At 38.2% G+C, this 243,793-nt stretch overlaps 3 protein-coding genes and 1 long non-coding RNA gene across 16 annotated transcripts in view; 2 read left to right on the forward strand and 2 right to left on the reverse strand.

Annotated features, from left to right (window-relative positions):
• Positions 1-32,911, reverse strand: part of SOX6 (SRY-box transcription factor 6) — a 375,864-nt gene extending 342,953 nt beyond the window's left edge. For 3 of the 13 annotated variants that reach the window (XM_069857673.1, XM_069857670.1, XM_069857665.1), the window contains exon 1: positions 27,098-27,330. The gene's annotated coding sequence lies outside the window, so the exon portion shown is untranslated. Of the gene's footprint in view, positions 1-27,097; positions 27,332-27,581; positions 27,713-28,324; positions 28,763-32,721 lie in introns of those variants that run through there. The other 10 variants (XM_069857674.1, XM_069857668.1, XM_069857676.1 and 7 more) reach the window with 6 other exon arrangements.
• LOC138721059 (uncharacterized) lies at positions 28,883-32,598 on the forward strand. The gene is made up of 3 exons (XR_011337503.1): positions 28,883-29,066; positions 29,964-30,792; positions 31,619-32,598. It is a non-coding gene; the product is annotated as an uncharacterized lncRNA (long non-coding RNA).
• A 33,936-nt stretch (positions 32,912-66,847) lies between the features above and the next one.
• Positions 66,848-73,382, forward strand: C5H11orf58 (chromosome 5 C11orf58 homolog). Its single transcript, XM_069857657.1, has 5 exons — positions 66,848-66,998; positions 67,144-67,224; positions 68,786-68,846; positions 70,551-70,660; positions 71,865-73,382. Exons 1-5 carry the CDS (start codon positions 66,939-66,941, stop codon positions 72,072-72,074), a joined length of 522 nt encoding a protein of 173 aa, XP_069713758.1. The 5' UTR covers positions 66,848-66,938; the 3' UTR covers positions 72,075-73,382.
• A 9,747-nt stretch (positions 73,383-83,129) lies between these two features.
• On the reverse strand, positions 83,130-236,348 carry PLEKHA7 (pleckstrin homology domain containing A7). Its single transcript, XM_069857687.1, has 27 exons — positions 236,232-236,348; positions 236,040-236,116; positions 235,221-235,278; positions 145,939-146,022; positions 138,994-139,105; positions 131,801-131,905; positions 129,882-129,954; positions 128,595-128,695; positions 121,703-121,881; positions 118,058-118,543; positions 114,066-114,585; positions 111,840-111,926; positions 109,494-109,547; positions 103,463-103,531; positions 103,214-103,294; positions 101,934-102,083; positions 100,909-101,010; positions 97,337-97,445; positions 96,033-96,271; positions 95,416-95,604; positions 94,915-95,032; positions 93,998-94,077; positions 93,395-93,595; positions 90,191-90,343; positions 87,597-87,730; positions 86,622-86,764; positions 83,130-83,530 (listed from the first exon to the last, which is right to left on the reverse strand). Exons 1-27 carry the CDS (start codon positions 236,306-236,308, stop codon positions 83,433-83,435), a joined length of 3,879 nt encoding a protein of 1,292 aa, XP_069713788.1. The 5' UTR covers positions 236,309-236,348; the 3' UTR covers positions 83,130-83,432.
• Positions 236,349-243,793: the final 7,445 nt, after the last annotated feature.

Consider the following 243,793-nt stretch of genomic DNA (forward strand, 5'->3'; position numbering starts at 1 on the left):
TCCCTTTTAACATCTACTTCAGAGAAAATGGTTAATATTTTCTGTTTCTTTCCAGGTAAATACATTTTTTACTTAAATTTTACCTTTATTTTTTCTAACTGATGCCTAAATATTTCTAAGCTGAATGAGACTCACTAAATTGTCTTTTCTTCCAGCTTTTTCTAACTAGACTATTCTCCAATGCTTTCTTTTGCTACTGTGAATCCTACCCAGATATTACATAGAATTGAAATCAAAAAGTATAAAATAAACTGGCATTTGCCTACAACATTATTTCCCAAAACAACACAGGCTATAGGCATCAGCAGTAACAGTCTGGCACCTTCCCGTTGATATTATAGCAACAAAGAGGAGGGCTGCTCTTGAAAGGAGTAACTTGTTATCAGAAAGGAACATGTGTTATTGGAAACAGTGAATGTATGGAACAATGTACAGATATCTGCAAATGCAAAATACCCCTGCTAGAATGACTTTGGAGGTTGGTTTAAAAAAAAAAAAAAAAACTAGCTGCTTATCAGTCTGTCACCTAACTGTGCAAAGCTCATCTTGGGGCATGTTGTGTCTGCAGAGCGACTGGCATTCCAGCAGCCAGGCAGCCGGTGCAGAGTCTCACTCCCCAGAGCCCCCCATTCCTACAAGTTTTAGGACAATACATTTCTTTTCAGAGCCACACCTGCTGCCACTTCTGACAGGCTGCTTTGTCATGTGCTTCCTTAAGAGGTTTAAAAATCTTTCTCACAATTTGAAAACACTAAGCTGCAACTTCACACTTTTTCACATTTTACTCCTCTCCCTCTCCCTCCCCCTCCCCCACAGCTTGATGTGGGGATTAAATATCCTAGAACATAAATCAGTAAGTATATTTCCATGTTGGGTGAGGCAATTGTGCAGAAGACTTCAGGTATTTTAGGTCAAGAAAAAACTCTCTTTGGTTACAATATATCTGATACAGACACGCACTGTGTGGTATTCTCCAGTTTACAGGCTATGCCAAAATCTTTATCTATGAAGTGCTAAAGTAGACGCAGTGGCAGGTAAATAATTTAGACATGGAAAAAAATGCATCTTGAAAGCATAGTTTGACCAAACAGAAAATGTTTTATTCTCTTTCTGTGTAGGCTAAAAATTCCAAGGAGTTGTTGGAATTATTCCAATCCATTTAGATAAGCAAATTTGTATTTCACTTTTTTGTTTATATTTCTGTGTGCACTGTACTGAAAGCAGTTTTCAAAAGAAAATAGAATTCAAAAAACTGTCCTGTATTTTTTTCTTTGAACTTAAGAATAAATTAGTATTCTTTTGACAAATTATCTAAAACTATAGTAATAAAAGGTTTTTCACCTCTCATATCCCAAGGAAGCGTAAAGCTAAATGAATCTAATGTAAAACATGGTATGTAGCTGACCTTTTGTAAAGAAAGCCTAGTGTAAAAAATAAAAAACATTGGAGGAAAATTTTCAATGTCAATAACATGATTTATATGATTTACAAAAGGTCAGTCATTTCTGGACAATCTTTGGAATGATTTACGATATTTACAATTTAGCTATTTCTACATCTTTCATGGCATTGGCACACTAAATGGAATATTTAGTTTCTTCAGTGCTCATATCAAAGCATTATCTATGTTACAGTAAAAATGGGGGACCTATGTAGAAATGGTTTATAATCGGGTATGGTCCCATCTGTGCTCTAGATTATTCCTCTGAGAATCCATGGTAATCAAATTTGTTATAAGAGTAGGGTGAAATATAGACAATGCTACAGTAAGATTGGCACCTATAGTACCTGGTTCTAAAACATAATTGGTAAAGTAACTGAAACAGAAGCACCTAATGCAAGACTCCTAAATTCCTACTGTAGCCACCAAGTCAAAGGTGGCCTGATTTTGAGAGGGATTTGGCAAACATGCCTTCCTCCCCAATTTGAAGGGCAGGCACCTTTCAGAATTTGATCACATCCACTTTGAAGCCTCAGCATGAATCAGAACTCTAGCTTTACTCTGCAAACATCATCCCGGTGTCTGTGGGATCCTTTCGGAAAGACTTCCCTAACCAGCAGCAGCAGCACATCATTTCCCTGTCCCTCTCACCCCAAGACCTTCCCTGATCAATAATTCTCATGGCAGACTCTTTTCTGCCACCCATGCCAACCTCCCCTATTTGTACACAGGAGTCTGCACACCCCTGTACTTAACATGTTTCTGATCTGACGCTAACTGTTTTTTCTGGCTCAGCTTTAAAACAAGCTGTTGTCTAACAACAAACCTAGTATTTCCTTCAGTATCACACACATGCACGTGCCCAGTTATGCACACAGTTTAATATATATGTACCATAAACCCCTTTCCAGGGAGAAAGGCCAACTCCCTCCAAAAAATATATGAAAACAGATGACAAACACCTGTTGCATTCAGTCCTTCTGTAGTATTTAAGATACAGACGGAAGTGCTTCTGTATTGTTCTTATTTGTACATTCCACTTCGCATAGAGAGCTGCAGGCGTGAATGGCCAGTTTCATAAATAAACATTATTTTTCATCTAACAAAGGAACCGTGAGTTTGGACTAACATTTCAAAAAGGTCATGAAAATCTGGAAGAAAGCCAATGTATTCTGCATTCAAAAACTGAAAAGCCATCTCATAAATGTATCCTGCTCCCTCTTACTTAAGTCTTGTTCTCAGCTCTCAGTTACATTTCTTCAACAGCAATGGAATCATACGCTAACACAAGTTTGTCTGCCTGGAAGAGCCATCTATGAACAGTGAGGCTTAGCCTTTGGATTTTACTTGTATGATTGATTTGTAGTATCTATAACCTTTACAGTATTCATATTATATTATTAATTAATTCCACTAATTCAGGTAGCTTACCCACTGACTTGAGGAAATTTCAGGCTTTGGTCAATATAAGAAATTATATTACATCCTGTAGATGATGAAAAAAAGGAAGGAAAAACCTTTGTACCTACCGAATTGAGCTGTTGTGATCTCGAATCAGTTGTTCTGCACGTACGGATATAATGACAGGAAAAAAAGTAATTATAATTAGGTGTCTATTTTGATTTTTCTCTTCATAGTATCCGTACTGAATGTCATTTGATTTTAACAAACTATAAAGTCATCTCAGGCAGGCACTGTATATCCTTGCAGTTACCGGTCTACTTGGAGTTTCTAATTTATGTCAACAAAATTTTTATATGCAAGGATTTAAACATTTGTAAGGCTTAAAAAAAGAACACTTAAACAGTATGCCAATAATCCAGAAAGGCAAAACAAAAAAAAAATCACTGATCTGAGCAATGCATTAATAACTGCTTGTGAGAGATGAAAATAGAGAAAAATCTTTCAAAAGAAAGAAAAAGAAAAAAAAAAATCAATGAGGCTCAACTTAATTAACAATCTGACTTTGGAAGTGGAGCCACACTATAGTTGAGTCATGAGCCAAAAAAAAAAGTCTTATTTTACTTTAATGGGACTCCATAATGTGCCTAAGGGCCTGCAATATCTAAGAAGGACATTTATAAGGACCAAGTCCTTCATTTTCAACAAATGTCTTCATTGACATTAAATTTCTAATACTAAGATGCCCAGCTTGCTACTCTCACTTGCCTGGAAATTTTCACTAATATCAATTTGACTGGCAGCAACAAAGCTACTCTTACACTCTATTGCCACAAAATTGATAAATTCTTATCAGGCAACATTCATATACCACATCACTTTGGATATCCAGTGTAAATGTCTAAATTTGGAGCTAGGGCTTTCTATACAGTTACTGACATTCCTAAAATCATAGAAGAAATGTGAATGAGAGACGTTCTGTCTCTACTCACTGCACAGAAAAGCCTGAAGATAGATAAAACTGTGTACGCTATACAAAGAATATTTTCATTCATAAGACAATTAAGTATATCCAGGAAAAACAGGATCTCAGGTTAAATAAGGGGAATATTTCTATAAAAAGAAAATCCAGAACACATACACAGAGTTCAGGACACTTCTAAGGATTACACTTCGCGATAAGTTAGTCTTGGAAGTTTCAGTAAGTTTTAAATGTAGATTCCCATCATAGGATGTTCAATTTATTACTTAAGATTCACCACTGGAGCATTAAGTTAGGTTAAAGAAATTAATTCAATACTGATGAAACAGATCATGATAATGAATCCATCAACTGAAGGAATGTTTTCCCAGAGATAGCAGTAAAAGTTCAAATACTCCATGGAACATTTTAAAATACAAAGATAATAAAGAAAATAAAAAGATATTTTGGAATTTCAATGAAAAGGAAGAAACATTTATATTAGAAGTCATAGAATATTTTAATCACTTCCATTTGTTACAACAGCACAAATTAAAAAAAGTTTCTTTAACAATAGTATTGCAATAGTATCCAGTAGTAATAAAGTGGTATTCCATCTTAACTACTTTCAATTTTGTATGCATACAGAATACTGTCATTTGTAATCCATCCAGAATTTCTACTAGCTATAACAAGAAGCTAACCTAAAAACTTTCCAAGCTAGTAGCTCCAAAGTCAGTACTGGAGCACCTTCAGTTGTCCAAACCACATTCAACACTTCTGTATCTCTGAATTCTTCATAAGACCACAAAACTCTACCACAGTAACCTGGGTTTTCTGTAATTAATCCTTCCTTACATAGATCTGAAAATTAAAATTCAGATGACAGCATTACCTTCATATCTAGGCCAATCGTCAATGCCATCGTGTTTTAAGTAGACACCATTCATCTAAAACTGTTTCAGAAACACAGCTTTAGCAGTTCTACTCTTAGGAGAAAAAGTGTTAATATGGCAAGATGGAAACGTATTTCCCATTTTTCTGCTTTGTTTGCTTGTTAAAGAATTTGCTTCTGTACCCTATCGTAATCCATCCTTAAAATACATAATGCCAGATGATTTCCTAATCCATGAGAGACCTCCAGGACAGTAATACTGTATCTTAAGAGTGCTTAAGTTGCATTTATCCAAAAGTAAACTATTCCCAGCCTACTTTTGTTTCTCGCCCCACCTTCATCACCGGTCTGATATCAGCTTCATTTGTTTTTCCAGACCAAGTGAATCACTTATTAAATGCTATGCTTCATTTTCATTTACAGGCAGTTTCCAAGAGGCACTGGCATCGAATGAGCTGTGAAACTACACTGAATGCTTAGACTCAAAATCTTAGCAACTGTCTTTTGACCTCACAACAAGTAAGGTTCTACCTTACGTTTCCTGAATGACCAAATCTTTTTAGATTAGAAATACTGAGCAAAAAAATACAACCATCCTTTCTAAGTTTGTATCCTATAATGCCCTCTTTACCAAACACCGATTATCTGACCAATGCATTTCCTTCTCCATTTGTCTGGCCTAATTTAACAAAGAAAACAAAGCTGGCATACTATGATTTTTCGCTCTCCCTGATCGGATGCTGCCTGTCCCAGTCCAAGAGGAAAAGCAGCTAGACTAACCCTAACCTACTTTTCTCTACTACTTTTGTACATGGGCACCAATTAAAATACTGAATCCATGAGTTAAATAGGAGGTTTCTCATTCAACATTAATGACAACCCCCTACCACACATTGCCTAAAAGTTAAAATGCATCTGTTTAAAAAAAAATTAGTTTTTAGAACTAGCAAGCATGTTAATTGTAGTAAAATGAACAATACAGAAATTGTTTGAAGATGGAATTAAATTTAATGAAATTCACAAACAAACCCCTTTTAGAAAGTAACAACAGTTTTTTGAACATTAAAGGGAAGCTCATTATATCAAGACAACTCCAATGTAAAAGGCAACCCGACTTCAATCACTGCATATCTGCATGTTAATGAACTTGCTGTGTGCAGCAGGGACTAAACAGAGTAAGTAATGGGAAGGCTGTCTTAAAGCATACAGTACGCTTAAAAAAAAAACACGCCACCTTTAATCAATGAAACACCTTTTCATTCGTACCTTAATAGCAACTGAAATGATTTCAAACGTAACACAAAGGGAAGATGATACTTAGTAAAGGTTTCTTTAAGACATAACATTTCTTGCACATTCTTTCAGCATTCACATGCTGTCAGCATCACTGTGGCAAAGACTTTCAAGTTTCAGCAGACAGATACCGCCTAGTACAAAGTCTTTGTCATAATAATTTCATTGCAGCCCCCTGATCAAACATCTAGACAAATCTGAGACTGAAAAGTGAGAGCTAACCAGTGACCTTTGATTAGAACCACAAGCACCAGTTTTAATAAAATGCCTCATTCATTGCCTTCCACTGCCAACAAGGAAGGTGTGTTTGAGCCTGAAAAATGTAGTCAATATACCATTTACACCCATATAATGATTCCTATTATTCACAGTTAGAATTTGTGACTGCAGCAAGTGAAACATAGACATCTTAAAATAGCTAAATGAAAACACACTGACAACATTCTACCTTTAAAATATATTCAGGAGCCTGCCTCTGCCTTTCTGTTGCCTGCTGTTGGCTTTCATGTCTTGCTGATCGTATTGTAACAGGATTGGCTTTTTTCCCCCTACAAACCTTCATTTACACAATGTTTGGTTTGTTACTGTTTTTCAAAAATCTATGACTGTTGGCAAAGTCCAGTTTTAAGGGGCCTTTAACTCTGTACTTCTCTTAAGTAACAGTGCCCCATTCAAATACACATTTATAAAGCTGCCTTTTTGTATGTTCTACATGAATATTTATATATTAAATTTTGAAATTTCAACTCATTTCTGGAGCTGAATATCCTATCCAACTTTGAGGGAAGGTTGTAGAAAGACTTTGAAAACTTGAGCAGTTGTTCAACACACATTTTTGCTTAAGAATATCCAAGTTGCTGGTCTCTCATATAGAGGTTCAAGGAAATACAATTAAAATCCCTTTTACATATTTGTGCTTTAGCATACCAGGCAACAGGACAGAAAGGGGATCTTATCACATTTATTTCCCACTTGAAAAGCAAAAGTCTTAAGCAGGGTAATAAATATTCAAATGACTTTGCACCACTGAGCTACCATATCAAGCTAATGATCTGTAGTCTGGAGCTCTATAAAAAGAAAGCTTACTGCCTGCCGTCACCTAGAGGTGTTGCTGTAAACACTGTGGGGGAATATTCTCCTCTCAGTGTGTGTGCGCGTAACTACACTTAATGTTGTTTTCAAGACAGCATATATTGCTGAGTCGTAAAACAGAAAGACAGGATGAAACGAATGCAGAAAAATGCAAGGGCAAAATGAATTAAAAGAAAGTTTCTGGAGATCTAACTTAAACTTCTTTCTTCACTGCGCTATGAATAAGTGGGTTTGCACTTCAGGTCTTGCTTGTGTAGCTACAAATAAGAGAGATATAGATGTTCAGTTGTACATATGGTGGGAGCTCTTGGCTAGTTAACTAAGAGCAAGATGGGTGAACTCCAGAGCCTGCTGTAATCTTGAGTTCACTGTAACAGAACTGCTGATGTCATAAAGTGGTAAGGCCCACTGCATAAGACAGCAGTCCCCTTCAGGCAGGAAGAAAATGGGAATAAATGACGGAACAGTCTGCATCCTCACTTAAGCATGGATCAAGTAGGCGTATGCTCCATCAAAAGTCATGGAGAAAAGGCAGCTCCAAAAATATAAATAACTATTTCTAACTGCATCTGTAATGGTAAAAAAAAAAAAATATTGCGTAAGAAAGAGAAATGGTCTGCAATTCAAGCATAGGCCTGGAAATGAGCCATATCTTCCAAGTTTGAATTCTGGCTAGGACCCAAACCATCTTGAAACCTTCCTGCTTCAGTTTCCCAACTGGAAAAGTGAGAATAAACATACTTGCCTACAGTATTTCTCCCTCAAGAGAGCAGGATTAATTAAAAACGGTGTACTAGAATCATGTCTATTAAGAAGCTCCAATGTCGCTTATCATCTCTAAAAAAACATAAAACAAATAGCGGCTGTGCATGTTCTGTCTTACACTCACTTTCTAACCTGCAAGACAGTTTAGACATCGTTAGGTTAGAGAAAAAGAGCAACTGAAAGAAAAAAGCAACTGTGCATGGAAAAAGCACATAGAACCAAAAGTAAAGCTCCTTCAAGGCCTACCTGTACTTTCTTTTGAGTCTTACTCTTACAAAAGCACTAACCTTCTTCTAAACCTGGAGGAACATGCCTGTCATCAGAAATCCTCAGGTACCTCTCACCAAAGCCACCAGGACTTTAAACAGCAAGAAACCTGGAATTGGACAGCAAAGGATGGTGTAAAAATTCGTCTCCCTTTCAAGACAGTAACATAAGCCAGGCATTTTTAAACTCTGCTTTTCTTTCTTATAGACTGCATAGCAATCCATGCTGGCCCAAAGATGCCTGATGGTGCCTTCTTGCCTAATGTATGGAGCAAGCAGTGCCTTGCCGGTTCTTTGGGCTTTTAAATTAGCTGGAAGAGGGAAAGTTCTGTTCAGTTGCAAAAATAAAATATTATCAGACACCAACTTTTGATCTATCATGACTCAATCAGGGCTGAACTACTCAAGTTTACTCAGCAGCCATTCATACCCTAAGACCTAAATCAGCCACAGTGGCTCCCAAACCAGGACACAGCTAAAGACTCCGTTCAGCCTCAGTTCTGGAAGAAGGTGTAAACAGGCTTTTGCAACTTCCTTCCAGGACCTGCTTATGGTATCTCCAGTGTCTCTGGCATCTCCAAAGAAAGGGAACCCTAAAGCGGCAATTCTCAGATGTGTTTTAAGTACTGTGGAGCCTAAGAAAAGCCAAGAAAATCTAGAGCTACCTATCTGAAGCTGCCAAGGGATACGTGTACACATCACACACCTTTAAAGACTTGGTACTTCACATTTTCATTCTGCAACAGAAAAAGCTAGTGACAGACTAACCTGTCAGAAGGTCAGATTTCCTAGTTTTCATTATATGGGGTGTGTGCAATAATGGATTTTAAGCATATTTTAGATTTAGAATATTATTAGTCATTGTTTCCTCTAGCTAATAAAAAAAATTGCATAATGTACATTCATGTGCAAGCCTTTTATTCAGCTTTTCATTTGCAGAAAATTAAATATAATTGCTGCTATAATACAATATAATACTACTGTTAGTTCTTTCCTGGAACTACCTGTCCTTTGCAGGAACACGGTCACCAAAATGGTGCAAACCAGACTGTTAAGCATTAGCCCTAAGTTAAGTGGTAACATGATCTATTTAGTAGCACACTTATCAAGTCACTTCTACTGCTCTTTATTTAAATAGAAATTGAAATACTAGCTGTTCAACAAACTCCAGGCATTCTGTGCAGGAAATTGAGAGGGCTCTAGACATTCCTATAATGAGAGAATTTTTGACAAGTCCTCCCTAAACAGTTAGTTATTCTGAAGTACAGTAACATCTCTAATAGTCGAGAAAAAAGAAACATAACAAAGCTGCAAAAAGAAAAATGTAGCCAGGATAGACACAGTGCAGACAAACTGGTAAGCATCATTACTTGAATGTAACAAAGCCATTAGGGCCTGTGAATACAGACTAAATGAAAGGATACTCTGTACAAAACAATAAAATAGTCAAATGATTTCCTGATTGCATGCACTGTTTGCTAAAAATTGTTTTAAAATAGTTTCACATTAAACCTTTTAAATGGTGGAAAAAAAGAAATACAAATCTACCTGCAATCTCAGGCTTCTCACACTCTCGAGGGCAACAGAATTACTAATCAACAAATACTTTAGATACAGTAGCCAAGCAGAATTTGCCATACCTTTGTAATCACTTAAAAAATTCTCTGCAAGACCAGGCTTTACTACTGGCATTTGTCTTTCTTTGTATATAATTTTAAATGATGTGATTTGAGATTATAGAGCTAACAGATAATTTTGTATTCCACTGTTTCCACCTGTCAGTGAGTGTTTCCTGAGGGTAGTGCCACTGTTCCCAGGGCTTCACACATCAGTATAAGGGGTTGAGTTTTCATTCTAAGCTAGCTGCCTCTGAATGTTCGACCACAAAGGTTTTGATTTGCTGATAGGCGTGTTGCAATGCAGGAAAACCAATGGAGGAGTCAAGCAATGTTATCTAAATAAGCTAAAATCATTATACCCAATCAAAGTTACCACATAGCTAGTTTTGGTCAATTAGTATGGCATAAATAGCATGTTCTACTGCAACACAGACTTCAGAATTGGCTCTGTAAGCTTTTAGTGAACAGAACAGCCCAAAAATAACAGAATTATCTGTTTACCTGAGCAAAGACCTTGAATCATACCTCTTATTGCTGGCTACATTAAAAATAAAAAAATCCCACTAGAAAGAAAGAGCTACATTCTTTCTGTAATTTTTCCTGTTCTGGAGCATTAAGTATTAAATATAAATCACAAATTATGCTGGTGCTTTGTTTATGACTAAACAGGATTGTTCAACTTTTTTTTTTACTGGAAACTTATTACTCTATTGAACACATTTTCATTTTTAATAGATGATTCACTTGCTTGATACTAAATGGAACAAATGTCTTAGTAACGTAATCAAAAATATGCAGACATGTGTTTCCAAAATTAATTTTGATATTTCCTGTCACTGAACTTGCCTCATCAGAGCATAATAGTAATTTATAGTTCAGCTATGCTGATTTCACCACATAAGAACTTACAGGAACATTTGAAGTTGGGCATGTTCAAGAATTTTTTGTGTTGTTCTGAACAGCTACACAGCTAGTTAGTTTCAAATTCCTATTAACTGCCCTTTAAATCAGACAGAAACTGGATTCAGAAACTCTGAAGAACAATAGTTGAAATTGTAATGTATACACAGTTACAGTTTCTTTCTTACAAAAAGATGCAAGTCTCAGAAATCGCAATTATATTTTTGCTTGCTATTTAAATTGCTTTCTTATGATTTAAAATGTATATCTTGTTCTTTTTAGGTAATTAGGCAATCAGTAAAAAAAGAATTTGGGCTATTACAATTATTGTTCAAGACTTAATTCATACACGCACCACAGAGGCTATACTGAATGCTTATTTTATAAAAGTCCTCTTCTTCCTGTTTCACACAACATTTTTCAGCAAATAAGCAGTTACACAGAAATGTTAACATAAAGCAGTATTTTTGGAACTGCTGAAGAAATTAACAGCAATAAAAATTGCTTTGGACAAGAAAGGACAAATAGGCCAAACCAAATAATTATTCTTGCAGCTTTCTTTAACCACTAACTCCATTTTATATGCAGTTTCCGATCTCTCATATTAAATCTGATCATATATATTTAATTCCATTCTTAAAAATTTCAGTAGACAACTTCAGTGCTAACCTACAACTGCCCTGTCAGAAAATCTTTGATGTCACAGCATAATAGCTCCTGAAAGAACAGCACTAATACTTAATGTAACATGAAACCAGGGCCCTGCAGTGGGGCTGTCTGCTGTCAGGAACAAACAGTTTCACTGCTGTTCCCCAGAAGTGACAAGATTGAGAACTAACAGGGCAGCACCTCCTCAGTGCTACAAGAGACCTGTGCACCAGAGTCACCGGCAAATCCAATTTCATCATTTGAAATATATCAGCATTAGTTAAAAAAAAAAAAAAAAATAATGAAAATGCCCAGCATTGCAGCCATAGTTCAGCTGAGATGTGCTCTTCTTCTGTAGTAAATTCAGCTCTTCTGATGTGCGGATGACTTAGTCCCATGCTGCAAATGATAAAACAGGAATCTGTCTTTATGCGGCATTTATTTAAATTTCATGCTTGTAAATAAAGATATTTGTGCTGCCTGATGCTTTCTGAACTCTTTTCCAGAATTTACTATTTTGCTTGCCATGACTTTTGGGTCTCCTCTGTTTTGAGTTGAAATTTTGAGATTAAAGCATTGCTAGATGGCCTTCAGCAGAAAACATACGATACCTTTCGCTGCTGCTAACACAGATGATTACAGACCTGCCTGTGAACTCATTATCAGATTTTAACTAATGAAAACCATTGCATCTGACAAAGAGCATTGGAAAGATTGTATTCTAAAATCTTACGTAGGCTCTGCACTGAATGTTAGCCAGTGTCACTTGCTCAGTGTCCCTTTCAACAGAACTAAAGGCTCTCACAATAGGTACAAGATACAGAATCACACTCCATACGTCTCCACTTTGCATTCCATATTTTTACCTCTTTCGAAACACTTTTAAGGTTTGTATGTAACTTTGCTTTAGGTCAAAATATATTATTATACATGAGAGTACCAAGCTCCCAGGAAATCAGCTCCATTGCTGGATTTATTTTGTCTCTTGGAAAGCTGACTAGCCTATTTTATAAACTAGCAATAGCTGTATTTTTTAAAGTTTATAAAACCTGGCCTCTGGCTAACTTGTAAACATAGGATATATTATCCTTTTGTTTGTAAAGCTTAATCCTACAACTGTCAGGCTGAATAAGCCTTTAGAATAATAGTAGAAATACAAAAAAAAAAAGTCATCATTAACAGAAAACTGAACTCAGATTAAGATAAAACTGTCAGTGGCACAATTTTCAACATACTTGGTAGTGCACATGGAACTGGGAACATTCTTACCATTCAGATTTCTCAAAAGCACTCCAGCTGTCTAATTGGAAAATTCAGTAAGTGATAACTGTGTTTTAAAAGTATCTATGCTTCACCATCCTCCTTCAATGAACCTCTGGTAGCTGGCAAAAAAATAATTTGTAGTGTTTTAATTGTGTAGGACCTCATTGACACTGAATTGGAAATGAAAGTCTTCTCACAGATTCAGAGCACATGTCCATACAGCAGCACTGAAAACTCCCTGCTTGTGTATTTGCAACTCTTCAATTTTTTTCCAGGACATACTTAAATATGATACCCATAGTACAAACACTGAGTTAAAAACATTCTTTACATCTCATAGTCCAAGTAGATTACACAAGAGGAAAGAAGGCTTCTGTCAAGTAACATGTTTGTAATCACAGTTCGTGTCAGCGTCAAAACAGTAGATAATGCCAAGTCCTCCTACCTCCCCATTCAGAGCCCTAAGTACTGGTGCCCACCGCTGCCTGAGCTACATGAGAAGCACATATTGTTCCTCTTCCTATGAATGTGACTAGAATCGTTTAAGAAGCCACTGCTCTCTCTGCCAGAACTTACTGTCCTCCACTTAGACATTACATGGTTTGAGCTGTGGTTTCAACTAACTCCCTTTGCCACACAGTGACATTACATTTGAAACATTCACACAGACATTTACTGCACCTCAGCTGAGAGGCAGGAAAGAAGAGCTAAACGTATGATTTCTCCTGTCCCTCCAGCTAGACGTGCAATAACATGCCTGTCTACACTCTAATCTAGGCTATGTGTATACTTAACCTCAGCTATTTTAAAGATGGAACATAAAAAGAAAGACAAATGGTCGAGATTGAAGTTAGCACTTTAATGTACCCCTATTCCATCTTAGCAGGAGCAAGGAGAAACTCTTACAGAGACAATGAAATTATCTTTCCTTCCTTGTATGAAAAGACCTAGGCTTGTTCCTGCTGGGGAGAAACTGCATCCGTTACCTTTGTCTGAGACATCTAGGATTTTCAGGATTTTCTTTTTTTTTTTTTTAATTCAGTTTGTTCTGTTGATACTTTCTGATGCTTGGTCATGAATTTAGAGAGAATAATAGACAAATATGATGATAAAAAATGAAAAATATAATGGGAAATAACCATACAGTAACAGAAAAAGATTCTCTGGCTTCTGTAACTCTAACACCATTGGGGTAGGGCCAAGATAATACTTTGTAGCAAAACAGGTAAGAGAAGGAAGAAAACAATTAGAAGCACAATTACACAGCTAAAACATTTTGAGTGAACACCAAATACCTGACAGAACTGCCTAGAGATCTCAGTTCAGATAAAGCCCACTGCTAATTATTGCCTGAATGACACAATTTCGGGAGGAAGAAAAAAGGCTGGTAGAAAGAAGAGAGAGAACTTGGAAACAGAAAAAGTCATTATAAACAAATATAACTTATCTTCAGAACTTGATACACTAATTTTAGACAGACATTATTAATTTCAGCAGAAAAAGAACATAGTTCCAAACAAAGGAAGACAGAAAATCTGGGTTAAAAGTTGGTCTCCTGATCAAAAATCTTAGCAATTTCACATTAGGCATAAGTTGATTATAAAGAACATATTTATTTAGCATCAGTAATTATGTAAAATGAGCAATTCCCTTTAGAGATTATCCATAGCCTTCTAGACAAAACAAGCCCCAGAAGTTTTTAATCCTGACCATGTTGTGGGCTGACCATTAAACAAAGAAGCAGGTCAGTGAAGAAATTCATAAGCCAAAAAATATATAAACCACCACTAGCGAATAAGGATCCAGTGCTCCAAAGTGCTAAGCACGCTGGGTCCAATCCAACAAAGTACTTAACTACATGCTGAATTTTAAGTACATACATAGTCCCATTCACGCTGAGATTATTCATGGGCTTTAAAGCTCAGCATGTGCTTATGTAGTCTGTTGAACTAGTACCAGAGCACTTGGTATCTTCCAGGACTTGAACCCCGAGTCTTATCAGCTGGATCTGAAAGAGCTGAAGTAAGCTACTTTTCTAACTGCCTTAGCCAATGCCTAGGCCAACTCTGACCTTCACTCTAGAGATGTGAACCACTCAGTAGTACAGGTTCAGATTACCCTTCTTCCACAGCTACAAGTAGAAGAATGAAGGCTCAGCAGCCATTCCTGTGTTCCATTGTAGCTTCTCCTTTTGGCTTGGGTGTCAAAGATTTCCCCTTAAGCCTAGAAAAAAGACCAAAGCCCATGCAGCTCCTCTGGCTGAGGAAAAAAAAAAATGTGCTGCTGAGTTCAGCTGTAAGAATCATCATTGCCTGAATTATCGGGAATAAATGCCAACTATCCAATTGCTATTTATTTTAATATAAAAATTGCGATAAGAGGTAAACTGCTCTTCACACATCTGATTACATTCATTATGGCTGCAACACCAGAAAACAGGCAGCCTGTGGCTGTCAACGACTTCTGGCAAATGGGAATCTCCTACCCAGAGATTGCCTTTACCACAGCTCCAGAATGCACCACGAAGAGACTGAGGCCCAAGTGTGACCTCTGAAAACTGGTGTGACATCGAGTGTGCTTTCAGACAAGCAAAATATCAGAGGAGCAAAATGCAAATTAATTAATTTCTCACATCAAGCAAGTAATGGCTAATATTAAACAGCCTTTTATCTGTGTGCAGAAGGGGTTGTTTGTTTTACGTTCTGCCTTTTTTTTTTTGTTTCAAGCCCCTATTCATTTGCAAAAAACCTCATATACCAAATATTTTTAAACAGAATTAAAGGCATTTTGTTAGTATTTGAATTTTAAAAAAGCTTACTAAGATACTGACACATTAATCAAGTGAGAATTTGCACAGAGAAACTCAGAGGGAATAGAAAGAACAACATGCACCTTCATACCTAGAATGAGATCTGAAACAAATTGTGAAAGACTATTTTTTGTAGAGGCTGCTGTGCCTCATTTGGCCAACTATAATACATTGTGACATAGACATGAAATAGTGAACATTCATAACCAGTAATAGAATGGCCCTAAAATTACCGGACAGTTGACTGCCATGATCTAGCAGCTTTAACTAGACAGGACATTGCTATGGGAAACCCTGGTCTACAGCAATCACCAACAGAAACGGCTGACATGCACTGTGGCATATTTTTACATGCTCAAGAATTCTAAATCAAACCACAGCAATGGAAGATCCTACTAACCCTGGATACTCATAGGAGAGACATCTCCTATATGGATCCTTTCCTGGAAGTTTCAGTGGCTTAATCACTCTCATGATAAAACTTTATATTTCTTGTATTTTTGGACTGGCTCCATGTTTGGTACTTCTACAACAGAATTAGTGTGCCACCCTGCCTCTCAGTTATGTAAACACGCTGCAGTGGGCCCAGTCCTGCCTAACATGCACAAATGGAAGACTGCACACCATGTTCTTCTAAAAAGAATTGCCTATCACAGGAAGTCCATAAAAACCTCTCACTAAAAGAGCAAGAACTGCACAAGTTTCCAGAAAGCTGAGAATATAGGAAAACTATTTTTCCTTTTTACATAACACAATATTCCCAGTTCTGGAGATTACACATCCCAGTTCCCAACAGCTGTTCAGTCGTTACTCCCACTCTAAGCTCAATTAATATCCCATTTGATCATGAGTGACAGAAAGGCTGATTTTGGTATCTCACCCTCAGTTTCTTGGAAAGTGGAAGAGTATAGGTGAAGGAGAATAGAGTCATTAAGCCTGCCTTGAAAGGCCACATCCTGTAATGCTGATCTGCCCCCACACATCCTAGGTGGGTTTTTTGTGTCTCTTCTCATCCTATCCTCTTTCTTCCTATTTTACCCCTCTCATTTCCTCCCATTGAAGTATCCTCCTTTCCTTCCCATTCACAGAAACAGACTACTTCAAATTCTAAAGTACCTATTTCATTTCTGCTTTGCTTTTAGCTAGTCTCAAACCTTCATTGAGAACAAGATCAAAAAGACATAAAACACAACTTCATTTCACATACAACATTCAGATCTCAAATTGGTGTGCAAGTGTATTAGGATTACTAATTTATATTGATCACTCAGAATCTATAAAGCCTTTCAACAATATTTCCTATCAATCAGTTGTTAGAAGGATCGGTAAAACACAAAACTGTTTAAGATTCATGCTAAGTCATCAGGCACTGGAACAAGCTGCCCAGGGAGGTGGTTGACAATCCCTGGGGTATTTAAAAGATGGGTAGACAAGGTGCTGAGGGACATGGTTTAAGGGCAGATAGGAATGGTTGGACTCAATGATCCAAGATGTATTTTCCAACCCGGTGATTCTATGATTCTAAGTATTCACAGGCTGTTGATATAAATAATATTTATGTACACATACAAAACTTGCCAAAAAATAGAAAAATTACCAAACCCACCCACTTAAACCCTCCCCAAAAGCCTACTTTTTCTCAGACAGTAAAGACAGGTAACTTATGCCCTGAAGTATTTGCTGTGAACAACTTGGTAAGCAGCAGAAAAGGAACACGGACTTCAGTCTCGAATACAGTAAGCACTAAAGGGGTTTTGACGACCGCATGCTATCTTAAAAAGACACCAGCACACCATGTACAGTTCTAATAATTTAAATGTATCAAGTTATTACCAAATACTGTCTGACTGCAGATATTCTCTATGCATGTTCAACAGCAATAAGGGCATTACTGTTACTCTTACTATTCAGTTCAACACATTCATTCTTCCATCTTTGTCCTTTCATATCCCTTCCCCTCCTCTTCCTCTCCCTTTGTTTTTCATCCCTTCTTTTATCCCACACACTTTCAAGAAGGCCCAATTCAGCACAGTGTGGCATCAGCAGAGACCGGCAACAGCTGCTGTTCCAGCTACAACAGTGAATGGGTTTAAAAAAAAGTGAAGGGATAGCTTTAAAGTTTGGGAGAGCTGTTTGAATATGTACTAACACTACTGAGGATTTGGACTTCAGCTATACTCAATAGGGGTGCTTCATTACCTGCTTGTGGGAATGTCACTTCTCTGTGATGAGGTCACAGCCTCCTGGCAATAAATTCCATAACTGCTGTTTAGCCCGGTCAGCTGAAAACAAACTAGCAGACACCATGCTGATTTGCATCTAGTTGCTATCGATACTAAAGAGACAATACGTGAAAGACAAGAAGCATCATGTGGGAGCAATGCTTAGACAGCGTGAGGGGGAACAAGCATTCACCTTCCTTATCTAACCATCCCATGCTGAACTACTAAAAGTCTTCCACGATAGGAATGCAGTAATCGAAACCAACTCTGAGTTGAATTTGTGTCTTATTGGTTTATTTGTTCCCCTAGGCACTTCTGTGCCACTTTAACTGGGGAAAAAAAAAAAAATCCATCAGAAGTAGAATCAGAATCACCTTATGCCTTCAAGTCTGCACTTCTACAAGAAATCACCCTTACATACGATCCAGCAAAACAATTTTGTCCTATGTCTTTAGGTCATGTCATGCAATACTTTCACATCATGAAAAATGGAATTCAACCTGTCCACCGGAGGACTTCATTACTTAGAAACTCCAGCTTATCATCAGTAATTACTGTTTAGGTCCCTCAACTACCTTCTCTTCTCCTGTCCACATTTTCTCTTCCCTTGAAAAGACTATGTATAATACTGACTCCATTCGAGGCCTTTCACTTTCACACTACCATCTTCATCTTGACTTTGGGTAATTTGATCCATCACAAAGTGTTGCGCACTGGTGTTTTCAAAACAACTGTTAGTGGACACACCCTTTCATCCCCAAGAATGCAGGGCAGTATACCTGCACTAAAATTTATGCCAGTGTATCTCCACTACGATCACTAATTAGGCTTTTTGTTACAGTCTTAAAATAAGCATTACAGATTCAATCATTCTTGTTTAGAAGCAACATTGAAGATTAAAATAGTAAAGAAAGTTTTCACTGACTGTGGAAACAAAAAAAAAAAAAAAAGACACACAAGGAAAGGCTGCGTACACAAGCAAGGAAAGAAAATATTTTTGGCTTTCACCAAAGCTGAGGGAAGATCTGCAAAGCAGGGGAACAAAGGCTCACTGAACTGCTTGAATAACCTGTAGACACGGTCCCTTGAAATCTAGGTTGAGCATTGCAGGTGAGCATAGAGACACACCTGAAATGCCCCCACCATGCCTATATGAGTTTGCATACAGAGGCAGCGAAGGGTGAAAAGTCAGAGGAACTGTTTCACTAGCTGGGGACTACCTCAAACCTGCTGTCCCTCAGGAGCGTCACTCATATGGTGCAGAAGCCTGAAAGCATGATAACATATAAGCTAACATATCCCCAACCTGTGTAAGTCACTCCTGAAGAATAAAGGCAGCCTGTGATTTATTTACCTAGAGCAGCAATACAGCTTTGAAGTAGAAAGGCAAATTGCATCTGTTCTTCAGTTCCAAAGTAGCCACATGCCAGAATGGCCAATATTAGCACACTCTTCCACCGTAAGGCAGCAAAGTAATTGCCCCCTCAGCACTTTAAATCTAGGCAGATCTTCTACTGTAAGAATGTTCCTTTTTTCCTCTGGCAGCTATGCTGATAGATTTGTAACTTGGGATATTCTAAGAGCAATCAAAATACATAAATAACACCACTAACAAGTGTACAAAAGATCTGTTGAACTACTGAAATGAGAATATGTTTTATCTTATGCCTTTTTCTAGAACATCAGGTGGCATTACCTTTCTTCATTTCTTCCGTTTCACATTTTTCCATCTCACTACTCTTCTGTAAACTTAGTCCTCGCAGCCTGTGTAGCCATCATCCCATACCAACACCAGTTAACTACCACCTAGCTCATGAAATCAAGATGGAAAGCTGACCATACCTAACTTGTTTTCAAGTAAAATAAAATAATCCATTTACTTTCAAAGAGAAATACCATGGGTACCATAATTTCCATGCAGAAAGAACCGGTGGGATAATGGGAACTAGAGCCAATAAAAGGCACCCAGAAAGGATGAAAGGGTTTTCCTAGAGTTCGTCTTTGATCTTTTGGGCAAACAGTGAGGACAGATATAAACAGCAGAACGTAAGAACACATGCAAGTAAGCCAGAGGTGAATACGAACCTCTACAATAGGCACTACCACAACAGAAATGCTGTTAGAATTATGTTGAAACATATCTACTTAATGTGCATACAAAAACTTCATGTGCACACCTATATATACTTGCACTAAAGGTTGAATAAAGTATATTCTTACTATACTGGCCTACATGAATTCCTCAGCAGAAGAAAAATATGAAAACATCAGCAGGGAGATAATCTGCCCTCAGCAGCTCAGGTGTGACTGAAAGACAAAAAAAGAAAACACACAGGCTCCACAGTTACAGGAAATCAGCAGTCAGAACACCGCACACTGCACGTACAATACCAGAAGACCCACTGGAAGATTAGAGGGACAGTTGATCTAATATGCAGTTTACATGAGATGAATTCTTGCTAACGTCATCCTAAATCCATAAGCTGAAACCAAGTTATTTTCTACAGCAAATCCAATGCAAACAGATATTTCGTGTGCAACCTCCTTTCCAGCACAGTCACAGGAAGGTCCTTCCATTGACTCTAGAAGGAACTGCCTAAGGAATTTGCTTGTGACTAGACCAAAATGGCACCCTTCCATTTAATTAAATGCAGATACACTGGCTTATGCTAGCTGAGAACCTGTCAAATATCAAATTATATCAAAATATTCTTCTGCAATAGCTTAACATTCAAATACCATATGTATTAAACTCTTCAAAATGCTCACGCTAATACTAATACGCCGGTTAGGCCTATGGCACTCCTCTTACCTAGAAAGCTCCCAAAATATGATTCATCACCTAGGGCCACCTATTGCTTCAATAGGTGGATTTAGTACTTCTGAGGCAAAATGCCACAAATGTCCCCAGCGCACTGCTCTGCCGCATTGGGAAAAGGAAGTGAGGTTTAACAGAGCCACTTAAAACTGTAAGAAGAATGTAGATGGGCAACTACATCCTATCTTATCTGGAATTAGGCCATGACATTGAGGTTAACCCCCCTACTTGTGCAAAAATACCATGGGTTTTTACTAACCACAAATGGTCACAAACTCAATTTAACATGCCCATCCACAACAATAATACAGATGTAAAAAGCATGCTGAGCAGTCTCTGAAAGTGTGATATTCTAGCTTAAAGCACTCATATATTCATACACTAATTGTAATCTAAAATCGGATAAAATGAAGCGAGTTTGCAAGATTGCCAAAATACAATACTTTCAGAGTATAAACATCTGCTTAAATATGAAGACTTCCTAAAAGTTTCACCTCAGTAGTTCTGGAGCATTAATGGATAGAGCCTCTGTAGTACAAGTATGTGTGAGTAACGAGGAAATCTGCAGCACTCGCCGCCTCCTCCGCACTGGGACACTGACCAATACAGTTCATGAAGTAAACAATTCAACAGCAGCCCTTCCAGAACTGCTTCTCACCAGGGTGACCTACTCAGGAATTAAAGTCACATTTATTCCAAAAAAGAGTATCCAAATAGGGAGCACCCTGCAGTATTTTATGTAATTTTTACCACATCAGCAGGCCCTTGGAGTAATTTATTAATTCTCCTTACACTTTTTGACAGTTAGTGGGAATTAGTAAATACATATAGTTACATTAAATATGTTATGTTCCAGCACATGCATTTAATTTGCCACAAAGTATCGTATGTAAGAAATCACACCGTTTTCAATAAAACAAGAAAGATATTAGCATTTTTGCTTCTAATACAAGATATTTCCAGCAAGTAGTAAAATTTCAGTGGTATATGGAAGGGGTCTTACAGAAACACACAAAAAAATACAACTATAAACAAGTCATCATTCTGGTAAGAGGAAATACAAACAACCAGAATAAAAATAGTTGACGCACAAAAGCCATAATGAGGGGGTTGCTCAAAAAATAACTTCTACTTTGAATGGTTTGGATGAAATACAAATTATCCACAGAAAAGTGTGGACTGGCATAAATGTTTGTACAAAATTATAAGTATATTTCTAGAAGTATGCAAGAGACAACCGCCTGCATGCTGCACAAGGTCCCAACAACGCTCTGCGTAAGTGCTAGTGCACAGAGTCCAAACCACTGCATTTTAATTACTATGCAGCCTCAGATATATTGCCTTTGATATGGAAATGTTCTTGTTCTCTCATCTTCACATACGGTCTCATGCACAGAAATCTTTATCTGATTCATAAAAAATAAACTAGAATCCAATCTCAACACCTGACCTCAGTGCTTAGAAGTTTTTTACTAAGCATGGTGTCACTATAAAAAGAATGGGTAATACTGGTGTAAAGTTAGATATTTGGAGCAATGATATGAAGGATTTGCAGTTAGGAATCAAATCAATACTGCACTTCTGAGGTTTTACAGTTTCCTGTTGCCTTATGTCAGTCTACCGGTGACTGGAGAACAATTGACTGTACACCTTTCTGTCTAGCTAAAGAAGAAAGAAAAAATATTTAAGTGACATCCTGTCTTACCACCGACAGAAAAGATGCAACTTCGGCATTTGCTGTATGAAATAGGTTCTGAAAGCTAATAAGATACTAATATCAAACTTTCCAGCTTTTTTTTCTTAATTTGGACATAACATTTTTGTGCGTATTTTAAAGGTACGCACTACAAAGTTCACACAAGAAGAAGCAAAATGTTTCCCAAGCTTTACTTTATCAAAAAGGCAAAATAAATGTGAAGAATACTTGAAACACAAACCCAGTACTTTGCTATATCTTACATTAATATGCCACCTATAAGAAGGCTGAAAAATTGTGCTTTGACAAATTCTACCAGTTACTAAAATACATTAAATTTTCAGACCTGTTTCAATAATTCTCCTAGCTCTATAGAATTACATTCTCTTTTTATAAAGCATATGATCTGTGTAACCTCTATATAGAAGATAATGACCCATCTGTAAATCATTTGGTTGCAGGTTATCTGGTTTTTATCACTTCTGGTACCTGTCTGTGCCTGATAGGATACCCTTAAATACATGAACCTGATGGAATGTTTTGCCTGACTTCAAAAAAACATCAATTGATAGATTTCTCCTACTATAAATGGATGACTCCGATTAACTTAGTTTGCCAATTTATCTAATTTTTTATTACTCTTCCCAGTTCACAAGGCTCAAGAAATATTCAATTAAACTACTGTCCAAGCAATGATTTTCAAACTTTGGATGCTGTTTTCTTTCTTCTTAATTTAAGGAGACCAAACAGTAAACATAAAACTGCTATGAGTATTTTAAAATGTACAAGGGGAGGGAAGACAGGTCTATGTACCTATTCTTGTATCTTTAAGAGAAAATCCATTTTCAGGTTCCTGTTGTACTAATTGAAAGAGAATTATTTAAAACTTCACTGAATACTTGAATATACGATGGGTATGTGTAGCAGTTTCGCCAGTGCCAAAGAAATCTAGACTTTCTGAAAGAAAGTAATCTAAAAATTGGCAGGAAATCTCTTACAATGATGTCACAAATATTTGCTGTTGCCACAGAATAATGTTTTAAAGAACACCTACTTCTGTGCTGAAAAGGCTTTGGGAACATGTAATTATCCAGTTTTATCACTGTAGAAATCAGCCGCTTTCCAGCAAATACATCTATCAGATCTCTCCCTTCTGTGCTGAACTACACCTAAACAAATATACGTGTATTTCATATAGACATCACAGCAGCCCAGTAGGCAACCTTACTAATGACAGGATTTTACCATGTTCTGTTGTTTTCACAATATGATGTCATGGCCTGTAATGATACATCAATAAATACTGAGGGAGAATCGGGTGTCTAAAAAAATTCTGAATAGCTCACAGAAAATAAAAGGAAAATCATTTTCTGTGTTTCAGTAACAAGTCCCCTAAAGCTCCCATTCTTGCTGTTCTACCTAAGGAGAAAATAGACAACAGTATAAATAAAAATTACACAAGAAGACACTAAAAGAGACAACCAGAAATCGGCTTACTAAGGCACAAACTTTAAAAGTGCACCTTCATTTTTTGCTGTGACTTAACGAATAAGCTATGCGTGAACTACCAACTACATCATAAAGCAGGACTTTTCACACAGGTTCTGACATCATGCAGAAATGTTTCAAAGCTCTGTCTCTGTGATTTACTATATTAACTGAAATGTTTCAAAAATATGTCGTTGTATCACTTCAGTTGATATAGCTTATATATACACAAACACCCCTATTTACATAACTTTTAAAACATTAGTCATGACACACAACCTCTGCCAAACCAGCTCGCTGATCTTTAAAGTCACACTAAAGGAAAAGAAACATACCTCACCCCACTGTATGGGGTATAAAGAAAAGCGCTTTGCAGCTTCTCTTTCCTAAGTAATTTTTGTTCCGTAAAATAAAAAAATAAATTGACAAAGGCTTTTAAGTGTGAGCTATACACTTTTAAGAAGAAAATCAAACCAAGTGTAAAAGATTAATGGATACGCTTCCTGAAGTGATATCTCCCAAGGTGATTACAGTGTTTAGCAGATACGAGGTCATGACTAAAGACACTTTCTAATGCCCACTGAGAAAAAATATACTTGGTTTTGCTATCATCATGCAAAGCTCTGGCCTCTATTACCACAAGATATTCCAAGGCCCCCAAGAACTGCAGATGTACAGGGATACTTTTGGCTAAAAATATGATCAAAGATACAGAAAACACATCTAAAGGGATTTTTTTTTTCCCCATAGAGGAAAAAGGAGTTCAGCTGGAAGCGACCACTAACAATTGTTGGCCACATATTAAAAAGCACTGGCTAGGGAACAAGCACTGGCAGTTCCCACTTGTGAACAAAATCAAATTGACAAGTGAAGGCAACTAACTTGAGACATCAGTTATTATTTTGTACGAGTCAGGCACCAGCGGCCTTACGAAGAAAACTGATGGGGCTCCACTTTGTTTCTCATCTCGCTTTCACCAGCATGTAAACATAAGAAGGAAAAAATGAAGCAGTTACCTAAGTGGAGCAGAGGATAAGTACCGAGCAGGGAGAGACAGCCATCTGTCTCACTCCCTTTATGCTGCGTGTTATACGCATGCCACTAGCTCGCAGAAAAGGGGACTAAGGTAGCTTTGAAGCAGCCCAGCAAAGTCTCCCAGCACTACTGAAACAGAATGCTGAACTGAGAGAGAGAAAACACTGCGTTTAGCAGAGGGTGCGAGATCGCAGACCAAAGGGCTTCCTACACTCTCATCGCCGAATGAATTAAAGTTCTAGAGGAGGAGGCCGGAGAAATCAGAGTGAGCGAAACAAAATGTGTGACAGGAGAAAAGAAGCCAAGAACCATAGATGCGGGGCCAACACGAGGAGCTGGGGGGTCCCTGCAGGGCACAGCCACCCCCAGCCCGGGCACACCTTCCCCCCCCGGGCACTGCTGCAGGCGAGGCTGCGCTCGGGGCATCGATTCTAAGTGCAGTGCCTGGTTCGGTTTCCGTATATTCTTTGGCTTTTAATAGCTAGTAAAGAAAAAAAGAAAGCATTATTGTTTTCTTTCTTTCCTTCTCTCATTGCCTATTCTAAATTTGACTCCAAAGTTTAAGCAGTTGAATTGGCTAATTCTGAATACAGTCTATTGAGAGACCAGACACAGCAGTATATCCCTGTATAGCAATAGATACAATGTGCTGAATTGGCAGTCTAATTATAAATGTGGCATTTGGACCTCCTTTCAGACCCAGTGCCACCTTACCTTATGAGGGAACTTCAACTACAGCAACTGTTCAAAACAAAATGCCATTACAGGATCAGCTTCACCCAATGCTGGAACCAGCCAGGGGGATTGTTTTACAAACAGCCTTTCTCACTTAACACAAGAATGTATTATAAGGAAAAGTTATGGATAGTGCAGAGTCTGAAGAAAACGCTATGTAGTTTCTGCCAGGTGTCGAGCCGCTTCAAACTGCGGCATACTCCAAATGACCTCATTATTTTCTTTTAAATATACTCACTATAAATAGATTATTTCTTAGTTTTACTAGAATGAGCTGCTAGGTACGCTTGCTGTTTATATTCTGAGCGTAGCGTGCATATAGCCTTGTGAGCACAGAAACACGAGAAATATCCTGGCTCAAAAAAAAAACCTGCAGTAAGACCTTGCCAAAGAACCATGGTGTGCTGTAAAAAAGTTTTTCAAAGCACCTTTTCCAGTGAAATATTTGTATATAATGGCAGACTACATGCACGTATCTCACTTTCATTCTTATTATTTACCTTGTGGTATAATGGCTTAATTAAATGAGTGGGCACAAGCACGTCAATAAAACAAGTCAAGTCAAGTCGAAGCCTCAAAACAGGTTTCAAAATTACTCCATTACACGAATACAGAAAGAGAAATTCGTTAATTTTTGGACTTCAAACTCTGTTCGGGGACCGGGTGGAAGGGTTCTTCTGCCCTCACGATCAGCACTGAAGATGGAAACACCAAAAACGTTAAAACGAGGGTCAAAGCCACCAGCAGGAACAAAGTGCCGCTCGTGCGCTGAGGGCTATTTAAATTAGCTTAATAAACATACAGCTTATCTACAAACAGCAGGCGAAGATACATGACTTTATCACAGAAAGTTTCACCGTCTACGTTTTTGGGAAACACCCCTGGGACAGAACTAATCTGTCGTCCCCAGGCTCCCACCAGGCTGACTCTCCCTGCAGCCTCCCCCCCACTCAGACACAACACGAATTGTCTTTTCACATCGCCACTTTCACTTCTTCCTTTAAAAAAAAAAAACCAGGAGAAAAACGCCGGCAAACCCCAGGGCGAACCGGCAGAGAAAAGCAGGAGAGAGGCAGCGCGATCCAACCCAGGCGATCAGTGGCTCCGCTTGACCTGCAGGCCCCGCGGCGGAGCGGGGGGAGCGCTCGGCTGGGCTGGGGCCGGGGGGCTCCCCCGGCGCGGGACCCGCGGGGCTCGGCTCGGGGCACGCGTGGAGGTACCTGCTCGCATCCCGCCCTCACGCGTGTCCCCCGGCGCACACACGCGCGTTACGCGGCGGCGGCGGCCGTGCCCGCTCCTCCCCGCAGCAGGGCAAAGCCGCAGAGGCGCACTCATTAGCTCCCACTGATGATTCCTTTCAGGATCATGAATGGAACAATTGTCAAAAACTGCGGGAAAAAAAAACAAGCCCCGAGACTATTATATACAGACACAGCTTGGGTGCGCGCATGTGACATTTGCAGGCGACCCAGATTTGTTCCTAAACTCTTCGGCGTCCTCCGAGATAAAACATTAAATTGCTTATACGGTTAAAGAGGCTTCTTATCCCCAGTCGAAAAAACAAACCGCTTCCAAGCTCGTGAAAGCCAGGAAAAGGACAAGCTCTCCACCAGACACACCTTGCCTGCCCTTATCCTACGGCACCGGCTGTAAACAGCTGCGCCAGCTCGTTGTGACTGCCGCTATTTTATTTTAAAAGAAAAAATAATAACAATAATAATAGTAAGCGAAATACTTCCTGAAAACTTACTTTGCATTTAGTTTAGGCACTATTCTTTTTTTTGCAGCTCGCAAAGGAAGCCGTTTTGTCCAGGTTAGGTATTGTCTACTTATGGATCAGCCTCTGGCTAAGGGTTTATTTTAATTTATGGCTTATGCATTCTTTTAAGGTCGATTTGCATGACCTCCGGCAAAGAGCTAAGGCAGCAAGAAATCCCGAGCCGAACGTTGCCACAAAGCGGCACGCATCTCCCCTTCCCCGGGTGTAAACGGAGCCCTCTGAGGACGGGCCGCTCTCTTCCCCCCTCCTCGCGTCTCGCGAATTAGGGGGCGATATCAATTTTAAACTTTTCGCTCTAACTTTATCCCCGCGCGCAGCCCGGGGAGCTCGGGCGGCCGCTCGGGACAGCGCCCCCCGGCGGCCGCAGCCGGCGCCGCCGCTCCCGCAGCTTTTGTGCGGCCCCCGCTCCGCCGGGCGCGCTCCTTTGCGCGCCGCTCGGAAGCGCTTAACCCACCTCCAACTCGGCGCAGAACGCGAAAAGCGACGCTAAACTGCCTTCGCCTCTCTCCATCCCGCGTCTTTCGGGGTTATCCGCGAAGAGGAACCCACGCGGGCGCTCGGGAGCAGTGACAGCGGCGCTCCGCTCCCGAAGATTGATTTCGGATTTTATTTTTCCTCTCTTTCTCCCTCTCGTGTTAGTTCCTTACGTGCAGTATCTTCCCAGCACCATGTGTTCGCCTGCCGTGGGTGATCTTAAAATACGACGCTGATCTGTCACTACATTTTAAAATAAACTCTACTCGGGAAGGATGAGAAAGTGTTGTGATTTCAGGGTACTGGCGTCCCTGAACGTCTCGGAAAAAAACTCGGGATTCGAACAGTCCCGGAAACTCGCGCAGGGACGAGCTTGTAACTACTTTTCCCTAAAGAAAAGAAAAAACCGCAACACCACCACCCTCGTGGTATAAAAGTAAATAATCGTGCAGGGGGAGGGGGCTTGGGGAGGGGGAAGAGGGGTGAACTCAGCAATGTTAAAAGCTAAACAACAGATCTACCTCCGGACGCTGCTGCTTCACTCAATTGCAACTAACAACCCATTAAAGACAGCGCAGGGGGAACCGGATTCTCTCCTGCAAAGCGACATAAATCCAGCGAAAACCCATTAAACCGCCACCACCGCCACCAAGCCACGCAGCACTACACACCACAGCAAACAACAGGTATACAACACAATAGGGCTTTTTTTTTCCTGGTTACCTCCTCGGGATCCAGTGTGGCACAAAGCACTGGGAGAGCCTCCTTTTTTTTTTTTTTTGCAACGCGCTTCGGTAATTTTCATTAAAGATAAAAAAAAAAAAAAAGAAAAAAAAAAACCACGCACAAGGAGGGGAGGAGGTGAAAGAGGAGAGAGAGGAATAAATGGTAAAATAAAATATAAAATAAAATATAAAATAAAATAAAATAAATGAACTAGAGTCTGCTGGTGTTTCTCCGGGCCATGGATGTGCAGGATCCTGATCGTTAGAAGTTTGCGGATGGGTTGCCTGGAGATTTGGCTACAATCAGTTTCATTATTTTTTTTTTTCCTCCTGAAACAAGTGAAGGCGATGGTTACTGCTGTCAATCTTGGCAATCAATGTGAGCGGCCATGTCGTAAGTATTCAAAGCATTTCCCGTCGTGCAACATCAGAAAGTGAGTGGCCAGGGCATTGATCTGAGGAAGGCAAAAGGAGGCAGGGCTCCCCCGCCCAGACAGCACAGGCAAGATGAGACAACACAGAGAGAGAGAGAGAGAGGGAGGGAGAGAGAGGGAGCGAGAGGGAGCGAGCGGGGAAGGCAACAACTGCGGAGAAAGTGAGCACAAAACAGAAAGTGAAATCACCCCAGGCTGCCAGCCGCATCCCCGCGAAGCTATCACCACTCACATTGCCATTAGACAAATGAAACCTTAAACCTCTCTCCTCTAATGACCATTGATTGCCCGGAGTGGTGAGGAAAGGTACTAGAAAGTTACCGGGGAGGGGGGTGCGAGGGCGGCGAGGGGAGAGAGGGGGGGCGGGGGCCGGAAAAGGAGGAGGGGGAGCGGGGGGAGTCCCGGGAGAGCCGGCTGGAGGGGCCGGGGGGAGAGGGTCCTACCGGCATCTCGGGAGGAAAGGAAAAGAAAGAAAGCGGGGGGGAGGGAGAGAGACGGTTTGCAGGACGTGGGAAGAACCGGTGGGGAAGCGGGGACAGGGAGGAGAGCGCTCAGCGAGCGCTTACGGGCAGTTGATAAATGGGGCTCGGAGGAGCCCGATCCCACAGCCCGGCCGGGGAGAAAACAGGATGAAATGTAAAGTATGAATTAGAGCAGAGAAGACAGTCCGGGGAGCCGGAGGAGAGGAAGAAGTAGGCGGCACTGAGAGTACACAAAATATTTAGTGATGCGTTCCACGGAAAGGTAAAACGTGAGCACTGTTGAAAGGGAAACACAGGTGTGACAGGAGGAGAAAAACTGATTTAGGACGGACTCGAACTGAAGTTGGGATTCTCCTGGCGACGACGAGCGATTTTAGCAGCGGCGATATATAAATATCTCTCTCTCTGCCTACCAAAAGGCAGCAGATAGAGACTTGAATATCAGCTTGAATACCAATTTAGGAACTCACGCTCCCTTGGAAGTGCTAGTTGGGGGGGGTAAGAGTAATCTGGGAGAAAGAAGGGAAAAGTAGAAGGAGCTGAGGAGAAAACCAACCAGTGGTACAGAGTACTGCAAACCCAAGAAAGTCTCTCTGTTGTGTTTTTACATTCCAAAGGTAAACATAAAAGAGTCTTTCAAACTGTCAGGGGCCCGCAGATCAGGTGGGCAAACAGCGCTGCAGAGCTAACGTCTCCCTCTTTTGATATTATTCACACCTAGGCTAAACTGTTGTTAAGATGGGAGTGCGGAAAGCAACCTCAAGCCCACAAAATGAGAGAGAGAGAGAGAGAAGTTGTTGATTCATCTCTGTATTTTTGGCACTTTCTCCCCATTTTCCAGAAGGCGCCTGGAACAGTCAGTAACAGAGAAACTTTTTAATTTTAAAATAGCTTCATAACTTATAGAGGCCAAAAAGACGAGGAGAAAGCCTGATTTCGCGTTCCCTCCTCTCTCAAGTAGAAATTTGCGGAATAGGTTAGACCCAGGAGCATCCTCAACCCCACTGCGAATGAACCCTGCTTCATACAGATGTGGTGAAAATTGAGCATTAACATGATGGCTCAGGACTGACCTGGTCTGGCTCTATTTCATTTGTTAACAAGTTGTAAAACTCAACACACTAGTAGAGTCGTGCACATTGCATCCTCTACCTTGCTGTCCGAGGTACTACCGTCCCTCTCGAGTCGAGTCCAGGGAAAAGGAGTTTTAAGTCAGAACCTCTTGGAATAGCGGACCTATTTTATGCAGTATTTTTGGCAGTTCCACTACAGTGAAAGGAGCAATCAAGTCCTATTCGGCAAGCAGCAACACCTTGAAACAGAACTTTAAAATGATCTAGTAAGGCTCTATCCTCACTTTAGCTGGCTGAGGGCGTAGTAGCTAATTTCCATACACTCTTTAAATTTTAATAAAAAATACTAAACCCTTGAAATTCCAAGACAGAGGGTAAATTGTAACACTGTAAATACCGAGTTTGAATTCACCTGCATTCAGATAATTCAAAGCATTCATCTTGCTGCAGTTATCTAGGCTATGGATTTAACAACAGGTAATACCTTCCTTTCCAGATATTGCTATGTCCTTTTAAATCTTTAATGATAAGAATTCCCGTGATCGGTCACTAACACTTTCCTTGTAACACATTTAAACCTGCTGAAAGTGAAGGAAACACTTCGACTTTCTGCATCGCTATTAGCTTTGGCACGTTAAAGCCAAAGATGTCACACTCAGGCGAATACAAGGGCGAGCTATCCGGCCCGAGTTTGCAGCCCCATCAATTTGTTACTGGAAGTTTGTTTGTTTGGGGTTTTTTTCCTTGAAAGAAAGAAATCGGGGCTAAAAAAAAAAATAATAATCCACTCCTCAAACGTAGCTTTGTCCTTACTAGCTATGAGGCGGTAATGGGACAAGAGATAATTAAGGCATCAGATAAATCTAACCGCCCACCTAGCTCCAAATCGGGGGAGCATCTCCCTGCACTCCCGAAAATCCTCTGCAGGGAATGACACTGGGCTGGGGCAGGACATCGCACGGATGCGGCCACGCTCCCAGGCGGAGGAGCGCAAGGAACGTTCTCTAGCTTGTTGCTTCCCCTGAGTGATCAATTAAGTTACAGACGGAACACACGGTGCCAGAGAGCTACAACTTGTCCGCGGTAGAAAAAGATGCCCAGTCCTTGGGCATTGTATGCAAATGTGCCGGTGTGTGCGCTGCACAGGAGCGATTGTGGTTCCCTCTTTGTTTGCATAAGCGAACCCCCGCGGTGTGGATACGGATACACGTGCCGAGACACAAGAAAACGCTTTTACTTTTAGCGTTACCAGACGTTTAGAGACCACGTTTTAAATCACTTCCCTTGCTTTTGCTCCATTAAGGCTAAAACCAGGCAGAGCAGCCAGTGCAGGCAGATGCTGAGGAGGGATGCTGGGCTGCTGTGGGTCCTTGCAGAAGGAAGGGATCGGAGGCGCTCGCTTCACGTCGGGGCACTTACCTGTTCACAGCTGTCATTGCGGTTTGCGCCGTCTCTCATTAAAAAACACTTTAAAGTAAAGCAACAGTCAACCAGCGAAGCAACCTGCCTGCGTGTTAAGTTTTACATACCGCATTTTAACATGATGAGCAAACGCACAACTACTATAGAGTTATGGAACAGTCTCAGAAGTTTTGGAAGAAAGGGCAAGAAATTCCACCTTAAAAGTCATTCACCCAATTCTAAACTCCCCTCTCTCCCTAGTTAATGCCGGACAATTAGCAGGCATATTTATACATTCTGTCTGCTGACACTCTCCGTCCGACAATGAAGACTTTTTATAGGGTTGTTAAAGATGTTCAGAGAAACTTTTGCAAAATAATCAACAGCATCTGAGAGGAAGCTAAAGGAAAAGAAGTTAAAGCCTGATCATCCGACTGGGAGAAAGTTTTGTTGGACTAGATAGAAGCATATCACTGCACGTTTCTTCATAAGCAAACCCATCAGCGGATGCGAGTTCCCCTAGAACAAGAACCTCTGGCGATCTCCTCAAAATTTAGGGGACATTTGCATTTTATAACTCAAAGCTAACGATCTGACTGAAAACAAAAACTCTGAATTCCTCACAGCGTTATCTGCCAACACAGTGTATTGTCCTGGCAGAAAGAGGATCAAACGGTTTGTCATTTAATTTGAAACTGTGCATCATCTTGATAGTGAAGCAAAAACCCGCAGCAAGAATCTCCCCACACCACCCCCCCGTTCCAAAAAAAAAAAAAAAAAGCGGGGGGGGGGTTGTGGGGGACGACGACGGGACACGACACACGACCTGGAAAAACCACATAAACTTTTACAAAGAAAATAAAAGCAAGTTTGACATGAAAACCCCTTCCTGTCTCGGAAAGTTCAATTTAAAGGTCCCTTCTGTAAATCTAAAGTGCAAACACCAGGCTAAGGTAGTGAGTGGCTGGAATTTGCATGCTGATAAGAGAAGGCTGTTGTACTTACAGTGACAGAGGGCAGGCTGCGGAAGAAAAGCTGTTTGTGTTAGCCTGAGAGTCACCCAGGGCTGCAATGAGAAGAGAAGAGAGGAGTGGGAGTGCCAAGCTGGATACACCTTCACCGCATCTCATCACATCTGCCAGCCTCTCTCTCCCTCTCTCTTTCATTTCCACATTCCCTTTGTTCCTGAAAAAAAAAATCTACACGTCACATCAGTCCCCAGATGCAGTCTACACCAAAGAAAAAAAATGAATAATTCAATCAAACTGTGCATAGTCTCTAAGGCAATAAATCTATTGCACTTAAAGAAACGAAGGGTAATTACCGCTATAGAATTAGAATAAGGCCAGAGCGCGCAGGGATCCCAGGGTCTGTAAACTCCACGGTCAAATAAAGTTTCATTTATTTAATCCTTTGACAAGCCCAATGTAAACTAGAGGGGAGGATCAGAACTTATTCCGGTTGGATTTGAGAACGCTTGAAGTGACTGTTATAAGAGGAGAGCGCCCGCGATGTGTCACCAACACAATGCGAGGCAGCACAAGTGTCTCTCCGCATCACCTCCGGGGTCCGGTCCCCCCTCCCTAACGAGGAGCAGACCGCGCTCCCACCGGCTCGTGCCTCTCTCGCCAAGTGCAGAGGAACCGCCGGCAGCCGCCTTACCTGCTCCCGGGCTGCCCATAGAGCCCGAGAAAAACTCAGGGGAAGCGGCAATTTTGCCGCACGCTGCGGCGGAGAGAAGCCGCGGGGGTCGGCGGCGGCACGGACCGAGCGGCAGCGCTGCCCCCGCCGAGCGGGGACGGGGAGAGCCGCGCTCGTCCCTCTCCTACCTCTAACGTCGCGCTCTCGGCTCGGAGGTAAGACGACTCTACATTGTGTTTACTCTGTCCGGGTAACCCGGGTCCCAGGGGCATGCTTCGGGGCTAACGAGGGCGGCGGCTCGGGGCCGTGGCTCGGCTCCTTATACTCAAACCGAGCCGGAGTTTAACGCCGGCGGCTGCCGCTTTACACTTTGAACCACGTCTTTGTAAACTTCTCCGGGGGGCCGGGGGAGGAGAGAGGGACGAGGAGGGGGGGGAAACACCGATCCGAGGTGAGACCTGAACGGCACCGACTCGCTCTGCCCCGGCCGGGAGCGATTAAACCCTTTCCAGTGACGCGGAGCATCGCGCATCTCCCGCGCTCGACCCGCTGTAACAGGCAGCTCTGATTTATCCAAAACATTAACGGAACTGTTATTCTAATAAAGGTAAACTAGAAAACACACTTGCCTCTCCGCTCGCTCGGGCTTTGTTTACGTGCTTCAAACGCCACCGTGAGGCGAGCGCCAATAAAGCAGCGAGAGCCGCCGCCTGCCAAGCAGCTCTCGGATTAGCACTTGGCAAAGCAAAACAAACAGGCTCGGCGGCAGCGGGAGAGCCGGGGCAGGGGCAGGCGGCCTCCCCGCCCGCTCCCCGGGAGCCTCGGAGGAGAAGTCGGGGACGCGGGACTCCACGAAGCGAAAAAAAAAAAGTCCCTCTCCTTCCTTTTCGCCCGCGTCGCCGCCGCGGAGCGCGTCCCGCTCGCTCCCAGCGAGGGGCGAGAGCGCTCCCCGCAGAACGCCCCGCACCTCGCCCCCCGCAGCCGCTGCCGGCGAGCGCTCCCAACTCTGTTTGCCCGGCCTCGACTCCCACCCCGCCTTCCCCGGCCAAAATGAAGCCAGCTGCGCTGCCCAGGCTTTTCCTGGAGGGTTTGGCTCCTCAAAAGGTGATTTCAAGTCAGATTTCAGACAGTATATAATCTACACTCTTTTTTTTTTTTTTAATGGAAGAGGAATGGAAAATAGAAAAAAAAAAAACCACCTAGGTTGTTACGACCCACGAACAGCATCTGGGGTGGCACTGCTAGAAGATGCAGGCAAGACACCGCACGGCGAGTTTCTTAGGCACGCTCCAAGCACGAGCTTGGATCAGCTTTAGGAGACGCATCTTGTCATACACAATGCATCACAATACGCTGCATGGGAACCCTGCTCCCATGAAAAGCCTTGAACTGGGAAGGAGCCCTCTCGTGGGACTTCTGGCAGCTGGTGGGATTGATGCTCTCCCCCAGCCACCGGAAAGCGTTCATCGCATCACAGCATCCTCTCACCCAGAAAAGCACTAACTGCACCAGCGAAGCTGAAGTCACCAAACTCTCGGCTACAAGTTGCACTGGCGGAGTCAGCTGTGCTAATGAATCGTAAGAACACCGATAATAAGGTCCAAAGAAACTGCAATTGCATTCAGCTGTGAGTAGAAAGTACATTAAGATTGAATACCTGACAGTTTGCAGGTATAGAGTGAAAAAAAAAAAAAAAAAACCAGCAGCATGACTGTAGAAGCTGCAAACAGTTCCACTGAAATGCACCTACTCCTATTCTGGGTATTTCACCTAACAGCTGGATTTGCCTGCTTGTCATCTTCATCATTTTTCATCTCCCATCTCTGTATAAGAGGATGACCGTAAAACACCATTGACATATAACAAGGCAGTCCAAGATTAACAATTATTTTAAATGTGTTTTTTCAGAAGGAACCCAAAGCCACGCAAGAAACACTTAACAGCAATCATCACAGTCATACTAAGGCATCTCTTCCTTGGGCACACACCTGTGTGGCCTCTCATATTATATAGATATTTTCAGCTTCAGCTGGGAATAGCTGAGCTTGTCTGGTAAATGAGGAAGGACGGGAAGATATACAGGCATATCTATGCCTGCACGCACATTTGAGGAGCTGGGAGAGGACACATGCTAAAAGATCACCTTACATCCTGCACTAGTCGTATTTTATGTTACAGCCCAGAGTAAATCCTAGGTCAGTAATAAAATACAAAGGTTGCTGAATATTTTTCCCTCGGTCACAGAAAAAACTTTGCTAAACATGACTGCAAACGCCTGTGAACCATTGTAAGGGTTTATCAGCACACCACAGTGCTTTTCTGTTTTTTACTAGCAATGTCCTATTCTGACAGCACATGCTTGAATTCAACAGGGTATGCATAGACTTTATATAATAACACTGTATTTATTCCATCCGTTTATTTTTCTTTCATAACCCCCTTCAAAAAAAAAAAAAACACAAGCCCACCAACAAAGCACAATTTTTAAAGTTCCTGACTGAACTATCATGCTACAAACAAGATGCTATGTCAAAAAACCCAAAATCCCCAAAAGCTAGAATAAATACACAAAGCTGTCTTTCACCTGAGGAGTGGCCCACATTGCAAATAAATGCATCGCCACTAAGCCACATATATATGCCACATGAACAGAAATAAAAGGAATCCTTGAGACAGGCCACTGATTTTGCATTTTATATTACTACCACAGGGCACTTCTAAATTGCGTTGGTTTAAGATTTTCTTCTGGATTTGTGATAATACGGCCTAATCTTGTAGGATCATGTCATTGTCAATTGTTTCACCCAGAAGCCCAAGTCCCGTGCACGTAAAGTGAATGCTTCTTATTAAGACGATTGAAATTATGTTGTTGGGGAAAGGATAAGTTATTTAGAAAATATCAAGACAAAGAGTGAAAATATCTACAAAGAAATGTTAGGGTACAGCGTTGTTTTGGGCTGTCCCCTTTTGCCTGGAGCTTATAAATATCATGGTATATTGAACGGGTAGTATGGCTGTCTCCTCCCTTTGATCACCTTTTAGAACGCTTTACATTTTCTAACCAAAATATGCAGCAGTAGCTTCTTGCAACAACGTCGACTAAGAAGCAAATCACTGTATAAATCTTTCAAAACATGTTTAAATATAGCTTACTAAACCGGGAACATAGGGTAGAAACTGCTGAAAGTATTCAGACTGTTAAAAACTAAAATGCGACATGATCTCAACATATTTGAACATTCAATTATATGAAATGTTTTTCCAATGTAATATCAAATTTAAGGCTGAAATAAAGTGAATGTGATTTGACTGCTTTGGAATCTTCCTAAGACAAATGCCTGAAAGATCAAGGTGTTTTATTTCCTATTTGAATCAATGATCAGTAAGTCTTATATACGAGAATCACAGTTTTTTAATATAAACCACACTTTTTAAATAAGTGCAAGTAGACTGAATAAAATAACTATGTTTTGAGAGCAAAACTCACTATTTTTTAACTCACTGCAATCTATGAAGTAACTTGAATAAGGCATCTTACATTGCTCCTAAAAATTTTACTCAAGTAAAACACTCATTGATTCCAATGTGAGTGTTGCCTGAGTAATAGAGTTCCCTGTCAAACTGTTAAAATCAGCTAACTTCTAAAAACCTGCAGACTGATGGAATAACTTGATTACACTAAAGGTAAGTATTTAATATGGAAAAAAAAATCAAGTTACCAGGCAAAGTTTTTTAACATTTACAATAAATTAAGGCAGTGATATAGGTAGATATTTTTAGGGAGTTTATAATTCTGTGCCTGGTCATGCAGACACTTATGCTTTATACTTTATTTATACAAGTCATGCCAGTGAATCAGCAGTCTCATGTCACAAGCATCTGAGGTTTAGCATCTAAGACAATAGAAACAGGAATAAATTGGCTTTAAGTTTTCCACTAGCAAAACAAGCATATTTGTAAATCAATTGCAGTGGATTACACTGAAAGAGTTATTTTGTAATGCTGTATTTAAAAGTCTGTGACAGATGATATACATTTTCTCTGGTTTGAGTGAATAGCCTCTTCATCAACATTACATAGTAGAGTTAAATTTCAAAAATATTCTCAGAAAAATTAGAACTCCTTTACAAAAAAAGCCAATTTCCAACAAATGAAAAACACTGATACACACCTTTTCCTGATTTTTTCTTTTTTTTGAAGGAAGTATTGAAAGCTTAATTCTAATAACAATATTAAGTAAATAAATGTTAACTCTACTCAGAGGTATTAGCATAGTTGAAATCATAGTTTATACATATTTGAGAGCATTGGCATCATGATATGGTTGTCATGGAAACTGCAACAATATGTCATTTCAATTAATTTTACGTGCAGTGATGCTGAGGTCCATGTAACAATTCTTTTAAGAAGTTCTACAAGTAAATACTGAAAACCAGGAATAAAAATATGAATAAGCATCAGTAATCTTCAAATATTATTTAATTAGCAAAGAAGGGAGAATTCTAAATTATTTTAAAACTGTAACTGAGCTGAGAAACTAGTCAAGCAGAATTCAAAAACAGTGAAATTAAAAGATGAAAGCTATGGAAACATTCAACCTCTAACTGAAAAAAAAAAGTATCTTTTCCAAATGAAGCAGATTTGGAAAAATATGTAAAAATATATTTATTCCTGTTCAAGAAATATGAAACATGAAATAGTTTTAAATCATGAATGTTCTTTTTGTGAGTACAAGAAGCAAGAAGTCAAATGTTACAAATCCAGGACAATAATACAAGATTAAAAAAAGCTTTAAAGGTAAGAAATGTAACATGAATAGATTTATTTTTCCTGTATAATGCAGCTACTGTGTGTTATGAATGCTACCTGAAGTAAATCATTGCCAGACACACTCAACTGACATTAATGACTTGATTATTAGAACAGAAAACCTAACCAAAATAAAGACAGTGGGTTTTTTTTAAAAAAAGAATAATTGTACTGTAGCAGTATAAAATGTATTTCTTTATTTTTGCTCTTATAGGACAGTATGAACATATACTCTTGTTTTCTTATGGCATCTCTATGATACAATACCTAATCTGGTAGTTTATACATGAAAGAAAATACTGAGCAGATCCTAATGAGAAAAAAAATGCAGATTTTCAATACTTTTTACACAGTAATCAATAATTGCATAGTATATTTTGTTTAAATTTACTGAGTTGTCACAGAGAGTAGAATATGCAAGAGCTTTTGAACTAAGACATGAAACAAGCTGTTCATAAGTAAAAAAAAATATTATCAATATTAAAAAATAATTTTTAAAAAGGAAAGAAAAAAATAAAGAAAAAGAAAACCCACAGCCTAGAGAAGCTCTCTGCAGTGAGAGAGGAGAAGCATCTAGAGCTATCCTTTCTGATAGGATTAAGGAATGCTACAAAAGAAGCATTTAAATCTCTAGTTTTCCCTGACAATTAACAATGAAAAGCAGATGTTTACAAAGCTATTTTACATGCTCGTTTCTAAGATGCTAAAAGATGGTTTGTAGATGGTAAGAAGGAAGAGCTGGATAACTGCTTGTCTGGTGTATATTTAAAAGCATTTTCATTGGCTCGGTTATTGTTAATAATGAAAGAAACACTTTGTGCTGTATGGCTGTGACTATAGAAAACTGCCATCATAAAGTCCTCAACAAACTCTTAAGATGCAATTTACAAAGATAATAATAACACAGAATTATTTCACTTCTCTGAATGCTACACATTTGCATACCAGGACCGTGTACAATATACTCATAATGCACATTCATAACAACAAGGACTTCTTAACATTGCAACAGCACAAGATCTGTGCATTAAAAATCTACAGTTCCAAGTTTTCCTTTTTGGTGGGAAACCATTTGTCTGTGCAAACCAGATGCTCTACATCTACACAGGGTAAGCCCACATTCAATTCTACACCTTTATTGAATGAGATCATAGCAGGAAAATCATAAAACACTGGAAGGTAGCAACACTAATAATAAATCCCTTCTCATATAGAAAGATAGCAAATTAACTTTTCACACAAATTTAAGAAGTCTGGTCTATAACTGTGAGTCAGGAGATGTGTGTTCTATTCCTGGCTATGCTACAAACCTACAGAGTGTTTTTGAACAAGCCGCTTGCACCAAGTCACTTAAGTAAAAAAAATTCAAAGAACGCACGCCTTGAGCTCAATTTAGACAGATCCATGTCTGCTTGTATTGCATGCATGCAAATGTAGTCATGTGTCTCTGAAAAGCTGGGGCCTACCCTTTTTAGACTTCTCATCTTACCCTGTTTCTCTACATGCAGAGAGATTGTTGGGCGACTTAATTCGTAGAAGACTCTTCGCACATCAATTATATTTATGCATAACAAGATTACCATTAGAGATCCCAGCCCTGCAAAGACTCATATGCACGTTTCACTTCACACATTTGTAGTAGTCCAATTTACTCTAATAGAATTATTCACTCTTTATAATTCTAGACATATAAACTTCTGCAGTATCAGGATCTAAGTTAATGGAATAGATAATGTGTAAAATTACTCATACAGGTTAGTAATGAGGTTTAGGCTTCACAGTCTTAGGAGTCCTACATCACATTCAATAGAGCAATTTTTTAAAAAATATTGCTATTATAGTGTTCTGGTTCAAGTGAGAGGATGCAGAGCCAACATTACAAAATTTTTCTGTCTTATCATACCAAACAAAAAAGTTTTTGCAACATGTAAAATAATTCCAAAAGTTTCAGTTCTAATCATAAAAGATACTCATGAATCACCTGTGTGTTGCCACCATCCAAGCTGGTTTGGGGTTTTTACCTCAGACACTGAATAAATTGTAATTTCTGTTAGCGCTTAGGCTATTTCTACTACTTATTCAGTTGTGAATGAATATATTACACTAAACTTCAAAAATATTTAATTCATATTAGTTGGCCAGATGTCATTTCTTCAGTGGATTCGTCTGCAACTCAGACTTCCCATCTGCATGCTACTCTCTTGGAGTAAAATTATGCTGCATACATATTGATATGTACAGTAGGTCAAGTTTCCAGCTTGCAGCAATAGCCATACTTAACTTCACCCAAACAGATACTGCTCACGTGGTTAAAACTAAACACGTATGTAAATGTTTACAAAATTGGGGCTGAAAGTAGCAAACAGTCTTCCCAATTTGGATGGATTCTTAACATAACACAAATTATTTACGCAGAAATCTAACAAGATATTTTCAATTATTCCTTGCAGTATACCTTTCAAAAAATACCATGGGGAAAATACTTTCCAGCAGCTGTTATCGGCAGAGCAGACAGGGACAACAGAAGGAGGCAACTGCTCTCCTAATCTCTAATAGCGTACACTGGCGTTGCACTAGTGCCAAGCACCAAACTAGCTAATACAATGCAGCTCACAACTGCCTGCTGTTTCTAGTGCCATGTTCCTCAGCCCAGAAACAGGAAAGGTATCCTCCTTTCTCCCTCCCCTTCTTCCCACAGAACTTATACTGCTGGCTGGGCCTTTGGATGCTGACCTGCCATAAGCACAAAGGAGGGGACACAACTGGCCTCTATCTCAGTATTTTGCTGTTATTTTAATTTAATGGCATTTTAGTAATATGGAATGGTTATTCTCAGACCACCATCTGAAACGTCTGTGACTAAGGTTTCTGTTTGCGTGGGGGAGGTTGTCTTTCAATTAGCTTTCTAATTTACACAATAAAAAGATATTTTTTTAAAAAAAAACACACTTAGGAAATGTTCACAGCATTCAGCAAAGGAGCCCATACTCAGGGAAGTTGGAATTTAAAAGAAAAATATGTTGAGCAAAAGGAAAGCACTTTAGACTATGGTCACATATCCCTCATATCCCCAACTCTTATGATCAGCAAGTAATAACTTCTTTAGTATGGTAATTTTCCCACTTAAGCACTGAAAGCTAAATCTAGATTTTAAAGCAGTATTCAGGGGTTCATAGCTTCTGCCTTTGCTCTTCCTGCCCTTTCTAGGACCCAGATTTGCAAAGAAAAGAAGTGTCATGTTACAGGTTTTAGTGTACAAAAGTGGAGAAAGCGAAGTGTGGCATTAACAGTGTATTAGATTTGAATGCACACATCTGTTGTAGCCACACAAAACAAACCTTTTAAAAAATCTACTCCATGATCATTGTGTTCAGCACAGGTAGCAATGCCTAAAAAACCAACACAAACATTGACATACTTTCTGAGGTTCTGGGTAAAAGCAGGTGAACCAAGGATTTGTTAAGGCCTACTTAATGAAAGATCAACACAGAAAAAGACTAAAATCTGTGTTTTAAATGTAGTACACCATACTCAATCCTTTTTCCATTCTAAAAATCCCAACCCTCTCCTACACAGTATTTGGCATACTTGTTTTCTAAGAGTGATATTCAAACTTTTCAAAGCCCCTACATTGGGAACTTGTTTCTGTTTGCTCAAAAAACTAAAAAAATATAAGAATCCTTTGGTTTAAAGAGAAGCTTTATTTTGTGGAGAATATTAAGGGATTTTACTGCTGATATTTTCACATTAATATACATTATTTATCTCCACAGGGTGGCGAAAAAGAGAAAATTGCAAAGACTTACTGGGTGGCAGGAAGTGGGATTCACTATAATCAACAGCAGCAGGGGACTCTTTGAGGTTGTGTTGCAAGATATATTCAAGATTTTAGCAGAAAGAAAATAATTGCATTTAATGTTGTGCTGGTGGGAAATAACATATGTTCAATCTTTTCCAGCTTTTATACTTACATTCAGATTTAGACTCTTGCCCTTTAGATGCAGAGATACTACTCCTTAAGATCAGGATACTTTTTTTTAGTACACTTTGCAGAGGATGTCCTATTATCAGAGCTTTATGCTACTTGCAAATTTTACTTCAAAAATTTACTAAGGTTTCATGGACTCACTGGACAAAATAAACAGTTCTATGCTCAATAAACAAACAGTTATGAAAACATAATTAAATTTCCACCATTTTTTAATTTTAGGTTTTTTTTTTAATAAAAACCAAAAATGTTAATGTGCTTTGTCAGATGCTTGTTTAGAATTTCTTTCTGGGTCTAATCACTACACTACTTACAAATTCAGAACTTGTTTAAAATGGATGTAGTTCTGTCTGTGTAAAGAGTAACTGATGAGTTCATTAAAAAATTGGAGTTTGTTAATACAAAAAAGCTGCCAGCCATATAAAGGTTTTCCATGCTTAAAAGGGATAAAAATTTGTGCATATGATAAACTAATATTGAGGCTTGATTATATCGCATATAGGTTCAGAAAATTAAAAGTAGCTGTCTAGTCTCAGCTAATTGTGTAGAATTCCTTCATAATCAGAGACATACATACAGACAGATATTGCCATAGCATGTTTCAGTATTGCTCTGTTTTGGCCATGAATAACTGAAGCAGAAGAGACAAATTGTCCACTGGAAGAGCCTGTCCCTTTCTCTTGACTTAAAAAGGACTAAAACAAGGAAGATTAATTCTATCTTGCACAACTATTTCAAGTCTTGTCTAGTCTTACCATTTACCTGTTGTCATTTTCCTGCTTTGTGTTACTTTAGAATGGGAATCTTGAGGGAGACCCTCATCTTCGCAAAATACTAAAGGAACAGTGATCATTTACACCATACACAGATCCACCTATTCCTCCACCCCATAAGCTTAGTTGCACACTTCAGCAAAGCATATAAGATTACTTTTCTGTGAAAAGGTGTTGAAGCACTCTTTTCCATAACTATTGTTTTCTTAACTTTCTATGTAAGTTCAAACGGGAGTACATGTTTATATATATAAAAACACATCATAAACTTCTCAAACGCGAAAGATATCAGATCCAGGCTTTATATTGATATAGACTTTAACAGGTGTCTGAAAAAAATACTTAAAGTCAAACTTGTGCATTGGAGGAGGAGATGGGGAAAACATTCTTCCATTGAAGAACAGCCTTAAAAGTCATTTCAGGACTTAACAGATTGGTTTAATTTGTAAAATGTAATATGTATACTTCACAAACTGCAATTCCATGGCTACTTTACATGGCTTAATGGCTGGTGTCACCAAATGTACGTTTCTTGCTCCATCCTCACTGCCAGCAGTAACATTAAGTGGCTGCATATCCAGCCAGCTGAAGGAACTGCTCTGGATTTAGAGGGCAGGGGGAGGGAGCCGGTTGCAATTTGGAATAGTGCAGCTACACAAAAACTAGTGTTGGCACAAGAGGGGACAGAGGTGAGTGAATGGGTGCTGGTATGGAGATCATAGCAGCTTAAATAAAGTGGAACCACAGCATGTAGGCACTTTAAAGCAACAAACTTTCAGGTTGAAAGAGCCTTGCCTCCTGTCCTTTCTCTACCAGCTAAGCATTTCTATTCTTTCCCCTGCATCAGCACTAACACCCACATAAATGTGCAAGAGCCAACTCAGGGAGGTGACTTATCTGGAAGCTAACCCCACAAAAGTAAAAAAAAAAAAAAAAAAATAACCAACCAAAAAAACTCGTCAGCCAGATCTGCTCCAAGGAGCAATTCACAGAATGATCAGACAAGAGCTAGTGCCAGCACAGCACAGAAGGTGGAAACACAGAGCCAGAGGCAATAGAGGAGAGGACAAGGCAGCCCAAATGTAGATCAACTCCAGCTGTTATGGACCCAGAGCTGGAGCCAGCCTGACCGCTTACAAGCTTCCTCTAAAACCTCTGCACTTTCTTTGAAAACATTGTGATAGAATGAGTAAGTACACAGAGTTGAAATTACCAAGATGCCAAAGAAATAAAATCAGGACGCTTACTTATACACTGAACTAGGCAAGAAGCAAGGGGAAAAAAACCTATGGTCTTAAAGCTGTCTCGCATAGTTTCTGTAGAATGTAACAGGCAAGGACAAATCATTCCTGACTGGAGTACTGGAGCTACACAGACCACACTTTTGATTAAAATTCTACTTTCTAAGCCTTCATTGTGTAGTTTTGGGCTGACAGGAAGACATTAGGAGTGGCTTCAGAAAGCATTACTTGTGGCTTACAGGACTCCACATCGTCATCATTATAAAACATACTATTCTACATATTAATTTTTGCACTGCAAACATTACATAGATGAGAAGATAAGGTAGAGACAGCCTGAGAATTACTGGTAAAGACTGAAAGCGAGAAAACCAGGAGCTAGCATTTGGAAAATTATTAGTTCAGAAGACTGGACTTCATTTCTCTGTGAAAGTATCTAAATTCTGTCATCCCACATCCACAAAAATTTTTTTTTTGTTTCATGAGGATATATAAGTTTTTAGAACAAACAGATTTACCCTAGCTTAAGTTTGTGAGGGCAGCTGTGTAGACATGATGAAGTGCTGGAAAACTGAATTTGAAAGAAAGGAGAAAAATCAACAACAAAAATATTCCTAATATTACAGTCACACTAAGCAATAAGAAATGAAGTCTAATACGTTGGCTACAGTAGCAATATTAAGAAAAAAATCTCTGCAAAAGATTTTCTTAAAGCTTTGCAAATTGCAGACAAAAGCTGAAGGGCTGGCATGTTAATTCCTGAAAAAGAATAGGCTATTTGTAATTAAGTTTGATTAGACCAGTAAGCCAGGTACACGGAGACTGACTTAGACCACTGAGATATTTAATTAGTTTATGTATGCAAAGTACATAAATAAATAAATATTAGTTAGTAGGTTTAGATTTCCTATCCACAGCCTGTACTAGTTGGAAGGAAGATAAAAACAGCCATTAACTTAGGGGAAAACAGCTAAGATTAGAAAGTTTGATATCGGCCATCTGACTTGCCAAAAAGGCCCAGAACAATGGACTGCAGCAGGCAACAAAGTGACACGTGGACTGTGAAACCTCAGTTCCTACGAATATACATCCACTAGCAGACAGGTCTTTGTATCCTACTAGGATAAACCAGTACATGCAGGTAAGTTTGTGCTCCTGCTGTTATAGTATTTTCCTGTGCTGAATTACAAAGGTTCTAGGGTCCTTTTCTACTAACTTACAAAATTAGTATAAGTTATATGAGTGTGTTGGATTTGCAGCAAGGGTTTTATAGCTGGAGTGGGGATTAGAGAGGCAGTATCTGCTAGAGGCTGGGACCAGCTGGCTCTGGGGTGGACTTGCCCCTGGCCAAGGCCAAGCCAAGCAGTGACAATGGCACACATCTGTGATTGAAGGAGTGGGGATGGGACCAGTGAGGGAGCAGCAGCGGAGAGAGAGGGAGGTGCTCGGCTGCCCTCCATACCTGTGGCTGGGCTGACAGGGCTTGGCGGACCAGTCGCTTCAGCAAGCGGAGAGGCAGAAGCAAGACTTGGGAGAAACAGCCCTACAGACACCACATGTGAGAGAAACAGCACGACAGAGAAGGCTGAGATCAGTGTAAAAGGAGAGGGAGGAGATGCTCCAGATGCCCAAGCAGAAATTCCCCTGCAGCCCATGGAAGAGACTATGGTGGAGAAGGTCATCTCCCTGCAGCCCATGAGGAGTCCTGGTAGATGTCCACCTGAAGTCTGTGGAGGATCCCATGCTGGTGGAGTCACCTAAAGGAGGCTGTGACCCTGTGGAAACCCGCACTGGAGCAAGTTGTGGAGGACTGCAGCCTTCAGGAAGGATTCACATTGGAGAAGTTTGTGGAGAACTCTCTCCAGTGGGAAGGACCCCACCCTGGAGCAGGCAAAGAGGACGAGCGTGAGGATGAGGAGCCCTCTCCCTAAGGAGGAAGCAGTGTCAGAGACAATGTGCCGTGAACTGCCTGAAATCCCTGTTGCCCACCACCCCTGTGCTGCTGGGGTGGCAGGAGACAGAGAATAGCAGGAGTAAGAATTAAGCTAGGGAAGAAGGGAGAGGTAGGGGAAAGGTGTTCATTTGGGGATTTGTTTTTTGTTTCTCAGTATCTTGCTCCAGTTTGGTAATAAATTAGATTGATTTTTCCCTAAGATGAGTATGTTTTGCCCATGACGTTAAGGCTGAGTGATCCCTCCCTGTCCTTAACTCGACCCACGAGTTTTGCCTTTGTTTCTTATGATTCTCCTCCTCAGAAGCAGGAGGGGTGAGCGAGGGACCCACTGGGGCTAGTGGCCATATAGCCTTTTGTTGCCAGCTGGGGGGCTCAAAATGAAACAATGAAGATATAAAAGGATTTCCAAATTTTAAGTAGAATGGTCAAGGTACGTTAAAAATTAACATAAACATTTGAGCACATGATGAGATAAAAATAGCTGCTTCTAGAGGATAGCAGCAAGGAAGGAATGTAAGGGATACTTAAAGGGGAGAAGTTTGGAAAACAACTGTCAAAGAAATTTGAAGAAGAGAGAAGTGATCAGAAGTAATTCACCTGCAATCAATCCATTTTCAGACTTGGAGAATTATTAGATGACAGTTTTCCAGAAATAAAAATTTCTTAGAAATAGAAGTTTGATGTATGACTGTCCCCCAGCCCTGTGTACAGGTATTGAGGAGATGGTAGGAAAGAAATTAGATTTCTGAAGAAGGTAGGTAAGTAATTAGATTTCATTGCTGGCCTGCCCTGGTTGAGATAATAAAAGCACAGTTTAGTTGAGTTAATCCAATTTGGATGCATATTGATTTTTCTTTTGTTTTGTAAGCAGCATTCCTGTGGAATACTTTATGTTTTCTTGGGCAAGCAGAAACTGTCCTGGGAAGGGGACATACAGTATTCCAAAATAACTCATTTTTACCTAAAATTTACAAGACTGCAACTGGGGGGGGGGACAGGATCACTGGTCTCCTTTTGTAATGAGTTCATTATATCAACTGTCCTCTTTATTGAGTGTTGGTCACCGGGAGAATTCGTGGTTAATCAGTGATCTTTTAAAATCTGCTGGATTGTCACCCATCTCCTATAATACTCTAGGAAATATGTCCTTTCCTGATTAGAGGTTTTGATACCAAAAGGGCAGTTAATTTAAAAAATAAACCAGTGAATTCAAGGTTTTCAAATGCATATCAATCCAGGAAGTATAAGTTGCCTTATAAAAACTGTGAAGTAGACAATCAGCATGCCAGGACACTAGAAACTCAAGTTGCCTTTTTTTTTTTTTTAATAGACTTAAGTCATATTCAACTCCCTCAAAATCTTAGCTCTTTCCTTTGAAAAGACATTTAAAAGGTTAAATCCCTAGACAATAATGAGAAAACCAAACAAATACCAGCATCCTAAATTGTCAACAAGATTACAAATCAACTAATTACAATAGAAGAATATGAATTGATTTCCGTATAGCAATGTATAAACTTAAAACTCTTCTACACTGTAGGTTCATTTATCTTGCAAACTGCCCTGTACTGGGTGTAAATATGTTTTCCTGCACAGCTATTAAAAATACTTTCAAGTATATCTATACTCTGCATGTTTTGCAGGAATTATAAATTTGAACATTTGAAGTTGAGAATTCTTAATTAAATTACACATAGTTATAAACTGTCTTTTGGTGTCTTACAATTTTAAAGTAATTTTAAATATACGGTAGTTGCCTATTTACATGTTGAAAAGCAGTATTTTAAAATGGAAACAGTTATGGTTCCAATCTACTATTCATAACATACAAAAATAACAGATACACATAATTCCAGTAAGCACTGTACTTTATTATATTAGCCTTTACCAAGAAAAACATTTTCAGGTATTTTTTTTGAGCAGAAGTTTATGAACTAAAGTTGGAAAGGTGGTCTATAAATCAAGTAAACAATTTCACTATCAATGACTTTCTCCCTTGCTTCCAATTATCTATTGCATACAGAGGCTTCATTAAAGTGGATTTTAAAATAGAATATTTGCCTTTCATGTTGCAGCTTTCATTTACTTCAATATATAATCACACACTTCCAAATCAGTAATCAGTAACCTTAAATTTAAAATTCTTTACCTTTTTCATCACCAAAAATATAAAGTACTGAAAAAAAACAACTGTTCTTTTAATAATATTTTGAATATTAGTTTCATTAAAACCAAAACAAAATTAATTATATCACTATAAAAGAACAACAAAGTAAGTTACAAACAACAAAAACACCATAAAAAATAAAAAATAGCTTTTGCCCGTATGTTAATTTTACTATGTATCTAAAAGATTAAGTTATTCTCTGTTCACTTGCTCAAGAGTTCAACATTTAGGATCCATTTCTATGGCCCCAACATAACAAATTTAGTAATATTTAGCTGTGTTACAAAATGACTGAAGACTAGAAACCCCAGCCCACACGTACATCCCATGCTACCAGGCATGACTCAGACAGACAGAAGATACACAGTAAAAGGCAGACTCTGTGCTAAATTGTCTGAAGTTTAACAGACAAAAGAAGTAGAAGGTACAAGGAAAATATATCACGCCTGAATAAAAGTATAGAACATGGAGCAAAGAGAAAGTAAGCAAACTGCTCATGGTCACAGAGGAAGACCATGGCAGTGCTAGAAATTACACCTGGTCTCATATTGTCCTCTAACATAAAAGAATTCCTGCCTGCTTACATATGGCTTTGCTTGCCTTTCTGCATGTGTTCAGCCTTAATTAAAACTCAGAGTGAGATTACAAGGGCTTTTATTCATTTCTTCAAACTAAAATCTGATTATGAATAGGCTAAGCAGAAAGTCTCAAGCATCACCTGTCAAGATGACAATGTGAGCTGCTCTCTTACTTTCTACCGTTAACTTACTTTCACTAAGTGTCTATGGAAGAAAAGTTAAAGTAACAAATTTTCATCCAGCGAATAAAGGAAGAAAATACAATCTGAAAATTTCCTTTGACATCTTAAAAAGGGAATCACATAATTATTACAAGGGAAATGAACTCCTAGCATTAATCTCACATCCTCATTGCATTCCCAGTCCTTAGTTCACACATTCACCTAATGATAAATAGTTAGCATACATTATGTATAATCCCACTGCATTATAATAATTGTATTAGAGAATACATACACTTGCATTCTGAACCAGTTACATATATGTTTATATAGATGTATATTTATATGCATCAAGAGACAGGAAGACAAAGACATATAGAGCATATTGACACATAGATTTGTATATTTCCTGAAGAAATAAAAAAACTCTGAAAGAAGAAAAAAATACTTTGCTGGACCACACTCATCACCTGTTAGTGAGCTGTTAATTCAGGTTTTTCTTAGGAAGATGCAGAATCATGACTTTTACTACAGGTATTTTTTTTTAAAGAAAAGCCTTTGTTCAGCAGGTTTCCAAAAACATAAACCAAACATTTTCCTTCTATTTGAGTTATGGATATATCCTTTTGTTTAAGTGTCTTAACATTTATAATCTCAAAAATAACACCTACATGAGCAAAACCAATTCGCAGCATTCTAGCACTTAAAAGTGAAATTAGTGCTTATTATAAAAAGACTTAGTTGGGGCCAGCACAGAAAAAAAGTTGGGTTCTCTATGGTCTTTCTGCCACACCTCCTGTGTCAGGTTCTGCAATGCTCTCCTTTATTTGCTATTTCTGTAATCGTAACCCTTGCCACCATGATAGAAGCTACTAGTTTTGTGGCAGTCAAAGCAAAACTGATCAGTAGTACAGATATGTTCTTAGATATCAAAATGGAAAACAAGGAAATCAAAGCCCACTCCAAGATCCAGCACCATGCTTTAATGCCACTTCAAACAACGTTTCCCTTCTCAACTCTGTCCTGCTTCAAGTTATCACCACTACAGTTATGAAACTGCTGTTAAGGCCAGGTATTCACAAACTGATAGTTTAAAATAATGGCAATGCTGTTTGGCAGGCATGTTTCAACCAAAAGTAAGACTTTATTTTGGGTATAATCAATTCTTATTCTTCTGCTGTATTTCTGCAGGCATATTTGCCCACTGTTGTAATTTATATATCACGAAATTCTATGGGTGTTTTTTTTGTTTTGTCCAGTTTGTTGTTGTTACTGTTGTTGCCTTAGGGCACGAGCCAGAACAATAAATGGTTCCGAATAATTTCCCCTTATACAGTCTTAGACATGCTAAGAATTTACCTGTTAAAGCCTGATCACGAGTGAAATGTGCTTGAACTTCATCAGTCTTTGAAACAGAAGGTTTCATTTATCCTGACATAAATATGGTGAAATCTAGATTTAGAACTTTGTTTAAAAAAAAAAGTCCCATAGCTGCAGAGCAGGACTAAATGTCCTATTTCTCAGTGGTACTCAACAAGAACACTTTGAATGTTCATTTAAAAACAGAAAACACATATGTGAAATAAAATGCATAGACTTGTCAAACAGAAGGAATATTACAGCAGTTTCGGTGCTGTTCCTTTTTATTTTCACTAACCCACAATCCTCCTGATTTGATTGCTGCCCATGATAAAGTCTCTTCGCTACTGCATTTGACATGAAAACTACTAGAAGACTAAGTTTAAGAATATTATAAGTGGCCTTCTAGAAGTATATCATTTAGGTCTTTTTTTCAATACATGAAATGTTTTCCTCCTAAACGTCAAGGAGATAACAGACAATTATTATTTAAATTCGTTTTAAAAGTCCTGGTCCCCCAACTTTCTCCATGTTTAAGGACAGCTGGCCATCTGTAGGAAACAGAGCATTGAAACCGTTACAGTAATTGACGGGACACTGAGCAGAATCCAGAAGGCTCTCTTGAATGGGTGTCTCCTAAATCAAATATAGCTTTTCTCTGAGTTTACAACATGTGAGGTGTAGTCCAATGGCTTGTTCATTACAGTAATTTTCCTTCCCCTCTGCTTCCCTGCTGGTTTTGCGGGGTGTGTGCATTTGTCTTTAATACACATTTGGATTGATTTACTTTCTTAAATCTCAGAATATAGGTAAGAGCTTATCCAATAAACACTTTTCCAGATTTCCTAAAACATGTTGCATAGCTCACAAAACACCCAAACAAATGGCTTGAAGCATTCAGCAGATCTAATACTCTTCACAGCAAAACAAATTTGCTTCAACAGTTTAAAAACGCAGAGATCAGCCTCTATTGATACATCTAAAATACAACTACTTAAGCAGCATGCCATCCATGTGGTTTTCAGACTCACTAAGCACAGATTACTGAAAGATACCACCACCTTTTTAGAAGAGTGGCATTGCACAGTTTTTCAAATTCTAACACCTAAAGCAGCCATATTGTATCTTTTAAAGTAATTGCATGCACCTTTCAAAAATAATAAAACCAATCTTGTAACATCCCATCAAGTGCTGCTGGTATACCATCTCTGCTGCCCCTAAACAGAAACAGATATAGAACGAGGACTTGATGTACCCCATGCACAAAGAATGTCTGTAACATAACCGCAAGGAAAACTCTGACCTGTTGAGTTCTTCTGCCTTAACCACTTGACCAACATAAACAACCCCCTGCTCCTTGATAATTATTTCCTAAGAAATAAACCTTGCATACTTGCAACACTGTAGCATAGATAGACTAAAACAACTCTTCAGCTGCTTATACTTACAGATGTAAACAGTACACAGTTCATAATCCACCTGGAGTTTTCAGAAGGTTTTGATGTCAATGCTGTTCAAACACATCCTCTACAACGTTGAGTCTCTAATCCCTCAATATGTGTCAGATAAAGGATTTCTTATTGATTTGAGGTCAGGATTTCAGCATAGCATAATTCATGCAAACTTAAGGCTTCTTACATTGTTTCTTTTCCTTTGTCTGGCTACTCCCTTTTCACTTTTAAACATGCAATCTATGATCCATGAGACTTAGGAAAAAATCCAAAACTGTTTTCCTTGTAAATAAGTACATCCAGATAAAACCATGCTAGAAGGTTATTACTGATGCCTTGTTTGCTCATGCTATACACACAATCTATTATATGTAATCCCTGGATGTTCTGAAGAATCAGTGCTAAAATTAAAGAACCTTTGTCTGAACTTAAAGTTTTGCCAAGTGAAAGGCCTATGCTAACAGAAGAAAAGCTTAGAAAGAACTGCAGAAAATTGTACTTTCTCACTGTTACTGCTTTTGCAAACTAGCCACAAAAAAAATCATGCTAGATTACTTCAACAAATTGGTTCAGGTGCCTAAGATTAACATTCACAATGCTTTCCTGAGACATATGTTGCCCTTCTTAACACACACAGAGTTGCATCATTAACCCATCAAGTTTATTCAAAAATTGTTCTCCTTATTTGCATGATAGGCTGCAACTAACAGTCTGTTTGTAAACTAGGCAAGTTTATTCTTGGTCTGTGTTCATGTAATGTTTAAGATTTGTCTGCATACAAAAGTCATGCTTAATTACACTGATTTAATTTAATCAGCTCAAGCCCTGTACTATGATGAGATCATCAGGTTGCTTATTACATGTGAAGTCCCTCTTGTTAAGAAAGATGGACACAGCTTTTTCATACTATGACAGTTGTATCCAAAACTGTAATTAAAATACTCTTTTATTTAATGTGTACTATTTTAGAGCCGAAGGAAAGTTCCAGATATAGTAGTCTCAACTGAAGAGAAAATGGCATAAGTACATGGCTTCCTGAGTTTCTGTGGCATCCCAATAGCTGAGAAGTTCTTTCAGTTTTCATGGCCAACAACCTCTAAATTTGGATACTTTTAAATAGCATTCAGGATGCATTTATATTTGTTACCTAGAAAACTGAAAGACTGAGGATGCAAGGTCACCTAAGCCAAAAATTCCTAGTAAATATTTGAAATTTCAGAAAGTGTTGAAAATGTCCCAGAATATCTTTCAGCTTAAGATGAGATTTGTCAGTATTTTGCAAAACATAATAGCTCTTTGCTACATGGTAGCACTGGCACTGAACTATTAAAACAATATGAAACATTAATAATTTGAAATTTTCTTAATGGAAATATCTAATAAGAAGCATTAATCATTTATGACATTGCTATTTTTATAACTGAGCAGCAATCTCCATTCAAGGACACTAAGAATAGAGGGAAAATAACATTCAGGTATTGCAGAGTTCTAGAATATGTAGTTTCATTAGTGGAATTTAAACAGATACAAATGGTTATAATGACCAAATCGCTCTTTAAGCAATGGAAAGGTTCACAGTGTGGCTACCAGTTGATTTGTGCTGTATCATGCTGATGTGGGTCCAACCACAGTAACTGCTGTTTGCTGCATCTATGTCCTGTGGCTTCTCCCTCCAGTTTCCCCTGACCATGGGTAACCACCAGCTCTGGTTCCCTTTAATGCTTTACCAGGGAACACAACTGGGAACTCAGCTGGGAGTTGGACAAGACATAACACACAATCTCACAGAAATGAAGATGAGCTGCCTGCCTAGTTATAAGTACTGTTGCATTCACACTGCAGTCTTAGCTACACAGAGGAACACTCTGGGTCACTATCTTTCCCTCCCTAGTCACCAGTTTTTCTGAAGCTTGGAAAAACTTGAAACTTTCCAGATGCTGCCCTACTGTCAAATTCTATTGAAATCAGTGTTTCATCTATTGAAACATTTTCTGAGCTAGAGACCAGCACAGACATCGCAGATGTATTTCTGTCAGTAATGCAAGTGAATACACTTGACAATGAACATAAATTTATCTGTTTTTTCTGGAGATAAGTGGTTGTCCTGCTTTTCTGCTCCCAGACTCCTAAACTTTGTCCCTCAGTGTCTGGCTAATACAAAAGGTCTCACATTGCACAATCACACTAGCTGATACTAGAATGCTGTATCCACGGATTTGTTAAATTCCACCATCATCAATATTTCTAAGTAGTCCTCTACTTCAGTAGTATAAAACCATCATTCACTATACGGACATAACGACAGAAATATTTTAAATGCTATCAGACTACAAAAGCGGTATGTTATGGACTCCAGGAATAATGGGCAACAGGTTATAGAATATCCTATAAGAGTTTTCAGTTTTGGATAAACAAAATTGTTTGCATGGAGATTTTTAGGCATAGTATTATTTCCTCACAAAATGCCTGTAGATTCAGAGGAGCAAAACCACACCAAAGTGTAAGAGTTAAGTATTTATGCAAATGATAGAGTACATGCAGAAGACTGTTTGCTGTTACTCATGTTTTATACACATAGAATACAATGTGTATCCATGTGGAATTGAACATATTAAGAAATTCAGTGTAAGATAATGAAAAAATAAATAAGACTTACAGATGAGCATTTATGCTTCTCATTCTAATTTGTTATCCATTGTAAAGCAAAATCAGTGTGCAATGGCCAAACCTGTCTTCAGCAGATACATGTTTTTTAACTAGCTATATGAATGTTACACACAGTCTAAAAACTATTATGTTATAAAGCACTTTGGAAATAATGGTGGATTCATAACTCCCTCTCAACAGTGCAGACAAGTGCTCCTCTTATCCAAGCCACTGGGATCAGGCAGGTTGCATGGCCATAGAATCATAGAATCATTAGGCTGGAAAAGACCTTTGAGATTATCAATTCCAACCATACCTGTCCACTACTAAATCACATCCCTAAGCACTTCATCTACCCGTCTTTCAAATACCTCCAGGGATGGTGACTCAACTACCTCTCTGGGCAGCCTGTGCCAGTGCTTGATAACCCCTTCGACGAAGAAATTTTTCCTAATGTCCAATCTAAACTTCCCCTGATGCAGCTTAGGGCCTTGTTAAACCTCATCCCATTGGCCTCAGCCCACCAATTCAGCCTGTTCAGATCCCTCTGCAGAGCCTCCCTACCCTCCAGCAGATCAACACTTCCTCCCAGCTTAGTGTCGTCCACAAACTTGCTACAGGTGCACTCAATCCCCTTATCCAGGTCATTGATAAATATATTGAACACAACTGGACCCAGCATCGAGTCCTGGGGAACACCACTTGTGACTGGCCTCCAACTGGATTTAGCTCCATTCACCACGACTCTTTGGGCCCGGCCATCCAGGTGTTTTTTTACCCAGCAGAGGGTGCCTGTCCAGATCAGTGGCAGCCAGTTTCTCAAGTAGGATACTGTGAGAAACAGCGCCAAAGGCTTAACTGAAGTCCAGGTACACTACATCCACAGCCTTTCCCTCATCCATCAAGCAGGTCACCTTGTCATAGAAGGAGATCAGGTTAGTTTGGCAGGACCTGCCTTTCATAAACCTGTGCTGAATGGGACTGATCACCTGGTTGTCCTGCATCCTCACTCACCACTGTTTAGATCCAAGTAAGCATCAGTGCTGAAAGTTATTAGTGAGGCATAAAGCATTTGGAACTGTAGTATATTCACTATTGTTTATATTTAAAATCTCTTTTAAAATATTTTGTAACTTTTTAAAGTTTTATTAAGGAATATCTATTGGCTATTAAATCACTCCCCACCCTGTTGTCAACCTACAGGACAACATTGCGTGTACTTAAAGGCTTGGCCTGATAGATTCTGTGGCTGCTCTCAGACTTCACTTGCTAGATATATTTACCTTATTTCTACCATTTCATATGAATTATTTGTCAGTTTCAGTGTCATTCCTTCCTCTCTGAGCCAGTGCTTTAATTTCATTCAGTTTTTATCTTTTAGATTCATTTTGCCTCTTCAAGGGATAAAGAAAATGAGGAACTAACTCCAAATGTAGCTTTATACAGCTTCCATCTCTTTATGATAACCCTCTAGATTAGCAGGCACATTCTGAAAAGCACAATGATATATGCCTTTCTGTAGTGATCTCTCTCCAGATCCCACAAATAAGCACCAAAAAAATTCTTAACTAACATGGATTTCCAGCTTAGATGGTCACAAATTAACCAAAGAAAGGTGTATGTTAGTTTAAGCAAATTACTCACATTTTCCATTTTTGGTCTATAGCGTAAGAAATTAGATAGTTAATTTTAAAAGCAAAACTTTGTACAGTGTGCAAATCATGTCTGCATGTCAAAGTAAAATAACAAACCTAATGAGGAATGTTAAAAAAGCAAGACCCATTAGTTTAAAGATACATGGAAGCAGCCAAAGATGACAAACATGCAAAAATTCAAAACATGATGGAAAAGGGAACAAGCACTGAACCACATAAATCAGTGTTTTGAATTCTATTTCTCTGTGGGTATAATTGTACCTTAGTTTCTTATAATGATTTATTGAGGTAAATAGTCTGTATGGTTTAACAGCTACAGCTTCAAAGTGTCAGGCACAGACTCTCCTTTATTCATGAGGCAGCTGAGTATTGGGATGTGAATTAGCTTCTGTATTCTGGGACTTGGCAAAGTTTGTTTTTAAGGTCCTTATAAAGGATTCATGTTGATGCAGCTATTCAAATGTGAAAAACACTGTGCTGTAATGGATGAAATAGAAAAGCTTTACAGTAATTCTGGAGGCAAAAAAGTAAAAACACTGAAATAAACCATTCAGAATTACCTTCAGCAAAAGAAAGGAATGTCTCAGAGTTAATTTTAATACACTATATCATTTGGGGAAACAGAAAAAAAAAAAACAGTTTCTTGATGAACAACAAAAGTGTGATGGGATTCCAGAAATCACTTTTAAGTCAAAATAAAATAAAGTATGAAAAAGAAATGGTAGAAGTTTAAGCTGTGATAGTCACATTTTGGGTTGATTGCCAAACCACACGTTCTATTGCTCTCAGACCAGGATAAACCAACCATTAACTAATCAAAAGAACCATCATCCATGAAAGCTATGATGGCATTTTAACAGTTCTTAATCTATTAATAAGAAAGAATAATTTGCAAAATATATTCCCTCTTCTGTTTATATTCATAGGGCCATTCTCAGCAGAAATTATATGTAGGCTCCCATGGTGTAGAAACCCTATGAAAGCCATGAAAATTCACTAAGCTTCCTTATGTACTGTGCCAAGATATTCAGCAGGAACTTTGGTCGTTGCCAAGAAACACGTGTGCCTCAGATACAGAAGCTCTGCATGTACCGGTATTTCAACATTCCTGGAGAGAAATGTGACCCCTTGATGCATACACTGGCTTGCTGGCATGCTTGCATTCCTCCCCATCTGTCAGAGTGGCATTCTGCCTTCTCACAAGGTGGGATGCCAGTTTTGGAGCACAGGTGCCAACCAAATATAGGTTCAGGCTAATACTCTGCAAAATGTGGCAAATGACATTTCACCTGCAAAGAAGATCGTCCTACCTCTGACCCATGCCAAATTAGGACTGCATGCTTCATTAGCAAAGGGGGTTATCAGCTGAAAATCACAGGCAGCACCAGAAATGCTGGTTTTATGTATAACATCTTCTAGCTGAGAGCCTTCAGCATTGACGTTTAATTTACAACATGCCAAATTTTTCCTAACAGTGCGGACATACAGCCCATTTGAGAAAGCTGCAACAGACCATGGACAGAGATCTGTTGAATTCATCCTCCCAGACTAGTATTTGACAAATTCCAAGATTCTTAAAAAGGATAGATAAATTAACAGTGGAGGAAAGGCATAAGTAAAGATTTATGTTACTTCTAAAGGGGTTTAGCTAACCACACAAAGAAAACTACCTTTACTATGACTGTCCAAAAAACAAGCCACACCCACTTGTTATCAACTACAAAATCGCTTATAGAATTCTTAAATTAGGATAAAATATTTTACTATAAAAATTGACTATAAAAAGTTAAGGTAGGTTTTAGTCTGAGAACTTATGTACATGTGAAAGCATACGAATCATGAAAAACCATTATACAGAAACCGTTCAACATACAGCGACAACACTGGATAACATTAAAAGGTGCTTCAATATCCTCAGAATAAAATATATTTTTAACCCATTTTTTAATGAAAATATTCCACACTAAATTAATCTAACAAGAAAAGTTAAGTATTCAGTTGATCAATAAACAGAATATCTGCAAAGTAGTGTTGGGTTTGCCTCCAAATTAGCGTAGCCTACTTTATTTATAAATGTACAAAACAAAAATGAAGCATCACTAGTCTAAAAATTACCTGCTTTCAGGGAACAATTCACTATCTTATCTTTAGTGATTTACTACGATTTCTGTAATTTATTTATCCCAGGATGCACCTGGGAAGCATCAGCTTCTGGTGATTTTGTTAAATTGACTATACAAAACCAAGAGCAGTATTATGTACACTACTGCATTGTTTAGGCTATTCAGAAGGCATGCCACTGCTATTCCCAATTATAAAGCTATTAATTCTCACTACCACAAAATTATAACTCAATACATTGAATTCTATAATCGTAATTCAATATATTAAGATGCAGAGTCCTGCATCGGAGATAGAATAACCCCATGCAACAGTACAGGCTGAGGGGCCAGCTGGCTAGAAGGCATATTTGCAAGAGAAAAACTGGAGGTCCCTGTGGACAACAAGCTGATCATAAGCCAGCAATGCACACTGGCAGCAAAGGCAGCCAACAGCATCCTGGGCTGTTTTAACAGGAGCGTTGCTGGCAGATTGAAGGACCTGATAATTTCCCTCTTTCTGGCACTTATGAGACTGTATCAGGAGCAATGTCTCCAGTCCTGGTCTTTCCAGTACAAGACAGATATTGAAATAGTGGAGCAAATCCAGCAGAGACACCAAGTCAACTAGGAGGCTGCAACACAAAATACAAGAAGTTGAGAGAGCTAGGTTTGCACAGCCTAGGCAACAGCAAGTGAAGGTGAGAGCTTGTTGCTACCTGCCAACTGCCTAATAAGAGGGTGCAGGCAAGATGTAACAAGGTTCCGTTCAGATCTGTGCAGCGACATGATAAGAGGTGATGGACAGAAGCTGAAATATGGGAAATTCCAATTCAATATAAAGAACAAAAAAAATCTACCTTAAGGGTAGTCAAACACTAGGCCAGGTTGCCAAGAAATACTATGGCATCACCATCCTTGGAGATGTTCCAACTTGTCTGGAGATGGCCCTGCGCAACCTGCTCTAATTGGATGTGCTTTTACCAAGAGGTAGGACTAAATTTATTTAAAATTTATTATTTCAGACTATTGAAAATATCCTGGTGCTTGGGTCACAAACTTCTATACTCAGAGTCAAAACATATATAAATTGCTGCAGTACTGCATCTGTAATTTAATGTCATTGATCATAGGAAAAGAATACCAAAATGACCAAAATGGTAGTGTCAGCTTCAGTATAGACATAGAGCATAGTAGATTCTTGGCAAAGTTGTCAGTTTATAGTTAATCAATACAGTGTATAGCTTGAAAAGATCACTACATTAATTTTAAAGACCTGATGTAAGAAATAAGATGTTGATGTTAAACAGGTAAAAGAGGGTAAGGACTTTCCCTTTTATTTTTGTGTTTATTGGAATCACTTAAAGCCAGCAGACTGTGACTAATACCCAATTAATAATCCATGGGCCCAGTACATGGACAAAGTAAATATGTGTTTGCACGCCCTTTTGTATGGTAAAGATCTTGCAGGAGCTAAACTGAGCAAAAATCAGCATTGCCAAGGAGAGATGCTGCCTAAGTTTTAAGTAATACAAGTCACCAGAACACAAAGAAACTGGCTGTGGTGGACCTGGTTCATCTTCCTATAGGCTTCTGTAAGTAAGAGGGGTAATGAATGATCACATATTTGGAATGTATACTATCAGGACACAAATTAATGAAATTGTTTTGCAGGAGGAAAAGTCTTTCTGATGAGGTGCCAGCAGATAGCATTGTGATGCAGCTTTATCATGGAGATGCAGATATTGTCAGGAAAGAAAAATCTTCAGCAAAGTTTCAAAGTTTATTCGGACATTCAGTGCACAGGGGAAGTCTATATGCTCCACAGACGCTCAAAGTTAAGCAGAAACATTTCTTTTCAAAAAGGTCTCTGACTTGGGAGCTATGCAGCTATATCAGTTTTAACACACCCATGTTTTTCACACCTTTAAAATTTTTCTCTGAGCATTTTGGATCAAGTGAAAACCAGCAGTTTAAAAATGCCTGGTATTATTTCTTATTTGTCTCCCCTGACCACATCCACAAATGTTACTGAAGTCCCTAGGGAGGAGCAACCACTAAAATTGTACAGGGTTAGGAAGAAGAAAATGCAGAGCCACTGTTTCTCCCGTACCAATTACATTCCCTTCTAATCTCTCTTTGCCAATACAGTAGAAGATTCAAAGGTGTTAGGAACAGGAATAATTACATGAAGAGATAAATTCTGTATACAGACGACTTTCAACTGACTTCAAAGACTTTAGCTTTCACAGCACAAGACTGAAAAAAGGACAGTGTTAATGTTCAACCTATTTCAGCAGTGTCACTGAAGTTGTTAAGGAGTGGTTTGTCCACGGCTTTTTCAAATTACCCGATAGCTTAAATTCCCTAAGAGAAACAGATGGAAATGTTAGATTCCTTTCCCTTAAAGTATTCTGCTTTACTACAGACAGATGAAACAGAAGATATACAAAAGGGATGAACTATTGAGTTTTTACTCAATTGTTTACAAACACAATTCATTTTGATAATACTGAAGATTTTGTCTCATCATTCTGACTCACAGTGGAATAACTGACTTTGACAGATCCTTTGTGTGAAATGTCTTGTCTTTATTGGTGCTTTTATGTAGTAGCATGCACAAAAGAAAAAGAAGCGAAATACATAAAGCTATATCTTCATTGCAATAAAAGTGATTTTTACTCAGGTACAATATTCTAGCACTGTGTCATGTACAGCAGTAAATGAAGAGGCCTAGTCAGTCTAATATGATGTAAAATCTTAGAGGAAGCAAAGCACTATATTTTCTTATTTTGATATAGCTAGTTCACATCAAAAACCAAGGAAGAGATATATGGTTGGCCTTGACTAGCTATACTGATATAAAAACTACCTGGGGTCTTGTCTGCACTAGGACTGTACCTAGAGAAAGGTGTCCTAATGTACCTTTTATGATGTTAACAAACAGGGATTTTTCTTAATTTTTTTCATTGAGGACAAAGCCTAATATATGCAATGGTACTGGAAGCCTGTACAGTCTGAGGTTCAAGGACATAATTTCTCCATTCTTTGTTTTCTTCATTTGTTAAACTGGGGCAACAATTCATTTTTCTGTGGTATTGAATAATGGCCTGTTCTGCTAGCCCAGAAATAAAAGTAAAGATAGTCTTTGTATTGATGTGCTGCCTGTCTTGTTTACGATAGAAACTATTTTGTTTTTAGAAGGGAAGTGTTGTTCAAAAAGCTTTTATAACAGGTTCAGAAATATAAAAGCCATTTCAGGATGAGGACATCTCTATCCTTTATTTTGTTAGTCCTTGAAAGGGCTTTTTAAATGTTAACAGCCATGACTGCCTTCCCTCAACTGATGCTCCCTTCTTAGCAATCCTTCTGTTGACATCTCTGTGTTTGCTCTTAGCTTATCTCTCCTTCTTCCCAACCCCTTAAAACAAAACTTAGCAAGAGCTTGGAATTGAACTTGGCAGATATTGGGCCACTAAAACACACTGGATGAGTATGTTGTGTAAGTCAGATTTCAATAAAAAAATTCTTTCCTCACCTCCAGTGATACGCAGAATATTTTCCACTCTTCTCTGTGACAATCTCTATATATTGCAGTGACAACTACTAAGCCAAGCTGGTCAGAAAACAGGAAGCATTTTCAGCTTCAAACGTGCTGAAAGAGATGAAACAGTTTTGAAATGCTAGGGTGATATCCTGTTTCCATCTAAAAAGAAATAAAGCTTTCTGCTGAAACCAAATTTAATTTAAATTGTGCATTTAAAGTAGGTGTATGTGTACATACATGCTTTTTTTTCATTTCAAGCTAAAAAAAAAGTCAGTGGTTGCCTTGTTAAGCTTTCGTACAGACAGATACTGGCAACATTCCCTGTCTCACAACGATAGCTACTTTGAGTATCAGAAGTTCGTTAATAACAATTAAAAATTCTACAGCACTTGAGAAGAGGTTGATCCTATTTTATATGCCAATGACAGTTAGCATATTACAAATTACAGAAGTCCAATTACACTACAGCTAATATTTAGCACTTATACATTGCTTTGAACACACTGTGCAACCCTTAATTAACTCTTTACATTGGCAAGTAGATATATTATTCTAATTTCACAGATAAAGCAGAATGGTGGGGTAATTTTCCGAAGGCCACTTAAGTGGCCTGGCTCCACTTAGGTAGAGCCAGGACTACTACAGGGGAAGATTGAACTCTGAATCCATGACTTCCAAGACAGGGTTGTCCAATGTGTTGGTCACTGTGTGATGGCAAAGACACCGTTACCAAAGTACACAATGAAAAACTTCTTATGTCTGTCAAATTGAGATCTATTTTATTCTATACCACCTTTACAAAGAGAGCTCAAAAAGAAATTAAAAAAAGAAAAATCCAAGATTCTACACCAGGTTCTTCAAAGATGAAACTGCTTCTGCAAGACCTAGTTAAGCCTCAGCTTCCACACACCTCAGGTGTTGTTTGTCTCAAAGTTTTTATAACACAGATTGCTGAGGTCCAAAACTTGGAATTGGACTGGAGTGGAAAATCTTCATTAAGGTAGTTTTTCTGGCATTTCCTGTAACAGAGCTGGTGTCCACCTACCCTCCACCTCCAAAGATGGTTCCCGTCCAGAGACTGGAGCGGACTACAAAGACAGAAATATACAGAAAAGTCAAAGACAGAGTACAATTTTACATGGCAGTGAATAATTTTGTTACATTATTTGTCATTTTCCCTCATCTCACTATTCCCTTACTGTCCGACTGTGTTAATTTCATAGAATCATAGAATAGCTTGGGTTGGAAGGGATCTTTAGAGGCCATCTAGTCTAAACCCCTGCAATGGGCAAGGACACCTTCAAATAGAGCAGGTGCCCACAGCCCTGTCCAACCTGACCAGGACAACTTGTTCCAGTGTTTCACCAGCCTCAACATACAAAATTTCTTCATTATATCTGGTCCAAATCTACCTTCTTTTAGATTAAAACCATTAATCCTTGTCCTATGACAACGGGCCCTTCCAAAAAGTACTTCCACATCTTTCTTTTAAGGCCCGTTTAAGTACTGAAAGGCTGGGATAGTCTCCATGGAGCCTTCTCTTATCCAGGCTGAACAACCCCCAACTCTCAGCCTTTCCTTATAGGAGACATGCTCCAGCCCTCTGATCATCTTTGTGGCCTTCCTCTGGACTTGCTCCAACAGGTCCATGTTTTTCCTGTGCTGAGGACTCCAGAGCTGGACGCAGTACTTCAGATGGGGTCTCACCATCCCTCAACCTGATGGCCACACTTCTTTTGATGCATCCCAGAATATGGTTGGCGTCCTGGGCTGTGAGTGCACACTGTTGGTTCCCACAAGAAACCTCAACACTCCTCCCTGTTGTGCTTTAGTTATGCTGATAAAAGCCATTTAGTTGAGGACTGATTTCTGCATCACAGACAGTTTCTGCTCCATGAAAAAAATCTCACCTGTGAATTAAATGCTAAATTCAGGATAGTCTCTTCAGAAGGACTATGCCAAAGAAAGGTGAAAACTCATACAAATATTGCCCAGGATCCTTACCTTCTATTTTGTTCATATTCTAGAGCACTCTCACAGGTTGGAGAAGGCAGGTTTCTTCTCACAGCCCTGGTCTGCCTTGATCTCCTGTGAAATCATTCTATTTCTCATTTGTTCAGAAGAATACAGCAAATGTATCATTGAATCCTGGCATGACAGGATTTTGAAGAACTCCTTTACTAATTACTAATTACTTACTTACTAACGTTATCAGAAATATATCAGCCTTACGAGTTGCACATCCTCAGAACTGTCTGTAATAGCTCTACAAAGATAAGTGAAACTTTCACATAACCAGTCTGCTGTTGAAAAAATACGTATTTTGTTAGCAGTTGGATCAGTCCATTTTTAAGTTATCCTATATATAAGTTAAGGGAAGCCATTTAATGCTAGGGATATATTTGCTTATTAACATAACTCTTTGGCAAAACCAGAGCATTTTTATCCCAAGTGAGCAATAAACGAAGGGGGAAAAAATGAAAAAGCCCCTCACTACAATATCATTAGCACATCATTCTTAAGAGTGTAAACAAAACCAAAACTACTACACCATTAGTCAGCCACATAAACATTAGTACATTTCAGTTGTTCTGAAAAAGACTTGAATTTAACAATAAACCACAACTAAGACAAATTATAGCAGCTGATTTAGAGTTTCATTTTCTGCTGCTTTTTTACAGAGGCAAACCTTCTCAATTTGTCCCACAAGGGAACAGTAGCCATGAAGCTAAAATTTCACACTTGTTTTTACTAAAGAACAGGTCTTTAGGTATAATAGCATGGAACCTGTAATAAAAGCTTAATTTAAAAAAATAGATACAATTTCACTGGTATTAGATTACCACAACTCCTATTAACAGACTAAAAATGCCACCAGATACTACTAAAAATATCAGTTTTAATTTAAAAAGGAATTATAGTTTTACTTTTTTTTGCATTTTTACTCCCCTTCTGTGAGAAAACATTTTTAAGCACTGAAATTTAAATTAATCCACTATTACAGTCATTATATAATACTCTGTACATTTAAATATATTCAAATGAGGTTAAAATTGTAAGCATAACATTCTCTCCTATTAATGCTCCCTTCTGGTCTTTATCATTGTCAAATAGTAACTACAGACATTTTAGAAAGCAGGTGTAACAGTTGTGCCTTTCAATTTGATTTTGCACACTTGGGCAGTGCAATATATGTGAATATGAATTTAAACATTACTATCCTAGTGCTGTTCTAAATAAGTAACAACTGAAAATATTCTACATATATCCGTAGTGCTAGATCTATCTACCCAGTAGTGGAATTGCTAGGCTAGCACATCTCTACATTATAAAATCTGCTGAATTTTTGTGTTCCATCTTCCAGAATGTTTTCTTATCAACTCTTCTTTCACTGTATTTCAGTCCTACAAAAGAACAATGGGTGACATCTGCATAACAAAACACAGGGATAATGTTTAAAAGTATCAAAATTACTGTGGAGCTTAATTGCCATAGTCGCAAAAAATATCATAATGACAAATCTTGAGCTTCGTAAGGCACACATTCATGAACACAAACATAGCTGGGAGTTCAGCCCCTCAAGCACAACGATTCTACTCAAAGACAGTTCAGAGCTTTAGAAGCACTATAGGATGTTCTCATTTGCTATAGGGAGAGCATAAGGAGACTACTTTCAGAAAATCAAATGATGCCACTGCAGGACCTTTCCCAGACTGTTTGAAAGCTGGACCCAGCTCTGATCAGTAGTCATATCGCCTCAGCTAAAAGCAAGTTAATGGAACCAGACCCACCACCTCCTGGCATTAGTTGGACTACTACAACCGTATCACGGGGACAAAGCTACTATGTCGTTGAGGAACTCACAGAGAAGAGATTTTCTTAACATTAATGTGAAAAGACCTAAATATGTGACTGTGCACCTCCCTACCCAATAAATCTAAGGAAAAACTCTAGATTAACATTTAATGGCAACCCATTCAAATTAAGCTAATTCTGAAGTAGACAAACGGGAGGAATTACTAACTTGAGGGTAGTAAGTAAATTTTTGCTTTCTACATGACATATAGATGGCGGGGATGGGACCGTAGGAACGACAGTGACGGCAAACAGCCACAACAACTGAAGGGAAACAGCTGGATCTCCAAACATAGATTCCACACAGGTCACAAATGCCATTCTCCACACAAGGTGGCAGCGCCGGTCAGTGGTGCGATGGTCAGAGAGATGTTGGCAAGGTGTGCTCGCAGCCCAGAAGGCCAACGGTATCCTGGGCTGCATCAAAAGAAGCGTGGCCAGCAGGGCGAGGGACGTGATTCTGCCCCTCCGATCTGCTCTTGTTAGAGACCATGTCTGGAGTATTGTGATTCCAGTTCTGGAATCCCCAATATAAGAAGGATATGGAGCTGTTGGAATGGGTCCACAGGAGTCTACAAAGATGATCAGAGGACTGGAGCACCTCCCATACCAGGACAGGCAGAGAGCACTGGGCTTGTTCAGCCTGGAGAAGAGAAGGCTCCGAGGAGATATTACAGCAACCTTCCAGTATCTCAAGGGGGACAAAAATGCTGGAGAGGGACTGTTTACAAAGACTGATAGCGATGGGACTAGGGACCATGGGTATAAACTGGAGACGGCCAGATTTAGACTAGTCACGAGGAGGAATTTCTTCACCATGAGAGTGGTGAGGCGCTGGCACAGGTTGCCCAAGGAAGTTGTGGCTGCCCATCCCTGAAGGTGTTCAAGGCCAGGTTCGATGGGGCCCTGGGCAGCCTGGTCTGGTGGGAGGTGTCCCTGCCCATGGCACGGGGTTGGAACTGGATGGGCTTTGAGGTCCTTTCCAACTCAGACCGCTCCACCACCCCTAAACTGCGCCTCCGCGCACCACTCGGCGAGACCGGCGGAACAGGAGCCCCACACCTCCCCAACAAACAACCCGCCCTGCAGGCCCCGCCCCCGGCCGCGCGCCCCGCCAATCAGCGGGAAGCCCCGCCCCCTCAGCGCGGAGGATTGTGGGGCGGGTAGTCCCTCGCGCGCCGCCCTGCGCCGCCCTGCGCAAGGCGAGAACTACCGTTCCCAGCGTGCCCCGCGGTCGCGCTCCGCCGCGGGCTGAGGGAGCGGCTTCGGCAGGAGGGCCCGGTCACCCCGCCGCGGCCATGAGCTCGGCCAGGGAGTCCCAGGGCCACCACAGCCTCAAGCGAGCGGCCACCCCCGATGTAAATAGGCCGCGGGGCACGGGGCGGCCGCGCGTTTGGGGTTGGGGGCGGTGGCGGAGCAGGAGGAGGCCGGGAGGGAGGCGGGGGGGGGCCGCGGCCTGCCGCGTCGCGGGGCCGGCGGCGCAGTGAGCGTGTGCTCCCGCAGGGCTCCAACAGCTGGGAGACGGCGGACCTGGGCAACGAGGAGCGCAAGCAGAAGTTCCTGCGGCTGATGGGCGCTGGCAAGGTGAGGCCGCCCCGCGTCCCCGTCCCCTCGCGGGGCCGCGTTGCCCCCGAGCGAAACCTCCGCGCACGGCGCGTCGCCACAGGCCGCCCGCCCGGCCACAGGCAGCGCTCAAAGACATCTTGGCGTTGGGGCTCTCCTTTAAGGAGAATTTGGGTTTCAGCAGCGGTGGGATCGCTCTGACGTTGTTCAGTCTCCGCTCCGCAGCTCCCTCTCCACCCCGCGCCCTTCTGCTTTCAGCCCAGCTCATAAAGTTAATCGTGTACGCTTCTGAGAGAGACGTTGTTGCAAACTAACAAACCTGTGTGCTGGGGATGTGGAATTCTCTGTCATCGGCAAAAAAATAATTTTAAAAGGTGGTTGGTAGACCGAACTTCAGGAAAGCTGGGGAGGGATTGTTCACAAAAGGCTTGTAGGGGTAGGACGAGGGGGAATGGGTATAAACTGGAGAGGGGCAGATTTAGGCTAGATGTAAGGAAGAATTTCTTCACCTGAGAGCGGTGAGGCACTGGCACAGGTTGCCCAGGGAAGCTGTGGATTCCCCATCCCTGGAAGTGTTCAAGGCCAGGTTGGATGAGGCCTTGGGCAGCCTGATCTAGTGGGATTTCCCTGCTTATGGCAGGGGAGTTGGAACTAGATGATCTTTAAGGTCCCTTCCAACCCTAACTATTCTATGATTCTATTAAATATTTTTAAAGAGAAAATTCACTAAACCAATATTTCTGATGTGCTTTTAGCAAAAAAATTCTGCAGAACTAGTAAAATATAATCATGCTCTTTCAACGTACAAAATGTTGGTTTAGTGTTGTAGTTCTGCTTAGCTTCAAGAAAAATAATATCACTTGGACTAGCTTATTTTGCTGAAATACAGTATTCTTGTAAGCTAAAATATTTTACTGTCTTAAAGAAGTTAAAGTTAATACTTTCTAATGGATAGCAATGCCATACCCTATTAAAATATCCCACTACCACTAATTTTAACATCTGCTTGGATATTTAATGCTGCATGCTAAGTAATGCCAGTTCTTGCCTATGGGAATACATTTGCTAATGAGCAGCTACTGAGGCAATACATTAATGAGCACTGCGAAGGTCTTACCTGATACAGTGAGCAGTCTAAAAATGGGATCATAGTAAGATGCACGGGATGAACTACTGCACAGTCCCAGTGAGAGTGCCCAAAGGGTGAATTGTCAGAACCTAAATTCACACTTGTTCATCATTGTGTAGTGTAGTTTTCATATCAGGTGATCGCCTTTCTTCTTTTAGCAGACATACTAGTGTGGCTTGCTTTCATCTTTGAAGTGGCAAGAAATGGAATGAAATAGAACCAGCTTTGGGGTGTGGGGAGAGTAAACCGTGTCTAGTTGTTGGGGTTTCTTTTTCAGAAAATGCAATTAAACAAAGATGAAAAGTTCATCAAGAGGCAGCAGTGTTAGGCAGTAGAAGTTACTGTCTTACAGTTGGTGGTCATGGTGTGACAGCAAACCTTCAAGATTTCCAGAATGTTGGCAGAGCTCTTAGTGCACCCTAAAGCTCCAAAACAAATTACCTTTTCTTTTAGAAAGAACATACTGGCCGCCTTGTTATTGGAGACCACAGATCAACCTCTCACTTCAGGACAGGTCAGTTTATCCAAAAGCTGGTACCAAGTTGGAAATGGAAAAATTATTTGGGAACATCCCAGTAGTTTGAACTTCAGAGATGTTGCAGGGAGGTATTTCAGGTTTCATGGCTGAAGTTGAAGACTGGTCACGCTGTGGAGCTGTAGAAACTTCTAATTTCACTTGTTAGATGACTGATAAACAGTTTTTCTGACTGCACCTAGTTGGGTTCTGAAGTCCAGGTACAGCAAAGTACTTCATGGTCAATTTAACTTGTGTACAAATGTCCTGGAAATTGAAGCCCATAGATCCTTAGTCTTAGTTTGCTATCAAAATAAGAAAGTAAAGTTTTTTTGCTGTTGATACCTAGCAGTGTTCTACTTCTTCCTTGCTGCCAGGTACAGGTTTGATTTCTGCCCCCACCCGATTACCTGTTGAATAGAAAGATTATCTCTGCCTTAAAGCAACAGGGGCAGAAGCTGAAAAGATCTGCAAGGTCATCTTGGCAATTAGCAATAATTTGATGTCAGATAACATATGGCCATCATAAGTTCTTATCGGGCTTGCTCAGGTAGTAAGTCAAAGTACATGGAAACCAAGCTGTGTTTGACTGAGAGAAGCTTTGCTAAAGCTGTATAGAATAGCAACTGTCAGGGTTCCAGAAAACTTCTTTCCCTGATGTGATGCACTAGTAATTTTTCAGTTGATGAAAACTTATCTATGGACTAAAACACCAAACGAAGACTGAGGATTGGTTCCAGGTTCTGCTCTTAGCTTGCAGAGTCACTGAGAATCACTTCCTGACACCCAAATTTCCTAAAAAGGAGTCATAAAGAATCAGTACTGCTTTGTTGTTAGCAAAAAGTTAAAGTGGTGTTTTTTCACAAAAAAATCAGAACAGCTCTTTTCTTCAGTTCTTTGTTAAACATACAGTTATTGTTCTTCTATAATAACATATAACTCTGACTTCCAAATGAGAAAACATTAATTTAGCATTTAATTTTACAGAGATACAAATTAAAAACTAGATTGTTATAGGCCAGCGGGGGAGAATTAGAGATTTCTAGCTTTCACAAAAAGAGAGGATCCTTAAATATTTTGGACCCTATTTTCCACTAGTAAAAACAGTTCTTTTTTCTTACATATTCAAAGAAATAACTAAAGTGCACGGAGAAGTAGCTCATAAAAATCAGTTTTTCTGCTGTTTTCCAGAGATGAAAAAATGTAGAGCTGTAGTAACCACTCCTGAGAGTTTGGGATGCATGAAATAGTTGCAGGTACAACTCTATAAACAAGAGTGGTAGTATTGACGCACCTGCTGCTGCTATATGTTAATCATTTTTAATCACAGTAACCACATTTTATGTAGTGAAGGTCAGAGACTGTCTCCTTGCTGTGACATGCTGTAGGATTTGTAAGAAGAACAGAAAAGTCAGACTGGTTGCACTTAACCTTGTTAAGTAGAACATGTACTACACATAGTACAACTCTGAATGCATCAGGTCTTAGGGACTTACTGTCTCACCTTTGTAGCAAAGCGGTTTTGCTTGCATGCTTGATACGATTGCTTATAAATCTGATAATGCTCAATCCAGTAGTTTAAGATGGCTGAATTTAAACTTTTTTCACGTGTATTGGTGATAAGCTTTGAAAATGTTACTTCGTGTAATTTGATGTCTTTGTTAATTTGAATGAACCATAACCAAAGTACACTGGACAATGCAGGGGAAGAAGACAAGAAAATGAATGAAGAACTGGAGTCTCAGTACCAACAGAGCATGGACAGCACGATGTCTGGACGAAACCGGCGCCATTGTGGACTTGGTTTCAGTGAGGTAGCAAGTTGTTCATTTCCATAATAATTTGGCTTTCGCTGCACTAAGACAAGATGATACACGGTTTAAAAATCCTATTATCACAACTAGTGGCAAACTTCTGCAGTCCGTTCTTTAACCCAAACTTCATGCAGGCAATTTACTCCTACTTACGTACACTCTGGTAGCTATTCAGTTGTCTGGAAATGATCGATGTTTCTCATTGTTCTGAAAAGTGATATGACATGCTTAATGCTCCATAGTAGTCAAGACTAAGTAGGACAGAAAGTGACAAATATATATTAAATCAGGGTGTTGCCAAGGAATACATAAGAAGGCAGGATAACCATCTGCATTGTCACTGAGAGCTAATTAATCTTAGCTTTGTGTTGCGTAAGACAAATACCTCTCTATGGTCCTGAAAAGTAAGTGGCTTATAGAGGGGTCAGAATAAAGAAATTTGCTGTATGGAGTCCTCCAGTGAGCTGACACCAGACTGGTCTTGCACTTGAAAGGAATTCCAAAGCAATAAGCATGAAGAGAAGTGTGACAAAACCCAAGATAAATTAGGTTATTAGGAACATGTCTTTGTCTGCCAATTGAAAGGTGCAGTAATTAATTTTTTGCTAACTTGTAGCTCTAATTACTAAAACATATGTCTAAAACATAGCTGACATTTCCATAGTGAGTAAAACCACCTGCATAGTGCTCGGTATCCTTGAAAATACAGCCATGGAGGCTTTGGTCTTTAGGACCACAAACGAAATGCTATCTGGGAATTGTTCTTATTAGCAGTATCATTGCAGTCCTCACGCTGTAGTGTGCTGTTTGCAAAGATCGGTCATGAATTCTTATGGTCTAGCCATTAATTTCATTATTTGTCACTCCTTGACAAATACTCAATTGTCATTATGTGCCCTTTAAACCAAATTAAGGAATTACCAAACTGATGTGATCTGAAACTTCTCAAACTTATTTAATGGTGTATTCAGGATTTCTGCTGTAACTGAATAAGAACATGCCTGATGACACCACATGGTTGGTACAGTTAAGCACTTCAGCAGAGTTGCTTTCTGTCCGATAACCTGTATATTAAAGACCTGTGTTCACCAACGTAGCCCATCTCAGTACCATTAAGCAAAACATTCTCACTGGGAAATTTTAAAAGCTGCAATGGAGTTGCTAGGAAATAATGGTTTATCTGTCTCATAATCTGAACTTCTAGTTCCAGGAAAGTGAAGAACAAGAAGAGGTAGGTGGACACTCCTCTGAGGAGAGTTCAGAAGACTCCGAAAGTGGCTCTGAGTCGGAGCAGGAGGAGTCTGCAGAGGAGTCACAAGCTGCTGAAAAACATGATGAAGCTGAAGTTCCAGAAAACAAAAAAGAAGCTAAAAGCAACTATAAAATGATGTTTGTTAAAGCCAGTGGTTCATAACTGCAGATGTAACAGCTTTGTATTTGCAGTACAGTAAGCCTTATTGTTACAGTGCAAAGTGGAGGACTGCTACAGCACAAATCTTTGTATTATGATTTTAAAAAGACCCCATTAGATGACAAAAAGTAGCGTTTGCTTTCTGTTGCCATGGATAACATTTTTATGGGCACAGTGATATTACTGTTTTTTGTAAGTGTATAAAATACTGGATGGAGAAATAAATTCTTTTTGTTCCTGCCCAATCTCTATGATGTTATCTAAACTCTTCCTCCCCTTACTTTATGCCAGATAAGGAACTTCGTGTTAGTGGTTTCTTTTGTTAGTACCCCAGTCTTGAATTTTTAACTATTAAGATTACATGTGAATTACTGGATGTTGCATTAGTTGTAAAATACCAATAGCAGCACTATTCTGTGATGTACTAGAGCTTTAAACAATAATTTTGTCTATAGGCGCTACTGTTGACAGGGCTAAGAGGAGAAATCACTCGCTTCTGTGACCGTATTAATCACTGTATCCATCTGAAGTCCTACAGCAGTTGCATGTGAGAAGATGTTTTAGAAACACATAATGCAACAAGAGGCTGTAATTGCTTCTTTGGCTTTATAATGACAGGGATAAGCTGTAGTTCTATCTTTCAGTAGAAAAGAGTGATTTTTGAATTACTGGCTCGTGGTTATAGCACTGAGCTGTTAGTAAAAATAACTCCTCCCGAAGAAACCAGTTTACTTTGAAAGAGAAAATATACTTTGATAATGAAAAGAATATACAAATAATTTAGCTTTTTTAAATATAGAATACAGAGTTAAGTACACAAGCCCTTCTTCCTTTTCTCCTCATACACACATCACTTGGAGGTCTAAGTTATCACAAAAAGGTACCTCTCAAGTAAATTTGATAGGCTTAAAGAGGCGGGAGTTACAGTAACTCCTTCCGGCAAGAATTTAACACATCCATTCCTCTGCAAACTTGTAGTTCATGGTATTCAAGAAATTAATGAAACCTCAGAACTTTATAGACTTAGTTTCCTTGCTAGGAGAACAGAACATCTGATCCGCATCTCTAGTACAGCCTTATTCTGGCTCAACAGTGTTGCAAGAAACACCTCAGATGCTCATGGAGAATCTTCCATGTCTGTATACAACTTACGACATGCAGATAACGTTTGGAAGCCAGTTGGCTTACGTGAAAGCAGCAGTATGTACTATCATTGTATAGGTTTACTGAATGTAAACATTGCAGTATCAGTTATTGGAGGAGGACTTGGATTATGAAAAAAAATAAAAGTAATATGATTGTAAATAAAAACAGTGTAGATTTTGATTTATCTCTTTCCTGCACTTGCATTTAATACAAAAATTCTTCAGTCACTTTTACGAACAACATTGCAACAGCTACTAACGGTCAGTGATTTGTACTTGATAGGTATGGATTGTTTTTTGTTCACCCAATACTGCAAGCTTCTAGTGCACAGACAAAAATTAAAGTTGCTTGTACATGGTGAAGAAAGAAAATCTCACCATGACAAGGATAAAAAATAAACTGAAACTATTCTGGTAACAGCTCTTACCAGAGGGGATCACAACACGACTACTTTTCCCTAAAAGTATGACAAGTAATGTGAACAGTTTTGGTGCAACTCTTTTCTAATGCTGACAAGACTCATCTGCTCAAAACAGGATGAGTTCTACACAATCACAACTGTAACGTTTACAAATATTAAGAAATTGCAGATTCATCTATGAAGTCACCTGTCTATGAAGCTTCTCTGTATGTACTGAGAGGCTGATTTATTTCAGTGTAGATTACAGAGTAAGTGTTTTAATTCAGGAGTCAGTTTTAGCCACATTTGGTATAACAGCATCAGCAGTAGTGGCACAGATAGTAACAGAATGGTTTCAGCTCTCATCAGAGACAACACTTGAAAAGTAGAGGCTGGCGTCTTAGCTGACTCTAGTTAGGTCTTTGCTTTCTCAGACTGGTACAGAAGGAGCTCCCAGAGATGACAGAACACACAAGCAGACACTGCAGAGACTGAACTATAAAAAGGGCAGCTGCATTTGTCTTTCCAAACAAGATTCAGCCACTGAAATTTCTCAACTCAAAGACTGGCTTATTTCTATCTCAACAGAAAGGCAGAATTCTGCCTGTACTCCTACATGTCTTAGGACACAACTGGTGGAAGTTAGATATGTCACACAACAAGCATCACAGCTGATTTTCATCACAACAGTTCTCATCTGTTTCTAAACCACACTGAAAATTTAGCTGCACAGAGACCAATGCATTATCAGCATTTGGGTTTTGGAGAGTGAAAACACTTGAAGAGGTCAAAAGCACCAGTGTGCCCCTTCCCCTTACATTTGCGCTGGAATACGGACCCCTCAAGACACAGACCATCACAGACCCACTGCCCAGGAAGTCCTGCAGTCACAAAAGAGGATGCTTCTAAGACAGGTAAAAAGGGATTCTCGACATCATACAGGAATTCTTCGAGGCCAAGAAAACCAGATCTATAAGTTGCCCTGAAACTTTATGCAACTGCTTTACAGTTTACTCTCCCTTTCTTCCTGAAGAGGAGGCTGACAACTTGATTCCTGAAAGCACAATTTACAGGCCAGCTTCAAAGCTGTAGGTCCTTCTAAGGCTCTGGTTGGGGAATTCACATCAAAGATGATGTGCAGATGTTGTTCTGATGCCAGAGAGGATGGTTGGTAGAAATCTCTGTGGATTTGCTACAGTCCCCAGAACAGGGGATTAAATTATGCACTGAAGCTGCCTCTGTAAACTGCAGGAGACAAAGAGAATAAGTGGCAGTGCAACATCTCGTAATCAAAGCCTGGCACAGTTATTTCCATCAGTCACTTGGAAGCTGCCGGGGGGGGATTAAGAGAAGGGACATGTGTCAAGGTACCTCACTGAAGGACAAAGTGGAAGCTGGTTTGGTTTCCTTTTAAGACTGGCACCTCAAATGCACTTTTTCTGAGAAAAATATCTGAGTAGTACATAGGTGTACAGCATCATGATGGATAACTAAAAGTTTCCTTAGTATTTGAGCAGCATTAAACAAAAAAATAGGTAGTGATTTCATCTAATTTGATTTGGGTTTGATGTGCAGGTGCAGAATGAGACCACAGTTTGTGCTATTATTTACCCAAATCCAGTACCATTTCTAGTGTCCTTAGCTCAAGACAATCTGGTTGAGGGGGGGTGGGAAGAGAAGAATGAAAACTAACACCAGCCAGAAGAGGGTTTTTGTATCATCAGTCAAGAAATAACAAGGGCTTATATAAAAGAAAAAACGAACCTCCTTGCTTTGAGCATTCTCACAGCTGCCCACTTTGACCTGAAGGGAAATTCTCTCAAACTGTTACTGTAAGTGTTCTCACCACAAGTACACAAAGCTACGTTAAAGACTGCAGAAAGTTTTGATAATATGAACTGGCTCCTTTCACCCTCATGTTTATTGTTAAAGCTCTAAAACACATGTAGGTAAAGCTTTTGATTCTTCACTGGTTGGGGCCAAGCCTTCTCTTTCCCATTACATCCACTAAAATCCAGTAATTGTGATCTGTTAGTAAGGATGCAGTAATAATTTTTTTTTTTTTGGTCTAAAAGACTTCTTAACATAAAAAGTTGATACTGAACACAGATAAAAAAACCAGATCAAATTTACTCAGTACTCAACTGATGGAGTCACTGCCCAGATCCCAAATAAAATATGTGTAAAATCATTTGCTAAGTAACTTTTAAACTGGACTCAGAGAAGACAACTGAGGGGTCCTCAGGCATACAAAAGGCTTTGAGAAAGCCAGTGGTCACAGCTACCCTCACGAGATGCTGCGCTCCCTTCCCTCTGAGCCTCTCATCCAGGACTTGGAAAGTGAGAAGAGCAGCCAGTTGAAGTACTCATCTCAGCAGCAGTCCCTCAGCTTTTGCTGATTCTACGCCTTAGCACCAAATGAAAGGAGAATGGGATCAACATGCATGTGAGTGTATGCGTGCACACACCCCGAAACCAGGCACACTGTAACCATGTTGGGCAGAAGACAAAACCCTGTTCCATACCGGGAAAGAAAGATGGCTCAAAGGCGCAGTATGGAAGCAGAAGAGACTCCCAGAACAACTGTTAAGCATGAACTAAGCAGCTAGAAAAGCCAAAAATATGCATAATACAACATAAATACAATTAGCAGTGACTCCTCCGATGTCAACTTTTTCCCACAGGGTGGCACAACTCACTACAATTAAATGTTGCCAGCTAATTCATTCCATTAGGGTTATACCTTGCATAAGCCACCAGCCAGGGTTTCAAAAACCCTCCTGTGTCTCACTAGAAGAGCTGGAAAACAATGTTAAAGCTTTCCTCAATTCCAGCTCTAGAGACAAAATCAAGCTAGCTGACAATGCAACTGAACAGAGGACAGAGGACATATAACGATCTTGCAGTGGCACAGCATTACTGCTGGGAGAGAAGGCTCTGTGGCAGGAGGACTAAACTTTTCCATCTCTGACTCTGGGGCAAGCTGTTTCTACAGAGAAAAGGAGAGTCTCACACATACAACTCATTCTTAAATGCAATTTGGCTTAAAAGAACAGAGCACAGCAACTGCAAATAGAAAATTGTCCTGTTACCAAACCAGTACTTTAAAGTCACCACTGATTTTCTCCTTTACCCACTGCCATCATCAACACACTACTCACCTGTTTATCCCTTTTCCAAGGTATTTTTTGTACTAGGACAATGAACTTAACATTCTCACTTGCCAGCCATGCCCGCTTCTTACCTCCCTCCTCTACAATTTAGGCCAAGTCCCTTCAATAACGCACTTTGCTTCTGTTCAAAAGCACTTTGCTTCTGTCCAAGTCCATGTATTCCAGCTCCTTCAACCTTTTCACCACCTCTCACTTTAAACCTCTAGACTGTTCTCCACTCTCACCTTAATCTTCTCAGTCTTGTTTGCTGATACATCTCTGCCATTATTTCCTCCAAACTCACTACTCACCTTTGTGTTCTCAATCTCTTCCTTCCTTTAGTGCTTCCGTATGCTATAGTTCCTTGTAAAAGGCTTTTTCTAGTGGGAAACAAGAAAACAGAATTGTCCTTCAAGCTTATTACACTATTTCATCAGTAACTGCTCAAAAAATGCTAATTCCATTAGTGTTTTCTTTGGGCTTTCTCTGTAAGGCAACCAGGAGCACTGCTAAGTAAATAGCAAGTAAACAGTGCATAAATGTGCATATATGCAATTACTTTCTGGTTTTATTTACTTTTATAATTAGCACTCCAACTTATTCTGCCATGCCCCAGTAATTTCATGGTAGACTTTAGAATTTTACCTTCCTCTTAGGTTTACCTGTAGTTTAACATTCAAAGTATGGTTGTTGCACAGAACACCTCCACAGGCTTGTATTAAAAATGCTCTTTAAAATTCCAGAGCTTTGAACTAAAGAAATATCTCAAGAAGTTTTCATGGAAAGTTCATCTCCGTTGGTTCAATTCAGCTACAGTTAGATGCACCTTTTCAAATAATGGGGAAAAAATGTAAAGGGGTCAGACCCAATCAATACAGCTGTTCAAACAGAATTTCAGGCACTGTGATGTGTGTATTTTTTGTGCTCTTTCTTTGTACTGCTCCACTATGAAGAAAGGTTGCTTTTGCTAGCAGAGCAATAAAAGTCTTAGCCTTTTGAATACGGCCAAATAACCAATGGGAATGTTTACTACTAGCGGAAAATACAGGAATCTTTCATGTTTTTCTTGTGTATTGCTTTGTTCTTTTTATAACCACACAACACATAGACACATAAACACACATGGACGCGGCACGAGCAAACACTTTAAAATACCTGAAGACAGACATAAATTAGAGGGGTAACATCAGATCATGCCTTCCATATTTTCTAAGTTTCGGCACTAAGTAAATCTGGTCTTTCCTTCATATAACACCCTGAGGTTAATTGCTAAGACACACGGGAAATACATGGGTTTACAGAGGGGAACAGACACTGGTATAAAACTCATACACATATATTTGAAGATCTGGAAATCAGATGAGTAAACGGTGCAGATGGAGAAATAATGGTGTAAACAATACCAGAACATATTGGGAGTGCCACATTTTCTCAAAACATCTCCCTCCCTCTCTCCCTCCCTCCCTCTGAAGGTTACGGGGCACCTGAGACCACTTTGCCTGACCTTTAACATTATTTTTTTAGAACAGCAGCACCCAAAATTAGTAGTATTTTTCAGCAGCTTTTAGTTCCACACATAGCAACTTTCCAGAACAGAATCTCTCAATACAGTCATTTCCTGAAAAACTTTTCTATCTAGGGTTTTTTCCCCCAACTGTTCCCAAACAGTCTGGATGCCTCTAACCACTGCTACTTTTCCAGACCTTCAAAATAAGTAGCTTTCTACAGATGAACAAGCAACAGCTCCATAGCTCTACAGGATTTCCTAACAGCCTAGCAATACCTACAAACCCAATGTAACAGTACTGAAAATCAGGGGTGCTGGTGTTACACAAGATCAAAAAGGTGAAAGCAGCGCTACTTATGAGGATCAGACTGTAGTCTTATAAATTCAGCTATGCAATAAAATTTTAATAACTTCAGTTGAAACTGAAAACAGATGTATAAGGAAAGGCAGCCTACATAATTTTTGCTTGGTATAACATTACAAATCACTAATTAGAAAACAGCACCTTCAAAAGAAGAACTGATACCGCTTTCTAATAAATTTCTGTTTCTTTAAATTAGTCTCAAGCACTTAAGCTGCTTAACATGCAAAAGAAAGAAGGTACTTTCTGATCAAAATATTGATCTGCAAATAGGCATAATTTTTTTCTTGTCTTAATATTAGTGTGTAACAGCTAGGAAACAGTATTTTGATTAAAAGAAACAGAACTGAAGAAGGAAATCAACCCAACCCAAACATTATATGCATATGAAAACTAGTCCTAATTATTTAAAACTTACACACATCCTTGAAAAAAAAAAAAAAAAGACGACTGTCATGGGAGAAGAGAGTCTCACATATTCAATAAGTTTTGGACAAAAAAATTGTCTTGATATTTTTTTTCCCCAAACACAGGATTAACTACAGACACAGACCAAAATCTTTAGAAAGGCTAGTTTTGTTAAAAACAGTAACGTTATAACTATTTAGGGGGAAATCATCGTCTTTCATGCAAACTCAAATGAGCAGATTTTGTGTGTGCGATCAAAGGAAAGAAAATTAACGTCTCCCACAACCTGGAGAGCCAAAGGGCAGCAGACAGAATTCAGAGTCAATGGCTGCTGCAGTTCAGGAACTCATGGACTGTGCTCTTCATCCACCAATTACGGCCACATACTCTTCCCTCCTGCATAACAAAGCTTCTGGAAAAAGAATGCAGTTTCACTGAACCAGAAACATGTGGTCAAAGGCTCCTTTGTGTGCCTGAGAAACAGGACAAGCATGCTATAAGCGGCTCAGCTCCGAATTTCTACTGCATGCATCTCAAGGTCAAGTACACATTCTCAAATATTCACTCTCAAGTTCGCAGAGTCAACACTAAGCTGCAAAAATACTTCTGTTTCTTTACATTTTGTTCTGCAGATCATGTTTTAGAAGAATTAAACGTTTCCACTGCTATCCCTCAAACCAAGGTCATTTGAGAGAAGTGTTAAAGTCTAAAACACTGCTAGTGAGCTGCTACTGAAATCTGCTTTGCCAGCTGCCCACCAGCCTCTCTTTGGTCACTATCCCACCCACATACCCTGCAGGTGTTACTATCTGATGCCTCCAGGATTTTTGTTTGTTTTTAAACTAAAGTTACTTTCAATACTTTATTTCACCGTGAACTAAAGGGCTAAGAATGTGTCAGACAAACATACATATCTACACGATAGAAGGGACAGTATTCTAGTCATTATGTTTCAGGCTTCCAACCCTGAAAAAAATCCCTCTATTCAAGAGTAAAGACAGATTTAATCAAATGCTAAGATACATTTCTTAAAAAACCCCAACCAACTAAAAATGAAGCTTTACTGTAGAGGGAACCTGATCCAAATTCCAGTAAAATAAGTGCAAAACTGGGGAAACTTCAATAGGACTTAAACCAAAGAGCAAAATGTGAGGACAGCACAAACAATTTCCAATTTTCAAATACATGGACACTGATAAAACAGACAAGACAGAGGCAATCAGAAGCAGTTATGTTAATATTTTAATCTGTACATATACCATTTTCCAAATTGTTACATTTTCTTTAAATTAATGTTTTCTTGCAAAATATTCATTTATGCTTTCAAAACTTCTTATAAAGGCAAAAATAAATCATTATTTTGGCAAATGGTTTTGAAGTTGATACTGGCAGTATTGAGGTAAAATAGATTGCATTAGCTAAATATATACTTTTAAGAATATTTCTGAGTATAGTGTTAATACAATACAATTTGTCTGAAACTTGAAGGTCAATCAGTTGCAAGGGGTTTGTAGCTATTACTCGAATACAGCAAATGAACAAGTTAGTGGTTTCACAAAATACTGCAGAAGTATTTTCTCAGTCATTTCTCATCCAGAGCTGAAAACAACTAATAATTACATAATATTGAGACATTTTTACCTGTCTTGCATTCAATGCATACACAGTTGTTTTTTTCAAGCAAACTAGTTGCAGAAATTGATTTAATCTTATTTTCTCCTTACGTAACTACCTCACCCTTCGCCCTGTATATAAGTAAAACACTGAATTTCAAAGTTTGGCAAAGTTAAGCACCAAGTGAATATACATACAAAATGAGCAGGTGCCACATTACATTAGTTTTGCTGTTTCCAGGATAAATACAAGTCAATACATAATATTGTAATGTTTACTGGGAAAAAAAATCAAAAGAAAAATACGTATTTACTAGTAACATTACACATCCTATTATACTTTTTTATTGCTTACTTCACATATTTTAATTAAAAGTTTTCTTCTCTCATATCTCAACTTTCAAAAAAATAGAATTTATTAGCTATTTGTTACCAGGGGACAGCACTACTGTCAAGAGCAACCTAGTACACTGTTATTGATACCAGCAAGTTAAACATACGGGGTCAGAAAAGGAAATGGGAGTTAAAACTGGCTTTAGTTATGGCTTTCATGGGAAATTTCACCTATACAGTGGTTACCAATATTTAGAAATACAAACTAACAGTTCCTTGCAATGTATTATTCAATGGGCAAAAGGGTGGGTGATTAACTCCATAAAAACATTCAATCCAAAACACTCTTTTCGCAAACCTCTCACTTGCATTCGCTCTACCCATACCCTACAAATGTGCTTCTGGGTTTTCCAAATTTACTTTATTTTTTCATGAAATTTTACATTGTGCATCTGAGCCTGAGGGGGAAGTAACAGCATCTGTTAACATCTATGCAAGTAGCTTCTCTTAAAATTAATTCAGCCCTTGATTTTAAAAATTCTAAAATACATAGGTCTAAAAATACATTGTAAGTATTTTACAGAGTTTATTAAAAGTGCCATTTATTCATATAAAAAGTCTGAACTAAACTGAAGTCAAAATAAATGATCTGCAATTCTCTTCATTTTCATAGAAAATCCCCCTGTTATTCTCTGAATGTATTTCCAGAAGAACATGTCATCAGACGACAAGTATCCTCATGGAAAGCTGGTAATGAAGCTCCTTTTTCTTCCTCGCAGCATCACCAGGTGGGATTTGCTTTGAGTCTTATGTCAGTGCTCGCTTACTGCTTTGGCTAGCATGAAGTAAAATAAAACATGGTTAAATATTAAAGTGAGTACACTAACGCCAAGCAGTAAGCACTTTCAAGAAACAGTTTTTTTACTAAAGCCTTCTGCAGTTTCAATGGAATGAACAGTTCATATAGACACATTAAGCAAACAGTTAACTCGTGATGCCACTGATGCTCAAAACCCTGTGTCCCCTGCATGTTGCTGGTTACTGCAATTATTCCCTTGATAATTTTCCTGAAGAAAATGCAGTTTTTAATATACGTACATGTGTGTATACAGACATGCGATACATTTGTTTTTTAATCAGCCTGGAATCACAGAATAGTTGAGATAGGAAGGGACCTCTGAAGGTCATCTGATCCAAACTCCTTGCTCAAGTCTAATACACTGGGACTAATAATCCACTAGAATAACCCTGGATATAATAGTATAGCCAAGTGTTATTCAGACAGCAAAAATTCAGTTCTCAGAAAGATAAAATTAACCAGAAAAGCTAATAGCTATTTCCATCAAGCTCTGTCTAATGTCTATACACCTCTCTTGATGTAAGTCTGTCATTTTTCACAGGCCCTGTTGAAGGCAGGTCACTACCCTTTTGGGTCTTTCTGATATGCTCATTTTTATGTAGTTTTTTGCGGATTTATTTTTTGGTTTGTTTTTTTTCATGGATATTTGACTCAGATTAGTGACAATGAAAACAGCATATCTGAAGATTAACACTATTTGAGGTATTCACTCTATCAACCCTCTTTGCTACTTTGTCTATGTTTTATCTTCTTTTTCAACATCAGGCAACAAAGGAAATCAGAAAGTTGAGAATAATTTCAAAGGAAACTTTGGAAGCATGGGCAATATCTTAACTAGGGGCACACTCAGCAGTTAAGTGTCATAATACTTACAGGTTTTCCTATTTCAGACAGAGAAAACTCTGAAAATACTATTGGGAAGAGAATATACACGTTTCTTTATAAGGACAATGAAATTACCATAATCTTAATACTTGAAATGGCAAAAGAACCTAATCAGAGACAAAAATCAAGTCTTCTGTTAACACAGTTCAATGAAAAACACATCAAAGGCATAAAAAAAGTCAAACGCTATATTATAGAATTAGTTATAAAGGGCCAAATTTTCAGCTCACTGCAATTAAAACTCTAATATTCGTGTGTAAGATACCAGCCCATAAACAAGGCCCCTGTTTATACAAATTTGTCTGCACTTTGGATTCTCTTGTGTACCAACTGTGTATGCCACACGAAAGCAAATACGTCTGTGCACCCCTTTGGTAGCCATAGGAGCACACAACACTGTCCACTGCTAAAAATCTGGCCCCATGCTACAGGCAGAACACGTGTCTTTCCTTCAAGACAGGGAGATTACAGAAGCATCTTATCTGCAGAGCAACAGCAGTTATTTGAAGACTTTATTAGCCCATATTAGCTCATTAGAAGCGGAATTTATAAGAATAAAAGGTTTCTGAAAATAGCTGCATGCGTGCATTTGGATCTAATTTAGGTTTAGTAAAAGTGTTAAATTCAGCAAGCCACAGCAAAGGTACAATGGCAAATCAGACATGCTGAGAGCAGTTAGTTCTTACTTTTAAGGTGTTTAAACAAATGTGTAGTGAAATCCATTGCTTAAGGGGGAGTGAAGTGGCTGTGGTACAGAAGGTGAGGGTGCTTTAGATGGATAGGTCAACTGCTGAGCTAGAAGGGATCACATACAGGAATTAGGCTGCACAATCAAACATTCATATCATAACAGAGCCACCTTAATTTTCTACTACGTGAATTGCAAACATGATTAGTAATGCAATGAAGTGTTACACTACTTTAGTTACATGGAACACAATTTAAAGGACAACATCTCTACCTGCTCTTTTTCCCTATTGGTTACATAAGTGATACAAATAAGCATTCCTGTTCTGATGAGAATAAAGCCAGTTGATCTAAGATGAAGCTTCACTGGAATATATTAAGGCACACAATGCTGATTTACCCTAATCCAACCCTGCTTTTAAAACTGCAGTTCTGGAATAGCACCTATATTTGCTAATTTGATTTCAAGGTTTCATTTATGTTGTACAGGTTTTCAACATTTCCTTTGTTATATGCCAATTAGCACAAACAAAAATAATAGATAAAAAAAATCACGAAAAAAATTACATATGCATATAACACTCTGCTTAGCACAGTAAATGATAAAGTAAATACATTTTCGTATCTCTGCTGGAAACTTCAGGATCAAGAACACAATTATTAAAACTGTGCTTGTTTATAAAACCGAGTAATAGTATAATATTAGAAGACAATAATCATAAAACTAAAGAGAATGAAACTCAGTCTTAAATTCTGCATTTACATTTTTAAAGGCCAATCTCCAAAACACAAAATTTAGGAAATGACTTTTTGATACTCCTACATTTTCTTTCACCTTTCAGATTCAATTTATAAGGCTGATTTCTTACTAGGAAGAGAGGAACTTTAAAACTTTACTTTACAAGGATTAGATAAATGCACAATTTATTTTAAGAGAGATTTATGTTATCACAGCATCTTAACATAACGTAACTGCTTCTCTCCCCTCCAAAAAATGGGAAACATTAAGCTTCAGCCTTTTTCATAAGCAGATCTTTGAAAAAAAATATAGACAACTAGCTTTGAATTTTCAAATATAGTCTGCTTTATCAAGAAGAACCAAACGACAACCCATAGTTCAAAAATCAAACCACAAAAATCAGAACGTTAAAGAAACTATAAAATTAGAATAAACAAGAATGTACTATCAGCTGTGCAAAGCATCAGATGATTTTCTATTTAATCACTTTGTATCCTCAGAAAATAGGCTATAACCAAGAAACCTGAACTCTTGTTATGGTTTGTGTATTTACTGTGAAAAACAAATTACTCTGGTTTTTTTTTAGAATTCCTTGTAAGGTGTTTGTTTTGAAAAGAGCAAGTTATATCTTGCTTTGATTTCAGTTATATTACTAGAAATATCTGAGATAAAACCGTGGCAAGGAAAACGGTGCACGGACATAAAGGTTTGGGCTTCCTTAAAGAATCAAGGACTTGACTACTATGTTAAGCTTTTTTAAAGCATCTGATGGACAAAAGAGCTATCTGCTACACTTGACAAAGAAAATAAAATTAAATATAATCTTGCAACTGACTGCATTTTTTTTTCTTGCAGCATTTAAATATTTCAGTGCCAATACGTGTTTTAATTATCTTCCTGGGAAGAGCTAAAGAATTATGATTTCTGTGGTTATGTATGCCTACGAATGTGTGGCGACTACCCTTCTGAAATAGCTACAATTAAAAAATTAAAACATAAACAAAAGCCTGTAATAACAAAAACATAGCTACTTCTTTCACTATACAACATAAAAGAGCAAAGATATCTCAGCAATGTACAGAGGAATAATGTACAGACACAGAGGAATAATTTCAAGTGTGGGTTGTGTTCATCTTGGCTGATCTTAGTTTCAGTGCCAAACTTCCTAAGAGAAGCTAGAACTCGTGGCAAAATGCTGCATCGGTTCACATCTCCTGAAACACAAAGTCCTTCACCAAAGTTCCTGTTACAAGGACCAGACTGGGCGTGGAAAAGCCATGTTGATGAACGGACGCATGAAGGTTATTCCTGAATTGCTCCCAAAATGTTACAGTTCTAGAGGGTTTTTTGTTGTTGGTTTTTCTTTGTTTTGTTTGGGTTTTTTTATAAAGTCTAGCCTCCTCAGTGAATCATTTTATCCCTTCCAGTCAGTTAAATTACCCATAGAACCTCTCTGAAGTCTCAAGATTTGTATCTTAAAAATGTATTCAGTCCCCTTAAAATCACATTTCCCTCAGGTTTAGCTGCCACTGCGTCTGTAAGTGTACAGCCACATTCAATCAACAGTCTGTTACCATAGATGCATGTTACGCATCTGGGTATTGGAATAATCTGTCTTTAATGGGAAGGTCTTAAGGGCTTCAGTGGCAAATGCCATAAGTTTAAACTGACAACTTCAGATGAGAAATGTGCATATTTTTTCTCCATCATAGTTGAAGTTTCCATTATTTTCATTCTCCACTGGAACACTGAACTGTGCTAGTTATAAATGGCCAGTCGGGTACTTGCTAGAATAGCTGCTGCATGTATTACTGTGTGACACAAATCTCTTGACATTTCTTACTTATTTCAACTATAAAGCAATCAACAGTGAAATTATCACTTTTAGTTTTGCATTGCAAAGGTTCTATTAATTTCCAGGCATCAAGCAGAAGTCATGCACATTTGTCTTTCTCTGACCTCTTATCTTGGTCATCAGACAGCAACGTTATCAATATCTGTTTTACAATGTCTTTTTCAGCCAGGTGTCATACAGCTAAAGCTGCAAACGACTGTACTTTAATCTCAATCACCAGCTCAGGGACTCTTTCCATGTAAAAAAAAAAACAAACCTCTCTCTTTGTCTTCATTTTTTTAAGCCACAGATCAATTTACTTTTTAAAAAGGACAGACATGCTTCGTTTAATATCATTTTAGGAAATTCATCAAAAATGTTCATTTTTTAGTAGTTAGTAAGAACTCTGAATTTATTGATCATATGGTTTTGTCCCTTTCACCCTGTCCACTGGAGGCCAAATACTCAATGTAATCTTTATTCTAAGTTTGTTATCTTTACACACTTTTTACTATTTTGAATATGAATGATTAAAACTCTGTTATGCTAGGAGTTCAGCAACAACTCCACACAACTTTAGAAGCTGGTAAGAAATAGTTATTATTTTGTAAATAACTAAGTATTACCTGCTACTTCCTTGCTCTTCTGAGAGGCTTCAGAAGCCAAAGCGTATGATATGGTAATGATTCGCTCCTGCTCTTGTAGTTGTGAATCTAAATCAACTGAGTTGTGCTTGTCCTGGGCAACAGCAGGCTGTAGATTGTGCATACTAGTGGGAAAGTGCAAAACAACATTAACATTTACAAACATAAAGAAGAATCCACCATGTGGATGAGAATAAGTTTGAATTCATACAGCAGTTTTCAGATCTCATCTATCAAGCTCCATATTTTATTGAAGTGCTTTAAAGTAGTCTGATATTGTATGTAAATGACTACAGCATAACAAGGCAAATGATGTAGCCATTACACATTCAATCACAATTTCTGCATAGCCTTTAATACATCTGAAAATCCTTTGTTGTAAATACATTGTTTACATGAGTGCACTACCAAAAAATGCTATTTATTTGAAGCTGTTATAAAAATTACTTGTTAGTTCCCAGAGGAAAGGGTATAACCTGGTGGTCCTCAGGCACAGCCTCTTTAATTGTCTTCCAAAGAGACAGCAGATATTTGACACAATCAAATTCTTGTAACTGAATGTTTTAGCTGACTCTACGTTAGCTGTAAGTAGCCAAACCTGTTCTTTCAGAATGCCAGCGCTCTGGAGACAACAGAAACTCGCTCTCACGCTGACTTTTCTTCTGCTTTTGGCTAGATCTGTGTCTTTCCTTTCTCATCACTCTCACCTACAAGTTGCCTGGTAAGGACTACTATTTTAGGGTGCTCTGAACAAGAAAATGCACATGTACAAAATTTGTCATTATCTCTTCTACACTGTTTTAAAAAGGAGCTTTAAGCATACTACATACATTTTGTATGCATTTTCTAAAAGCTACAAGTTACACTTAGATAACTCAATATGAATTAGACTGTTGCACAAAGTTAGTTCCCAATGTTTAACACCAGCCCCTGTATCAGAAATGAAAAAACACTGACCTTGATTTAGTAAGAATATTCTTTATCTTCTCTGCTTTACGCTGTCTTGCTGCCAGTTCTTCTGTAGAAAGAGGCTCTTCCGGCTCCAGTTCAACATAACGTTCTGGAATTACAACCTTCTCAGGTTTTGACAACTGTGGAAAGAAAGCAAGCATTAAGTTTTTGATAACAAAGACTGGAATAAAAATGGAGATACATTCTCCTCAATGGGAGAACACAGTGAAAAGAATAAAGCATGGGTTTTCACAGTCAGTACATATAACTGATGCTACACACTTGCTCTGGATATGAACTGATGCCCTTTTAACAGTGTCTTTCTCCTCTGATTTGTTTTATTTTAGAAGACAGACTGAAAAAATAAAGCGGATTACAAAAGAAACCAGAATCAAGAAGGCAACTTTCTTCAGCTCAGGCTTAGAGCCCAGAGTAGGACACTGCCTAAAACTCTACGGCAGAAAGAAGCAACCACTGCAATGCTGACTGGACAACCTGAGATTTTAATGTCATGATATGTGCATCATGCCAGCGAGGCTTCCTACAATTGAAAGGAAATATCTCCTAAAGTTTAATCTAGGGTATTCTTCTTTTGAGACTGCATAATCTTCTTCTGAAAGCAGTGGAGAAGAAAAAAGTACTACAAAATCTGAAATTGTAGGTGTTCAAAAGTTATCTAGAGATCTGACCTAGAAATACAATAACATTGAGCAATTGTAACTACGTGTCACACAGACATAATTCTGTAGACTGAAAACGATGCCACAAAAGTTAGCAACAAGTTTTTGTTAGGATCAGTTTCTCTATTGCTCCACATGGGAGATCTAAGTCACTCAATGAAAATTCAATTTACAAATGGATTTTAAAAAAATCAATGCTTATGATAAAGGACAGACTGCTTTTGAAAAGCACCAACAGAGGATGTGTGAATAAATAAAAATAAGTAAACAGGAACTACTTTTTCTTCTTCTCTTTGGATTTTTTTGTTAAAACATTAATGAGGTGATGAGTTTTCAAAATTCAAATTTTTGAATAAAAATAATCCTAAAATTTTCACCATTGAACTTAGTCCACACTAATTCAATGGCACATGTAAAGTGGTCTGTCCCAACCCCTAGCAATTAGGCTCAGTAATTTGCAGGCTACCATAGGCCCAAAACATACATTACAGTCATTTGCACTCATAACCACGTTAAAATCATAACCTCAAATTTTCATACTTCCTCCTCAGTAAAACCAAGGGCAACGCTTCCTAAAAATTCCTCATTTTTCATGACACTTCCTTACCTTCAAATTCAACTCCCCTGTAAATATATATATTTTTTTTAATGTAAATATCTATCTCTATACTACAATTAACCTAGATGAGCTCATCCTGTCACTTCCAGAAAAACCAACTCAGTTATCTTGTGAACAGCGAATATATTGGCGCTGACGACACAACTGAGTCCATTTCTTTATGAGGCATAAAAGTACCTCAGGTACAGAAGTGCCTGGCAGGTGAAAAGGATGAAAGGTACATGAAATGGCAAAGGGCAACCAGGGTAACCTGAGAAAGAAGCTTTACATTCAGAGCTTCAGACTTACTTCGGTTACTCTGAAGTAGGACAGAAATGCCTATAAGCAAAACTGTTTCCTATCCTAGGCTTAAGGCACTAAGTACAAAGTGATTCTCATAGCCCTGGAGGCCTTCTGGAAACAAATCTGAACAGCACAGTGCAACAAGGAAAAGCAATATGATGGGAATATTTTTTTCTGTTTCTGAAGTTTATAGGGGCACTGCATTTCTTGTAGAAAATACACAAAGATTAACTGAAAGATACCTTCATTCATAGAGATTAACAGGTAACAGCTCACCGATTCTACCTCCTACAAGTATCCCTCTTAATAAAATGATACATTTCTGACTACTTTCAGAAGAGTAAAGGTGCTTGCTAGTCTAATTATCTTTAATAATTTTACCGATTTTCCATCTACCATGGCACTTTACACTATGCATATAGTACCTACCAAAATCTTTCCACTTGCTGTATTCTTTCCTTTCCACCAGATGGCTCAATCGCATTTCAAACAAACATTTTACTCAGTCAGTAAAGTTGAAAAAAGATCTAGTGCCCAGAGCATCAACCAAGTCATTTGAAAAGCCAACAGGAAGTTGTTTTCTGTTCTGACCAGGATAAAGCAGCACTCCCCTTCTCTATCATGTTTTGCCAGACACATGAAGAGTAAGGTAGCTCTGGGGAACTTTGACTTCATGGCTGTTTCTTTTTTTCAAACATTCTTGATGTTGTCTTCTCATGTTTTTTTCCAATTTATAGAACATTGACTAACCTAATCACTTTTTCCTCTATAAAGCCCGAGATGTTTATTTCAAACAGTTAAGCCAACCTTTCAATTTCTTCTCTTCACTAAAACACAATATGAACACAAACCTTACAGAGATCCTAAGTGCCAGACTGTGAATTTTCAATGCCCAAGACTTCCTTTAGTTCAAATTTCCAGCTAACTTCTGCAAGAAGAGATGAGAATTCACTACCTAAAACTTAGAAAGGATAATATTTTGTGGTACTGAATAGGAGGCAAAAAAATATCAGTGTTACCTCTCTGCTGATATCTAAATCGTAGTCTTGAGGCTCCAGGTCTGTCTCAGTCACTGCTACTGGGTGAACTTTTAACCATTCATTTTCATGCTTGTCTTCTCCACGAATTGCCCTCTCAAGTAACTGCAAATCAAATTCTTGCTCTCGTTTCCACTGGTAATAGATACAAAACAATTAACAGCATTCAACCATACCGCCAAATTCATCATTTAGCAATGTAAATTACTACTGCTGCAAATGCTATATGGCCGATAGAATCCACAGAGCAAACCCCTTAGCTGACAAGAGAAAGAAAATGTAACTATTTCTTTGACCATATCGTTGGGAGATTTGATTTCTAGCAGTGCTGCATGGGTTTTGGAGTATTGTTGAATTCTATAGGCAATGTTCAGTCGCATTAAATTCTAACCAATGTATTAATCACAATTTCATGTGTGCTGCTTGCTACATAAAACATCTTTGGAGTCAACCAACTGACAGACTAGTCCTAGGCATGCTAACCAGGCAGTGCTGTGGGACTTTGAATCATTACAGAGAAAGGCTCTTTATATTGCAGGTTGAGAACTGCAACTTGAAAATTTGATGCATCTTTCTAGAAAGTATGTAGTGTTTAAAGCTAACAATATTTCACATATTAGCATTAACTTGTCTTGAATAAAAAAAATAATAATTTAGTAACTTCTAAGCTCTTACGTTGTTACTAAAGAATCTAGCTACCTGCAACAATAAAAAAATTCACATTCTGTCTTTACAACATAAACATATAGCAATAATAAATTCAGGACATATTTAAATAAAGCAACAGAATTTTAGAGCTCTCAAATCAATGCACAGTAGCTCCTTCAGAGCTACCCATAATGCAGCTGCATATAAGCTCACGCTTAAGAACACTACTAACACATTTTGTTCAAAAAATTAAGTTTGGTTGCAGGGTCATTCTGCCCAGAAGATCTCAGCAACTTTGCCACATGGAACTGAAACACAGTATTAAGAGCAGTGGGAAAGAGAAGGGACAAAAAGAAGAAGAACAACAAAACTTTCTCCTCAGGCATTTGAGGGTGTCAATAGGAGAACGTGCCATTATATGCTTCTTAAAAACATTTCTAGTATTTCTGATACAAATCTTGGGCTTGTTTTGATTGAAGTTTGAATTTCATGTGAAGTCTTTAAGACTTCATTACGCTACTTGCATTATTAAATCTAATTGAAACCTATTCATGCACAAGCTCTCAGTATTCACTCAGAAGACATGGACACTTCTTCCATGTATACTAAAAAAGTTAAACAGCTAGAAGGGAAATGTATCTCAAGAATTAAGAGGTTTCTTTACAGAATTCAAGATTAAAAAAAATATATTTTCTCATATAAGTACTCCAAACTCATTCTTCTACTCATATTCGAACCAGGCCTGATTGACATGATATATTTTAAAAACACAGTATCATTTTCAAGTTACTATATATATAGGTAAGAAAAACATCAAACCATTATTATGTAGCAGTATTTTTATTGGCTTTGATGTTGCGACTTTTACATTAAAAAGGCATTGTATATAACACATGAATTCATGTACTGTGATCAATAATGTCATACTACACTTGAGAGCTGACCGATTAAAAATTAGAGAGTTACACATACAACGTATGTTTAAAGCAAATGTTACATATTGAGCAGCATTTCAATTATACATTGAACTGTTTGCCATTTTGGCTGCTAAATAATTGTAGTGCTGTAAGTAATTGTGCTATCAAACATGCTTTTTGTCTATCAAAGCCCCATAGGTACAAGAGATGACCTCCTCAAAATCTTGCTAGGGCTGAAAGATTCTATTTTAATTCTTTACAGCAAGAAAAAGACCAAGATGGCACCCAAATTTAGATAAAGTGTTTGCCACAAACGTTAATAAGGAGTGTTACAAAAATGTTTAAATTTGACTTGTGTATGTTATGTGAGCCAGGAAACATAAGCAGCTCAGATTTAGTCTTCTAATTAAAATATTAAAGTAACAGTGATACTATAGTCCTACAGTTCCCAAATATTACACACTATCTTTAATGAATTTGTGACTGCAAACCAGAAGACAAAATAGATGAACGTCTCCAAGTAGTGCATTTGTATTTACTGGGAAAGTAAATATAAACAAGTGGCTGTAAATTAGTGCTATTGAACAGCGGGAACGAAAGGCTGAATATTATAGGTTTTCTTTTTAATGCTAGCAATTGACAAACATGTACTAAATGCAATTAAGCCTGGTAAAAATTGAGTAGTCCAGTTAGAAATTTTAAAATAACTACAAAATTCTGCAAATTAAAAACAAGCAAACAAAAAAGGAGGCATTAGGTATGATGAGTGACAAATCTAAAAGCAAGAGATCTTGTGCAATGAATTAGGTAAAACAAGGTGATCATTCTAAAGCTCTAGTGGATCAAATAAAAAATAAATTAAAAGACCACAGCATAAGTGCAATTACAGTACAGTCCTGGTTTAGCACCAAGTGAGCGACTGAGTAACTTCATCAATTAGAACTACTTTGGCTAGTATCCAAAATGCATCATTACAAACTTATCATCTGTACAGCATTTAATCTCAGAACGCAACAAAAATCCTTGTCCTTCAGCAGCTTAAATTTGAGCCTTATTAGAATATTCTACATTTTGAGCTTTAAAGAATTTGTATCAATTAAAAAACATTAGCTCTCCCATAAATTTCTAATCAGTGTAATAAGATTTTAAAACTGATTAGCCGTTTGTCATCTCTTTAAATAAACAAACACCTCATTGGTCTGGTATTACCACAGCTACCTTGTAGCAAAATTTATGAAAAGAAAAATATCCACAGTGAATAAGAAGATTCTAAAAGGCCCATTCCATTACGAAGCAGTTTTAAAACTGTACAAGCTTCTTATACTTTCTAAATGCAACTCCAATAAAAAAGCAATCATGTCTCTGAAATCACTCCAATATACTCACATCTCCACTCAGTACACTAACCTCTGACCAACTTACCTGCTGAACCTGTCACATACACTGTTAACTACTAGTAAAAAAGATCATCTGATACTCACTTTCTCTGAACTCATTTTATACTGTAAAACACTAATTTGATTAAAATAGAAGCATCACACACACTCAAGTGAAAGTGCTTGCTAGGAAAAAAATTCAAAGATATTTTTAGTCTAGTCCTTTTAAGGCATATCTAACATACTGAGCCTATGTCTGCAGAAATGGGCCTGATGAAAGACCGAGATGAAACAGACTGCCTTTCTCCTTGGCTAAGAGTTCTCTTGCGCTCACGAACTAATGCCTTCTGATGTCGCTTCATTCTTTCTAGCTGTTCCTCTGCACTCATCTTGCCTCTTTGGTGGTCTCCAGAGTATAAGCGTTCCAAGGCACTCTTTGGTCTCTCCTGCAGAAGTTGCAAGGCACATAAAACACATGTTGTAATTAATACTTTATAAGAAGTATACAAAAAATTAACTCTTCCTTCTCCTTATTACTAAATTAACATGATTTTGTTCTATTATTTTTGCATTATTTTGCATATTTCAACTCTACATTTTCTACTACTACTACCGATTTGCAGTTCTACGCCTTGCTCTATGAATCAATTTCAAACACAGCAAGTTGTCTGCCTGCTTCCATATTCATTTAAGAAAGTGAAATTTGGAGATTTTATTAGATCACAGGTGTTGGGTCCTCTCCAATGTTACTATCTATCCCACTTTTTCCTGCTATACAAAATACAGTCTGGGCTTAACTACATTGAACACTTCAGACATTTGCCTCCAGATGTCAATTTAAAACATACCTTGGACCTATCCCTTCGAAGTGTTGCATATGATGAAATGGTAGATGATTGGTGCAATCTAGACGTTGATCCAGATAAACCTTTATTGGGAAAAAAAGAATGCTTTAAAACTAAGTGACAAACAAAATTAAGACAAGCACCAGGTATTTTAAATTATCATGCTGCTTCTACTATAGTCTGGCTACTATTTTAGCTCACATTTCACATTTTGCAGTACAGAAGATCATGAGAGGCAGGAAATTTCATTTCAGCCAAAAATAATGCATTTCAGGTCACTACTGATAAAAATTCAGAAAGATCTACAATAATTTAGAAGGTTATATTAAATGAGATATTGGGTGAACTCAGCTGCATAGTAGTAGATAAACCATACAAATAATCACAACTATGAATAAAATCAAACCTTAACATTCACAGTTAGAAAGGAAAGAAATAAGAAGAGAATGGCCAAGAAACTAATTTCCCATCCCCAAATGTCTTCTCTATCCTCACTTGTGAAACAGTTTCACGACTGTAGCACAGTGGAGATGGAGTGTCAAGTTACAGGTAGTGTCTGGGCACATTTTCTTCTTTATCACCTTCATTTCAATGGCAACATTACTTCAAAAAAAACTTGACTTTATTAAAGATCACAAAGAAATTCTGAGGAAAAATAACTCAGAATATAGAAGACATTCTAACAGCTAACTTCATGTTTTTCTATGCTCTTTTTTAAGCATAACATGTACTTTGTAGAAGTCTGGTTGTCTGTAACAGCACCATTAAAATGCACAAAATCTCTCAACTTTCACAGCATTTAATAGTTAATCTAAAAATAATGTTCTGACAATAAAGAACATTTCCAGAAAATACTAGGAGAGAAAAGTTCCTATACAGACAGTATTGTTGATAATCAACTACATAAATTCCTTGCTTACCACGGGTAGGTAATGTCTGGTATCCACTGTTAGAGCTTATTAAACCACTGGAAGGTTGGCTGAGGTCACCACCTATCATTGCTAGTTCTGGTTCACTCACATAAGAACGCAGTTCCACCTATATTGAAAAATAATCATCAGCTCAAATGAAGTCACAGACAGCAAGTTTTAACATTCTTTCATTCAAGGTCAGGTAAGATGGGGCTCTGAGCAACCTCATCTAGTTGAAGACGTCCCTGCTCACTGCAGGGGCGCTGGATTAGATGACCTCCATGGTCCCTTCCAACCCAAACCATTCTATGACTCTATGATCTTAAAAGAAATGCTAAAGAATTGTTTCTGTATTACAAATTACTTCTCTACCGTTATGATATGGCATAGATCTCTCCCTGCCACTACCTCTCTCCTCTTATTACGAGACACAGAGGTCCACGTATTTTGCAGAGAGCATCTTCTATTATACATTTGTGTATCTTGAAGTGGAGGTGTATGAATGCTCACCCTATAATCTCCATTTACATACTGTCCGAGTTCTCTATCTCTCTTTCTTTCATCTGACTGACGTTTCAGACCACGCACTGAAGTGTGTCTGATGACAGTGGCTTCTCTCGGGAGAGGTGGAACAGCTGGTGGCTGATCATCAGGACTGTACAACTGAGGGAGTGGAGGCCTGGGTGGTGCTTCATCTTCCTGGTAAGGGGAAAATACAGGTATTTGGCAAACAGCTGGAAAAGTCTGGCATAAACCGACAATATTCATGATGTTACATGAGTTATTTGCGACTTCCTTAGTATTCTCTCCTTTGTCTACACCAGGAGCTTGAGTCTTCAAAACTAAAACAAGACCCAAGAAAGCAAACAACTAATCAACCACAAAGCATTACCAAAGAAAGCTCTGCACTGGTACATTCTAAAACAGCATATGGCTACTGTACATAAAGCTCCAGGTACGCACATACATTTTTCTGTAAGTGCTACTGCTCATTTTCAATACAAACACCTTAACTGTCTCCCCGTAGTGCCTCCACATTGTGTGCACATCGAAACCGTGAAATTTTCACTGTTTTTACCAGAAATAAATGGAAACATTGGTGAATGAATCTCACAAGCAGTACTTACAATCTTTGGCTTTAGCTTAACTGGTGACTGAAGAGGTGGCTCAATTTTTTTCAGCTGCTGTGTTTGATGCAGCGCTCTGGACTGGAAATAAGGCTGTGGATACAGCCTGACCTCCAGAGGGGGTTTAACTGGGCTGGGTGGAGGGCTTTGTGGAACTGAAACGTTGCTCTCCACAGTTGTGAGGGAAGTTGGTAAGGAAGGCACTGAAGACTGAGAAAATGAAGGCACTATTTTTCGCTCTAGGGAAGAAATACGCGAATGTGTTAGGTGATGTTTCTTATCAATAATGTTTGTAAGAATAGCAATTAACAACCTTAGACTTCATAAAACAACCCCAATACTCTCCATATTGCTTTGAACAATAATATATATTTTTTGGACATAAAAACATTTGATTGTTACGTTATAGCAGGAGTGGAAAAGATTTTCTTGATGAGGATCAAGCAAGCTTTTCGGACTAAAAATAAAACCACGCAATTTAGTATCTTCAAGTAATATTCCTTGGAGAGGGCAGTGGGAGGGAAAGAAGGAAGAAGGAACAGCCCAAGAGTCATGTGAAATCAGTTCATAGGCTATCTGGCCCCATGCCACAGATTCCTTAAAATGCATATAGATCTAGATAAGGCTAAGCACTCATAGCCATACCTTAAATAAAATCAGATCTCACAGTCTCAAAACTATTTTATCTCTGCATGTAAAAAGTAAGCAAAGACACTTTAAATATAAAGTGAATTTATAAGAGACGTTAACAGTCTCTTAATATCCCAATGCCTCAGGTCTTTTCTTTGAAACATAATAAAGCAATTGAAATGCAGACCACACACACTTCCCTCTCCTCTTTTCCATAGTTGATGATGTTGCTCTGGCCACCAAACACCTGCTTGAAGAGGGAGGGGGAAGGCAACTGCAGCAGGAGCAGCTGGGTGGCATCCAAGAAAAAACAAAAGCAGAGAACACAGAGAAGAGCTCCTGGACAGAATGCAGAACAAGATACTACACTGGTATCAGCCTGGTATGTGACAAATTCTTTTTGTAAGTCGCAGAACTTAGCCCATTATTATTACTACTGTTCTGGTGCCACCAGTATGTGAAAACAAGCAACAAAAAGCATTTTCGCTATGTCAATCAAAGAAATGCCAAGTTAATGTGTTCAATCAACAGAGACTTCTGCTGCAATCAACAACATAATTAAGTGGATTTTCTGCAGTAGAACAAACTTCTAGACTATTTGTTCAGATCCAAACATTCAGTTGCATTTGTACTTGGTTTGTTTTTTTTTTATGTTTCAGTTAGGTTTTCCTTACCTGGATTCTTGATAGAATCTACTATGGTTTTGTAGTTTGTTTTATTTGCACTCAAGCCAGATATAACATCTTCAATTCTCCACAAGTCTTTCTGTATTTGTGTTTTCTCCTGATATTTGTCATAAAAGAAAAAAAAAGAAAAATCAACTACATCTAATTTTTAATTTATTATGAGTTTTTAACTTGAGTTAAATAATTAATTTAAAATATAAAAGAAACAAAAAACAGTAAAAAACAACATCTTTTTTTCCACTGAATTTAGTAGAGCATTTCCTGAATCTTGGAAAAATTCCTGTCAAAGACTAGGGGAAAGTGACACAGTCACATTTTTCTCTACAATAGTAGTCAAGCTACAAACACCTAGCTTAATGTTCAATATAAAATGAACTTAGAGAACCTCTTCATTTGAACTTTGTTCTTAAATCCTGTATTAGCACACTTAAGATTGCTAAAGCAGCCTTACAAAACTCAGCTTAATACATTCAGGGGAAATGTCCGACATAAAAACCAAAAATTAGTACAATCTCCCTGAATACTGCTGTGAACTTCTCAACGGCTTTTAACAGATAAAACATAAAACCAAAACTAAGACTAAAGGGCTGACAAATTTTAATTCTGCTTATGTTTGGGTTGTGAGACCCACTGGACATGATGTACTACAGGCAGAAACAACACACTGATGCTGTTTCAGCAGTTGGTCTGATTTTGTATCCTATTTGCTTTACTGAGCCTTTTCAGGAGGAAAGAAAGGGATGCTTTATGTACAGTTCGGACTCCACCTTTGCATCTTGCAGTCAGAGGCCTTGCATACTGAAGCTACCACTTCAGTCATATGTTCATTGCAATCACCACAAATAGCTATTCTCATCTATGTAACTGAAGACTGGTAATTCTGCCTTCAAAAATAGGCATTAAAAAGAAACTCAGTAAAACCAAGAAGAAAACTATATTTTTAAAGAAAGCAGAAGGCAGTGAAACATTTTAGTTAAGAATTGCTTACGAACTGCTCAAGAACTCTAGAAATTCATGACTTGCCGTGAGCTGCAAAATAACCATTAATTAATCCTATAAGCCTGAAAGAGAAAAAGTCAAGTAAAAGCTCTTACACCTCATAGAGCTAAGGAAGGCATATAAATCGCTTTCTACTTTCTGCCTCAGATCAGAAAATATGTTCAGTGAGGTTACAGATCAGCAAACAGTGTGCCAAGAACTCAAACATTTAAATGATGGAGCACGTTATTTGCCTGTAGTAAACTCACTCAATAGACAGGACATATCTTGAAAGATTGTCAGGATACAAACTATAAATCTGCATGTTTCATTTTATTTTTCTGAGATTAATCATAGTACAAGGAATCAAATGATGGATTTACAATAATCAAGCCTCAGATACGGTTAAAAAAAGCCATATGTACAAAAAATTTTGCTTCTGAAACCACTCAGGAAATGATCAATCAGTAATGTAGAAAGGTCAGGAGATCTTTTAATATTATTTCTTCCCATTACTTAAATATTGATGTGAAGAGATCAAAAATGGAATAGATCTAAAAGATAAACAGATGAATTTATTTTTAAATTATGAAAGCCAAGATTGCTGTTCACAAAAAGGGTGTAAATATACTTTATGGACAAGCATGAAAAGCAACTTGGAGAGGTAAATCAATTTATCTAACCTCCTTCATATAAAAACATAATATAGAATGATTTATAAAACCAGATCAGAAACACCAGCTAAAAAGTTATCACTGACAAAACAGCACATCCCAGTTAATTTCAGCATGCTGAGATCCCCCCAGCCCTTAAGCAAAAGACAATGAAGCTACACTCTTAAAAGCAAGATTTACTCTCGCTGAGCGCCTTGAAACATTTACCTTTTAACCTCTTAATTAATGCTATACAACAACATTATCTGTTTCCTTCAGCAATTTTAGCCTGCAAATTTACTGAATTTTTAATAACATTCCGTGAAGACTGCATTTTTTAAAATAAAGTGTGTATTAATTTAGTGCTATGGAAAATACTAGATAAACAATCTTGAATCTACATACCCTTGCGCACAGATCAAAAAAAACTATTATGGGTACTTCAAGTGAGACTTTGTTGAAGGAATATAGTTTTAAGAATATTCAGTACTTTCTGAAAAAATCAGCTCCCCTTAGTACCTCCAAAATAGGTATCCAGGAACAGTTTTTTATATACTAACCGAAGACAAGCACATCTATGCATGCATATATATACACACACACACACACCACTAAGCATACATACACAAACCACATAACGTGCATACGTTTGTGTGTATGTGTTCATATGTATTTGCTATAATTATGTACGTATGTGATGTGTGATGATAATAAAACTTAGTTAACATTTCTTCCGTTCAAACTACATTCCCTTCTACATATATTGCTAAATCACCTCCCACACATCCAGTATTTTAAGCACGTTCAATGCACAACTGGAAATTGTTTGTTAAAGTGATTTAACAAAGTACATTTTGTTTAAACCTGTAATTTCCCTTTGTTAAACAAAAAGACTTCATACAGGGACGATTTTATTCTAAAACATCCTTGGAATTTTGTTGAGGGATGTACTGTATGGTGGAGCTCAATTACATAATATTTGGGCTCTAGAAACTGAATCAATCCCCTGCCCCTCAGAATTTTAAGTAAATTAAAATGGACTTTGAAGACTGATGAAATCAAAAAAAGTTTCAGAATTCTTGCTTCGATGTGAAACACATATCCATTAATGGTAACAGACTACAACTCATATCTGATCAGATATTTGTTGCAAATAAATTTAAAAATGTTACTAGTGAGCTCTTTTGCTACAGGATGTTTGGGAAAGTAGGCTAATATTGGAGAAAAATACACATTAGTTCTGTTCTTTGTGCTTTCTCTTTTAACCAAAATTTTTCTTCTTAAATACAGGAAAAATAATCCAGACTGTGTTCCTTGTTTTAAGAATAAAATCACCAGATGTAAACAGGTATGTAGAAATAATCTGGTATTTCACATCCAGTTTAGCAAACAGAACAGCTTAACTTCAAATAAAGCTTCTTTGTAACATTCAATACTGAATAACTGATTTAAAACCGAGTGCCTTTCAATAACCGATGGCTGTTAAACACTTATTCCACTTCACAAAACAATCTGCAGAGATATATCTTCCATAAATAGAACGACATGACAAAGAACAAGCAATGACAATATAACAAGCTAGTGACTGATGTTCTTAGAAATGGATAAAGCCAACAATGTCAGATCAAATAAACGGAAGACTAAGAAGTCCTGCATAGTCTTATAAATTAAATACATTATCAATGTCAAGATGTCAGCATGTAATAAAAACATAATAAAATAATGACAAATTTGCTTAGACAACTTATGAGAAACTATTATACATACTGCAAGATCACTAGTTACTGCACAGCTGTGCTGTTACAATGCCTTAATTTTGCAAACTAAGCACAACAGCCGAAATGGCAGAGAATTTCTCTTCCGAGTGGATAGCTTTCAGTTCAGACAAAATCATCTCATAAGTAACCTAGTGTCTGGTAATGGACTCACCTGAGATACCAACGAGCTATTCATCTGTTCCTGTAAGGCTTTTTTCAGCTGGCTCACATCCTTTTCTAATTTCAGATATTCATTCCAGGCATTTTCCATTTCCTATCAGCAGAGGAAATACTCTAATACAATGTTATGATAAACTTGAAAATCACACTATTCTTTCTCTAATTGAACACTGAAGTGTTTTTAAGATAGCATTGCTTTATTATAAAAAGAAGCAAAAAAAATTCATTTTGTAGTCTACATTTTTGCCTAAGAGTTGATGCTTTATAGCTTGCAAGATTGAGTCAACAACCTGTAATTAAAAAAATTCTGGCCAGATTCCTCACACAAAATCATAAAACCAGCATTTAATAGAACCTGGACAATGACTAACATGCTATGAAGGAATCAAGTTTACTTCAGTTCCATTTCCTTTTACCTTACTGCTCAACTTAAAACAAATTTATAACTAAAATTCAGTCCCCTAAACCTGAACTCAGGCTTTGAAACACAAAGCAGGTTGTTTCTGTAAAGCTCAACAGACTCTGTAGTAATGGCATTAGAAGTAAATAAACAAGCAGACATCTGGAAAATAATGCTATTCAACCACCCTTTACTTAGATTATTTTCAGCACCCATGGTGCAACAATAGTGTGCCTTCTGACCCAGAACTGAGAAAAATCAAGTCCCTGGAGCATTTTTATGGAAAGAATTAAGAGTTAAACTTTCCCTCTGAAGTCTATAAAAGAGATCACTTAGGAGTCGAGGGGAAGAAATCATGGAGGTCTGTGAAGCCATGAGTAGCATGGAGAGAGTGGATAACAACTGACTATTACCCATCCCTTCCCATGCAAGAACAAGGGGCCATTGAAAAGCAAAACTAGAGAGATTGTTTAAATTTTCTTGTGTTAGTTTAGTATACTGTACCTTAACCAAATCAGTTAAGAGCAGGACTTAACACCACCGTCCAATAAGCAATGCAGTTTTACTCTAACAGGGATTTAAATTACAGTTTTCTTGAAACAATCAAAAACATGTACCGTTGAAACTTTGGATATTTCAGCCCGAATATGTATGAGATCCTCTTGCAAAAGCCTCTGCTGGTAAGAAATCTTTTCTGCATGTTGTGGTTGGTCTTTGTACTGTTCCATCTGCCTGTGTAAAACCTCCAAAACAGACTCCAGCTGATCCTAACAAAGAAGATGATGTCAGTAAGCTTACACTATTTACATGGGATTTTATGGATCTCCCTATAGTGACATAAAAGTTGTTTTCCACAGCGTCAATCTTTCCTATAAGCCACTAGAGGCTAGGATAGGCCTCCTGTTGTGTAGACTAAGATGTAAATGAAAACGTGCAAGAGCCTCAATTAACTACTATAAGCAAAATTATCTGATTATTTTCCATTAAATTTTCCACTAAGGAGACAAAACTGCGGATTAAAATATTGCCTAAAACACTAAGTAGGCCCAATTCATTCCATCAGGAGTAAATTATACTGAACCATTTTTGCACCATAGATTTCTGAAGGATCCATCTGGACAGTACTTTCATTTTAGAAAAGATTTTTTTTTTCTGAACCACTTGATTTATTGACAGCTATAGCTCATAGGCAGTGAAGCAGCTAAATATACATAAAGACAAGAAAAGGCAAATCACTTTGTTATTGTTTACTACTTGAACTCTGATTTGAATCAGTATGGAGGAAAGGAGGTGGGTACCAACTAGAAACACGCCACAGGAGATATTCCAGCATTTCAGTCATAACCCTCAGAACTAAGTTCACAATACTAAATATAAACCAGCATAGGTTTCTGAAATTACTCTGAATTTGAATCGATTCTCCCTTCTTGTGCTCCTACTTTTTATTGTAAAAAATACCCAAAAAATGCAAACAAACAACAAAACCCCACAAAACACAAAAAATTAAAAAAAAAAAACCCAAACAAAACAAAAATGCAGAATCAAAAAACCACAAACCACCACACAGTGGTGGTAGCTGACTGTTATGTATGCAAACAATCTCTGTGCTGTTAGGATGAACTGTGAACAAAATATGACTCTTCCTGACATCACAGACATATTAAGACATAAAGCAAAAACATTTTGTAATAAATGCCAGAAAAGGTGATGTATATGGTAAAGGTGATTTATATATATAAAACAATTCTTTTCCTTATATAATTTATACACGTGTCCAAAGAAAACTACTACAATGCAAGCAGCATCCAGTAGTGCTATTTTTTATTTGTAATTCCATATTTTATGATTAGATGAAATTTGTTATTTTATTTTATAAACCCCTTTTTAATCTACTTACTTTGTTTTCCTTAAGGGCCCTTATTTTGTCCTCCAAGTCCTGCAAAATTCTGTCCTGCTCGCAGAAAATGCTTAGCTTGACCTGAAAAGGAAATTACATAAATATATAATGTTAGACTTTAAAAACCAAGCAGAAAAGTCTACGGTAAAATATTATCAGTGTAAAGAGCATAATCATGTGAACACATAATAATACAACATGAACAGCTAAAACAATGCAAGAGATTCTGGAATGATATTTGATACTTACATCGATATCACTTTCTGCAATCTTGACAGGTTTTGTACTTCGTTCTTTTAACGTGTCACGCCCTGTCACCTAAGAGGAATCAGTTATAAAGATCTGAGAAATTTGTTGCAAACTAAAATGTAATTGTGCTTCAACAATGAAAACTTGTGTTAAATATTCATGACTATTAACAAAGATGAATAAGATTTTGAATACGAGATCTTTTGAATACGACTTTAGCCTTTAAAAAACGTTATCAGAAAGGACTACTAATTATATTAGGCTATTTATTAGGCTATTATATTAGGCTATATAGGACAGGACAAGAGGGAATGGCCTCAAGCTCCGCTAGGGGAGGTTTAGGCTGGACATTAGGAAAAAAATTCTTCACAGAAAGGGTGATTGGGAACTGGAACAGGCTGTCCAGGGAGGTGGTTGAGTCACCTTCCCTGGAGGTGTTTAAGGCACGGGTGGACGAGGTGCTAAGGGGCATGGTTTGGTGTTTGATAGGAATGGTTGGACTCGATGATCCGGTGGGTCTCTTCCAACCTGGTTATTCTATGATTTAATAACTCTTACAGTAGCTTAAAATTCTGTACAAAACAGCATAATCCCACTTCTCTACAGTTACAAAGGCCCCACTGCTGCAAAACCTAGTAGTTTTAACAGTTTGTTTTTAATAGCTTTCTTGAGGCCAAAGGACTTCAATAGTTCCTTTAAACACATGGTTGCAAGAATAACAGCATTAATTAATGACAAAAATTACAACTTTTTGGCAACTATTTCATTCTACAAAGGATAGCATCTTCCACAGCACAGGGTGAATTTTATTAAAGGCAGACTGCTATAAAAGTGCTGTAGTGGAACTGAATGTAATTAAACTATTTTGATATGTTTATAATATTCCAAATCCCTCATTCCATAAATCAGCAGTTTCATATTCAATTTCTGGTGAGAAGATTATTTTCTCACACAGTGTAGTTTTTAAATCAGTACAGAAACCACACTATATTATATTTCCAGCCTTCACTACAATCTTAAAATGAAGGCTTGACTATCTTTGTAGAAACATTTATTTCTCTTGTCTACATAGGACTCTTTTTGTCAATGAATGAGATTAAGAAAATGGTAATATAATACAGCTTATTAATCACACAGTTTTTAAAGGCCTTAAAATCTAATGACTTAACATTATTAGAACTCTTTTAAAGATCCATTAAAGTAAATACTATCTTACCAAAGAAATACCTGATGTTTAGAAGTATAGCACTCATATTCAGGATATTTCTATTCATACAAAGGTAAGAGTTTATGAAGAAAAAAAATCACCTAAAATTGTATTTAGTACTATTAGAGCATAAGTTTTTGGCTGGTTTTGATGGGGCAGAAGGGATAGTTTGCTTTTTCACTGGCTGACTGGCCATTTCCACACTTGAAACTACATAGTTTACTTATTAACCTAGAGGCCATCTCTTGGATCATGTTAGTATTCTTAAAGTAATTAGATTTTACTGTAAGAGTAGATAAATCTTTGATCCAACCTCAGTTTCTTACTTAACATGTTATATCAAGTTACCTATCTACTGACTGTATTTTCAAATAACAAAGAAGGTTTAAGACAGAACAGTACGGTCGCCCTTTACGTTTACTGTCTTCTCTCCTCCAACAGCAGACTCCAGTCAAAGACTTACCATGTGTTTTCATGTAGCAAAATGTTACTTTCCCACCTCCAAAATCAAAAACATTTACTGCCTCTTAAAACTTTCAATATTCAGATATTTTCATTTTCAACAACGTGTTTTATATTAGAAAATTACTTTCTTCCAAAAGTTATTTAAATGCTAAATCCTACATAGAATAATAACAAATGATTAAATATATGCATAAATAAGTGAGTCGTGGGAGGTGTCCCGGCCCATGGCAGAGGGGTTGGAACTAGATGATCTTTAAGGTCCCTTCCGACCCAAACTATTCTATGATTCTATAAATACTAGCATGTCAAAGTAATAAGTTTTCACATTTTACCTGCAAGCTAAGCAAATGCAAGTCTTTTTCAACCAAAGAAATTAACATACAAACTAGAGTCTACAGATTTCGAGGATATTTTAAATTGCATAATCAGAACTATAAAGAATTTGTTAATTATCAAGCAGTGAGCATGAGAACATAATGAAGATTTAGCATGCTTTCACATTTCCAAAATTATACACAGTAATCACTACTTGACACAATCATTTTTAAAACAAAATAAAACAAAATAAACACTGAGGTCAGCCATAATTTCGCATACAGACTCTAAAGGAAGGGGGCGGGGAAGAAAAAAGGAAATAAAAAATAAAGCCTTACAGAAAGCTTCACTATTTACCATAGGACACCTGTAAAAGCCAGAATATGTAAACACTGACTGCTATTTTAGAAAGCAATGGGATGAGAACATTTCAGATGCAAGCAGTCTTACATGTATACTGGATAGTAACCCTTGTGCTGAGTTCTTTAGCACTTTGTATATCATGTTGATCAGAGGTCCATTATTTTCTATCTGTTTCAAACAAAAGTTTGGTAATAGCTCATTATAGATGTAAAAATTAAAAACCTTACAGCTCATAACTCCATGAGTAGCAGTAACCACATAACACTGATCTTTAAGGTTTACAATCTCTATGATTTGCCATTACACAAGCTACACCTGGAGATACACCCATCTTGTTACATTGTGGGTAGATTGTTCACCCAACTGCAAGACTTACTTTTGCAACACACACACAAACACTTGATAAAACAGATTTACTCAGACTTGCCCAATTGCAGTTCCAAGTATGTCAGGAATTAACAACAAGATATCTTACATCTCTTACGCCACATAACATGTAGTAACAGTTGCACCAAGAGCTCTATACTGACAGTTTGAGCAATCTAGTTAAAATCTCAGTGAAAAAAGTTCTTGCAATCACACTTACCCTTTCTTCCACAACAAATAACTGCCATGCACTACTTCCTTCATGGTCTATGTGACACAAGCTTGCGCTAGCAACCTCTTTCAACTGCAGCAGAAACTATGCAGCTTCAAATATTACAGGACAGCTGCAGAATAATGGAACAGGACTACTGCTGGACCACAAAGAGGGTCCTAAATTTGCTTCAACTGGTTGAACAATTTATACTTAGCAACACAAACTTTCCTGTAGTTTTTATATTTTGTATAACCTGCCTGGGAACATATGTAAACTATTCAGCAGTGCGACTGCCCATCTGTCCCTCCTGTAGCCTGCTTGCACTTGATTTCATAGTTACGAAATAGGATCTATCCACTTTAAAGACTAAAAAAACACAACCATGGAAATCTGTTTGCAGAAGACGCATGGCTATGCTATAGCATACAGATACATCATTTCTCTCATGTTCAATGTCTTCCATGAGTGAAAAAACAATACAGAGTCAGTGAAACAATTTTTTGTGTAAAAAACTGTTTATAATCTAAGGGCTACACTGATAAAGGAAACCTCCTCAACACTTGGTATTTGGGAAGTTAAAAATTATCAATCATTGTTTCTTGTAAAGTGAGTGATCAGACTTCAGACTTTTTCTTAATGTCAGAACTAGCTCCCATGCAAGAGAAATCTACTGAAATGGATTAATAGCTCTAGAGCATTTTTATTTCATTTGTACTTGTGTTATGATGATACACTATAATGTTGAACAAGATCATCTTGGTATTAGCATAAAAATTATTTGTTAGATAATATTTTTTAAATCTTATATAATAAAAATATAGGCTCATATAAAAGGATAAGAGCAAAGTGGGGACATGAGTACTGACAAATTACTAAATGCTGAGTAACCAGTTACTGTAATCGGTTTTAGTACTATGGCATATATCATGCAGTTAATTGTTTAATCACTATCCCATGTTGAAAAAAAAAAAAGGAAGACATAACTTCAGAAATAATGGATTTAGTGAAAAGAAAAAAGTTTAACTCTAGTTCTAAAATCTTCAGCCTTATTTAAAACTGTTCAATCAGAGCAGGTCTAACTTATAGCCCAAAGAAGGCAAAAGAGACTTTAGAATTAAAAGGCTTCTGTCTAATCCTTCAGTATCTTAAATGAAAGGCATCACATATATTAACTCTGAATTTGCCATATTCCACCATTACTAAATCAATATGTAACTTCCCTAGTTTCATCAGCACACTCTCTTCATTTTTCCTCATACTGCAAACCAAAGTATCTCTCTAGGAATTTATATTTATTGGCAAACCAGAAATTTAACCAATACAAAGACACCTATTCAAGTTTCACATGGTCTCTTTAAATCTCTCCGCAATCTGACATGAATTTTGACTTTTCTGGACGACTACTGTGAGAAGGTTATTCTTTTGAACCTGAAGATATTTAACTGGGGAAGGAACGTCTGTTTTGAAAAATTAGATCATTCTTATGGAAATACACTTGACATTTTGACTGTCAAGATTCTCAGAAGGGAACTAAAGCTACCTCAAGTTTCTTTTCACAGAAAGATCAGAAGCCCCCATACATTTGTCTCTCTGGCTGCTTTCCTCAGGTGCTACACAGAATGCAGGAGGGCACAAGGGGAGCTCCTGAGAGACCAAATGGCTCTTCATGTCCCACACTGCAACAAATCAATCCAGATGGTATTCACTAAAAAGTTAACCACCCACCCTAATAATTTCACTATGCACATGACATTTTGAGAGTCTTACACTGTGGCCATTTTTAACTGTGAAAATTATGGTTTAGAATGGACAAACCACTGTCTTTATTATTAACTTCGCAAATTGTATGAGCTCTTACACTGAAATTTGTCATAAAATTCAGCCAAGAGCTTGGGTTGCAGTTACATTTGGCAAAGCCATAAACAAACCACAAACAAGGCCTAAAGTGAAACCTGTCCAAGCAATTTTAAATTTGTATATTACTGATTACAACAGTTTACATACTTGACCATTTAGACTATAATTACCACATATATTAAATGATAAATATTCTATCCTTTTATACATATATATATGACATTATACATATGTGTAATTGTATTACTACTTTCCATTGATGTATTTGGTTACATAATCAGCCATTAAAACAACAGAAAAAATTGAAATACGCATACTATTAGGTCCAGTCAGCTCATTAGTGGCACATACGCAATGCCTCATGGCGTCAGTGAGAACTACATTCATGCAAACAAGGATAACAAGGTGTCAGATTTCACTCCACCTTAATTTTCAGAAACACCATGTGATTTATGTACAGTGAGACATTCTACACACCATAAAATGGTTGACTGCTTTGCTAAACAAAATTATTAAGCTTTTTTTGGGGGGGCTATCTTCTGATACCAATAAGTCTGTATTTGCTTTCAAATGGTCAACTATCAGATGTACCAGACACAGAAGTAATTCAGTTTAAGCAGATACTTTCATGATCAACATATTTTCATTTTTTTATTTTAAATGCAAATATCAGGTAACATTTTAAACAGATTTTATCTCCAGATGGATGGATGAATGGGTGCCTTTGAAATCTCATAGCTCTAATAATACAAAAATAATGGCAGGTACAAATTAACCATCACATTCTCATAAGAAATCAAATCATTATAAAAACAGCACATTATAAAAACAACAACAACAAAAAGGTAGTCTCAAGAAGATTTAAAGGGAAAAAGATGGATTAAAAGAACCCCATATTTTAACTTCAAGAATTTGACTTCATATTGGTTCCAATGCTACACCAGACAAACACTTTGAATCAGTTTTTATTTGACTTCACTAAATCCACATAATAACATTCACCTGGAGTACCAGTAACACAAGTTCCTCCTACAAACTGAAGCAACTACATTTTCCGAGTTTGTGCTTTAATTATATGATCATTAGTATAAAGACATTCAATATTCTAAGCACAATAGTGATGGCAAAAGACAGAGTTTCCATCTCTGAACAGAAGGTGATTTGAAAACCTGCAGATACAAAGTGATACACAAAAGACCACTGGGTCAAAAAAATAATGGAAGTGAACTCCTATAAAATCTTACCTTTAGATCCAAATACTCCAAATCCTTTTTCAACTGGATATAAGTATCATCCGCCTTCAGGTAAGTATGTAAGGAAAAAAAAAGAACAATGTATTTGAATGTTTGAAACAATTTCAAAATACCTGGGCATGTTAAATATAAGAAAATGGATGAAAGAGGAAACAAAATAACAGAATAGGAAGTACATAAAAAAGCACACTTGCTCCACCAACATCTTGCTATTTATAGCTGAAAAATGGGCAAAATATTCCCTAAGAATATTACTACCTCATGCCCACCCTCCAAATATAGACTTGAGTTTTCCACCTCAACGAGACAGGTAACTACCTGAAACAACAGATTTTCAAAAGTTAATTTTCAAGGCCAATTTCTACTGACTGTCCCTTCACTGAAAAAGTTACGGTGTTGTGCTCCAGCATAATGTGTCCCTTTGGGAGAAGAAGAGAAGACTTGTACCTAACTGAATGTCAGATCTAACTAGAAGTCATTACATAACAAATCATTAGAATACTTTTGCTCACACTTCATACATGTTCTAAGATATTAATTCCTTTGTTCAGAAAAGTCTGAAATCAGTTTTGTGAACAAAATACTGAAAAATCTCACTTATATGACTAGAAAATCCATTCTGCCTTAAGTAAGAGCAATCCACTCGATCACGATTTTTCATTGGCTCACCTGTAATTGCTATCAGCTTAATTTTATAGTTACATTCATCTAGCAACATCTTCACTACGGTGTGCTCAGGAAAACCATGTATAGAAGTTATTTCTCCTTTTTCAGGCAAGCCATTTGCAATACGCAACAAAATAAAGCTTAACTGTTGCAAATGTGCTTTGCAATTAGCCAAAATGCCCCCAGATTCCTAGAATTTTTACTGCTATTTTGACAAGATTTTATATCCGGCATACACTAAACTTCAGAATGAAAGAAAAACACAACTATAACTTTTCTCAAGTTTTGAGCCAATGACAATGTGTAGTTAAAAAAAGAAAGAAAAGAAAAACTCATTATGCCATAAAATTAATATAATATATTTGCATTTCTTTAGAGGTGTTCACTTACAATCTTGTCCCATCAACTTGTAAGCCTGGCTGAGGACTTGACTAGATAGTCTGCCCATTTTTGGAGAAATCCCTATTACTATAGCCCATTTTAGTGCAATCGTTCTGTAGGTGAGGTAAGTTGGGAAATGAAACCTTTCCAAATTCAGAAAAATTTCTTTAGTTTTGAGCCAGTATAAAGCCTTCACCAATTCCAAGAAGAGTCACCACATTTTATTCTCAGGCGGCTCCATTTTTGAGGCTCCAATATCAAAGAGCTCTGCTTGCTCTCATATTTACAAGTTTCATGTATCAGCGCAACAGTGAGTGCTGTTGATGATCCTAGATGCCCACGAGCTTTATGAATCAATGGTCACCTGCAGAACTGACACTGTTACAAGCTCATATGAATGTACAAATTGGTTGATGCATTTCAATTTGCAGGTGACGCAGCATGTGGCACAGGGAGCCAACCCCATCGAGAAAGTAGCACAAAGAAATGGGTTTGCTTTAGAATGAACTTATCTAATATTTTAATTCACATTTCTGAAGATGCAGCATTTTCAGAAATAGTGTTTAAAAGGAAGAATACATAACACTTTGAAACATATGCACCAGTGCCCTGTAACTCAAAACGCTCATCTTTTATAGCAAATAAAGTAGCAAAGAAAAAGCGCAAACGATCTGGGAATTGTAGAATACCAAAGAATGGGCAAGAAAGCACAGACTCAAGCATGCCACTAATGAAGCATCTGCAGAGTCACAAAATGTCAGATGGCACAGATGAGCCAAGCAGCAGCTGACCTGATAAGTGGAATTAGTTGGCAAGTGCTGCAGTAATTGTGCGATTGTGTAATTTCGTATACTAGCCAACTTAGCCTGATGTCTCCTTAATCGAATGAGAAGCAATGTTAGCTCTTCAGGCTGCAGGTATTTAGACACATTGTAAAAAGGAAATTAGCAGTCTTCAGGGAAAGTAACTGTAATTACATTTTTCACCTCAGTGCCCAGAAAGCAGTTACTTGACATGATTAAGCAATTATTTAATTAACTCTGCATTTGGTCAAATAAACATAATAACAGTTAAATCCTGTAATAACAGACAGCTCATCTCTGTTCACGTTGCCGATAGCAGCAAAATTCTTACAGGTTTTACTGGGAGCTGGTTAAGATTAAGTTCTTGTTCAAGTTATTTAGGTTTTAACTAATAAAAATACAAGTATTATGGAATGAGCAGGATTTTAAAACCTAACTACAATACTATGATGACACAAAAGGTAAAGTAACTGCCCTCTCAACTTACCGACTTGCCATGCAAACTTGGTGCGCTCACAGTATGTGTCATGTAACCCATTGCAGGCATAGAGCGTCGATCAATATGAGTTGAGCTCTGTAAGAAGCCACAGCCAGAATTATAAGGATTGTCTCAAGTGAGAGGTATGTTGTACTTCAGGGAAAATCCAGAATACATGCACCTCTGCCACAGATTTTGTATTTGAATTCACAGCATGCTTAGATCAGGCTCTGAGCAACCTGATCTAGTTAAAGATGTCCCTGCTCCCTGCAGGATTAGATGACTTGTAAAGGTCCCTTCCAACCCAAAGCACTCTATGATTCTGTGATGAAGGTAACATTTATGGGTGAGCCAGATCCTTGGATGATTAAGTGAAACAAACGAACAAATGCGAATTCAGCACCTGTGATGCTGGGCAGATCAGTGGATTCCGGCAGCACAAAGTGCTTCAGCAGAACATGCACAGTGACTTCTAGCAAATACAATGACAAAAAAACCTCATAAAGTTCCCCCCACCAACGCCTCCCAGAGAAAGGCTGGTTGGCTTACACCCTCCAGAAGTAGGTATTTACTCCATAGAGCAACAACAGTGAATGCCCTCTCTTAGCCAGGGAACACTCAGCTACTGACATGAGTGACACCTTGTGGCAATGGGTTCCATTAATACCAGATTTTTTTTAAATGATCATATTTGAACTGCCCCTTTCTACTTATAATATGAAAACTTACTGTACACACATTCTTTCACCTTTCTCTTAATGCCAAACTTACATGGCTGTCTTCCAGGCAGCCTTCTCCTCGTGATTTATTTGTATCCCTGTATCTGAATTTAATTGAACGCATTTTTTTCTGCCTATTTTTTTAAATGTAATTGGATGGTATTTAATAAAGGGAGAGGAGAGTATCACAGATTTCTGTAGACAAATACATCTAAATGTAAAATGACACTATGCTTACATATAAAACCATAAGCAGTTTTCTCTAGAAACATTTAGAGAAGTTCACAAGGAAGTTTTACAGATGAAGAAAACTGGTTTTCCCTATATTGGTAAAACCAATACAACATAAAAAGTTTTATTTTATAAGTAAACTTTATGCAGCTGCATTGCATAGGAAGAAAAAAGACTGTTGTACATTCCTTCATAAGGGATGTAATGCTCCTTCAGCTTACACGAGAAACCAATGTCTCATGTAATATAACCGGGAGTTAAAAAAATATTAATTTCCAGTGTTGCACGTCACTAGATCATTTCATCCTCTGACAGAATGTTATAAAACTGTAAATTCTAAAAGATATCTGACATCTACACCACGTATATATACACTAGGGAAAAAAAAAATATCTAAACTGTGCCAGCGTACAACCCAAAGTCATAGTCCTTACCCACACCGGGTACCTGAATTTACAAGTCTCTTTCTTTACGAGTAGTTTCCCCATCACAGCCTATAGTTGAGGTCAAAGAATTACGTGAATACAGAGACCTTCACTTCCACTTACTCCATTCTAAGAGCTACCAAGACAAGTAAATTCTACATTGATTCAATCCTGAAATTTCCTAATGTTCTTAGGCAAGAAGAGTCATGTGAAGTACCAAACAGGGAAACCTTTGTCACCTTGGGATAAAAGGGTAAAACAGTGCCTACAAAAAAAACCCCAAAAAACACAACACACCGAAATTCTACAGAAGGTTAACGTTTCAGACCAATACTGTTTGATTTTGCTTAGCCCAGTGATAATGACTCAACAAAGGGCTTAAACTATTGAAAAATTATGTTTTTAGCTGTGACTAAATCAGCTATAAGACTAACCACAAGAGGAGAACATGTAGAGAAAGCAGACACAGCAAAAAATGAAGACTGTGAGCATAAGTAAATAATAAAGGAAATGTTTATCCTGCTGAATTTCATATTCTTGCCTACCTACTCTATATATTAGAATACTACAATTTGTATATTTTGTACATATAATCATATGCCTTCGAGGTTTTGAATTAAAACACTCCAAACCAATGTGACGTGCCACCAATTTTCCTTTTCTAACCAACAATAATTAATACATCTGAAATGATCAGAAGCATAAGAGTTTAAAGAACAAAATTATTCATCGTATTAACTTCTACAATTTGCATAATCTTTCATACAAAGGGAAGGATGCAATGAAAATTACTAAATTAAATTATCTCTGTATGACACCACACAGAGAATAGTTTGAAAATAGTTGTACTGTATACAAACCTTTACAGCATGATTTCGTATCTTCCTCGGTGATCCAGCAAAAGGAACATCTACAGTTTGCCTCTCATCAGATGGTTTAACTGTAAGCCTTTCTGCTGGAGTATGTGGTCTCCTTGGAGGAAAGCTTTTTGGAGGTCCAGGTGGAGGAATATCAGATGGAGAAGGTGGAACAGATATCGATCGTGGAACATCTAATGAACTCTTTGACTTACCACGGTCAACAAAGTCTGAAGAACCTACATAAAGTGGGGCAGTGGGGCTGCCATGCTTAAATTGCTGTCTCTGCTGCCACTCATACAGCTGCCAAACAGTTCCATCCTTATTTGCTTTCCTTTCTTCCTGGGACATCTTCAAGTGGCTAACACGATCTTGTGCATATTTGTAGTCACTTGGCAAATTGCGGTTCAGTGGTGGCGGTGAGCTCCCTGAAGGCTGCCTGGTATTCTTTGGCAAAGTGTGATAGTTCTCAGGAAAAGGTGGGTTGGGACCCTGACGTGTAAGAGTCTGATCAGAAGTGAGGCTGTAACAAAGGAAGGCAATTAAAAAAAGGTAAATTTTAGCATATATTGATGAGTGGGAGTGACTCATTAAAAAACCCAAACTAATAACATTAGCACAGGAGCGACAAGACACCACATTCAAGAGTAATTTTAAAAGGATTTACAGAAATATTAACAAAGTAGTATTAACTAAATCTATTCTGCACAAAAACATTACACTGTATTCACAAACAGATGTAGAAAGTATAAATATAGGCTTTTTATTGAGTGTCTAACCTAAGATGACCCACTAGAAAAAAATTTAAGGGACAGCTGCATTACGCACTTAGACCAAAAAGAAAGTCAAGAACATCAAGAATGGAGTATGTTTAAAGAGCAAATCTATAACTTACAATTTTTCACTGAAAGCCTGCTCACCAGTAGATGGCGCAGTTTATGAACAACAAATGCATGCTCATTCTAAAAAAATACCTTGAAGCGCACGAAGAAATCTCACCAATCACAGAGTATTCTCTAAAAATTTTTGTTCATGGGAATGAACGAAGGTAAGAAATGGCTCGAAGTCCATGATCTGTATGACTTCCTTTCATCTGACCTAATGTTACTAGTTTGATTTTAAGCAACGCATGACTTTCTGCAGCAAAACTGATTGACAAACTAGAACATAAAAAGAGTCACTACATCCTGGCTTTAGTACTGCATTCATAATACACTTAAACTGTACAAACTAAACCTTTTAGCAGAGAGAGATTTAAGACAGAATCAGCAAATGCTTTCACAAAGTTTAGTTAGCTTCATCTCCTACTTTGATTCAAATTCTTTCCATAGCCTCACACCTAAGAACCTGCCTGTCCAATATCTAATTCACCAGTTAAACATCTGCAGGTTTTGTACTTGCAGTCACTCGCCCATTCAGTCGTGATCTCCAAACACAAAACAATTCTGCCTGACTTGCCACAGAGCAACAATACAAAAAAATAAATAAAAACAACTAAAAGAAATACAAATAAAGAAAATCTGAGCAGGGAGCACATTCATTACTCCATTCAGGAGGCTCCACTCTTTTCATAAGAAGGAGATCTCATGGTATGGGAAGTGCTGGAATTACACATGAAAGAAAGGGCGGGATGGAAAGCAATATCTTTATTCAGCGTCCAAGAATAACCAAAGCCGGGGGAAAGAATTGCTACCAGCAACTGCTGCTCAGTAGTTGCCTCCATGTGCTTACAGGATTTGGCACTGTTGAGTTGCCTTGAAATATAGATGGTCTTGAGAGTATGTATAATTCCTCATGTCAGAAAGCAGAATAACTGCCCTGAGTTGCATGGAGGATTAGAAATTCATAAAAGCTTCATTCTCTCACACCACAGAACCGTAATGTTACCTTAAATTTCACAAAAGCTTAAGGCAGGCTGGTAGTATGAACATAGGCAACTAAATGATCTGATGCCATATTATATGATTATTGTCTATGAAAAACATTGAGGTCTTCAATGTGTAGCTATTGCACAGAAGATATTGTAAAAAGAAAAGACAAATGTTCAAAAGGAAACACATACGATTATTGGAAACACTAAGACAGGTCACTTTTCTTCCTTAAGCAAATCAGAAGGGATTAGAAAGTTTTGCATAACAAGAAACGGTTAACGCTGTATTTGTAAGGAAGGAAACTCCTCAACATGCATTTAGTTGGGGAATATTAAGCTTACATTTATCCAATTCCTTTATATTTAAGTGCAAATAAACTGCTAGAAATAGCAGATATCTTAGAATTATGCATTCACTGTGTCTATCCAGGCACTGGAGTCAGATCAAAGACTAATCATTTCTGGACAGCTGTTGTTTGATTATCCTGACCATTAATTACTTAAAACCAAATTCTCCTGAAAGCCTCTTTTCAAACCTCCCTCCAGTTCTCTAGATCTTTCCCAAAGACTGGCATGAACCTTAAGGTAGGTATTTCCCTTTGCTAAGAACAGAGAGCGTCTGGATGACTACATCAGACATAACTGCAGTGCAGCTAACAGCTCATTGTCCAAGAGAGATGAATCTCCAAAGTGACAGCTGACATTTTCCAGTTAGCAAACAGTGTGCTTTATAAAAAGGGGAAGTAAAAATGTATTTGAAAGATCTAAATATCTATTTAAAAGGTGAAATCCTTGCAATTTGATAAAAACAACTGTTGTATTTCAAAAAAGGCTGTAGCTCAAAGAGTTCTTTCTTGTCAAAATCAACTTGCTGGCAAGCATTGTATCTTTATACACGTGAGCCAGGAACTAATAAAACTGCACACATCCTGTGTTCAAAATTTATAAAGGCTTCTAAACCATAAGAAGTTTTTAACATTTTGGGGGAATAACGGTAAACATTGGGCATTAAGAAATTAGGTGGTCCATTCATACTTACTAAAATCAATGTGTGTCAATCAAATTGTGATCTCTATCTTAAATTTCTACATCCTGAAATCAAGAAGACATTTGACAACTAACATGCCACTTTTATCTATCACTTAAGTGGACTGCAACAACCTCAGCAGGATGAGAGAAGTTGCCATTTAAAAAAATCAATCCCTTAATCTTCAGGAAGGTAACGTGCAATTTATTCTGAACACAGAAACCATAACAGCATTTGTTGTGGAAACACAAAGAAAACAAGGTCAAGGGAGCTAAAATAAAACATAAAGAAAGTTCTTAAGGTAACAAGAAAATTACTCTCTCTATAGCCACATGTATTAAGCCAGATTTTGGTTACATCACTGCAATTAACCCTTGTGAAGTTTCACTGGATACTTAACCACTCCAGCTGAGGTAACTGGTTTTATCTAGAACAAATGCTGGCACCTGCAACAACACTCTCTTAATGGTACACCAATACAAACCTAAAGGTGATTTACTGGGAAGAGTAATTAGGAACAAAACAGTTATTTATTTAGCTATCAGTCAAGCCTGTTCACTTTCTATACTTTTGATCTGAAAAACTTCTCAACATGAGCTTTCTTAAGCACTGTCTAATTAGCTCAATAGTTTTCCATATTATTTTAGACTGCATTTTAGACATCTGTGCATGTAAGAACTAATACACTGAGTACTTTTTTTTCATTGAAGTCATATTCTCTCAAGAAGCACTGATTGATATCCAAGGTAACTAAGGGCTGCACTTCACTTTCTGGGTCTCCACTTGTGGTAAAATTTAAGAAGTTTTAAGTATCTACAGCAATTAAAAAGAGTAAAAAAAGAATAGCACTCTAATCTTACTTTCTACTTGCAATATAGTGACAATATTAAAGGGGTTTGATTAGCCAATCCCATACTGACTTTCCCATGAGATAAATGCCTGAAAAATACCATTCTGCACTGGGGAAGAAAGTAAGTTTTGCTATATATTGTCTCTGTAAAACATCATTCTGATTTGTACTAAGCATGTGACTAGTACATATTTTCTTTTAATTTAAGAAAATGCCATTTGGCAGGCTATTTAAAGATGCGCACTAACCTTTTTGTATCTCCTTTTTGGACTTTTACCCAGTGCTCCACTTGAGCCATGTTACTTTTTCTTTGAATCTGTTTATCTGGATTTGTTCTGGGAACAAACCCTCTTTTATATGAGCCAGTACCATTCTGCTCTACTAGGCCAGCACTCATACTTAATGAGTTAGGAAGTATTCCATTCTTCTCAGCTGGCTGAGGCTGGGACCGCGATGCATTCGATGCATTCGTTGAGTCTGGAAATAATGAATCAGCTTCTGTTAATGCATGCTTAGCCTTTCCCTTCTTAGTTTCCAGAGTTTCTTTTCTATGGATGTAACGCTCCTCCTCCTCTTTTTCTCTTCTTATCTCTTCACGCTTATCATATCCAAGCATTTCAGCTGATTTCTGATAACTTTCTTTTGCATCTGTAATCTCTGCCTTCACACACTCTTTACGGGCATCCACATGATTAGCTTGAGGAACAGCTTGCTGATCCACTTTCTCCGTTTCTCTGAAAAGAAAACTCAAGTTAGTAATGAACACTGCTTCACTGTGAAAAGCTGATGTGGTCTTGTTACTACTATTCTAGAAAGGACACCGACAAAAGCACTTTCTTCAGGCTGTGATAGATTTGACAGAAACATGTTAAGACGGGTACGTCCAGCAAAACTCAATTGTTACCACAATTAGAGAAAAGTTACATTTACAGAGCTATCAAGGAAGCAGTAATCATTTATACATGTCTGTAAAAATGACTGAAAATACCGTATGAAAGAAGTATTCAACTTCATAGAATCATAGAATCACCAGGTTGGACGAGACCCACCGGATCATCGAGTCCAACCATTCCTACCAAACACTAACCCATGCCCCTTAGCACCTCATCCACCCGTGCCTTAAACACCTCCAGGGAAGGTGACTCAACCACCTCCCTGGGCAGCCTCTGACAGTGCCCAGTGACCCTTTCTGTGAAAAATTTTTTCCTAATGTCCAGCCTAAATCTCCCCTGGCGGACCTTGAGGCCATTTCCTCTTGTCCTGTCCCCTGTCACTTGGGAGAAGAGGCCAGCACCCTCCTCTCTACAACCTCCTTTCAGGTAGTTGTAGAAAGCAATAAGGTCTCCCCTCAGCCTCCTCTTCTCCAGGCTAAACAACCCAAGCTCTCTCAGCCGTTCCTCATAAGGCCTGCTCTCCAGCCCCCTCACCAGCTTCATTGCTCTTCTCTGGACTCACTCCAGAGCCTCAACATCCTTCTTGTGGTCAGGGGCCCAGAACTGAACACAGGATTCAAGGAGCGGTCTCACCAGTGCCGACTACAGAGGGAGAAGAGCCTCCCTGGACCTGCTGGTCACGCCGTTTCTGATACAAGCCAAGATGCCCTTGGCCTTCTTGGCCACCTGGGCACACTGCTGGCTCACGTTCAGTCGGCTGTCAACCAACACGCCCAGGTCCCTCTCCTCCAGGCAGCTTTCTAGACAGACTTCTCCTAGTCTGTAGCACTGCACAGGGTTGTTGTGCCCCAAGTCCAGCACCCGGCATTTGGCCTTGTTAAACCTCATGCCATTGGACTCTGCCCAGCGGTCCAGCCTGTTCAGATCCCTTTGCAGAGCCTCCCGACCCTCCAGAAGATCAACACTCCCACCCAGCTTAGTGTCGTCGACAAACTTGCTAAGGGTGCACTCGATGCCTTCATCCAGGTCATTGATGAAGACATTGAACAGGGCTGGACTCAGCACTGAGCCCTGGGGAACCCCACTTGTCACTGGCCTCCAGCTGGATTTCACACCATTTCCCACCACTCTCTGGGCCCGGCCAGCCAACCAGTTTTCCACCCAGGAGAGTGTGCGCCTGTCCAGGCCAGAGGCTGACAGTTTCTCAAGCAGAATGCTGTGAGAAACTGTGTCAAAGGCTTTACTGAAGTCCAGGAAGACCACATCCACAGCCTTCCCCTCATCCAGCAGCCGAGTGAGTTTGTCATAGAAGGCGATCAGGTTAGTCTAGCAAGACTTGTGTATTATCACACACAAACAATGGTAAAAAGAAAGTCCTCCTATCTCGGGAAACACTGAAAGCCAAATAACCAAAACCAAACTGCCAACTGCTCATTTCAAAGTCAAAATGTCTTTCAATATCTTTGCAGATGTCTTGGGGCTTAGTCATCTCTGGCCAAGAGGACAGAACAATATCTACATTTGAATCAGTACTATCACTGTCCAGGGAAACCTACGGGTTATTCCTGCAAAAAAATAACATTAAATAAATATTCCCCATTGCTCCTAATACATGCTGCAATACACACTAGTTTACTTATTTCCCTTATTGTCTAAATATTTTAAAAATTCCATAGCAGAAACCTTGATATTAAACTTACAACACAGTATAAAATACCTAAGGATCTTAAAGGTTTTATGTTGCTTTTGACATGTACTTAATTTGCAATATTCTTCTTCTCCTTATAGTGATAAGATTCATGACATTTTTTTCTTACAATTCAATGGTGCATCATTGATCTTGTAGTAGCACCTCATTTTCTCTGAAACTAAATTCAGCTTCTTTATAGCTTTATGGAAGGTGAATTCTGTGTAAGTGTCATGAAATAACTGTTTTCACTTCAGTCTACTTAGTGTCTCAAAAAGAATGTTCTATCAGGAGGAAGGACCTGGATCAATACTTCAAACATGCCAGAACACCTTGATTTTTCCTTCAGTTATTTGAAATTTAAATTAAATCCAGAAAATCTTAACACAAAAACATGTAGGATGCAAAGCTCTGGAAGAGATGTTGATCCTTTGCTTACATTTGACTTGCTAAAAGCAAGCACTACTGCGAGATACTCCAGGAAACTGCACCATGACATTTTAATCCTCAAAGTCCCAAGGGATAAAAAAGCAGGGTTGTCTCACGGGGCAGAGTCTTCTTTCACAGGGAGTTGTAGTGAAAGAATCACATTCCCCAAATCAAAACATCAAGAAGGCTAGATCAGTTTTAAGAGGGAAAAACTGGAAGTACATGAAGGCACAGCTGAATTTGTGTGCCTCTAGCACTAATTAAGAATGACCGGACGATGGACATCCTCTTTTTGTGCTTTTTTTCTACACCAAGAAAAACTTAAAAACTCTTAAAAGTACTAAAGGCAACCAAAGTAAAAAAAAAGAAAAGCAAGTAAAACCTGTACAAATTGATTAATATCCATAACACTACTCACTTACCATTTACCCATCTTGAACATTCTTTTCCCTCTTAACAGCATCTGAATCCTAGTTCTAAATACTCATTTAAAACAACTCCCTTCTACGTATATTTCCTCAAAGCTGTCAAATGGCTGTTGCAGGTTTATGAATTTGCTCACAAAACCTGTAACTTTTAAATAGAAATTCCCAGAAAAATTATATATACACAGAAATTAATCCATGTCACTATATGTGGACACACTATTTTCGTGTAGACACAAATATCGAACATGAGGTTTTCTTAATTAATCCTAGTTAACCAATTTGCAACAGGTCATAAATGAAAAATAACTATTTGGTTAAAATGGGAACTAGTACACACATTTAGAAATATAATTTCCAGAAATCACTACCAATTTGTTTTTTATTGATGCATATATACACATACAAATTGTATTTTTTACGTATTTTAAAAGCTAACAGTTTGTGTATTGAACTTGCCTCTTCAGTGAAGAGCGTGTTTGCATAAGAGCAGCTTGATTCATAGCACGGATCCAGGCATTCATATCCTCTTGGGTATCTGCACTGAAGTAGTATGTCCGCATTCCTGAATGCTCTGCCTGAGAGCCAATAACAGAATTCTTATTATAAATATATGTCCGCATACCTGTATGAACAGCCTGTATGAAAAAAAGAAAAAAAAAAAAAAAGAAAAAAGAAAATGTAAAAGTCAGACAGCCCTTTCATTTTTCCCTCAGAAAATTTACTGAAACTTTTCATATCTTTAATTAACTCCCCAGATTCTGTTGACTTTTTATTGAATATGGGGTAAAATTATCACACTGCCACAACAGGCTGTCGTGCAGTGAACTCAAACAGCACTGAAATTTCACTACCTCTTACTCACACTATTAAGCTAAAAGTGTAGTGCTTCTGTTTTTCATAGTAGGAATTTTCAGCTACTCATTTTCTCTTAAGATACATTTCATTTGCAATAAATATCACACAAAACAAATTAAAGAAATTCTGAGACATGCGTAAGAAAGCTGATTTTCTCAGCTCATTTAATAAAGCAATTTATTCAGACAAGACACAGACAAAAATCTTACAATTCAAGCAATTAAAATCTCTCAGTAAAAGCGTGCTCTTGAACCTTTATATTAGCTGCAAAATCACAAGACTTACTGATAAAGTTAGTAATACTGATGAAATTATCATAGCGCACAAAATATTGACAGGTATCTCTGCACACCAAAGTAATCCAGAAATTCCACTGCAAACTAGAAGTATTTGTAAATTCCTCTATAAAAATATTCAGCATTCAAATTTATTAGATTTGGAATGTCTTTGTAATTCTAGGCTAGTCGAATTTAATCAAATCTCATCCACATTTGTATAAACAACAGTACTATGTCACATCAGTCCTGAAAGTCTTGACTATATTTCCTCACAGTTACTTTAGAGATGTGCTTCAGACTAGTAGGGAGAGATTCATTTCATTAGTTTCCAAAAGAACTGAAGACAGTATACTGGACTTGAAAGCTTTTGTAAAGATATTAAAAAATTAGTAATTTAAACTGCTTTCCATAAAACTAAACCTGCTACTGCACACAAAAGCTAATGGCATGAAACACTGCTGAGCCAAGGTTTTTTTAAAAGAAAAATTATCTAAACTTCTTAATTTGGCTACATCATCTTTTAAAGTTAAACATATTTCACAAATCTCCCTGACTGTGGTTTGGTTTTTTTTAATGACATCCTCTCCCCTCATTATTACAAATTTAAAAAATCCAAAAGTCTACAAATCCAAATGGCTTCAGAAACACAGCGATAGTTTTGACAAAACCTGACGTATTTTATCTGATGTGGTCCTCCCTAAATACTGTAATTTCAGTTGTTTACACTGAATTTCCTAAATCACCAGAACCTTAGAGACTTGTATCAACAACTCCAAAGAGCAAAATATTTGCTTGCTATTAAAGCCGTTTAAGTGTTGTGGAAAATCTACTCCCTTTCTTTTGCAGCCTGGTCTTATAAATGTGTGAAACTTGGCCTTTCCCTTCTGCACCTCAAATAAGGAAGCCACAATTTATTTGGAAAACTGTGGTAGCACAGCCTCCGCAGGGGTCAGTGGCAGAAGGAGTGAGACCACAGCACAACAGCCAGTTAGAAAAGAGAGGAGGAGAAGGAAGAGGAAGAAAAGGCAACACAGAGAAGTCCGAGACTCTCTCCTGCTAGAAAAAGCCTCTGCTTCCCAACAGCACTGACCAACAAGGGAACGCGAAGTGGTTTCTCCCTCCCCAGCATTAGTTGCCTCCCTTAGCAAAGGAACACATGATTGACTTACGTTAAACCATACTGGGGTTTTGGTTTGGTTTTTTTGGTTTTTTTTTTTTAATTTTGAGACTATTACAAATGGTCAAAACAAAAATTTGAAACAGGTAATTGATTGCATTTATGATTAGCATCCAGTGTAAGAACAGGTCAAAAATTGGCAGCTCTGGATGTAAGGAAAATCAGTGATTTTAATGCTAGACCTGATGATTATAGGGTTCCTTCACAGACCACCCTGAGCCCATAGGAGGAGATGCTAAAATCCAGAATTGAAGCCGTACCTGCAGAAAAGCAGACTACATATGCCCCAGTGCAGATGAGGCAGCGGGACGCCAGCATTCACAGTTATATACTTGCTGAAAAACCCAAGACCTTGAATAACTACGGAGACTGTTTACCACATCAATAAATGGATTTAACAGCTGTCTATCTTCATTGACCTGTGTGTCCTGATCAACAAACCCCTTTGCTTTTCAGGTTCTCCATCAGAGGTGCATGATGAGCACAGCCGAAAGCACTGCCTAAGAGGCTATAGGTGAAAAAAAAATAAAAATGCGAAGTATGTTGCATCATTCTCCTTTGAGAGACTGAAGCTATCATAGCCATAAACACTCACAGCTTCAGAAGGAATAATGGAGATAGTGTGTTATTATCAACAAACACAACACTGACGTTTGTAATATATAAAACTGGTTAAGAAAAAATTAAAACATTTTTCAGTTATTTATTAGTAGCGTGTTTTACAGGCGAGAAAGCCATTTTGTGAAATGTCCTGTAGCTGTCACTGCCAGTAGACTAGTAAGGATTTTTTGTTGGTTTGTTTTTATAAGCAATAGCTATTAGGACAACTACAGCATACTAAAAAGCCTAAAACACAGCACATGCGCACATGTACACCATACATACAAGAGGGGAAAAAATAATATTGGTACCTATTCATGCATTCAGATGCCTTAATGTGGATAGATTGAGAAGAAAAGCAGTCTCTCTCCCATAATGCACAGAAGGAGAAATGGACAGTAAACCCCAAGGGCATATCAACAGGACAAGACAAGGACAAAAAGGTAAACAAGTTAAAATAATGAAAAGATTCATGTTTCCAAAGAAAATACTTAACAAAACACTAAACTAAAAGTAATTAATGGCTAAATTTGTTATGTTCCTCTTCAATAATTCAAAATTCCTAGGAGAGAAAAAGCCACAGTTCGTAGGACAGAGGGGAAACAGTTTTCTAGCAATTGCAGACTTTCAAAGTTAGCCCTCTCGATAATCTATAAAATACAGGAAAGTCTCTCCTATCCTCAAGTTTGATATTTATTAGACATTTATGAGCACAAATTGAAATAATACTCTGAGCCTTCAATACAAACACAACAGTAGCACAGTACAATCTACCTCAACTTTTACCCTCAAATAATACTGAACTTTTTCAGGACCCGTGGAAGCTAGAACCTTCCCATTTCCAAGGTCTAAAACGGCACCTCTAAAATTTATAGCCCTTAGCATTTCTTCACCTGAGTCCCCAGAGTTTAAGGAAACAACAATGATCCAAAGAACATAAACGAACAAACTATGTTAATTTTTTTTTTTTTTTTTTTAGGAAAGACAGTGAGATCAAAGAAACAGATAAAAGTTTGCTCTGGTCTCAGGAGGTCTAAGCAATGAACAGATACTTTCATTAGTAAGTCTTAATAATGAAATTATGTCAATAATGAAGAGATATTTAAAACTAAGCCACTAAGTATCTTCTGGATTTGGCTCTGAAAGCCCTCATGCTAACAGGGCATACATCTGAAAAAATTCAGAAGGTATTATCAAAATAAAAAGGAATAATTTGCATCTCCAGCTCTACTTCCTACCTCTTACAGGAACATCAGAGCATCCTTTGTGGCTTTTATTTCGTAGCAAGATATGCAGCTAAATACAAACATATACTTGTACACTGTCTTTGCATGAAGTTCTGGTGTTTTCTTTACAACAAATATTGGTAGGCCTTCCAAGTTTCTCAATTTCTATTACTGTCAAATTCGTATAAATGAGTTTACATTCCGTACTCTCTCATATATATTTAACACATCAGTTAAAAATAGCTTTTATTATTGAGGACAACGAGGCTTCTAAAAAGAAAGCAATTACATTAACCTTTGTAAACTGATATTACTGATGTTTAAAACTGTTGTATTACTAGAAAGTATGGTCAGCTCTCTATTAAGCCAAGGGAGTATTTCCAGGCATACAATAAAGTTTTTCAGATTAAAATCTATACATTGGACTTGTGCTTCCTTACATTTGTATCAGCAAAAAAACACTGTATTAAAATATACAGCTATCAGATTAATTAAATAACTTTAAGATGTTAGCTACTGAAACAAATACGCAGTAAGGATCCTGAGTTCTAAAAGGCTGTCACACAGCTTAGTGACAGTGGCTTACAGCTAGTGAGAGCACTTTGCTTGAGACAAAAAAAATAATGCAAAAAATTTGTTAAGGTAAATACTTAAAAGCAGAATTTCTGAAAAAGAAAAAACAATTCAACATACATAAAGTTACACTTCAAGGTAGGTTTTTGATTGCATTTGAACAGCTTGCATGCCATTCTGCAAGCCTGTAACTGTTAAACACCAAAGAGACATAAAAGCTTAAAGCTTGGACTTAGGAGAGGATGAAAGGAAAAGAATTCCGAGAACTCCTACAGTGTACATTTTAACAGTTAGCAGGGCTTAACACACATCCTAGTGAGCATGTATTTTACAAATTATGTTCTAACTGAATCATATGGAAAAAGTATCCATGTATTTGCTTAATAAATTTCCTTCCTTTATTTTAACAAACCAAAATGTTGACATTTTTAGAAGTTTGACTGCTTCTCCAGCATTTAAAACTCATTGTTACTTAAAACAGCTATTTAAAATGACAGCAAATACTTTTGTTGTAACAGAGGATTTACAACAACCTGAATAAATGAGAGACTAAACATAAAAAGTGACATGGCACGTTCACTCATTTAAGACTTAAATACGAAAAAGTCCTGTCCTTATTTTGGGCTTAATCTCCCTTGTGTTTTCTATTTCTGGCTGCACTACGTTGTGAGACAGAATGTCCATCTACACTCTGGATATCAAAATGTACTAAGAGGCTAGATAAAGGTAATGGCTGGTGAGTGATCGAATGCAGAATGCCAGCACGGCTGTGCTCCTGCCGCTGCACAGCCACCTCCATGACCACTGAATATCAGTGTTGGACAGGCTCCATGAGACAGGAATCTTACAAAACCCTCCTACTGCCCTGGGAGGTGGTTCTAAATAAAATTATACTGCAGCATCAAGTCTGCAGTCAATCATCAAACACCTAAAGCAGAGGTGTTTGGCCCAACAGATTTGCCCAACAAACTAATACATGGCACATATGTTGTGGATTTTTAATGTAGATTTCCAGCATAAAGTTTCTTTTGTTATCAACTCCCTGTTTCCATTTCATTTTTTTATTAATGACCCTATGTCGAAAGTCTCGGGTTACTGGCTCATGCTGATTTTCAGTAAAAGACTCAGATTAAAGACTTGGTAGAGCTCATACAGGTGTGATATCCAAAAAAGAGGAGGGAAAGTCTGCAGTTGCTTGTGAAAACGTTTAACCATGATCACAACCTTGGATTCTACTCCACAGGAAAGGAGAGACACGAATTGGCAGTGGCGACTTGAGAGCTTGCTTATGGAACGTTCTACTTAAACACTACATGTGTGTAGGGTCGTCCCGTCCCCCCACCACTCCCCGTCCTTAACACTAATACTGTTAAACTGGTTAATGATCCTAATACACACTTGATTAACATTTACTAACAACCTTTCAATAAAACGAAAACCAATTCTTTTTTTAAACTCTAAAGCAACTAGATGCTATTGCTACTTTATCTCCTGCCCCAGTCTGCTCTTACAGCTACTCAAGAGACGCAGAAGCTGAGAGGTATATTGGGTGCTCCTCTTTCCATATATACTTCTTCCTAGGAAAAGGCTCTAGAATGCTTGATGAATTACAGTCATTAAATATTGGAGTGGAATGTTTATCTTAAACAAAGGTTCCTTTGTAGCTTGTCCTGCTATCTCATGTTCAATGCATTTGAAAAGCAGAATAAACGTTTCCACAAAGTGCACTAGGTCTTTTTTAAACACATTTGTCAAACTAATATTTCTTTAGTAAATTTCAAATCATTATCCACTTGAACACAGAAACCAAAGAAACAAAAGGCAGCCTACAATCTTGAAACAACCCAAAAACCAAAGCAAGAGTCTGAGTTGAGCATATGTTCTTCATAATGTCAGCATAAAAAAGATTTAAATAAGAAAGCTTCCTTCTAGATCTCCTAAAGTATATCTGATCAAAATCTGATTTCTAATTTTTTTTTTTAAATACATAGTTCATTTCCTGATAGAAAAGCAGGTTCTGCTCCAAGTATTGCTAGATTTTAAATAACACAAAGCCAACATCAAACTACATCAAAACAAGAGTCTTTTTTTTCCTTAAAAAACTCCATTGCCACTTAGGACAACGATCACTCCCGGTGGAAAACAAAAGGAGAAAAAGAAATGGTTACTTTTTCCCCTTTAAATAACAAAATGCTATATCAAAAGCTACAGCGCTGTCACTTTCTAACTGTGAGAACTAATTGTTTTATTTTAAAAGGAACACAGCAAAACCAGAAGATCATCAGTCTATAATGAGACCAAGTACTCAATAAAGAAAAAATGACAACTTTTCTTTCAATTTGTAAAACAGCACCGAAAAACTTATCAATATTAATTTCTTGTTTTAGAAAGAGGATCTGTACTCACAGGCACACTACTAAACTTTAAAGACACTTATATAGTAACAGACATGAATGTCAACTCATAAGCAACAAAAAAAGTGCTATGTTACATTTGAACAGACAGTCAATAAAATTGTCTGCTTTTTTAAATAATAAATAAAATAGGAAAGTAGATGATGTTCCTGTTTACAACAGCATCTTTCCTACTGCAAATAAACATTTTAAAATATGATTAACTAACAAGCTTTGCAACCATACCTTAAAAGAATATTTGCGATTTATGCGATCTTCAGGTCCAACTGGAGATATAACGTAACTAGGCAATGGTATGCTACCCAAAACAGATTCCTCTCTGCTGTCTGTTGAATAAAAAAAAAAATTGAATCTAATTCACTGCACTTTTCAGAGGGGGGAACAATATTCCTGTCTATGGAGACACAAACAACAGGCATTAAGTTAAGAAGAGCAATTCAGAAAGGATATAAGGAAACAACTTATCCCCATGAGGACACAGCAGCAGCAGCACAGGCCAGCCAGAAAGGTTGTGTCATGTCCAGCCTTGGATGTTTCCAATGCCTGACTGGGCTAAGCCCTGAGCAACCTGGGATGACTTCTTTCCTGATCCGGCTTTCGCCGTGTGGTTGGACTAGATGTTTCCTGAAATCCTTCCTGATCTGAACTTTGTAATGACTCAACACCAATAATACATGGAGAAAAATAGTTTATTTTTAAGAAAAATGATTGATTTTTTTAAAAGAAGATCAATTGGGGGTTTTGTTGAGTGTTTTGGGGGAGCATGGGATTTTTTTAGATTTGGAGAGAAGAATAAATTTTGATAATAAAGCTTATTGTGATAAATGAACTCCAACAGGCTGCATAACATGGCAGACCTTCCAGTTAGCATTCTGTATGTAGGCTAATTGCTATAATTAGGAAACCTTTATTACTGCTGGCTCTAAAGCAATCAGTAGCAGAAATGCGGTGCCTAGAAATACCAATTTGAGTTTCATATTCTGTAATGCTTTCCAAAAATTGTAACACTACACAATACTCAAAACTTCAAAATAACCTTATGTAATTCCATTATTCCTAGCTGAGGCTAAGATCACATCTAACTTATTTTGGTAGGAATAATGGATCCCGAAGTTCTCACTCTTACATCGTCCCTTGGATTAAAATTGAATCCTGATCTGGCCACAGTGCATTCTCAAAAAATCAACAGGTCAAGTGTAAGTAGGTATCACAGTGCAGATCAGAGATGGGATGAATATTAAACAGTCATTGCCACCAAACATTTTGCAGTGTAAACCTCAGCACATATTAAAGATAAGTTGTGCGACAAAAGATCATAGAGCATTGCCCTGTTCCTCAACTCCGGCCTGAAATTTGCTGCACATTAAAGACATATAGACAAATAATCGTTTCACTATGTATCTTCCCAGAATACCAAAGTGTATCAGAAGAGCTCAAGCAGTTTATGCTTGCAATGTGATCTGAAAAGATGAACTGTTACAGACTAAATCAAAGGAGCTAGTATCTACTCACCTTTGTAGTAAAACAAACAATAATCAGCGAGCACAAACCATCGCCTTTTCCATAACCGCATTCCAGAGCTATCCTGAAATGCAAGAATTGTAATACATTTTCATTTAAGGGAAGTTAACACTTTATCATACAACGCTGTACCAAACAGTAGTTTACCATAAGTTTACCTAAATATGCTATTAATTGCAAAACCAAGTTATTTATATTTTAGCATAATATTATGTACTAAGAAAGATAAGAGGCAAAACATCCAGCTATAAAATAATCAGTGTAGAAATTCAAACTGCTAATTTTCATTAAGTAATTAAACTCGCATCCCAAGCAGCATTCAGATTAACCTTATACACACCAAATGCACGTTTTATCTAGACAGATTTATCCTTCAACAAAGTATGCAATCTGGATGGTACAACTCCTAAAAAGGATTGCCTGTAGACCAAGAAGAAAACCACTATGTAGTTGTATGACCTCACTTTCTAGACAACGATCCCCTATAATTCTACAGTCAATCTTCCGTATGATATTTATGCCTAAAATGTAATCTAATCAAATATTCCTCAGGATATAAAAAAGGATGCATACTGTGCAAATTTTAATGAAGTGCAATACACTTGTGAAGAACTATATATACCTCTATATATAATATATATAACTGTCAAAATGAGCAATGTTTACATCGAAATTTATTTTGGAATCTTGTTAAATTGCCACACTGTAACCTAAGAAAGTATAACTTATTCAGCTGAGGAAGGCTTTGATAAGACCAGCTGCATAGAGAGCATTTTGAGACTTAAGTACTTGCAAGTAGAGGGAAGTGGACAAAAGGAAATAGCCAGAGCAAGGTTGTATACACTATTTCCCTTCTTCTTTCTGCAGTCATATTAGGTGTGCAATGACTTTCTTTCCTTTCTTTTTTTTCATGCTATAATGCTATCAACACATTCTGTGTCTGAGTTTTGATTCTGTCCTGAAAGCAAATGGACTTGGGTAGTGTATGCCAACAGAGTTGATAGCGGAATACAGCTCTCCATGAAGGAGGAAGCAGATGGCTGTCCACAGTTTCACCTTCCTGTAAACGCAGAATGAAATTGTAAGCCTTAGATTTCAGCCTTCTCCTACTCATCCCCAAAACGAGATGTTGGATCTCTGGTGATAACCTGATGGACCCTGACTGTCAAATTAGAAGCAGGGAAGTATTCTCACATAATAAAATGCTTGCTTTCCTTCTTGCACTCAAGGATATGCTTCTGTCAGCCTAAGAGCTCAAGATGCAGCAGCTGTAAAATTCTGTTTGTTGGATGAAATCCTGTAATCCAGCCTTTGCTTTTTGCATGGACACTGGTCTTGGTAGCAGTGAACAGGTCCCTATCTATATATTTTTATATATATATTTATATATATTTTATATATAGATAGATTTATATAGATATATTTTTATATATTTATATAGATGTAGGTGTATCTATCTATGTGGCAAACAGGTCCTTATCTCTCTTCATTTTCTCTGTCCAGCTTCTGGAGAACAAAAGGCATATGGCCATTAAGCCTTTGATCAGGTTATAAGGGCATAAGCAAGCAGACGGAATATGGCCTTCACAGCCAACCTCAGATTTATAGTGTGTTCTAGGGGAGACTGAGATGAGTATGGCAGCAAGCCAACAGGATAAAACAGTGAAAATAACCAGATTCAGACAACAAAGTTATAGCCTTAACATTTAACCATGTTGGCAGTGGTTAAAAATTTGGGTTTTTACACTTGCTGAGTATGGGCTCCTCATTATAGAAGCTTGTGGGAATACCCAACACTGTCCTGCATCACCAACATTTGAGCTTCTGATTTTTCAGTTACTTCAAAGGCACTTACTTCTATCTGATGATTGTATTCAAGCATATGAACAGAAACATGATTACAAGCGTACCTGTTTGTGTAGCCAGCCTCTTACTATAACAGGAACATTGGGATTCCTCCTGATAGCTTGATCCCTCTTTCCAAAGCTATGAACTTTGTTTCCAGCTTTCACAACCTGTAAAGAAGGTTTTAAACTGTACTGAGATTCATTTTATATTACAAATAACCTCACTGCAATAATTCATACTTTATCACACAATAGCAAGGTATTTATAGCATTTTTCAAGGGCAAGTAAATAAACGATATTTACAACACAGCAAAGTCAATCTCCCACTTCCATCAACATATCATTGCATGGACAGCCTGCCAACTCCCAGCTGATCAGCAGCAGCACTGGTCACTGAAGTCTGAAAGGCAGAACTGCTGAACTTTTAGCATGCTTGGGAAGTATTTTTTTATACATTACAAAAGCTGCATGCAAGTCTCCCTCTGCAACTTGGAACAAGTCTCTTGCATGCACAGGAGTTTGTGCACACGAATCCTACTCTTATTGTTCATTCTTGGGGGGGTGGGTGATTTTTTGTTTTCTTTCCTGTTTAAATTCAAACAATACTGATAGTTTAATAGAGTGCTTGGACTTTGACCCTGCAAACAAAAGGGGGAGACAGAGTGACGCTGCTAAGGAAGAGACCTAGGCGGCCCTAAGTGGAAAACTACCTCTAGGTAATACTTTGAGTTTTATTGCAACCTCAGTTTTGCCAAACTATTTCAAAAACAAACAAGGAAAGCCTATCAGCCTGTGAAGAAGACAGTGAGAATCTCTGGATGAATAAATAATCTGCCTGTTCTTTTCCAATCTCAGCACAATTTGCTGCTGCAATTGCTTTAGGAAGTTGGGAGGCACACAAACCACCCTTACAGTTCCTCCTGACTTCTTCACACTCTGTTTCTGCCTACAATGTCTCCTTTGTTTGAACCTCTCCTCTCAGCTGGTCAGGATACTCATGCTCTGTGAGCTGCAGACAAGCAGCAGCTCTGGAAACGAGCACACTTGTCATATGCAAGGGATGCTATCATAAAAATGTCTCACTGTACTGCTTCTGCGAGTCAGGCAAGATCTGTACTAGAAGAGAGCATATAAAATAATAAAATATTATAATCGTAAAATACTCTGTGTTCAGTTCTGGGCCCTTCACCATAAGAAGGATGTTGAGGCTCTGGAACAAGTCCAGAGAAGGGCAACAAAGCTGGTGAAGGGGCTGGAGAACAGGCCTTATGAGGAACGGCTGAGACAGCTGGGGTTGTTTAGCCTGGAGAAGAGGAGGCTGAGGGGTGACCTCATTGCTCTCTACAACCACCTGAAAGGAGGTTGTAGAGAGGAGGGTGCTGGCCTCTTCTCCCAAGTGACGGGGGACAGGACAAGAGGGAATGGCCTCAAGCTCCGCCAGGGGAGGTTTAGGCTGGACATTAGGAAAAAATTCTTTACAGAAAGGGTCATTGGGCACTGGAACAGGCTGCCCAGGGAGGTGGTTGATTCACCTTCCCTGGAGGTGTTTAAGGCACGGGTGGATGAGGTGCTGAGGGATATGGTTTAGTGTTTGATGGGAATGGTTGGACTCGATGATCCGGTGGGTCTCTTCCAACCTGGTTATTCTGTGATTCTGTGATTCTATTAATTTTGAGGCCAGGTTTCACGAGCCTACACTAAATTTCACACATTTCAGTAGACATAAGCATACATTTTAATGCAGGATTAAGATAGCAGCAATAATCACATTTTTTAAAAATGTACGCTTTTTTCTTCGGTGCTATAGTATACAAAACAGCAATGTAGATTTAACACCCATAAGGGGATACCAAAGGGCATTGTTTACTAGGTCTGTTTACCAGGAAGCAGCATGCTGCTTTGGGCTCTGCAGAGAAGTCAGTTAAGCTGCATGTCAGGGTCATCTCTGTGGAATGCCCTGACACTTAGGAGACAGGAAGAAAACCGAGTATGGGCTTTTCCCTAGGAATGTTATCTCACTTTACACCCCAGTGAGAGTCTGCACAAGACTTACTGGTAGCACAGGAGATGAAGGGCTGGCACAAACAGGCCAAGCTGTATAGCAACAGGTTTCTGAAGAGATATCTCTGCTATTCAGCTGGCCATAACCAGTTCACGGTAAAAGCTGGGTGAGGATGTTATCATTGAAACCTCCCAGCCCATTTCTCTGCCCTACCTGTGCTAAGGCACTTGGCTAAGAGGTTACATGGTACCAGCCTTATGCAAACACAGCGCGTTGATTATGAACACAAAATCTCTCTGGGTACCCCCTCAAAGACCCACAAGCAGCAAGTCTGAGACTAAAGGAAGGAAGAAGTAGGACAGTAGGCATTTTGTGCTTGCTATTGAAAATATTTCAAAAGATGACTTGCGATCTTGTCTCCAAATGTCAGTTTATAAAACCAGACAGATTCATCCTGAGGACAGCCAAGCTCTGGATGATCATTATGATCATCAGGGCCAAGCCATATACATTTTTCTCTAAGAAAAATGAGGAGCAATTAATTCAGTCAAGATTTTTAAAAAACGTTATAATGTTAGACACAACAGCTATATTACAGGGGTGATGAAAAATAACAAGGCTGAAACTCTCTAAAGGTCTGAAAGTTAAAACCCCATGCTTTGCATCGGAACAGAAATCAACTTACAAACTGCACAGAATTTAGTTTCTTAGTTTTTCTTTCTCATATTTATTCTAGGAATGGTGGATGAATGCAGGAACAGTTAAAAGTATAGCTGATCTAGCCTGACAGCAGGGTTTAAATTTGACTTTTTCATCAGATCTCCTGTCACTTTGGTTCTCTGATCTTATTTATTTAAAAATGCAGACCACAATGTAGAAAAGTAGTCCTTGGACATGGTCAGAAGATGAAACAATTTCTATTACATGGGAAGGGGAAAAGTTTTCCTAAGGCTATGTATTCTCAATCAATACAATACCTATAATAGAAATAAAAAATAATTTTATGGTGCTTTATGCAATTAAAGTTTTCATATCATCTGTAGTAGTAATCATCTCATTCTACTCTGGAGTAAAACTTTGCTTCCATTGGTTAGAATATATTTTTTAAACTATCCGTCTGTACTTCAGTAGCCTTTTCATAACTTAAAATATTCTGCTATCATTGTGGTGTGTTGACAAATGCAGGTCAGAGCAGCTGCTTGTGTCACTGAAGACAAAGAAGTCGCTTTTGACTGCAGTATGTTTGTTATGCTGGCTTGTTTGTGAATGACTCATAAGTTTTTGTGGGCAAAAAAACCAAAATGTCAAGAGCCAAACTTTTCAAATCCCTTCTCATCACTGTGTCATCTTCTTCCTTACAGCGGCCTCCACCTGAGGAGGAAAGTTGCTAGCAAGTATAAAAACTTAATTATTTTCTTTTTTCCAAAAGGAGATGAAAAGTAGTAACCAGTCTTTTGTGTAATTCTAAACTTGGAATAGATTTTTCTAATCAGCAACAGGAGGACTATATCTTGGTAAACATATGCACATATACATACACATTGCTCTCTACAACTACCTGAAGGGAGGTTGTGGAGAGGAGGGAGCTGGCCTCTTCTCCCGAGTGACAGGGGACAGGACAAGACGGAATGGCCTCAAGCTCCGCCAGGGGAGGTTCAGGCTCGACATAAGGAAAAAATTCATCACTGAAAGGGTCATTAGGCAATGGAACAGTCTGCCCAGGCAGGTGGTTGACTCGCCTTCCCTGGAGGTGTTTAAGGTGCGGGTGGATGGGGTACTGAGGGGCATGGTTTAGAGATTGGTGGGAATGGTTGGACTTGACGATCCGGTGGGTCTCTTCCAACCTGGTGATTCTATGATTCTGCACATACATAAGAGAACACACCAACTTTCAGTCTACAGGGAATTACAAACGAAAGCACTACCCACAAAACCCCCACCTGCTGTTTAACTCAAGCTCTTCCGCTGAAAAAATCTCAACGTTTCACTAGCAAATGAACTCATGAGTCCTTTCAGTATCTCAAGCAAATTCAACAAAATCCTTACTTTTCAGAGCGGAAAAACTGAAACTGTCACAATTTCCTACTCTTAATATTGAGCATTCATCTACAGTGGCCCTGAACTAATGTTCTACACTCCAGCTCCAAACAGTCCCACAGAACTGGTTCTATCACATACCCGTCACTGTTGCCCGTTTCTCTCAATTGCTAGACACATTCTTTGTTTACTTGTTGTAATTCTCAATAATTCATCTTGGAAAAAGACTAGCATCTATTAGTGTCATCAACAATTCAATTACTCCTCTTGCATGGAATCCAACCAAAACACATGCTCAAAATGTAGATACTAATAAAGGCCATTACACTACTATCATTTATGCTTCCAAATTGGACAAAGTACTGTGTAGCATACTAACATTTACAAGCTTCCATTCAAACCATCAGATGCTTTAACAGACTCAATTCCAAATGTACCTTACTCTCAAACTGAAATAGATCTTAATTCCTCCACATTCTTCATTTGTATTCAATATAAACAGCTTTTAATATGGCTAGAAATATAATCAAATTGACTGTGAACAAGCAGATCTTTGGGACAGAGAACAATTGTGGTTTATCAGCAGGCCCTTTTGCTTTTCCCTCAACTCCATACCTCTCAAATTTCAAAAAGAAGGGTGGACTGCACTGGTCTAAAGACTTCAGATTACTTATTCACACAGTACCAGCAACAAAATGGTGAGGCCCATGCCAAGAATCTATTTGCACTTTTGCAGAACTGCTCATCTCACGTCTCTTACAAAATGAAGACTTATATATTTATATGCATATCAATAAAACATAATCGCAGTATAAGCCTCATTTTGGATTTTTTCTTGTTCTTCTTTCCAAATGCTCCTTTTGATGGACACTGTACAACTGACGTTGTTGGACAGAATATGCAAAATTCTCTTTCCAAACAACATACTTTTTATTTCAGAAGTTTTATTCAATCCAAGTTCAGACTTGAATACTGCAACAAGTAAGCCAAAAGTCTTAATCTCTTTCATCTTGAGCTGAGAATGACAAATCTGCTGCATAGTTGGCAGCGTACTTTCCCCTTCACCCCAAATGTAGCAATTCTCAGCTATCAACTTTCTGCAGAAGAATCAAGTGGAAAGCCATGTACCTGTTCCCGTACTTTCTGATTTGGAACTACTTCAATGCAAGTAGCTCTATATAAATATCAGATGACCAGGATTGCATTGCTATTCCTACACAGTTCTGTGATGACATTTGCAGGACATAACTATGAAAGCATTTTATAAAATATAATAATTAGCTATGAGTATTGCTAAAGACCATAACAAAGAGAATGTGCGTCTGGTTTCGTGACTGGGTCTCAAGTCTGCATCTGGGAACTCACTCTTTGAAAGAATGATTATGGAATTCATAAAAGAAAGTGTTTAGAAATACATGAAAGGATCTTAAAATCCAATCTCAACGTTCCAAAAGTCAACCTCAATACAGAGGACACACTTTACAACCTTTGTTCATTTGTTGATGTAAGAAAGACATTGGTTCTCCCTCTTAATCAAAACTCCAATAAAGTATTTATTGAGTGGCCATAGCAGGATGGATCTTACATAAACCAGCTTGGTGGAAAAGAGAAGTACAGGCAAGCCCTCTATGAGTGCTCTATTCAAAGCCTAAAGCTGCCGCATATTAGAAAAAAAAAATCCCCAGCTCAAAGCAGAGTATCAGGTCCCCATTAAGTTGTCTGGTTTTACGAGTCAAAGACGAGCCTTATCCCTCTAATGTTGACTTAAAAAATAATCAGAATAAGGAGGATAAATACAATAAACATAAATGTCCAAATACTTCAGTATGTTCAGTTGTTAGAATACCTAGAGGAAAGATGGGATGAAACTCTATCAGGAAGTGCAGCGACAGGATAAGCGGTAATGGTTTTAAACCGAAAGAGGGAAGATTTAGATTAGATTATATTATATTAGATTAGGAAAAAAATTTTACTGTGAGGGTGGTGAGGCACTGTAACAGGTTGCCCAGAAAAGCCATGGATGCCCCCTCCCTGGCAGTGTTCAAAGCCGAATTAGATGAGGCTTTGAGCAACCTGATGTAGTGGGAGGTGTCCCTGCCTATAGCAGGAAGATTGGATCTAGATGCTTTCCAAGGTCCCTTTCAATCCAAACCATTTTATGATTCTATGAATATCACAAAGAAACGTATCATATAGGTCACAAATAACCTACTGAATTTACTGTTTTCTGTGATAACTATCCAGTGAAGAAAGATAAATGTATTTTTCAAATTTGACAGATGACAATCTTTATATTGGTCCAATAACCTATATGCTTTGGATCCAAAAAAAATTATTTTCATTTTTTACTTTTTCTAGCTTTGCATCAAATTGTTTGCATCTTCTCCAATATTCACTCAAGAAATTCAAAACGTTAGAAAAAGATTTTAAATGCTTCCCACTCAACAAAGATATCTTTGCAACCTATTTGGCGAACCCAATTACTTAACAGACTTCACACTCGTGCATTTAAAAAAAAAAACTGAGAAGTTTAAAACTGCAGGCAAAGTTAAGAAATCTAACCTATCTCTACTAATTCTTCCAGCATGTTTTGCTTCTTTTTATCCAGTTCGCTCCCATTCTCACTGTACTGTAATTTATTGTAAGGTCAAAGAAGCATTAAAATAATTGGTGACACTTCAAATACAGCACTTATTATATTTTGTGCAGTAATAAACACAGGCTCTTTGTCAATGCCAAATAATGGATGGTTTATGCACTGCATGTGCACTACAATGATGGTAGAAAAGGATTTAAATTTACTAAAAAGAAGAACTGCAGTAATGTTTCATGGAAACAAGAACTAGAAGCCAGAACAAGAAATTACAATTCCTGATATTCTGCAGCACTTTTTGCCATACACAATGGACTATCAAAAAACTTGCTGGAATACTTGTATTATATATTTACTTCCATTCTTGAGAAGCCACTCACAGTTTACATGTCCCAATCACTATTTTTCTGAATTATCATTCAACACTGTCATGTGGGTATACAGTGTTCCTGTGACGTAAAAGGTTCTTGCATGGGTAGAAAATACTACCTCTTCTTTGAGGTAAGTTTCTAGACTTCTCGGCTAAACCCATTGCCCTATTAAAATGACCATTAAAAGAGTATTGGATTTAAAGCAAGCGAGGTTCAAATCATCAAGTTCAAACAATAGACTATTTCACTTACCTTAGAGCCAGGTTTTGTATCAACAGCAGATGTAGTTACTGCAGTGGATGTTTCACTGACCATGCTTGAAGGTCTTTGGTTTATCTGTTGCTTGGACATAGATGAATTCCGTCTAGAAAACAAACAAAAGCAGATACTCTAAAGCACATTGTTTCAAACAGTCAACTTTGCCTTCTTATATTTAAGATTTGCAGTAAGCAAATGAATGACAGGCTAGTCAAACATTTCCCATGTATCTGCAACTTCCTTCACACCACCCCTATTATTTTGACCTTATGGTATTTCTCAAGCAGATGCTGCCAGTGACATCTGATGATCGGTATTTTCCAATGTATCAGGAGGAAGAAACCTGCCAAACTCTCAGCAAATCCAACAGAGAATCAAGACATGACAAAGAGCACCCAGAGTACATAAGGCTAATGCAGAGAAATTACACTGTGCCCAATCAGAGCCTTGGCTGCAAACGTGTGGAAAAGCCAGTACAGGGGAGGGAAGGATAGGAGCCAGCATTGTGCAATAACAGGCTTCTTATTTAAAATCAAAGTGAGGCTAACTTACTGTTAGATCTTTCACTAACTTAATGCTAGATCTTTGAATCTGCCCAAAATATGATTCATATTACAACGTGAACTATTAAAATACTTCTAAAGTGAAATGGTGCAATTCATGACAAATATTGTTAGAAATGAATAACTTCTGAGTCATACTAAGATTCAATCTTAATAGCTGGCTCAGATACAGACACCCATGTAAAGCACAGATGAAATCAATCCTACCATAAGAACCTGTTCAACAAGTAAGGATTCAGTACAGATGCCCAGATGAAGGAGTGCAAGGATAAATGGAAAGTCCAATATGTTGTGGAATCTCATATCCAGGTTGTAAAGAGAAGCATCAGCAGCCAAGCTCAACACCAACTTGTGAATTAAACACACAGGTGGTATTTTCAAAAATCATTAACAACATAGTTTAGCAAATTTTATTTTTGGAACCAGCAGCAATACTGTCACATCAGAAAAAATGCAAAACCAAACAAATTATTCCCTTCTTTTTGGCTTTTATACATAAGTCCAGGTCCAAGATATAAGAACAAACTACAATAAGTCCCTGAAATCCCTGACCAGACTTTAATGCAGGAGAGCTTCATCACATCAGTTTGAGTCAATTTGCCTTACTTCTCATGGACCAGGTACCCTATTTCAGCATTGAATCAGCTTTAGGAATACCCAGTTTCAGCAAAGAGCAGATTAAGACACTTCTAATATATAATGCTGCCTGACTAAGCTTAATCTGTTGATCAGTCAGTTTTATCTGCTTTTAACTCTGTTCTCACTTGTTCCCGTCACACTCTACAAACTTTCAAAACACGTAGAAAACGCAGACTTACAATGTACCTGCATTTTACTTGCAAAATCATCTTACTTGGCTTTTCCTAAAATTTACTTATTTGTAAGTAAAACTTGAAAGTTCTACTTCCCTGCTTGAGGCAACCAAACAGAGAGCAAGTGTTTCAAGGAGGGAGAGATGTGACAGTGTTCTACATTGCCTCCTCAAAGTCAATCTAAATTAGTAGATTCTACACCATTAAGAGGGCCACTAGAAATGAGTTCCAAAAGTATGAAAACAAAACACATCCAAGGAAAATGTTTGGCCTTAGAAGACACAAATTTTCTCTTCTTCCCCTGAGGTTTAGATTCTTTACTGTATCCACACCATAAACCATTCAATTTTATACTTTAGGAGAGTAGTACAATATGTTATTTCCCTTATACTCACTGAGGTGAGGAGAGGGGGAAAGAGGAGATGGAAGGAAGAGGAGAGAGCATGTGACATACATATACAGAATATTTGTAGGGTTTCCAGACTACAGATAATCTGATCAGTATACATTTATTCACTTTATAGAGTTCCTATTACAGAGAGACCTAACTTACTCAGGAAAGACAAAAACAAAAAATAAAATTTAAGTTTCAACATATTTGAATTAGTTTTTCCAACAGCAACAACCAATCATAGACTGAAGAGATTTTCACTATTCCACAAGACAATTTCACAGTAGGTTAAACATACCGCACTTTAAAACATACATATATATACACACACACACGCGCGCGTGCACGCGCATAAGCTTTATACATTTAACAAGGCTATTACTATCAGAAAATCATAATGCAATATAGAACAATAAATGTATAATTTCTAAGAATTTATAATATGGACATTTAGCAATTCCTCTTTCACTTGCTACTGAAAATTATCACTGCCAATAAATCCAGTTTTACTTCTATGTTAGTACCAAGATTAATGAACAACCTGAACTGGGAAAAGAAATTCACAATGAGAAAAATGTTTTTTAAAAATGCGAGGTTGTTGCCATGTGGAAGAACTCGCATAGCCAGCAAAAGAGACAGTAAACCAACCAAAAGAAAAAATACATTATTATTCTCCTAAAAAGTCTTTGGCAGTGAACACTGATGATCCAAACTGTCTGTGAGATGTAATAGAAAACACCAAACAATACTGAAAATCAGCTGAAGTACTCATAAATAGTATTTCAAGGATAAAATACATTTGCATGAAATCAGAACATAACAAAACTGATGTATTCTGGTCTCTTAATAGCCAATTAATATTCTCAGTCTGTTTTTTAAAAGCAAATAAAAATATTCAGAATATGTATAATTACCTGAAACATCCCAGCATGTTAATGTAGTTAACACTGTCCTAATTGTGTTTACAGATTAATCTTTAAAAATAAGTGACTACAGCATTAACTCTCTGCATTCAGAAACACCAGTTCAGAATCACTATTGGCAAAGATGTTTGATAATATCTATTATTTAAGGCATTCCGTTCCGTCTTCATACTGCCGGTTTTTGTCTGTTTTCAAGATAACTTTCTCACTGCCTCCCCCAGACGCATGCACACACACAAAGAATTGCTTGTTTTCACATTTAGAGCTCCAGTCCCTTCTAAATCTTTTTAAAATAGCACTCTTATAGAGTATCTCCTGTCAACCAACTAACTCCCTGCTCTACCTAAACAGTGCTAGTATGACTACAGAAATCACATTTACCAGCTAAAAGAATTACATAGCCAATACTTGGTTTATTAAAAAAACACTGAACTACAAAACCAAAAAAATATTGCACCAGTAGTCCATATTAAAAATGTAATACTCACGAGAGACAACATTCCTTTGCTCTAAAGGATCATAAAGATTAGTCGAGTTAGAGGATCCATTCATACCAGCAACTTAAAAAGTTTATTTTGTTAGGACCAAATATAACACAATAACATCATCTCAATCTAGTTTTAATAAATCTCTTATTTGGCTAAATAAAAAAAAAAATCTTCTGCTGTAGTATTTCTATACACGTAAATATAGATGATGTTTAATTTGAGGCTGTTTTGGTTTCCTCCTTTCTCTCCACCCAATATTTTTGCTGCTATAGTAACCAAATGCAATAGACATTTCAATAACAGACCTCCCCAGAGCTGATAGGCAGGCTACATCAGTTGCATAAAAAACAGGCAAAAAAGAGGATAATGTTTACTGGATTAAACACATAGCACTTTTAAGTTAAAAAAGCATAAAACTTCAATACAGATGTACAAATATTATCTCTGCTTTTGCAAACATACTACTACTACAAATATATTGTAAAGCTTCTAATACACAACTATCAGTGTCTAGCAACAGATACCATTAGATCCATGGCTGTAACTGCTGGCAGCTTCTTCTCTGTATAAAACTATTTAAAGAACTGTTTTTGAAGACAGATAAGAGAAAAGAAATCTAAACACTACATACATCTGTCGTAAGTAATTCTATCACAGATTTTCAGAGAAATGCGCTTATAACAATTTGGTTAAACTAGGTCTAACACCCACCTGGCAGCCTTATTATTATTATTTATTTTCCCACTGGTTGTTTAGGAGAGGTCCCTGTGGGGATTAAGTGTTCATTAAAAACACAAAAGTAAAGCACAAAAATTAAGAGATAATTGTGAAATGGAAGAAGGCTACCAGAGGGACTTTCCACACAGTCAAGTTGTTCAAATTATTTAGAAGTGATCCTGAAAACTGTGAGGTGACCAGGTCAATAGAGGACAAAAATTATGCAGAACAAACACTGAAATGCTGACATAAACAGACGGAAAAATAATCTTTGGATATAAGTAAACATGCAATAAGATGACAAACTGAATTCAGCATCAACAACAAAAATCTAATTCAAAGGAGGAAGAAATCAAAAACATGTGAGGTGGGGATTTGATGGCGGTCTCAGCTAAGAATGGCTTAGGAGATAAGGAATTATTAATCACTGCTTTTCAAAAAATCTAAATAAGAACAACTTTAGGAAGAAGGAACAGCATAAGGATCAAAAGATAATGTAATTTAGAAGTTACAAATTGCAAGCATTACTCTCTGTTCTTATCCTCCACTTACAATAGAGCTGAAGAAATCAGATTTTGGCTTAAAAAGCAAGACCGATGTGATATTGTTTAAAAGGATAAATGCCTTAGGAAAAGACTAGTGAAATACAGTCTCAGCCTTCTATGAAAGCATCCAGTAGTTCTCATTTGATCCAGTGAGGCCAAGGCATCTAGTTCATAGCTGACTCATCATCAAGCTAGGATTATACCACTTATTGACATCATCTTCCAAAACTTAATTTCGAAACTTCTTGCCAGAACATTGTTTCCTGGATGAGAAACAGCCAGAGTTGCCTGTACATTCATCATTTCTAGATTACTGTAAATTACTTTTCTGATGTTTAATGTATACTTTTAATAGATACCTTTGTTGCAGCCTGAACAAGTTTGCGCTCACATTTCTCCACTAGCTCCCAGTCAACATCTGATGACAACTCCTAGTTTTGGCCCTAATCTTAAATTAAAATCAACTCTTAAGTAATAAATCACGTCACAACAGCACTGAAGAACAAACTGCCATTTATGAAACTCTTAAAAGTGCTACTATTTCCGATAGGATTCTTTAGCTAAAGGAAAAAATACTCTTGCTCAAAGGGATCCCATAATGGCAAGTTTCCACAGACCATGTAAAACCAGAGAGAAATCCAAATCTTTCTGTCTGCATCGTTTGTGAAAGTAATTTCATCACAAGATATAATCTACAACACCGATTCCAAATTAATACATGAGCAACAACACCAATTCCATAAAACCCATGATGCCTAAGGGAGAACAAAAAACACAGCAGAGCCCCATTGCAGTTCCGAGGCATAAAGACAGGGAGATGCTAACAGCTCCTTTGATTTCACCAGACACATCCGCATATGTCAACAGCGTCATCCACGGAAACTCAGATATGACTGTGATGTACAGCATGTGAATAAAACCTACACTGTGGCATAGAAATGGCACAAAACTAAGGAAATTAAAGCATCCCACGCACTTGAAAATGACATCTTTAAAGAAATTTTAACTGACATATTAAAACCATCTAATTTTAAAAACACTCTCTATGTACTTCAGGCCAATAATAAAGCTTAGAAAAATGTTCTTGTAAAGACTGTCACCACAACCACATACTCCTCTCTATATCACTCCAGCCATTTCCTCCTATTTTAGAATAAAACCCACCCCCTAATTCTACTGCTTTTGATACCGTCTCAGTGCAAGTAATTGAAGTCTACAGGTAACAAATTATGCCCCTTCATCTGACCACCCTCCAAAAAAAAAAACTTCATTTCTCTTTCAAAAAAATTTCTAACTGTACACAAAAGATCATTAAAACTCCGTGCCACCAGCAATTTTTTCTTTCAATTCTGCCTTTAATATTTTATCTGCTACCATGATCACAAAACCAGAAACAGCCCAGGGAAGTGTGGCTATCCAAACACCTATTTTCACTTACACATTTACAAATTTTCTTTATATTAAATTTGATTGAAAGTTTACAGCAGATCAAATAAAAATCAATCAACAAATTGAAGTTGGAACACATGCACAGTGGCTGTTGTCTACACTGTCTTTGAGATTTGCTCCATTGCAAGATATGCATTCTTCTCGATAAATGACTCAGGGCAGCTTGTTTGCATACTTCTATTTTGCTGGACCTCTCCCAAGCAGCAAACTGTCTGCATGCCACATAACACGACGGGTGACCTCCAGCTCAATAACTGTCCCTTCAACTTGCTGGCCACCCTTCTGTTGATGCAGGCCAGGATATAGTTGGCTTTCTGGGCTGCAAGCGCACACTACTTGCTCATGTCGAGCTTCTCATCAATCAGCACCCCCAAGTCCTTCTCTGCAGGACTGCTCTCAATCACATCATCCCCCATGAAACTGTGGCTTGCCCTGACCCAGGTGTAGCACCTTACATCTGGCTTTGTTGAACCTCGTTAGGCTCATACAGGCTCACTTCTCTAGTCCAAATCCCTCGGGATGACATTCTTGAGTGCACCACTTAGCTAGGTGTCATCTGCAAACTTACTGTGGGTGCACTCAATCTTGCTATGTCGTTGATGAAAATATTGAACAGCACTGATCCCAGTACAGACCCCTGAGGGACATCACTCATCACTGATATCCATTTGGACATTGAACCATTGACCACTACCCTCTGGATGCAACCATCCAACCAGTTCCTCATCCACCGACATTTTGTATATCTGATCTAAGACAAAAGCATCATTGTTTAAGTATTCTATTTATATTGTCCTTTTGGTTTGTTGGGGGAAGTGGGGTAGTCGTGTTTGTTAGTTTTTTAAAAAATTCAGTAAAGATTTCCTCTCAAGCCCTTATGTGGAACAGTGATAGTATATTATTGATTCTATCACAATGAGAAGTATATTTTTAAGCATAAACCATCTCTATGACATTTTTGATACAACACCAGAACTGTCAAACTACTAAACTACTGTAGATAAATGTGTTATTGTTTTAGATCTCTTGACATGAATATAAAACTACTTACTCTTCTCGCAAAATAAATTCAATATTTTCTGGAGAAACCTGTCCTGTCACAGGATGTCTAAATGTCGTGGTCTGTTGGTTATGGCTGAAAAGGAGAACAAAAAAAAAAAGAAAAGAAAAAAAGAAGAAAACAAGAAAAAAGAAATTAATATTGCTAAACGCAGCAAAAATACGTCTTTGATCTCTAAAAGGCAGAATTATTTATATTGTTGCTTTGCTGCTGCTACTTCAGAAATTAAATGTATTTCTGAAGTACTTTTCAAACCAGAAAAGTTTTCAGCTTCCTCCTGCATCCTTGTTGACTTTGCCAACAGCGCGCTGTACCATTTAATTATTAAACAGGTTATTGTTTTAAAATTAAACTACTTGAAATTCATAGTTAGGGAGATGCACTTGAATTTATGATTATTTCCACCAGACTGTTACCAGATTATTTAAACATAACACAGAAATAACAAAACATAGATTACTGATATGAATTTCTGTAAATTTCACAGAACAGAACCAGTAAAATAATCTAAAACGCTACACAATAGAAAATGTTTACACAATTTGTAATATTTAATGGGATCGCAGCGAGAGATTCCTTGGAAGCCATTTGTTGCATGTTTTTTTTTTCCTCTAGGATGGCATTTGTTCAATTATTTTTTTTCACACCTGCATGCAGAAGACCATATAAAACTTGAGCTGTTCAGCTGCATGGCCCATATAAACCAAAACAATTTAGTATTTCATCTGAGTTGAACTAAAATTGGGATTTTCTACCAACATTCCCCCAAGAGTACTACCTAGATGTTTTGCTACTCTCTGTGAAACACTGTTGTCCATTAAAGACAATTATTTTCTCTGTCTAACTGTACTCATATAATGCAAAAAAATGGAGTGAAAAGCTTAGTCCAAGATAAAGCTGTAGTCCTTCCTCCTCCCCAAAGCAGATCATTTGAATTTATTGTATAGAAAACACAAGATAATATCTGGTGAGTTTCAAACCAACTACGGCCCTTATTCTGCAGCCCTGTTCAAAGAAGAAATCTATGAAAATCACAAAACTTGAGAGACAGAAGACGTAGAAGGCCGTATTTCAGAATTAGAAAGGTCAAGGTTGACAAGCTGTTAGGAAGCCTTATAATTATTGAGAGCAATGGAACAAGAGCTCACTTATTTAAGATTCTGAGTTTTTAGGGTTTAGTTAATATTATTAGGTAACCAACATCCAAAACTATAATTCCTATCAAATGCAGCAAAATGCTAAGACATTGTGAGCATTTTCAGAAAACAAAAATAACAAAGCCATTGAATTAATTGTACATCAAAGAGCCAAAAATGAACACTTGATCCATTTTTCCATTTTAATGAAGATTTGAGGCTTTTCCTGTCATAATGATCAGCAGTTTCAGGTCCCACAGATTTGACCCAGCTGTCTGGCACAGCTGGAAGTCCCACAGAAACAGAATAAGGCACCGAGAAATTTTGCAGGGTTTAAAAGTTACAAAAATCCAAAGAGATAAGACTCTCTCTCTAAAGGACAGTTAAAAAAAATCAAACCGGTCGTGCACATAACATTCACAAGTAAATAGCTCAAGGACATGCCTTCATTTTAAAAACAAACAAAACCCAACAACAACAAAAACCCCAAGCAAAAATACACACTCCCCCAAGCCCCTATACAATAATAACAAATAAAATTCACAATCAATCTCACAAACTGTACACATGGTCCCACTTGGACCATGAACAGCAGAGGACGTTTCCTGTGTTATCAACTTTTCACTCCTTTTCCAACATGCCTTGCTACAGGATGTCATATCTAAGGGAGCAGTATAATGAACATAGTAAATGATGACAACTTATGTTACACTGAAAGGACTTTTCCCGGTCACACCTATTACAAAAATTCTAGCCTTGCAGCCATTAAAAACAGTGAACAACATATTAGGCCACCAACCACCCCACAGCACCAGCAGCAGAGTTCCCTCCCTAGGCAGCTGAAAACTGACCTCTCCTACAGGAGTGGGTTAAATAAAGCACCTTCCTCAGTTTTCCCACAAAATCAGAGATCAGGAGAACATGATTCCAGTAAGTCTGCAGTGCTAACAGCTACAAAGCAACCACAATCGTTTCCTTACATAAGGATGGAGGAGTATTGTTTTCTAAAGAAGCACTTTTACATGAGTTTATACTCCAAAGAAAGGCACAGGTACTTGCAGATGTTTTCAAAGAAAATAATGAATGAACTATAACAGTAAAAATTAACATCCACATTTGTCAGCTATAAGCTAACAGTGTTTACTTTCCAATCAGGACTGAAGCAGACTGTTCAACCTGCGATACTTAGGCTAGGACTACTAAGAAAAATGCAGATGCACTGTGGTTTTAGAAATTAAAGTACATTGTCAGCTTTACTCTCCAGGGACAGTCGAACTGTCAGCAAGCTCTCATCTGCAGGCTTTTAGTCACTAATAACTCAACTCTACAACCAAGACTATGAAAAAGGACTATGTTCCACAAGTGCTGTAGGGTTACTTAGGAAATTAAGTTACCTATTATACCATACTAGCACTTTCACAAATCACAGAATCACCAGGTTGGAACAGACCCACCAGATCATCGAGTCCAACCATTCCTATCAAACACTAAACCATGCCCCTTAGCACCTCGTCCACCCGTGCCTTAAACACCTCCAGGGAAGGTGACTCAACCACCTCCCTGGGCAGCCTCTGACAGTGCCCAATCACCCTTTCCGTGAAATATTTTTTCCTAAAGTCCAGCCTAAATCTCTCTGGCAGAGCTTGAGGCCATTTCCTCTTGTCCTGTCCCCTGTCACTTGGGAGAAGAGGCCAGCACCCTCCTCTCTACAACCTCCTTTCAGGTAGGTGTAGAGAGCAATGAGGTCTCCCCTCAGCCTCCTCTTCTCCAGGCTAAACAACCCCAGCTCTCTCAGCTATTCCTCATAAGGCCTGTTCTCCAGCCCCCTCACCAGCTTCGTTGCTCTTCTCTGGACTCGCTCCAGAGCCTCAACATCCTTCTTGTGGTGAGGGGCCCAGAAATGAACACAGCATTCAAAGAGCGGTCTCACCAGTGCCGAGTACAGAGGGAGAATAACCTCCCTGGACCTGCTGGTCACGCCGCTTCTGATGCAAGCCAAGATGCCACTGGCCTTATTTCCCATTAAATAAATTCACTGGGCGTTCAGAAAATGAATTAGTCCTCTTACTGTAATTAAAGAGCTAGTTCATTACTAGTAGACTAAGTGCTACTTGCTAATAATAAAGGTTTCATCTGGAAAGAAAGCGTTTCTTAAATATCTGAGTACGGCACTTTAAATAGTAAGAGCAGAGAACCAGAAAAATAGTTCCACCACTACATAAAATGCAGATGGTGCTTTCACAGATCAGGAGAAGGCAGACAAAACCAAGATTTCCTGCAAATCTGCAGCTTCAATACTTAGGACTTAACTGGAAAGAGAGAAATGAAACCACTGCCACTAACAATTAGCTTTCCAGAACACAGTGGTTTATTTGAATTTGAAAAGCAAGAGTTTAAGTGTTTTGCCTCACAGGACTCATTAAGAATAAACAATACTATTCAAAACAACCTATACAACAGATGGCTAATGCCTTGCAACAAGGAATTAGATAGCAGGGATATTTTTGTCCACAATGAGAGCAGTCAAACATTGGAAAAGGTTGCCTAGCAAGACTGTGAAATCTCTATCCTTGGAAACAGCTGAAGGCCCTGAGCAACAAAATCGAACTTCGTAAGTTGGTTCCAACTTTGAAGCTGGCCTGGCTCTGAATAGGAGAGGCTGGATCTGATGGAGTCCAAAAGGTCCCTTCCAACCTCAACTATTCTGTTCTGTTATTCTCTGCTGCTCCCTCCATCTTTATCTGTAAATATAATTTAATTCTTCCAATCCCTTTGAAGCTGACTCAGTATTTCCATATATGTGTTCCAAGAATACTAGCAGTATATTGTTTTGGTTAGAATGAGAGAAATTTAACACTAAATATCTATATTTAGACTGCAATTTTATTTTTGTTGTTTTCATGCTCTTTAAGCATTTGCAGTAATATCAGTTTACAGAATAATGATAACGATCACTTCTCCAGGAAGAGCGATCTAGCAAACTTGTTGCAGTGAAAGTTATCTTTCCTTTCCAAGTACAAGTGGCACAGTTGTTTCCAGACACATCAGCTAACCAAGTCTCCCCGTAGTTAATCACCTGTATTTCCTCCACATAAGCAACTGCTGAATATACTTCTGTTGTCCAGAAATCTACCATGTATAACAGGCACAATAAATGTGCCTTATTAAAAGGGCATGGTATGCGGCTTCACTCTTCATGCCCCTTCTATTCTTTTTTCACTAGAAAGACTTAATAACCACAACAAAACAGGGAAAGGCTTACAATGCTTCCCCATGAGAATTCTGAATGCCATGTAACTTGTATTAGCACAACACTACATTTGAAATGTGAACCTAACTTTTCTAATAACATTATGAATTTGCTGTGCAATTAATTATGGCATTTTTTCCTAGCCATCACCTTTTCATATTTACAGTTTTGTATTATTCTGCTTTTGTATAATTAGTAATCATCAGAATCATCAAACCAAAGCAAGTATGAAAACATGAAAAATCTACAGGAAAGTTACACTCTTGAGTATTTACCAGTACCATCATTATTAAATTGAGCTATAGACTGCTAAAAGTAATTCTGAATTTCAAGGTTACAGAACACCATTTTCCAAGGCTTGCTGTGGGTTTGTAGTAGTTAAGATTCAGACATTTCATAACAGAATCACAGTTAAAACACAAGTTCTTTGAAATTAGACACTGCAACACAAATTCTAACATTTCACAGCATACACAGACAGTATCTACAACCATAAGAATTGAGTCATCCACTGTCTTAAGCCAGCTGTACTTACAGCAACTCAGAAAGACTCAAGACCTTCAAGATGTAAGCAATGTTAACGAACCTGGCTGATATTGGCCACATTTGATAGCACGCTGCTTCAGCATTTCATGTAACTTTTAAGTTGGCCCTGGGGTGAGGAGTGGAATCAGATTAACCTTACAAACTGGATGTCGTTTATGGTTCTGCTGGTGGGTGTGAGCACAGACATCTATATCCTTGATAATACCTTACTGCTTGCCATCAGAATGCAGCCTAAAACACTTCTCAGGTATTCATTAAGCAAGTCTGTAAATGTAACATTGCCTATTTGTTTGCACTAATCTAACCTGTAGTATGATGAATTTTAATTGACTTAAATACAGGAAAACCACACAATTACAATCCAGTCTCCAATCCTATAGCACAACTGACACAGGCAGGCACTTTGGAAAAAAGCAAATTCAAGAGATTTTGTTGCAAGAGTTCAAAATGGGATGTAAAACAGTAGATACTGCTAGCAGTGTCAACCAAGCATTTGGCCAGGGGACCATCAATGAACATACAGCTCAACATTAGTCCAAAAATTTCGTAATAGAAATGAAAGCCTTGAAGATAAAGAGGGTTTCAGATGTCCCTCTGTGATAGACAGCAATCAACCGAGGGCCAGTACAGAAACAGACCCATGTAAAACAGCTCAAGAGGTTGCAGAAGAACTAAAAATTTGACCATACAACAGCTGTTTGACATTTACACCAAACTGGAAAATCAAGAAAGCTTAACAAATTGGTGCCACACAAGCTTAATGAATTTTTTTTTAAAAAGCCATTAGAAGTCTGCTCTGCGCTTCTTTTGCACAACAAAAGCAATCCATTTCTTGATCACATTGTTACAAAAAACGGATTCTATATAACAATCAACAGAATCCCGTGCAGTGGCTGGAACAAGGTGAAGCACCAAAACACTACCCCATACCACAGCATCCAAAGAAGGTTACAGTCACTGTTTCATGGTCGGCAAGTGGAAACACCTACTACAACTTCCTGAATCCTGGCAAAACCACCACAGCAGGCAAGTATTGCCAGGAAATTAAAAAAAAAACACATCAGTTACTGCATCATTTATGACAGACATTGGTCAACCAAAAAGGACCGATTCTTCTCCATAACAATGCCCAACTGCACCTCTTGCAAATGACTCTGCAGAAGCTGCACAAACTGGGCTACAAAACTCTACCTCACCCAGCTTACTCACCAGACCTCTCTCCCACCAATTACCACATTTTCAAGCATCTCAACAACTTCCTGTAAGAGGTTTCCCACAACCAAGCAGCAGTTTGAAATAACTTCAAACAATTCATCAGTCCCAGGACTCCAGAATTCTATGCTATCAGAATAAATAGACCTGTTTCTTGTTGGAAAAAATGTGTAGATTCTAATGGTTCTTATTTTGTTTAATAAATTTTATTCTAAGCTGAGATAAACTGCTTTAAAGTTGATGGCTAAAATCAGCAATTATTTTTGCACCAACCTAACAGATGTAGAAACTCCAAAACCAGATACTAACATAGGAAGCAAGTATTTTTTTTTAATCAAACATTTTGGGAACCATAGAGGTGTTGGGTTTTTTTCTTTGTGTTTTCCATTGAGGGATCATTGGTGTGAGAACAAAGCAGCAACTTAACTTTTTTCACTCATCAACTCTGTACTACACATAAAACAGCATTTGCCATGTAACCTTCCACACAGAATTACTATCTACTGTCACTATATTGCAGTAGCAGAGCTGCATAACAGTTACACACGAAAAGCTGCTACAAACTAATCCTGCCAGAAGAAAGCACCACATAGAGTGACACATCACATGATTTGTTTCTTCTGGATCTGATACACAAACTAAATTAATAAATCCATTCTCTAATAAAAGAGAAAGTGGTTATATTGATAAGTAATATGATTAAAACACCCTGGATAAAAGCAGCATACCCTTACATTCCAATGCCAAACATAACTTAAAGAGGTTAGTGAGGAAGCCATCCAACAAGCACTGCCATATAACTGTACTATTTTTGAAGAAGCATTTAAGGGGAGCTTCACACAAAAACATTATGTATCTCAATTTTTAAGCCATGACAAAACTGGATGAAATAAGAGAGATGTTTATATGCACAGCACCTGAATTTACCAATGGAGGCTGAAAACCCTGGCCAGTCCTATTTGAACATATTTTACTTTGATTAAAAGACACAACAATAGATACAACAATCCACATTGCTTTAAATATGAAAGCAAATACAAGTTTTCCAGCACCAAGCTTTCATCTAAGCAGCAAGCCATACAGTGCAGAAAACAGAACTACTTAATACAATAACTATGAAAACTGAATAAAACAGCTTTCAAAAACTTTATTCCTTTACCATGTAAGACAGACAACCTCAGAACGTTTTCCCTTCATGAGCTTCTTAATGCTGAAGACAGTTTTCAGCTTCTTAAGACAAATGCATTTCTGATTTATTATTTATTGAATTTAATGTATAATCTTAAATAGTGATTATCAAAGTACAATACTGATACTGAAGACTGAAACCTTGCTGGGCTGCTGTGTTCGACCTCAGACAATGTGAAAACACATTGCCCTTTCCCCCTTTCCATAAAGTGGAAACATTTTATCTACAGCTTATAACATGGGAATAAAATTTTAATCAAATACGGTTTTCTTACAAAATCACAAGTGTCTGGAAAGGAATTAAAGAATTATAGCTGGTATCCATCAAGTTGTCTCAGGGCTATAGACCTGAATATTGCATTCAATTTTGAACCTCCTCATACAGGAAAGGAATCAACAAACTGAAGCGAGTTCAGTGGAGGGGCACCAACGTGCTCAGGAGCACCTGTAAGGAGAGACTGAAGTGAGCCAGACTTGTTCAGCCTGGAGAAATGACAGCTTCAGGGTGACTAAGCAGCAGCCTCCTGCAAGGAGGTAATCAAGAAGGCTCTTCACAGTTGTACATGACCAAAGGACAAGAGGGCAGGCATGAACTGAAACAAGAGAGCTTCAGATGGCATGTAGGAGAAGCTATTTCAACTCAAGGATATGAAGATTTGTTGTGAGGATTGTAAAGCACTGGAACAGGCTGCCCAGTGAGGTTGTGTAGTTTCCAACACCAAAGCGGAGGAAGACCAGTCTGATCCCACTACTGACCCTGCTTTGAGCATGACACACCTCGAGGTCTCACTAAAATCACATAAAGTTGGGTACAGTTCCTATTTCTAGGGGAAGAAAAAAAAAAAAAACCAAAAAAAAAAAACCCAAAGAAGTTTCACAGAACAGATCTTGCTAACAGAAAAATGCAAAATCTCCACGTCATTTAGGAGGTAAAAACTCAAATTGGCATTAAAACCTGGTTTCTTCCTTCAACTTTTAGTAACACCATTAATTTACTTCTTTACCAAATGACTAAATCCAAAGTCCATTCACATTCTACTAACAAATATTCCATGAAAAAAAAGAAGAGAACTTATGCAGCTGGGTTCCTCTGGATATGTCCTTTTTATATAATGGGACACACGTTTCAACCAAACCTTTCTCTGCAGTTAAGGACATTCAAAACATGCATGGGTCTGTCTCAGTCCCTCTCTAGCCTCACCCACGTTTTCCACTGCTTCATGATGCCGTTGAGGTACGGACCAATCCCACACACCTCATCACCTTCAGACACCAGGCTAAAGAATACACAAAGATACTTATCATCTCATTCACTGAAGTACCATTCAATATGAAGAAACCACAATTCCCACAGCGCATACCTATTCTTGTGGGTTGGCTGTTTGTCTTTACAGGCATATATATTAATAAAAGTTCCTTCATTAGTAACTGTTCCAGCTTGTCTTGTGGCTAATTCTGCAACACTTCAAACTCTACTCACGTACAGCTTAAGCCAAAAAAACAAAATTACAGCACCAATGTTATTTCCTTTGGTTTGTGTTACTCTTGACTGTTTTAAAGGTGCTTCCTCCCTCCCCAATCTCATTCAGTTCACTACATTGGATAATGCACCTTCTCCAAATTAAAAAGCATTTGTAAATTATATTTTCCTATAAAATTTTAAGTATAGAATGGACCACAGTATTCCTGAAAGGCACATAACAGCAATCTTTTGCTTAAGAGAAGACTCGTAAAACATCACCACCTTGCCTAGAGCAATAAGTATAAATTAATGGAGTCTATCAGACGTTCAGAGTTGTGAGTTACACATCTAGTGACTGCTTTTGAAAGAGACACAGCACCTACAGCACTGAAATACTGATACATACAAAAGCCATGATGTTAGCATCAGTTCTTCGAATGCTACCGTAAGTCACACACAAATCCATGCAAACCCAGAGCCAAATTTATACTCAATTGAAATAGAAGGCCCATTAACCAGGGGCAGCAGGAGCCATTCCTGGCAGGACTTCATCACCCCACTTTCCGAGTCTCACTTCGGTCCTGCAGGTGGTGCAGACCAGCTGGAGAAAAACCCAACACATAATAGCCGCCTCTGCCATTAAATAAAACTTGAAAGATTACAGAAAGGGATTATTTGCACTGTCAAAGCCTAGTACCTCTTTAAAAGAAAATTAAAGATTGCATTAATCAATACAGTATTATGAGCTGTCATGTTTAGTCACAATCTTTCATCCTTCACATAAAATGGGTCTGAGGCCAAGGCTATAAAGCAGATAAAACTTCACTACGATGTTATTTATACAAATGCTTCCATCACACAAATTACCCCACTGTCTAGGGAGAAATCCCCTGTTATTGATAGCCTAAAACTAATTCCAGATTAATATTTTAGAAATTGGAACTGTGAAACAGACTTGGAAGATTCTTTTCTTAGATTATGTACAGAGTTTATAGATTATCCAGAAATGTATTTATTTCAACAAAAAGCACTTCATCGTTTAAAAAAAAAAAAGGGGGGGGGGAAGATTTATACCTATATCAATTGTCAACAACTTCAGTCAATCTTGCTCAAAGAAATAACCTAGACCCAACTTTCATTATAGAGATACAGAAATACTGACCACCTGAGGAACCTGAACATATGTAAGTCTATGGGACCTGATGAGATGCATCCTAGTGTCCTAAGGGAATTGGCCAGTGTAGTTGCCAAGCCACTCTGCATGATATTTGAAAAGTCATGGCAGAAGTCCCTGGTGACTGAAGGACATTGTGCCCACTTTTAAAAAGGGTAGAAAAGACGACTGTGCGAACTATCGATCTGTCAGCCTCACCTCTGTGCCTGGGAAGATCATGGAACAGATCTTCCTAAAAGCTACACTAAACCACATGGAGGACAGGGAGGTGATTAGTGTCAGCCAGCATGGCTTCACCAGGGGCAAATCCTGTATGACCAACCTCATGGCCTTCTACGATGGGGTAGCCACGTCAGTGGACATGGGAAAACCAACGGATGTATTCCATCTGTACTTTTGTAAAGCCTTTGACACAGTCCCCCACAACATCCTTCTCTCTAAATTGGAGAGAGATGGATTTGATAGGTGGGCGGTTTGGTGGACAAGCAATTGGTTGGATGGTCATATTCAGAGAGAAGTGGTCAACGGCTCGATGTTCAGATGGAGATCCATGACAAGTGGTGTCCTTCAGGGGGCTGTACTGGGACCAGTGCTGCTTAATATCTTAATATCAATGATATAGACAGCGAGATTGAGTGCACTCTCAGCAAGTCTGCAGATTACACCAAGCTGAGTGGTGCAGTTGTTACACTGGAAGGACAAGATGTCATCTGGAGGGACCCGGACAAGTTGGAGAAGTGAGCCTGTGTGAACCTCATAAGGTTCAACAAGGCCAAGTGCAAGGTCCTACACCTGGGTCTGGGCATTCCACAGTTTCAATACAGGATGGGGATAACATGATTGAGAGCTGCCCTGCAGAGAAGGACTTGGGGTTGCTGATTGATGAGAAGCTCGACATGAGCCAGCAAAGTGCGCTTGCTGCCCAGAAGGCCAACCGTATCCTGGGCTGCATCTAAAGAAGTGTTGCCAGCAGGAGTGATTTCACTCAAGGGAGGTGATTCTGCCCCTCTACTCTGCTTTTGTGAGATCTCACCTGGAGTATCATGTCCAGTTCTGGAATCTTCAGTATAAGAAGGATAGGGGACTGTTCAATGGGTCCAGAGGAGGGCTACAAAGATGATCAGAGGGCTGAAGCACCTCTGTTATGAGGACAAGCTGAGAGATTTGTGGCTGTTCGGCCTAGAGAAGAAAAGGTCCTGGGTAGACCTTATAGATTTAGACGAGATATTAGGAAGAAATGATTCACAATGAGGGTGGTGAGGCACTGACACAGGTTGCCCAGGGAAGCTGTGGATGCCCCGTCCCTGGAGGTGTTCAAGGGCAGGCTGAATGGGGTCTTGGGCAGCCTGATCTAGAAGGGGGGTGTTCCTGCCCACGGCAGGGAGGTGGGAACTCGATGATACTTAAGGTCCCTTCCAACCCAAACTCTTCTATGATTCTACGATACTCAGTGGCTCCACATCAAACAAGCAGAGAAACTCTTAAGTCACTTCCGAACAGTCACAGAAATACTGCTCTAGAATTTAGGTACTGTCTCTGGCATCTACACACTGGAAAATATGCTAAAATATACATAACACTACTAGACAAGTTTTACACAAACAAAAAAAAAATTAAGATATTAAGAATTTAAATTTTCTACTAAACAGTTCCAATCTCTAAAACTTTTCTGCTTTTAATAATCACTATTTTATCCAATGCAGAAACACAAACTGTTTCGAAAACAAATTATTTTGTTGTGTGTAATGCCAGGATTTTCTTTGCCAAATGTAAATGAATGAACTAATTCTGCAGAAAGAAGACTATTATTTTCAGCCATCCGATGTTCCCTCCCTAGTCCCCGAATCCACCACTGTGTAATCAAAGCCTGTCAAGTCGCAATATAACCTATAGCAATGGGTTAATAACAACTTGCATTATTGGCATAGGTTAAGCTGAGTTTACTGTATTAAATGTCTTAAGGGAACTCAACATAAATCAAATTTAAGAAGTTTTCATATAATCACATTCTGTGTTTAATTTCTTGACTCAACACATTGCCCTATTAGAAGGTGAAAAGTTAAGAATAAAATATTAAAATAAAATACAATCAGACAGCTGTGAGAAGAGTGGCACTGAGAACAACCCAGACATGGGAAAAACATTATTTTCTTAATGTTACTGAGCAGGCACATTAACAGTGCCTAAACACCCAGCTCAAAAGGAGCCCACAGTAGACATATCTGATGACAATAAAATCTAGTCGCTAAAGAAAATCGCACAAGGAAAGCATAAACAAACACATATTCACTCTTTCCATATGAAAAATAGCTTTAGCTAGCAAACACATTTTTAAAATTACTTTGTTGGTTTTCTGTGAAATGGTTCAGATGTTTCGTTTGTATCAGCAAACGCCAATATGCATTATTGGACAGCATGCAGTCATCTGGAGACCTTCAAAATCGTCTCTGAATTAGACTCTGTGAAATCACAGTATCCCACTAGAAAAGATGAAAACTCCTTTCTTGAACACATGAAAAGTGCTATTATTTTTCTAAGTTACTGGAAGGATGAAGCAACCACCACCTTTCATGATAAGCCTGGAAGTCAACAGCCAAACTTAACGGCCAAAATACCAACAGCCAAAACAAATTAAATCAGGCTCCTTAACCTGGGTTCAGGGAGCAAGGCTGCAGCAAAATCCAGCCAAAAGACAGTTCTTACTGCACTACCATATATAGTGGAGCTATCACCTACATTCCTTCTGCACCACTTGAGCAGCATGTTACAGCCACTATGTCTGGTTCTTATCCTGCAGCTCCACCACGCCGAAACCCCCACCAGAGCCCTCCATTCTCACCAACGCGAAGTCAGTACAGATAACGCCTCCAAGACCACAACAGCATGGCTTCTGCTGCTGCTTTCCTGCCAGGGTATCCACAGCCTACAAGGCTCCACAACAGAGTCCACGTAGCTGAACATCAGATAAATATGCCGTTAAATAAGACCTTGGCCACATGATACACAGTATTACCCACCTCTCACTTTCAAAATGCAAGGACTAGTCCTCTGCCATCTCCCTGACCTGGCCAGCAACCTGGAAGGAACATGCTCTTTCACTTTCTGACCTCAAACCACCACCAATGTTTACCATTGCCAAATAGTAGGGCCAGAGCAGAGCACAAGAACCACTCAGGGCATGCTCTAGTTTGCATGTCTTGCCGCTAAGCTGCCTTTCCTCCTGTCAGCCAACACACCAGCCAGGGCAACACTGAAGCAAGAGAATCGGGCAGCAGGTGAGCTCTCACATAGCTGATGAGGGCTGGAGTGAAGACAGGGAGTGCTGGCAGGATTAAAGACTGAAAGACATTCCAAAAACCTTCCTCACATCCCGCATTAAGTCCTTTCAATGCCAAGGAAGTCTCTATCAAGCATGTGACTGAAACTTGGCAGGTAAGAAGGTGAAGTAACTTCACATGAAATAATATTTGTTCTTTAGGTAATTATTTAACAATGCATACAATGACAGAATGCTTTCAAAAATGTGCATCTTCCACTGACAGAAAACTTCGCAATCTCTTGAAAATGTAAGTATTAAATAGTCTTCCACTATTCAGGGAATTGAAAGGGTTTTTTCCCCTTCAGATGCAGCAAGATCAAAAATAAAGTACTCCAAATCACATGAGTGAGCAGAGCCAGACTAAGACCTAGACACTCCAGAGAACTTCATACCAGCACTACAGTAAAAATAGTTTCACTCAATGCTAGCTTTTGAAATGCAAAAACACCCAAGTGCTACACGAGTATTATATGTGTATATATTTGACGAAAAAGACTACAAGCAGCACATCACCTTTTCATGCTTTCAGTGCTTCAGTCGCATTTATTTACCAAATATAGAAAACGCACAATGTTTTAAAAAATGCCAAGATAAATGTATAATCTAGCAACTTAATTATTTGCAGAAGACAAATCATTTGTTTGGGGGCGTTGGTGTATCTGTTTTGGTTTTGTTTTACATACTGACTATTCTGTACAATTAAACCACCACCACCCACCCATCAATATTGCAAGGATTTTCTCAAGAAATCACTATATTCTCCACCTCTCCAAAACTATGTTTGACATTACAGCAAATAATATCAAAGCTAAGATTTATTTCCGCCTTCTTAGTGTGCCCCAGTACATTAAAATTTTTAGCTTTAAGTCCTTGAACTGTAAATTTAAATGGTTTTCACTTTGTCCAACTGTAAAATATGTTAACTACTCTTTTTCAAGCATCCTAACTGTCTTCCTAAGTAATAGAAAACAGACTAAATGGTCTGCACAGCTACTCACTTGGTCTCTCATTCTTCCTTCATGCTCATGGAAAAGCTGCAGCTTACACCAACAGCCTGGTACAAAAGGGGAAAAAGCACCAGTCCTTTTGTTCGGAAGCTGCTTAGCTGTGACGTGACTGTCACATTCACCTTCTCTGGGACTTTATCTGATTACCGAAAGTCAAAACTTACTAATAAGAAATAGCTCCTCTTAGAGAAAAGTAAGTAATTGGACAAACCCTGTATTATTTCATCCTGAGGATTTCTTATGTCCTGCATATAAAAACTTAATTTCAGATTAATTCGTATTTTAATTTATTCCAATCCACTTCTGGAAGTAATCAAGGTCACGAATCATTACTCCAAACATTTGCTGCTCATACGTATTTAATTCTAATGAAGTGGCCAACAAATGGATCTTTAATCATAAAACGCAACTTAATAGACCCTGCAATTACTGTATTTTTTAAAAATACTAAATCTTTAAGTAGCATAGAAAAGAGTTAAGACATCAGTGTGACTGATTTTTGCCAAATAAGTCATTGCTGACTCAGAGTGATTCTGCTTTATGGTTATATTCATCAGTTCTGCATTATAAAGTTAAAACAATTTAAATTCATTGACTGATGACATTTTTGTTATTTTGGATATAGGATAAGGTCTTGGAAATGCGTCTTGGAAATGTGTCTTTACAGAGAAATGGGTTTTTCCCACAAGAAAAGAGAAAGTGGCTAAATTTGAAGTTCAGTAATTTTTTCTGCATCATTAACAAATAAAAGTTAATGGTTTTGGCATTACTACATCGAGGTTTGGGACGTGAGGATTCACACCTTAGCTCTGAAGTAGATTTCTTCTACGACCCTGCCCAGTAATCCTATTTTTGCAATATCAACATTTTATTAACATTTAAGACTTTCAAATGAGAGAAAAGGTATCTACCACTTTAGAGTCTTAACCTCCTTTGCAGCCTTTGCAGTACTACTGCAGTGCATACAAGAAAAAACATTCAATGTGTTTCAGTAGGAGAAAGGACTACTTCAACTACTACATGTAAAGCCTCCTCTAGGTAGACCTGCTTTAGCGGCGGGGAGGGGTGGGGTGGGGGGGTGGACTAGATGATCTCCAGAGGTCCCTTCCAATCTCAACAATTCTGTGATTCGATGATTCTGTGACCTTCCCAAAGAAATTATTGGGCAAAATTAAACTGCCAGAGCAGTCCTGCAAAAGTGAACCAGTCAACATCATCTAAAAACCTCCATGTCCAAATGTAAGTCTCCAAAATTAAATTCACTCTGAGATTAACTTCCCTATGCTAATTAATCAAAACCTTTCTGCTCAGTTCCTAGTTATTATCAACTTCAAACATCCAGGTATGACTGAAACTGCACTGAAACATGAAGTTCAACTTAAATGCTCCAGAATATCTTTGCTTTTGTGGTAACACACTGTCATGTTATTACTGTTCTTTGAAAACAATCCAGGAATCTAAACCTAAATTACAGATGTTAATACAATAGATTAAATTCCAAAAGTGATGACTGGCAATATTCATTCATCTCAAAGTACAACACTAGAAAGATACAACTACATTGTAATGCAAATTACTGTGAAATCAGAATGAAAGGAGGGAAAATACCCTGTTTCAGAATAAGATTATGTTCTCTAGGAAAAAAAAATTAATGAATTATTCTTATCTTGAATGATACAGACTTCATTTTATATCCAGCATTGTGGGACCTTCATGTTACACGCTGTGAACTTAAGTTTTAATTTAACTACTCTGAATTTAACTATTTTCAGACAGCTCACAAATGCCATGTGCATATTCTACATTTTTCTGACATAAGCAGGTTGCAGAGTAAGGCACTGTATTCTCAAGTCATTAAGAAAAAGCAGCTTAAACTTTTCGGCACTTTGAAATGTCTAGTCCTACATACCTTATATACCTACATACCTGTTTTCACTCTGAAATACTTCTATTGAAAGGAAATAAAGGGATGCATATATATGAAGCAATGTCCCTCCAATATAATTATCACAGAATCACAGAACTGTTTTGGTTGCAAGGGACCTCAAAGATCATCCAGTTCCAACTCTCCTGCCACGACCAGGGACACCTTTCACTAGACCAACTTGCTGAAAGCCTCACCCAACCTGGTCTTGAGTACCTCCAGGGATGAGGCATCCACGACCTCTCTGGGCAACCCACCACCCTCCACAGTGAAGAATTTCTTCCTTATATCTAGTCTGAATCTACATTCTTTCATCTTAAAACTGTTACCCCTTGTCCTGTCACTGCACTCCCTGATAAAGAGTTGCTCCCCATCCTTCCCGTAGGCCCCCTCCCTTTAAGCACTGGAAGACCACTACAAGGTCTCCTCGGAGCCTTCCCTTCTCTAGGCTGAACAAGCCTTATTCTCTCAGGCTGCCTTCAAAGGAGAGGTATTCCAACCCTCTAATCATTTTTGTGGCCCTCCTCTGGACAGATCCATGTCTGTCTTATTCTGGGGGCCCTAGAGTTGAACACAGTATTCCAGGTTGGGGTTTAAAAGATCAGAGCAGAGGAACAGAATCACCTCCCTCAACCTGCTAACTACAGTTTGCCCACTGAAAATTCACAAAGTTCATTTAAAACATATTTTGACTGGAGTACACTTACCACAGATTGTCTGCACATATTTTTATCGACTACAATTGTATTCTAGATTGCTTAAGATTTTCTGTACTTGATAAAAGCATCCAAACATCATGTATAGTTCATAAACTAGGTGCTACACAAATTATTCTCAAAATATTTTCAAGGCAGTTAAGGGATTTTAAATTTTATCAGCTCTTTGTGTTATGTTCATCATGCAGTGGTAAGTTGAGTAAAGAAGCAAGAGTGACAATGCAAGAGCAATAGGGAAGAGTACATGCAAGGATACAGGTGCAGGATGTGTACAGAGCTGCAAAGTGCCAAATGCCAATGATAAAATCAATTCTATATAGTTACCACTGAGGAAGAAAAGAACAGTTCATGACAGTTCTGGTTATATTACAGGAAAAATATCATTAGAGTTCAGAAAGCAACTACTGCCCAAAACCACCATATGAGGGACCGGACTAGCAAGACCTAATATGCCCTTCAGAAGGCAAGCGGCATTGCAACACACGCAGCCCAGCTCACCAGCTTTTAACAGGACTTTCCCTTAGGAAAACCAAATTCCAGCAACTAAGAAAGTCATATAAGGACACAGGTATCTTCCTTGTTTTCTAATCCTCTGAAATGTTCTCTTCTGTTCCTTGAGCTCCCAACTGTTCCCTGGGGCCAGAAGTACAGGTAATTCCAGCTTCCTAAAGAAACATCCTGTCTTCTTCTTCACACAGTAACTAAAATATAACCATATTATAACCATATATGATATATTCATAAATAATTATACAACTTTTACAACCAAGATTACTATGTATTCATAAATTCAATAATCAAAAATGAAATATTAACTGACCTGTAAGATTCCAAATGGAGCAGACTTTTTTAAATGCAGATATTCAGAATGTTAAATGTGGGGCATTAAGAGCAGCAGCTGTTTCTACAAATTAAATCTCAATGGTATCAATTAGCAGATTTCTTAGGAAATAATTAAAATGGGATTCTCAGTTCAGTCTTCACACCACTGCTTCTATTGCAACCTCCATAACACAATAGACTCTTAGAAAACTCTTCTTCTTAGATTTTCACAGAGCCTGTATGTACAGCACTATTTTGTAATTGAGAAGGTTTCAGACATTCCTATCTCCAAATAATATAACAATTCTGTAAATATATTGCTCCAGGCTTTTCCACTCCCAACTTCTATAAACTCTTCACTTCCAAGCAAGATTTTCACTTTGCGCTACTTTTAGTCCAACCAGCCTGTCATACCACTGTGGTCACTATAGAAATTAGAAGCAGACAGGAAGACTGCACAGACAGATTTTATCTTCCAAAACCAGCTGAAGTTCAAGATGCACCCATCTCAACCTTTCTTAAAATATTTTCCACTAACCTTCCACACTCTTCGTTCATGGAAAACTATCAAGCACCTGTAACAAGCTGGCATCAAAACGTACAGAGAGGAACTAAATGTAAGCCCTTGAGTTAGAGAATATCATTGCTCTGGCACACTATCTCTTCCTTATTCTGTTTCTTCAACTCTACCATTTTAGATATTGAGCTGCTTTTGTTCACAAACATTTTCTTTGTTACTGAAAGATCAGAACTATCAGTGAAGGAAAACTGTGCTACAGCACCTCAGGATTTCCATTGTGGAGTTTCTAAGAACAAATTTCAACAGCTAATTTAAATAGCTAATTCTAAAGAGCATGAATAAAATTTCTTAAAACTAAACCCATATAAATTACTTAAACTTCCTCAAAAACTTCAATTAAAGCAGATAACACTTCCTGATCATAACTGAAGAACTACTACAATGCAGACGGCAAAGTACAGACTAAGGCAGAACTTGTAAGATGTCAGTTTTTCTTGGTTGGTGTGTGCTTTTTTCCAGTATTTTGCAGTTAAATGTCTAATCACATTATTTTAATTGGCAAGAAGCAGATTTCCTACTGAGGACTGGGGAAGCAAGTAGGGTTCTACGCCTTTATTAGCATTATCCAACCCGAAATACCATTGTTTTACAACGAAGTCAAACATTGTATCATTTGCTGACTGGATCACAAAACAGTTTTGTTTCATGTTGCATATAGTCACCATATTAAAAGAAACTTTGTTTCAAAATGCTCCCATTTATTTTTCTTTAAATTACAAATTTCTGTGTGCACTCTCCTCCTCTCTGTATCCAAGATAAGACTAGAGTCGCCTACTGTATTTCCTGAACCAGTACTCTGTACAATACTTGAATCAAAATGCCTGGAAATGACCCATCACACTAAAAACTTTCTTAATGTAAACTCATTTTAACAGGCACTATGACCAGAAGCAATTTTGCTTCTGAAAGTGAAGAAAGTGAACCAAGCGTAGTTTAAAACAAACAAAATAAAGTTCAAATGATTAACCAGAAAGCGCAATACATTTATCTGGAATGAAAAATTTAGGTAGGGACAGAAGCCACGGGTTCCAAGGAACAGCAAGACTTCCACAACACAGTGCCGTAACATCCTTTCCATAGCTGAGGTATCAATGGCATCAGCTGAAAGTCTAAATTACAGCACTGACATCATCTAAACTACTTACTAGACAAACAGATCAGTAAAAATGAAACCTGAAAAAAACGAAATGTCATTAACCAGCTACAATATAAAAACTGACTAAAGACATGCTTAATTTACAAACATGTCAAATGGGACAACTCACACACGTTGGTGTTTACAGAACTACGATCAAGCAGGATGTCACCTTTCGTCAGTCTGTAAAGGATTCTTATGAACATTTTCGTAAGAAGGCATCTTAAGAATCAATACTCTTGGGATGAGTTAAAGCATGGAAAGGTAATCTTCGAAAGCCTAAGTCTACTTATACAGAAAACAATGATATTTAAAGCTTCCAATACAAAAATAGTTCAGTGCTCTTAATTTAATGTATCTAACCCCATTTTTCAGTGTACTTTTCATGTAAGAGTATCTTCTAAGCTACTGAGCTCATAAAGTTATAAGCCAGAAGGAAACAGAAAAATACTTTGAACATCCTTAGTTCACTTATTCCTTGGCACACGAAACCAAAACCTGTCAGGGTTTGCCACACAGAGAATGACAGTTCACATCCAAGATACTTCATCACCTCTGAGAAAAATCTGATTGCATTTGGTTGGATACACAGTCATGCAGAAAATGTCACTGCAGAGTCTCAACAGTTTTCCTCCACAAACACAGTAGTACTTCAGCTCATCAACTGTTCCTGTCACAGCCAGCAGAAAGTAAGGCTAATGAGGGTTCCTGAACTATTATGTGGCCAAATCCAAAAACTATTGCTGTTGCTTTATGCTAAGAACAAAAGTAAAACAAGTATATGTCTACTGATATATTTCTTTATGCTTTTTTTAATATACACACACGTAGCACGTGTGTGCACATATGCATACTTGAGGTTTTAATTGTGAGGCTCTAGAGACATAAGTTATGCAGATTTCTCAAAGATTAAAATTCTTAAATTTTTCAAAGTTGATGTTTCGCATATTTAGTAACAGTAGATAGGTTTTGGTTATAATGTGCTCATGTTTTTAATTACAGTGCTTTTTAGAATAAAGATACAAAAGTGCACAAATGTAAGAAGCATTATAAAGGATGGAATGAAGCCATTAAAATCCAAGAGAAACCTTCAACTCAGCCTAGTATCAGAAAGCTGATACATCAGTAAGCTACTACAATTAATTCATGTTTACCAGTGGTAAGTGATAAGAACTGGAGAACATGAGCAGGCAGCCAGGTTAACATGCCAAAATCTTAAATAATTCTTATTTAATGAGCATTTCAAGGGATCTGGAACAAAATTTATATCAATTCACTATATAAAGTAAAATCCAGTTTTAAAACGTTGTTCCTAAACAACTCTCAGAACCAAAGAAAGCATCTCAGATTTGAAGAAAAACAGGTATGTGGCAACAGCGATGCATACAACTGGATTAGTGTCTCATAGAGCGTTTTGAGACAAATACACATTTTAGTGCAGTATCATCTAATGCAAATCATGATTTACAAGCACCCTTATACTTTGTAAATATGACTTTCCTCATCGTTCTTAAAATCATGGAATTGATAGGAGAAAAAGCACTGTGGAGACTCTAAAATCAACAATACAAAACTTTCCCTCCTTAAGTGTGTAACTTCCACTACTCAGGAATGGGATTCACAGCAACTTTCTACACCCCGAAAATCAAATATAATTCTAAACTGATTTTTCCAGTACAGTTTTCCAAAACCGAGTTTATAAAACTTTTGTACACATAAGAAAATCTTTATAACCCAATGCTATCCTGTTCACAAATGATCCATTAAAACTTATCACCTGAAACACATTACAAATTCCCCAAAGGCAACAAATGCAACATCATACGTACAGACTATATATGCATGCACAGAACATGCCCCTCTGCTGTAAAAGGAAAGAGTGCTAGAGAACAATTCAATATACGAGACCCACAGGGTACTGTGCATTCTAACCAGCTCTGAATTTGCCCCTTCCCATCAGAGCAGGATAAGAAAAAGCAATTAGCAGTGCTATTTCACATGGCTCTTAAAAAGAACTTGCTGAAACAAAGTCACCTAGACACTATTTCTTTACACAAAAACAGGCTAAAACCAAGATGTTTTGAAAGCCCAATAAAGAAATCCCATTTTGCCCTGAAACCTTTTCTGAAACATTGTAAAAATTCATAATGGAGCTCTCAGTAGCAATTACTCACTTTGAAGCTGTCACTCACCTGTCACCATGACAACAACTAAAACCTTTTCACGCCTAGAGGAGACAATAGGAATTTTAATTACTGCCATTCATCCTGACGACAGTTTGAAGGAAACAAAATTCTACTCTCTATAAAAAAATAAATCCCAATTTAAGATTTCAAGAATAATATTACTTTTCTCCCACCAAACATCGTGCTTGTTTTATTTTTTCCCCTATGTTTAGATTTCACATTTGCTATTTACCAAATACTAGGATGGATATTAATTTTAGAAAGGCTGGCAGAAATCTTTTCATGCCAATGCAGAGTACGTTTTGTAAGTCTCTGGTAAAAATTCAAGATTTCCTAAGTTACTACCATCAGAGACTGGTTAACTGCAGAAAAGCAAGAGAAGTATTTAATGTCTTTTCCGATTGCTCCCAACAGCATTCAAGATTTTAATCTTAGGGAAAAATAAAGACAATTCTTCTAAGTGCTGTTGTGGGATTTTTTAAAATAAGATTATAGATACTGTTTTAGAAAAAAAAAATTAAACCCCTCATGTTTTGGATCCTGTAGATTCTTAAACATGAACCCCTGACTTGACAGGGCTATTCCTTAACCACAGTGTGCATAAACAAGTCTGGAGATCAGAAAATATCTTCAATTTCCTAATAAAAATAAATAGGAGGATAAACTTAGTGGTAATTTTTCTCCATTTGACCAGCAAACACAAACTACAGGAGCCGCTTTGTATAACCACATAGTAATGTTTTCTCTAACAAGCTGGCAAATGGATACAGCTTGATAATCTCATAATTTGCCATTATATGTAGCTGTTCATACAGTGTAGCCTATCGCCAGAGAACAATATTCAAAGTACTACTGGAACATCAGTTTTGATCATGGAACAAAAAGTAAGATTTACTTCTTGGCCTAAATCCACCATGACACACTCAACAAGGAAATGTAAAAAAAAGAAACGCATATGATGCAATAATATATCAATTAAGAAAAATGCAAAATAGCAGAACACTTAGTATTTATACAGGTTTCAGTGTCATCACTTTGCTTAGAAATTTCATAATATACAAATAAGGAAATAAGGGATATGAATCAATTGGAAATCAATACAGATTGCCCCAGCAAAAAAAAAATTACTTTTTCTTTTGATATTAAGGAAACTTGTTTGCACCACAAGGAAAAAAAGGGCCACTAGCCATGTAAATTCAGGTTATGCAAATAAATTCGTAGAATTATAGAATTATTTGTGTTGGAAGGGACCTTAAAGAGCACCTGGTTCCAATCCTCCTGATAGGGGTAAGGACACCTTCTACTGAATCAGGTTGCTGAAAGTCTCATCCAACCTAGCCTTGAACACCTCCATGGACAAGGCATCCATGACTTCTCTGGGCAACCTGTTCCAGTGCCTCACCACCCCCACAGTAAAGAATTTCTTCCTAATATCTAATCCAAATCTCCCCTCTTTTATCTTAAAACCATTACCCTTCTTCCTACCACTACTGATAGAGTTCCTCCCCATCTGCACATTCACACAGAACATATGCTGTCCTAATCAATAAAGTGTTGGGATTCTTTCTCCCATGTTTTTATAATCATGCATATCCATTTGAAGTTACAGTTGCATTCATACAGATTCTTAAGTATTCACGGATGCCCAAAAGCATTCTATTTTACACCAATATGTGCATTTAGAGATAGAAATGTCTGTAATCGTCACAGAATATGTGAATACATGCCATTTTAAAACCCTTGCTTGTACAAATAAAACAAGCAAACAGCAACAGCTGCTTACAGAAAACACAGCAACAAAAAAGATGAAGAGTGAGGCAGAATGAATGAGAATTTCTATCAAATTCTCCAGGACATGATTAACACTTTAAGCATGGAGTACAGCAAACTTGATGGACTGCAATATGAAGACCAAAACAAACCAACAGAACAAGAGCACAAAGGAACAAAGAAATGTTATTTATTCTGGACTTATTACAGGATGTCTAGAATAAGAAATATGGATTCAAGCTAGAAAACCACTTCTGGTGGAAGAGTTCTAGAAAAAATACTCAAGAGGGCCATGTGGAAAGCATCAATACTGAAGAGTTTCAAGTTCAACTGGGAGAACAAAAACACACGTTTAACACTGAGAAAGAGTAAGTTTTTATTGATCAGCAAGATCTTCACATCAATGAGAAGGCAGGGTTACATGGAAAATCATGAATTAATTATTGATTTCTTGAAAGTAAAAGAGATGACAGGAAATTCTAAGAGGAAGCATGAAATTAGACGCTTCAGGATTTAAAGTCAGAACCAAACATACAGCTTCACTAACACCACAAATACTTTGCAAGCTTGATGAGAAGTACCAGAACTGTAGCACTGAAGTGAAGTACTTCACAAGTATTGCAGAAGCTGCATAGGTCTCTGGAGATAACATCCTAAGAACATTTTCACAGAAGTTACCTAGAGGGTTTCGAAGTCATTAAATGAGGACAGATGTAAATGAAGAACAACACCCTGTAAATAGTCCACTGTTGTTAGATACAGTACATAAAAAAATTCCCATCTCGGTATTTAATTTCCTATGCAGCTAAATGGTTTGGTTTGCTATTTTTTCTAAATCAAGGGCATTGTTTCTGTTGTCATCCAGAATGCATTAAAGTACTCAATCACGTAGCAAAGGACAAAAAGTGGAGTTGACCATTCTCAGAAAATATGTACATACTTTTCTACAAAAAAAAAAGTGTCCTTCTATGAAGAATTCCTTATTATTGCAAGGCCAAGAAGTGGTAGCGAGTCAAAGCCATTTATTTCTGCATATTGTTCCAAATCATGACCAAACATTACTGAGTGCTGATTGCCTTTCTAAAATGCACCATTTAACAACCAGATTATTCACACAACTTAACAAGTTCTACAGGCAGAACTGCTGCTCTAAATCAGCACAAAAAAAATAAATGCAGCAAGTATATTGATTAGACAAATCAACTAAATAAAAATCTATAGCATTAATAAACAGTGTTTACTTTGTTTAAACCATCACACTATAAAAGTTAGTGATCAAAACCTATAGAGGCTCTATCACTACACTGACGTAAGTGAAATTATCTGCAGGGACCAAATTACTCAGTGGGACCAATGGAATTATTTACATCAATATCTATGAATACAGGCTCAGTTGGTAAAGACAGTAAATCACCAAGATACAGTGCCTGAATAGAGTTTTTTATGAAATATTAATGTAATCAATCCTTATCACAGAAGTCTCGAGTGATACCAATTGCCAGTATCACTTGAAAAACTCAAGCCTTTTTAAGAACTGTCAGAACTATTCGTCTTACAGCTGATCACTCATAGCTGTGCTTAATAGAAACAGAGATGTGCAAGTTACTCATGTTACAGTATACCTAATCTGGTAAAACACAGTGGATTTCACTTCAACAATGTTTCAGTTTATCTAGTGCAGCAAAACTAAAAAAATAGCATTCAAGATGAATAACCCACAATGTGACAGTGGTTTGAGAGTTGTATCTTTAGATATAACAATTAAAATGGTAATAAAATTAACAAGATTTATACACACACATGCACGCTTATATCTCACAGTTGTATTTTCCTTTTGGTACTAAAATCTTTTCCTATTTTATTTAAAGCTTATCCAGTATTACAAGTCAGGTGAGAAGCAACTGATCTTTGCTTCATGGAGATTTACTACACCTTTAATTAACTGAAAATGAAGCATTCCTGAAAGCCACATCCAAAATAAAGGAATAAACTTCAGGCTGTCAGCTACCTAATTATTAGCTTAAATCATTCTAAACATTTTGCTGGCTATCTTGCACCAACTTGCACCTCAGTCATATACCGTCCATATAATAGGATAAGAAGAATGATTCCATGACTGCAGTCTTTGGCTTTTCTCTCTTCTGGGAAACAGAACTTACCTATTAGCAATGTCTAATTACATTTGTGTTCTACAACACTTTTTTCTTCACATTTTAAAGTTTATTGCTAAAATTATGAAGCGATAAAAGCCAGTATGAACTATCAGCATGCACTCATAATATTACACTAAAGAGCCAGGAAGTAGCACCGATTTTATTTGTTGAATTATAAAGCCATTCTATCTGGCAATTTATCGAATCCTATAAACACTGCAAGTTGTACACACATAGAGGTATTTAACTTCTATTGTATCAGAACACTAGTTTTACTAGTTGAAAGGAGCAGTAACTCAGAAACAACAGCTTCTAGATACCAGTAATATTAATCATATTAAGCAGACTGATTAACTCTAGCACAAGGGCTACTGAAATGCTTTCAAGCACTATCTTCTTGTCCTGAAAGATCTTAAGCATAAAGATCTTCCTAATTCACAAATATCAGAATACATGTTATACAAGTCAGGCAGTGTATTAGGAGGAAAATATAAACATTAGATTTTAAAGGGAGCAAAATTTCAGCATGTGTTATAATGTCTTTCAGCATGTGTTACAACCCTTTCAAAGTCACACGTAGAAAAATGGTACATTTAAAGTTGTGTTGAATACTTAGCACTTCTAATATTTACAGAAAAGTCCTTCACCTGTTAACACCATAAAATACCTTGCCTCTACAGTATAGTCAGACATCTCCTGCCCTCCTTCTGAAGTAGAAGTCCTTTTGGCTCTACAATCACAACAAACCACAGTTAAAATTCTTTTGCTCTTCACTAATCAAACAACAAAAGAAATCCTCAAGGAATTCATCTGAAGATACTCTCAGTAAAAGAGCTCCTAGTGATTACTCAGTGACCCTACATACATTTCCTATCAAATTAGAGTCCCACGTAATTTCAGGCACTAGCACCAGAACTTAGTGATCCAAAGAGGGAGTAAACAGACTACAAATTCTTTGAAACATGTGTGCAGGGCATTGGCACTTAGCAAAATAAAAGTATGTTACATGTAACAGAAATGAGACTAAAGTATTACTATTTTCATTAGGAAAAAAAAACTTAGATTTAATTCTAAGAAGAGCAACAGATGAGCAAACTGGATGAGAAGCATGATGGTAAAGAGATCCAGGACACAGGAAAACAACCTTCATTTCTTCTTCAAGCGCCATTTATGTTATTGCTTCTGCTCTTAATACTTCAGTAGCATTTTATCAGAAGAGTGCACGAGGATGCCTGCTTAAGCAAAGACCATCTTACCAACCACATCCAAGCAAGGCAATAGAACTATGGGGTTTTTTGTCAAAATATTAATTGAAGTCCATGCAGCAGCTTTACAGTTGTCTGATACATAGACTGCAAAGTCACCCCTGTCCCAGAGACATCTCCTATTTCTGCTTTCTATCCTTTCTTCATCACCAAAGAAAACTTACTCGGCATCTGTGTATATGAGAATTCTTTGTACCAGAACACAGCAACACACACAAATGAGGGCATCACGACAAGAGCTCTATTATGCCAAGTTTGAATCCAGAATAAATCAACACCTGAAAGAACGCAATAGATGCCAACTGATGCTAAATGACGATGTTTTAAGTGCAAAAGTATGACGGTCTTATTACTGAGTCCTCATAGTTGTTCACACAGTTCTTACTTCCAAGTTCTAAAGATTCATATTGGCAGGCATCAGAAGGTTGTACAGTAGCCCAGTAAAAGCAACCCTTACATTCAAGCTAGTTTCTGCAGATTCAGAGGGGACAATTCATGCCATATAAATTTCTGAATTTACTCTAATGCAGTTTTTCTTTTCAGTCCGTAGAAAGGAAAGCTTTGCTTGAAAAAAATACTTCACCCATTGGAGTTACATTTCTAAACTTGAACCACAAAAGCTTGCACAATACATGGCACTTCTAGTAGTGAAGGTTGCCAATATTTCCTCAGATTTCTATGAAGCATATAAACACTCACAGCTTGGATCTGACACACATGTCCTAACACAGATCTCCACTTGCAAATCAGTGTACTTCACAATGATCAGCAGATTAACACTGATGTCTCCATCAAAAATGTTCTGGCTAACAGTCAAGCTGGGTTTAGCATGTTATATGTGATGCAATGACAAGCTCAATAAACTGTCAAGGAAAACAAACAGCATGAGGATACGTACAACTAGAAAAACAACCAATGAAGAGATAATAGTTTAAAACTAACAGAGCAAAGAATGGATTCACGTATTGGGACACAACTACTTAACAAAACTAACTCAGCAACAGCTTTGCTTCAAAGAATCTAAGCCCAAGCACTTATGGTAGTTCCTGACCCAATCATTACTGAAGTACAGAATAAAAGCTGCAGCTTACTACATATTTGAAATGCTTCCAACATCTAAAAATTCACAGTCATAATTAAAAAAAAGAGATTATGAGAGTATGCTTGTGAGCTCTGATAAACCATACTCGACCCAAGCTTAAGCTGCATCTAGAAAGAGTAAAGAATACTTTAGAGGAACATATTAATATATGTCAATATTAGTAAACTACACAGGAAGCTCCTTTCAAATCACTGCAGTAAGTAGACTATGCAAACTTACTAAGTACAAACATTCAGTAGCTTAGTTATTAGGAAAATTTAGGTTTTAAAACGTGTAAAATTATGACATTTAAGCAACTAGGGTTTTCAGAACAGCTTGTTCTTATTTGGGGCTTATCTGTAGGAGCTTTTAGCATCTGAACTACAGCAAATCATGACCCAGCAGGGTGAGAGTAGGCAGAAAAGAATATAGAGAAAAATCACAATGAAGTGAATTCAAGGCCCATGGTGCACAGCAATAGAAAAGTTTACATTAGCAAATCCACTGCAGATTTGCCTAATGTTTACAGCACAAGAAAATAAGGCAAGGGCAGACAGCAGAAATAAAACCATAAAGGAAACATTCTGTCAGTGAAGGAACATAAAAGACTCTTAGTAGCCATCAGTGCTATTTTTCTTCAAATGGAACAATTCTGAATTGTGAACTGAGATTTTAGTATCACAGGTTGACACAGGCCACATACCAAATACTCTGCATTTTATCCATGAATGGTAACATAGTGCAGGGAAAAAATAAACCTGCCTGTAAGGATTCCACATGAGTAGCCAGAACTGGAACAAAAATTTAATTGCATCTTTCCCTATCCAAAAGCTATATCACAGAACAGCTCACAAAAGCTGGAGTTAAGACAAGTATCTTGTGGATACATCTGAAAAGCATTCTAACTAAAATCCAGGTGACCTGTAAGACAGTACACACGTATTTCTCTAACTGATATACACATGCTGACTTTTCATTAGCGTGAACGATGTACAACAGAGAAACCCCTGTGGTCTGACATGACCTGGAACTCATCCCTCCCCTCCCAAAGACAAAGGCACAATTCAAAGACTCCACAATTATGGATAATGCTCTAACTCTTTTACTTCCTTTCAAGCATCTTTTAGAGCAACAGAAAAGGAAAACAACAGGCAACATGGTAGCTTTTACCTGAAAATGGACAGGAGAAGGAGAGAGAAAACAGTAAAAGCTAAAATAGGCTGAGAAAGATGAGACACTTAAGTTTTCAGTACAGTAATAAGTGAAAAAATACTTTTATGCACCAAACTTACAAATTCTGAGAACTATGACATATTTCAAATCTAGAAATCTTACCTAGTCAAAAGCAGAGAAGCATAAAGCAAATAATTTTTAGCATGGCCACATTTGACTAGGCTTAAACCGAGGGAGTAACTTGGTAAGAAACCAGAGTGGTGACAGAGCTAATGACATGTCTTAAAGCAAGAAAGACAAGCTTGAACTTGATGCAGTTTAACAGGAGAGCCAAGAAACGGATTTTTCAAATGGATGAGGTAGCTAAAGTGGGAGGTAAAATGTGGATTACTTACACAGGAATAACGAAGAGGAGAAGTGCTACAGAGCTCTAAGAAGTTGCAATAAGCCTTCAAAGAGACATGGCCTCTTAACAGGAGGTTCTGTATGGTCCTAAGGGACAGGTCTCTAACATTTTAGAGAAAGGGTCAGCAAAGTGCAGGCACAGTTGGAATTTGGAGAGTAAAAGAAAATAGCAGAGAAACTGTCCCACTTCAGGAGGAGGCAGTAGACAGAGGGAAGACAGAACTAAGGTCAGTAATGTCAACATAACAGTACAACAGCCAAGTGCGACTAACATAGAACAATGTCTGAAAATGACACGGGTCTTAATTCCCATGAAAACACTCCATGCCAACCGATTTGTCACTTGGGGCAAGTCGTAACCAATTCAGATGTGCCAGGGAAGCCTTGTGGTTAGGTAGTGCCCTGGCACCCTCCCCAAGTGAGGTCACAGTCTCAGCCATTATAACCTTCTCTACTGTAATTGTTTGCCTTCAGCAGACTATTAGTCCTCACCCCAAGTAATGAGTAAATGAAATCTCTCGCAGGAGCTGAAAACCTGATGTAAATTTTGAAAAGGCTGGCACCATCAGCACTATCTGCATTGCAGTCATCTCAGCAGAATACAGAGGCAGTTACACAGCAATAGGATTGACCCTCTGTTTCAAATGAGTGCCCTTAATTTACGATGGCTCTCCTCAGAATGTGAGAAGGAAGTTGTATATTTTTTGCACAAAATGTCTAAAAATGGAATATAAAAGTATGCATTTATTAGCTGCTCAAATTTATACTCATTTTCTGCAGGAATATGTCCTTCAAATGAATTGCAGGATTCAAAACTGGATTAACAATGTCATAAATCATAGACCTGCCAAAATAACAGCATGAAAAGTGAGACTAAAAATAATCCACAACTTATTTGCATAGATACTATCTATACTTTTAAAATTGTTATAATTCAAGTATTAGCTGACAATTATTCAAATTTAAACATATTGTTTAAACATATATTGGTTATAATTTTCCTATAGTTAATTGTTTTAAAAATAACTTTTCAGCTTCTGCAGAGCTCTCGTTTCTGATTTAATGTTTTGAATTTACATAAAGAAAAACTTGCAAATTTCTGCCTTACAAGTTTTATGCTACTGCTTCAACTTTTTTTTCTCCAAACCAAATTGTAGCAAATCCTTAGCTTATGTTTCTCAAACTATCAACTAAATGCTGGACAAACCAGGATTATTTCATGGGCCATCCTTTAAACTGCAGGATTTACTACAAGTCATTGTTTCATTTATGTATACTAAAAAGGGCACTATTTCCCTCTCAATGCAATTTCTAAGACACAAAGTTAGTTTCCATATTTAAATTCAAACCCAATGTATTAAGAGTGCAAACTCCCAGCATTGCAGGATGGTTCTTTGACATACATTTTGCTGCATAACCTGGAACCCCAAACACACCAACTAAATCTTAGAAAACCTCCAGACACAACTCTGCAAGCTCCAGGCAGCTTCAGCTCTAAGAGATGCAATCACAGTATAAGTCTTGGGAAGCACACTACTGAACTAAGAACTATGATAATTGATTAACTTAATTCCATAAGTGGATTAGACAACTGCTGAGGCAGAAATGGTAACAGAAAGAAGAGAAGAACTGAACAGAATTCTGAAGAGTCATCATTCATGAAACCAAGTTAGTGCTTATTTTTACCAACAGTGCAATTTTGTTTCAGAACACGCGTATGCACAAATTCTTCTAAACCTACAGAAATAGCAGTGTTCCAAAATAAAGACACAAACTGCCCTTTCATGCCAAAACCCTCAGAATAATCAAAGTACAAAGGATTTTACATCTGAATCTCGTTACACTCGATATCTTCCTTTATTTTTATGCAAAATATGTCAGAATATAGCTGTTAAGAAAAAAGTAACGCAGAACTTGTCGTAACTGGTTCTGCTGGCCAAATATCAATGTAATAGAAGAAGAACTACAAGTACATTTCTGTGCATAAGAGCCTAAAATACTAGATATCACAAAATAAACAAAAAGAAACATTCAAAGTTTCAGTCAGAATTACTGGGAAAGCAAGTGATCCACATCAGTTATACACACACAGGTTGTACTTTTGTCTCCTTTTAAGGACACTTAATAGATAACGTTATCATAACGCTTACATTTTTCCTCAATGTTTCCTCTTTTCTGACAGAATGATTTATAATGAACCATTGCAATCTGCCATTCCATTACACCCTTACCAGCAAGCACAACCTCAGCCATGCTAGGAATGTGACAAGAGACCTAAGGAGCCAAAAGGCAATGTGCGTTAGGCAAGCCAGAAGTGACACACGTGCCTCAAGAAGGCAATACCTGGTACAAGTCAACACAGGCAAAATCGGCAACGTACCCCAGCCCACAGTTTCGCAAATACTCAGTTTAACGCTAGGACAGCATCAAGATGCTTGCAGTTCCTCAGTTGGCCCTGCAGATCAGAAGAAAACCACGTGTGGGACTGTGTCCATACACTGGCCACCTGCACCAAGCTGAGGCTTTGCGCTTCCCCTTCAGATGTGACAGAACAGGGAGATTTACATACACCAAAAAAGTGAATAAAATAAACGGAGGAAAAAAAGAGGGCTCAGGAGGCAAAAGGTAGGAGATAAGGAAGAGTGAAGAGACTTCCCATTCCATAGGTATTTTGTAAGAAAAGCATTCTTATCTAGTTCCAAGGAAGTAACTAAGAGCAGTCACGCAGGAACCGCCACACCAGTCCACACCTTAATCAACATCTCTCACTCACAATTTTGAGCTTGCATCTTCCAGAAAAAAATTAGAAGTGGTGATCTTGCAATATGCCTCGTCTTACAACACTTTTCCTATCATTTTGTCTTCTCAGAGAACAGCTTGAACTTAAGATTTATCCCCTGCAAGCAAATCTCTTTTTTACAAGTTCAATCGTGTTTAATGAGTTACTTTTTATTATGTGAAGCTTTTTAATGCGTTGTTTGTTCTGTCAAGCCCAAATAACTGCTGACATTTTAATCATGAGGCCTCTTGGGAAAAAAAAATGAGTTTTTTTGCTAAAAAGCAATCTTTACATTTGCATGTAAAGCAATCGTATAATGTTTAAACCGTTTTAATAAAAAAAATAGCCTGCCCATATTTAAATATTGCAGAGGATAAAATATATAAAACTGTCTTCTTCAGGTTTTGATCATTCCCTCTCTTACTTATATCAGAATTTAATATATTTCTGTTTAGAGATAAAGTAGATAGCTAGTGATAGCGGCACCCACTTTCTTCACAAGCTCTTCCCGAGTTCTGAAAATGGAATTATTTACCTAAAAAGCAGAGACCAATCTCCATCTAAAAAGCACAGACTAATCTCCCTCTCCAAGTATGAAAGCTACATTTTATTGTAGGTTGATATAAAAATCAACTTGTATGGGGAAACAGCTTCTAAGGCCAGCTTGAATTTAGCACACCATGTTCCTGCACATATTTTGTCAATTTCGTTAAAAACTCTGCCCTCCCCTTTCTCTTCCTCTCTTCCCTACAGGAGAAAGGGAGAGCCTCTGAACCAAGATCAACCGATGTATTACAGTTATTCCAAGAAAAATGGAACTGTAAATCCCTGTCATATAAATGCACACTGCTGAATATTCAGAACAACGTTAAATGGATTAATTAAATAGAGTACTGTGCCCAGTTCTGGAATCCTCAAGATAAGAAAGATATGGAGCTGTTGGAACAGGTCCAGAGGAGGGCTACAAAAATGACCAGAGGGCTGGAGCACCTCCCATATGAGAACAGGCTGAGAGAGTTGGGCTTGTTCAGCCTGGAGAAGAGAAGCCTACGAGGTGATCTTATAGCGACCTTCCAGTACCTGAAAGGAGACTACAGGAAAGCTGCAGAGGGACTATTCATAAAGGCTTGTGGTGATAGGACAAGGGGGAACGGGTATAAACTGGAGAAGGGCAGATTTAGACTAGTCATTAGGAAGAATTTCTTCACCATGAGAGTCATGAGACACTGGCACAGGTTACCAAGGGAGGCTGTGGCTGCCTCATCCCTGGAGGTTTTTAAGACCAGGTTGGATGGCACCTTGGGTAACCTGATATAGGGGAATGTCCCTACCCATGGCAGGGGGGTTGGAACTAGATGATCTTTAAGGTTCATTCCAACCCTAACTATTCTATGACTCTATGATTCTAAAAAGTTACCAGGAATCTTGGTTAATGCTACCAAAGAAGCAAATATTTCAATATATTTTGTTATTCATGATTGCTATTTACCTGACCTCATTATTACTTGAAGATTTTAGTTTAACCAGACTTGTCAGATTAGCTACAAAGAAAACTCTGTAACAGTTGTTTCTTTAAAAGCACTCTGTTTCTCCCAACACTCTATAACATAGAGGTGATTGAGATCTAGTCCTCTATCTAAAATAAAGCAGCATTTTATTTTTTTTTAAAAATGTAAGAAATGGATGTGAATTAAAGACTAACATTTAAAGTCGGCAATGGCTCCCTCCTCAAAGGAAAAGCAGAAGCTTAATGCTGCAATAACTGCGCCCTTTCCACAATTAAGCACTGTTTGTTATTTAATTTCAGATATAAGTTTATTTACAATATTGCTACAACTGGATGGGATCTGCATTACTGCATTCGGAACCAACTGCCCCAATGCCACTGACTCATCTTAAACTCACAAAAGTACAAGCTTCCACTCTCCCTGACTGGATAACTTTCCTTTTTTGTTGTTCTTCCTTTTCTTTTTTAGCAGATAGAAAAAGTATAGCAGCAAGCATGATTCCATGATTCCATGCAAGTCTTGATCCGAACAGCAGCTTTTTGTTGTGAACACGGTTTTTCATCAACTTCTCTAGAAGATGAAATACCAGTATTACAGAGGGTTGCAGAAGGTTCTGATATTAGTTAGGCCCAAGGACTGTGACAGCCCTGATAAATCCTAAAACCTATTTTGCTACTTCGAACTACTGAAAACTACAAATCTCTCAGCTATGCAGACACCCAAGTCTTGACCCCTCTGCATTTATGACAGAAACAAGAAGATTCTTTCTGAGGAAGAATCTTCATAAGAAGAGCATCACAGTACATCAGCAGAACTCCAACTACAGCTGCTGCACAGCTGAGTCAAGGTTGGGGTTTGTATATCTCACATTTCTGTACGAGGAAAGAGATGTTGCTCCTCCTACTCAAAATTGGGTTTGAATGTGTATTTTTGAGTCAAATGTAAAAACAATGACCATTTGTCTACCATGGCTATGATCTGCTAGTCTCCTAGTGCAGCTGAAAAGCTTTGGCTTCCCTTCTCAAAGGTGACTACGACATTAGCTCTCTTCCTTTTTTCTTTGCCAAAGAAAAACTTGTGAGGCCACCACCTTCTTCTGTAGCAGCCTAAAGCAATGAGAAATAGCAAATGTTCTAACGAAAAAGGTCTCTTGCCATACCAGGGTAACTGGGAAAAGATACGAGCACAGCCTTTGCAAGCTCTGCCAGAGAAAGCTTTGTTCTTAATCTCTACTGATTAAGCTTATGAAAATCAAAGCATTATAAGCAAATTTTAAAAGACTATCTTTTGAACGGACTTCCTTCTACACTACATGATATATGAAAGAAAAACAACATTATAACATTAAGCAGCTGGAAAAAAGCAAGCTACCTGGCTAATGCCATTCTAGCCATTGCCAGACAGCACAGAGCAGGTTTACTTGCATGCTTTCACTACCATTTAAAGTTTAACTACCAATACTAATTTACATTTGCTGCTACTTATATCTTAAAATACAGAAATCATAGATATTAATATTTTCTTTAAATTAAATTCCGAATCTATAAAAAATAAAGACAACTACTTGAGGAAGTATTTTTCAATGACATGGAGCATTTTCTATGATTAATATCTAGATCAGGTATCTTATGTGCCATAAAAGAAACATGAAATCTATTACCAATCTCAACCAATATTCTATTAATCTTCAAATTTTGTCCAAATACGGAAATATTCCCCAGAAACTCCAATTCTGCACTGCATGGATACCAAAAATGAGTTACAATATGGCTCAAAAATACAGTACACAAGATGAACTCCTCATTTATGCAATTCCATAATTTAAAGCCAACTAAGAGATCATGCCACCCTGGCTGACCTAGTCTTGGAGACTGTATCTTGACCACCTCCAAGATAAAGTACAAACAACATCGTGAGCAATCTTTAGAAAAACCATAAATGAACAAAATGCTGATTGTACACTCTTCTAGAGCTGGCTATCGTCAATACTTAAGACCACAGTTCCACAAAAATGTCATACTAAAACTATTACTCCTTCTTTATATCAGAAAACACAATCAATTCCAAACACCGTGCAATTCCAGTGATAATTCTGATCTCTACAAGATAATTATTGACAACACAAAAGGCAAAGTTACCTGAAGACAGAGCTTTTCCAGAACACTGTTCAAGACTTTTATGTCATCCCAGATGCAATCCTTATTAGACCAACGTCTCTGCCAGCATACCAACTTAGTATAATGTATACTAACCCTCCCCCCTCCACAGAGATCACAAACCATTTACAATAAACAGTAGTCATACTGCCTATTTATTTCACTGGAAAATGTTCACTTCCCAGAATATGACAACTAGTGTGGAATAAAAATCTGAATTCAGTCCTGCCTCTGTAAGCTATATTACTCTCCAGTCACAAACAGATGTATGTTACTATTCTGAAGGAAAATTCTGCACTGAAGATGAACTGCAGGAATACTAATTTTATACAGCTGGAGCTGTAAAGTTATCATTGGTTGTACACAATGTAAAAAATTTATAGGTACCAGAACAAAAAAAATCACAAAGTCAGAATGACTTAGTGATCAAAGGAATTAAGTCCACCCAATTCTACATATATAAAATACGATTTGATGATCTCAGTTGCATACCATGGAAACTATCTTATTTGAAAATAATTTAACACAGACTTCATTAAAATGTGGAATAACTATTTAAAGTTGTAAGAAACAGAGGAGACAATTAAAAAGCAAACCACAGTTAAACAACAGGGATTCAATAGTTCAGGAACTTCAATCTATGTCTTTTCAAAACACAAAGGTGAGAACTTGGAACTCATGAGACATTCATTCTGTCAAGGTCATTGTGGAAACAAGGGAGATGGGTAGTAGGTTCTGGTCAATTGATGTTAGGAAGCGGGAACGAAAAAGAATGCATTTGACTAAGCATCTAACGTACTTTTGGAAAGAGAAGGCTTTTACATCATCTGTCATTTACTGTAATTTCTAATTTCGATCTTATTCACGTGGATTATCACAAGAAAGGTCAGAAGAAAGAAGAAAGCCTACTAGATGTCCTCCAAAGCTTTCTCCAAAGTTAGGCCAAAGGACATCAATCATGAGCAATCATTGTGGTTTACTTCTAAATGGCTAACTGTTTTCAATAAAACCATACTGGTGCCTTTGACCAAACAGCCTGGTAGTGCTACAGAGATAGAAATACGCAGATAAGTACAGGAATTTATTTCAAGAAACACATAGAAAAGTATTTTAAAAAACATTATACAGAACCACTTTTGTCTCTATTCACAAATGACTGCCACTGCAGCATCACAAAACTAACACATACTACTGTGCATGCTGCTGTTTATGAAGATTATTTGACAGTTTCATTCTCTGGATATGAACATGTTAAAAACTAACTTATTCTCTTACACTACTCTTCAAACACGTTATAAAAAGATGAGTAATACCACAACTCCTTCCAACTATGGTGTTCCCCTCCCTCTGTTACCATTGCAGCATGAGAGGCAGGGATTTCATATCTAGACACAATAAACACAGATTACATTCCTTTTTTAAGGTGTGCCAGAAACCAGGGATCTTTCAGCCAAACAAGTATTGTAATACATTCCCTCTATTTATTATGCAATATTACAGTCTTCCACTGTAAGAAGAGTAATTTCACGGTTAGAATCCATCCCATTCACTAGAAAACTAATACAGCACTCTCAGAAGGAAGGATTTTTAATAGAACAGGACAGTAGAGTCAAAAAGATAAAATACGAAGCCTGTATGATTAAGCTTTATCACAACGCTAGCATTTATCACCTTTATACACACATATCTTTTTCATGAATTGTCTTAAAAGCATAACAACAGTAAGTACTTTTATTTACCTTACGCAATTCTGCATGAAAAGATTTTAAATCATTCATGTTTCTAGAAATCTATGTAATTTCCATTTCTCAACATCATAGGTCTCTGGTTTCTAATAAATAACTTAAATATATTAATACATAACTCAGTTAAAAATCTGCAACATTGCTAGCTCATTTAACCAGTTAGAAAAACCCTCAAAATATTTAGTATGTTTAGAAATAAAAAATGTTCACTTCAAAGAAATGCAAACCTAATTATAAAGTCAGGCACAAAGCATTCTAAAACTGTACTTATGGATTTAGCTTCTTAATTCTCTGATTTCATAATTTTTTCAGAGAACAAAGAAATGGAAACAAAAAAAAAATCTCTTAACACAAGCTTCATGCTACTGCTCTATATGCAAGTACATTAAAAGATAAAACTTAAAACACGATATACCTGCATGGCACCTGGTAGAATGGATATCCTGGCAGAGGAACAGAGTTCGTAAATCCAGACTGACTTGACATTGCCTTCAGGTATTGTATCCACTTCAACTGCTTCTATATTCCATATGTCAATTCCTCACCGAGAAAAATCTGAGTGTATGTATCCATCTGCACATTTGCTCAAAGCTAACTAAAGAGAAACCAAGTGCACATTCGAAGGTCTTGAAGATTCTGCCTGCATTTCAAACTGCTTCCTCAGTAGTGAAATTCCTAAAAGCCAACACCCTCATGACATCACATACTACAAAAGCATAAACATGCAACTGTTTCAGTAAAGCAAGGACAGCTCCTCAGTTTTGAACCGACACAAAATCCAGCACTGCATTCTTCTTGAAAACACTGTGCCTTTCAGGCAGGCGAGAAGCAGAGACCTGCTGTCTTAAACAGCAGCCTGCGCTGGCAGCCAGCCAGCCACCAGCAGAACTTATTGCCAATGCCGCAAATCCCTCCTATCAGCTAATGAAGATCCAGACTGCAGGTGAAACACGGTTTTAGTGCACGGCAAGAATTTCCTTGAAAATGCATGAGATTCATGACCTTGAACTAACTGACAAAAATTTCTTCCAAAAAATTCAGTAAAATGCACAACGCTTACTATTTTTTTAATAAGAAACACAAGATTGCATTACACGTTACAGTAGTATGGAAAATCATACTGAGTTTTCCTCTGCTAAAAAAGCATCCTATCATGCTAGACTCGGCTATAGGAAAGCAGGAGGGAAGGACAGGAGACAGAATATTAAACATTATTAAAGCTACTGAATATAGAAATTAAATTATGTGCTTGCATTCCTTTAGTATTTTACTACAGCTTAAATCAAGGAAATATCAAAAGTGAGATTTCTTTTGATATAAAGTATAATATTAAGTTATGTGAAAGTTTATTTGTGTGTGCCTTCCTCAGGAAAGGAAAAGACAAGTGGAAAACAGGAAGACATGTGAGTAGCCACAGTATAGCTCAGTGGCATGACTGATGTCAAATACACTTAAATGATTATCTACCTACACTATTCTTGAAGGTGTACAGTGCTCTCACATGAAGACTTGCTTAGTTTAAGCAAAATATTAAATAAACTAGTTTTAAAAACTGTTTCACTATCTGTGCTAGCTGCACTTGAAAACATTACAATCTTGAATTTAATACATCTACCCCATGACATATTATTTACTCTCATATTATTTTATTTTGTCTCAGTTTTGGAAAACAGACTGAATTGATTTCACTTGGTTTATCACAAATTTATAATCCACATCTATGTCATCAGGAAAATGATACAAAACTTTGTCACTATTCTAGGCACCTTTTGAAACCTGATTTAAAAGAATGGGAACTTGCACTTTTACCTTAAATGTATCTTAAATAGAACTAAATCAGATCTCAGTGAAATGTTTATTCTTGCTCATATAACTGTTTTTATAGTGTTTTAACAGCACTCTAATGTTTTACATTTGGTATTATTTCTCAAGGTGTTAAAAAAAGGGTGGTTAATTTGTGAAACACGATAAAAATATTCCAAATAGAGATAGAACAGAAGGAGGTAAAATACCCAAAGCAATCACACACTATAGAATAAGGGCTTGGTCCTCAAAAAAGAGGAATCCTTACATATTAGCTCTGCACACTGTCACACTGAGTCAAGTAATGGACTGTTCCCACCAGCTACAACTTGGGGAATCGCAGGCCATTTTACACAATAAACGCAACACACTTTTGCACGCAGAATATTATGTAGATACCATAGGTCACTGCATTTGTAACCAATTTCTGAAAATATATATAAAATGTCAGGCTAAATGACAAAGAACACAATTTGCTCAGAGAAGTAGGGTTTTTTTTATTAGCCCAACTGATATATCCAGAAAAAAAAACCAAGCTCTGGGCATGTAATTTTGCAGAAATTTCTATACCTCTCCCAGCCATGAAGAAAAACCTTGAAAAGGCAATTCAAACACAAATTATGTTACGGTATCAGCTGAATTTTTATAAACAGCCTTGAAAAAGCAGCTTTTATAAACATAATCTCTCTCTTACATAGCTTGGAGCATTAATTCCAAAACCCATCACTCTCAAAAAGCACCCAGGTAACAGCAAAAAAAGTTACATGCATGCGAGAAAAGTCTACCAAGCCTGACCGAGCCACCTTTCCCTTCTACCTCATCACGGATGTCAGGATAAGTACTATTAGCTTTCATCCCTGCTACCACGGTTGTTGCAGGCCACGTTAAGTCATTCTCCTACACCGCTGTGGTTGGACCTTGCTGAGTAACCTTGCATGCACATCCCTAAAGCACTTACATTTCCATACTGTATATTTACTCATTTTTTTATTTGGTGCTTCCTTGACACTGATAGTCACAGCATTAACACACATATCCAGTAATTCTGACCTCAGAATACTACTTCTTAGTACCAACCGGGATTTAAGGTGTTTCCATTTGACTTGCCAGCAGAAAAGAATGTTAGTGTCAAGTCAGAAAATTACAGGCTTATCAACCAAGAGTCTTAGAGCCTGCCAGTGGCTCACCATGCCATTTTGCAAAAATCACTTAGTCCCTTAATGCCTAGCTTATCCACATAATAAGGAAAATACTGGCTGACAGCAAAGGAACGATGTGACATTACAATTTTTTTGTAATTAAGAACTGAAATCCTCTGACTAAAGATTTATGGAAGGATAAAAACAGCTGTAGTATTTGAGGGAAAAGATGTGTGGGAATATTCAGAATAGAGCTTTCTTTTTGTCTCCTGCTCCTAGCTTTAATATAACAGAAGCCTTATTGCTCTGAAATTTCAATTTAAACATAAAAGCCATTTTAAATGTGGTGGAAACTACACAGTTTTTAAACAAGTGGACAGCATTATATAACATTTAAAGATGGACATAATTGAGATGACAACAGGCAGACAAAAACTGAATTTAAGACGATCTTTACAAGCAGCACAATCCCTCATTGGCAAGCATTGCACCAGTTCAGCAACTTGGAAACAAGAAGGAAAAGTGTGGCATAAAAGGGAGAAAGAGGGAAGAAAAAAACATGGTAGGGACCAAAGATAAAGCCTCCAAACAACAATACCCAGCACTTATCAAGTGTCCCTTTTACTTTTCACATGCAGGCTTGATTACAGTATGGAACTACTTTGGGATCCAGAACTACTTGCTGAACACCACCTCCAATGAAAGAGACAAGCGGGTGTCATTCCAACGGCAGTCATGCTTGTTTGAATTCTGCTTCTGTGTTTCAGTGCCAACAAACTTACTTAAAAATAACCACATTAGCGCTGTTTGGCACAGAATGCCATGTAGTACTTATTACTCAGCTGGAGCAAAATTGAACAAAGAAAATACAATTGAGGCACATATACTCTGTGTTCATGAATTTATGGTAACCTTAATATTGAAGTAGCTGACCTGTTAGCTATTACAGCACGCAATGCTCCTAGGAGAAAAAGTAGGCAATACTTACCCCTATGTTAAGTACAATTCAAAAAGCAGGGATAGACTGAAAGACTGGAGAAGAGAAAGCTGATGATCACTCTCAAGTATTTCAAACTAGTATTCTTGGTCAACTAATGGAAAATAAGCTTAAACTAAAAAGGTAGACTGAAGGAGAAATAGAAACTAACCTCATTACTGGACTCTAAATCAACTTAATCAAGTCTAGAAGTGAAAGCAGGCACACCGTAGACAGTTATGAGATGATATATCAAAACGCATGTAAAATGTTTAGTGTTCATAAAAATAGAAGGAAGTGTCATGCAGAAATTATTGTAACATCAATATCATAAATCAGTAATTTTCTCCTATACAAAGTGTCTATGGCAAAGTATCTGTTCAGGGAGTTTGCTAGAACACTATTTACTATTGTACCTCCAAGCAAACAGGTATGCTGTTGTGTGTAAAACTTGCATGACTGAAGAGCCAAAACAGAAGCTCTCAGGTCCAGAAGCAATCACCACCTGTGCAACTCCTGTGCAGTGCTGTGTTTTATACTGCAGCCTCCCCATTCCCCACTCATCACATCTGAAGATTTTTAAACGAAAAACAGAATTCGGTTTCTGGTTTTGGTAACAGCATTTATTTTTTATGGTTTTATTCTGAACATAGAAGACTAGATAGGCAACTAGGCAATTGTGAGCAAAAGCATAAAGCTCATAGATCAAAATAAGCCATTTAGGGAGCCTGGAGCTATAATGGCCAAATTTTACTTGACATACTTTTTCTATATCTCAGGTAACCATCATGTTTCAGCAGTCCGAAATGAATTCTCAGTGGTTTTCACAAATATTGCATGATAGCAAATATGGGAAGAAAGCATGCACTAGAAGTGAGATTAATAAACTGCAACCTCGATCTAGATGTCAGATAGCCAATGCACATTCCTTTAGCTTCTGCCTCAACACCTGCTAAAAATTAAACAACTCTTTATTGTGTCCAAAGGTTCTCAATTGACTCATGAGCACCTGAACACACTTGGCATTCAGCCCTCAGAGAGATAACCCTGTCCTGTTGAACTAGAGCAGTGAATCCTCCCTGCCTGCAAACCTAGAATCACAATGAAGTTGCTAGGTAACCATCTTCTCAACCAGGCCATTCTGACCTACAGCTGGCTAAATTAATCTATAACAATTTGCAGAAGGAACAAGAAAGTTCTTATCAATGATAAAACATTAGGATGTCTTCTGGGGCAGAAGAAGAATCTGTGGGCTGTAAACTAACCTACTTCAAGTCACAAAACCTCACAGATTTAAGCCTTTGATCATGATATAGACAGGACAGGGCATGTACCCTGCGTATGACCTTGTCTCCTCTCCAACTACAATTCCAGCCTAAATAATTAGCACAAGTATCCTGCAACAGGAAACTAACTTCCCAACCTTCACCTGGTCGCTATCCACAGTCAGAGGTACATAGATGTAACTTATTCCGTACCTGCACATAGAAACAGGTTGTACTGTATATCTATGAATTCTAACTGATGTAAACTTCGGGGGAAGAACTCACCCTCAGCACTAGCAGGAAACATGATCCTTCACCACCAAGGTCCCCCTGTATCATCCCCATGACCTCTACCAGGAAACAAGATAAACATCGCCTGGCCACACAGTCCTACCTAATACCAGCAATCCATCATCTCCCGGAAGAGTGGAAAAAGGAGACTGCTCTTACTGGAAAGCAGGAGATTCCCAGGCCACAGCACAGGCTGCAGCAGCGAGCATCAGTGACGCAGCCTTTCATCATTGAAGGCTGGCTGGCCTGACAATGTCCTCACCCTGGCTTTGAAAGGATGTGGCTAAAGGACGAAACACCTCTTCTCTTTACAGTGTGCACAAATCGTAAGAGCTGGTCAGGTGTACCAGTCTGGTGAAGAAAAGCTGCAGGATTCACACACCTGAAATCCAGAGCTACCAATGCTGCAAGAACACGAGTCCATGCCAGCATCACCACTGGCCAATAAAAAGGAGAGAACTCCGAAATAAATAAAGCAAAAAAACCTCAAAACCCCAAAGAACTAAAGCAGCCCAAACCAGAATCCCACCCAGTTCCTCATAAAAGGAAATTCATCAACCTGACCTATCTACATCCGGCTTTTCCAAGCAGTTGTACAGAGCAAAGTTTTTTAAGGCCTCTTCCAGACATTGACCAACTTCAAAGACCATTTGGGACTCACCATTCCATTTTCTGCTTATTGTATTTATAAAAGCAAGAGTATAAATCTTGCATGCTGTACAATCAGCAGGAATTCCATATCTCGATTCAAATAAAATCAAATTACATTCTCTCACTGTATGAAATAATTCAATATTCTTAAAATCTGAAATAACTCTTCTAAACAAAAAAAGCATCCATGAAGACATTATTATAATAAAAAAGATACGCAAAGCCTGAAATGGGATTAAGCTACTTTATCCTACTTTAAAGGAAATTATACTGGAGAGACATAAATATTTACTGCCAAGAGACATCAAAATACTAAACAGAAAACTTAAAAAAAAAAAGCTATTTCAGCCAAATAAACTTAAAAAAAATAAACTTTTGCTAAAAACAAACAGGAAATCTAGTATTTCACCGACTATGAATGCAGGTAAATTGAACTGAAGGGAGTTAATAAAAACAGTCGCTACAAAGACATGTAGAAGCCAGAGTGCCAATATTATAAGCAATTGTTTAAATTATTAGGTGGTGCAAAAACAACTGGCATTTTTGTCACTGAATACTGTGATGCTTATTTCAGATTGAATTTCTACATGTGTTCACGTACCATATCATTTTAAAGCATTAAATTATTTCTACATATTTATGCTAATGGTTTTGTTTAAACTGTTTATTCTTTTTTATACTATACTGTTAAATTAAAGATGGAAAAAACCAATTTCAAGCAATTTTGTTGCACGAGTACAAAAGAGGACGTAAAGCAGCACAAAGCGCTAGCAGTACCAACCAAGCATTTGGCCATCAATGAACATATACACCTCCATATTGCATTGGTTCCAAGAATTTCATATCAGAAATAAGAACTTTGAAGATAAGGAGAGTCGCGAGTGTCTTTCTGTGATAGAAAGCAATCAGTTGAGAGGCAGGATTTAAGTGGACCCACGCAAAACAACGTGAGAGGTTGCATTGACCACTCAACAGTTATGCAACATTTGCATCAAAGTGGGAAATCAAAAATGCTCAACAAAGAGGTACTGCATGAGCTGAATGAAAATTAAAAAAAAAAAAAGAAAAAAATCACTGTTATTACGTCTGCTCTGCACTTCTTTTGCACAACAAAAATGATCAAGTTCTTGATCACATTGTGACAGCTGATGAAAAAGGGATTCTATACCACAACCAAGGATATTCCACATAGTGGCTGGAGCAAGGTGAAGCACCAAATCACCTCCTGAAACCAAAGTTGCATAAAAAAGAAGTCATGGTCACTGTGTCATGATCAGCAAGCAGAATCACCTACTATATCTTCTTGAACCCTAGCAAAACCATCACAGCAGAGAAGTGTTGCCAAGAAATCAACAAAATGCAGCCAGAACTGAAACATTTATGGCCAACAGTGGTCAGTCAAAAAGGACCAATGCTTCTCCATGACAACACTCAAACTGGGCTATGAAACCCTACCTCACCCAGCCTGTTCATCAGACCTCTCCCCAACTGATTACCACCTTTTCAAAGCATTTCAACAACTTCCTGCAAGAGAAGGTTTCCCACAACCAAGCAGCAGTTTGAAACAACTTTCAATAATTCATGACTCATAACTGGAGTGCAGCTATGGTGGGATACAAGCTCTTCAGGCGGGACAGGAAGGGTAGGAGAGGAGGTGGGGTAGCCCTCTTTGTAAGGGAGGACTTGGACTCCATTGAGATGGATTGTGGTGATGAGGAGATTGAGTGCCTGTGGGTTAAAATCAGAGGAGCCCAATGGAAGGCAGATTTTGTGATGGGAGTCTGTTACAGACCACCCAGCCAAGGAGAAGCAGCTGATGAGCTCTTCTAGAAACAGCTGGGGTTAATCTCTACATCAATGCCTCTCGTTCTTGTGGGAGACTTCAATCTTCCTGATATCTGCTGGAAGAACAATAGAGCAGAAAGGAAGCAGTCTAGGAGGTTCCTGGAGTGTGTGGAAGACAACTTCCTTGCACAGCTGGTGAATGAACCAACAAGGGAAGGTGCCCTCCTGGACCTGCTGTTTGTGAACAGAGAAGGCCTTGTGGGGGATGTGGCAGTAGGAGGACGCCTGGGACAAAGCAATCATGAGATGATAGGGTTTTCAGTTCAGGCCTTTTGGGTGGATTACAGGAGGGAAGTGAGATTGTGTAGAGAAAAAATCAGAAGGGCTAAGGCTCAACTAGAAATCAGATTGGTAAAGTCTGTGAAAGATAACAAGAAGTCTTTCCATAAATATATAAATAATAAAAGGAGGACTAGGGAGACCATACAGTCCCTATTGGATGCAGAAGGAACAACAGTGACAGGGGATGAGGAAAAGGCTGAGGTACTTAATGCCTTCTTTGCCTCAGTCTTTAATTGTAAAGAAAGTTGTTCCCTCTGTGTACAAACCCAGGAGCTAGAGGAGCAAAATGAGGCTCCCATGATCCAAGAGGAGGTGGTCAGAGCCTTGCTAGCCCAACTAGACACCCACAAGTCTATGGGGCCAGATGGGATTCATCCAAGGGTATTGAAGGAGCTGGCGGATGTGCTGGCCAAACCCCTTTCCATCATCTTCCAACAGTCCTGGAAGACTGGGGAAGTCCCACTGGACTGGAGGCTAGCTGATGTTGTGCCCATCTACAAGAAGGGTCTCAGGGAGGACCCAGGAAACTACAGGCCTGTCAGTCTGACCTCAGTGCCAGGGAAAGTCATGGAACAGGTGATCTTGAGTGCTATCATGAAGCACATGCAAGAGAACTGGGTGATCAGGCCCAGTCAACATGGGTTCACAAAAGGCAGGTCTTGCCAAACTAACCTGATCGCCTTCTATGACAAAGTGACTCGGCTGCTGGATGAGGGAAAGGCTGTGGATGTGGTCTTCCTGGACTTCCGTAAAGCCTTTGACACAGTTTCTCACAGCATTCTGCTTAGGAAACTGTCAGCCTCTGGCCTGGACAGGTGCACACTCTCCTGGGTAGAAAACTGGTTGGATGGCCGGGCCCAGAGAGTGGTGGGAAACGGTGTGAAATCCAGCTGGAGGCCAGTGACAAGTGGGGTTCCCCAGGGCTCAGTGCTGGGTCCAGCCCTGTTCAGTGTCTTCATCAATGACCTGGATGAAGGCATCGAGTGCACCCTTAGCAAGTTTGCGGACGACACTAAGCTGGGTGGAAGTGTTGATCTGCCGGAGGGTAGGGAGGCTCTGCAAAGAGATCTGAACAGGCTGGACCGCTGGGCAGAGTCCAATGGCATGAGGTTTAACAAGGCCAAGTGCCGGGTCCTGCACTTGGGGCACAACAACCCTGTGCAGTGCTACAGACTAGGAGAAGTCTGTCTAGAAAGCTGCCTGGAGGAGAGGGACCTGGGGGTGTTGGTTGACAGCGACTGAACAGGAGCCAGCAGTGTGCCCAGGTGGCCAAGAAGGACAATGGCATCTTGGCTTGTATCAGAAACGGCATGACCAGCAGGTCCAGGGAGGTTATTCTCCCTCTGTACTCGGCACTGGTGAGACCGCTCCTCGAATACTGTGTTCAGTTCTGGGCCCCTCACCACAAGAAGGATGTTGAGGTTCTGGAAAGAGTCCAGGGAAGAGCAACAAAGCTGGTGAAGGGGCTGGAGAACAGGCTTTATGAGGAACGGCTGAGAGAGCTGGGGTTGTTTAGCCTGGAGAAGAGGAGGCTGAGGGGAGACCTTATTGCTCTCTACAACTACCTGAGAGGAGGTTGTAGAGAGGAGGGTGCTGGCCTCTTCTCCCAAGTGACGGGGGGACAGGACAAGAGGAAATGGCCTCAAGCTCCGCCAGGGGAGATTTAGGCTGGACATTAGGAAAAAATTTTTCACAGAAAGGGTGATTGGGCACTGTCAGAGGCTGTCCAGGGAGGTGGTTGAGTCACATTCCCTGGAGGTGTTTAAGGCAGGGGTGGACGAGGTGCTGAGAGGCATGGTTTAGTGTTTGATAGAAATGGTTGGACTGAATGATCCCGTGGGTCTCTTCCAACCTGGTTATTGTATGATTCTATTCTATGATTCTATGATCAGTTCCAGGACTCCAGAATTCTATTCCACCGGAATAAAGAGACTTCTTTCTTGTTAGCAAAAATGTATAGATACTAATGGTTCTTATTTTGATTCATAAATTTTAGTCTAAGCTGAGATATACTGCTTTGAAGTTGATGGCTAAAAATGACAGTTATTTTTGCACCAACCTTGGTCTGATTTTAGAAGGCAGGTTCTTCTCTACCATGACCCAAAGAAATCTTAATTTAGTTGAGCTACCAGAACATAGTAGGTTTCCCTCTCCAACAGGGACAATTCAGTAATGCCAACTAAACAAATGCCTATTTAGTGGCACCAAAACTTCAGCTTGCTGACCCTTGAGGAAGCTCCAGAGTACGTAATACATCATGTAGGATTGCACGTAAGGAAGGATTAGTCTATTTCTGATTTCCACAATAAATCAGACAAAATCTTCTACATAAGAGGACTGCCATACAGTGTCCTTTGTAACTCAGACATGTTTTATGTCGAGTCCTGATAAATTCTTTTCCACAACAATAACCTATACAAAACTCTTATTAGCAAATAATTATAAATTGTGGAAATCACATATGAGATTATGAAAAAGTGTTATAACACTTAAAACACTGCCATTTCACTTTAAAGCTGGCAATTCATATAATTTAACATGTCTCAAAAAAACAAGAGCAAAACAAAACTTTTTGTTTTGTACAAACTCCTGTGGTCAGGGTGATAAATGAAACCACTTCTAAAATACGCTTTCCTAATTAAGGCTTCTAAACCAGAGCTGGCTTGCATTCAGTTAATATCACTGTCACAAGTAATCTGAAATATTCTTGATAAAGTATTTTTAGTATCAACTCCACCATATTAAAACCAGTTGAAGGTCATTATGAGGATGAAAAAAAATAACATTCAGACATAGGCAATGTAACAAATTCATTTCTAAAACTACACAAAATACTTCCAAGAACTCCATAGTTAAATCAGTACAAGACTAATTGTTTGTTTATGATTATCATCATACTATATTATAATCTGTGCATTACAAAGAGAAACAACGTATCTGTTGGTTCTTGGGTTACTTCTACTGAGTTCTATTTATTTGTCCCCACAGGCATAACTGGACTACTAAAAGCAGGGTGAGCATTTTTTAGTTAAAAGACAGAAACATTGTACACATACATTTAATCAAGATTATGTCATCCCACCCTCCCTGAAGAAATATTTAACTTGCTTAATTAGACAGATGGCACTTTCTATTATACTTGTATTTGTTCACTGCATGTAAGAAATTTAATTTGCATAGTAAGACTTTTTCATTTCATAGGTCAATTAATGTGCCACTAAGTGACAACTCAGCAATACAAACTAGAGAGAATTCTAACCTATTGTCTGAAATGTAAATATTTAATACCAGTCTTTTTAAACAGACAACTGTTTAAACTCTCCATTCTGTGTTGGTGCAAGAACTTATTCTATTTATTTAATTTTAACATAATCTTTGGTATGGCACTTTAATCTCAGAAACAATAATGTTAAGAAATCCTTTACATTCTGTTATATTCTTATGATTTCCATTATCATAAATGATCTTGAAATGGAAGAAATTAAACTCAACCATGAGATGATACAACATACAACACACATTAGAATCGCAGTTACATTGTTTGGAACTGGATGGACTACACAGAAGAGAATAATGAGACCTATGGATACATAAAAAAATGAAATATTTAAAAGCACTACAATTGGCTGTGTGCTAGGTAACAGAGGCCACGTGCTTTCAAGGGCATGGGACGCATTTCTATGCAAAACAGAACAGACAAACAGAACATGCCTTAAAACACACACTGACTTATGCACACAAATATCACTAATTATATTCTGATTAATCTTCCTAAGCCTGTGAAATTATTCATGTTTACAACACCTGGCTAACCCCAAGTGCTCTAGCAAAAGCAAAGAGCTTTATTTCTTGCTTTCCCCTAAAAACAACAAGAAAAAAACTGCAAAAGCTACAGACTCAAACCTGGACAATCATACCTGTGACCCATTATATGAAACAGCTAGGTGTTTTCCAAAATAAGGCATCAAGATTCACAGTTGAGCTTTTGAGTACTAGAGCAATTTCATCACTTCAGAAGGCATTACAAATTTTTCCTCATAATAAAATCTGTTATACTTTTGAAATATTGCAAATATTTATTCTCTTTTGATAATAATTAATCATCAATTTGAAGGAAAAGTCCACAATGACCAAGAAATAATCCTGCCCTCCTCATCAGGATCTTTCACAAACCTGGAATGTAAGTACTGAGGGAGACTCAGTATCTACAGTATGTGCCAGGAATATCCAACATTCACTGCCCTAATTATTTAAGATAACAACACTCAACTTTCAGGCAGGTATACAAATCACAAAGCAAACCTCGAAAAATACGGCACTAAAGAAACACTGCACATTTAAAGTTACAGGACGGAAAAACTCAAAAGGGTTAACAAGTGATCAGTACAATATCCTTACACTATCTCAGGCATTTTAGTACATTAAACGCAGGAAAAAATAAAAGGTTTTAAATGACACATTACAATCTTTTTGCAAGGACTGAACACTGATACATACCTAAGATAATACTTTTTCACAGCACTGTTTACAGACCGTCAGCTTCAGTCAGTCATTAACTGTTCTCATGATTAAGCCTGAAGCATTCATAAGCATTCAAAAGTGAAGCACAGTCATTAAAAATGACCACATATGCCCTTTCCCCATTTGCTGAAAAAAAAAAAACCCATTGAACGCCTTCACTTCTCTGTTCCTGCCTAGGGAAAGAAAGGGGAGGGAAAAAGATTAGGGCAGAATACCGCCTACCTCATTGTGACCATTTCCTCCCAACAGGTTATCCACACCCAGAAAAAGGACTAAAACTGGTCTCTACGCGGGTTTCAGTGTTTCAGACGGGCTTAAGAGAAACCAACCATAACTAGCTCGTTTCATGTAACTGATGCAAGCTTGAACATTTTTAAAATGAGTTGATTTTCCACTGATGTTAAAACCATTCGCTCCTGGAGATGCCCTTAGCATGACCACATCGACTTACTGCCATCATTCTTTCACGTTTCAAGATAAAGGCAACAAATCTAAATACCAAATATCATGAAACTATAACTGTGATACTATATCTCAGATCATTCCCAAAACCAAGAAATTGTTTTTAATAGCGTTGCATTATTTTAATTAGCACTCAACACCAGTCCTTGGCCACATAACTTCTGCGGCCAAGATGACAGTAGCTTTGCATAATTCAGTTTGCAAACAATCACCTTCTGGGTTTCTTCCCATTTAGAACAAGGTAATCATCTTGTTACATGAAGCCAAATTAAAGGTAATCTTTAAAAAAAATACCCCTCCTCAGACTAATTTCTCAAAGCAAAGCAGAAAGGGTTATTTCAAGCATGATTTTAAGGGAAGTACTTATAAAGTTGAAGCAATTAAGTTAATTAATTTTAAAAATTAATTAAAAAAATTCTGCAGTATTGTAAGATATTAAATTTATTAAAAGAGCCTTGTCATGTGCTGTGATTCCTACTTCAAAGTAAACTAAATTATCAGAAATTATAATGCTTTCTTTTAAAACTCCCTTCAAAATACTGCCTATCAGTCAATGACTTCGGGTCCAATCACTTCAGCAAGTTTAAAACTTTGCTGTAACAGACTTCTACACAAATCAATCAGAAAACTCACTGTAACTGGCTCTTGGTACCTAAATTTCACCTCATCAATACACTGCGTTAAAACAATTATCTGACATGTTATGCTAATTTAACTAGGACACACTATTTCTATTAGAAAAAGCTCTTCTTAATATACCTGGTTGCAACAGGAGTGTTTGTCTTATTTTCACAGAAACATAAAATCATAGAATGGTTAGTTTGGAAAGGACCTTAAAGATCATTCAGTTCCATTTTGTTTAAAGAGTCGCTCACTTAAAATTATGTCTTAGATAACTCAATCTTTGAGAGACTCAACACATTCTCTGCCAGTTATATCAAAGTACAGAAGCTGTATTTTATATTAGTTTTGTTATGCTGCAGATACACTAAGAAGCTTTTGTGAAAACACCATTATTCACAATCACACAACTGAAATTCTTTCTACATGTGAGTGGAGAAGGGGGCTGAAAGGGGGTGCTGTTTACCATGAAGCTGCTATGACTTTACTCTCATGAAAATGCTCTTCACAGCTCCCACAATCTTCACTGATATCTGTATTTTTATTATGGTTGTGCTCAAAAGAGCAATAAGCTAGGTGTGACACAAAATCAGAAGAGGTCCATCTCTATCAGTTAAGCATACAGTAGCTATATTTACATACACTGTTCATTTAAATATAAAAATGTTTTGACAGAAATAAAATGCAATACAAACAATAAAGGGCAAAAGTACCACGCTGTTTTCATTAATGGATATCACTTTTAAAATAAGATAAAACAAAAAAAAAATCTGTCAAACTGCAAGCCTTCTGTTTCCTTCCCAGTTCACTAAACATACGTGTGAGAAATTAAACTTTTCCCCAAGCTTTTATTTTACTCATCACCACAGGACCAAAAACTTCAAAGTTCGGAAATACTCTTATGACTTCTTCTTTACCTTATAAATGAGATATGAAAATACATGCAAAGGAGTAGTTCTAGGAGTAAATGCTATACAAGTACCTCCGTTAAAACTTAACAAAACATGCGCTCTATAGCAAGTAAGTGACAACCCATCCTAAGTCAACACTTGGTTTTGATTACTTTACATTCAATTGCAGGTGCTTATGAAGCTTTAAAAAATAACATCTCTGCTTACTACAAAATGTCTTAAGCTGGAATCATAATATTAATTACTCACAGTAACTTATTTTTGCTTTGAAATAATATTTACATAACGTTACATCAGCAATCATGTTCTAAGATAGTACTTCCCAGGGGTACATTAAAAGCAGAAACAAGCACATACAGGGTTTAGACATCAGAAAGAAGCTGTTGTATTTCAGCACGGTACTGACAAACTTTGACTCTTCAACTTTACACAAATAACAGTAATTACCCACAGAACTTGACACCAGTTCCCACATTATTCATTCCCACAAACCACACTGCAGAAGGGGACGTATTTCTTCCTGCAGTGCTACGCATAACTGCTGAAATCCCAGTATCCTGATCACTTTTCAGAAGTGGCTATAAATGTCTTCTACACATTGAGCTACTAGTAACGTCAATTCTCTACTACACCTTATTGCAAGAAGGGGTTTTGCCTACAGAAATTTTTAATCAACACATCTAAGTGATGTTTTTCAGATTGCTCTACGCAATTATTTTGGATATTTAAGAAACAACTTCTCTTCCTAGATTCTCTCAGTTCTCCCTATCACAATTTCACCATCCTAGTGACTCACTCATTTTTTTTTCCTGCTCCCTTCTCAACGGCTCCTTGTGATCTCCCCATACTTCAGCTGCTGCTTCTGTCCCTGACACCTTCTGAATTTAGGAACCGTCTGTAAAATGAAATCTTATCATATTCAGGCATTTGCAAATTAGAATTTTTTTAATACATGACTAATAAATCCTGGCCATTCCTCATGTAAGTACTTCTTCTCAATCTGTTACAAGTTTTGTTCCAGCTTTGTAGAAAACGCCAAGTTTCATATCTTTATTACTCACCCAAAAATCAGATATGTCTGAAGAAGTACACAACTAATGCTAATTTTAAATTCTAAAAGATAATAGTTGACAAATATACTACAAAAAAAAAAAATCACATGAAACAGGACCACTTCCTCTGCCCCAGTATTTAGATTAACAAGCTCAAGATCTCAAACTTACTTCACCACTACTCCATTATAGCTAACTGGTCTTCTTACTTAAAAAATGAGAAAGGCAGGACAGAGTAGTCTTTACACTAACAGTGAGAGGAGCTATTAAGAACAAAATAAGATACAATTTTCAAATTTCCAAAGGGCTACTATAATAAGTTAACAGAAGGGAACCTTAAACTATCGGATCTTAGTCACTGATGTCCTTTAAAAAAAAAGAACAAGATCACGCATAAGATGCCCACGATGATTTGTGCATCTATTTTCCGGTTTTGTTATGTCATCCAAAATTGAACAGACCTAGGGAAGTATCAATATGCTCAACAGCTTTTCTGCCTATAGAAATACTTTGGAGCTATGTGAAGCTGTGTGAACAGCTTTCATAAGGTTTACGCTTTTGGCACAGAAAAAGTATTTTTTTGAAAAAGGTGAAATTGAGATTATAAAGGCTCTAGAACTATTTGAAGAACTAAAAAAAAGCTCCCGGGGACTTCTCTAGACCAAGAAAACATTTCCGCTCATGCACAACATGTTTAGTACCATAAAGAAATTACAGTTGGAATACCAGAGACCATGTGAAACTACTACTCTCAAAGACTACACATGACATTTGAAAATCTGTTTTTTCCTGATTTAACATCCTAAAATGTCAAAGCTATTCACAGTTTACTTGTGTTCCAAGAGACTAATTTTGCCGTCTAAGATAGAGAAAAGCACTGCAATTCCATTTCAGAAGCTTCCAAATGTTTGGTCAGTCTAAACATACATCATAAACTTTGCATCATAAACTATTCTAGAAGAAGATTTTTCCTTCTGCACTGCAAGATAAAAATTGTATAATAAGGATCTAGAAGACTACTGAAGCTGTCCTGTAGTTTTTAATTCAAAATTACAAAAGAAAAGTACACTGCAGACTTCACTGGATTTCTTTAAAAAAATAAAAATCTTCAGAAGCTGAGAAACCTGAACACCAGACCTACCCAGACTCACTTTTACATTTCATCTTATTTCCAAATGCCCATGCTTGAAATATTTTTAAAGTTTATGATTTTTTTAAACTAATTTAATTATTCAAAATATGCTATTAATTCTGTAGGCATACAGAGAAGCTGTAAAAAATGAAATTCAACAGTCTTAACTAAGAATTGTATAAATTATCAAAAAGTATCATAGTACAGAAGCAACTACTTGTAATAAAATTTCCTCATGATGGCAGCATAAACCATTTTGATGAAGTGCTAAATGACAATACACATTCCTGCTCATAGAAAACAGGAAGATTTGAACTGTTTTGGAAACACTGATCACTACTTTTAATTTTTTCTCCTGTTCCCATCGGCATTTCTACACTACTTTATGGTCTCATTAGTCCCCAAAATTCCATAGGATTATTACTCTACTTCACACATATAATTTATCAAGAAAGAAGAGGTACCACCCCTGGATATTCTGACAAGTGATACATAATTTTATGCGTCTACCCCATTCACTCCATTACATTTTGTATCATTTGTATATTGTATTTTGAAAAGTTAATAGCAACTGCACTATCTCTGCATTTGCATGAATCACCAAGTTTAAGTTTTAAATGAAGATCTATTAAATTCTTCTGAAGAATTATCTTCCATCAAGTTCTGTTTGCTTTTAATGTTTCTGCATTACAGAGGGAAACACCATGACTTCAAAGATCCCACTATTTTCTTGGAATTTATAGTAAATTCAAAACCAGCCAGAAGGAATCTGAAAATCTTGCATTTTATCTTACTGATCTTCCACAGTATATAAATTACAAAGATTAATAGACAGTTGTATGCTTGCATAAGTGTATAAAGTATAAGTATATAATTCAAAATTCAATGAGCTCAAAATCTGCATAGAATCTATTTATAAACTGAAATCTATCAATTAAGTGTATATTGAAGAACAGGTTTGAGATTACCATGCTGGAAAAGACTTTGTTTAAACGCTACTCCTAGCACAATTCACTCTTTCCAGACTATGCTGTAAAAGAGGCATTGCTGAGGGTACCACCTCCAAAAGCTCCTCACCTCACACTTCAGAAGGCCAGTCAACAACCCCCTTGGATCTCTAACTGCAGAGGTAAGCTGTTCCTTACCCAATTCTATAGAAACGAGGAGGAAAGCCGGGGTGGGGGAATCAGTCTGTTTCAGATAAAATAAAGACTAGGAGAAACAGAAATGAAAATTTCTAAGTCAGGCAACACAGAATGGATGTATTCATTCTAGAAGTGTAACTCACAGCACACGTTGCAACACTACTGCCTGGATGACTTGGCAGTTCACATGACTGGGCATTCCTAGACAGAGCAAACAAACATCCTTGCACACAGAAGTAACCGCCAAAAGCAGCAGTGAAGGTTTTTTGGCTGCAGTTAAGCTTTTCCTTAACTATCTTTTCTCATTTCTTGGCAATTTTATCTCCACTATGGTAAGGAAGGTTGTGAACATCAATTTTCTCAAATCTGAATCTCATTATATCAACTGAAATACCAGACCATATTTTAATTTGAAGATTTACAATTAGATCAAAAAAAAGGAGCAATATCTTTTTTTCAAGCAATACACTCACTGCATAGCAAATAGACTTTTACCACATCAAATAAAAAGTAGCTTTATAAAGAAAGCCCGTCTCCCAAACATTAACAGTTTCTACCAGAATTATTATTCCTCAAGAAACCTCACCTTTTCTTCTCAATACACCCTTACAGTACACCTATTCTGGACAAGACAGAAGCAGAACTCTACCACATTTCCTCTGCTAACAACATTTTTCAAATGAGCAAAGACTGGAAACAGCTGAAGCTTCAGAGAAGGATTGCCCCATTACCAGTAGAAATAAACAGAACATACCAAACAAAGGAAAAAGGAAAAAAGCCATTTTCTAACTAAAAGAAAAGTTACCATGTTTAAAAATCACAGCCTAAAACCAAGAGTCTGATGCTGATATGTCCCTTTGAGTGTGTTACTATATAATAACAGGAGTCCTATATGAATTTACAGCCTTTTGTTTCTTTAAGTAATGTTAGTTTAATTCAAGAAACATGATGAGGTCAATCAAGTTAAGTGAAAGAACTACTCAAAGGTAACTAGATCCCACAACTCCTACCATTTTTACCAGGGCACTTGTTCAAACACATCATGAAATATTCATGGTCACATTGTGACAGAAGAGCCTACAACGAATATAAAATTAGCAAGAGCAACTGTATTACAGCCTGTTGATTAAAAAAGAAAAAAAAATCCAACAAAAAGGTGTATTTTGGAAAGATGACCTTTGACTCTCGACTTAGTTTTTCCTCTAGTTTTGTCTTTCATTGTTAGAGACCAGCAGACAATATTTTTTACAGAGATGTAAGTACACAGTAAATATAACATGAAGCATTTTTTTCCAGTTATCAGACAAAAGTTTGTATATGTCAGAGATAATTAGTTGAACACAAGTTTAAGCAAAAAAAAACAAAAAACAAAAAACAAAAAAAACCCAAAGAACACACAACAAAACCGACCAACCAAAGCTGAAGTTTTAAAAAGCAAGGGAAATAGAACATTCAACATGAGATCCAAGGCATGACCTAACTACTGAAATTACTGAAATGCAGGTATGTCCAACAGTAAACAGATCAGTAAGCAAGAGGCACCCCAGCATGAGTCACCATTATAATATGGTAGGGATGACAAAATTCAGTGCCAGGATACATCATGACAGGTATTTCCGGCAGAGACAAGGAAATACTTTAAGCAGTCTTAACCTCTTAAGCGTTTCAGCAAGACTTTATCAAGGATACCAGGCACCATTCTAGATACTCTAGATTTAGAAAACATCAAATAGGTGCAAAAAGAAGGACTTCCTGTATCTGGGGAAGTGATCAGGACACATCAAGTACTCTGTCATTTGCGACAAGCTAGGGTGCATCTACTTTGTAGAATGCAGAAAGACAAGAAACTTGAGCTAAAGCAAGCCAAGCTAGTGTCTGAACCAGACTGACTGAAGATGTAACACTAGGAGACATCTGATAGCCCAGGCACATCATCATACAAACATAACTATACCACTTTTGTCTGAAAACTAATGCCTCTGACTTGCATTGCACTACAAAGCTGGGCTTCATATTCAATGTACTGCACAGCGTAGACATGCGTTAACACGTAGCTTATTCAACCCTTTATTCTGTAGAGTGTAGGACTGCTCTGTTTAAAAAACAAACAAACCAAACAGCAATAGAAATACCAGAGAAGGGAAAGTTGCCTTCATCAAACAACAGCAATGGCAGGAGTCCAACAGATACCAGACTGCCACTAGTTAATACAAGTCAGAACTCAAAACAGAGTTTCCCAAGATTTCTTTATTTCTAACACAATCTAGAAGGTACAGCAAAAAGGAAGGAAAAAAAAACTAAACACAAAACCCAGATGCAGATTCATCAGAAATGATGAAAATCAGGAGATGTGAGTGAGTTAATATCTGCCTGCAGACACCAGCCTACTGTCTGCGAAAACTAGAAATAAAAGATAGTATGTACATTTACTACTATTTCATAGCACCGTGTATGCAAAGAATGCATGGCTGTTCATAAATATCAAATACTTGTAAATATAATATATCTCTGAAGCCATCAAACTTCTCCAATTGTGCAAACACCTACTTGTATACTTTAAAACTTCTGAATCAAAAATATTCAAAAGAAATCTTTGATGTACAGCATACTAGAAGATAATCTGTAGTAAATTTACCATGCTAAGCTACTATGCAAACTGAGATCTGAATTAATATCCTACTGGGTTTTTTTTTTTCCTTTTCTCTTATACTGCCCTTTAAATAAGGAGTAAGCAAGAGCCAACAAGCATTATTGTAGAGGTCATCAAATTCTTAATACTTCAAGTCATATTTTAGTTTGCTGGAAAAAAAATAGTTTTCCCATGCAATGAAAGTACACAATACTTAAAAATTGCTTAGATTTTGGAAACAATTCCTTTATGTCCATGGAAGTCTGCTTACGCACATGGGGTTTTGTACTGCTGCTTCAAACTTTTCACAAAGCTGTAACTGGGTAACGCATGTTTCTTGGATCAAGACAGTTTAACATCCTTCCAGTCAGGTGTCTCAGCTAGAAATTTTTTATTTTTTTTTAAGTTAACCTACAAGGTATTACCTAGTAAAAACTCACCGGGTACTAACCCTCTTCACACTGTGGTCTCTTCAGCAAAGCAATCTAACCCGAATTGCTGCCTCCATCTGTCTGGTTCCTGGTTTCTCTTTATATGATCCAAAGTCCAGAATGTCAGGAACCCCTGCTTCTTCTGAAATTATTAGATTATCCCAAATGTATAACACCTGTTTTCTTGCAGTTCAACCCATACAGCCAGCATGCCTCATTGGCTGAGAGAAGGATATTACAAGCTTCAAATGATGAAACTAAATCTAGACAAAGGAAGAAATCCCTGCCTCATCCATTGAAGGCCAACTAGCAGTGCTCAAAACCCTGCCACAAATTAAGCAGAGGAAAACTTTGATGTATAAATCTTACCCTTTCCCAGTGAAGAATCGCACAGACAGAAATGCCTAGACTGGAATGAGTTTCAGGCAATCATCTGGTCCAACTTCAGCTGAAAGCAAGGCCTCGGAGTAGATAATCAGGCATCACTCAATCATCCAAACTGAGTCCTCAAACAGTTCCTGCAAGGGAGATTCCACCTTTCCTCTAGGCAAGCTACTCCGATGTTTAATTCTGCTCCTTTAATACATTTAATACAATTTCTGCTGCTTCGATACAGCCCCTTCACACCTCCAAACACCTAAGCATAACTCTTAACACACACGGGTTTTCTTCTGCATGCATTTTTCAAAAGTGGAGGCATAAGAGGATAGATTTGCTAAGTTTTACCTATGCTAGAGAGAAATAATCATAGAATCATAGAATAACCAGGTTGGAAAAGACCCACCGGATCATCGAGTCCAACCATTCCTATCAAACACTAAATCATTCTCCTTAGCACCTCATACACCCGTGCCTTAAACACCTCCAGGGAAGGTGAATCAACCACCTCCCTGGGCAGCCTCTGACAGTGCCCAATGACCCTTTCTGTGAAAAATTTTTTCCTAATGTCCAGCCTAAACCTCCCCTGGCGGAGCTTGAGGCCGTTCCCTCTTGTCCTGTCCCCCCGTCACTTGGGAGAAGAGGCCAGCACCCTCCTCTCTACAACCTCCTTTCAGGTAGTTATAGAGAGCAATGAGGTCTCTCCTCAGCCTCCTCTTCTCCAGGCTAAACAACCCCAGCTCTCTCAGCCGCTCCTCATAAGACCTGCTCTCCAGCCCCCTCACCAGCTTGGTTGCTCTTCTCTGGACTCATTCCAGAGCCTCAACATCCTTCTTGTGGTGAGGGGCCCAGAACAGTATTCGAGGAGTGGTCTATAATATGCTAAATGAAACACTAAAACCGTTCTAACCACTTCAACACAAGTACCAGATTTGGCCTTAGAACAGCTGACAAGAACAGATTAGAATATATTTGGCTAAGAAGCACTCGCTCATTAGCACTTCATCAAAAAGAGCAATGTATAGTGGCATTAGTGACAGAGACATACATTTCCAATATTTTGGTCCAGCTTTGCTTTTAGTATGACTAAAAGGTTTTGGAAAGCAGTTAAAAGCTGCCATTTGTAAACAGAGGTGATATTCAGCATCTTATTAAGACCTCGGCTTTTGGAATCACATAATGACTTAAGAATGTCTGCTTTCACCTTATAAATATGTTCCTAACATTCATAGTTTAAGACAGTCAAAAACAGGCCCTGAAGAGCTTAAGGAAACAGATGTAAATACACGGCTATAAATAAAGAGTGATAGCCTAGTAAATCTAGAAATTGTTAAGCAGTTCTACATGAGAATTACAGATTCCAGGCATTCTACTATACTCCACACACAAGTCACAATAAGGTCCACAAAAACGTTATTTTTGATTTTGATAGGAAGATTTTCATAACTCTTAACTCTAAGCATTTCCTTTGTGTGTTCTTCTACCTTCACCACCCAAAAAAATTAAAAATTTGACCTTGTAGAGACTGTAGCTCAAAATTAATTGAAATAAAACATGAACAAGTGCAATTCTATGGCTCCACTGTTTCTCAACTGCCTCACAGAATAGAAACCAAATAATAGGATCCCTACGTTGGAAAGGACCTTTGAGATCATCAAGTCCAACCATACCCATCTACTACTAAATCATATCCCTAAGCACTTCATCTACCTGTCCTTTAAATACCTGCAGGGATGGTGACTCAGTCATCTCCCTGGGCAGCCTGTGCCAGTGCTTGATAACCCTCTCAGTAAAGAAATTTTTCCAGATGTCCAATCTGAACCTCCCCTGGCGCAGCTTGAGGCCACAGCTTGTCACAGGCAAACCTGATTATCATCCTCCTCCCCCTTCAAGCCTAGTTTAAAGCTCTGTCAATGAGCCCCGCTAGCCTATGAGCAAAGATGCTCTTCCCCCTTTGAGAAAGGTGAATCCCTTCTGACACCAGCAAGAATGGTGCTGTGTAGGCCACCTAATTATCAAAAAACCAGAAAACTGTGGCAGCAACACTAGCCATGAAGCCATATATTAATAGACTGGCTGCATCTGTGTCTTCTAATGTTGTTGCTTGCAACTGGAATGATAAAGAAAAAAACCCAACTGTGCTCCAGATTTCCTTCCTAACTGTCCCAAGGCCCTGAAGTCTCTTTTGGTCACCTTTTGACTACGCATTGCAGCTTCATTGCCATTCGTTTGGAAGAGCAGTAATGGGTAATAGCCTGAAGGCTGTACCAAGCTAGGGAGTTTCCTATTGATGTCCTTAACCCAGGCCCAAGGGAGGCAAAAGACTTCCTTAAGAGGAGAATCTAGTATAGAATGCTTATGAATAAAGTCAAGGTTAATGGTCCTCTGATAAATGACATCTTAAAGGCTTACCAGAGAGCAGATACCTGCATTTAATATAAGACGCCTTACTGTGCAGTAATTCTTATCGAAGTCTAATAAACCAAATAATAGAATCTCTAGGTTGGAAAAGACCTTTGAGATCATCAAGTGATCTCAAATCTATCATCTATCTCATGCTTACATTTCTCTTATTTACTATGTATCCTCATAAAAATAACCAAGCCCTCTAAACAGTAGACACTAGCAGTGCAAAAACTTCAGTTCAACTTCTGTATAGCTTATAAACAGATAATTAAAATACCTGATCCAGTTGTTGTCTTTCAAAAAGTTTCAAGTAACTAGTCTGAAGAAGGAAAGGCTATCTGGTGATCTTCTTACAAAGCTGTTGTAGTCCTTCACAATGAAGATTAAAACAGACACATGTAAAACTAACCAGTTAAGACAAGCACAGTAAAGTCTTGAAGAAAAACAATAGAAGGACAATCACAGATGCCTGCACCAGCATTTCTAACTTGACTGTAACTCAGCTTGAAGTCTTGCTATAGCATCACTGACAGAAGAGAGATCTTCAGTAACAGTGATTTGATTGGGAGAAACAAACAAACAAAACTCAAAAAAATTTACTTACAAATATTTTGGCTCATACACAGAAAAGCACAAAAAACAATGAACATTTCAACAAACATGTCTCTTACAGAGCTCTCTATCATTCTTTCAACACATACACAGAAAAAAACCTTTACAGCAAGAATTCTGCTTCTATGTCTGTCAAATTTATAAAGTTTAATACTTGTACTATATTATATAAGCAAACTGAGACAGAATAGATAAGCACTTTGTGCCCCAGTGCAGTAAGATTCAAAAATTTCTTTTAAGGCTTCAGATTTACCATACTTCCTTATAAATGTTCGTCACAACTGAGAACGAAAAAAGAAACCAATGAAAAAGCTGACCTTCTAAATTTACTACAAAAGACAGTTTTAAACAACACTTGACTGGAGGGCAGAGCTGCCATTTGGAGGGCTCTTGACAGACTAAAGAAACATGCTGACAGAAGCCTCATGGCATTCAACAAAGACAGATGTCAGCTCATGCACCTGGGACTGAATAAACCCACACAACAGTACAATTTGGAGGCCAACTAGCTGGAAAACAGCTTTCTACAGATGGACCTGTGGGTCCTGGTGAAGCCACTGAACAGAATTTACTTAGACAATTTTCTTTCTAGATCTTGACCTCTCCACTAAATTACAACAGGGCCATGCAGAAAGCAGACAAAAAGGATAGAATCTCACACATCTTTAAGTTTTCTAGGACAAGCAATACCAGGAAAGCTGCAGAAAGGAACAGATAGCCCTTGTCTCAAAAACACTAACTAGCATATCAAAATAAACTGGTTCACAGATAAGGACTGACATGTCCTTGCAGAAAAGCAAAGGCTGACAAAAAACAATCATGGAAGCCTCAATATACTTTGCTGTCTAGGAGTTCCTTGTCCCTGTCACCTGGAAACAGGTCTGACAGAAATGAGTTTCAACAAGGCTCAGTTTCTTTTACTTCCAAAATGACCCTCCTCACACACAGAGCTCCTCTGGCACTTTGGCTGCACTCTCCTGAAGACTAGCGTGATTCCATTACTTGCAAGTGTTCACATTCAGAATAAAGATGAAGCTTTAGCAAAGACAGAAATGCAAAAGTAGAATTGCACTATTGATACTCATTGCATAACTGAGAGAGGTATAAATGTTGAGCTCTTTGAAGATTTGTAAGTTATTCCTATTTTTAAAATATATGACATTCCTCTAAGACAGGCTTGGATAAGAATCTTTTAAATTACATTTTATTTCAATATTGCTGTTGTTCTCACTGTCTCAGGAATACTCTTCAACCTGAGTTATGAACACACACCATTGTATTCTACAGAATCATCAAGAAATTTTCTTAGTTAAACCTGTATCCTTTAAAATATACTTCTAAACATCAATTTTTATACTCTTCCTGACTGCCATTTCTGAAGAGAGATTATCTAGATTATCTTGTTTGGTTTTGTTATTTATTAAATTATTTCTAGCCTGTTTTTGTAATGCTGAAAATTCTAGCCCCTTATCTAGAGACACCTAAAATAACTGTCACCTTCTATTAATTACAACCTGATATTTCCAGTGAGGAACAAATGCAGAGTATAGGACCGACAGATCTTTAGGAAATCCATCGCTAATTTTTTTTTTTACTTTTCTATTAGACAATTTTTATTTAGAAATCCTCATAACTGGTACACTGGAGCTTAAGGTTGTAATTTTCTCTCACTAGTTACACACCATAATCACCATCACATTCTACTGATATACAGATTCTTCCTAGAGGTAAAGTTACTGTTATGACCGACCCTCTTCCTCCTCAAAACACAAAAATAGACACACTTTATCAAATACAACTCTCAGAGCTTAACAAGTACTGTGGTAAGGTTTGTTATTTAAAAAAACCCAAACAAACAAAAATAAAACAAAAAAAACTCCAACAAAACACCAAAAAACAACTCACAATTCCTATGTTCTTTGATGGATCCCATTAAGAAATAGGACAACATCCAAATTTACCACCTCAAGTTAGAAATATGAGTTTGTTTTGCCATCTATAGAAACTATTTTGCAGCTAGTCAATAGCACAAAGATCAATAAACCAAATAACGGGCTTCCTACCTAGACCTCTGCAAATAACTCCATATTTGCATAAAAAGCAGACAGCAGAAGATTGCACATTAGCTGCAGTTTTCAACATGACTACATAAACATTTGAAGAACAATAAACAATTCAGAACAATAAACAATTCATCTCACTTATTCAAATGAATCCTTTCAATTTGCTCACCAGGAACTATATATTGTCAGGTAATGCTTCTACTTTGTGGGATATATAGAAGCTTGCCTCCTGTAACTTGGTTTAAGCCACAAATGCTTCAAGAACATTCTCCAGTAGCACAACTCCATTCTCTACCTTGGCAATAAATGTCTTCTGTTGAACTGTAGGAAAGGCATGCCTTCTTGCAGGAAGGGGTCCCATTGCACACATCTTTACAATTAAATTGGATTTCATTGAGCTGTTAATCAACACATTTTGTTAAATGTCACACCAAGTGCATTCCATGAGATGGAATGTACGTGGTGTCCCTGCAGAAACCACATCCTCCCACTACAACTGTAGATTTGAATGTTCCTTTGTAGTCCTTGCTTGGAAAAAAGGACAAAAATATCCAAGTTATACAAAAGTAACTCTCTGTGCACCAAAACAATGGCTTGGTATTTTGCAAAGTTCTTGACAAGGGAAGTTACTCAGTTTCCCAATGTTAAAGGGTAGCAAAAAAACCCCAATGCCAAGTACTATCACATTTCTACCAAAAAGTCTGTGTACCATAAATAAGTATCAAAACATACCAGTGATCTAGCCTGGGTGTCTGGACATCCTTATGCAATACTCTGATTCCAGAAAAAGTACTTTAAAGCCAGAACTCTGTTAAAACCATGCAGATCCATATTCAAAACTCCAGAAGACATTAGCAATTTATAAGCATTTGTGAAGTGCCCATTTTTTAAAACAAAAGCTCAATGCTATTCCAATAAAGATTAAACACAGATGTCATTTTGCAAGTTGTTAATTTTTCCTATCTCTGTCAATGGATTTTTTTACATAGCAACTTCATTTCAAAGTTCACACGAAATCCAAGGTAAGATTTCACTGGTAAAAGTATTTAACCATACATTTTTTTTATTTCAATGGAGCTATTTTAGTTCTGCTCAGTGATGTGACAGGTGTAAGAATCTAAGGTTAGATAAGAGGTATTTTAAAAAATGATGTAAAAAAAAAAAAAGTAAAATGAGATAAATTACATCAGATGGGAAGTGTATAAACTAAACTCTTTAAGGACAACTGCAAAATCACAAAGAATGTCTAGTCTCTTGGGAGGTCTAAATGTCTAAGATGTGCTCTACTTAATTCTCATCTGCCAAGCAGTTCCACCGAATGTATGGTTTTCTGAAGAGCTTAAGTCTAACTAAGATCTCACTGCTGCTGGAAGGAAGAGTCCCATCTCCTGCCTTAACAATGCTTCCTCTGCAAGAGCACTGGTGCTCATGCTGCCATGCAGCAAAGTGAAGGGCACGTTACTCAGCTGAAATCAATCTCTCATAAGAGGTGGTTTTCAGCTACATCAAAGTAGTGAGCTGGAGCATCAGGCTGCTAAACTAGTGTTTAGGACTGGTCAGGAAAGGGCTCCAAAGGAAAGATAGCATGGAAATGTTAGTATCTCTTTCATTGACAATTCATTTTAGATTAATTTAAGCCCCTCGTGAAACTTATTAGCTAGTAAATTTATGCTCTCATCCCCAGCAATTAGGATGGGACTTCAAATGTTTTTCTTCTAATGAAAGTGAAGAAGTTGAATTAATTGGCCTCTAACTCAGCCATGCAGCAGTCCAAAACTCACCAAAATCAGCAAGCTTCAGATTAGGCCTTTAATGACTTAGAGTGGTGAAAACACATAATTTATTTTTCTTGTCCTTTGTTTCTACAGAAATGCTCAAAAACAGGCACATGTTAATTCCTTTGACTCCTCCACTCCCACACACTGGATATAAGCAACCCACTGTCTGGTGGCAACAACTGCTTCAACCAAACACATAATAACGCTGTAATAAAAACAGTAACCTAAGAAACAAACGCCTGCGAAGCTTTAAGAAGGAACAAGAATTTTGCAGGGCAGCATTTAAAACTCCTCAGAATACACAACGCATATGCCCAGGATGGGATGAGGGGAGTGGACTTACGAAGTGGTACCCAGCAGAAGACAAAAGCACAAAACTACCAGAGGTCAATTGTTTTCAAAAGTGTTCGTTCCTACACACACACATTTTATAACCTGAAAAGGTTAACAGACACCTACTGAAGTGAAGGAAAAAAAGATGAGGAGTCTTTTAACAACATAATTTTCAAAATAGGTACTGAGGAGTCTTTTAATAACATAATTTTCAAAATAGGTACTGCAGTACACTTAATGCTTTATTCATGGATTTTCTGACTTTAATCACTTTGGTTCTTTGTCTTTCACTTAGACACCCATGCTTACAGTATTTTGTTAGTTATTTGGAATTTGAAAACTCACAACAGCTGTTGCCACAAATGAGAAGCAAAATTAGGGACTTTGTTAACACCTTAATTGTATGCAGGCAGAATACATTTTAGAGCCAAAATGAACACTGAAAACCTGCGAGATATCTGAATCTGTGTTCAGACTCTGCTTAGAATCAAAACTTTGATTAATCCTAGAGTGTGTCTCAAATAATAAGAAAACCCCAGGAAATAATACAACACAGAAGCAACTATCCACCTCGAAATAATAACATGGATTTAAAAAAGACAACACTACTGTTCTCTTCTACAAATATTTGTCACTCCACCAGTCCCAGACTAATAGAAAGCTGAAAACATTGCCTCAAAAGAAGTTCCCTCTGGACACAAATCAACAAGCCCAGAAAATAATAAGTAGGTATTTTAGGATATTTACTGAAAGCATTTAAGAAACATTCTTTACCCAGAACAGCTACATCGGTAAGTGACTTTTTCTAGTCCTGTACCAAAAGACATACCATAGTAAGTTGGTAGAAAGCAGCTGCAAAGCAAGCTTCCACAAGACATGGTGTGGGATTTGCTTTTTATATCTCTAAACGTCAATAGCTGAGCTGGTCACTGCATCGCAGTCCACTGCATTTCACTCCACTGCATTTCACAGCGGAGAGAGGGAATTTGGGAGAACAATTAATCTGATCTATTTTAGACAGATGAAGCTGCCCTAGAACTGTCTTTCTTCTGCCACCTAAATGAACCTGAAAGTGACTTTCTCAGATGTCATCTAGGTAACAGGCATCTACAGCTAGACAAAATGTAAACATGCGTATGATTTCTAGCTAATGGCTTCAAGACCATAACATATACACATGGCAAGTATGAAAGTACCAAAGAAAAGCCACGGGTGAGCATATCACATCATGGATTTGGCTAAGCTTGCTAACTGGGCAACCACAAAATAACTGAGTCCTTGCAAACCAAAGGTGGTTTGGCAGACAGCTCAGCTTTCAGAAGAGAGGTGTTTCGTTTTACATACTTATCCTTTTGGTCATATCAGGGGACACAGCTTCTGAACACCCTTAGCCCAACTTCTATCCCCCTTCTGAAGCAAGGAAACCCATAAGAGTACTAAGAACATGTTTTCAGTATTCTTGGTAAAGATATCCCTTGAAACTACCCATGACAGAACTTTAGAGCAGTCCTAGCAACCTTAGTGAACAAAATTGCAAAAGGAATGAAAGATGCTAAGAGACAGAACCAAAACTATACTACAAAAGTAACATTCAACAACTAAAAAGCATGGTTAAAATTGAACTTATTCAATTCTTCATTAATATGGTGCCTCTTTATGTTAAACAAACTGCAGTACAATTTAAAAGCATTTAAATTATTTGAGATACCTGTATTTATGAACTCTAGTGTAACAATACATCTCTATGTGTAAACCTTGGAAACGGATAGGTAAAAAAATCCAATGTGGGATTAATCTTATCAATTCACATTTTTTGAAGATACCTGTATTATCTGGCCTTATACATATATATAGATGTATATACCAAATATGTATATACCAAATCACACACTAATTACTCTGATACACATACAACTACACAACATTCAATGGAAGTTTTTCTCTCATAAACACTGCATACAAGAAAATGCAAATTAAATGTATTTGCATCTATACCCCCACACATACACACACATGTGTATATATATATTTACATATTAAAAAAAACAGCTGTTCATTAAGTGCTACGGCAGCCTAGTTCACAAACAAAATTGTGCTGGGGAAGGCATTTGTAGAAATTGGAATACAGAGATACTGAAGAGAATAACTGTTAGATTAGAGTCTTCAAGATCAGATTATGGTAGGAACATCCCTGAACAAAAGGAAATGGACACCAGTAGAACTAATCTATGCCAAATCTGAAAGCTCATTTAAATGGTTAAGTTGATATCACAAGCAAGTCTAGCCAAGAAGCACTTATCCATTTTCTGAGGCAGGGCCATAGCTTGTGCTAGAGCAGCAGGAGTACAGTCATCATGTATAGCAGAACTACAATTTGGAAAGGATTTTAAAAGAAAGGCAGATTGAGGAACTTCCAACAACACATGGGGAGAACACACTGAATTATAATTTGTTTGATTTTTATCTGTAGAAAAGTCACCTAGAATATTTCACAGAGTTGGTTCAAACTTTCGAGTTACGAAAATCATATCATTTCCTCAACACACTGAAGAAAAAGATAACTGAACATAACTGGTTTACAACGACAATTTTTAAAACATTATTGATCCAAAAATTTGACAGTGAGAGAGAAGAGGAAACTGAAGGTAGTGAGAGAGAGAGAAAAAAAAAAAACAACAACAAAGTGGAGAATAACAAATAGTCTCCCTGATAAATAAATCTTACTCTATATACCTCCCAGTTTATTTCTCCAACAGGGAGATGCATACATATAGCACGAACAAGCATTAACAAAAGCTGCCCTAAGCTTAGTTAAAAATAGCAATATATTGTTTCTCAGACAATTACCCAAACATTTGTCTGTCCTCGTTCCACTTATTGTGAACCTCTCTAAAAATCCAGAACTATACTGGCAAACAGAGGCTCTGCTACAATTTCCACACAGCCTGAAAGCTTGTCTTTATTGAAATGTTTGGCTGTGTTAGAGGATGGTATTTTCTGTGTAGACAGATATAATATTTCCTTTATAAAAATAGTCTGTTTTAAAATGCAAAACTCTGACAGCCAAGTTTTCCCAGTTTTAACATATTGCTTCACATACGTAAGGAAAACTTAAACTGCAGGAAAAATGCATGTCAAGACTGTAACAACATACAATAATACATCTGTAACAAGTCCAGGTTTCGTGAGCATGAAACTATATGAATTCTCAAGACATGTAGCTTGTGTTTCCCATTATTTGGCATTCCTCATTTTCCATCTACTAAAATTTCACTTACAAATACCTCTCATAAGCACCAGCACACTCAGCTTACGTGAAAGGCTATTGTTCAAAGCTCATCTAAAAGCAAAAGACAGAGACAGATACTGCGAGTTTACCTGAGAGAACAGAAATACTGTCTAGAAGGCGGGAGATTTAAAGATGACAGAATAAAACCTTTAATTATCATTCAGCGGATCATCTAAGTATGCTAATTTATTAGTGTGCAAGTAAACACTGGGTTCTTCAAAGTTTCCCTCTACTTCCCACACATTTTTTGCCTCCTTCATTTACATATATTTGCTAATACACACTATTTATGGGTAATTTGTTAGAAAACCCATCATAATGGATGACATACATTCCAGCAAAACATCATATGCAAGAACTGGAGGGAAGAGTGGTAGGATCTCAAAAGCATAGTTTGAAATTCAGTACCTTGGTCTAAAGCAAGACACAAGGTTCTTAAACTGCCAACTTTTCTTTTAGTTAGAGATGAGCATTTCAGCAATCATTTTAGGATAGCAACAGTGATATCCATAGCTACAGAATTAAAAGGAAAAAATGCTATAAAACATCCTACTCCTTAACATCACATTTTCCCATGTGCTTCCTTCTACGCATAGTCTCAGTCAATACTGTTCTGACTTATACCTTTTCCTCTTTTCCTAGATTCTCAGCTTTCTTATCCTGGAGGACTACTCGATGCTGGCCACTGAGTTCTAGCACTTCCCAACACAAATCAGACCTCTGTTTACACATTCCTACATTTCTTCTGCGTGGCTGCTGAATACAGTATCCCCACAACTTTTTCAGCTGATTACAACTCAGATAATTGAATGGAACTTATGAGGCACACATAATGAGAGTTAATTATGTTCACATGATGCAACTCAATTTATGGTCATACAAAATCTCAGCTACTGTAACAATTACAAATCTAAAACACGGCAAGATGGTTTACCCAAGTCTTCTACATAAAATTAAATGCACTTATACAAAACCAACATGCTGTCTTTCTACAAAGTTTTAGATTAGGGTCTAATTATACAAGAAACACATGGTTATTATAATCTCCAGAAATAAACAGCAATAACTATTTTCTTACTTCCACTACCTCTGCTACATAAATTTGATCTTTTTAAGTACTGACAGAAGCCTAACTCTAGTAATACTCAAAACTGTGGATACACAATCTATCACCTCATTTCATTATTTACCTTAAAAACAAAAGGCCTTAACAAAACGGATGACAACTTTGAACATTAGCTGCTAAAGAAATTTTATTTTCTAAAAAGGTGGTCTCAAGGTCACCAACTGAAACATTACCAAATTATGTTTATATTCATTAACCAATCCAGACATCATCTCTTATATTTCAAGATTACTCCACCCATAATAACATGTGGGAAATTAGGCCAGTAAACACAATTGCTTCCATCTATAACAGTGTATACAGCCAGCGTACAGACAGCACAGACACCTTATTTTGTGCCAAATACAATAATGTGGAGATAATGTAGGAAAAAAAACCCAAATAGATGTGCTACATTATAGGAAAACCAACTTTTACTGCTTTTAATAGCTTCATTATTCTCCTATTTATTAAATAATTGTAGGAGGGACTTTATAAACAAACAAAGCCTTGAAAATATGCTGTTATTAATTGTTCTGGTTCTGTTCTATTACTTTAAGTGCAGAAATTGCAAGCCATTCATATATTTAAGGAATGCACACAAAGAGATTCAGTTCTAGTCAAATGGATATTGTGGGCAGCTTAAATAAAACTGTTCTCCCTCCCCTTCTCATTTTCAAGACCATGAAATGTCACATATAGACGATTTTACAAAGCATGGTATGTATAGTGAGGTACTGTACTCTCCATATCAAACAGTTTTGTCTGCAGTAGAATGGCAGCACATGACATATTCAAACACACTGCAAGTAGGAACATGCGCATCATGACCAAATTAACATTCCCAGAATTTGGCTCAGGCTTTAAACCACAAAGCAGACATGCTCTAGTTATATCCTGCAAAGCTATATTGTTTGTTTTGATCACTACTGTATTTTTCCCACACCAAGTAATAGAGTAATCACAGAGGTAAACTGGGGACCAACATTTACTCATTTATAGACCATCACACAGCTGAGAAATCACCTAAGAATTTCTTGTAAAAGCTTGTGCCCAAATGTTATATGTTTCAGAACAGTCACATTCTGCACACATGCCTCCACTAATTCTTTCCCCCTCCCATTATGAATTGCAAGTACTAAAAATTTCTTGAGCAGCACATAAAACGTAATTTACTATTCTAATAATTCAAATACATAAAAAGCATGTATGATCTAAAATGTTTCAAACAAGTGTTTTTCTAAAGAAGTTAGCATTAAGCCAGAAAACTATTGTGAAAAATATCCAGCAGATAAAGTGCAATCTATTCAATAACCAATCATCTTAGCTGAAGATAATATTTTCCCAAGTCATTCTGAAGGCACCAGAAATTAAACATCACTTGAAAAGTGCTATTTGTATTACACACGCCAACAAAAAGCAATCATTGTCTGAACAAGGCTGACTGCAAATAACTTCACACTACAACAGGCTCTTCATTGTACTATCCAAGAGCTTTACCAATGTGAAGTAACAATGATGTTTTAACGGAACTTTCCTAGATTCTACTGCTTGATTTGTTGGACTGGTGTCCATTGGAAATATTTACTACTAGCAGCATCTTTGTAAAACTTTACCATCCAAAACATGAGTTCTGACAAGACATTTAGTGTCTTAATTTCCATAAATCCAGTGTGCTTTTTTCGTCACGTGTATGGATGCAAGTTCTGTAATTCTATGCTGATGCAATGTTAAGTTCTGTCATTTCTACACGTGCATGTGTGGGAAGAGGGTGGGTATGTTTGTTTTTAAATACAGCTAGCAAAACTTGTTATACTTTACAGATTCTAGATTTAGAACAGGATTTGAAAGGTATTTTATTGGCAGCATGAGCTCCAAATCATGTATGTATCTGCAGGCAAGTACATCTGTTGCAGAGGTGTATATCTTTGGACTTTTACCAGCTTTCTCTGCAGTTTAACATCAATTCATAGCAGAATTTATAGAGGAAAACAACAAAGATTCCATGAGTAAGCCAAGCCTTAATTAAGGCTTTCAAAATAATAATTACTTGGTGCCAGTTATGACAATACTTCTCATACAAATGTGCTTTAAGAATACAAGAAGGGCTAGCCAAAGACTGAAAATACTCAGCCTTTATTAATTTTTATTCAACAGAATCTCTCTAAAAGGACGTATAAACCCTAATCTCTGGCAATTCCCTACATTTTTGATTGTCACTCCTAAAACTGTGAAAAGAATACAGCTTTAGTTTGGAACAAGTTAAGTTTTGCATTTCTATGCAAAGACAAGCTAAAGAAATAGAAATACGTTAGATATTTTCAATTGCCATCCTTGTGTTAATAAACTCTTTCTAATGAAAAAACACTGTTCTTTGAGGGTAAACAATAGGAGTTACCAGTACATGCACTTTCTCACTGCAAAATGTTTAAACTTCTGTAACATCCTCAAAACAAAGTTGGTATAAGACACAGGGGCACTGCAGAATTCAGTTAAAATATCTCTCTCCCTCTCTCCCTATCTAACCACCTATTAAGGTTATCTTTTCTTTCACTATGTACTCAATTTGCTATTTCTTATTTCAGAACACATGCGTTGTGATTTTTTTTTTTTTAAAAAAAGACAATAAAGTAGATTTTATTTTAAAGGAAAAAAACAAACTAAGCAATGAAGTAATCTGATTATTGGTAAGGAAGCCACAAAAAGTGGCACATCATAGGTTAAAGCACCTAAGTTTCAGGAAATATATACAACGCAATAAAAAAAAAGATTCCCAACATAAAACTACATCAGTGAAAGAAGTGACATTTTTCATAACAAACCATGCCAAATCTTACTGAACATTATTATAATATGAGCATCCACATTATTTAACTGATGTACAAAAGTTATTGGTGCCACTATACACCTCCACATGAAAAATTCAGAGGGCTTCAACTATCCTTTGAATAATTATGTAGAGATTCTGCAAGAACAAAATGACAAAAACAGTTTTATGAATTGGAGTATTTTAGAATGGTGACACAACAAAAAAAAAATGCCAAGTGACTGAAGTAAATAAAGCTAAAGGTATTTCCATAACTTACGTTTTTATGGAAAGAGGCCTGATATTACCTTTGAAGCTAATAATGCAGGGCCTAGTTATTGAAGAAAGAAGTTGTTTGTTTGGTTTTTGAATGTGAATTTGGTGGAGTAAAAATTACATTAAAACAATCCAGCCAAATTTTGCTGCAGACAGAATTTTTGGGTCAACTTTACATATTCTCAATGTTGTTTTTCTAGTATTTGCTAATGTCTTCATCCCAAATTTGACCCACCAACCTGAGAGCATAAACAATGGTTCACAAGCCTTATATTGCCACATGTTACAAAACAAACAAACAAATGAAATTCTACAATTACGATTTGTATTCAGTGAGATCGGAAAGCCCCCAAAGATTAGTTGAGTTGGCATAACAAACCAAACTTGTCAGAACAATTCATCTGGATTATATGCTGTTCCTTGCAGCCATATCTCCAGAGGAATGCTCAAACACAGATGCATTTCAAGCTGAATAAACTCTTCTGGCACCCTGCTCCGGCAATTCTCCCTTACGAGTAAGGAGCTCCCTTATCACATGACAGGTTTGGGAATCAAATAAACAACCAAAGTGCACAAATGCATCCTCTCACCTGAGAAGAGCACACGCTGGAGGACACCTCTGTGCTACGAAGAAGACACGCTCACTGGGAACAAGCGCATGCACATCCCCGGCACATAATGAGGCAATCACACGCAGACATCCTCATGCACAAGAAACAAGCGACAGGCACGGGTCTTCTAGGGCTCAGTGAAAGAAACTGTGGCTGATCCCACTACACAGGGTGGGCATCTCTGAATTAAACTGCAAGTGAAACTCGCTGTTCACATTTTTTTTTCGCCCCTTTACAGTATTACTGATCTTCATTGATAAAATGCTAACTCTATAAAATGTCAGCATGACAACAATTTGTATTATTTAAAGTAGTTTATGTTGTTGTATTTATAGTACATTTCCTCTAGTTTTATTAGTCTTATATTCCATATACACAGAACAAAAGGATACACTGTTCTTATGATCACAATCTTCCACCCTGAACTAGGTTGTTTTAACTTACTGGCTCTAGAAGGAAAATAGTTCTAGCATCATATGTTCTTCAGTGTTCAACTTAATCCTTTGCAATCAATACTAGGCAGATCATTTAAATAAAAATCCCAAAAATTATTAATCTAACACAACTCTAGTTTAAATGTGCAGGCTTTCCATACTTACAAAAATAATTCAACAATTCCACATTAACTAGGAAAACAAAGATCTCAAACTGTTCCTTCTTAGTTAGAAAACCAACAAGCTTGGAGAAAATATGCATCATTTCAATTCTACTTTTTGAGATGAATTCAACCAAAATAAGCCATTTAAAAGCACATTCATTGCTTAATAGTTGCACCAAAAATGCCCTCTTGTGGCACAGCAGAACCCTGAGGAGTCTGCCCTCGGTTCTTTCAACTTCAATTTTGAATCAAGAATGTATTACTCGGTGCTTATTTTGAAACAAACATGAGATAGAAAAGCCTGTAATAAACTAACCTAAATGTTCAGAGTTTGAATGAATGCTCAAACTTAGTTTCTCTATGTGGTGTTAACATAAGTAGTAAGGACATTTGGTCCCTCCTGTAAATCTAGGCATAGTCAAATTCCCGGGGAAAGCTTTTCTGGGAACAAAGAACTTCCACTTCAGCAGATGCCCGAAAGGAGAATCTTCGTGCTATGTGAAATCTTCAATTAAAGAATGTGTGAAAAAACAACTTTGTTGGGAAAGTCTTTGTGCACTTCAACATCTCCACCAGCAGGCGGTAACTTGCAGGACTGCCTCACTCTCACCCCTGCAGACGACTAATTCTCAGAGGTTCACCGCTAAACTAACAGAGGAACAATCGACAGACAGCTCAAAGCAGCAACTACTCAGCACATTTGTTTTCCCATGGAGCAAAACTAGCACGCTATACATATTTCTGTTCACAGAAATGTGACTGTGACAGATTCAATTTGCTTATTTGCAAGCAGCATCTTTCACGTAGGTTTCATTTTTGCTGCTTTTTAACTCTTTAGTCTGACAAAATGACATAAACGCAGCGGTCAGTTCATTTGCAAGCAAATAATAATAAAAAACCACTATGAACGCCTTTCAGCTGAAGCCAAACCTCAACAGGCACTGAAATCTTCATGCGCAGCTAGGGGCTAGGGGGAATCTCACATCTTTGCATCTACAATACAGCACAGTTAAGAGAACATTCCTTAACAGATCTCTCTTGGTTGCATTTTCCCAAGCGACAGCAATTCAGGCTCCTTGGCAGCCTGCCCGATTATTCATGAGGATAGTCACTAACAGCTTGTTTCCCTCCTCCTGCTCCTGTGCAAACAGTCTGCTGCAAAAGGTGTTACTCTTTTTTTCAAAACACAGTTCAAGTAGGAAACAATTGTTTGTAAGCACAAGAATACCATATTTCAGCTGCCAGTCAAGCTGGGACAACCCAGAGCATGGTCACATTTCACTAACGGGTGCTCATTAGCTGGCAGTGGCTCTCTCGGCACTGGCCAGCAGAACAGATGAGTGAATGGGCAACTTTGAAAGTGTTACTTCCAAAAGGAATAAAAAACCCCCAACAAATGCATTTTAGTCAAAAGGGAAGTTATCTGCTGATATTTTTGCCTTTTACAATAGTTAAAAACAAAAAAGCAAGCCCAACAACAACACTTTCACAACCTATTATAAACCCTCAATCAAGACCAAAGTTTCAGTTGGAATATTCAGACAATCTTAGAAAATAACAAGACATTTTAATGATTTGCGTATCTGAAACCTTATCTTTTCAGACAGAAACCATTCACATTTGGTTTATACGAAGACTTTTCCCAAGTCTTCCACTGAAGTTAGAAGAAAATTTCTTAAATACTTGTTATAACGTCTTTTAAAATAAAATTATCATTTAATTGTTAGTGAAATCACCATGTAATTTCTTCTGTGCACAAGATGCTAACCTAGAAAAAAAAATAAAATCCTTGTTTTGAAAGGTATCATTGAGCTTTTGCTCCAAACTTGGTTTATATGTAGCAGAGATGCAAATATTCCTGTGAAGAGTCAGATGCACCCACTATGCGCTTACTTGTGCCCCAGACTTTTGTAGCCCTCTGGACCCCCCAGCTGACAAAACATTTTAGGCAATGGTCGTGGAAATGCGCACATCACTGGCACTGAACACATGAGCAGATTCCTCAGGACAAAGTCCTGTTAGACACACTGCAAAGCTACTCAGAAAACCACACAGGATGACAACATGGAAAATCAGTAGGATTTGAGATATTTTTGATCATTTTGCTTATGCAGCATTTCCAGCTAAGATTCTTAAAGAGAAGATAATTGAGAGCCTCTAAGCTACGTCCTTCCAGGTGCAACAGTCCAACAGACCTTTTGTTTCTAACTACAACAAAGTTTTTAATCACTTTTGAAACCAATAAATCAGTATTTCTTTCCAGAGTCTTCCTACCTCACGTCTATTTTCTACATCCTAGTCTTGCTGCTTACAATAAAAGGTTAATTATCAGACACTGAGTGAAGCCAAGTCACACAAAACCAGGTATCTGGTCAAGATCTCAACCTACCTAAGCTGCAGTCCTTCATATGTAGTTCTCCACTGCCTGCAGAATATAAGAAAACCACATATGTGTGTACACACCCTTATAAAAGGAGTGGTAAGGGTTGGAGAAGGAGAGAATAAGAAATCACCAGGTTTCCTTATTGCCTCAGAACAGCTGTGAAGCCACACCTAAGACTGGAAGAGAGATCAGTAGTTTCAGTATGCAGCTTTTCAAGGCTTCCTCTTCAACCAGCCTTCCTCAGACACATCATAACAAAAATTCCTCTCTCCATAATTTAGCCCAAATCACTAACCTGTGCTGTCCCTGGATGTTTGCAGCTGTCTTCTGCTCCTGGAAGGAAATTCTTAGTCTCTGTACCCACCCACCTTGACTCAGCCAGTCCCCTCTCCAGAGCACCAGCCCATCATCTGGGCAGGGAACACCATTCCCCAACCCCTACAGGAAATAACTCCTCATAATCCTTGAGCAACTGAATGCTAAGAAGGTCCATCATTTACAATGTCACTGTAGTGTATGCATGCTTAAACAAATGGCATCGATTACACAGGTCACAAGTATCTCAGTTTCTTGAAACCAGGAGTACTTACCCATCAGTCAAAGTATCTAACCTACAGAATCACTTTGTACCAATTTACCGATTGTGCAAAGGAAGCAAGTGTTCAGCTCTCTATTGAAGGTCCCTCAGTTTGCAGCTACTCTAAGCCATTAATACAACATATGATACTGGATATCGTTATACAAGTCAACTTTAAAAAGGCAGCTGTGACATTTAAGAAAAGACTCTTTAGCAGGCAACTTATAAAAAAAATCCACATTATTATTAAGTACATACTAAATAGTAGCCCATTTGCATGGGTTGGTCCGCCTTTCTTCCAAGAACTCAAATTGTTGCTTTCCAGAATAGAACACCTCTAAAAACTGTTGTTATTATAGCTTATTTCGGTTTCTTTCCAGAAAAAGCATTACCTAACTATAAAGCTGGTTTTGATGCTCTGTAGAAACTGTTTTCAAGAATATAAAGGCGGGGGGAGGCATCAACCTAAGAGCTAGAAAGCTCTAAAGGGCATTCCTCTCCTGTCCCATTTCAGATTCAATACAATCTGTTGACAAGAAAGTAGCTATCCTCATGACTGATTCATAGCTTTTGAACTAGAGCTCAACCTAAAGAAAGCTGCAACACAACTGAGAAACAAGCATAGTAGCTTCATGTCAGCTGAAAACACAGGGGCTTTCCTAACACTACTATTTCACTCTAATTCTTCATTTGGGCACTCTTCACATACCACAGCACTTTGAATTTCACACCTCCTTCATATTTCTACTCACCTCTCTGGCAGGCAAGTCTTACTCTCCAATTTATCATTTTCACTACAACCTTCAATAGCCAAAATAAATGGTATGTCAAGTTAATTGGCATGAAAGCTGCTCAGCCAAATAAAACACAAAAATGAAAAATACAGTAGAATTTTTAATATATTTGCAGAGGTCAACAATTTCTCAGATTTCTGTGTAACTGCAGTACCAAGAAATCTTGTGAATACTTAGGAACTTCATTAAATCAATCAAACAGATAACTGTGCTCTATTTATTTTATATTTTCATCTATGTTTCACAAATGATGAAATTCACCAAAAACAGCACTCTCAGCACAATTCTCTAACTCTGTTTCACCCCAACGCTTTACACATACCCGATAACAGGGAGAAAACGTGTTCGTTACTAATACTAGAATTCTTGAAAGATGACATAAAAGAAAAAAGTTAATTTCTCATTAACATACCAAGGAAACCAAAAATTACCAATGTCAAACTATTCTTAAACTGACTCCGTCTGCACTACCTGCATTACCTGAATGAGTTTATTCATTTCATTAATAGAATTTCTTATTGTGCTTCTAATCACAGAAATCTTAAAAATTCATCTGAAATAAACCATCTTAAGTTTCTGTTCTAAAGGCAACAAACATAACATTCACTAACAGGTAATTATCTATAAAAAAAAAAATCACTTTTTCTCTATTCCCACATACAAAAAACCATAACTGGTCTATTTGCAAAGTACCTCATCGTAGTTAAAGAAACCACTCAGGAAACAGCTGTATGACAGCCTAAATATAATTTTACAAGTCTTCTCATCTCCTTACACAGAAAAAATTCTCATCTGTACATCAATAATTCAAAATTTCTTGTAGCTTCACTACTCACATTACTTAAAAACACAGCCTACAGCAATTTCATTTTCAGATTTTAGGTAACGCTTAATCTGACTTCAACAAACCACAGTTTACTAGAGAACCTGCTGCCTGCCTACCCCAGTGACTCTGGAACAGCATAACAGTCATCAAAGAAACCCAAATTGCTAACTGTAGTTAGCACACGAATTGCTAACTGTGGTTCCCTTATTAGATCCATCAAGGAAGGTGAGCGAGCTGTAAAGAAGTGAACTCCAGTAACTCCTGCCTCTCCAACTGCTGCTTTTCTGGCAAAGGAGTAGAAAAGTCACATTATTTATACACAGAAGGTTCAGTTTTCATCCTTGCTTTCTCTCTTTAGCCCATCTTATTTATCAGTACCACTTACCAGTTTATTTGCAACTAGTTTAAACCAATGCTTTCCAACCCTCCCACATAACTAAACTTTATATCCTGTCCAGCAGTTACTCAAGAATTTATTCTCCCCAGAGACAGCTGATCATGTATCTATCATTCACATCTTGATCCTCTTTTTCTGCAGCTTTCCAAATACCTCATCACTAAGCTACCCCTATGCTACCAGAATGATTCTATGACTCAAAGATCCAAAGTAGGCATTGAATCCAAGCACCAAGAGGTTGACCTACAGAGCATACATTTAAAACACTTAAAAAACAGCTAAAAAAAAAGTTTGCCTTTTGCCCTCTGATTTACAGTGCTTGATAAACTGCTTGTTTTTTCATTGTTCTGCATTACTTGAATATCAACACCTTAAGTTAATCAAAACAAGTCTGTCTACCTAGAAAACGGACAGAGAAATAACTGCAAAAAGAAAAGAACCAAGTAAACGTGATAGTTAAGTGAAAGTTGCTACTCAATAATTTTGCTAGTTTGAAGATGACTGAGAAACTATGACATTTTGAAACAAATGTGCAGTTTGCAAAAAGCCAGTAATTCTACATTTTTTCAGATGAAATAAAGTAGAAAATTAATAGCAACTTTTTCTGCTTTGTTATATTTGACAATCATAGTCTATACAGAGCTCCTGGAAAGAAAATCACCTGCACGTGGAAGAATCAACATATATTTTCAAAATGCTCAGTACTCTGCTTTTAGTTCAGGATATTTGGCCTCTAGGGAGTAAATAAAAATATAACAGAAGTTCTTGCTTGGCAAAGAATTGCAAATAAAATCCAGTGTTATGTAAATGCTTTGTTTCAGCGTGTTTCCAAACAAAATTTTAAAAGTTTTGGTGGGTTTGGTCGTACTTTTTATTAAACTAAAGATAAATAAAACCTTTAAAAGATACAGATAAGCAATAAGGAAAACAGGGGTTTAAACGTAAAACTTCAGGCAAAAAATCACATGCCTACTATGTGCTCATAACAACCTTTTATACCTGTATAAACAAGTCAGTGATGTTCTTGCCAAGTACTAGGTGGCAGACAACAAAAAAAGAACAGGGTTGGGCGCTTCGCCAGATTCTTCTTGGATTTTAACATCTTTAATTACAAATCTGCTTTTAAATTAAAAGTTCAGCTTCTAAGGACAGTATCTCAGAGAAGACATTGTAAAACTGTCTAATAATGCTGCAGGAAAAGACAATTAAACTACAAATAAAATGAGTTTTTAGCCACGTCCTTTACTGTTATGCAAGCCAAGGTCATAAAAAAAAACATTTTTAAAAAAGCACATCTAGGAGGCAAAGACAAAACAAATTAGATTTAACAGTAAATTAGAATACTGCATAGAATCGGATGTAAGGAAACGTGACACCACATGATTCAAGTTAGTCTTTGCAGAGGTGCTGCACTACAATACTGAAGCGGTACACTTAATCTGTACCAATGAAATGTAAATATTTGAGACAACAGCAAAGGCTGATCAGTAGGGAAGTGAAAATTCATTTTAGTAAAATCTACCTGCAGCAAACAGAACGACTGGAAAATGCAGGGCACAGAACCCATAAGAAAAACCTGCACACATGTACTTCACAGAATACACTTCTCTCTTCAATGAGGCACTTGCTGACATTGTTTAGCGTTGTCAGATTTGGTTTTTTTGTTTCCTTGTTTACAAAATACAGAAACATCTTGCATGATATATTTGCCTGCAGATAAGTAATCCTTTCAGCTAGGTCCAGCTGCTACGGAGTATAACAGCTACTGATACACTGAAAAAGCAATCTTCTTGTCTCTCTTCTGGTAGATAACAGTAACAAATAAAACAAAACTAAATATGTTGAGTGATCTATTTCCTCATCTGATGTGGTAGACATATTGCACACTTCTAAAAGCAGTCTGACATTTAACACAAGATTATGAAAACTACTTTTAAGACTGTAGCAATACCCACCTGGTACAACTGTATTTATTTTTAATCTTTACGTTTTAGATAGACTTTCAGAAATATTGAAAACCTTACTGCCATATGCAGCTTCCTAAAACATATGCACATGTTGCCCTTCACACAGACTCAGTGAATGCTTAAGTGGACACTACTTCAGAAAAGAGACTGAATGAACAATGTTTTTTCTGACGGATTCATGTTAAAGAAGCTAGAATGTATACCAAACAACATGGTGATGCTGGCAGCTCTAGAGAACCAGTATGTACTCTTGTTTCTGAGTTACAACACAATTAAGTCATATAACCCTAAGCAGACCAAAAGAACATTCCTCTGTTTCCCAGACAACTTTGATTTTCAGAGGTGTTCAACACCCAAAGCAATGTCTCAAGTAAACGAGAACTAAGCTTGAGGTATATGTTATCTTCGCTGGCCTCCTCAGGTAGTTTTCCCACACCTATGTATTTTGGAAGAAAGGCAAACAAGGGCTGACAAACCAAGCCAAGTACTTTAAAAACAAACAAAAACCAGCACCTCCCCTTACACGCTCCTCCCTCCTCCAAGGAATGCACACAACGTTCCTCTTCATTCACCTACATCACTGAATCAAACTGCACGTGGCATTGTCCTTATGCACAGTTCCAAGCTCACTCTTCCAGAGGGTACTCTGAAATTCAGGTGGCATGAAAGTACCCTTTTCCCACTTTCTGGGAGCTAAACTACGAAGTACTTATACTGTCTGCAATCATCAGCAATCTCTGCCCAGGTACAAACCTATCTGCATTTCCTTCAGTCTTTAATGAGCCATCTCCCATTTTAACTGTCATCAAGAAAGGACACTTAAATTGTTTCCCTAACTTGAATGAAACACTGATACTGTGTCTACCCAACAAATCCAACAGTCCCAGTTCAGTTCTATTCACAACCTAGAACAAAATTTACTAAGCAGGCTGTCGGATCAAACTCACAGCAGAGACCAAAGAGGAGAGATACAGAGAAACTCACACAAGCAGTTATTTACTTTTACTGTATATGGTTCTTTTTTTCCCCATTGCCCAAATGAAATTTTCTTGCAAGAAATGCAGCTCCTCTTGCTGCCTAGTTTCCTGCCAGTGAGCCAGCAGAGGCCGCCCAAGACCGCCCATGGCTTCTGCAGAACCGCGGGATGGCACATTTTTCTTCCACTTCTAGATTACGTGTCTGGGTTTTTTTCACCCGCAGAAATTATCTCAGTTAAGTCTAGCCCCCTCAAGGGCAACTCCTGACTGAGTTCTAGTAACCAGGCATAGCCTACTGATCGCTGCATATGGTGACTCTCAAGATGTATCAAAACTTAAGTTTTAGCCGTTTCTCTGGAACCATCCAGGTTTCTTCCCCTAAAAGTTAGTCCATGACATTGTACAGCACACAAAACCCTTTCCTTTTGCCAGAGACTAATCTAAACTTTGCTAGTGACGGTATAAATGTCCTGATTTTTGGTTGCGGAAGTTCTCACGTGGTCCTGGCTACAAAATTTTTATTCCAATTCAGGAACTACACCCAACTCAAACTTGCTATACACAGTAACGACAGAGTGAAGTAATTCATAGGTGAGCTGCTCACAGGTGGATTTCATATTGGTTTATATACTTACTTATACCCTAACTGAGACCTTTCATCTAAGCATGGGTTCGAGAAGGACACGATCTATACTGAAGTTCTCATTATAAGGGACATCACTACTCCTTACTCTCAGTAGTCACATGCTCCAATGTCTTTTGCTTCTACAGCAATAACAATCTCAGAAAAGAGAGCAAGCAAAAAAAAAAAAACCCTGTATTTACAGCAGTGCATTAAACACATAGAGTAAGTAGTGCTTTAGACTGCCTATATAGCCACTAAAATAAAGCGTCTTCAGCACCCTTCTAGGAGCAAGGAGCACAGGAATTTATTTCTGCAGGAAAGAAGGAACTTGTTGATTCAATTTATAAATGAGATTATAAAACAATCTTCTCAGATAATCAAAAGGACTGAACTCAATAATCCACATAGTCTCTTCCCCTTTAGGCTTCCATGATTAAATAATCATTAATTGGGTATCATTTAGCCCACTCTGGGAAAATCTGAGCTCTTGGTATGGTTTTCAGCGACACGGTATCTAAATGTACATATTTGGCACAGCAGAATCAAAGTTACAAAGGCAGACTTCAGTTTGATGTTCACCAATTTCTGTGTTCTTTGCCAATTTACTATTTCCAAATGCTTGAAACACATACCATGTGTATTTCCTAAACATAATTAAAGCTAAAAGATAAAAAAAGAAATAAAGTATAACAGCTGCAAACAGTTACAGACTACTGCTATGAACAACAGTGATTTTGAAAAAAAATTTTGTTTCTTGTACATCCAGCATTGTCCAAAGAAGAGGCCAAGTTGCACTAAAGAACTGATTTCAGAAATAGATAAACAAACGGTTAACTTCAGATACTTAAGTGCTGATTTCCACTTTTCTGTTCTGAGTTTCAGGCTACAATTCAAATGCAATATTCATAGAATCATAGAATGGTTTGGGTTGGAAGGGATCTTAAAGATTATCCACTTCCAACCTCCCTGCCACAAGCAGCGACACCTTCAACTAGATCAGGTTGCTCAAAGCCTCATCCAGCCTAGCTTTGAACACCTCCAGGGATGGGGCATCCCTGACTTCTCTGGGCAACCTGTTCCAGTGCCTCACTACCCTCACAGTAAAGAATTTCTTCCTAATATCCAATCTAAATCTGCCCTCTCTCAGCTTAAAATTGTTACCTCTGATCCTATCACTACACTCCCTCATAAGGAGTCTCTCCCCATCTTTCCTGTATGCAGATTATTACATTTGAGATGTGCAATATTGCAGCATTCTAAAACAAACTCTGTAGCAGCAGTACAGGTTTTTTAACATACTTCAATACAAGACAGGTTAGGTACCTAATACTGAACGAATGGATGCTTTCACATAAGTACTCATCTCAGTCTTTCAAAGCTGTAAGAAGTTAACAAAAAAAAGCATTCCAGACTTTAAAATCTTTTGAACTTAGGCCTAAGTCTTCTGGATTATCAGAAAAATATAATATACAACCAGAAACAAAAGCCTGAACTATAATGCATACACACACTGTTTTTCCATCAGTCACTACTTTCCCTGCATTACACACCTCCTTCCCCGAAGAGGAGTCTGCCAACCACACTTACCATCTCATTCACAACAGCAAGCCAGCTAGCAGAAACCAGGGCATTGTTAGATCCTCATTCAATTTAGCATATGCTCAGCAACAACATCCCTTCTGCAGTGACTCTACCATAAAGCAGTTTCCCAACAAACACAATATATTTTAAAAGCATCAGCAAAGACAACAAACAAACACAGCACAACATCAGCGATACTTTTAGACAAAGAAACACTTAGTCCTAACACTTAAATCAATGTTCCTCCTCAAATAGGTTGACATACCTAGCTAACTGAACACTGGGGGGGTGGGGGTGTTGTTTAAAAAAAAAAGTAAATTGCTGGTTTTACACATTTTTGTCACTCAAAGAAAAGAGGAAACATGTAACAATGAAAAAAAACTTAACGGTTCACAAGCAATGGTGACCAAATTGCAACCTTTCACAATTGGTATCTACATTGAGTACAGCTGATTATGCCATGTCTTTAGTTGATGAAGAGTAACAAAGATGCTGAGGCTATCTACATGAATATGCATAAAGACAAAACTGTAGAAAAAGCTGTCCCATTTTCTCTGTAGGACAAGCTAAGTTGCAAATAAGTTGCAAAAGAAACAGTGAGATTTTGCCAAAGCTACCAAATGGAGATCCAGAAAAATCAGTTTATACACCATTCATTTGATGTTTAATTTTGTCATTTTAGGATAAGAGGCAGGACTGCACTAATAAATTTTGCCACTATCAAGAAAACCTGAAGAATAATCAGACTAGAGAATATCATTCATGAAGACATGGATGTGCATAAATAGGAACAACTAGGATGTAGCTTCATATGTGACTTCCTAATATAAATTACAGTCTTAAAGCAGTAAAGGAAAAGAAAGATCTGTATCAGGCAATTGGCAGTATTCACAGTGCTGTCAATACAAGTCTTCCCCAAATAGGCCAAAAAGCAAAAATACACAAATCTGAGAAATTTTTAAAGCCAACAGCCTCACAAAAGTTCATTCTGGCATAAGATTCTGGCCACTTACATGCAACAAAGATGACTTCATATTGCAAGAGCTGCAGAGAAGAACTGCAGGATAATCAAACAGATGAAGAGCCCGGAAGGATAAGCGCAGCTTATTTAGTTGAACAAAACAAGACTAAGAGGGGATGTGACTTCATACAAACTTCTCAAGTAAATAACTGAAGGGAAAACAGTTCCCCTTAAATTACAGAACAGCACTGACACACACACACACACACACACAGACACAAAACCCCCATATTATAAACCAGAGCACATTTATTTGAAAAACTTCTATCCATCAGAAGTTGAGTTCTGGAAATTTTCAAACTGGGAATTTTTTTCCCAGTATGTGGTAAGGGAAGGAGAGCTTACCTGGGTTTGATACTAAGCTCAACCAGCTTATAAACCTCTGTTTTACTAAATGATGTTTCAAGGTTGTCCATAATACTGAAGGAAGTAATAAAGACATGGAAGTAAATGGATACAGGATTAATTTTTTAAAATCAAAAAGAAGCTCACGTTCAATGTTGTAACTAACATTTTGATTACTGCTGTACTAGGAATCAAAGTAGAGATAGCCTATATGCATTTAAATAAAACATTTGATACAATGTCTCTCATGATGTTATTTAAAACAGAAATAATACTTAGCAATATTTTCATTTCAGTAATACTTTAAAATAGAAATAAGACTCACGAGATACACAGAGAAGTTGACCAAAGAGGAGAAATTACAATAGGCTGTATTAATAGTGGAAATTATCACAACAAAGCAGGGTTACTCCTAGCATTCCTGCTGACACCCTTCAATAAATTAATAGCCAAAGAGTGAGAACATTCTCACGCAATTTATACACTAGACTGGAATCTATCACCAGTACAAAGAGAAGTGGGTAGTTACACAGAAGAGCTCATGGCTTTGGTGAGCTGGAATGCCAGAAAATGTAGTACATACTAGTACAATAGGTGAAATTATATGTTTGGGGACCAGTAGCCTTTTCTGTAAGCTGAGAACTCATCATGGGGAAGCAACACAGGAGGAAAGAATAGAGCAGTGAAGTACAGAAATCCTCATCTAAGGATGCTTACGTTTCCATGAGCACAAGAGGAGCTCAATATGTTCATGGAAATAAAACTGAGAAATTCCACTTGGCTCAGGAAGCTTCTGAGCTGAAAATAGAGAGGCTAGAGCAGCGCTGGAGGAAATAATCACTGCTGAAGAGGACACTGTATCAGGTGATTTTGGGTGTGAAGCAGTCAGCTGTACGTTTGTATGTAAAAAAAAAAAATTGCTGTTGCTCCTCCTAAAACTTTGCTTAGCTAAATACAGTCAGGCTTATCCAGTTGCTCTGTAAAACACACATTCCTTTCCCTATTTCATTTCCTGCAGCGAATCCAGTTCAAGCTAAATAATGCTATTAGCACAAGTTATGACAACACACTGTATGCAACTGTAACTTAACATATCAGAAATTGAAAGTTTTGTAATTGCCTGACAAACAAGACATGATAATGGTCTTTCAAATACAGCAGCTGGGAAAAGGAATCTAAGCTGCTCTAAAATTTTACCTGTGAGCTTTTGGAAAGGACAGAAAAGCAAATAGATGTATTCCTACAAAGAGCAAAGAAGTTTGTGTTGGAATACCTGTGTAAATGACCTGTTCACGTTACATTTATAGTCCCTATAGCTATCCTATTTTAGAGTTCCCCCAGCCACCAATGTAAGTAAAAGAACTTTTATTCACTGGGTTTTTTTTCAACATGCTGGCCACAATTAACAGGTGGCTGCTAGAAGCGGTATTCAGACGCTCTCCAACACCTCGCTGCTAGCTCCTGTTCACTAGTCGAGGACTAAGCTAACTGCCCAGTCCAGCACTGTAATTAATTCTCTGGCTCAGGCAAATAGGGACTGAGGTGTTTGTTCCCCCTTTATAGCGAAAAGAAGCATGGTTCAGGATCATCTGGAATTTTATATCACAAGCATCCTATATTGTGTGAGATATTTATGATGCTATCAGTTGATCTCTCCTTCACCTGTCCCATTACTGTTCTGAAGTTTGATCTTTACTAAAACTCTCAAGTTTGACAAAGGTTTTGGGCTACGCTCTGCAGGCATTACCATCACACAGCTGCCAGCACTTACATGGGACTGCACTTGGTGACCTGGGGTAACCATTCCACTCCTGCACTGAGGCAATGTGTGTTTTCCAACCTTTTTCTGCTGGTTATTAGAGAAATTCATTGAATTTATCATGCACTTGGATCTCCAAAGGAAAATGCAAAGACATCATAAGCAACACCCAACTCTACAGCAAGGCTCCTTCAGAGTTTTACCAATTCAATTAAATCTCTACATCAGCATTTACATTTAGAATCATTAGGTTGGAAAAGTTCTCTTAGATCATCGAGTCCAACCATTCCTATCTGCCACTAAACCATGTCCCTGAGCACCTTGTCTACCCATCTTTTAAACGCCTCCAGGGACACAACCACCTCCCTGGGCAGCCTCTGACAGTGCCCGATGACCCTTTCTGTGATTTTTTTTTTTTGGGGGGGGTGGGGAATGCCTTATTTAGTTAACGTTTGAAAGATGCCCTCTTAGTTATCCAATTTACTGCAATGGCCTTGCATCTCATAGAATGAAAGAGCCTTAACAGGCAGCCCACCCCAGCTTTCAGCCGTTCTCCGAATAAGCCATGCTACATAAAAAACACGAGGACCACCTCCAGCGCAAGTTCATCGCTGGGAAGAAACGCTGAAAGCCTTTCGCTCGCAGAGACTTCCCAGCGCGGCACCCGCAGCCACGAGCCGCCGAGAACAACCTGAGCCACCGACCGCACTTTAAACACCGAGAAACGGCGGGGGGAGAGCCGGGGGACGACAACACAAGAAACCCAACGAGAGGCGAAGAGGCGCCTGCGGGGGAGCCTGTTGCTGACCGCCCGGAGCCCTCCCGCCGCCCGACCCGCACGCGTCGCCGTCGCTTTCCCCCGCGTCGAGGAATTCGCCGGGAGGAGGCGGCGGGCGGGGAGGGGGAAGCGGCACTCACTCGATGAAGTAGCTGGCGCCCTCCTCCGAGAACCCCTCCTCCCAGCCGCGGGGCAGGTCTGCGAGGAGAGGGAGAGAAAGAAAAGGAGGGGGGGGGGGGGCGTGAGAACTTTGGGGAGGGAGCAGAGCTTGGGGAAGTCGTGAGATCTTGGGGGTAGGAGAGTGAGCGAGTGAGCTCTTGGGGAGGGAAAGTGAGATCTTGGGAATAGGAGAGTGGGATCTTGGGGAAGGGGGAGAGTGGGATCTTGGGGAAGGGGGAGAGTGGGATCTTGGGGAAGGGGGAGAGTGGGATCTTGGGGAAGGGGGAGAGTGGGATCTTGGGGAAGGGGGAGAGTGGGAACTTGGGGAAGGGGGAGAGTGGGAACTTGGGGAAGGGGGAGAGTGGGAACTTGGGGATAGGAGAGTGAGCTCTTGGGGAGGGGGAAGAGTGAGCTCTTGGGGGGGGCGGGAGAACTTGGGGAGCGTGAGAACTTGGGGAGGGGGCATGAGATCTTGGGGAGAGGAGAGCGAGCTCTTAGGGAGAGGAGAGTGAGATCTTGGGGGAGGGCGTGCGAACTTGGAGGAGAGAGTAAGATCTTGGGGGGGGCGTGAGTACTTGGGGGGGGGGGACATGAGAACTTGGGGAGGGGGCGTGAGCTCTTGGGGATAGGAGAGCGAACTCTTGGGGAGGGGGGAGAGTGAGCTCTTGGGGAGGGGTCGTGAGATTTTGGAGGGAAGAGTGAGATCTTGGGGAAGGGGGGCGTGAGAACTTCAGGGGAGAGGGAACTTGGGGGGCGGAGGGTGCGGAAAGAGTGAGAACTTGTAGGGGGCGAGCACCCACCTGAGCGCAGCATGTGGCCGGAGTTGACGGGCTCGCCGGTGCGCGGGTGCAGCCAGGTGGTGGTGCGGGTCAGGTCGCTGCGGGGGGGAGAAGCGGCAAACACGCACCTGTTAGGAGGCGCGGGGCGGGCAGCGCCGGGAGCCGCCCCCCGCCCTCCCGCCGCCCTCCCCTTCGCCCCCGCCTCGCCCTTACTCGATGAAGAAGACGCGCCCGTCGCGGCAGACGCCGTAGGACCAGTGCTCAGGTAGCGCATCCCGCCCCGCCGCCATGTTCGCCGTGCCGGGGCGGCGGTGCGGGCGCCCCGCTCTGCTCTGCTCGCCAGCGCCACCGCCGGCCGCGCCGCCCGCCCCGCCGAGCCGCCCTTTGTCCGGGGCCGCGCGGACCCCGCGGGTCACCGCAGGTGTGGGGGCACCTGCCCCGCCCCGAGATCCTCCCCCCGCCCCGCCACCGGTGGGACGCGGGGGCCGCGAGGACGTTGAACCTCGGCACGGCTGGAAGAGAGCGGAGAGGCGATAACGCGCGGTGGGCAAAGCGGAGTTGTCGCCAGGGAGCCGCGCCGGTCCCCGCGTGCATCCACGACCTCGAGTGCTGCCGTGAGGGAGCCCGCGGGGTGAATCGGAGCTACGCGGTGTTACCGGCCGGGTCACACCGGCGGCTGGAGAGCAAGAGCAGCGGCTGAGAGAGCTGGGGGTGTTCAGCCTGGAGAAGAGGAGGCTGAGGGGAGACCTCATTGCTCTCTACAACTACCTGCAGCGAGGTTGTGGAGAGCAGGGAGCTGGCCTCTTCTCCCAAGTGACAGGACAAGGGGCAGTGGCCTCAAGCTGCGCAAGGGGTGGTTCTGACTGGACATGAGGAAAATAATTTTCACAGAAAGGGTCATTGGGCACTGGGATTGCCCAGAGAGGCCGTGGAGTGACCATCCCTGGAGATATTTAAAAAGACGGGTAGACAAAGTACTCAAGGACATGGTTTACTGGCAGACAGGAATGGTTGGAGTCAATGATCTAAGAAGCCTTTTCCAGCCTAAGTGATTCTATGATTCTGTTATCTCCACCGGTGCTGGGGAAGCTACGGCCAAGGACAGGGTGCTCCAGGAAAAGCTGCTGTCCCTTGAAAATAGGATTTAGGAAGAGAGAGGCACTGGCACAGGTTGCCTAGGGAAGTTGTGGATGCCGAGGAAACCTTAGAGCAACCTTCCAGTACCTGAAGGGGGCCTACAAGAAAGCTGGGGAGGGACTGTTTAAAATGGCTTGTAGTGATAGGACATGGGGCAATGACTATAAACTGGAGAGTGGCAGATTTAGACTAGGCATAAGGAAGAATTTCTTCACCATGAGAGTGGTGAGACACTGGCACAGGTTTCCCAGGGAAGCTGTGGGTGTGCTATCCCTGGAGGTGTTCAAGGCCAGGCTGGATGGGGCCTTGGGCAGCCTGGTCTAGTGGGAAGTGTCCCTGCCCACCACAGGGAGGTTGGAACTGGATGGACTTTGAGGTCCCTTCCAGCCCAAACTATTCTATGATTCTATGGACAGGACAGGACAGTGGGTGCTATTGGCCAGGCTGCCACACAGCAGGGCCCTTGCATGTCCTCTGTGCCAGCCAGCAGAGTGACAATGGGTTCTGGGTGAGGGGCCCCAGCCTGTGCTTTGCAGCCCTGGCTTGGCAATGGTAATAACTGCACCAGCCTTTCACGAGGAGGGCAGCAGTGGTAGAGCCAGGCGTGGCTTTATGGGGTTTTTGAAGTTCTGATACCAGGGAGAGTGAAGGATCAAAAAGCAAGGAAATGGAATGTTTGCTAGCTCAAGATGGAAGGCGAATGTTACATGGGGGAAAAACGTGCTGGTAAGAGGGGTGTGGAAAGAGTAGATCAGCTTGACTTGGGGCATGTAAGTAAAGAAAATCAGAGAACAACTGAGGGCACAGCTGTGGGGGAGAGAGAGAACCCACAGAGCAGGAAGAGTGCAAGAGGACAGAGTGCTGCAGTACTGGGAAAATAATACATGTATACTTTTTCTAAATAACAAAAGACATCATCAGAAGAAAGCCTAAGGCAAGAAAAGCAACAGCAATGACAAGAGGGGCGACCTTCGTCTATTTCATAGGGGTTTCAGACAACATGCAGGTATGGCCCCATTGTGTGAGGCTCCCTTTTTGGCCACTGTTGGAGAAGATGACACTATGCTAGACCAAGAATGATTGTTATGTGCAACACATTACATGTCGGAAAATGGTTTGATTTCAGTTGCGCATGAGGAAGCATGAGCTTGAAATCAAGAGTTTGGTGGGGGTTTTGTGAAAGTCTTGCAGAATCTTACACCTGCAAAACCACTGTTAACAACTGTAGACTAATTTTCCTAACCATATGCCATCAAAAATTCTTCACCAATATTGCCACTCTCTAACAACTCACAAAATTTTAGTTTATCCACAATTAAAAAGCTGAGAGAGTGCAATCTAGCCCTTTATCCTAAGTAAGAAGTTTGGTTAAAATTTTTAAAATTAAAACTTCTGTGCTGCTCTTTTTTTTAAACTGTAGCAATTTTCAGTCATTCGGGTAATATTGTGATTAGATGTGAGTTATCACAGAACCCACTAGAAGGTCAGTTCTCATGCAGTTACAAAGTAAATCAAATACAAGGTGCTTAGTGTCATTGCATGTTTAGATCTGTGCAGAAGAGAGAAAACAAACTCTTGGTCTGGAGAGATTAATTTACCTTGATGCTGTGAAGCAAGTTATTCATGCTGTCAGCTGCATGGACTCATTGAAGTTGGCTTGTAACTCTACCACGCTTTGATTACTAGGCCACTGTGACAAGATAGCTTCCTCACTTATAGTGAGTAGTAACTTAATTGAATAAAGATTATTGTGTTACGGACTTCAGGTCCAAAGAGCATTTGTACTGGATCAAACTGGATGTCTATTTAGCCTAGTATTCTGTGTCAGATCTCAAGAAGAGTAGGTGCCAGGAAAGAGTGCTAGAGCCAGACAATCATATGCAACTACCCAGTTTTCTACCCTTCTTCCTTTAACTCCAGCATGTACATCTAGTGCTTGCCTTCAGAAGCTCTGAGCTCAGAAGGCTATTGAGCAAGACATTGTTTCCACATGCAACTCCTAAGAGATATCTTCTATGAACCTGTCCAGGATAGACCCCATATAATTTTTATTATCCCAAACAGCCAGTAGCAATATGTTCCTAATGCTCATCTCACCTGAAATGTATATGAAGAAACACCCGTTGTTTCTTTTGAACCCTGCACCTATTTAATTGATTCTTCTCAATTCCTGCAACGAAAGAGACCATGGTCACCTAGTGCAGCCTCCTACAGCATCAGAACTGAATTTAGACCAGGTGGCTCAGGCCTTTGTCCTGGTAGGATCTGAAAACCTGCAAGGACAGGAATTCCAGAGCTTCTCTTAGAAACTCATTCCATGGCTAAAGGAAGTGAAATATGCTGTTCAACAAGATTTAAGGGTCTAATAAAAGCTAAGTTATTTGAGGCTTCATTTGTTGATAACTGGATAATTCAAGGAAACATGCCGAGATCTCTGAATACTGCAAGTTTGAACCTACATTTGGCAGCTTTATATGAATGCAGTACTAGTGTTACTTGTTCTGTCTGCATCCCCTAGGAGCACTTTTTTTGGATGGCTTTGTTAAGTTCATGCTGTCTTGGGAGAACAGTGATTATATTTTAAAGTATACCAAAATCCATATCTGTACTTTGCTATTTCCAGAATAAAATCAAACAACTAAACATGAACATCCTTTCTACCTCGTTCCTTTCCTTTCTTTTCAGCCCCTGCCCTTACAACCCAGCTTCACCCTATCAGTGCCAACATCCAAATCTTCTCATTTTCCTTTTTTCCCCACTGCTAGTGCACACACCACCACCAACTACCCCATTTAGGTGTGCATGTTTCCCTGCACTTTTTCAACCCTTCATATGCTAAAAGTGTTCAATAAAACAAGGAGTAGGAATCTGGAAATAATACTGGAGACATTATATAAGAGTCTCCAACCAAAAAAAGAATTAAAGTATGATTTCCATCAGTTATAATTAAATCCAGTGTCTAGGGGGTAACAGAATCACAGCTGGATTTCAGGCTGCTGTGTACTCTAATGATCTATTTCCTATTTTTCTGAGAATTGAATATAATTGAATTTGGTGGTCTTAGAGGTCAGAAGCTGCTGCTGTTTTGGGAAACTTAACTTAAATGAGATACAATGCATAGAAAAACCTGCTAGTTATGACTTTTCCATCATGGCCTGTACGTTTTTTAAAGGACAAGCACAACTTCTAAAAGGTGTGAGGTCAGACAGAGGGAGAACTTTTGAGGAGCAATGAATCTGAATTATTAAAGTGTGGTTAAGAAACCTCATAAGCCATAACGCAAAATGTGTTATATGCCTTTTAGCATGATTCACCAGCTGTGCTCAGAAAAGCTGAGAATTAAAATTACAAAAGGTTTCATGGTGAGACAGATCAATTTGCAAGACAATTTTGGAGCAATTTGCCCAGTTCCTTTTCTGATTACACTCAGGTATAGGTTGTGCAACCAAATTGTTCTTCAGGATTGTGCAGTGAGAATCCCAGCAGCAAGTGCTTAAGAGACCAGAAATCAAGAGGCTGATTCATATAGGTAGAAGGACACGTTAATCATAAAATAGGGGACATAAGAGATCTTGGAGAAATTAGGCAGATTCACATTGCAGGAAAATTTCTGATGCCATTTCGGCAAAATGGCAATGCTTTTCAGAAGATAGGGGAACTTCGCTAAGGAATAGATATGGTCTGTTTGTTCAAATGAGGGAAACAACTCTCACTGTTGAACTCTGAAGCAGCATGGGAAAAAGCCATCTGAAGACAACAGTATTAACGATTCCAAAAACAGCACAATAAGAATAACAGATTCCCTTGTCTCTGGGTAACTCAAGGAGACAGGCTGAGGTCCCCAACTGCTGCAAGTTTGAGCCCACAAAAACGGTAGACTTAAGACACTTAGGACACTTCTAGGCAGAGTCTCTTCAAAAGGAATTATAAAAAAAAAAAAACCATGTATGTAATTGATTACCAAATGTCAATATCTCTTTGCAGAATAAAAACATTAGTGTCACCAGCAGAACTCTTAATAGTCTTAAAAACAAAAAATGGCCATGCACACCAAGAGGCAGTGTCAGTCTGTAAGATAAAGGAACACCATAAAGAAATAGATCCAACATGCAAACAGATTTAATGCTTTTTTGAGTCGGAGATCTACGAATTGTTTACAGCAATAAAAGGGCAATATAAAAATATTCAAGTGAAAGAAAAACCAAATATTACTTTACTAGGTACAGAAGGCAAACAAGATAACAAGATTGTTATTGTATTCTTTCAAAATGAAAATATAGTTACTGGGTTTTAGTCCATACCAATCAATTTTATTCTGTGTTTATCCATTTTAGAGCAAGTAGCAATTAGCTTGATTCATGCCAAGATAAATTTAAAGATAGATACTACAAAGTAGACTTCCCGAATGTAATTAGTAGTAAAACAGACTAAGTAGGAATGTCGTGGTGTGGCCTTCATCCCCAATTTCTAAAGGCTGTTCTAGACAGAACTTCTGTCAGGGAGATTCAAAGTATACTTAGTTTTGTCTCAGATAAGAAGCTATGAACAGATGATCTTACAAGATCCCTTTTAGCCTAGATTTCTATGAAAACAGAAGCTGATTAAAAATGTTAAGATCTTTAGAAACAGATGAACATCAAAAACTGTCATCATCGATAACTACTAAAGAGCCCCGTTATTGCGTGCCTGGCAACCATTTGAAATTAAAGATCTTTGTTATTTATAAGAAGAGGAAGGACAATCCCTGATGTAGTTAAGAAAGATAAGCAACTTGCACAATGGTACTACTGATGGCATGACTATATATAGAGCACATGCTCATTCACAGGCTGGAATGTGAACCACACAATCCACAGAAGTCAGGAGAGCTGGGCACAAGGAAGGGTGGTGGGAGTCACAAAATATGTACGAAAGTTAGGTAAACTGTCTGCAAGATAGCACACTTTTCCAGCCTCAGTATTTTCCGGGACAGGATTAATAGATATTGCTTGCAATGCCAAATAAATGTTGTATGGGACAGGACAAGTATTGTCCAGTAGATTTTGTTTTATCTTTTCATAAGCATTGACATTAAGCAAAACATATTTTGCCTTTTGTGCACAGCCCAATTTATGCTGTGGGTAAAATGCTGGAAAATTTTAGATTAAGTACTATTTTTAGAGCCTTTTCCCTTGCAAAAGATATGTTTCCCTAAATTTCTGAGACTTGTGTCAAGCAATAGAATTCTATGAGTGCCAGAGGATAAATATAGCTCATAAAACAAGAAAGATTAAATAATGGTAAACCTATTGTTGAGGGAATCCCAAATACAGAAAAAGGAATTATTCATTCTCCTTGCCACTGGAAAGAATACAAGCAAATTCAACTTGTATCCACAGTTCCTTTGAGGAAATTATGTAATGTGGCAGACATCATACAAGAATCATTTTCAGGCTCACTGTATACCTATGCAGTATGACCTGACTGATGACTGCACACAGGGATCAGCCAAGATAATAACACTGCTGAGCAAGACAAATGGGAAAACGACATTGAGAAGGCAATACTTGTGATGCATAACAAATCCGAATTTTTTCTTGCAAAACATGCTGAACTCTCCTAGGAGTAAGAAAAATGGTAACTACCTTTAGTTTAAAAGTTTTCTTTTCCAAAACACTGTCAGTATTTAAAAGTGTGTTCATACTGAAAGTACCTTTTGTGGAATCCAGCAGATACTGAATCATAGAATCACAGAATAGTTAGGGTTGGAAGGGACCTTAAAGATCATCTAGTTCCAACCTCTCCTGCCATGGGCAGGGACATGCCACTAGATCAGGCTGCCCAAGGCCCCATCCAACCTGGCCTTGAACGCCTCCAGGGATGGGGCAGCCACAGCTTCCCTGGGCAACCTGTTCCAGTATCTCACCACTCTCATGGTGAAGAAATTCTTCCTTATGCCTAGTCTAAATCTGCCACTCTCCAGTTTATAGTCATTGCCCCATGTCCTATCACTACAAGCCATTTTAAACAGTCCCTCCCCAGCTTTCTTGTAGGCCCCTTTCAGGTACTGGAAGGTTGCTCTAAGGTTTCCTCGGCATCCACAACTAGTCTAAATCTGCCCTTCAGTTTATACCTGTTCCCTCTCGTCCTGTCACCACAAGCCTTTATGAATAGTCCCTCTCCAGCTTTCTTGTAACCCCTTTCAGAAAGATGGAGAGGGACTATTCATAAAGGCTTGTGGTGATAGGACGAGAGTGAACAGGTATAAAATAGGGAGGGGCAGATTTAGGCTTGATATAAGGAAGAATTTCTTCACCATGAGAGTGGTGAGTTACTGGAATAGGTTGCCAAGGGAGGTTGAATATCTTCAAAACAATTTTATTTTCCTTACAAACCTTGATTTTTTAAGACATTTACCTTTTAGATGCCAACATATAAATATATCCAACTACCTCTCTCACCTAAATATCCTATTACCCAAAAGGAACCGAGTTAAGCTTGTCTCCTGAAATGTACAAAAATGCATACGAAAGCAGAAATTAACGGATACATTTCCTAATGAGTAGGTCAATTTATAGTTTTCTGTCACGCAAGTTTTTGTGATTACTGTGTTTACTCCTCTCAGTTCTCTTCATTTTGTCTCTTTCGCATTTCACAAA

Source organism: Phaenicophaeus curvirostris, chromosome 5 (assembly GCF_032191515.1).
Source record: "Phaenicophaeus curvirostris isolate KB17595 chromosome 5, BPBGC_Pcur_1.0, whole genome shotgun sequence".
NCBI classification, from domain to species: Eukaryota; Metazoa; Chordata; class Aves; order Cuculiformes; family Cuculidae; genus Phaenicophaeus; species Phaenicophaeus curvirostris.

Excerpts from the sequence above, each read along its gene's own strand:
- PLEKHA7 (XM_069857687.1), bottom strand. The coding sequence starts at position 236,308 with ATGGCGGCGGGGCGGGATGCGCTACCTGAGCACTGGTCCTACGGCGTC. Across the intron at positions 109,548-111,839 it reads CAAGTTTGCATGGCAAGTCG|GCGGATGATACTTATATCCA; the intron begins GTAAGTTGAGAG and ends ACTTACCTGAAG. Across the intron at positions 83,531-86,621 it reads GAAGAGCAAGGAAGTAGCAG|CTCAGCAGTTGACCTATCCA; the intron begins GTAATACTTAGT and ends GATCCCTTCTAG.
- C5H11orf58 (XM_069857657.1), top strand. The coding sequence starts at position 66,939 with ATGAGCTCGGCCAGGGAGTCCCAGGGCCACCACAGCCTCAAGCGAGCG. Across the intron at positions 66,999-67,143 it reads AGCGAGCGGCCACCCCCGAT|GGCTCCAACAGCTGGGAGAC; the intron begins GTAAATAGGCCG and ends GTGCTCCCGCAG. Across the intron at positions 67,225-68,785 it reads GGCTGATGGGCGCTGGCAAG|AAAGAACATACTGGCCGCCT; the intron begins GTGAGGCCGCCC and ends CTTTTCTTTTAG.